Source organism: Hylobates moloch, unplaced genomic scaffold, assembly GCF_009828535.3.
Source record: "Hylobates moloch isolate HMO894 unplaced genomic scaffold, HMol_V3 SCAFFOLD_8, whole genome shotgun sequence".
Taxonomy (NCBI): Eukaryota; Metazoa; Chordata; class Mammalia; order Primates; family Hylobatidae; genus Hylobates; species Hylobates moloch.
This window is the reverse complement of record NW_026652283.1, coordinates 20,732,044-21,020,401: the sequence shown is the minus strand read 5'-3', so window position 1 is coordinate 21,020,401 and position 288,358 is coordinate 20,732,044. Positions and strand designations below refer to the sequence as shown.

General features: G+C 37.8%; 2 protein-coding genes across 30 annotated transcripts in view; both read left to right on the top strand.

Annotated features, from left to right (window-relative positions):
* C2CD5 (C2 calcium dependent domain containing 5) overlaps positions 1 to 24,791 on the top strand; it is a 96,659-nt gene extending 71,868 nt beyond the window's left edge. For 13 of the 27 annotated variants that reach the window (XM_032159812.2, XM_032159813.2, XM_058443485.1 and 10 more), the window contains 11 exons: positions 784 to 847; positions 1,244 to 1,305; positions 1,521 to 1,619; positions 2,106 to 2,195; positions 2,698 to 2,785; positions 3,814 to 3,900; positions 13,801 to 13,851; positions 14,762 to 14,863; positions 16,220 to 16,410; positions 19,366 to 19,512; positions 23,486 to 24,791. In XM_032159812.2, coding sequence (XP_032015703.1) covers positions 784 to 847; positions 1,244 to 1,305; positions 1,521 to 1,619; positions 2,106 to 2,195; positions 2,698 to 2,785; positions 3,814 to 3,900; positions 13,801 to 13,851; positions 14,762 to 14,863; positions 16,220 to 16,410; positions 19,366 to 19,512; positions 23,486 to 23,617 — 1,113 coding nt within the window. In that variant the 3' untranslated portion in view covers positions 23,618 to 24,791. The remainder of the gene's footprint in view (positions 1 to 783; positions 848 to 1,243; positions 1,306 to 1,520; positions 1,620 to 2,105; positions 2,196 to 2,697; positions 2,786 to 3,813; positions 3,901 to 13,800; positions 13,852 to 14,761; positions 14,864 to 16,219; positions 16,411 to 19,365; positions 19,513 to 23,485) is intronic. The other 14 variants (XM_058443493.1, XM_058443495.1, XM_032159810.2 and 11 more) reach the window with 2 other exon arrangements.
* Positions 24,792 to 85,867: 61,076 nt separating this feature from the next.
* On the top strand, positions 85,868 to 260,569 carry ST8SIA1 (ST8 alpha-N-acetyl-neuraminide alpha-2,8-sialyltransferase 1). 3 transcript variants are annotated; one of them, XM_032159802.2, is made up of 6 exons: positions 121,600 to 121,840; positions 168,899 to 169,043; positions 198,533 to 198,642; positions 204,813 to 204,905; positions 240,842 to 240,882; positions 242,209 to 242,278. In XM_032159802.2, the coding sequence occupies exons 1-6, from the start codon at positions 121,605 to 121,607 to the stop codon at positions 242,250 to 242,252; spliced, it is 669 nt and encodes a 222-aa protein (XP_032015693.1). In that variant the 5' UTR covers positions 121,600 to 121,604; the 3' UTR covers positions 242,253 to 242,278. The 3 variants fall into 3 exon arrangements, with proteins under 3 accessions (XP_058297848.1, XP_032015692.1, XP_032015693.1); XM_032159801.2 differs by lacking the exons at positions 240,842 to 240,882; positions 242,209 to 242,278 and adding an exon at positions 249,252 to 260,569 and having other exon boundaries at positions 120,914 to 121,840; XM_058441865.1 differs by lacking the exons at positions 121,600 to 121,840; positions 198,533 to 198,642; positions 240,842 to 240,882; positions 242,209 to 242,278 and adding exons at positions 85,868 to 85,994; positions 249,252 to 260,569.
* Positions 260,570 to 288,358: the final 27,789 nt, after the last annotated feature.

Sequence of the window (288,358 nt, the reverse complement as noted above, 5' to 3'; positions counted from 1 at the left end):
GAGAACAAAGTGCTTCAAACATGGGCAGAAGACAGAGGGCAAGTGGAAGATCCAGTGAGAGAGGACAAAGAGACAGAACTGTAGTTGGAGAATGCTCGAGATCCTGGGTGTGGAACGTTTTGGGGAATAACGGGTTGAGGTATGGCTGTGACTGTGGGTAGCCACGTGAAGTGGAAGTGAAAGTGGTTCTTGAAGTCCTCGGGGTGATGTGGGAAGAAACTTAGCGAGTCTGCAGGTTAGGACTTAGAAACTGAGGTGCAGATGAATGTCAGCGCCTGTCCAGCTGGATAGTTTCCCTATTTATTATTCACAGTGGAATACGGTGATATAAGAAAAATAGAATTTAGACCTATTTATTTTATTAGAAAAATAGAGTTTAGATCTACTATTAGATATGTCTAAGTTTATCTCTACCTCATTCCATTGTAAAGCAGTTCTGCATTTAGTGAAAGGATCTGATTACACTTTATTAATTTAAACAAATTGGAATAATGATTGCTTATGATGTCTTTGTAAGTCTTTAGAAACATTCTCATAAAGGCTTGAGAAAGAGCTAGTTTTCTTTTTTAACTTAGTATACTTTGTATGTAAAATATTTCACTTGGAAGTATTTGTGGTTATTACTGTGGAGGAATTTACTGATATTAGAATTTTTTTCTTGTTACATATTTTTACTTAAGGAAAAATGACTCTGCCTTTTCTTGACTCTATTAATAGTTCTTTTAAAATGTGAAATAATTATGCATTTACTACTTATATAATAGTTTTAATCTCTATTTTAAGATTGATGACACAGATGCCATGGAAGATGTCCATTCTCTACTTACTGATGTTCCTCCTCCTTCAGGTGAACAAAAAAATTACCCTTGAGATGAAACTAGTTTTACATATAAATGTTTTAGCTCATAATTGTTACAGTCCTAATTTTACTTTAAAAGAAGGACTTATCACAGTGTCACAGCTTGTCATGTACTTTGCTACTCCAAGGTAGAAAACATACTGTAAAAATACTTATCTTAGAACTTAGGTGGAAGTGATTTTTAGTCCTTTTATATCTATACATGGAAAAAAAAACCTATGATAATTTATTAGGATGGTTTAAAGTCTCCTGCAGGTATAGTTTTAGAAGAAAAAAAATGAAGGGTTTTATAGTTAGAACTTCATATAATAATTGAAAAATGTCATTTAACGTAAAAATCAATGAAATATTATCATATATTTTGATTACAATTTATTTTGACAGGATTTTATAGTTGTAATACAGAAATTATGCCCGGTATAAATAATTGGACATCTGAAATACAGGTAAACCTTTTCTTCTTAATTTTAAGCACATAACACATAAGTTATTTTAGTAAGTTCCATCTAAATATTTGTTTTGTCCTTTTTTTTACCTCCTTATTGCAATTAAAATACCATCCTTATTCTACTACATTAGTTAGTATTGCTCATTATTTGGCAATTTATCAACTGTTAAAATATTTAGTTAATAATAAAATGACATGTCACCCCACATTTAGATGTTCACTTCAGTAAGAGTAATCAGATTAAGCAGCCTCAACCTGACTAATCAAGCTCTCAATAAGAACTTTAATGATCTCTGTGAAAATTTGCTCAAGGTAGGAACCTTCTGACTAAATTTTATTTCATGCGTCTATGATAATGAAATTTTAAGTGTCTATATTGCTGTATTATCTGTAATACCTTACACAGTTGTGGGCTGAATTATTCTTACCTACTTACCTTACCTCTATCAGTGGGTGAGATACTAAAGTTGTCCTCTCCCCCTTACTATATCATACTATAAAAGAAATAGTTTAAGTTAGTTAATAGCTTTAACTTCCATAAACATCTAGTGTATATGTGTACATTTAGAAAAACTTACTATATTATTTTTTGTGACTTATTGACAAATGATTAAATCTTACTGTCTACTTGAATATTAAAAAGTACATCATTAGTATAAAAATACACAAAACAAAAGTGGACCAATTTTGTTTTATTTTTAACTCTCCATTTGCTATAATATAATGTACATTAAAAGAATCAGCTTTTAAAAATTTTTAAATAAAAAAATGACATTACTAATATTTTCTATTGTGTAGAGCCTGTACTTTAAACTACGATCTATGATCCCCTGCTGCCTTTGCCATGTAAATTTTACAGTATCTCTGCCTGAAGATGAATTAATTCAGGTAATTAAGATTTAGTCCATTATTAAATAATAGTCTTTATCTGATCTGTTTTATTATTTTCCTTATTATCTGTTTCATTATCATAATTTTGCCATAATTAAATAACTTAAACATATACTAGTTTACCTCACAATATTAAAAAATATATGTTAGTATGCATTAGGCCATATGTGTTTCTTTTTCTGAACTTTAGTTATCTGAAGGGTAAGCACACGTATGCTTCAGCATGTATACAGTAGGATCTGTACCCATCATGTGGGATTTCACCAGTTGCCATTTTTTAGAGAAAGTTCTTGAGCTCTTTCTGGAATATCTAGATTAGGTATAACTGTTTGGCATAGTTGTAGTTTGTGTATCTGAATTTATATATAATTCTGGTTGAGGATTTTAACCAGAAAAGGTATTTGGTATAGGTTGTTCCGTGGTACTGAAAAAAAATATGGAAGAAACTTAGTTTTGGCAGTGATTATTTTGCTAAGCATTACTGTTTTTATAATTCTAGGTTACAGTCACAGCAGTCGCAATAACTTTTGACAAAAATCAGGCTTTACAAACCACAAAAACCCCTGTTGAAAAGTCATTGCAAAGAGGTAAATCTTTACTGGATAGGAAGTCCAGTTTGTGTTTGTCTGTGTTATGGTTCAGTGATAAAATATAGAGGACAGGTGGATTCAATAAATTACTTGTTTCTTGAAGAATATTTGCTGCTTTTTCTGTTCATCTTTATGAAGATAACTGTGTGGATAAGCGTATGGCTGACTTGATATTTTTCACACATGACTGGCTGGTATTTGACTGATATTTACATAGAGAATGCTGCTGGTTTTTTAGACTTAAATTATAGCGTATTAATTCTGCAGTAATATAAGGGTTTCTATACTAAGATCTCTGGCAAGGTCTTCAAGGCATCTGAGGACCTACTGATGTAGTAAGCACAATTGTGTGCCTGTGTATTATTTTCAGGACAAGTTCCGTAGTGTTCAACAGATTCACAAAGGTGGCCTTATTAATCCAGTAAAATTTAGGAAGCAGTATTCTTAATATATTCTGAAGAAATCCAAATTATTGGAAACTGTTCTGAAAAACACACAATGGGGGATACTATACTTTCTTGTATAGTTTGAATGATTTACTGGCTAAATGAAATATTCCTGATTAGTCCTAAACTTTTAAAAGTTGATTACATTCTACATATATAGCATTGATAAGATTTGAGCAGTGAGTTAACGTCAGGTAGATGTATTAAATGATTATGTGTTCAGATATTTATCAAAGAAGACATGTAACCGGTTTAAGTATCATAAAGCTAGTAATGGACAAAGTGTAGGATATTAATTATTATCTAGCATTTATTATTTGCAAAGCACTGTGCTAAGTGAGTTACAGATATTAATCTCTTAAAGCGTCACAACAGTCATACCAGGGAAGATAGCACCAGTCTCCGCATCATGCAGATGAAGGGTTTCCACGGGAGAAATCAAGGAGAAAATGACCAGAATAAATTGGGGCGGGGAGATGGAGCTGAGAATATGTATATGTATGTTGTCACAGATTCTTAATTTTAAAAAATTAATAATAGATCATTACTAAATAACTGATATTTTTCTTGCCTTTCTAGCCTCTACAGATAATGAAGAACTTTTACAATTTCCACTGGAACTATGTTCAGATTCACTTCCTTCTCATCCTTTTCCACCAGCTAAAGGTTGGTTAAGTGAGGGAAAAAGCAAACACAAATCCTGGTTTCTAGATCCTTTCACTGCTTCTTCATTATAGGCAATCTTACTACCCTTGAGGTGAAAATTTATCCTTCATTCCCTCATTACATATTTCTTCATATTCATAAAGGGGAGAAATTAATGTTCCTTTTATTTTAATTTCTCAAGTAATTTCACTGTAAGTTATTAAGGTAATTTTTCCTATGATATTCCATTCTCATACCTTAATGTATTAAAGCTTTATTTTCAAAGGTTTGGATTTCCCACTGTAACTATTCACACATAGAATACTTGATATTTTATATTATATTTGGTACGTTTTTCCAGCAACAATTAAACCTTCACAAAAAGTTTTGGATTTTCACAGACAACAGAATGCTTTTTTTTTTCAGAAGATATGTGAAGAGGTTTTGAGTGGGAGTAGTACAAGTGAGAAAGGGATGAGCTTCCTGTCTTTGCTGTGGCGATAATTGAAGAACATTGTTATGTACTTACATAAGACACTGCCATGTTTTTTTCCAGTGCAAATTGATAGCTCCTTAATTTAATAGCAATAAATCTATTTTGATCTGCATAATCTTTGGAGAAAAGTGGGAGGTATTGTTTTCCATTTCTCATCTGATTTTAGTATAATTTTTGTTACAAAAAAATTTAAAATTACTATACCTTATTTTGTAGCATTATGTATTAGACAAATGTAGTATGTGTTTTTCACTAAATTTATTTTGAGAAATGATACAGTTATTTGAAATCAGCTATTCAACTTTTATGTCTTATAATACAATGGATATTATTTGATGATTCATACTTGTTATTTGATACCAAATTATTTATAATACAGAATAGTTTTATATTCACTTTGCATATATGTCAATAGAATCTTTATTAAATCAGTACAGTCTGTTTATATAGATAAATAGATCTTGTCTCATATTTCGAAGACAAAAAATAAGCTGCTTCTAGATTCTGAACTTTGTAACGTGGTAACTGTGGTCCTTTTTCCTTTTTGTCATCACCTAAAATTCTGATTTAGAACTCCATAGGGATTTGTAGCATATCTCAATGTCCTTGAAAGAATAGAGAGGAAAAATCAAATTCAAAGGTAATGTGAGTTCAGATTTATGTATGAAATACAGCTTCCAGGCAGAAAGCAGAACTGTCAAGAGTCTTCTTTGGGCCGGGCCTGTTGGCTCATACCTGTAATCCCAGCACTTTGAGAGGATGAGGTGAGAAGATTGCTTGAATCCAGGAGCTTAAGACCAGCCTGGGCAACACAGTGAGACCCCAACTCTACAAAATAAATAATTAGCTGCATGTGGTGGTGTGCACCTGTGATCCTAGCTACGTGGGAGGCTGAGGTGGGAGGATTGCTTGATCCCAGGAGGTTAAGGCTACAGTGAGCTGTGATTGTGCCGCTGCACTCCAGCCTGGGCGATAGGAGGAGACCGTCTCTCAAAAAGAAGAAAAGTCTTTCTTGAACTCACTATACAGCAAGTTTTTTTTTTCTTTAACATCTACTTTTTACAGAAATTTGTATTTATTCAGGATTAGTTCCAAATCACTTCTAGGTATAATTTCATTTATCCTTATCCTGCAATAGGGGCCAAAAAAAAAAAAAAAGCCCTAAAACCTAATCGACAAAGGTTTGATTGATTTTCTGTAGGAAAAGGTATTTGTGGACTTGGGGTCCCTATTAGCTCTGTTTTACTATGTGGTTAATACCTACTGAATTCTGCAGAAGATTAGATTTAAGCTGTCTAAGTTTGCCTTGTCTATAAGGACAACTTTCCACCTCTGCAGTAGCTTTCAGAATGTTTTCAAAGGAATTATAACTGGTGCTTATGTGATCGTTAGTATGTGGTATGCAAAATGATACTTTGTGGACTAAAAAACAAGAAAATAAGAATTTGAGTAGAGTAAGTCCTATTTGAACAGTACCTAAAATATTTGCAACTCCTTTTAGGGAGAATTGAGAGGGACCATGAGGTAGGTTGGAAAAGCAACCAACCTGTGTTTTCTCAGTTCTGCCGTGGATTAGGCATGAGAACTTGGACCAATTGCTTAACGTCCTTGAGCCTCAGTTCGTCATGTGTAAAATATGAAAAGATTAAGATTCTCTCTAACCTTTAAAATTCCTCGGGTTTCTGTAGTTTATGGTTCTTCAATTATTAACATATTCCCATTTTCAAAAAGTAAACCAAAAGCTAAATTAGTCCCCAAGGTCACACTGAGCTTCTATATTTAATTTAAGTGTGTTCAGCTGGGCGTGGTGACTCATATCTGTAATCCCAGCACTTTGGGAGACTGAAGCAGGCAGATTGCTTGAGCCTAGGAGTCTCTTCTCTACAAAAAATACAAAAAATTAGTCATGCATGATGGTGTGCCTGTGGTCCCAGCTACCCAGGAATCTGGGTGGTAGAATCACCTGAGCCCAGGGAGGTTGAAGCTACAGTAAGCTGTGATCGTGCCACTGCACTCCAGCCTGGGCGACAGAGTGACGCTGTCTCAAAAAAATAAAACAAAATAAAAAATGATTTCAAATAACTTTTAATCAATTAAACCAATAATTTTAATTTTAAATTCTGCTCCTCTGAACCATAGAGGTTTGTCAGAGGTACCTCATGGCCTTCCAGGAGGCAGAGTGAAAGGGAGCAGAGAAGGATGGGATTGAGGGTAGGTCTCTGGATCCCCTACTTTTCTGAAACAGCAGCTTTGATTCCGTGTGTTTTTATACATCCATCTTCTGTATGTGATTTCACTTGAAGAAAGGGTCTCAAAAAGTTTGAAAACCATTGATGGATTATGCCACCCTTTATTGTCATCATCATCATCAGACCGTCACATCTAATACTAATATATGTAAAACTTTTTATACTAAGTGCTTAACTGTAAAACCTATGTGCTTTTCCTTGAATATTGCATTGTAAAATCATCAGTAAACACTTAAAAGTGTATCTGTACCTTTCTGTCAATATTTCTATAGTTTTGTAAATTGTGGTTTATGTTGCATGCTTATTTATCGTCTTGTGCTTCCTCAAGTCTTTTCAGGAGGACATAGGCTAAATACAGTTTTTAAAGCTATCTCAAAATGTTTTGGAAAATTTGAGGGTAAGATAGGTTATGAAAAGTTCTGAAAAATATAATAGAGTCTTAAAAATGGAGTAATGGAGTGTTGTAACATGACAGAAGACAATGTCTGGAAAAATTCCAGAATAGCAATTTAGCAGAAATAGGAAGAGAGGAAGGTAAGAGTGTTAGGGATAAATGCTCAAAAGACTTCTCTGCTTTTTAAAATATGCAACCATAAGAGGCTTAGAAGTCAGTTACTAATACCGATAAATAAAAGTATAGTTTTTTAATCGTTTTGTTAAGTTAAATAAGCCGATAGCTTTTTTTTTTTACTTTCAGGAACTTTGAATTCCAGTTTATATTTTATGTTTTTAATCACAAATAGGATGATTGTTAAAATTTTTTATTTCCTTTTATATTGACTAGGGGATTAGTTTCAAGAGCTAAGCATAGTATGTTTATTAATATTTCCATCTTTTTACTTGTAGATAAACCTTTCATTGTCTTTTTGTGTTATTGAAAATGGGTGGATGTCATGTAAAGAAATGTTGCTTCAATAACATGTATCTTAATTCACTGTGTAGAGTAAGCCTGGGCCTGAATTGTCCATCCATGTTCAATTTTTTCTTTCCATCGTTTATTATATTTGGTTTTGTTTTTAAAGGTAACAAAGTAGTTTGATGTATGTCTCAAATTTGCTGGTTGTCTTGATTTTTCTGATTTGATATATTAACTGGTGCTGAGCCTAAATAATTTATTAAAGGATAGATGATATGGTATCCACATAAATTATTTATGTTTATACAAGAGTGTGTTATGAGAAAAATGATAGCTGTAGCAAATTTTTAATATAATTTTCATGGTTTTTTCTCATCATCGATATCCAAACCCGAGTTTTTCTCTGAAATGATTTTCAAGAGACTTTAAAAATAATGTGTGTATATATATAGATATATAGAAAAAAAGAATGAGCAAAATGGGGGGAGTCTGGGTTGAGGTCTGGGAGAAGAGTAAAATCAGCGAGATTTTTCTCATAGATTTCAGTTTATCTCAAGAATTTTATACATGTAATTTTTATAAAAGGTTAGCATATTACTTTAGAGAAATATCTAAAGGCTTACATCTTGAGCTATTAGTTGCTGTATTGTAGGGCTTAAGAACTTATATTAGACAAGTGTGTATAAATCATATACTACTTTAAATATATTTCAAGTTCTTAAAAAATATTACCTAAGGTAGGATAATAGTTTTCATTAAAAGACTGATCGTTTAAAAATTAAAAAGGTTTAATTAAGTCAATTTTAGTTTTAAATACCGTTGAGTGAAACTGTATAGAAGACTCTTTTTTTTTAAATACCCACCTTGTTTCCTGCTTTCCTTTTGCCTTTACTAGAGTACTTTCCTCGTGTTCAGAGGCATAAGCTATAGGCTGGCAGGAATACTCTATTCATTACATTAGCTGCTGACTGCTGTGGCAAGCATAGGTTAAAATCTGGATTTCAATATAAAAACAAGTTGGCTTATACCGACAATACATTGTACTTCAGAATTAGGTGTCTACGTCAGAAGTTTTTTATTGTAGGCTAGAAGAGTTACTTTTTCTTTGTTAAACCAAATTAGATTTTTTTTCTTTTTAGAGACAGTCTCACTCACAGATCTAATTTTAAAATAGTTTCACTGTTTGAATTTAATGTCTTGCTAACATTATTTTAAAATAGCAATTAGAAGTGTACATTTGTAAAAAGTACAGAAGTTATCTTTTACTTTTCCTGCCAACTAACGGTTTGAATTCTTATGACTATATATAATTCCTTATACTAATTAAAAGCATTTTTATATATTAATAGTCCATTGCATGTCTGTTATTACTATTTTTTTAAAAATATATTTTGTCACTATGACCAAGTGGCAGCAACAATAAAAAACAGCTAAAATTCTTGATGTTATTGGATGGCCAAGTAATCAATGGCAAGTTTTAAAAGGAAAGAGATGCTCAGGGGAAGAGAATACAAAAAACAGAAACTAACTAGAGGAAAATGTGTGAAAAACTCATCCCAGAAATGGGAAGGAAGGAAGGACGGAAGGCAAGAGAACTGATGGAGAAGTAGGAATAAAGAATCTTTATCTCTGTAGCTTCTTCAAGGCAGCTTGGGGACAGTGAAATCCACAGTTAGAGGAAGAGGGAGTAAAAAGCAAAGGAAAATTGCTTTGAGTTACTGACAGAAAATGGATTATTTGGAAGAGAAGCTATAAAAGATAGGAGTGAGAGGGAGATTGCATTCTTGGAAATGGAAGCAGGAAACTGTAAGAAGGGGATTGAAGAAGAAAGACAAGTGGTTCAGGATGTCATACACCTTTAATTAGAAACTTAAATGACCCAAATAGGGAAGTTAATTGTCTTTGTTATCTAATATATGTACTACCTAGGTATCACAGTTGAATTTTTCCCTTGTAAACTGTCCAAATTGAAGCTAGTTCTGTCTTTCTGTGTGCCTTAGTAATTTACAACTGTAATATGGCAGTTGCCTTATCAATTCATCAATATTTGAGTATTGTTATAGATCAGGTTTATACTGAATATTAGATATATCATTTGTCTACCCCAGTCATGAAGTTAGATTTTATACTTATAAAGCATAACTAATCAATGCATTATCAATTGATGGAAATTTCTAAAGAAACATAAAACCCAGTTTTGATCATAATAAAACTGAGAATGCTTAAAGGGAAAATAAAACATAAATTATAATGACTCCCAACTGCATATATTTTAATCTGTCAGAGAATCATTTCCAAATTTGTAGGAAGTTTTTTAGTTTTAGTAACTTTTAAAAGACATTCAGATAAGATTTTCTCAAATATTTTTTAATTATTTAGAGCAAAGATGATCTGCAAATTCTAATGATATAAAGTGAATAGATAGTCAAAAGAGGTACTGATCAGTGTAGAAATTTATTCCTGTATTTATCTTTGTTTGTTTGGTACTACTGTGACAAAATACTTGAGACCGTGTAATTTATAAAGAACAGGCATTTATTGACTCAGTTCTGGGGGTTGGAAGTCCCATATCAAGGAACCAGCACCTGGCAGGGGCCTTCTTGCTGTGTTATCACAGGGCAGAAGGGCAAGAAGAGAGCAAGAGGAGATCAAATCTCCCTTTTTATAATGGCACCAATCCCACCCATGAGGGTGGAGATCTGGCCTAATCAGGCCTTAAATGTCCTACCCTTTTTTTTTTTTTTTTTTTTTTTAATCTGAGACAGGGTCTTACTCTGTCCCCCAGGCTGGAGTGCAGTGCTGCAGTCTTTGCTCACTGCAGCCTTTACCTCCTGGGTTCAAGCGATCCTCCCACCTCAGCCTCCTGAGTAGCTGGGACCACTAACACCCCCTTGCCTGGCTAATGTTTATCTTTTTTTGTAGTGATGGGGTTTCAACATGTTGCCCAAGCTGGTCTCGAGCTCCTGAGCTCAACTGACCCGCCCACTTAGGTTTCCCAAAGTGCTGGGATTACAGTTGTGAACCACTGCCCCTGGCCAGAATGTCCTACTTCTTAGTACTGTTACAATGGCAGTTAAATTTCAATGAGTTTTGGAGGGGCCTACATTCAAATAATCGCTGCAGCTAACAAATACCTTTGCCATTGGTTACGACAAGTTATTTAGAAGAATGGAAAAGTCTCAGACTTGAGACGTACTGGAGAATGTCTGTTTGAGGGAGGAAGAATCCTTTTTGTCATTAATATGCTCATTTCCACTAAGCTGCTTTTAACCTGGGTTAGTTTCCCTCCCACACCACTAGACAAGGGGCTTGTTAAATATTGCTAGAGTGTGCTAGGAGAATAATAAAACCATAGCCCTGTTTTGCTTTGCTAAGTTTCTAGGGTCATTTATTTGGGGCTTGCAGGGTTATCACTTAATGGTGACTTAAAAAAAAGCAAAATAATCTTCTTCTTGCATTAAATGGGAAACCAAATTATAATAGAAGCAGACTGTTGTGTGGCTTGAGACTCTGATTGCAGCTAGAAGGGGGATCTTTACATGAAAAGCATTTGTTTCAGACTCTTCCATGTAGATCTACAAATGGCACGCAACTGAGCACAACTCAACAAAGCCTGAAAGACTTTTAAGGAGATTTCTACCCTTGAATAATGAACTATGTTGTTTTTAATTTAGTATTAGCCTAGAGATTGCATGTTGTTTTATTTCTTTTAAACCAGAACTCCCAGTTGGTCAGAGAGCCAGACTGCATGTATCTGCAGTACCTTCTCTTTTGAAAAGCCTATCACCTGGGAAGCCAAACTGATCAGGAGGAGCAGAGGGCCTGGGAGTCTGAGGTCATCAGACATTTGAGGTATTCAAACCAGTCCAAGGTGCTGATGTCTATCTGCTGCTGGGACCAGCTGGCCTTGGGCCTCTTGGGCCTTTTTTTCTGGGAGAAAAATTAAGATAGCAAGTATGTTAAAAGATGAACCTGCTCTCCCTAAGTGAAATAAAAAATCTTCTCCCTTAAAAACTTTGGTTTTTCAGATTTTTTTCAGATGCATTCATATTTGAGGGCAGGGAATAAACATTTTCCCTCCCTTTTTTCCCTCTTCGCCCTTTATATAAATTTTACTGGGTAAAAATAATACATGTATATCGTGAAAAATTCGAATACTACAAAAATCATATAGTCCAGAATAAAGCTCTCTTCTCTGTTTCCTTCCCCAAGAGGCAACTACTTTTAGCAGTTTACTGTCTGTCTTTCAAAGACACCCTATTCATGCTTTTTAAAAAACACAAGTATTTTACATATCATTGTATACCTTGTTTTTTCCACTTGATGTTAGAGATGGGAACAGATATTTAATACATACTCAGGTAAAGTATGTATAATACTCATACATTTGCCATTAAAATATATGCAGTTCCTACTAGGGAATTCCATATTACTCAGATAATATCAAGGTATAGAAAAGATTTTCGTTTTAGTGATTTTTCAGTAATTTTTAAGCCATTCCTCTTTCCCCTGTAGTTTAAAAAAATGCACAGAATTCCTAATGCCAGCTATATGTTCTGTAATTCTACACCAACCAAATCTGTACTGCACAAGATATATGAGAGCCTCAGGACTCTCTTGGGATATGTAAGTTAGGGGTAGGACAGTTGGTGTCCCAGTCTCTCCATTGAGTCTTGTTTCTGTGCTGAGTGTCCCTGCAGATCTGGTAAGCCTATGAATGTCAGGTCTGTGCTGGTCTTTGTATAGGTCCCATCTCCTCCTGGACTTCCAAAGTCCCTCAAGATCCTGAATCAGGAGGACTTTTCCTATCTAGATCTCCAGTCAGTGAGCATGATGGTCAGGGCATGTCCACAGCATGGTATCCTCATAGGCCTTTCGTGGACACCACTGGTGATCCCTTTTATTCATCAGCTCTGTATATGCTGCAGTATTAGCTAGTGGTCAGTTGCTTTATAAAAACTGTGGGCCAGGTGTGGTGGCTCACACCTGTAATCCCACCACTTTGGGAGGCCAAGGCAGGCGGATTACCTGAGGTCAGGAGTTCGAGACCAGCCTGGCCAATATGGTGAAACCCATCTCTACTAAAAATACAAAAAAATTAGCCAGGCATGGTGGTGGATGCCTGTAATCCCAGCTACTTGGGAGGCTGAGGCAGGAGAATCACTTGAACCTGGGAGGTGGAGGTTGCAGTGAGCTGATACTGTGCCACTACACTCCAGCCTGGGCAACAAGATGAAAACTCTGTCTCAAAAACAAAAAAATTGTGTTGATGGGGCATGGTGAGATACTTGCATTGTATTTTCAATTAGCAGCAACATTCTATGGTAGAAACATTCTGTACAAATAATGTTTTGAAAAGTTGTTTTATTAATTTAAGAATGTTACCAAAAAATCAACACACTAAGTAGAAATGAAAAAAACGTATCTATCTATCTATCTATCTATCTATCTATCTATCTATACTTAAACTATACTATACTAAGCCAACCTAGTTATTCTCAGTGCTTTTCATGAGTTATTTCTAAATTGGCAGCACTATTCTTTTAGTTGTAAAATTTTTTCAAATAAAAATTTAAATATTCTAATGTGGGTAGAACATGAGCATTAAAAATAGATTATGAAGTTTTTTTATAGTGCTATTTAAATTTGTACAATACCTTAAATACCTGTAATAAAAAATATCTGAAAATTCTGGATGCTACTGTCAGGTTACTGGAAAGGGAGTGATACTGGCTTGGGATTCCTAGTTACCTCTGTGATCACTCATTTTTTAGTTTCACAAAGTCTTGATACCACCAGAGGGAGCTGTTGCTATCGAAGTCCTCGAATGAAGAAGTTGGTGGTGAGAGTTAAGACTAGGGAGCCGCTTATGCTGATCTGTGAAGCATAATCATTATCTGTAATTTTTAATCTTATAGACTCTTCCCCACAGCAAACATTTTCCTTCCATGTTTCATTTCAGATATTCTTCCCAACACATTGACCCTTTTCTCTGCCTAGTCTCACATCCTGCTTTCATCATACTCACATTTGTTACTATGTTTATATTTTCTTGTGACTGTAAAGCTTCTGAAACTCTTTTTGTGTTATAGTAAGCAAGTAGTCTCCTTTGGCATGGTATTTATGAACTGAGCTAGTTTTCATTTATCAATAGAAACTGCATTTTAAACCTAAGTGCTTTTATTTGGTTTGCTTTTGCAATGAAGCCATAAAGATTTCCTCCTATTCTTCTGGCTTATAGAGGTATTAACAAATAACAAAGAAGAGGTACTGGCTTGTACTTAGCATCCGAGCTAATGTTGTTCATATTGTCTTATTAGAACACCTGGAGAGTGCAAGTTCTAACTCAGGTATACCAGCTGCACAGAGAGGTGAGTTTGTCTAATTAAGCAAATAGTCACCAAAGGTGTAAAATTCTAGTTTGGTGGTGCATAAAATTATAGACATTGCAGAAAATGCACTGGACAATATGGAATAGACACCAAAATCTGGCTTTTTTTTTTTTTTTTGTAGGTAGAATATGTTCTTTTAAAAAACATCAATTAAACTAATATTTAAATTTTTTAGTATGTTAATGGTTTCCCAGTTTCTAAGCATAAAATTTTAGCTCTTTAAAAATTTTTTTCCAGCTTAGCAGTAGTAAAAGTTATTCTTTTTAAAAGGGGGAACTTGTGAGGCTCACACCTGCCCTGACCCCATATTATCAGAGGCTTTGTTGCCCAAAATCAGACATGGAAACAAAACATTAACGAAAATGGCCCTTTGGTTTTTCTCTTACTGGTTGTAGAAAGAAGATATTTTAATAACAGATAAGTCAACTAGTAGCTTTTTAAAATATATTCTTCAAAATTTGATTCTCTTTTTTATAATTTTAGTAAAACTAGGGAAATGAATTATTATTCACAAAGCTTTGATTATAAAATAAAATAGAAACCACTGAAATATTGTAAATTAAGAAGAATAGGAAATAAAGTTAGTTAAAGCACAGTATGTGGTCCTTTCATTGATATTTATGTTAGACCCCACTCAGGCTCTCCCTAGGAGACCACACAACTATGACATCACCAAAAATGCTCAGCCTGCTAACTGAGAACTTGGTTTTGGACAAATCAGTGTCTAAAGCTTGACTCTTTACTATCTGTCTTATCTGACCTGAAAAGGACCATTCTTTTTCTGAGTTACAGTTAAATTACATCATCAAAGGAGTGTTAAGATGAGTAAGAGACATCATCCATATTTTTTTCTTTGTTTTTTTCTTTTGTTTTCTGTCTGTGTTTTCAGCAACGTCAGTTGATTACAGTTCCTTTGCAGACAGATGCAGCAGCTGGATAGAGCTCATTAAACTGAAAGCTCAGACCATAAGGCGTGGATCAATTAAGACAAGTAGGCGGATGTTTCTACCACATTATGATAATCTGAGAAACATATCCCTGATTTCCCAGTGGTGAAAGCTAGACCTTACTACCCAGTAATAACATTGCCAATCCATCATGTATTAGAGTGTGAAAGCTGCAGACTGTAATGGTCATTTAGGAAAAGCTTTTGAAAGGCCTTTAGATTTATTAGTTTTACCTATAGAATTGTGTTTTTGAAATTTTCCTTTTTGTGCAGGTATTCTTAAAAGTATATAAATAGATATTATATCATTCTAGTTGGAAGTAAATTACCAACTCTCTTACTGAAAAGACGTGTTTCCAGGACCCAAGGTACTATTTAGTATGTGGCATCTGTCGGTTTATTAAGTGTGATATGCAGAGGGCTAAACTAATAAAGAATTTATGGTGAGAAAGTAGTTATTACCTTACTGCTAGGATCAGAATCATTACTTACATGTTATCTTTACCCTATGTGTTTTGGTAAATTTTGAGGTAAATATATTTGAGTGAAAGAGCTTACCGTACATTAAAAGGGGGAAAAAACTACATTTCACAAGAAATAATATAGGATGTGAAACCAGCCAGATCTGGTTCTGAATCCTAGAAGTGCCATTTTAATAGCTATGAGACCTTGGGCAAGTTACTTAACTTCTCTAACCTTCCATTTCCTCATGCATGAAATGGGGATGATGATGATAACCTGTGTTTTTGGGTTGTTGTAAGGATTATATATGTATATATATATATATATATATATATATATATATATATGTCTGGCTTATGGCAGTTATTTAATAAGTGGCAGCTATTTTTTTTTTACTTTATAAACAACCAACTTTTAGCTAGCAGAGGTCATTATGTTAAGCTTTTAAAATTATGAGTTGGTTTTCAAAAAGGTTTGGAAAAAACCAATATCTTACAACTAGATAACATAAGGTTTATCTACAAGTTGACAATGATGAAGTCGTCTGAAAAAGATGGAAAAATTGCACTGGGAAATAGAACAACTTTCACACTCTCCTTGTAATAATTTGTTCCTACAGCAGATAATTTTAATGCTCTGCCGCTTTTTCTTTTTCTTCACTTTATAACCAATCATTGTGTGTGTAGCTATACTGCATCAACATTTTCTTTTGCAGGAATGCCATTTTTCTTCCAAAAGAATTCCATTCCAGCATTTCCTCTCATGTTTTTCTGTCTCTCTTTTTTAATTGCATGCAGTGCATGATAATTTCTTTTCTTTCATGACATGGCTTAGCCTCACAGACAGCTGAATGTTGTCACCACTTATTTGGAAACCTCAGGGAATAATTGTGTTACCAGCGTCTGTTCTGAATCGTTTCTCCTCTTTCTTCAATTTTAGCCGTGACAGTTGAAAAAGCAAGTCCAGTGGGTGATGGAAATTTCCGGAATCGTTCTGCTCCACCTTGTGCAAATTCCACAGTTGGGGTTGTTAAGATGACACCTCTTTCTTTTATTCCTGGAGCAAAAATAACTAAGTATCTTGGGATAATTAACATGTTTTTTATTCGAGAGACTACTTCTCTTCGGGAGGTAATTTTATAGAAGTTATTTCATTTTTTAAAAACTTTTCTCTGAAGATTTAGTAACAAAACCAAACAAGTTTCAAATTGTTATTTTTTTGCCAAAAATTTACAAATATTTATTTATATTTTAATAATCTATCTGGATTGAGTCTAGAGGTTATTTCATTTAGCAGCTAGGATTATCACAAGAATTGTGTTAGTTTTAAACCTATTTATTGTTAGAAATCTTAGAACCTTATCATATAGTAAATAAAACAAATATCTGTGTTCAAATAGAGGTTTAAAATAGCCCTGAAAGAACAGCTTCGTTTTCTCAGTAATTCAGCAATTTTTGACAGATCACATTTAGAAATAGTAGAGGACTGTATTATAGATACATGTCTAAGGAGATACTTTATGTAATTTAGCTCTACTGTTTCTTCCTCCTGAGAAAGGAATGAAGCTGCTCATTTTTTAGTCTCTCCATTAGTGTATGAGGATGACATTTCTTCAGTCTTATCTCACACTGAGTATCATTAAACTTTAATTTGGTTTTTAAATAACAAGTTGTAATATTTTACTTGATGTGGGAAAAGTTCAGAATCAGAGTCAGCCTGTTACATCTTTTATAACACAGGAATTTAAACTTAAAAAAAATATATTGTGTCATATGTTAAGGAACAGGGGCTACCAAGCAAATTAATATTGTGAATAGGGAAATTTTTTAATTACTGAGGTGTGACATCCAATAACCTTTTCAAATTTTACATCAGCTGCAGTTTGTGTTTTTAAAAAGTATATTCATTATAAAGATGACTTAGCTGTGCCCTTTTTCATCAGCAGTATTTCTATACTTTCTTAGGAATAACAGCCTGCACACTATCTTTAATGTCATACTCACCATCCTGCGCCTAGCACAGTAGCCGGCACAGAATAAACACAATATGTTTTTGTGCAAATGAATGAATAGCTTCTGACAGATTATTTAATTAATTAGATGGATGTTTTCTTTAAGGTAAATTAGGCCAGGCACGGTGGCTCACGCCTGTATTCTCACCACTTTGGGAGGCTGAGGAGGGTAGATTGCTTGAGGCCAGCAGTTCGAGACCAGCCTGGCCAACATGACGAAACCCCTTCTCTACTAGAAATACAAAAATTAGCCAGGAATGGTGGCGCACACCTGTAATCCCAGCTACTCAGGAGGCTGAGGCACGAGAATTGCTTGAACGTGAGAGGTGGAGGTTGCAGTGAGCTGAGATTGCACCATTGCACTCCAGCCCGGGTGACAGAGTGAGACTCTGTCCTTCCCCCCAGAAAAGATAAATTAGTTTTTATATCACTCTTAATTATGTTAAGATGAAAAATAAACTATCAAGATATTCTCAAAAACCTTTTGATAGAGAATTAAAATAGATGATACTTCTACATCCATTTAAATTTGACAAAGATTTGGTGCAAAAAGCTGGCATATATTATGAATTAACCTTTTCTACTTGCTCTTGGTAGCACATGGATATTAACACTATTTTGAATCCATCAAATTTTATTTCCTAAGCCTTCTTGACTACTTAAGCTCCCATACCTCAAAATGTTCCTTCTTGGTAGGTTTTCCTTCGGCAGAAACTTAGAATATTAACTGTGTAGCACAATATCCCAAATGTGTTAATTGCCTGAGTCGTTTTCTTACAGTTAATTAATATTTTAAAAATTAATCCTCTGTAGCTACTGTGTCATCAGAATTTTTTGATTTAATAAACAGGAGGAAATTGATAAAAGTCAAAGAAAAAATATACTGAACTATGATTGAGTTGGAGGCAGGCTGAAGCAACTCCCTTAATTCCTTAACTACAAAAAGAGATATCTTTACCAAACTATATGTAGGATCCTCAGGCTTTTCAGAAAGATGTGATCCAATAAAATGGTTTTCTAATACTGTATCATTTTTCCCCTTAACTTCCAGTTTAAAGTTGGGAATTTCCTCCTAGACTGTAAATAAGTCCAATAGAATTTGTGGAAACCTAGGTTGAAAAGCATTTTAAGCTATTGACTAGCCTTTGATTTCTGTTTTGGTTGTTTTTGAATATGGAAAAAGTACCCTGAACTACTGGATTTTATTTCCTAACAATTATGTATGGAATTCTTATTAGATACACCTGTTGAACTAGATGTTAGCATATAGTTGTATGCAAAACAGATACAGTCCCTGACCTAATGGAATTTACAGTCTAGTAGAACTGGAGCGTGGTAGACTTTAACAAATAATCATATAATTAGTATCTAATTACTAGGGAGAGTAAGTAATATAAAGAAATTGAACAGAGCTATCAGAGTATATGATAGAATTCAACTTAGAGTTCACAGTCAGAGAAGGTATCTCGGAAGACATTATATGTAAGTTGGGACCAAGGAGTGCATGAGTTGTTCTCTGAAAGAAAAAAAAAAAAAAACAACTGAGTGAAAAGTCTTCAGGAGCAACATGTGCCAGTGAGCCTGAAGTAGGAAAAGCGCTTGTGCATTTCAGAAACTGAAAAAAAGGCAAGTTTGATTGGAACATGGTTCAGGTTCAGAATGAGAGATATATGGATAGCAGGTAAGTTTTATTGTTTAGGCTTATCATCAATTTGTTTAAATGATGATGAGCATGATTTGATGGAGATGTTGAAGGTGTAGGCACAATTTGAATTCTTGCCCTGCCATTTATTTACTAGCTATTTGATCACAGCTAGTCATGGGCAAATTACAAATTCTCCGGGCTTCAGTTTTATCATCTGTAAAGTAAAGGTGGTAAATCCTTGCCTGGACATGTGTTCAGTCAATGTCTGTTCATTCATGCAGTAAATCCCCATTGTGAGAGAAGTTTAAGTTATTTGGTATATTAAGATAATTTAGGATGTTTTAATGTATATTCTTTGACATTTTGTATGCATTCCTATATCCATACACAAGTATATATAGGGTGATTTTCCTGTGCGTTATTATTTAGGAAGGAGGAGTCAGTGGTTTTCTCCATGCTTTTATTGCTGAAGTGTTTGCAATGGTGAGAGCTCATGTTGCTGCATTAGGAGGGAATGCTGTTGTCTCCTACATAATGAAGCAGTGTGTCTTCATGGAGAATCCAAATAAAAACCAGGTAAGATGCGGTTAAAAATTCCTGATTGGCGGGAACCTGAGAATTTCTTCCATGGCTTCCTACCCCTAACCCCCTCCAAAAGAGAATTGCTCTTTAGAGCCCTTTAAGTCTAGATGCGTAAGACATTTCAATGAATTTATTAATAACCATGGTCATACACAGTCACAAGTCAATACATGCTATTTCGACATCTCAGGTAACTAGGTATTACTCTTAATCACGTCTGGAATTTGTGCTCCTGAGTTACTGTTTCCACCCTCTTTTTGTGTAGGTGTTTAGAATACAGTGATAGCTAACTGAGGAGAGCTAAAGATATCCTTTAGTTTGGACTATGATGCTGCCTTACTAATGAAGAGTATATCATAGTGAGGCCAGACTGCTTGCTTATTTCTAATAAGTAGTGTTATTCTCTTAATGGGGATGAAAGCAGTTAGTTTAAATCTTAAAATAAATTTCTAAATTTTGTGTTAAGATAATTCACTTAAAATTGTTAAAAATTTTTTAAAATTAATTAACTATACTAAATAGTATGAAATGCCATAAAGGCAGTTCTTCCCAACCTGCTTCTCTTGGCACACATCAAAAATCCTATTTCTGTGGTCCATTGGTACTCTATGATGAATGCATGAAGCTGTATGTGGCTGCTGGTAATTGGCCCTGCGTTTCTGACCCAAGTGACTCCCCTGAGAGCAGAGGGGATCAATATCTTGGCAGACACAGAGCTTAAGAAGCTCTAATATAGACTAATTACTTATCATTTAAGCAGGAGTAAGAATGAATAGATGTGTATATGTATATATATTTTTTGCCCCACCTGTACATCTAGATAATTGTAACCAAAGACAAATCATTTAAATTCTTAGTATCATTTTTTTCATTAATAAAATTATCTTATAGTGAAAGTGAGTTGCTGTCATAAATATATAAGCAGTTTGAAAAGACATTATGGAAATGCAAAATTGTTTTAGCTTTATTTAAGAGGTGCGGTCTTGCCATGTTACCCAGGCTGGACTTGAACTCCTGAGCTCAAGCGGTCTTCCCACCTCAGCTTCCCTAGTGGCTGGGAATACTGGCACATGCCACCACACCTGACTGGTTTTAGTTTTATTTTGAAATCATGAAGTTTAATCAATTTCTTCAGAAGGGTACTTCATTTACTAAGTTCTTTTCAGGTTTTCTTGATAGTTTATACATTTTCGTAACTCATGGTATACTAAACTTCATTAACATGTTGAAGAAAAATAGTGATAAACAAAACTATGAGACAACCTTCTGATAAATTTTGGCAATGACTAAGGCACGTTAGAGGGGGAAGGGAAGCTGTGAAACATCCTAGGAGGATTTTTGGTAGATAATTGGGGCATATCTAAAGCTCAGTGAGGCTACTGCAGTTCTGGATTTGCAGCCAGCTTATTGATAAGAATTGGAGTGAAGGAGATTGTGTGGAGTGGTCAAAAGGGGTACATGGGGAGAAGAAAGATTGAGAAAGGAACAGTGAGAAAGGCAGGAGAAAAACCAGGAGGGCTGAGAACTACCTCTACACAGATCATTTGAAAGTAGAAGTAGAAACCAGGCATATCCCGAGGAGGAGTATTTGATATCATTTGATATGATCTGGTCATAAAGAAAACATCTATTAGATCTGGAAATTATGTTCAACTGGATCCTTCTTTGTAATAATTTATTTGATATAGGAGGATTTTCCCTACTTTAAGAATCCTTTTTTGCTTGATTACTTTGTATTTGAGATTGAGATTTGTAGTTTTGGGTTTTTCCCAGTGTTAAATTTATACAACTTGTTTACTGACTTAACTAGCACCTTAACAAGTGCCTCAAAATCAGCTTATCCAGAATAGAACTTATCTCTATGCCTCAGTTTTCTCATCTATAACATTGGGATAAAAATTGGGGAAATCATGAGTTAATATATGTAATGTGCTTAGTGCTGGTGGATAGTAAGCACTGTAAAAGTTGTTACTATTATCTTTTAAATGTTTGTCTTCAGTGATTTTTTAAAAGACAAAGTCATCCTTCTTAATATGTCATACAAGGTCTTCCACATTCTCAGGTCTCTACCTTTTCAGACTCATCTGTTGCCCTCGCCACCTCTCCTAACATACCCAAGACGTAGATTGAATTGTTTGGTTTTCCAAAGGAACTGTGCTTTTTTTTTTCTTTTTTCATTTCTGATACTTTGTAGTGTTGATATTAACTCCATTTTGTAGGTGAAAAAAATTGAGGGTTAAAAAACTTAAGTTTGGTATGAGGCTATAAGCAGAAAAGCTAGAATATACCCAGATTTTCCACCACCAGTCGTCTTCCTCTGTACCCAAATAATAACTGTCAATGGCTGATTACCGCTGACGTGTACACATCATATCAGGTGCCATGATTTATGTCATTAGCTTTTTCCCCCACTTTTATGTGAGATCTTACATATACACAAAAAATGTAGAGAATTGCACACATTCTTACACATAACCCTCAGCTTAAGAAATAAAATATTAAAAATATGGTTGACGCCTCAGTGGGACTGTTTCCTCTTTATACGGAATGAACCATCTTAATTTTGTTGTCATTCCTATGCATGCCTTTATATCTTAAAAAAATTAATTGTAGTCTTATTTTGTATCTAAAATGTTTTAATATATTTTTGAATAGGTAGTACATGATTCAAAATTCAAAAAGGTATGAATGGAAAAGTCTCTCCTTGTCTGCTGTTCCAGCCAGTCAGTTTTCTTCCCCACATGCAACCAAATTTTTCATTTTTGTTTTTTTTTGGTAACTTCTAGAGATGTAACACTCCAGAGTGTGTAACCAGAGAGATTTTATACATACAAGCAGATATATATAAATATCTATTCTTTTATCTCCCATGTGAATATAAGTGGTAGCTTTACAGTACATATTGCTCCTCAGCTTTCTCTTTCACCTGATTTTTCTTGGCAATGTTTTCATTTCAGGACATAAAGATTACCTTTACTGTTCGTTACAACCACATAACACTCCATGATATAGGTTGATCGGAATTTCTTTAATTAGTCCCCTGCTGATAAACATTTAGGTTGTTTTCAGTAAATGTTGTGCTAATACATACAGTGCTACAAAAACAATGTGATACATAAGTGATTAGCACAAGTGTGAGCATCTCTGTAGGGAAAATTTCTTAAAACAGAATTGCTAGGTCAAAGTAGTACCTTTGTAATTTTCATAGAGATTTCCAAAGTTCCCCTTATTGAGATATTTTGCACATTCTTTATATAAATATAGAAGGATATATATAATTATGTAAATGATTTTATATTGTATATATCATTTTGCAAATTGTTTTTAATATATCGTAAGATTTACCCATATTGATTGAGCTTTAGGTCATTTTTCACTTCCATATAGTATTTCAGGCATGAATATTCCACAGTTTATTTTCATTTCCCTTTGGATGAGCATTTAGTTTGTTTCTAGTATTTTGCTAAACATGATGCAGTGAAAAGTTACTTATTAATTTTTGTTGCATACGTGTCCAAGATTTCTCTAGGGAACACATATACATGGAATTAACGGGTCACGGAGTGTGTTCTTTTTCTGCTTTAGGAGATGGTTCTTTTCAGGATGGTTGCACTTCCTGCTGCAGTGTTAAGTGTGTTGCTGTTGTCCCATGTCTTTGTTAACACTTGGTAGTATTCAACTTTTACATTTTTTTTGCCAATATATATGAAGTGGTGTCTCATTGTCATTTTAATTGTGTATCTCTAATAGCGGGCTTGAATATGTTTTCATATGTTCACGGGAGCGCCTTGAGTTTTCTTTCCTGTGAATTGCCCTCTTATCCTTTTCTCATTTTTCTGTTGGATTACCTATCTTTATCCTAATGATTTAGAAGCCTGTGCTTTTTTGGCTGTACTGCCCCTTATGTAATAGAGGAGTATGAACGTGTTGAGTGTAACTGAACCTGTCCTGTTTGTTGTTCTTATAGGCGCAGTGTCTTATAAATGTAAGTGGTGACGCAGTGGTTTTTGTTCGTGAATCTGACTTAGAAGTGGTGTCATCTCAGCAACCTACTACCAACTGCCAGTCATCATGTACTGAAGGCGAAGTTACAACCTGAGGAAAATTAGGAAAAAAGAGCTCAACTAAATGAAATTCATCAATCTCTGTTATTTTGTCATTAATTATCTTCTTAGACTTAAAATTGAACTTGAGATAAATAAGGAAGAATTGAGTAGATTTGATTTGCCTGGAGTCTTTTGGAGGCATGAGAATTTTCTAATCTTGACATTTTGTTTGCCTGTTCTAGACAGGCCCTGTGGGGTCTTGACCCTTCAGTAAGTTAAGATAAATTTTTAAAAGAACTGTAGCAAAGATGGAACCTTTGTAATTTATGTTGATTTTAATAAAATCATAATTTAAAAAATGAAATGGGAAGATTGTTAGGAAATTAGGATAGCTACTCTAGTGTAATTTAGAAAAACTAAGCAAGAGATTCTCCAGTTGTTAGCGAGTAAGCACTCTGATTTGAGAAATGTGTGGGGACAATGGAGAAAAGTTTTCAGAAAACTACTATGTAGATTTCTGAATGTGTTTTATTTTGCTGAGGAATTCGGTAACAACTGAAAGGGAAAAGTGCTTCAGCCATCTTTTGAAAACAAGTTAAAATTCTGGAACTTGTATCTGTAATGCATCCTAACTCTTGTAAAAGAAAATAATTTATCATAACTGGTGTCCTTTCATTGAAAGTTTTAATACTGTCTCTAAGGAGGGAGGAAAAGATTATTATATAATTTTATAACTGGCAACATTTGAGTTAGTATTGACTTTGTCTAAAAGAGGCTTGACTTCAACCGGGATAAAAATGTCAGTGAATTTTGTTAAAGTAGTAAAAATACAGTTGACTTAGTAGGAACATAAAATTATTTTCTAGTAAGATAATATTGCACTCCTACCAAATAGGATTTTAGTAATATCTGAGGGATTGTTGATGGTGAGTTAGACTGTATTTGGCATAGAATTTGGAAATGTAACTTGAATGTAAATATGCTGCAAAATGTTGAATGTATACATAGAAAGACTTTTTCTGTCGACGCCAAATGCCCGTTGTAAATGAACCTTAAATATTACATTCCTCCTTTGCACAATAATATTTCTTTATAACACTTATGATTTTTTTCCCCCAGGACAACAAACTGCCCTTAAGAGTCATTTCCTTGTTATCACAGGTGTCAATATTTTTCTGTATTTTGTTTATAATTTTATTTTTTAAATAAAAAGTTTATAAAAATAAACTGGAATATTCCTAAATCTCTTTTTTACCTCCATCATATACTACTGTCAATTTTCTGAGTCACTTTCTATCTGATCATCTCCATTCATTTCTTCCGTCAACAAACATCTGTTGCGCACCTATTAAATGCAAGGCCCTGGCCTTAATTTTGGAAGGAGTGTGTGTTTGTAATTTTGGCTCTTTCATTGTTTCAGGGTAGGTAGGTATTCATTCAACAACTGTTTATTGAATGCCTGCTAGATGGCAGGGCACAGTTTTAGGCAGTGAACGAAACACACAAAAGTTCTTCCTTATAGAGCTTACAGTCAGTGTCTACATAGGTAAATAATTTGTAAGATGTGGTAATGTAGTATTTTAATAATTGCTAATATTTATTGAATGCTTACTATGGGCAGCCAGTCTAATAAAGATGTTTTTGTATTAACTCTTTTAATCCTTATGGAAACCTTATTGTTAAGCACCAGTTTATAGTTGAGGAAGCTGAATTGAGAGTTTATGTGAGTTGCCCCAAAGACACAGTAAATAGTGGAGTCAAGATTCCAGCACAGGCAATTTGGCTCTAAAACCTACACTAGTAAGTGAGAAAATGTGAGTGTAGCTTGGAATAGAGGTACTTCCCAAAGGAGGCAATATTTTAGCTCAGTCAGGAAAAACAGTTCACTGGAATTGGGTATTCCCAGTTTTTTCATCCATGCATCCATTCATCCAGCCATTTGTCCATCCAACAGCTGTTACGTGATTGTGTAGTGTGCTCCAGAGTCTTTCTAGGCAAAGGAATAATAACAGCCATTGCTAATTGGCCGTTTTGTGCCATGTCCTGTGTACATACGATATTGCTAATAATTCATAAAACAAGCCAGGTGGGATTATCTCTATTTTAGTATGAACAATTGTATACTCATGGTGAGACCCAGACTGATTTCTGTCAAAGCTGGAGTTTCCTTAACCACCCAAAGTTGCTGCCTATTTACTCACATGGGCCTGTTTGCTCCTGTGGGCTACTTTGAAGCACAATCATCTGGACCAAGATTGGTTCCTTCTAGAAAGGCTAATGTTACCCTACACCCCAAGAGCTGCGGCTCTTTCACTATGTGTACGTTACCCCTGAAACATGAGCATCTGGAATGGACATGCTGGGACTTACTCTTGGAAATGGGCCAGTTTACAGCATTTACAGCAGGCTTAACATGTCCTTCATCTTTCATCACTGCTCCTAGGGGAAACGACTCAATTTAAACGAACCCACTGTCCCACTTCCTCCACTTCCTTCTCTCCCGTGATCCATTGTCATCTGGCTTTCATCACCTGTTCTGCCCCTGAATTTAAACATGCCAAAGATATAAGTACTGGATTGCAGTCTTGCAGTATTATTTGGCGAAAGTTTTTTTTTTTTGATGCATACAGCTTTTTCGTAAGTGCATAAATGGGATTATATAAACAATGTTTAGAGTAGTTTTCTTTTTTACCTTTTTGCCTGGTTTTCTCTTCTTCCCTATCGCATCTCTTCCAATCCATGTTAATAACCTAGTGTGTATCCTTACATAGTTTGAAAAATCTGTTAGATATAATTTAAATTCAACAAAATTCATCTATTTTAAGTGTATAGTTTGAGCTTGGCAAATATATTCCATCATGTAGCCAAGATATGGAACGTTTCCATCACCAATAAAGTTCCCTGGTGTCCCTCTGCAGTCAGTCTACTCCCCCTTCCATGTCAATGGGATCTTGTGCTCGGCAACTTTCATTTGGCATAATGCTTTTGAGATGCGGCTATGCATGGACCACATTTTTGGCCAGTAGGAATAATAGAGCTATTTTGCATTTGAGTTTGCACTTTTTTTGTGAAAATCAAAATTTCTGTCCTATGGGGTTGTCTTTTTCTTGTTAATATTTAATCTGCTGTGTGTGACAATTTCCCCCCTATTTTGTTGTCTATCTTTACAGTTTATAGTAACTTTTCACAATATCTATACTTTTTGTTATGGACAGTGTGACCATCTTTCCTTTTTTTTAGCTTCTTAGTTAAATTGACCTCTATTCTCTCTTTGATTTTTTTTTTGGTGGGTGGGGAGCTGTCCTTAAGCTTCATCAATTTTCATTCATCTCGAATTGCTCTTTTGTCAGTATGTCTCCATCAATAAAAATTTACTATTTCTTATTTCTATAAATGTTGTTACTACTTAGCTGGTTTAGCTTGAATCAGAAGTCTGGGAGATCAAAACCTATCCTCTTTCCAATACGCCACCTAATCTCATGGCAGCAATGCATAAAGACGTAGAAGCATAAAAATGTGTGTTGTGTGGAAGCAACACATTTATTTACAAACTTTTTTTTTCTTTTCCCTTCAGAGGAGGGAAGTATTTTATTTTTTAGAGTACTTTTGATAATCCGATCTAAGCTCTGGACCTTTTTTGTCCCCCAAAATAAGCATATACATGAACTTTTGCATACTACTTCAGGAAGTTTATTGAAACCACTTCTTTGACCCCAGGCTGAATAAGGAACCACACTGAAGAAAATGTTAGGAATGGTTGGATAAATACTATCCTAAAAAGCTTTGCTTCTTTCTAATAGAAAAGTCAAGGCGCTATAAAGACTCTCAATCTCTCTCTCTCTCTATATATATATATATAATTAAATATAAATATATTTATATATAATATAAATCAATATATTTATATATAATATATAGCATTTAGTTAATAGATTGTTAATTATATATTATGTAATATATATTTAATATATATAACACATATTTCCATATAATTAGATATATTTATATATAAATTATATATTAATATACCTATATTGATATCTGAATTTATATAAAGTAGATATATAATTGTATATAATTTTTTGAAGTATTTTTAATAGCAAAAGATTGCAGATATTGATCTTGTACAACAGTTGTTTTAAATTATATATACATTGTGGAATGACTATATTGAGTTAGCATATGCATTACCTCACTTTTTTCTTTTGTGGTGGGACCTCTGAGAATCTACTTCTCTTAGCAATTTTCAAGAACACAATACATTATTAACTGTAGTCACCATGTTGTAGAATAGACTCCTTGAACTTATTCCTCCTATTTAATTGGAGTTTTCTGTCCTTTGACCAACGTCTCCTAATGCCCCACCTCTGGCAACCACCATTTTACTATCTACTTCTATGAGTTCAACCTTTTTAGATTTCACATATACTATGTAAGATCATGTGGTATTTGTCATTCTTGCCTGGCTTATTTTACTTCACATTGTGTCTTCCAGGTTCATTCATGTTGTTGAAAATGGCAGAATTTCCTTCTTTTTAAAGGCTGAATAGTATCCCATTGTGTATAGATACCATATTTTCTCTATCCACTTATCTGTTTGTGGACACTTAGGTTGATTTCATAACTTGGCTATTGTGAAAAACGCTGTAATGAACATGGGAGTGCAGATACCTCTTTGACATACTGATTTCATATCCCTTGGAAACATGCAGAGTAGTGGAATTGCTGGATCATATGGGAGTTCTATTTTCAATTTTTTGGGAAGCCTCCAGACTCTTTTCCATAATGGCTGTACTAATTTATATTCTTATTAACAGCGTGCAAGTTTCCCTTTTCTCCACGTACTCTCCAACAAAGACTGTATTTTTACGTATAAAAAATAAAAATGGTTCCTCTGCTTTTTGAAAGTAAGACTGTTGTTGTCTGTAAAAATCCTTTTAAATAAACGTTTGTTCATTGGAGTTTTTTTAAAGACTATATTTTTAAATATTAACAAACCTCAAAATATCTATGGTAAGCAGAAAAATGGGCCCTCAAAGATGTCCCCAACTTAATCCCCTGTGAATGTATTACCTGACATGTCAAAAACTTTGCAAATGTGGTCAAGGTTAAGGACCTTAAAATGGAGAAATTATTCTGGTTTATCTGGGAGGGTCCTAGAATCTAATCACATGAATCCTTAAAAATGGAAACAGAGGGTATAAGAGGTCAGAGAGATTCTATGTGAGTAGGACTTGACTCAACACTGCTGACTTTGAGGCAGAGGAAGAAATGTGGGCTGGGCGCGGTGGCTCACGCCTGTAATCCCAGTACTTCGGGAGGCTGAGGCGGGCGGATCTCTTGAGGTCAGAAGTTCGAGACCAGCCTGGCCAACATGGTGAAACCCCCGTCTCCACTAAAAATACAAAAATTAGCCAGGCATGGTGGTAGGTGCCTGTAATCCCAGCTATTTGGGAGGCTGAGGCACGAGAATCACTGAGACGGAGGTTGCAGTGAACCAAGATTGTGCCACTGCACTCCAGCCTGGGAGATAGAGGGAGACTCGGTCTCAAAATTAAAATAAGATTAAAAAATAAAAAATAAAAATGTGTGTGACCTCTAGACTCTGGGAATAACTCTCAGCCGACAGCCAGAAACCATCTCAGTTCCATAATACAAGAAACTGAATTATGCCAGAAATTCAAATGAACAAGGAAGTGTGTTCTCCCCTAGGGTTTCCAGAAAGGAACAGTCCCGCCAATGACTTGATTTTAGCCCGGTGAGACCCATGTCACCTCTGACCTACTGAACCGTAAGGTAATAAGTTTGTGTTGTTGAAACCACTAAGGTGCAGTAGCAACAGAAAACGAGTACAAATTCCTATACAAGTTCAACTACAGAGATACATAAAGTATAAAATTACCGTACAGCTGTGCTATTTGTGATACCATCTAATAGAAAATGCTTCACAAATTCAAGGTACATGCAATGTCATCTCTCTTATTTTTCCTAACAATTTTGTGTATACCCATATGAATAATTAGCAGAAGTCCAGAATCTCCTGCCTGTAAGCTCTTCTCTACTTCTGGAATCATCCAACAACTCCAGGGCTCAATGAAGTCCCCAAAGGGTTAACGGCTTCCACATCCAAGCGGCTACAGTGCAGGAACCTTCTCGGTTCACTGTTGCGTCTGCTTCTTATAATCACACGGTGGCGCTGTTGGAATGAATTCCACACAGAACAGGGCAGCAGCTCCTCTCCCCAGGTGATGATGCCGTACTAACCAAGACTCCTGCACAGGCTTCCGGGTGTCTTTAGGCCATGCCTAATCCAGCCAAGAAAGTCTGCCCAGGTTCAGTTCCCAGTGCGCAACCCTCTAGTTCTCATTCACAGCTGCCTCCCAGTGGACCAGGACGCCCCAGGGGCTCCTTATCATAACTGGTTCTGGGGTCTGTCACTTCATAGCGATATCAAGTGCTTCCACGGACCTTTCCCGTATTCCCCAAAGGGAATCATGTCAGGAAATTCCAAAGTATTCGTACACATCCTTCTAAAGGGAGTTTAGCAATGTCAGGATGATTTTCTGGTAATAAAGGAGTTGCTGATACCTCTCATTACAGTTAATCTTTTAGAGCATAATTCAACTTTTAAAAGGATCTTTATATGGTAAAATGTATTATTTTTTCATGTTTATTTATTTTTATTTTTATTATTATTTTATTTTATTTTTCCATAAGTTTTTGGGGTACAGGTGGTGTATGGTTACATGAGTAAGTTCTTTAGTGGTGATTTGTGAGGTTTTGGTGCACCCATCACCTGAGCAGTATACACTGCACCGTATCTGTAGTCTTTTATCCCTCACCCCCCTCCCACTCTTCCTTCCAAGTCTCCAAAGTCCATTGTATCATTCTTATGCCTTTGTGTCCTCATAGCTTAGCTCCCACATATCAGTGAGAACATATGATGTTTGGGTTTCCAATCCTGAGTTACTTCACTTAGAATAATAGTCTCTAATCTCATCCAGGTCGCTGCAAGTGCTGTTAATTCATTCCTCTTTATGGCTGAGTAGTATTCCATCATATATATATATATATATATATATGATGGATATATATATATATATATATATGATGGATATATATATATATATATATCACAGTTTCTTTATCCACTAGATTGATGGGCATTTGGGTTGGTTCTACGATTTTGCAACTGTGAATTGTGCTGCTATAAACATGCGTGTGCAGGTATCTTTTTCAAATAATGACTTCTTTTCCTCTGGGTAGATACCCAGTAGTGAGATTGCTGGATCAAATGGTAGTTCTACATTTAGTTCATTAAGGAATCTCCACACTGTTTTCCATAGTGGCTGTACTAGTTTACATTACCACCAGCAGTGTAGAAGTGTTCCCTGATCACCACATCCATGCCAACATCTACTGTTTTTTGATTTTTGATTATGGCCATTTCCCTGGGAGTAAGGTGATATCGCATTGTGGTTTTGATTTGCAATTCCCTGATCATGAGTGATACTGAGCATTTTTTCATATGTTTGTTGGCCATTTGTATATCTTCTTTTGAGAATTGTCTATTCATGTCCTTAGCCCACTTTTTGATAGGATTGTTTTTTTCTTACTGATTTGTTTGAGTTTGCTGTAGATTCTGGATATTAGTCCTTTGTCAGATGTACAGATTGTGAAGATTTTCTCCCACTCTGTGGATTGTCTGTTTACTCTGCTGACTGTTCCTGTTGCCATGGAAAAGCTCTTTAATTAGGTCCCAGCTATTTATCTTTGTTTTTATTGCATTTGCTTTTGGGTTTTTGGTCACAAAATCCTTGCCTAAGCCAATGTCTAGAAGGGTTTTTCCAATGTTGTCTTCTAGAATTTTTATGGTTTCAGGTCTTAGGTTTAAATCCTTAATCCATCTTAAGTTGATTTTTGTATGAGGTGAGAGATGAGGATCCAGTTTCATTCTCCTACATGTGGCTAGCCAATTATCCCAGCACCATTTGTTTAAAAGAGTGTCCTTTCTCCACTTTATGGTTTTGTTTGCTTTGTCAAAGATCAGTTGGCTGTAAGTATTTGGGTTTATTTCTGAGTTCTCTACTCAGTTCCATTGGTCTACGTGCCTATATTTTTACCAGCACCACACTCTTTTAGCGACTATGGTCTTATAGTATAGTTTGAAATCAGGTAGTGTGATGCCTCCAGACTTGTTCTTTTTGCTTAGTCTTGCTTTGGCTATGCAGGCTCTTTTTTGGTTCCATATGAATTTTAGAATTATTTTTTCTGACTCTGTGAAGAATGATGGTGGTATTTTGATGGGGATTGCCTTTAATTTGTGGATTACTTTGGCAGAATGGTCATTTTTACAATATTGATTCTACCCATCCGTGAGCATGGGATGCGTTTCCATTTGTTTGTATTGTCTGTGATTTCTTGCAGCAATATTTTGTAGTTTTTCTTGTAGAGGTCTTTCGACTCCTTTGTTAAGTATATTCCTAAGTATTTTATTTTATTTGCGGCTACTGTAAAGGGGGTTGAGTTCTTGATTGGATTCTCCGCTTGGTTGCTGTTGGTGTGTGGAAGAGCTATTGATTTGCGTACATTAATCTTGTATCTGGGAACTTTGCTGAATGCTTTTATCAGTTCTAGGAGCTTTCTGGAAGTGTCCTTGTGGTTTTCGAGGTAAACGATCATATCATCAGCAAACGGGGACAGTTTGACTTTCCTCTTTACTGATTTGGATGCCCTTTATTTCTTTCTCTTGTCTGATTTCTCTGGCTAGGACTTCCAATACTATGTTGAAGAGGAGTTGTGAGAGTGGGCATCCTTGTCTCATTCCTGTTCTCAGAGGGAATGCTTTCAATTTTTCCCCATTCAGTATTATGTTGGCTGTGGGTTTGTCATAGATGGATTTTATTATATTAAGGTATGTCCCTTGTATCTTGATTTTGCTGAGAATTTTAATCATAAAGAGATGCTGGATTTTGTCTAATGCTTTTTCTGTATCTATTGAGACGATCATGTGATTTTTGTTTTTACTTCTGTTTAGGTGGTGTATCGTATTTATTGACTTGCGTATGTTAAACCGTCCCTGCATCCCTGGTATGAAACCCAGTTGATCATGGTGGATTATCTTTTTGATATGTTGTTGGATTTGGTTAGCTAGTATTTTATTAAAGATTTTAGCATCTAACTTCATCAAGGATATCTGTCTGTAGTTTTCTTTTGTGGTTGTGTCCATTCCTGGTTTTGGTATTAGGGTGATGCTGGCTTCATAGAATGAATTGGGGAGGTTTCCTTCTTTATCTTGTGGAATAGTGTCGAAAGGATTGGTACCAATTCTTCTTTGAATATCTGGTAGAATTCTGTGAATCCAGCTGGTCCTGAACTTTTTTTTGTTGGTAATTTTAAAATTACTGTTTCAATCTCACTGCTTGTTATTGGTCTGCTCAGGGTATCTAATTCTTCCTGATTTAAGCTAGGAGAGTTGTATTTTTCCGGAATTTATCCATCTCTTCTAGGTTTTCTAGTTTATGTGCGTAAAGTTGTTCATTGTAGCCTTGAATGATCTTTTGTATTTCAGTGGTGTCAGTGGTGTCAGTTGTAATATCTCCTGTTTCGTTTCTTAGTGAGGTTATTTGAATTTTCTCTCTTATTTTCTTCGTTAATCTTACTAGTGGTCTATTAATTTTATTCATCTTTTCAAAGAACCAGCTTTTTGCTTCATTTATTGTTTGTATTTTTTTGTTTGTTTGTTTCAGTTTCACTTGGTTCTGCTCTGATCTTGGTTATTTCCTTTATTCTGCTGGGTTTGGGTTTGGTTTGTTCTTGTTTCTCTAGTTCCTTAAGGTGTGACCTTAGATTGTCTGTTTGTGCTCTTTCGGACTTTCTGATATAGGCATTTAGGGCTATGAACCTCTTATCACTGCCTTAACTGTATCCCAGAGGTTTTGATAGGTTGTGTCATTCTTGTCAGTTTGAATAATTTTTTAATTTCCATCTTGATATTGTTTTTGGCCCAGTGCTCATTCAGGAGCACGTTATTTAATTCCCATGTATTTGTGTGGTTTTGAAGGTTCCTTTTGGAGTTGATTTCCAGTTTTATTCCACTGTGGTCTAAGAGAGTGCTTGATATAATTTCAATTTTCTTAAATTTATTGAGGCTCATTTTATGGCCTATCATAGGGTCTATCTTGGAGAAAGTTCCATGTGCTATTGAATAGAATGTGTGTTCTGAGGTTGTTGGATGGAATGTTCTGTATATATCTGTTAAGTCCATTTGTTCCATGGTATAGTTTAAATCCATTGTTTCTTTGTTGACTTTCTGTCTTGATGACGTGTCTAGTGCTGCCAGTGAAGTACTGAAGTCCCCCACTATTATTTTATTGCTATCTATCTCATTTCTTAGGTCTGTTAGTAATTGTTTCATAAATTTGGGATCTCAGGTGTTCGATGCATATATGTTTAGGATTGTGATATTTTCCTGTTGGACAAGGCCTTTTATCAATATGTAATGTTCCTCTTTGTCTCTTTTAACCCCTGTTGCTTTAAAGTTTGTTTTATCTGATATAAGAATAGCTACCCCTGCTCACTTTTGGTGTCCATTTGCATGAAATGCCTTTTTCCACCCCTTACTTTAAGTTTATGTGAGTCCTTATCTGTTAGGTGAGTTTTTGAAGGCAGCAGATAGTTGGTTGGTGAGTTCTTTCCATTCTGCGGTTCTGTATCTTTTAAGTGGCACACTTAGGCATTTACATTCAACGTTAATATTGAAATGTTAGGTACCATTGCATTGATCATGCTCTTTGTTGCCTATGTGCTTTGTTTTGTTTTTTGTTTTTGCTTTTTTAACTTGTATTTTTGTTTTATAGTTCCTGTGTGATTTATGCTTTAAAGAGCTTCTGTTTTGATGTGTTTCTAGGATTTGTTTCAGGATTTAGAGCTCCTTTTAGCAGTTCTTATGGTGGTTGCTTGGTAATGGCAAATTCTCTCAGCATTTGTTTATCTGAAAATGACTGTATCTTTCCTTCATATCATGCTTAGTTTCACTGGATACAAAGTTTTTGGCTGATAATTATTTCGTTTGAATAGGCTGAAGATAGGGCCTCAATTCCTTCTAGCTTGTAGGGTTTCTGCTGAGAAATCTGATGTCAATCTGATAGGTTTTTCTTCCTAGGTTACCTGGTGCTTCTGTCTCACAGCTCTTAAGATCCTTTCCTTCATCTTAACTTTGTATAACCTGATGACAATGTGCCTAGGTGAAGATCTTTTTACGGTGAATTTCCCAGGTGTTCTTTGTGCTGCTTGTATTTGCATGTCAGGTCTCTAGCAAGGCTGCGGAAGTTTTCCTTGATTATTCCCCCAAATATTGTTTTCCAAGCTTTTAGAATTGTCTTCTTCCTCAGGAACACCGATTATTCTTAGGTTTTGTCATTTAACACAATCCCAGATTTCTTGGAGGCTTTGTTCATATTTTCTAATTATTTGTCTTTGTTGAAATGGGTTAATTCGAAGACCTTGTCTTTGAGCTCTGAATTTTTTTCTTCCACTTGTTCAATTCTATTGCTGAGACTTTCCAGAGCATTTTGCATTCCTAAAGTGTATCCAAAGTTTCCTGAATTTCTGATTTTTTCTTTAAGTTATCTATTTCCTTGGATATTTCTCCCTTCTCTTCTTGTATCATTTTTTGGATTTCGTTGCATTGGCCTTTGCCTTTCTCTGGCCCTTCCCTGATTAGCTCAATAACTAACCTCCTGAATTCTTTTTCAGATAAGTAAGAGATTTCTTCTTGGTTTGGATCTATTGCTGGTGAACTAGTGTGATTTTTGGGGGGTATTGATGAGCCTTGTTTTGTCATATTACCAGGGTTGGTTTTCTGGCTCCTTCTCATTTGAGTAGGTTCTGTCAGAGTCTAGGGCTGAAAGATGTTGTTTGGATTTTTTTGTCCCACGGGGTGTTCCGTTGGTGTAGTACTCTCCCACTTTTCCTGTGGTTGTGGCTCCCTGTGAGCTGAACTGCAGTGATTGTTGTCTCTCTTCTGGGTCTAGGCACCCAGAAAGTCTACCCAGCTCTGGGCTGATACTAGGGGTTGTCTGCACAGAGTCCTGTGATGTGAACCATCTCCGGATCTCTCAGCCATGGATACCAGTGCCTGTTCCAGTGGAGGTGGCAGAGGGTGCAATGTACTCTGTGGGGGTCCTTAGCTTTGGTGGTTTAATGCTCTATTTTTGTGCTGGTTGGCCTCCTGCCAGGTGGTGGCACTTTCCAGAAAGCATCAACTGTAGTAGTGTGGAGAGGGACCAGTGATGGGTGGGGCCCAAGAACTCCCAAAACTATATGCCCTTTGTCTTCCACTACCCGGGTGGGTAGGGAAGGACCAGCAGGTGGGGGTGGGGCTAGGTGTGTCTGGGCTCAGACTCTCCTTGGACGGGTCTTGCTGTGGCTGCTGTGGGGCATGGGGTGAGATTCCCAGATCACTGGAGTTGTGTACCTAGGAGGATTATGGCTGCCTCTGTTGAGTCATGCAGGTTGTCAGGGAAGTGTGGAAAAGCCAGCAGTCACAGACCTCACCCAGCTCTCACACAAACCACAGGGCCAGTCTCACTCCCACCGTGCCTACCGCAACAGTCCCGAGTCTGTTTCCAGGCGGAGGGCAAGGTGGGCTTGAAAACTTGCCCAAGGCTTTCTGTCTCCTAGCTGTGAAAGTAAAGGGCTTTAGTTCTTCCCCTGCCTGTGAAGTCTGCAAGCCAGATTTGCACCCTCCCCCAAGTTCTGACCAGGAGGTTTCTCACCCAGTTCAAATTGTTACAAAGTTCAGCCAGAGAATTCCTTCCACCTGTGGAGTTTTACAGTCTGCTCTTCCGGCCACCCTCCTGATGGATCCCTGTGGTGCCAGGCAGGAATGGGCTGCTTGGGGACCCAGTGAGCCCCCAGGGCCTTTCTGCTGCTTTCTCTACCCCTGTATTTTGCTTGGCTCGGCCCTCTAACTTGAATCAGCTCCAGGTAAAGTTGGAAACTTCTCCCACAAACAGACCTTCATCTTCTCCAGTGGGGGTGTGTGTTCAGGGAGGAGGCTCTCCCTTTCCAACTTCCACAGTTGGGACACTCACAGTATTTAGGGTGTCTCCCAGGTCCTGCAGGAGCCGTCTGCTTCCTTCAGATGGTCTGTGGGCCCTCTCAGGATTGCTGGTTTGTTCTTGCAGCTGATCTGGAGCTAAAATTCACAGTGCAAGCCTCCACATGCTGCTCTCCCGGGAGCTGCAATCTAGCCCAGCCTCCCATCTGCCAGGATCCCTACATGCTAAAATTTATTAATCTTTTAAGTATTCAATTTTTTATGACTGTTGGCTTCTGTTTTAACAAATTCTTCCTTGCCACAAAGTCAAAATTTATTGGAGTATATTGAGGTCTAGTTATATGCGAAAAATTTTACCTGTTTTGTGTGTGGAATTCCATAAATTTTGAAAAGCACTTGTAGTTGTGTAACCATCATTGTAAATAAGAAATAGAACGTTTCCATCACCCAAAAAAGTTTCTTCCTGCCCCTATGTAATGAATCCCCTCTACCAGGACCCAAACCCTGAAACTGCTGATCTGTTTTTTGTTCCCAAGTTTACCTTTTCAAGAATGTTATATAAATGGAATAATTCAGAATGTTTCCTTTTGAGTCCAGCCTCTCTCACTTAGCATGATATATTTGAGATTCATCTGTATTGTTCCATGTATTAGCACTTCATTCCTCCCTTTATTTCTGAGTAGTGTTCTATCACATGGATGCAGCACAATATGTTTATCCATTCACCAACTGGTGTACACTGGTTGTTTCTAGTATTTGGAGATTGTTAATAAAACCCTACAAACTTTCATGTACAGGTCTTTTTGTGAGCATAAGTTTCCATTTCTTTTGGATCAATACCTAAGGGAAGGATTGCTTATCATATGTGTCAAATTATAAGTATATGTTTAATGATATGAAATTGCCAAACTGCTTTCCAAATTAGCTGTACCATTTTGCATTCCCACTCACAATGTATGAGGATTCTTTTTGCTTTGCATCCTCACCAGTGCTTGGTATTCTCAGTTTGGTTTTAGCTACTCCAGTAGGTGTATCTCACTGTGATTTAAATTTGCATTTTCCTAATGACTAATAATATTATGAGTAATTTTTCACGTGCTTATTTGCTATGTACATTTCTTCCTTGGTAATATGTCTGTTCAAGTCTTTTGATCATTTTTGTATTTTAAATTGATTTGAGTTTTGATTGAGTTCCTTATATATTCTGCATATCAGTGGTTTCTTTTTTAAATAAGATATGTGTTTTGTGGACATTTTCTTTCAATCTGTGGACTTGTCTTTGCATTCTTTTAACGTTATCTTTTAAGGAACGGAAGTTTTTAATTTTGATGAAGTGATGAAGTCCAATTTATCATTTTTTAATTTTGTGGTTCGTGCTTTTTGTGTTCCACCTAAGAAGTGTTTGCCTAATGCAGATCACAAAGATTATCTGGAAGTTTCAGAGTTTTTGGCTCTACATTTAGGTGTGTGATCATTTCAAATTACATTTGTATATGGGTCAGGTTTGGTCAAGGTTGGTTTGTTTGTTTTTGCACATAATGTTCAATTGCTCCAGCACTATTTGTTGAAATGACTAGCTTTTCTTCAATGAACTGATTTGACATCTTTGTTGAAAATTGTTTGGTCACATATGTATGAATTTATTTCTGGAGTCTGTCATGTGTTCCGCTGATCCACAAGTCTACTCCTTTTCCAGTCCTACACTGTCTTGATTCCTGAAACTTATAGTTAGTCAGCAAATAAAGCAATGTAAACCCTCCAATTTTGTTCACATTTTTCAAATAAACCTTTTGGCTATTCTAGTTTTTTTTTTTAATTTTTTCCTCCATAAAATTAGAATACGTCTTACAATTTTTATTTTAAAAAAGCCCCAAGCTGATATTTTTGACGGAAATTGTGTTGAATCTATAGACCAGTTGAGAGAGCACTGACATCTTAACAATATTGAGTCTTCCAATTCATAAACGTCGTATTGCCCTCTGTTTATTTGATTCTCTCATCAATGTTTTAGAGTTTTTAGCACGCAAATCTTATTCATCTTTGGGGGCATTATGCCAATTTCAGATTTATTTTGGTCTTATTGTAAATGGTACTGTTTTAGTTTTAATTTTAATTTCCAGAAATTATTTATTTTTAGTATACACAAATAGAATTTTTACATCGATCTTATATCCTGCAGCTATTTATTAATTTTAGTATCTTTTTGCAGAATCATTTCTGAGTTTCTATCAGTGGAGTTACCCATTGTCATGATCACAAATAGTAACAGCTTTATTTCTTTCTTTTCAATCTGGATGATTTTTACTTCTTGCTTCTTATGAAATTGGCCATATTAATAATTACTTTAGTAAATTATTAAGTACAATGTGTAGTGGTAAGAGTGGACATCTTAGCCTTGTTCCAGCTCTTAGGGGGAAGGCATTTAGTATTTCACCATTAACTGTGATGTTATCTGTGGGGTTTTCCAAAATGCTCTTTAAATTTTGTCAAATGTTTATTCTGCATCTATCAATGTGATTACATGGATTTTCTTCTTTAGTTTGTTGATATCATGAATTACATTACTGATTTTTAAAAACTAAACCAAATGTTCCCTCTTCTTCTACTTTACAGAAGAGTTTATCTACAATTGATGCTGTTTGATCCATAAATGTGTGATAGAATTTGCCAGTAAATGTATCCAACACTTGAGTTATTTTTGTTGGCAGGTCTTTAACTATGAATTAAATCTATTAATAAATATAGGGCTATTTAGCTTATCCTTTTCTTTTTGTGTAAGCTTTGGCAGTTTGTGTCTTTCAAGGAATTTGTCCCTTTTTTCCTAAATTGTTGAATTTATTGGCATAGAGTTATTCGTAATATTATCTTCTTATTTTTTTTAAACATCTGTAGAATCTGTAGTGATATGTCTGCTATTATTCCAGATATTGGTAATTTGTGTCTTCCTTTTTTTTCCTCAATCAGGTCAGTTTGGATAGAAGTTCATTTCATCTATTCATCTTTTCAAAGTACTGACTTTTGATGTCATTGATTTTTTTCTCTGTTTTGGTTTAGTTTCTGCTCTTTTTTAAAAATTAAAAATATATTTAGGAGGTACAAGTGCAGACTTCTTACATGTATCCATTGCATAATGGTGAAGTCTGGGCTTTTAGTGTACCAATTACCCAAATAGTGAACATTGTACCCAATAGGTAATTTTTCACTCCTCACTCCTCTTCCTACCTCCCACATTTTGTAGTTCCCAATATCTATTATTCCACTCTCTATGTCCATGTGTACCCATTGTCTAGCTCCCATTTATAAGTGAGAGCATGCAGTATTTGACTTTCTATTTCTGAGTTATTTCACTTAGGACAATGGCCTCCAGTTCCATCCATGTTGCTGTTGCTGCAAAAGACATGATTTCATTCTTTTTTATAGATGAGTAGTATCCCATGGTGTGTGTGTATGTGTGTGTGTGTGTATGTGTGTGTGTGTGTATATATACACATATACGTGTGTGTGTGTGTATATATACACACACACACACACCATGGAGAGATATATATGTGTATATATATGTGTATATATATATTTACATATATATACACACATACACACACACCCTGGAGATACACACACATACACACACACACACACCATGGAATACTACTCAGCAATAAAAAAGATATACATATCATATATATATCAATATATATCACATTTACTTTATCCAATCCTCCACTGATGGACACTAAGGTTGACTCCATATCTTTGCTATTGTGAATAACTGCTGTGATAAACATGAGTGTGGTGTCTTCTTGAATAATAATTTATTTCCCTTTGGGTATTTACCCAGTAGTGGGATTGCTGGATTGAATGGTAGTTCTATTTTAAGTTCTTTGAGAAATCTCCATACTACTTTCCATAAAGGTTGTAAATTTACATTACCACCAACAGTGTACAAGCATTCTTTTTTTCTCCTCATCCTCACCAACGTCTGTTGTTTTTAGACTTTTTAATAGTAGCCATTCTGAGTGGTGTAAGATGATATCTCATTGTGGTTGTAATTTGTATTTCTCCGATGATTAGTGAGGTTGAGCAGTTTCATATGTTTGTTGGTTGGGTAATATTGGCCTCATAGAATGAATTAGGGAGAATTCCCTTCTCAGTTTTTTGGAATAGTTTCAGGAGGGTTGGTATTAGTTCTTCTTTGTATGTTTTGTGGAATTAAGCTGTGAATCCCTCTGGTCTTGGGATTTATTTGGTTGGGAGTTTTTTTCTTTCATTACTGATTCAATTTTGCTACTCATTATTGGTCTGTTTAGGATTTTCATTTCTTCATGGTAAAATCTCAGGAGGTTGTGTGTTTTCAGGGATTTACCCATTTCCATTAAGTTTTCTAGAGTATGCCTACTCTTATCTTTATTATTTCCATTTTCTAAATGCCTTTAGTTTAATTTGCTCTTTTTAAAAGTTTCTTAAAGTGGAAGCTTAGAGCATTTATTTAAGGCTTTTCTTCTTTTCTAATGTAAGCATTTAATGTAATACATTCCCGTTTATATACTACTTTAACTAGAGCCACACATTTTGATACTGTGCTTTCTTTTTAAATTAATTCAAAATATTTTATATTTTCCCTTTTAACTTTCACTTTGACACACAGGTATTTAAAAGGGTGATGTTTAATTTCCAAATATCTAGGTACTTTCCAGATATATTTCTGTTGTTGATTTTTAGTTTCATTTTTGTTCAGAGGACATACTTTTTATGACTTCAACTCTTTTAAATGTATTAAGACTTACTTTATGGCCTGGAATATAACCTATCTTATTGGATTTTCCATATGCATTTAGAAAAATGTTTATACTTTTTTTGTTGGATGGCATTTTCTATAAATGTTAATTAGGTTAAGTTAGTTGATAGTGTTGTTTAAGTCTTCCACAGCCTTACTAATTTTTTTTTTTTTTTTTTTTTTTTTTTGAGACAGAGTCTTGCTCCATCACCCGGGCTGGAGTGCAGTGGCATGATCTTGGCTTACTACAACCTCTGCCTCCTGGGTTCAAGTGATTCTCGTGCCTCAGCCTCCCCGAGTAGCTGAGACTACAGGTGTGGGCAATCATATTTGGCTAATTTTTGTATTTTTAGTAGAGACAGGGTTTCGCCACATTGCCCAGGTTGGTCTCAAACTCCTAGGCTCAAGCCGTCTGCCCGCCTCGGCCTCCCAAAGTGCTGAGGTTACAGGAGTGAGCCACGGCGCCTGCCCAGTCTTACTAATTTTGTTTCCACTTGTTCTCTTGACACTGAGAGAGGAGTATAGAAGTCTGGAGAATAGTGGTCGTTTAGCCTATTTCACTTTTTCGTTCTATTAATTTTTTTCTTCATTTATTTAGAAGCTCTGTTGTTAGATGCATATACATTTAGAATTATGATATCTTCTTGGTGAATTGAACCTTCTGTTATTATGCTGTGTCCCTCTTTATCCCTGTTAGTATTCCTTTTATAGAAGTCTACTTTGTGTGAAATCAGTATAGCCACTTTAGCTTTATTTTTAGAAAAAACAATTTATCTTTTTTTTTTTTTTAATTTTTCTTCTTTTTAGCCAATTTATATTTTTACATTTAAACTTGGGTTTCTTATAGACTGCATATGGTTGGTTCTTTTGTTTTTTTCTAATCTGACAATCTTTGTTTTATAAATAACCTAAAACAAAGATTTTAAGTAACCTAAAACAAAGATTGTCAGATTAGAAAAACATTTATTTTAGTGTAATTATTGATTGAATTATATTAAACCTATATTTTAATGTAATTTAAACCATTTATTTTAATGTAGTTATTAATAGGATTATATTAAAACCTACCATCTTGCCAGTTATTTGCTATTTGTTCCATATGTTCTTAGTTTCTTTTTATCCTTTCTTTCTGTCTGCTTTCAAATCAATTGCATATTTTTTTTTCTGATTTTATTTTATCTCCACTATTGGCTTATGTCTCTTCTTAAGCAAGTTTTAATGGTTGTTCTAAGCTTTTCAACATATACTTTTAATTTATCACAGTCTACCTTAAAATAATATTACAGTACTTTGTACTTAAAATAAGCTAGCAGAATTAGTTTGTGTTTGTAGAATATTCTCTGAATGATTTCAATCAACTTTATTATTTACTTTTTACTTCTTCTTCCTTTAGATTTTATCAGTGTTTTTGATTCTAGCTTCATGGGATGAATGCTTAGTGTATTTATTGTCAGCCTTAGTTTCTAATAAGTATATTTGAAGTTATAAATTCACCTACAATTTCCCTACTAGCATTCCAAAAGTTTTTTTTTTTTAGCTTTTATTTTAAGTTCAGGGGTACAAGTGAAAGTCTGTTATGTAGGTAAACTTGTGTCATGGGGTGTTGTTGTACAGATTATTTCATCACCCAGGTATTAAGCCTAGTACCCATTCATTGTTTTTCCGGATCCTCTCCCTCCTCCCCTTCTCCATCCTCTGAAAGGCCCCACTGTGTTGTTCCCCTCTATGTGTCCATGTGTTCTCATCATTTAGGTCCCACTTATAAATGAGAACATGCAGTATTTGGTTTTCTGTTCCTGTGTTAGTTTGCTAAGGATAATGACCTACAGTTCCATCCATGTCCCTGCAAAGGACATGATCTTGCTCTTTTTTATGGCTGCATTGTATTCCATGGTGTATATGTACCAGATTTTCTTTTTTCAGTCTATTATTGATGGGCATTTAAGTTTATTTCATGTCTTTCCTATTGTGAATAGTGCTGCAATAAACATATGTGTGCATGTGTCTTTATAATAGAATAATTTATATTCCTTTGGGTATATACCAAGTAATGGGATTGCTGGGTCAAATGATATTTCTGTCTTTAGGTGACTGGGGAATCACCACACTGTCTTCCACAATGGCTGAGCTAATTTACACTCCCACCAACAGTGTATAATTGTTCCTTTTTCTCCACAACGTCGTCAGCATCTGTTATTTTTTGACTTTTTAACAGTAGCCATTCTGACTGGTGTGGTTTTGATTCCCATTTCGCTAATGATCAGTGATGTTGAGCTTTTTTTCATATGATTGTTGGCCGCATGTATGTCTTCTTTGGAAAAGTGTCTGTTCATGTCCTTTGCTGACTTTTTAATGGAGTTGTTTTTTTCTTGTAAATTTGTTTAAGTTTCTTATAGATGCTGGATATTAGACCTTTATTGGATGCATAGTTTGCAAAATTTTTCTCCCATTCTGTAGGTTGTCTTTTGGCTCTGTTGATAGTTTCTTTTGCTGTGCAGAAGCTCTTTAGTTTAATTAGATCCTATTTGTCAATTTTTGCTTTTGTTGAAATTGCTTTTGGCTTCCTTGGCATGACATCTTTGCCCATGCCTATGTCCTGAGTGATACTGCCTACGTTGTCTTTCAGGGTTTTTATAGTTTTGGGTTTTACATTTAAGTCTTTATTCCATCTTGGGTTAATTTTTTATATGGTGTAAAAGGGGTCCAGTTTCAATCTCCCGCATGTGGCTAGCCAGTAATCCCAGCACCACTTACTGAATGGGAACTCCTTTCCTCATTGCTTGTTTTTGTCAGGCTTGCCAAAGATCAGATAGTTGTAGTGTGCAGTTTTATTTCTAGGTTCTCTATTCTGTTCCATTGGTCTATGTGTCTGTTCTTGTACCAGTACTATGCTGTTTTTGTTACTGCAGCCCTGTAGTGTAGTTTGAAGTCATGTGACATGATACTTCCAGCTTTGTTCTTTTTGCTTAGGATTGACTTCGCTATTCGGGCTCTTTTTTGGTTCCATATGAATTTTAAAATAGTTTTTTCTATTTCTGTGAAGAATGTCAATGTCAATGGTAGTTTAATGGAAATAGCATTGAATCTATAAATTGCGTTGGGCAGTATGGCCGTTTTAATGATATTGATCCTTCCTATCCATGAGCATGGAATGTTTTTCCATTTGTTTGTGTCCTGTCTGATTTCTTTGAGCAGTGTTTTGTAGTTCTCCTTGTAGAGATCTTTCACCTCCCTAGTTAGTTGTATTCTTAGGTATTTTTTTTTTTTTGTGGCAATTGTTTATGAGAGTTCATTCGTGATTTTGTTCTCTGCTTGACTGTTGTTGGTGTATAGGAATAGCATTCCAAAAGTTTTATGTAGTGCTTTTATTTTTTTAACTCTGAATACTTATAGTTACCACCATAATTTCTTGATTAACCTATGAATTATTTAGCTGTGTATTTTCAGTCTCCAAATGTATAGTTTATTTTTTCCACGTAGTTTGTTTTTCTAATTAATTTGCGTAATGATAGATATTTGTTATCTAAATAACAATTTTTTTTGAAAATTGCTGAAAATTTCCTGGTTGTTTGCCTTTTTAATTTGTAATTTCATGTGTGCTTGAAAAGAAAATGCATTATTTATTTGTTGCATGCAAAGTTATATATCTTTATCATCTATTGTCTATCATCATGTATCTATAAAATCAAACTTGTTAACTATAATTAAATTATCTATATTTTTATCAATATTTTTGTCAACATGCTCTATCAATTTCTGAGAAATGTGAATGTAGTATATTAATTATATTGATGGTGTAGGGAAGGGGAATAAACATTTTTTTTTGGGTTCAGTGGCTGGGGCCCTACAAATTAGACCAGCAAACCAGTATAATTTTCTGCTGTTAAATACATTAACAGCAGAAAAAGTTTGTTATTGCATATGCATATAGAGGTAATTATAGAAAATTAAAGACACCAAAGAAATGATAGGCCTGAGGGATTACATACTTTTTTTTTTTAACAAATAATGATAAATTGTGGAAATGTGACAAGAGAAAGGAAAAGGAAATTTGTGCTAGGAGACGTAAATTGTGGGAAAGTGATTTGGAAATACATGAGGAAAGTAATGGAAGACAAAGGTTATTTTAGTGAGATTTGTTTCAGACTGATCTTGGTGTTGACTTTCTACCTTCTTCATGACTGTAAAACTCCCTCAAGAGCAGAGATATACGGTAGTCCTGATTTCCCAAAGTTGCTGCTTTAGTCAGATAAGAAAAGCCATGAAAGGGTTTCTATCTGTATCTGTTGGTTCTCATTTGCCTCCAACCCAAAATATTCCTTATACCAAAGTGGCATATTTTGGGGTGGCATATTCTGATTCTCTTCAATGGCCTCAATTAAATGTCTCTATAAAACCATGTGTTTAGCAATGTTACATTGCAGCTCCTGCCATTAAGATGTGGCATCAGTTTCCCCACGTGTTGAGTTTGGGCTGGCCTTCTACTTTGCATTAAACAATAGAATACATAGAAGTGATGATGTGCCCACTTTGAGCCTGGATCACAGAGGTATTGTGTGTGCTTTTGCTTTCTCTCTGGAACCTCTATTATGCCATGCCAGTCAGCCTTGTCTAGTCTGCTAGAAGGTAAGAAACTTTGTGGAGCAGAGATAAGACATCCCATTTGTGCCTATCTTACATTTGAATTAGTTAACTGATGATTAGATGCTATGAACAAGAATAAATGATAATTATCTTCAGGCAGTGAGTTTAGGGGTGATTTTTTTAATGAAGCAATAGCTAACTGATATATAGCATAAAGATTTTCCACTGTAGTTATGCAGTTGTCAATTTGTCTTTATAACTCTGGCATGTTTACTTTATATATTTTGAGACTATGACTTTAGATGAATGTGACTTTATAATTTTGATATCATCTTTGTTGTTTATATCCTTTAGCAACGTAAGTATGTATTTCACTAATGTTAAATGTGTTCCCATTAATGCATTTAAAAAATCACATTTTTATTTTGAGCAGTTCTATTATAAGCATTAACATACCAGTTTCCTTTGGAATAATTTTTTGCCTGGTACACTTTTTCTCCAACCAATTATATTTACATTCTCTGTGGTTTTTTTGTTCTAGTTGTGCCTCTTATATTTATTCCACCATTTCTTTTTGTCTTTTTTTCTTTCTCTGTTTTCTGTTGAACTAAGTTCTACTTTTGTTTTTCTCTTTTATCATTTGAAAATTGAGGTTTCAAGAAACGAATATGTAATATCATGCTTTTCCACCTGCGTGTTCTGAAGCAACTGAGAGATGAGTAAGAGGGTAAGGCAGATAAAAATATCAAATGCCACCTTTATTATTAACAAAGACTTGGAGAATCTGACTTTAAGTCTATTATCCCTGAGTTTGGCAGACTTACCTAGTCACTAGCAGTGGTGAGAAATTGCAGGACTCCTTAGGGAGAAGCAGAGCAGAGCAGAATATACATTCTCTGCTGACAAGCAGATGCCAAGAAGAGAAAGGAGATTAGAAGAGTCTGGGCTAAGTGTTCAGCTGCTTCTCCCAAACCATCATGTAGAGAAGCCATTTTGTCTCCATCAGGGAAGACTGAGAAGGGGTGGCCTGAGAGCCCAGAAGTACTACTTTAATAAAAATCCCACCTAGAAACATGAGTGGGGGTGTAAGTGTTCCATGAAAATATGTCATGTATTCTCTATCTATTCTTTCAGTGATTACCCCACATTTTAAATATATTGTATTAAGTTCCTGTGGTTGCTGTAACAAATGACTACAAATTTGGTCCTTTTAATCAAAGCACATTTATGCTTTTATATTCTGGATGCCAGAAATCTGAAAGCAGTTTCACTTGACCAAGATTGGGTGTCAGCAGGTCTGTGGTCTTTCCAGATGCTCTAGGGGGTGTGAATCTATTTCCTTTCCAGTTTCTAGAGCATCATTTCTTGCATGCCTTGGCTCGCTGTCCCTCCCTCCATCTTCAAAACCGGAAGCTTAGCATCTTGCCTCAGATGTGTAATCACATTGCCCGTCTTTACTGTAATCAAATCTCCTTCTTCTTCCCTCTCATATGGATACTTGTTATTACATTTAGGGTCCATCTAGATAATCTAGGGTAATCCCTCCATCTCTTAATTTAATCACATCTGCAAAATCCTTTGCCATATAAATGTAAAATTCACAAGTTCTGGAGATTAGAACATAGATATCTCTGGGGGGTCATTATTCAGTTTATCTTGTATATAAAATTATACATTGTTAAGGTGTACAACATGATACTTCTATATACGTATCTTGATATATACATACATGGTGAAATGATAACTACAGTGAAGCAAACTAACATACCCATCATCTCACATAATTATCTTTTTTCTTCCGGTAGTAAATGTATCTAAACTCTACTCTTTTGGCAAATCACTGGTATACAATACATTATTACTAACTATAGTTCTCATGTTGTGTGTTAGTTCTCTAGCCTTATTCATCCAACATAACTACAATTTTGTTCCTTTTGACCCACATCTTCCCATTTACTTTTCATATTTTGTCTAACAAGTTTTGTCTCTCTAACAACTTAGACTGTCTCTCTCTTCCCCCCAAAATAGACAAACCCTTAATATTAAGTAAATACAAAATAACTACTATCAATTAAGAAACATTTCCACAATCCTAATTTAAATCTACATCCACTTCTTGAATTTGATAATGTGTTTGTCAAATGATTCAGAATATTTGATAAGGTTGGCTATATATTTCTCCTTGCTAAACACTGGAATCATTTTATTATGTTTCATCAACTCTCATCTGGGGAATTTAATTATATAAATTCAAAAAAGTATACAAAAAAAGTGAACTGTCACAGTAAAAATAGATATTGTATATTTGAAGTCTTGCCTGCAGTATCAATACAGTGCTTTTATTGTGATGGCTTTTGAAATAGATTCAAGTATAAATGGTTAATTGGAAAACTTGATATTTCCAGTAGTGATGTTTTCTTGACAGGAAATTATTTATTTGAGATTGTTCAAGGGAATTGATGAAATCCCTAGAGAAGATGACATGTGAAGTTCAGAATGAATAATGACCCAGTATCTATAGTGATTAGAAAAGTTTTTCTCCTCCTTTTGTATTGCAGTCAGTCACAAGCAATATTTTATTCTCATGGATAAGATTTCCAAAGAAACTGCTAGAAATCAGGTTGAGGGAACAGGATAAATTCTTTTTGGTATAAGGCTGCAGGTAACTATTCCATATTCTACGAGAAATAAGCACACACACACATATGTTTTAACAGCAGAGTAGCCTCATTTAGTTATTCTTGTCTGCCTAAGGTGATCATTTTCTAGGCTTATTTAGCGGAAGTGGTCTATTTACAGAAGTAATTCCTATCTCCTTATCACTGTCTGAAATTGAGGAAAAAAATATTTCTACTTTTACCTCTTCACACTCAGTTATGTTGGATGGACTTCCTCAGAATTTAAATTGGTCAGTGTCTAATTCTCCACTTTGAAATAAAATACTCAGTCATTATTACTCCCAGCATTGATATTAGAAATACTTAGTGGTCTGTGAGGTTTTACTCCACACATTGGCACAAATACCTCATTTACTGAAGTGGTTAGAATGAGAGAAATAACAGCCGAAGCCTCAATTTGTAATGAGTGGAAGAAGATGAGGAGAGACTGGGCTCAGTAGATTGATTGCTGTTTGTCCCCTTGGGCATTTTTCAGAAAAGCATTTCGTATTTCACGTTCCAGAGGCACAAATAAAGGAGGTCCACTTAATGGGTTCCAAGTACAGAACAATTTTCCTTGACTACAGAGTCACTGCAATGGACACAGGCACCACTTTACCCTCAGATTTTAGTTATTCAACAGTTAATAACCTGTTCACAGTTGGTTTTACATATTGCCTCAGTTGATGTTGGTGTATTAAGGAGAATTCGACCACTACCAGCACAGAGATTGGTATGTAATAAGGGTGCAGTAAATATTTATAACGTGATATAAATAAAAGTTTTTCTTTTTTTAAAAAATTAAAATGCTATTATTTAGGGTTCAAGATAGACTCTTAAGCATAAAGCTGTTTAAGCTAAAAATCAGTTAATTCTCTTAATGTTTGTTTGTCTCTAATGGGCTGTTACCATTTTAAGATCATCCTATTTCAGTTTGCATTACATTGTTTGTGTGTATGTGTTGGGGAGGGTGTTTTGATATTTTATTATTCTTTGCTCCCAATGTTTTAGAATCTTTTAAAATTATATCATTTCTCTTTTAAATATTATTTATTCTGGAGGCTTGTTTTTTAGAATTATAGCCTGATATTTTGAAACTAGGGTCACTGGCCAAGAATCCTTTAACTAATCCCTTCATAAACTTTCTAGTTTTAAATACCTGCTATTTAAACATCAATCAACCAGAAAAAAAATTCCAATGAGGCCAATTATCCTTTGGTCCAAACCCCAAGTTGATACATTCTTCAATTCCAACGTTGGCTTTGTCTAATCATTTAAAACTTTGGCAAAAGTTTTGAAGAGTAAGAAAGTTGACATTAAGCATTTATGGGTTTTTTTGTTTGCATTTCACAAGAATTTTTGATTCATTCTCCCTGTGTCATTTATCAGATCAGAAGGTGGATGTGTTTTGTTGCCTAAAATACTACCCATGTATGACAGTTACATTTCCACTTCAGATGACCAGATGAAAGAGTAGTTTTCTTCAAAGCCCACAATCATTTTGGAATGGGAATTATACCACGAGTGAGATAAGAAACTGTAAAAAGGCTTTGGCACAATGATTGTACTCCCAGGCGCCAAGTTTTGTTGGCAAGAATTCTGGTATTCAGGAGACTCTTGTAGTTCTGGCTCTTCCACTCATCTGATATTATGACTTCTTCAGTTTAAAGTCACCTTTTCCAGAAGATGAGAACCTTGACAATGCAAGTAGCCACCCAGTCACTCTCTTTCACATCCCCTAATTTTAATTCTCTACATAGCCCTTATTGCTCATTACTGGGTATTTTTCTTGTTTGTTTCTTTTGATTATCTTCCTAGAATCTAAATTTTAGGGACTTTACATAAGAATATACCACGTCTCATTGAATCTAAGGTGACATCAATGGTGAGATGCATCATTATGTTGGGGATATAAGCCTGCAATCACAGCTCATTGCAGCCTTGTTATCCTGGGCTCAAGCAATCCTTCCTCAGCCTCCTGAGTAGCTGGGACTACAGGTGCACACTACAACACCTGGGCCCAGCTAAATTTTGTATTTTTGTAGAGATGAGGTTTGGCCATGTTGCCCAGGCTGTTCTTGAACTCTTATGCTCAAGCGATCTGCTCACCTCGGCTTACCAAAGTGCTGGGATTATAGGCTTGAGACACTATGCCCAGACTCTTCAGCATTTTCAGTGAAAAGTTGCCAATATATGGTATTTCCAACATGATATAATTGTAGCATCAAGAGTATTGGTGAAGCTGAATTTCTGAAAATATTACTCCATTATTGTCTTTGAGATTTTCTTCCCAGATGGTGACATTCATTCTTTTAAGTTTTGATGCTTATGGGCCATCAGTGCCTGGCAGACAGCAACTGTAAGACTCACCCTAATTTGAGATGTGGAAATGTGAAAAACTGAACATCTTAAAATTGAAAAAATAAGGGTTACAGGTACTGATATGGTTTAGCTCTGTGTCCCCACTCAAACTTCATGTCCAATTGTAATCCCCACGTGTTAAACGAGGGGCCTAGTGGGAGGTGATTGAATCATGGAGGCAGACTTTTCCCTTGCTATTCTCATGATAGTGAGTAAGTTCTCAGGAGACCTGGTTGCTTGAAAGTGGGTAGCACCTCCCCCTTCCCTCTCTTCCTCCTGCTCTACCCATGTAGGATGTGCCAGCTTCCCCTTTGCCTTCTGTCATGATTGTAAGTTTCCTGAGGCCTCCCCGAGCCATGCTTCCTGTACAGCCTGTGGAACACCAAGCCAATTAAACCTCTTTTCTTTATAAATTACCCAGTCTCAGGTAGTTCTTTTTTTTTTCTTTTTTTGAGACGGAGTTTCACCCTGTCACCCAGACTGGAGTGCAGTGGCATGTTCTTGGCTCACTGCAACCTCCGCCTTGCTGGTTCAAGCTATTCTCCTGCCTCAGCCTCCTGAGTAGCTGGGATTACAGGCACCTGCCACCATGCCTGGCTAATTTTGTATTTTTAGTAGATACGGGGTTTCACTATGTTGGACAGGCTGGTCTTGAACTCTTGACCTCAGGTAATCCACCCTCCTTAGCCTCCCAAAATGCTGGTATTACAGGTGTGAGCCACCACACCTGGCCTCAGGCAGTTCTTTACAGCAATGTGAGAATGGACTAATACAGGTATTCAATAAAAAAATAATTTTCAAACACTTGAATATATGACTTTTGTCAAATCTGTGTGTCCTTGGGCAAGCCAGTTTATTCCTTAAGCTATATTTTTCCCATTCAGAAAATTAAGAAGTTGGCCTAGAAGTCCACTTCGAGCCCTTTTTGCTAAAACAAACAAACAAAAAAAGTAAATGCTTTGTAAATGGCTGGAGTTCATAAATGTAAGGATGTATAATTTTAGTGAACTATTAAAAGTATTCTGTCCAATCTGGTCTTCAAGGATTTAAATTTCCAGGTCAAACAAATAAGAATACCACCCAGCTGTTCTATTAGACAATTGATGAAGTGACAATTGAAGGGTGAGGATTCTTGCTACACTTAGCTGACCCTCTTCTCTCTCCCTGGCTGCAGGTGGTTAATATGCAGTGCACAGAGCACTGCCATTGAGAGAGAGAAAAACAATGAGAGGCTTTACACATAGGAAGAAAGGTATTCTTAGCCTCAATACTGCCCAGTTCCCAGGATGTGGGGAAAGGATAACCTCTGGACTCTTTGCCAAGGTGAGAGGCTCCAATTCGAGAGCAGGCCGCTGGTTGCAGCCATGGTGGACTCTCAGGCCAACTGGGGAAGAGCTGGCCTGGCAGCAGGTGGCCCAATGGGCAGATGTTGAAAAACCTTGTTTGCCAACTAGGATCTATCTGTGCTCAGCCACAGGGTCCTATATTTCCAAAAGTGGCTGAATGGCCACTTTCTAAGTGACTATTCATAGAATTGCTCCTTTGTTTTCATTTATTTATTTTTTGAGATGCACTCTCGCTCTGTAGCCCAGGCTGGAATGCAGTGGCATGATCTCGTCTCACTGCAACCTCCACCTACCAGGCTCAAACAAGCCTCCCACCTCTGCCTCCAGAGTAGCTGGGACTACAGACGCCTGTCATCATGCTTGGCTAATTTTTGTATTTTCAGTAGAGACGGGGTTTCACCATGTTGGCCAGGCTAGTCTCAAACTGCTGACCTCAAGTGATCCGACTGCCTTGGCCTCCCAAAGTGCTAGGATTATAGGTGTAAGCAACCACCCCTGACCAGAATTCCTCCTTTATAAAGCCTCAAGTCAATGTCTAAAAAATTGGGGGGGCAATTCCATGATTCACCAGATAACCCATATAGATGCATACTATCTCTATAAAAACACCCATTTTTATGCCAATTAATCTTTGTGGACTTCAATTTGCTATACGTCAACCTGTACTGTGTTTCAGGAGGCTCTATCTTGGATACAGTGACCTTCTGCACATCAGTGAAAGGACTGAAACTAGAAGAAGGAAAATTGGGATCTATGTCTACTTTGTTTCCCACATGTTATTCTGTTACCTCAAGTATCTGACTCCATTGTAGTTAATTGCTTCCTGTCTGTTTCTTTCCCTAGGTTATGAGATCCTCCACAGAGAACTGAGTAACAATGGTGTACATTATTAACTAAAATCATCACATCTTGCTTTATTATTTATTTGTTTTTTTAACCATCCTAGAATAGATAATGTATTGTAGTTTGTTGCCTTGGGAAAGATTTGATTTTGGTTACGTGACACAGAGAGAAGCTGGCTTAACTTCCCTTGGATCCTTCCTATACTTCGCCTGGTGCTAAAGGGTCACACAGCTGTGGGAATCTTGCAGGCATAATTTCAATTTCTACTTTCAGGTCAGAATCAAAGAAGGATTAGAAAGGAATCCATTTCAAACTTTATAGACCACTTCAGGAATACTTATTCTATCCTACCAGTTCTGAATGTATTAAATTTATTAAAAACTGCTAAGTGCCCTCCCAATTTTTTGTTACTATTATATTCAAATGTGCTTAGTTATTGGTGTCTCTGCAACCACTGAAAATGCCATGCAATTATAAACAGAATATATTTTCTCATTTGAAATGGCAAAGCCCCAGAGGTTCTAATAGCCACCCTCTTCCAGATACATTATTCATTGTAAACTAGCTTTCTAGAATCCTGGATTGTGGAGAACTAAGTATCTTTTATATTTTAAACCACGTGTATGCTAATGTATATAATGAGCATTTCAAACAATCTTTTTGCTCCTGGTCAACTTTTTTTTTAAATAATAAAGGCGGCCGGGCGTGGAGGCTCATGCCTATAATCCCAGCACTTTGGCAGGCCAAGGCGGGTGGATCAACCGAAGTCAGGAGTTTGAGACCAGCCTGGCCAATATGGCGAAATCCCGTCTCTACTAAAAATACAAAAATTAGCTGGGTGTGGTGGCACACGCCTGTAATCCCAGCTACTCGGGAGGCAGAGGCACAAGAATCGCTTGAACCCAGGAGGTGGAGGTTGCAGTGAGCTGAGATTGCCTCACTGCACTCCAACCAGGGTGACAGAACGAGACTCCATCTCAAAATAATAATAATAATAATAAGAAGAAGAAGAATATAGGCACTGAGCATTTTCGAAAAAGCTTAAGAAATAAGAAAAACAACAAGTTAGGGAAGTTTAACTGACAAAGCATTTAACACAATTCATTATAAGGTGAATGACAAACAAGTAAAACGGAAGATGAATAAGAGGTTTATTTAGTGCATCACCTGTTAAAATGCAAGTCTTTATGGCTTATGCTTCTGTGTAGATGCTAGGCCCAAAATGGAGGTCTATTTCCTACTTAACAGCATGAAAAACACCACTTATCAACTGCAGGGAATACTTTTGAGATTAGATTCTAGGCATCGCACAAATGGAAGCTTTCCAAAAGACAACATACAGAATTACATGTTGGGAGGGGGTTCAGGAGGTCACCCAGATCAGTCGTCTCTCTACTAAATTTGCCCCTTGTTAAAATTTTTAGGGAAGGATATTCCAAAACCGGTCTGAGGTTTAAGTGTCCAAAGACCATGAGAAATCTTAAAATTTTATCACACATTGAATATAGAGAAAAGTTTTTTAAAAGTCCACAACAAAGCAGATACAATTGTATAGAAACATCTAGATAATAGAGCTCCCCAGATCAAGCCCCCTCTATTAAGCCCACCACCCCATGTTTTCTCATTACATTTAGACTGAAATTAAAATCCTGCAAGATCCTATATGAATTAACCCCTGACTCCTTCTCTGAACTCAGCATCTTCCACTGTCTCCCAGTGTCCCAGTATCCTCTGTTTCAAACACTGTACGGTAACAATAATGTGTCTCTTGTTCATCACTGCACATCTACAAAGTATCTTCACAGCAACACTCAGATTGGTATTTGATTGGATATCCCTCATGTTTTAACTATTTAATACATATTTCTACAAATTTACAAAAGATTAAAAAGTTATACATATATATTTGTATGGATATATATGTATATAATTATTTTAATAGTGGTGTTTTATCTGCTTCAAAGTTCCTTCATATGTTTTTTTCCCTTTCAGCTCTATCTTGTTACCTAGTTTCTTGCGACTCCCATATTCTTGATATTAGATTACTAGGACACTAGCAACGGATAGAAGTCATTGACAAAATAGATGAATCACTCAGTGTGGCTTGGTACTGGCATTGAAAAAATAGATTGGCACAGCAATAGATGGGAAGAATGTGTTTATTGCTGTCAGAAAATACCTGGAAATATCAGTTTCTCCAGTCAGGGAAGTCAGACTCCAAGTGAGTATTTCAGCACAGTCTTTTTGGAAGCAAGGTAATACAAGTATACAGCTGCAAAATAGAATGACTCAGCTAGCTAAGATTCAATTAGCATTAAGGCATAGAAGCGGCATTTAGGGGAACCTGTGAATGATAGACAAAACCTCCAAATCAGAGCAAAATGATATGTCCTTAGACGGAAGTTTCTTGTCTTTTTTTTTTTTTTTTTTTAGCAGGAGTCTCGCTCTGTCACCCAGGCTGTAGTGCAGTGGCGCAATCTCAGCTCACTGCAAGCTCCACCTCCCAGGTTCACCCCATTGTCCTGCCTCAGCCTCCCAAGTAGCTGGGACTACAGGCGCCCGCCACCACGCCCGGCTAATTTTTTGTATTTTTAGTAGAGACAGGGTTTCACCGTGTTAGCCAGGATGGTCTCGATCTCCTGACCTCATGATCTGCCCGCCTCGGCCTCCCAAAGTGCTGGGATTACAGGCGCGAGCCACAGCACCTGGCCAGTTTCTTGTCTTTAAGCCTCATTTGAGCCAAGGTAGTGATAGCACTTTCCATCATGGCACCACCTAAGGAGAGCAGAAACTCCGGGCTAATGTGCCATCGACGGGAAGAATAGTCAACATGTGCATTCAGATTCTGTTCATGCTACTGCTTTGAACCAAAGTCATTTTCTAGGTTGAATGAAAACGACCTTACCTGCCTTGTTCTAGCTCTAATTCCAGCAAATGCCACAAACTGAGTATTGGCCACCCAGGCTGAGCTCACTCACTCAGCTCTGAGCATTCTCTCCCCAACTTGTGATATAACAAAACACAGACAGTGTCTATACGCATTTTACATATCTCTGAGGTTTAGGTGTGAAATGCAACGGTTTGGTTTCAAAGCCCAGATCACTGTTTGCAGAGTGTGACGGAACTGTGAGCAGCTGGAGGGTGATACATCCATCTCCCCACCAAGTTTCTATCAACAAGCATTTAAAGGAGATACTGGCCTAGCTCACAACAGACTAATCTCCCATGATTTATTGTGTGGCAGACTGTTTTTTCCAAAATTGACAACACGATATTTTCAGCCCCACATAGTTTTCAAGAATGTCACCTTTGCCTACCAAGAAGTGGAATAGCGCCCTTCCACTTGAAATTGAAAATAGAACAGAAAATAAAGGAAAGAAATGTCGCACAACTTCTGAGGCTAGGTCCTAGTAGATAATAGAGTCAGTTTCTCTCTCTCTCTCTCTCTCATTCTCTCTCTCTCTCTCCACACTCACCTTGAAAAGCTATCCATCGTGTTTTCAAGAAGCTCAAGCTGGCTTATGTGAAGAGAACACATAAAGCGGCTGTCAGCCCCAGCTATGGTCTCAGCACACAGCAGCCTTGCTGCCAGACATGAGAGTGAATTTCAGCTGATTCCAGCCCTCAGTCGGCTATGCAGCTATTGGGAACTAATACAGATTTCATGCTTTTTGCTCATTAACTTTCATTCCGGCAGGTTGCCATAGCCAAATTGTACAGAATTTGCTTTGGGCTTTTGCCTGTGTCATGCACTCCTCTGGAGATTCTCTTTTCCTTTTCTTCTAAGCAAATAAAAATTCTTCATTTTGACTTAACAGAACTCAAAAATCTCTTCTGTAAGGACTGGTGCCGTTCTCCATATTCTGCATATCCCTACACACAGTGAACTCTTTTATACTGGACTTATTTGCATTCATGTGTGTTTTGTTTTTCTTTCTCTTTGCTTTTTCCCACAGGGCCACTTCTTAAATTTTTAATTAGACTGCTAATGACTGGAATTCATAGGAGGGGTAGTGTGGGGGTGGTGAGGTAAGTCTTTGGTTCAAGGCCCAGCCTGCTCAGGTCCTTGTACTGGTTCTACCACTTACTGGCAGTGTGCCTGGGAACAAGCTACTTCCGAGATACTTAATGTCTCTAGAGGTCAGGGTTATATCAGAGAAACAGAAAGGTGGGGATATGTGTGTGTAGTCCAAAATCTGTAGGACAGCCTGGCAGGCCTGTATTGCAATCTACAGGCAGAATGTCTTCTTCCTCAGGAAAATCTCAACTGATTGGATAAGGTCCACTCACATTACGGAGAATAATTTTCTTAACGTCAACTGATTACAGATGTTTAAGCACATCTACAAAATACCTTCTTAGGGACACCTAGACTGGCATTTGATTGAATAGCTAGGTACTATAGCCTAGCTTAGTTGACTCATAAAACTCATAAAAGCCCATCACAGTATCTGTGTGACTAAATTTCCTCATTTGTAAAATGGGACAATTATAGTACAGGGTGACTATCCCTTACCTGAAATGCTTGGGACCAGATGTGTTTCGGATTTTGGATTATTTTTGGATTTTGAGATATTTGCATATACATTGCGAGATATTTGGGGGATGGAACCCAAGTCTAAACATGAAATTCATATATGTTTCATATACACCTTATACGTACAGCCTGAAGATAATTTTATGCAATATTTAAAAATGATTTTGTGCACAAAAACAAAGTTTTATTTTTATATTTTTATTTTTATTCTTTGTTTTTGAGACAGTGTCTCACTCTGCCACCCAGGCTGGAGTTGCAGTGGTGCAATCATGGCTCACTGCAGCCTCAACTTCCCCAGCTCCAGTGATCCTCTCACCTCAGCCTCCTCAGTGTGGGACTACAGGCATGCGCCACCACGCCTCATTGATTTTTTTGTGTTTTTGACAGAGACAGGATTTTGCCATGTTGCCCAGTCTGGTCTCAAACTCCTGAGCTCGAGCAATCCACCCACCACCTCAGCCTCCCAAAGTGCTGGGATTACAGGTGTGAACTACCATGCCCAGTCAAAACACGGTTTTGTTTTGACCCATTACATGAAGTCAGGTGTAGAATTTTTCACTTGTAGTGTCATGTCAGTTTTCAGAAAGTTTCAGATTTTAGAGCATTTTGGATTTTGGATTTTCGGATTAGGGATGTTCAACCTGTAACATTTTATAAGTATAAAGTGTACTACCCATATATGACAGTGACTTTCACATATTAAGTGCTATGTAAGTGTTGGTTATTACTATTACTTCTTTGTATGAGTACCTAGTACCCTAAAATACTTGCAGTTTTCCTAATTAAGTCTTATTAGGACTATTTCTTTAAAGAATGCTACTTCTGTTTTGCTATAAGAATCTTGACAGACGAGTGCGTAGAATTAATCCAACCTGGTTTCCAAAAGTCATAACACATTTTTCTTTTATGTCATATGTTTACAAGAACTTTTTACAGAAAGCGTTCTTGAGAGCAGCTGAACCTGCATTGCCATAATAAGAGGATTAGCCATAAAGGATATAAAGAGATACATGTTTCTAGCCATTCCTCGTTAAGGACCTGTTGGTAACCCCTAATCAATGAGCAAGGAAACTGGTGCTGGTCTGATCCAGATTCTTCTTCCTATTTCCTCTCTAGTGTCTCACAGAATATTGGGATACCTACCTCTTGAATCAAGGCCTTATTACCAAGCCCTAATCTTTATTAATGTACGTATTTAAGTACAAATATAAATACAAAGTCTTTATAAGTTGATCTCTATGGAAGACTTTGCTTCACCCCAACTTGCACTAATAAATCTAGGCTTCTTGCTTTCCAGGGAAGCCAAGATGGTGGCATGATGTCAATACTGTAGTTTAGTGCTTCTCTCTGGCACTTGGGAAATTTCTGTTCTTCCCAGCAGCTACTGTCTCCTTAGATGCAAGAATGAGATGAAGGCTTATAGCCCAACTGTTGGCAGAAATAAGAACTTCCTCACTGTGGTACAAACTGAAATGAATCCTTTATTGAGTTTGCCATGCCACATTCTCTGTTCTGTACTCACACCACTGTTGACATTTTTAACTGGAGCCTCACGGTATATTACTGTTTACTGGATCATCTTTAATGAAGAAACCAAAAGCAGAAAACGAGAAAAACACCAGATATGACTTCAGTGTTTCTGCATTAAATATAATACAGACATGCAACTTTTTCTACCTGTGTTTACAAGCAAAATAAGCTCCTATTATTCCTGTTAAGAACTTGCCAGTAAGAAAAATAATATGATGGCTAGCTCTTTAATATCTCATAAATATTAAGCAAGGATAATTGTTAAAAACAAATAAATAGATGTAAGTAAAATAAAAGTATATAAATAAAATTTTCAACAGTAATTATAGCTACTTAAAAATAGCTACCCAAATGTGTTCAGTAACTTATACCTCTAAAGTTATATTAAGTGAAATGATGGATATTCATTCACTATCCAGATCATTTCCAAATAATATAAAATATAAAAACATTAATTGCTAAACATAGTTTATTTACTTTTGGCTTTGTAGGAGTTCAGAATACACCATCCCCAAAATATGCTGCACTGGCATATTACCTATTTTGAATTAAAGGCACGTGAAAAATAACACATGTAAAAACAAAAACACTCTGATTTTCCTTCAATTTCTTTCTTTTTTTTTTTGTTATACTTTAAGTTCTAGGGTACATGTGCATAACATGCAGGTTTGTTACATATGTATATATGTGCCATGCTGGTGTGATGCACCCATTAACTCGTCATTTACATTAGGTATATCTCCTAATGCTATCCATCCCCCCTCCCCCTGCCCCATGACAGTCCCCAGTGTGTGATGTTCCCCACCCTGTGTCCAAGTGTTCTCATTGTTCAATTCCCACCTATGAGTGAGAACATGTGGTGTTTGGTCTTCTGTCCTTGCGATAGTTTGCTGAGAATGATGGTTTCCAGCTTCATCCATATCCCTACAAAGGACGTGAACTCATCCTTTTTTATGGCTGCATAGTATTCCAAGGTGTATATGTGCCACATTTTCTTAATCCAGTCTATCATTGTTGGACATTTGGGTTGGTTCCAAGTCTTTGCTATTGTGAATAGTGCCGCAATAAACACATGTGTGCATGTGTCTTTATAGCAGCACAATTTATAATCCTTTGGGTATATACCCAGTAATGGGATGACGGGGTCAAACAGTATTTCTAGTTCTAGATCCTTGAGGAATCGCCACACTGTCTTTCACAATGGTTGACCTAGTTTACAGTCCCACCAATAGTGTAAAAGTGTTCCTATTTCTCCACATCCTCTCCAGCACCTGTTATTTCCTGACTTTTTAATGATCGCTATTCTAACTGGTGTGAGATGGTATCTCATTGTGGTTTTGATTTGCATTTCTCTGATGGCCAGGGATGATGAGCATTTTTTCATGGGTCTGTTGGCTGCATAAATGTCTTATTTTGAGAAGTGTCTGTTCATATCCTTTTCCCACTTTTGATGGGGTTTTTTGATTTTTTCTTGTAAATTTATCTAAGTTCTTTGTAAATTCTGGATATTAGCCCTTTGTCAGATGGGTAGATTGCAAAAATTTTCTCCCATTCTGTAGGTTGCCTGTTCACTCTGATGGTAGTTTCTTTTGCTGTGCAGAAGCTCTTTAGTTTAATTAAATCTCATTTGTCAAATTTGGCTTTTGTTGCCATTGCTTTTGGTGTTTTAGTCATGAAGTCCTTGCCCATGACTAGGTCCCGAATGGTATTGCCTAGGTTTTCTTCTAGGGTTTTTATGGTTTTAGGTCTAACATGTAAGTCTTTAATCCATCTTGAATTAATTTTTGTATAAGGTGTAAGGAAGGGATCCAGTTTCAGATTTCTACATATGGCTAGCCAGTTTTCCCAGCACCATTTATTAAATAGGGAATCCTTTCCCCATTTTTTGTTTTTGTCAGGCTTGTCAAAGATCAGATGGTTGTAGATGTGTGGTATTATTTCTGAGGGCTCTGTTCTGTTCCATTGGTCCATATATCTGTTTTGGTACCAGTACCATGCTGTTTTGGTTATTGTAGCCTTGTAGTATAGTTTGAAACCAGGTAGCGTGATGCCTTCAACTTTGTTCTTTTGGCTTAAGATTGTCTTGGCAATGCAGGCTCTTTTTTGGTTCCATATGAACTTTAAAGTAGTTTTTTCCAATTCTTTGAAGAAAGTCATTGATTCTTACTATCCATGATCATGGAATATTCTTCCATTTGTTTGTGTCCTCTTTTATTTTGTTGAGCAGTGGTTTGTAGTTCTCCTTGAGTGGTCCTTCATGTCCCTTGTAAGTTGGATTCCTAGGTATTTTATTCTCTTTGAAGCAATTGTGAATGGGAGTTCACTCATGATTTGGCTCTCTGTTTGTCTGTTATTGGTGTATAGGAATGCTTGTGATTTTTGCCTATTGATTTTGTATCCTGAGACTTTGCTGCAGTTGTTTATCAGCTTAAGGAGATATTGGGCTGAGATGATGGGATTTTCTAAATATACAGTCATGTCATCTGCAAACAGGGACAATTTGATTTCCTCTTTTCCTAATTGAACACCCTTTATTTCTTTCTCCTGCCTGCTTGCCCTGGCCAGAACTTCCAACACTATGTTGAATAGGAGTGATGAGAGAGGGCATCCCTGTCTTGTGCCAGTTTTCAAAGGGAATGCTTCCAGTTTTTGCCCATTCAGTGTGATACTGGCCATGGGTTTGTCATAAATAGCTTTTATTATTTTGAGATACATCCCATCAATACCTAGTTTATTGAGAGTTTTTAGCATGAAAGGCTGTTGAATTTTGTCAAAGGCCTTTTCTGCATCTATTGAGATAATCATGTGGTTTTTGTCTTCGGTTCTGTTTATGTGATGGATTACGTTTATTGATTTGCATATGTCGAACCGGCCTTGCATCCCAGGGATGATGCCAACTTGATCGTGGTGGATAAGCTTTTTGATGTGCTGCTCGATTCGGTTTGCCAGTATTTTATTGAGAATTTTTGCATCAATGTTCATCATGGAAATTGGTCTAAAATTCCTTTTTTGTGTGTGTCTCTGCCAGGCTTTGGTATCAGGATGATGCTGGCTTCATAAAATGAGTTAGGGAGGATTCCCTCTTTTTCTATTGATTGGAATAGTTTCAGAAGGAATGGTACCAGCTCCTCTTTGTACCTCTGGTAGAATTCGGCTGTGAATCCATCTGGTCCTGGACTTTTTTTGGTTGGTAGGCTATTAATTATTGCCTCAATTTGAGTGCCTGTTATTGGTCTATTCAGGGATTCAACTTCTTCCTGGTTTAGTATTGGGAGGGTGTATGTGTCCAGGAATTTATCCATTTCTTCTCGATTTTCTAGTTTATTTGCACAGAGGTGTTCATAGTATTCTCTGATGGTAGTTTGTATTTCTGTGGGATTGGTGGTGATACCCCTTTATCATTTTTTTATTGTGTCTATTTGATTCTTCTCTCTTTTCTTCTTTATTAGTCTTGCTAGCAGTCTATCAATTTTGTTGATCCTTTCAAAAAACCAGCTCCTGGATTAATTGATTTCTTGAAGTGCTTTTTTGTGTCTCTATCTCCTTCCGTTCTGCTCTGATCTTAGTTATTTCTTGCCTCCTGCTAGCTTTTGAATGTGTTTGCTCTTGCTTCTCTAGTTCTTTTAATTGTGATGTTATGGTGTCAGTTTTGGATCTTTCCTGCTTTCTCTTGTCAGCATTTAGTGCTATAAATTTCCCTCTATGCACTGCTTTAGCTGAGTCCCAGAGATTCTGGTACGTTGTGTCTTTGTTTTCATTGGTTTCAAAGAACACCTTTATTTCTGCCTTCATTTCATTATATACCCAGTAGTCATTCAGGAGCAGGTTGTTCAGTTTCCATGTAGTTGAGCGGTTTTGAGTGAGTTTCTTAATCCTGAGTTCTAGTTTGATTGCACTGTGGTCTGAGATGCAGTTTGTTATAATTCGTGTTATTTTACATTTTCTGAGGAGTCCTTTACTTCCAACTGTATGGTCAACTTTGGAATAAGTGTGATGTGGTGCTGAGAAGAATGTATATTGTGTTGATTTGGAGTGGAGAGTTCTGTACATGTCTATTTGGTCCGCTTGGTGCAAAGCTGAGTTCAATTCCTGGATATCGTGTTAACTTTCTGTCTCATTGATCTGTCTAATGTTGATAGTGGAGTGTTAAAGTCTCCCATTATTATTGTGTGGGAGTCTAAGTCTCTTTGTAGGTCTCTAGGGACTTGCTTTACGAATCTGGGTGCTCCTGTATTGGGTGCATATATATTTAGGATAGTTAGCTCTTCTTGTTGAATTGATCCCTTTACCATTATGTAATGGCCTTCTTTGTCTCTTTTGATCTTTGTTGGTTTAAAGTCTGTTTTATCAGAGACTAGGATTGCACCCCCTGTTTTTTTTTGTTTTCCATTTGTTTGGTAGATCTTCCTCCATCCCTTTATTTTGAGCCTATGTGTGTCTCTGCATGTGAGATGGGTCTCCTGAATACAGCAGACTAATGGGTCTTGACTCTTTATCCAATTTGTCAGCCTGTGTGTTTTAATTGGAGCATTTAGCCCATTTACATTTAAGGTTAATATTGTTATATGTGAATTTGATCCTGGCATTATGATATTAGCTGGTTATTTTGCTTGTTAGTTGATGCAGTTTCTTCCTAGCCTTGATGGTTTTTATAATTTGGTATGTTTTTGCAGTGGCTGGTACTGGTTGTTCCTTTCCATGTCTAGTGCTTCCTTCAGGAGTTCTTGTAAGGCAGGCCTGATGGTGAAAAAAATCTCTCAGCATTTGCTTATCTGTAAAGGATTTTATTTCTTCTTCACTTATGAAGCTTAGTTTTGCTGGATATGAAATTCTGTGTTGAAAATTATTTTCTTTAAGAATGTTGAATATTGGCCCCACTCTCTTCTGGCTTGTAGAGTTTCTGCTGAGAGATCCACTGTTAGTCTGATGGGCTTCCCTTTATGGGTAACCCGACCTTTCTCTCTGGCTGCCCTTAACATTTTTTCCTTGATTTCAACCTTGGTTAATCTGATAATTATGTGTCTTGGATTTGCTCTTCTCGAGGAGTATCTTTATGGCGTTCTCTGTATTTCCTGAATTTGAATGTTGGCCTGCTTTACTAGGTTGGCGAAGTTCTCCTGGATAATATCCTGAAGAGTGTTTTCCAACTTGGTTCCATTCTCCCTGTCACTTTCAGGTACACCAATTAGATGTAGATTTGGTCTTTTCATATAGTCCCATATTTCTTGGAGGCTTTGTTCATTTCTTTTTACTCTTTTTTCTCTAAACTTCTCTTCTCGCTTCATTTCGTTCGTTTTATCTTCAATCACTGATATCCTTTCTTCCACTTGATCAAATCGGCTACTGAAGCTTGTGCATTCATCACGTAGTTCTCATGCCATGGTTTTCAGCTCCATCAGGTCATTTAAGGTCTTCTCTATGCTGCTTATTCTAGCTAGCCATTCGTCTAATCTGTTTTCAAGGTTTTTAGCTTCTTTGCGATGGGTTCAAACATCCTCCTTTAGCTTGGAGAAGTTTGTTATTACTGATCGTCTGAAGCCTTCTTTTCTCAACTTGTCAATGTCATTCTCCATCCAGCTTTGTTCCATTGCTGGCAAGGAGCTGCATTCCTTTGGTGGAGAAGAGGCACTGTGATTTTTAGAATTTTCAGCTTTTCTGCTCTGGCTTCTCCCCATCTTTGTGGTGTTATCTACCTTTGGTCTTTGATGATGGTGATGTACAGATGGGATATTGGTGTCGATGTCCTTTCTGTTTGTTAGTTTTCCTTCTAACAGTCAGGACCCTCAGCTGCAGGTCTGTTGGAGTTTGCTGGAGGTCCAGTCCAGACCCTGTTTGCTTGGGTATCACTGGCGGAAGCTGTAGAACAGCAAATATTGCAGAATGGCAAATGTTGCTGCCTGATCCTTCCTCTGGAAGCTTCATCTCAGAGAGGCACCCGGGCATATGAGGGGTCAGTTGGACCCTACTGGGAGATGCCTCCCGATTAGGCTACTTGAGGGTCAGGGACCCACTTGAGGAGGCAGTCTATCCATTCTCAGATCTCAAACTCCGTGCTAGGAGAACCACTAGTCTCTTCAAAGCTGTCAGACAGGGACATTTAAGTCTGCAGAAGATTTTCCTGCCTTTTGTTCAGCTATGCCCTGCCCCCAGAGGTGGTGTCTACAGAGGCAGGCAGGCCTCCTTGAGCTGTGGTGGGCTCCACCCAGTTCGAGCTTCCCAGCTGCTTTGTTCACCTACTCAAGCCTCAGCAATGGTGGATGCCCATCCCCCAGCCTTGCTGCCACCTTGCAGTTCGATCTCAGACTGCTGTGCTAGCGGTGAGTGAGGCTCTGTGGGTGTGGGACCCTCCCAGCCAGGTGCGGGATGTAATCTCCTGGTGTGCTATTTGCTAAGACCATCAGAAAAGCACAGTATTAGGGTGGGAGTGTACCGATTTTCCAGGTACCGTCTGTCACGGCTTCCCTTGGCTAGGAAAGGGAATTCCCTGACCCCTTGCACTTCCTGGGTGAGGCAATGCCCCCCCCTACTTTGGCTCACACTCCGTGGACTGTACCCATTGTCCTGCACCCACTGTTTGACAAGCTCTAGTGAGATGAACCCAGTACCTCAGTTGGAAAGGCAGAAATCACCCATCTTCTGCATCGCTCACGCTGGGAGCTATAGACTGGAGCTGTTCCTATTTGGCCATCTTGGAACCTCTCCCTTCTAATTCTTAAAAGCAGAAGATAAAATTCCCACATGAAAGATGTTCTCCCCTTATAAGAAGGGTAGTAACATTCTTGTCAAGAATGCAAAGTTGAGGCAAAGGGAAATCTGTACAAACAAAAATTTGTTTCTCAGTCTCAGCTGAAAACTCTAAGAGGATAGAAATAAAATTTTGCCTACTCTGCGGCTTCTTATTACAGAGACACTAAAGATATTTGAGTTTGTAAGTAAACATGTACTACATTTAAAAATTGTGCTATGCTTTCTCATAGTTATGACATGGCATACTTCCTCATTTTTGTTGAAAATTAAGGTTACTAAGAGCTAAGAATTAATTAATATATGTAATTAAGGACACTAGAAATAATAAGAAAAACAAATTTATATAAATTAGACAAGGAAAGTAAGGTTTATTTTTGGTAAGATAAGTTATAAAGTATGTGTTTTTTGCGAGAAAAAGAAAATTATTGTTCTATTTAGAGGTCAAAGGTTGTTTCAAATGAAAAAGAGGGAAATGAAGGATAAAAACTAAATGGACATAGAAATTGGGGTGGGGGGAGAGAGAGAAAGAGAGAGAGATAATATGAAGGAGATAATCTTATGTAGTTAAGCTGGCTAAAATGAAATGAATTTATTATGATGGTTTAAAAATGAGGCTTAGCATCAAAAGTATGTCGAGACAAAATTAGATTTTGGTCTTATTTTTGTTAAAAGAACAAAGCTTTCTTAGGTTATTGGTGTATTCCTGATAAGTGACTATGAAAGGTTTCTCTTTACCTCCTAAGCAATTTGCCTAAAAATAAGAGGTTTTTGGTCTTATCAAAATAATTTCCTTTGCTTCATGTTGTCTTGATCATGTCTGACAACTTAAACAGACTTCTCTGTTAAAAGGGCTGAGGTTTTTGTCAACTATATAACTATCTGTATTTGTCTTTGAAATCATTAATTCTTATTTTGATTACATGGATAACTAAGTATTGTTTCAAGTGTCCCGTGATCCTATTTAATCAAGTGTTTAAAATCTTTTGACATTTTTGACTATTTCACCTTCCCCCAACCGAATCTTAAATAAAATCTGCTTGACCTCAACCTAACTGTGAGATTTTCCAGAGGGCTCCTGGAGAAACACAAAGGATTAATATCTAATCTTATCAAAAAGAGACGTTAAAATAATTAGGTTTATTTGGTATGTTAAATTGTATGGGAAGCATTGTTAAATAAGAAGTGATGATAAACCTTCTTTAGATTATATTTATGTGGATATAGGTATTCCAAAAATTATATAGCGTTGTTAGAAATTTTTTATTTTTCTTATTGTCTGTATAATCAGTTATAATCCTGGTTATTACCTTAAAATGTTATATGTCACAGAAATAACCATATTTCCTCATCAATTTCATTTACATAAATGCTTATCATCATCTTTAACTGCGGTCATTTTAAGCCTTTCGTCATCCAAAAATAGTTATTTTTTTACTCTGATGCTTTTTCTAGAAGTTTTTGCAAGTAGCTATGTTACAAAAGTGCAAGGGATTTATAGAAAAAATTCTGACAGGTTTCTGATAGCTTTAATATCATACTACTAGGGTTGTTCCTAGCCTTGCAGGTCCATAAGCTGGGGCTGGATATGCATTTCAGAGAAATCACCACAGCAGCTCATATGCTGACAACCTTCCTCCCTGCTGTGTGGGCCATGCAGAAAGTTAACCAGAATACCCAATGGCATCACCAGAGGCATTCAAACTGCAAACCAGGAAAATCTATTATATTGAAATTGCCATATTAGAAAAAAAATGCTGTTTACACATTAATAAGCCAGGAATTGCAGCCCAAAATCTTAGAGATCTAAAAGATCAGATCCAGATATTCACCAGATTGGGGAAGGACAATCAACTGATCTAATTTGTTAAATCTTGGCTATTGGGGACCTTGCATTTGGGATATTTTTAAAGGCTTGCCATTATCCTCCTATGACTTATAGTCATAATATCCCTCTGTGCTGTAATCTTTCAAGAGTTTTAAATGCCTGTCAGCGGCCACTAACTCAGCAGATGATCTCCATGAAGACTGAACGAAAACATTACAAGAACAAGAATCATCAAAAGAGCCTATCAAGATTCTAGTTTGTAACCAACAGATGTCTACAGAAAGAAAACATGTAGAGACTGAGGACAATGGTGAATAATTGGTCACAGTCAGTTCAACTGAGAGAATGACCAAAGGGAAGAATTGTTAAAGAAAAGTAAAAATGGAGACCATGGTTTTGATATACTTCAAGGGCAACCATAACCACATAGCCAAAACTTGAGCCATTCTGAAATGACCTAAGTGTTCACTGAAATGCCAGCTCTAATTATAAGCAAAACACAAAATGTATGCTTTTGTCTTTGTCAGCATGATTCAATAAAATTAAGCCAACCAGCTATAGACAAATCAGCTTAAATAGCTCTGCTTGCCTGAAAAACAGAATGTTAGTATATAACAGCCAATCATGAAAAAGATCAAAATACTCTCTCATCTGTGCTTCATAAGCTGCACTGTAATTGTGTGTGGGAGGGGGCTTCATACCACTTTAGTTTGATGCGTCCCGATTGCATTCTATACTTTCTCTTATTGTATGACAATATGCTTTCAACTTTTTCCTAATTTGTCTGGTGCGGTGACTAACACCTAGCGGATTGCCCCAGCACTTTGGGAGGCCGAGGTGGGCAGGTCACTTGAGGCCAGGAATTCGAGACCAGCCTGGCCAACATGGTGAAACCCCATCTCTACTAAAAATACAAAAATTAGCCTGGCATGGTGGCATGCGTCTTTAGTCCCAACTACTTGGGAGGCTGAGGTAGGAGATTCTCTTGTACCCAGGAGGTGGAGGTTGCAGTGAGCTGAGATTGCACCACTACACTCCATCACAAAACAAAACAAAGCAAAACAAAACAAAACAAAACAAAATGAAAAAAAACACAACACCTTTTTCCTAACTTGATCTGTTTTATTTTAATTTTTTTGACACTATTGTATGTCCCAAAAAACAGTAAGAGCAAGATATTAATGATGCCACTCCAGGGATATGCAAGGGAGGTGGCTGCCTGAGAGTTGAGGGAGGCACATGGATGAGGTTAGAGGGTTCCAAGAGCACCTGAAATTCCCTTGAGTCAATGGCATTTAGGACATCTGTAATTCTTTTCAAAGGAAGATGCACATTGGTTTCTGTTCTCCTTTACGTCATTGGAAACTGCTAAAATAGAAATTACTGTAACTGTTCAGCAGATGTGGGAAAAAAATCTTCTGACTGCCTTTTACTGGCTAAATACAAAGCAATGTCTTGCTGATACTCCTTGTGGAAGCTGACGTACTTTGATATATGCATTTTTGAAGTTATAAAAATGAGGAAGTGAAAAAATATACGTGAAACAAGATAACTTCCTGACTATTGAATATATTTCCATTCTTAAAAGCAAAACTTTTGTTTTGCTCACTCTATGTGAATACTTCCTGTGACAAGAAACTTAGTACTCACAAGGCAGCTTATCCTCTTTTAAAAACTGCAACTGTAAGTATCAGAATAATGATGTTAGGTAATTTCCAGAAAATGTTTTCATACTAACCGCAAAACATTTCTCATGGTTTAAAACCTCTGTCTGATAGAGGTATAGGCAGGACATTATTTCAGATCTTTAAGCTGATATTAAACTCCTAATTTAAAGAAGTCCTCATTTCCTTCCTCTCTCCCTACTCTTATGGCTGGCCCTGGTGGTCGCTGACTCACTAACCGCTGCTTCTCCATGCCCACCCAGGACTGGACCTAAATTCTAGGGACGTACTTTAATCAGTGATGTACACATTGAAACTACACTACCAAGTCATTGCATAAAGAAATTCTTCATGTAGAATATTTAGAATAGCAAACCTCTATGATTGTATGTCATAATTTTCTACTTGACACTGTTAGTATTTCTGATCTTAAGAGCCAGACTTCTAGTACAAAGAGTAGGCTTCTTCCAGAAATCCCATGGTAAAATTGTACTGCTAAACAAGAAAACGTGTCATTGTGATTGTAATATTAGAAAAAGCAAGTTAAAATTCTGATAAGACAAAAGATTTTTTTTAAACCATAAAATAGCTTCATTGAAGATCTCAGGGTGGCTATAAGACAATGGATACTACTCAACACATAACTGTGAAAAAAGTGCCAGAGAAGTAATTACTGGAAGTCGATTGTGTAATATTGGATTTGAATGTCATCCAAGGTGTTAGCACTTGCCTAGAAGGAGAGTCATTATAGTCTCTCAAAACACAAGGTAATATTTGACACAAGTAGTATTCAAAGAATGTATGTGAGTAGGAAACTTAATACATTTAGCAGTTTTTCTTCAAGTTGGAATGTGTAAAAAATATGCATTTAAAATAGTAAAGTGATATATATTCCCTTTCTTTAAATCATGATGTCTTGGGATTTTCAGCCTAATGAACTGAAGAGTTTCAGTGTTCAAAGGAATCTCAGAACAAGCTATGTACTGCACAAATGCATTTAGGACTCTTGTCAAAGTGGGCTTTTGAGAGGCAAGGTTTGTTGAGAGAGAAAAGATTTGTACATTTTTAGGCTCCTAAAAGATTGAAGGTCTGAACTTCAGTTACTCTAGACATCATAGGAAGAAGGAGAATACAGCCTGTAACATAGGAAGGCTACTGTTTATTAGGGAAGAAGGACAGATCATGGGGGAATAAAAAGGAAAGAAAAAAGACATGGTCAGATCTGTGACTTCTTTCCTCTTCATTTCAGGCTGAGCCTTGAGGATAAGGTGTTAAAAACTATTGGGAATGCAAAGGACACAAGGAGCAGAGTGAAAAAGCAACCTACAGAATGGGAAAGAACATTTGCAAATCATATATGTGATAGGGAGTTAATATCTAGAATATATAAAATTCTGCAACTCAGCAAAAACAAAGTTCTGGAGATTGGTTGTGCAATATTGTGAATACAGTTTACACTACTGGACTGTAAAATGGATAATATATTAAACTTTATATTATATGTATTTAAACACAATTTTTTAAAAAGTCAGCACCACAATAAAAACAATCAAAATACGGTTTAGTTATATGGGAGAAGTGTAAAAGCAATTGCAAGAAAAGCAAAAATTAACAGGTGGGACCTAATTAAACTAAAGAGCTTCTTCACAGCGAAAGAAACTATCAACAGAGCCAAAAGACAATCTACAGAACGGGAGAAGATATTCACAAACTATGCATGTGACAAAGGTTTCACATCCAGGCTCTATAAGGAACTTAAACACTTCAACAAGCAAAAAACAAGTAACTCCATAAAAAAGTGAGCAAAGGACATTAACAGACACTTCTCAAAAGAAGACATACTAGCAGTCGACAAACATATGAAAAAAAGCTCAACATTGCTGATCATCAGAGAAACACAAGTCAGAACCACAATGAGATACCATCTCAAACCAGTCAGAATGGCTGTTACTAAAAAGTAAAGGAAATAGATGTTGGTGAGGCTACAGAGAAAAGGGAATGCTTGTAACTCTTAGTGGTAATGTAAAGTAGTTCAGCCACTATGAAAAGCAGTTTGGAGATTTGTTGAAAAAATTAAAATAGAACCATTTGACCCAGCAATGTTGTTACTGGGTATATATCCAAAGTAAAATAAATTGTTTTACCCAAAAGACACATGCACTTGTATGTTCATCGCAGTGCTGTTAGCAAAGATGTGGAATCAACATTAGTGCCCATTAATGGTGGATTGGATAAGGAAAATGTGGTACATATATACTATGGAATACTATACAGCCATTTAAAAGAAGGAACTCACATCCTTTGCGGCAACATGGATGCAGCTGGAGACCATTATCCTAAGAAAATTAATGCAGAAACAGAAAGCCAAATACCACATGTTCTCACTTATAAATGGGAGCTAAAAATTGGGTACACGTGGACCTAAAGATGGGAATGATAGACATTGGGAACTACTACAGGGGGTTGGAGGGAAGGGGGCAAGGGTTGAAAAACTACCTATTAGGTACTATGTTCACTACCTGGCTGATGGGATCAGTCATACCCCAAACCTCGGCATCATGCAATATACCCATGTAACAAACCTGCATGTGTACCCCTGAATCTAAAATAAAAGTTGAAATATGAGAGAAGTGGACTGTCCCAACTGATAAACATAGTAAATAAATACTAATACAATCATTTCCTTTATTCACTGTGAAAATAATAAGTGCTAAAATATTGTTATAATGTGTTACGAAAAAGTAGTAACAGTACAGCATTCTGAAACATCAAGGGCAAGCTAGCAAGATTATTATATTTCTTCTCCAGGAACTACTATGGGGAGTGTTACTGCTTACTGCTGAGTGAGGAAAATTTTTTAAAAAGACTGTTTCCTATAAAAGATAGTGTGAGTTAAGTTGTGACTAGGTCCCTATGGTATAAAAGTTACTTTATCTCATATCAAAAGTAAAATGGACCAGTTGCAGTGGCTCACACCTGTAATCCCAGCACTTTGGAACCAGGAGTCAGGAAGATTAGTTGAGGCCAGGAGTTCAAGACCAGCCTGGGCAACATAGTGAGAATATGGTATATAATATAAAAGTTACTTTATCTGATATCAAAAGTAAAAACAGGGGCTGGGTGCAGTGGCTCATACCTGTAACCCCAACAATTTGGGAGGTAGAGTCAGGATCCCTTGAGGCCAGGAGTTCAGGACTTGGGCAACATAGTGAGACCCTGTAGCTACAAAAAAAAAAAAAATTAGCCAGGCATGGTGGCACATACCTGTAGACCCAGTTAGTTGGGAGGCTGAGGAGAGAGGATTGCTTGAGCTCAGGAGTTTGAGGCTGCAGTGAGCTATGATTGCACCACTGCACTCCATCCTGGGAGACAGCAAGACTCCATCTCCAAAAAATAAATGAAAATAAAAATAAAAATAAAATAAAACAATAGGTTACATTTCATGAAATGATATTTAACATTTTCCTCCACTGATATGAGTGACAAATGTCTTCTGTGCTTATAATGATTGACTATCTTTCATTTTAAAGATGATTCTACTGAACTGCCACCTGCAGGATAAGCCATTTGAGTGGTTTTCCAGTAACAGAGATGGATTCATACACACCTACCGGTCCTTTTTAAAAAATTAAAATAAATATTGTTTAAGAACAAATTGCATAATGTAGCCTGAAAACGGAAAATTTTGTTATCACTAGGGTATTGAACACACAACTTTGACCTCGTTAGTGGTCCATTGGCACTATTCTTTACTCAAAAGTGAAACCCTGTTACAGATTCTAGGTCCCTGTCACTGTAAGTATGTTCTTAATCAATTTTCTGCTTTCATGACTTCTGTAAGGGGTGCATTCTAACTGCATCACACTGAGTTGTATTTCCGTTCAAATAAAAAGCCTTAATTTATTCTTTTTCTCCTAGAATTTAGCATTCTGGGATTCTGTGTTTTCTAAAAATAGGAATTTCCTATTTGGATTTCTGGATAATTTAATTTACAACTATCCAACCAACTTCAAAGACTGATACCTGCTGTGGCAAAACTAATGACTATCCATAATGATATATGGATAGATGCTATTTCCTAAATTCATTTGTTGATGTTTTCCAAACAGACTTATTGTCTATTAAGTCTTCCGTCACCATCTGGTATAATTAAGAATGGCAAAACATGCCTCTTGCAGCACAAAATTCATTTCATGGCAAACCATGAAGATGAGCAATCCGTGATATGAGCCAAGATTCTGAACGTAAAGGCTTCTTCAGCCAGCTGAGAGCAGGTAAGTGAAGAGCCCCTGCCATCTGTACTTGATTCTCCTTCCCCACTCACTCATTGCCCTGGAACATAGGCAACAGCTGGCATTGGCTACAACTGAAACTGAAGCATGAGTTAGCAACAGTATCAACCAGCCTAAAACTATGTCAACTTCCAGATGTTGACTTCAGACTTCATTCTTAATTTGCCAGAATTTTTGTTTCCTTGTTTTTTATTCATGCTTGTTTTTCTCAGTAACTCTGTTCTCCCTTTTCTTTCTCCCTGGCATCTGACAAATCACCATTTTCTAATTTTTTTACCTCGTTTAATGTAACACACAGTTAGGATAAAAAACATTCAAACATTTAAAAATTATAAAGTATATAAAGCAAAGTTTGAAATTATACAACAGAAGTAAAAACTGTTAATAGGTTCTTTTGTTTTCTTGGATATACATGTTCTATGCATATTACAATGTAAATAATGCATATAAATCTTTGTTTTACACAAATGAAATCATATTCTACATACTATTTTGGATATTTTTCCTACTTAAAATGTGTTTCAACATATTTCCATAGCAGTATATACAATCTCCCTCCATTAAAACAATTAATAGGTTTTTGGGGAACAGGTGGTGTTTGGTTACGTGAATATGTTTTTTAGTGGGATTTCTGATATTTTGGCGCACCCATCACCCAAGCAGTGTACACTATACCCAACGTGTAGTCTTTTATCCCTCACTCCCCTCCCTACCCCTTCTCTCAAGGCCCTAAAATCCATTGTATCATTCTTATGCCTTTGCGTCCTCATAGCTTAGCTCCCATATATCGGTGAGAACATATGATGTTTGGTTTTCCATTCCTGAGTCACTTCACTTAGAATAATGGTCCCTAACTCCATCCAGGTTGCTGCAAATGCCATTATTTTCTTCCTTTTTATGGTTGTCACTCTATTGTTTTTTATACAACAAGGAAGGACCATTTATTAAGCTATGAACAAGAAGTCCAGAGCAGGTTAATTCAAAGGTGCAACAATATCATCAAATATCCCACTCTTTCCCACTGAGTATGGCTGTCATTGACACGTTGGCTTTCTCCTCCTGGTTACAAACTGGCTGCAGGATAGCAGGGATCATATTCTGACAGGCCAAAGCATAATATTAAAAGAGGGGCTGTCTTTACTTGTCTCTTTAAGAGTTGAAGAAACCTTTGCAGAGGGCCTCCAGTGAGCTTCCCTTCACACGTCATTGGCCAGAACACACACATGCCCATATCTAACTCAACTAAGAGGCAAAGGGATCAGGCCCACAATGATTACCTAAGACCACTTAGGATGTACGCTGGGGAGGACCTGGAAATAGGGTCATTCCTTCAGTTGCATGGGAGGAGGGGAAGAAAATAAGACCTCTGCTAATAATAAAGAATGGGAATATGGTGGTTGTGTAGACATAGTTAGATTTTTTTTTTTTTTTTGGGACGGAGTCTCGCTCTGTCACCCAGGCTGGAGTGCAGTGGCGCAATCTCAGCTCACTGCAAGCTCCACCTCCCGAGTTCACGCCATTCTCCTGCCTCAGCCTCCCGAGTAGCTGGGACTACAGGCGCCCGCCACCATGCCTGGCTAATTTTTTGTATTTTTAGTAGAGACCGGGTTTCACCGTGTTAGCCAGGATGTTCTCGATCTCCTGACCTCGTGATCCACCCACCTCGGCCTCCCAAAGTGCTGGGATTACAGGCGTGAGCCACCGCACCTGGCCGTTAGTTATGTTTTTAATCTTCTTTTTCAAAATAATCTCAGTTATCCTTCATTTATTTTCTTCATCTAAATTTGAGAATATCTTTATCATTCTCTTTTATAGTCCATTGAAATAATGAAGAATCTATAGACTGTGTGTATCTGTGTATGAGGGAAAATATTTTTACAGTCTTATGTTTTTCAACCATGTACATGGTTAAATCTGCATTATTAAGTTTTATTTAGGTCCTCAATAGAATTTAAAATAGTTCTTTATAAAAGTCTACATATTCTTTGTTAGGTTAGTTCCTAGGAATTTTATAGTTTTATGGCTGTTGTTAAGGGGATCATATTTTTTCTCCAGTTTGCCCTCTATCTTTTTTTTTTTTTTGAGACAGAGTCTCTCACTGTGCCCAGGCTGGAGTGCAGGGGTGTGATCTCAGGTCACTGCAACCTCTGCCTCCCAGGTTCAAGCGATTCTCCTGCCTCAGCCTCCTGAGTAGCTAGGACTACCAGGCACAAGCCACCACTCCTGGCTAATTATTGTATTTTTAGTAGAGATGGGTTTCACAGTGTTGGCCAGGCTGGTCTCGAACTCTTGACCTCAGATGATCCGCCCACCTCGGCCTCCGGAAGTGCTGGGATTACAGGCATGAGCCACCGCACCCAGCCTATCTTTCTTCTTACACTTGATCTTAGCCAAAAGGCCGAGAAGCGATCTATCTTTCTTCTTAAGAAAATATCTTTTTTCCTTCAATCACAACCTGTTTTTCTTTGTTTTGTTTTTATTTTTCTTCTGTTTCTGTTCTGATAGTAAGGCCATCACACTAGTTTCAAGTCTATGTGTGTTGTTTATGTGTGTGTTTGTGAATGTCCATATATTACTACTTCACTGAATTTTAAAAACCAAGATAGTAAATTTTATACACTCTGCTTTGCTTTCTAAAATTTCTCAGTTCTTAGTTATTTTATGCTTACTTCTATTGTTTCTAAATATATTCCCAATTTCCCCCATGTAGCATCTTCTTTTCCTAAGTCTTTTTTATATTTTCAAGTGATCATTTACTCCCCTTCTTCCTCTTTTATTATGTTATCATATACTCCCTCCTCTCCATTTTCAGTAGAGTTTTACTTTCTTATAATTTATTTCTATTATGCTTTATTTACTGGACCATAGTTCAGTTAGAAACATATTTCCTTATTTCTAAACATGAAATATCTTCTAGTTATATTTTTGTTACTGACTTCTGAGTTAATTGAATTATAGTCATAGTATATCATCTGTATGACCTTAAACCTTTGAAATTATCTGAGAGTTGTTTTGAGGCCAAGTCATGATCAGTTTTTGTAATTGGTTTATGTGTATTTCAAAGAATGTGATTTGAAGTTTGTAGGTTATGCTACTGAAATATCCTATAGTCTTTTTTTGCTTTATTTTATTAGGTACTGAGGTAGATTTGTTTTTTTTGTTTGTTTGTTTGTTTTTTTGAGACGGAGTCTCGCGCTGTCGCCCAGGCTGGAGCGCAGTGGCACAATCTCGGCTCCGCCTCCCGGGTTCACACCATTCTCCTGCCTCAGCCTCTCCGAGTAGCTGGGACTACAGGTGCCCGCCACCACGCCCGGCTAATTTTTTGTATTTTTTAGTAGAGACGGGGTTTCACCGTGGTCTCGATCTCCTGACCTCGTGATCCGCCCGCCTCGGCTTCCCAAAGTGCTGGGATTACAAGCGTGAGCCACCGTGCCTGGCCTGGTAGATTTCTTAAAAAGTGTTTAATTTTTATTGTGAATGTGTTAACTTTCTCTTATAGTTATGTAAAATTTTGCTTTATATATTTTGTATTAATGTAAATAGGAATAAATACATTTTAAATTGTTATATTTTCTGATATATTAAACTTTTTATTTTTTTATCTTTTTTTTAAGAGTTGGGGGGTCTCACACTGTCACCCAGGCTGAGTGTAGTGGTGTGATCTTAGCTCACTGGAGCCTCTAAGTCCTGGACTTAAGCAATCCTCCTGCCTCAGCCTCCTGAGTGCTGGAACTACAGGGACATGCCACCACACCAGGCAGATTTTTTGTTTTTTATTTTTATAGAGACATTTGCCCATTTTTTCTCTAGGTCTTTCAGTAGAAAATTGTACAGAAGTGGTAAGAATGGACAATCTTTTCTTGTTCATGATCTTAGGAGGAAGGCATTTAGTCATTCAACATTAATTATGATATTAGCTAGGCAATTTTTATATATGGCCTTTATTAGGCTGATAACTTTTTAAAATAATCCTGGTTTACTGAGTGTTTTTATTAGGAAGAGTGTTGGATTTTTTCAAATGATTTTTCTGTGTCTATTGAAATGATTGTCTGGTTTTTGTAATAGGATATTATACATTGATTGATTTTCAGATGTTAACCATCTTGCATTATTTCTCAGATAAATGCCACTTGGTTATGTTGTATAATCTTTTTAAAAATCAGCTTTATTGAGGTATATATAAATATATATATATAAAGAACTGCACATATTTAACATGTACAATTGATGAGTTTGGACATATGCAAACACCCATAATATCCTCACCACAATCAAGGTAATAGACATATTTAACCCCTCTAATTATTATTATTGAATTGTCTATTTTTTCTTCAGTTCTGTCACTTTTTGTTTCATGTATTTTCAGGATCTGGTGTTAGCTGCATATATATTTCTAAACATTTTCCAAAATGTCAAAATATATCTATTTGTTCATTTCATGAATGAATAATGAATATTGCTGATGGTTTAGTTCCTTTATCATTATAAAATATCCTTTGTTTCAAGTAATAATTTTTGTTCAAAGTTTGTTTTGTCTGAAATTAGTGTAGCCACTTTAGCTTTCCTTTACTTACTATTAGCATACTGTATCTTTCTCTATTTTTTTACTCTCAACCTATTGTCTCTTGAATCTCAAATGTGTTTGGTAGACAGCTTATGACAGGATTATACTTTTAAATTTATTCTGCCAATCTGCCTTTTGACTGCTGGGTTTAGTCCATTTACATTTAATGCAATTATTGATAATGTATGATTTACATCGGGAATTTTGCCATTTGTTTTCTTTTTTTTTATTATACTTTAAGTTCTGGGATACATGTGCAGAACATGCAGGTTTGTTACGTAGGTGTACACATGCCATTGTGGTTTGCTGCACACATCAAGCCGTCATCTACATTAGGTATTTCTCCTAATGCTTTCCCTCCCATCACCCCCTAGCCCCCAACAGGCCCCGGTGTGTGATGTTCCCCTCCCTGTGCCCATGCGTTCTCATTGTTCACCTCCCACTTACAAGTGAGAACATGCGGTGTTTGGTTTTCTGTTCTTGTGTTAGTTTGCTGAGAATGATGGTTTCCAGCTTCACCCATGTCCCTGCAAAGGACATGAACTCATCCTTTTTTATGGCTGCATAGTATTCCATGACACATACGTGCCACATTTCCTTTATCCAATCTATCACTGATGGGCATTTGGGTTGGTTTCAAGTCTTTGTTATTGTGAATAGTACTGCAATAAACATATGTGTGTGTGTGTCTTTATAGTAGAATTATTTATAATCCTTTGGGTATATACCCAGTAATGGGATTGCTGGGTCAAATGTTATTTCTGGTTCTAGATCCTTGAGGAATTGCCACACTGTCTTCCACAATGGTTGGACTAATTTATACTCCCACCAACAGTGTTAAAGCATTCCTATTTCTCCACATCCTCTCCAGCATCTGTTTTCTGTCTTTTTAATGATTGCCATTCTAACTGGCACTGAGATTGTATCTCACTGTGGTTGTGATTTGCATTTCTCTAATGACCAGTGATGATGAGCTTTTTTTCATATGTTTGTTGGCTGCATAAATGTCTTCTTATGAGAAGTGTCTGTTCATATCCTTTGCCCACTTTTTGATGGGGTTGTTCTTTTTCTTGTAAATTTGTTTAAGTTCTTTGTAGATTCTGGATATTAGCCCTTTGTCAGGTGGATAGATTGCAAAAATTTTCTCTCATTCTGTAGGTTGCCTGTTCACTCATTAGAGTGAACAGCCATTTGTTTTCTATACATCTTGTGTCTTTGTCTATTTCTTCATTTCCCCTTTCTTTTGAGTTAAATTGATATCTTGTAGTATAAAGTTTTAATTCCCTTCTTTCTTTTAATATGTTAAAAACTAAATGATTCAAATATTTATATATATAATACATATTATAGATAAGTATAAATATATGTATCTATTTAAATTACTTTCTTAGTGGTTGTCCTGGAAATTACAAGTAACATCTTCACTTAAAACAATCTAGTTTATATTAGTAACAACTTAATTTCAATTGTATATAAAAACTTTCTTGGTCAACTTCCAATGTAGTTCTCTTTCCTCACTGACCTTTTGTGCTATGATTGTCATAGAAATTACATCTTTTTCATTATAAATCCTTCAACACAGTTTTATAACTAGTGCCTTATGCAGTTGTCTTTGAAATCAGTGAGAGAAGAAAAGAGTTATGAACAATAATACATTTATGATATCTTTTATATTATCAAATGTAGTTACTTTTACTGATGCTTTTTATTTTTTCACATGGACTTGAGTTACTACTATCTAGTGTCCTTTCATTTCAGCTGGAAAGATTCCTTTTTGTGTTTCTTTTTTTTTTTTTTGAGACGGAGTCTCGCTCTATTGCCTAGGCTGGAGTGGCGTGGCGCGATTTCAGCTCACTGCAAGTTCTGCCTCCCGGGTTCACGCCTTTCTCCTGCCTCAGCCTCCCGAGTGGCTGGGACTACAGGTGCCCGCCACCATACCCGGCTAATTTTTTTGTATTTTTAGTAGAGATGGGGTTTCACCGTGTTGCTTTGTCTCAGTGACATTTTTTAATTTAGTAAAATAGACCTCCCTGCAAATAGTGAGCCTTATAAATGTCTCAAAGACATTTAATGGAGAATACAGAATTCTTATTCAAAAGTCTATTTCTTCAGCACTTTGAATAAATTGTCCCACTGCCTCCTGGCTTCATGATTTCTGATGAGACATCATCAAATGTGTGAATTTGTTAAACATTATTTTAAAAATATTCTTTCTTCCCCCTTTTCTCTCCTTCTAATATTTCCAATATGTGTATGCTGCTATGCTTGATGGTTTCCCACAGTTCTCTGAGGTTTTGTTCACTTTTCTTTATTATTTTTTCTTTTGGTTTCTAAGATTAGAGACTTGCAGTCAACCTAGATTTAAGTTTTGGTGGCTCTTTCTTCTGTCATTTCAAATCAGCTGTTGTGTTCCTCCAGTGAATTGTCATTTCAATTAATTTTTTTAACTCCAAAATTTCCCTGTGGTTCTTTTTTTAAATAATTTCTATCTCTTAAATGATATTCTCTACTTGGTGGGACATTTTATCAAAATTCTCCTTAATTCTTTAGACATGGTTACTGCAATTTCTTTGATAATATAATAGTTGATTGAAAGTCTTTCTCTAGTTTAGTGTCTGGGCATACTGAAGGAACATTTCTATTGCCTTCCCCCCAGCATTCCCCCTGTCGCCATGTATGGGCCATAATTTTCTGTTTTGTTGCCTGTCTCATAATTTTGTGTATAAAACTGGATATTTAAAATAATACCATGTTACAACCCTGGAAATTGCATCTCCCCTTTGTACCACCCCAGTGTCAGTTGTTGTAGCTCTTTGTTGATGTTGTTACTGCTGTTGTTTGTTTGGTCATATAATGACTTTCCTGGACCAATTTTTTGAACTCTGTATTGTTTGTAGTGTGTAGTCTCTAAAATCTCTTTTATGTTAACTTACCAATCAGGTAATAACTCAACACTATTTCCTCAAATGCCTTAAACCAATAAGTACACCAGTCTTTGCTAAGAATCTCTCAGAGTGTGTTGGAACATGTTTTCAGTCCTCAGCAAGTAGTTCACAACTCTGCCTTAACCTTCTCTTTTTGCTTGCACAGAGCCTTAAGATCTGCCAAAGGTAAGAGATCAGGGCCTTGTCAGGTCTTCCTTGGCACATGCATGTTGCCTTCTAGATTTCTATAAATTTGTCAGAGCTTTTCAATGACCCCATGGACATCTCATTCCCCACTCTTCCTTTTGAATTTCATGGTAGCTTCTTGTTATTATCCCCAACTTTTATCACTGCTTCATGCAACTGTAGTGTTAAATAACTACTGTTGAGTGTTTTTAAGACAACAGCCTAAGATAGTTACACAGACCAAGCTCTGAGAAAGAAACTTTTCAGGGAGCTTACAGACTGGTCAAATACTGACAATTATCTGAGTATGGAGTTTTTGGGGTGGTCCAAACCTGTTCTGTCCCCTCCAGGGATGCTAGGTTGTGGTTTTCACAGCTATGACATTTTTGAGGCTGTTGGCTTTCAAGGCTACTGGAGAACTAGAGAAGGCAGATGAGACCAGAGCAAGTTATAACACCACAGGGCTCACTATAACATTATTACTAAAATTCAACTGTTTTTCTTGAATAAATGCTCCTGGATTGTTGCAAGCCATCAATTTCCAGCATTCTTGAAAAGTTGACTTTGACAATATTTGTTCTTATGGAGGAATTGGTTTTTATAGATCTTTATTCCGTAATTTTGGAAGTGCCTTCTCCTCCATGTTTCAAAATTTTTCAAAAAACACATTTTTCATTTATTTTTCTCATTGTGCATCTTTCTGGATGGTTCCCTCTGACTCATTTTACATCTCACCAATTGTCCTTTTAACTTTGTCTCATGTGCTATTAAAACTTTCCAGTGACTTTTTATTTCAATGACCATGTTTCTTTGAATCAATATTGCCATAGATTGTGGCCTTTCAACTGAAAGGAAATAATGGTCAGAAAATAAATGCATGTTATATTTATGAAATTTGGTATTACATTCTTCAATAGGATAAGTTTTATTTGTACCCTTTTCAAATCTGCTGGTCATTCTTTATAGTTTTCTGATTCCCATAGATACTTCCAAATTAGTCTTTTATTTTTTAGGCATAGCAAGTATGGAATTATATTTCTGTCGATTCCAATATATCATCTCTTTTCATGTCTATTCCTGCTGCTTGCTATTTCTGCTGTTTTTGCTCATGCTTCTTTGTTTCCTGCTGTTTCAGTGGTTTTGGGTTGTGATCCATGCATTTTCCCTCTAAAATTATTTGTGAAAGTTCTTTGATGCCTGAGATAAAGATGAATCCCTACAAAAACGATTTGTGTTTGCATTTGCTGGACTCTAGGCTATACTATAATCGGAGACAATTTTAAACTGAATTCTCAATTTGAATTTTTTTTTTACACAGTCCAGCAAATGTGATCAGGATTTAGTCATCTGTGTGTTCACTTACTTCTGTTTATGGTTTTTCAAGTGTCTCTCCACTTCTCCCCTTTTCTGTTCAACTAAGATAACATTCGTTGTGGTCTGTGGTTGGGCCTATAGACTGGGTTGATACTATTTTCTACATTTTTGAGGCTGAGGGCCTCTTTGCAGTCCCCGGAACTTGTCAGCATAATCCTCACCAGCTTCTATAGACAAAATCTTGGTGGCTTAAAAGAATAAAAATGTATTATTTCATTCATGTCATAGTCAGACATAATTCAGATGACTCTCTTAGGTTTGTCCCCTCCAAGGCATCTGTCAAGAAGTTGTTAATATTTGGCAAAGGAAACTGAGCTCTTGAGGATGACTTTAAGGGCTGGGTGTGGAAGTGACATTCATAAGTTCTGTACTTATTCTATTGACTAAACGAGACATGTGTCCCCAACATAACTATAAGAAGCAATAGGAAATACAATCTTCGTGTGGGCCAATAATAAAGACACAGGATCTGTGAGCACAGAGCCAGTCTCTGTCTTACCTGTCTATGGTGGCCCCATAGCCCTTGAGCAGTGAAAACAAAATTACAAGTCCTCAGGGTTCAGCAAACACTCCCAGAGCAAAATTAGCTTCAGAGTTTTGTTTTCCTCTCTGGGTTTCTGCCTTCTCCTAGATTTAGGCCTGGTAATTGCTTGTCATCTCTTCTCTTCAAGGCCTTTAAAATGATACAACAACATTTAAATGTGTTCAGCATTTATGGTTGTTCTCAGCTGGAGTGATGGTCCAGAAATGCAGCCAGACTGAGTTCCAGAAATGAAAGTCACAAAAAAATTTTTCCGGCTGGGTTCGTTGGCTCAACCCTGTAATCCCAGCCCTTTGGGAGGCCAAGTCAGGCAGATCACGAGATCAAGAGATCGAGACTATCCCGGCCAACATGGTGAAACCCTGTCTCTACTAAAAATACAAAAATTAGCTTGGCGTGGTGGCGCACACCTGTAGTCCCAGCTACTTGGGAGGCTGAGGCAGGAGAATTGCTTGAATGCACTCATTGCCCTTCTATGTGTCCACAAGCCTAATCTTTCCTGGTTACAGTGAGCTGAGATCATGCCACTGTACTCCATCCTGGTGAAAGAGTGAGACTCTGTCTCAAAAAAAAAAAAATTTTTTTTTTTTTCCATTGCTTGGGCTTTGTAGGGCTATCACTATGCATATGATTCCTTGGAGCTTAACTCCCCTAAATTAACTGTTTGTTTGGAGCCAGTAGGTATTAGATTCTTATTTTGCAAGTCTAAACAGCACATATATGCACTATATAACACTACCTAAGATAACACTACATAAGGTTTAAATGATCTCACATCTAGGTTTCATACCATCAATTTCCAGAAAGGCCACTTTGTCTTTCTAGGTGAGAGGGAATGTCTATGGCTTTACCCTTTATCTGTCTGGGGCAGAGATTATCTACTTTTCCATGAAGCTAGTCATGATTACTCATTCAAGCCTGCTTCTGCCTCTCCCACTCTTGGGCATTGCTTTGCTTCTCCAGTTTTTCTCTGACATTCTGTTTTTAAATTGGCTTTGTCTGCTTGGCTGTGGTCAGGGTCTGCATGTGCAGGGTAGGTATTGGGGAAGTCTACCGGCTTGCTGAAAGTCAGGCACCTCACATCAGCTCTTAGTTTGAGAACCAACCTCTCGCCTCTCACTTGTTTTTCCAGGCTCTTGGAATCCGAGCTTGTGATGCCTGTTGACCAACTCTGGTAACAGATTTTTTTTCTTTTATTTCATCCCTTGGATGTCTCTCTCTCCTTTTATGAAAGAATGTAAAAAAGGAACAACCAAACCTCAGCTTCTTTCCTAAACAATTCAGAAGCCACAGAAGCTGTGGCCTCCAGCCAAGGTCTCAAATGGTCCTAAGCTATGTTATTTTTTTTCCATTGCTTAAAATGTTGGTGACATCTAGGTATGATGCCAGATTGCTTCTATCACAGTTTATCAAGACCATCTATACCTACACAGATTTATGTCTGAAATAGGAAAGTAAGTTATTTAACACTTAGTTGCTTTGTCTCAGTGACATTTTTTAATTTAGTAAAACAGACCTCCCAGCAAATAGTGAGCCTGATAAATGTCTCAAAGACATTTAATCCAGATAAAATTCTATTTTACTTGGCATAGATAATATAGAGGCAGAGCTTTTAAAAATAAATGTTTTGTACGCTTTGGCAATGAAAGTTTTATGAATCTATTGAATATCTAGTTCAACTAGAGAAACATTTTTAAGGCCCTGTCTTTAAACACAGATTTTTCTTTGAATGTAATTTGTTTGTATAAATTTCTGTGATTCAGGCCAGGATTGTCACTAAGGAGAAAGATTTTGGTATGCATTTTAACAGCATTAGTTAAAAATAAGAATTTATGAACCAGTATTGGCACTAAACTTTTTTTTTTTTATAATTAGCCCTTTTCTATAACTTTCACATATACAACATGTATTTTTCATTTAATATTTTAAAGTGGAGATACTATTTTTTCATGGTAAGAGGAAGTATGCCTTTTTGATCCAGATTGTTTGGTGTGACCTGATCCATTTTCCTCCCCCTCCAGCATATAGACACCTCGGGGAAGGCTCAGGCATGGCGGGCTGCAGGTCCCAAGCCCTGCCCTGCAGGGAGGCAGCTAAGGCCCGGCGAGAAATCGAGCGCAGCGCCGGTGGGCCGGCACTGCTGGGGGACCCGGAGCACCCTCCGCAGCTGCAGGCCCGGGTGCTAAGCCCCTCACTGCCTGGGGGGCTGGCGGGGCCGGCCGGCCACTCCGAGTGCGGGGCCCGCCAAGCCCACGCCCACCCGGAACTCTAGCTGGCCCGCATGCGCCGCGCGCAGCCGCGGTTCCCGCCTGTGCCTCTCCTTCCACACCTCCCGGCAGGCTGAGGGAGCCGGCTCCGGCCTCGGCTATCCCGGGAAGGGGCTCCCACAGTGCAGCGGCGGGCTGAAGGGCTCGTCAAGCGCGGCCAGAGTGGGCGCCGAGGCCGAGGAGGCCCCGAGAGCAAGCGCCGGCTGCCAGCACGCTGTCACCTCTCACAAGGATGCTCTGAGGACCAGTTTGAGCCATCATATGTCAGGTACTCAGAAGAGTGTGTGGTGTACCGTAAGCATTCCAGCAAACGTCAACCATCCCCACATCTTTGTCACCATCCCCGTGAAGGTCTGTATGTCTCCTTTTTTCTAAATGTTATCTCAGTCTGATTTGTTGAGTGTTAAACAGAACTCAATGATATATCTTAGGTTTTATTTTCAACCCTGTATATATTTTTTTGTATTCACGTCATGAGTTAACAGAACGCTTTAGTAAAAGTAACTATATTTCTGTCACAGTTTGTTGAAGTCAAGGATAAATTTTGAAAGCTTTTCGCTAGTTTCCGTTCTGATTTTCAGGATTGGATATTTAACATATTAAAAATGTAACAGCCCTGCCTATCATAGGGAATAGGGAGAATGGTTTCAGCGCTAAGAGAGTAATGCATAATAATGCTACCCATCTTCCATTCATTATGCCAAGTTCTTTAAAAATGTTACCTCATTCAATCCTCACAGCAACCCTATAGGGCAGGTTCTAAGGTTATTATCATTTATACATGAATAAACTGAGTCAGAGAATGGTTCAACAAATTAAATAATTTGCCAAAGACGATACCACTATTAAGTGGTAGAGCCACAGAAATTAGACCCGGGAAGTCTGGTTCTCAAATATGGACTCTTAAACATGAGCTTTGATGCAGGGGGAGAAGGATTTTATAGTGGAGCAATGTGGTCTTCTCTGACCAAGGCTTTCTCTCTGTGGGCTTGCTTTTTTCTTATGACATTATAATTAGAATGACCTAAATCGGGGCAGACCAGGTGATACTGTTGTAGGAAAAAAAACGGGCTGTTGTCACACGACCAGGCAAGATCAGGCTCGTGGACACACAGAAGGGCGAGGAGTGGAATTTATTGGGTGAAAAGGAAAAAAAAAAAATCAGCAAAGCGGGAGGTGTTCCTGTTAACAGGCCCTCATCTCACAGATTGAATCCCGGGGACAGGGGAGGCCGGGATCCTCCCCACTGCAAACAACGCGAACTTCCCGAGGCCCCGCCCCGTCCTCCCACTGTGCAGGCTGGTGGGAGGTTCTTCCAGAACCCGTTTTTACTTGGCTGTCTCAGTATTTTGTAAAACTTATAGTTTTATGGAGGACTTTATGCCCTTACTTTTATTTGTATGTCAAGTAATGTCTGTTTAACGTTTAATCTAGATATTTCCAAATATTCACAAACTCCTTATGCAACTCTAAATAAAAACTTATTAATGTAGCCGATTAAAATTTTGAAATATTTAAACATAGATTTTAATCTTAATATTTCTATAAATCCAATAGAGTGAATTTTCTTGTGTTGTAAAGACTCTTAAATATGTCCATAAATGTACCCATAGAAATTTTTTAAAAATAAAAAAAATTTTAAATGCACATAAAACAACACAATGATTAATTTTTTTTATTGTACTTAACCAACACTGGTTTCTAAAGTATTGATAGGATGCCTCAAAAGTTAACCTTATCTTTTGACTCTTACAGAGGGAATTGGAACTTGCAAGCTAAAGTTTTCTGCTTCACTCTCATTTGTCCCCCGTTTGAATGCTTTTGTTAGAGTGACAAAAGCGTTTTAATACTTTTTTAATTTTAAAGAAGACATAAAGAATTTTATTGGATTTATTTTATATTATAAATTATCTATCCACTTACCCGGGTGAACTTGTTTTGTACTTCCAGTGCCTTTTAGAGATGAACAATATTACTTGAGCCTAAGGATCCATTTAAGGGTAAATTCAGTTTACCATTATGTTATTAATGTACTATAATGCCAGGTAAAGAAGTAGTAATTATCCAAGTATTTGCAAGTATAATTATGCTGGTATTTCATGCTTAAAGCTTGTTTCCTTTTTTTCTCTCGTTTTTGGTATTTTTTTAAAGTTTCACAAGAATATTATTATTCCCCTTGTGAAGGCAGGAAGTGCAAACGTCAGAACTGTGGAAGTTTCCACTCTGAAAGAGACAGTCTGTTCCTCTTCAGAGTTTGTGTGGCTACATAAACCAGGGTTCTGCCACTTGAGTCAGAAACAAATTCCCAATGCTCAGTATTACTGAAGACATTATTCAAGGTCTCCAGTGAGTCTGCTAATTAATCTGGGTGGTCTCTTAACCAACCAAACATGCTTACCTGAAAACTCCAAACATCCCTAATTACAAAAACTACCAGAAACCCCAAACGACTACTTGGCTTAAAAATAGATACAGATAAGGAGGTAGATGTTGAAATATATATATAGATCAGTGTTTCCCAACCTTGGCACTATTGATATTTTGAATTAATTTATTCTTTGTTGTGGAAGATTGTCCCGTGTGTTGTAGAATTTAGCGGCATTCCCGGCCTCCGCCTGTTAGATGCCAGTAGCATCCTTCCCCCAGTAATCATGGCCAAAAATGTCTCTGGACATTGCCAAACCTTGAGAACAACATCTCCTTGGTTGAAAATCACTGACACGCATGTCATAATTCAAATATATGCTGTGGTATGGAGAATCAGACCTAAGGAGAAACTTTTAAAAATGCTTCCCTGACCTTGATATTGCTGATGGAGAGGGAGGAGAGGGGTCCCCTTCTCAACACAAAGCTGAAGGCCCTGAGAGAGACCAAAATGGCACCAAGTGTAGTAGAAAGCAGAAAAGCAGACTGCGCTCAGATTTGCAGACAGGTTGTTCTCTGGTTCTTTGGGATGGATAGGGATTGCTAACTTTTAGAGAGAGGTTCCAGAGAACTGCATATATAAACCTTTTATGTTAAATGTTTACATCAGCAGCATGAGGTGAATGTACTTTTGTGGAAACTTTATGGTAGTCTTTATCTAGCTTATAAATTGATTTAAATGTTTGCAACTTAACATTTATGGAGAAAGTAGTTTTTCTACATTTGAAGGATGTGAGAACCAGCATCAGAGATACTCTTAAAAGGACATTTAGACAATTTCATTTTCTGAGATAGACAGTGATATTTTATAAGCTAGAACTAAGGAGAAATAATTGGCAATATTTTTGTAATGAGGGAGACTTTTAGTAGTTTGTTTCATTGTGTGAGAAACTTAATTTAACTTACCAAAACAAAGTAACACATAGTTCCCAATTGACTTCAGTTTTGCTTTATAGCTACAACCATGAAAAATTATTCTGCATAAGAAAGATATAAAAATTTCATACACTCTCTATTTTTTCATATTTTATTCCCCATTTATCTTGTCTTCCCTTTCTAATCCTATCTCTTCTCTCTGTTTACACTGTATTCTTCTCTTTTACCCTGCCTTGTACTTTCATTTATTCCTCTGTCTAGTCCCTTGCAGTTGGTTTTCTCATCTCTTTATAGTTTATCAAACAGCCTGCAATGGTCTTACCAAGCTTCTACATAGAGGACAGAATTGGTACAATGTTTTTGTTCTGCAACCTGAAAATTTTTAATCTTCACATCATTTTATTTGTGGATCTATATAGAAAGGGTTTGCACTAGAGAATGATTTCATGCAGAATTAAACTTTATATGGCGGAGACTACTGATTATCCATAAAAGTCTGTTTTCCACTTATGCTATACTCATAGAATTGTGGCTAGATATAAGGCAAAAGCACACTGGGTTGATAAAAACTACATGGAGAGAGAATCTAACAAGATTAAAATTTAATTTATTTAGAAATGTATGTCTGATTATATTTTAATTTTACATATAGTAAAATTTACTATTTAGTGTACCATTCTTTGAATTGTGAAACATGCATAGAGTCATAGGATCACCACCACCCAATCAAGATACATAAGTTTCATCATCAAAAGAACATTTCTAAATATCCCTTTGGCATCAGTCACTCTCCAGTCCCAACCTCTGACAACCACTGATCTATCCTCTCTCCCTGTAGTTCTGCCTTTTCCACAATATTGTATAACTGGAATCATACAGCATGTAGCCTATGGTTTTTTTCACCTACCATTATGTATTTGAGATTTATTTCTGCTTGGTATCAAGTTGGGTATTTTTTAAAATTGCTGAATCATATTCCTTTTTATGGATGGACCGGAGTTTGTTTATCATCCACAAGCTAAAGAGCATTTATGCTGTTTCCAGTTTCTGGCAGTTATAAATTAAGCTGCTATAAACATCTATGTACAGGTTTTTGTGTGAATATAAATTTGTATTTGTCTTTGATAAATAACTGGGAATGGAATTGCTGAGTCATATAGTAATTAATGTGTAGCTATATGAGAAACTGTCAAACTGTTGTCTTAAGTAGCTGTGCCATTTTGCATTTCCATCAGTCATGTATGAGAGTTTTAGTTGTTTTGCATCCTTACCAGCATCTGGTATTGTTAATGGCTTTTAGTAAATGAATAAGTAAATAAATGAATAAATAAAGCTATTCTAATAGGTGTTTAGTGATAACTTCCTGTTGTTTTAAATAATTATTTGTAATGAATAATGATAGTGTGCATTTGTTCATGTGCTTATTTTCCGTTTGTATAATTATTTTGCTAAACTGTCTTGAAATCTTCTGCCTATTTTTTAAACTGTTTTTAATTGTCTTACTGCTGAGTTTTGAGACTTCTTTACTCTTTTTTTAACCTTTTTTTCTTATTATACTTTAAGTTCTGGGATACACGTGCAGAACATGCAGGTTTGTTACACAGGTATATACGTGCCATGGTGGTTTGCTGCACCCATCAACCTGTCGTCTACATTAGGTATTTCTCCTAAAGCTATCCCTCCCGTAGTCCCCTCACCCCCTGACAGGCCCTGGTGTGTAATGTTCCCCTCCCTATGTCCATGTGTTCTCATTGTGCGACTCCCACTTATGAGTGAGAACATTGCGGTGTTTGGTTTTCTGCTCCTGCAAAAGACGTGAACTCATCTTTTTTATGCTGCATAGTATTCTATGATGTGTATGTGCCACATTTTCTTTATCCAGTCTATCATTGATGGGCATTTGGGTTGGTTTCAAGTCTTTGCTATTGTGAACAGTGTTGCAGTAAACATACGTGTGTGCATGTGTCTTTATAGTAGAATGATTTATAATCCTTTGGGTATATACCCAGAAATGGGATTGCTGGGTCAAATGGTATTTCTGGATCTAGATCCTTGAGGAATCGCCATACTGTCTTCCACAATGGTCAAACTAATTTACACTCCCACCAACAGTGTAAAAGCGTTTCTGTTTCTCCACATTCTCTTCAGCATCTGTTATTTCCCGACTTTTTAATGTCACCATTAAAACTGGCGTGAGATGGTATCTCATTGTGGTTGTGATTTGCATTTCTCTAATGACCAGTGATGGTGAGCTTTTTTTCATATGTTTCTTGGCCACATAAATGTCTTCTTTTGAGAAGTGTCTGTTCATATCCTTTGCACAGTTTTTGATGGGGTTTGTTTTTTCTTGTAAGTTGTTTAAGTTCTTTGTAGATTCTGGATATTAGCCCTTTGTCAGATGGATAGATTCCAAAAATTTTCCCATTCTGTAGGTTGTCTGTTCACTGTGATGGTAGTTTCTTTTGCTGTGCAGAAGCTCTTTAGTTTAATTAGATCCCATTTGTTAATGTTAGCTTTTGTTGCCCATGCTTTTGGTGTTTTAGTCATGAAATCTTTGCCCATGCCTATGTCCTAAATGGTATTGCCTAGGTTTACCTCTAGGGTTTTTATGGTTTTAGGTCTTATGTTTAAGTCTTTAATTCATCTTGAGTTAATTTTTGTATAAGGTGTAAGGAAGGGGTCTAGTTTCAGCTTTCTGCATAAGGCTAGCCAGTTTCCCCAACACCATTTATTAAATAGGGAATCCTTTCCCCATTGCTTGTTTTTGTCAGGTTTATCAAAGATCAGATGGTGGTGGATGTGTGGCATTATTTATGAGGCCTCTGTTCTGTTCCATTGGTCTATATATCTGTTTTGGTACTAATACCATGCTGTTTTGTTTACTGTAGCCTTGTGGTATAGTTTGAAGTCAGGTAGCATGATGCCTCCAGCTTTGTTCTTTTTGCTTAGGATTGTCTTGGCTATACAGGCTCTTTTTGGGTTCCATATGAAATTTAAAGTCGTTTTTATCTAACTCTATGAAGAAAGTCAATGGTAGCTTGATGGGGATAGCATTGAATCCATAAATTACTTTAGGCAGTATGGCCATTTTCATGATATTGATTCTTCCTATCCATGAGCATGGAATGTTTTTGCATTTGTTTGTGTCCTCTCTTATTTCCTTGAGCAGTGGTTTGTAGTTCTCCTTGAAGAGGTCTTTCACATCCCTTGTGAGTTGGATTCCTAGGTATTTATTTCTCTTTGAAGCAATTGTGAATGGGAGTTCACTCATGATTTGGCTCTCTGTTTGTCTATTATTGGTGTATAGGAATGCTTGTGATTTTTGCACATTGATTTTGTATCCTGAGACTTTGCCGAAGTTGCTTATCAGCTTAAGGAGATTTTGGGCTGAGACGATGGGGTTTTCTAACTATACAATCATGTCATCTGTAAACAGGGACAATTTGACTTCCTCTTTTCCTAATTGAATACCCTTTATTTCTTTCTCCTGCCTGATTGCCCTGGCCAGAACTTCCAACACTATATTGAATAGGAGTGGTGAGAGAGGGCATCCTTGTCTTGTGCCAGTTTTCAAAGGGAATGCTTTCAGCTTTTGCCCATTCAGTATGATATTGGCTGTGGGTTTGTCATAAATAACTCTTATTATTTTAAGATATGTTCCATCAATACCTAGTTTATTGAGAGTTTTTAGCATGAAAGGGTGTTGAATTTTGTCTAAGTCCTTTTCTGCATCTATTGAGATAATCATGTGGTTTTTGTCATTGGTTTTGTTTATATGATGGATTACATTTATTGATTTGTGTATGTTGAACGAGCCTTGAATCCCAGGGATGAAGCCAAATTGATTGTGGTGGATAAGCTTTTTGATGTGCTGCTGGATTCGGTTTTCCAGTATTTTACTGTGGGTTTTTGCATCCCTGTTCATCTGGGATATTGACCTGGAATTTTCTTTTTTTGTTGTGTCTCTGCCAGATGTTGGTATTAGGATGATGCTGGCCTGATAAAATGAGTTACGGAGGAGTTCTCTTTTTCTATTGTCTGGAATAGTTTCAGAAGGAATGGCACCAGTTCCTGTTTGTACCTCTGGTAGAATTCAGCTATGAATCCATCTGGTCCTGGGTTTTTTTTGGTTGGTAGGCTGTCTCAATTTCAGAACTTCTTATTGGTCTTTTCAGGGATTCAACTTCCTCCTGGTTTAGTCTTGGGAGGGTGTATGTGTCCAGCAATTTATCCATTTCTTCTAGATTTTCTAGTTTATTTGCATAGAGGTGTTTATAGTATTCTCTGATGGTAGTTTGTATTTCTGTGGGATCAGTGGTGATATCCCCTTAATCAGTTTTTATTGTATCTATTTGATTCTTCTCTATTTTCTTCTTTATTAGTCTGGCTAGTGGTCTATCTATTTTGTTGATCTTTTCAGAAATCCAGCTCCTGGATTCATTGATTTTTTGAAGGGTTTTTCGTGTCTCTTATCTATTTCATTTCTGCTCTGATCTTAGTTATTTCTTGTCTTCTGCTAGCTTTTGAATGTGTTTGCCCTTGCTTCTCTAGTTCTTTTAATTGTGAGGTTAGGGAGTCGATTTTAGATCTTTCCTGCTTTCTCCTGTGGGCATTTAGTGCTATCAGTTTCCCTCTAAACACTGCTTTAGCCGTATCCCAGAGATTCTGGTATGTTGTGTCTTTGTTCTCACTGGTTTCAAAGAACTTCTTTATTTCTGCCTTCATTTCGTTATTTACCCAGTTGTCATTCAGGAGCAGGTTGTTCAGTTTCCATGTAGTTGTGTGGTTTTGAGTGAGTTTCTTAATCTTGAGTTCTAATTTGATTGCACTGTGGTCTGAGAGGCTGTTTGCTGTGATTTCTGTTCTTTTGCATTTGCTGAGGAGTGTTTTACTTCCAATTATGTGGCCAATTTTATAATTAGTGTAATGTGGTATTGAGAAGAATGTATATTCTGTTGATTTGGGCTGAAGAGTTCTGAAGATGTCTATTAGGTCTGCTTGGTCAGAGCTAAGTTCAAGTCCTGAATATTTTCTCTCTTGTTGATCTGTCTAATATGGACAGCGGAGTGTTAAGGTCCTTCACTATTATTGTGTGGGAGTCTAAGTTTCTTTGTAGGTCTGTAAGAACTTGCTTTATGAATCTGGGTGCTCCTGTCAATTGGGTGCATATATATTTAGGATAGTTAGCTCTTCTTGTTGAATTAATCCCTTTACCATTAGGTAATGCCCTTCTTTGTCTGTTTTGATCTTTCTTGGTTTAAAGTCTGTTTTATCAGAGACTAGGATTGCAACCCCCACTTTTTTTTTCTTCCCATTTGCTCAGTAAATATTCCTTCATCTCTTTATTTTGAGCCTATATGTGTCTTTGTATGTGAGATGGGTCTCCTGAATACAGCACACCGATGGGTCTTGACTCTATCCAATTTGCCAGTCTGTGTCTTTTAATTGGGGAATTTAGCCCATTTACATTTAAGGTTAATATTGTTATAAGTGAATTTGATCTTGTCATTATGATGCTAGCTGCTTATTTTGCCCGTTAGTTGATTCAGTTTCTTCATAGTGTCGATGGTCTTTACAATTTGGTATGTTTTTGTAGTGGCTGGTACCAGTTTTTCCTTTCCATATTTAGTGCTTCCTTCAGGAGCTCTTGTAAGACAGGCCTGATGGTGACAAAATCTCTGCACATTTGCTTGTCTGTATAGGATTTTATTTTTCCTTCACCTATGAAGCTGAGTTTGGCTGGATATGAAATTCTGGGTTGAAAATTCTTTTATTTAAAAATATTGAATATTGGCCCCCACTCTCTTCTGGCTTGTAAGGTTTCTGCGGAGAGATCCACTGCTACTCTGATGGGCTTCCTTCTGTGGGTAACCCGACCTTTCTCTCTGGCTGCCCTTAACATTTTTTTCTTCATTTCAACCTTGGTGAATCTGTTAATTATGTATCTTGGGGTGGCTCTTCTTGAGGCGTACCTTTGTGGTGTTCTTTGTATTTCCTGAATTTGAATATTGGCCTGTCTTGCTAGGCTGGGCAAGTTTTCCTGGGTGATATCCTGAAGAGTACTTTCCAACTTGGTTCCATCCTGCCCGTCACTTTCAGGTGCACCATTCAAACGTAGGTTTGGTCTTTTCACATAGTCCCATATTTCTTGGAGGCTTCGTTCATTCCTTTTATTCTTTTTTCTCTAATCTTGTCTTCATGCTTTATTTCATTAAGTTGATCTTCAATCTCTGGTATCCTTTCTTTTGCTTGATTGATTCAGCTATTGATACTTGTGTATGCTTCACAAAGTTCTGGTGCTGTGTTTTTCAGCTCCATCAGGTCATTTATGTTCTTCCCTAAACTGGTTATTCTAGTTGGCAATTCCTCTAGCCTGTTTTTCAAGATTCTTAGCTTCCTTGCATTGGGTTAGAACATGCTCCTTTAGCTTGAAGGAGTTTGTTGTTACCCACCTTCTGAAGCCTACTGCTGTCAGTTCGTCAAATTCGTTCTCTGTCCGGTTTTGTTCTCTTGCTGGCAAAGACTTGTAGTCCTTTGGAGGAGAAGAGGTGTTCTGCTTTTTGGAATTTTCAGCTTTTTTGCGCTGGTTTTTCCTCATCTTCTTGAATTTATCTACCTTTGGTCTTTGATGTTGGTGACCTTCAGATATGGTTTCTGTGTGGACATCCTTTTTGTTGATGTTGATGCTATTCCTTTCTGTTTGTTAGTTTTCCTTCTAACAGTCAGGCCCCTCAGCTGCAGGTCTGCTGGAGTTACTGGAGGTCCACTCCAGACCCTGTTTGCCTGGGTATCACCAGCATAGGCTGCAGAACAGCAATGATTGCTGCCTGTTCCTTCCTCTGGAAGCTTTGTCCCAGAGGGTCACCCACCAGATGCCAGCTGGGGCTCTCTAGTATGAGGTGTCTGTCAACCCCTGCTGGGAGATGTCTCCCAGTCAGGAGGCATGGGGGTCAGGGACCCACTTGAGGAAGCAATCTGTCCCTTAGCAGAGCTCAAGCACTGTGCTGGGAGACCCACTGCTCTCTTCAGAGCTGGGAGGTAGGAATGTTTAAGTCTGCCGAAGCTGTGCCCAAGCCACCCCTTCCCCCAAGTGCTCTGTCCTGGGGACATGGTAGTTTTATCTATAAGCCCCTGACTGGGGCTGCTGCCTTACTTTCAGAGGTGCCCTGCCCAGAGAGGAGAAATCTAGAGAGGCAGTTTGGCTACAGCGGCTTTGTGGAGCTTCAGTGGGCTCCACCCAGTTTGAACTTCTTGGTGGCTTTGTTTACGCCGTGAGGGGAAAACCGCCTACTCAAGCATCAGTAATGGGTGGACGCCCCTTCCCCCACCAAGCTCGAGTGTCCCAAGTCAACTCAGACTGCTGTGCTTGCAGTGAGAATTTCAAGCCTGTGGATCTTAGCTTGCTATGCTCTGTGGGCATAGGATCCACTGTGCTAGACCACTTGGCTCCCTGGCTTCAGCTCCCTTTCCAGGGGAGTGAGTGGTTTTGTCTAGCTGGCATTCCAGGCACCTCTGGGGTATGAAAAAAAAACTCCTGCAGCTTGCTCGATGTCTGCCCAAACAGCCACCCAGTTTTGTGCTTGAAACCCAGGGCCCTGGCGGTGTAGGCACCCGAGGGAATCTCCTGGTCTGCGGATTGTGAAGACCATGGGAAAAGTGTAGTATCTGGGCCAGAATGCACCGTTCCTCATGGCACAGTCCCTCAAGGCTTCCCTTGGCTAGGGGAGGGAGTTCCCCAACCCCTTGTGCTTCCTGGGTGAGGCAATGCCTCGCCCTGCTTTTGCTTGCCTTCTGTGGGCTGCAACCACTGTCTAACCAGTCCCAATGAGATGAGCCGGGTACCTCAGCTGGAAATGCAGAACTCACCCACCTTCTGCATTGATCTCACTGGCAGCTGCAGACTGGAGCTGTTCCTATTTGGCTGTCTTGCCTGTGACCCTTCTTTACTCTTTATACAAGCCCTTTGTCAGTAATAAAATTTGTTGTAAACATTTTTTTCTCAGTTTGTGGCTTTCAGTTCATTTTGAAAGTGTTTTTCAGAGGCTGAAATAATTTAATTTTTCTGATATTGATTTCATCAACTTTTTAAAAAAATGGCTTGTGCTTTTGGTATCATATCCAAGGAATCTTTGCTTAACTCAAGGTCACAAAAATTTTCTCCTTTGTTTTCATCCTAAAGTTGTATGCTATTATATTTTACATTTAGGCTTGTGATCCATTTGAGTTAATTTTTTTAAATCAGGTGTGAGATATGTGTTGAGGTTTTTTTTTTTTTTGGCATATGGTTGTTTTAACACCGTTTGTTGAAATGACTATTTTTGCTCCTCTAAACTTCCATTGTGTCTTTGTAAAAAAAATCATTGCCTATATTTTTGTGAATCTATTTATGGGTTCCCTATTCTGCATCATTATTATATTTGTCCTTTCACCAACACCACACAGTCTTTACTATGTAGCTTTATTTTTGGTCTTGAAATTATGTAATTATAATATGAATCCTCCAACTTTGTTCTTCTTTTTCAAAATTGTTTTGACTATTCTAGGTCTTTTGCCTTTCCGTACAAATTTTAGAATAAGTTTGCTAATATCTCTACAAAGTCCTGCTGGGATTTTGTTTAGAATTGCCTTAAATCTATAGATAAATTTTGGCACTCAAAAATATTGATTAACACAATCTGTGGTCACATTATCTCTTCATTTGTTTTGGTCTCTTTGGCTTTTTTCATCAGTGTCTAATATTTTTGAGCATACTTATCTTGCACATATCTTGTTAAATATGTACATATTTCATTTATTTGTATTTCTGATGCTATTTTAAATGGTACTACCTGCCCCCCCAATTTTGATTTCCACTTGTTTGTTGCTAGAATATAGAAATACAACTAATTTTTATATATTGACCTTGTATCTTGGAACCTTGCTAAATTCATTTATTAGTTTTAGAAGTATCTTACTAGATTACTTTAGACTTTCTGTGTAGATGGTCATTTATCTGTAAATAGAGATAATTTTATTTGCTCCTTTCCAATCTGTAGGCCATTTATTCTTTTCTTGCTTTATTGCAGTGGCTAGGACTATCAATATGATGTTAAATAGGAGAGGTGAAAACAGACATCCTTGCCTCATCAATGATCTTAGGGGAAAGTCTTAGATCTTTAATTGTTAACTATAATGTAGTATATAGGTTATTTTGTTTGTTTGCTTGTTTTTTGTTTCTTTGTAGCTGCCCATTATCGGGGCAAGGCATTTATTCTTTTATCATTAAGTCTGATGTAGAATGTAGAGATTTTTTAGATGTCCTTGATTAGGCTAATGAAGTTTATATTTCTAGTCTATATCAATGGCTATTAAATTTTATAACATGCTTTTTTGCATCTATTGAGATGATTATGTAATATTTTCTGTTGATATTGTAAACCATATTGATTGATATTTTAATGTTGAATCAGCTTTGAATTACTGGGAAAATCCCACTTGGTCATGATATATTATCTTTTTAACATGTTGCACATGCTGCAAGATTCTATTAGCTAATATTTTATTGAAAATCTTTGCGTCCATATTCATGAATATTTTTCTATAGTTTTTATTTCTTGCTATATCTATGTCTGGTTTGGGTATTGGGTTATGCTGGTCTCATAAAATGAATTGAGCAATGTTTTCTTCTCTTCTATTTTCTGGAAAGACATTGTATAGAGTTTACATTATTTCTTTGAATGTACACCAGAATTTTTCAGTCAAATACTCTGGGAATCAACTTTTCTTGTGGAAACATTTGTATGTAAAAACTTAATATGTCTTTAATGGCGATATGATTATTTTGTCTATTTCTTTATCAAATTTATCAGTGAATCTTGGTGATTTCTGTTATTCAAACAATTATTCTGTTTTATCTACAGTTTTATATTTATGGGCATTGAGTACTTGATAGTCTTTTATTAACTTTTCTTTTGGATGGCTTGATTTTTTTTTTTTTTTTTTTTTGAGACGGAGTCTTGGTCTGTCACCCAGGCTGGAGTGCAGTGATGTGATCTCGGCTCACTGCAAGCTCCGCCTCCCGGGTTCACACCATTCTCCTGCCTCAGCCTCCCGAGTTGCTGGGACTACAGGCCCCTGCCACCATGCCTGCCTAATTTTTTGTATATTTTAGGTAGAGGCAGGGTTTCACCATGTTAGCCAGGATGGTCTCGATCTCCCAACCTCGTGATTTGCCCGCCTCTGCCTCCCAAAGTGATGGGATTACAGGCGTAAGCCACCACGCCCAGCCTGATTTTTTTAAATGTTATATTTTATATCATTTTTGGCTTTTTGGCTATCTAGCATGTGTGTGCACCTGTGCGTGTGTTCTAAGGATTGCAATATACCTACTTAACTTTAACAGTCTTCTTTGAGTTAATATTTTGCCATTTCAAGGAAAGTATAGAAATCTACCCTTTAACTTTTCCTTTTCTGTTACAGTTGTCACATGTTTTACATCTACATAAACTGAAAACCTGCATCAAGAAATGTTACAATTTTTCTTTTTGATGGCTATATGTAAAGAACTTAGGAAGAGAAAATCAAGTTTTAAAATATTTACCCAGATATAGACCTACTTATGTTGTTCTTCCTTCCTTCCTGAAGTTCCAGAGATCTCTCTGGTATCATTTTTCCTAAGCTGGCAAAACGTCTTTTACCGTTTGTTTTAGAGCAAGTCTGCTGGCAACTAATTCTCTTAGGATCCCTTCATTTGAGAATATATTTATTTTGTCATTATTCCTGAAGGATATTTTCACTGGACGTAGAATTGCGAGTTGACAGTTATTTATTTATTTATTTATTTATTTATTTATTTATTTATTTATTTATTTTTAGCACTTTGAAGATGTCATCCCACAGTTTTCCAGCCTCACTAGTTTCTGATGAGAAATCCACAGTCATTCACATTGTTCTTCCCTTATATGTCAAGTGGCATTTTTAATGGCTGCTCTCATGGCTTTTCTTAACCTCTGATTTTCAGCAGTTTTATTCTCACATGTCTGGGTTTGGTTTTCCTTGGGTTTCCCTGTGTGGAGTGTGCCAGACTACTTAAATCTGTAGGTTTATGCCTTTCCTCAAATCTGGGAAGTTTCAGTGTTATTTCTTCAGATATATTTCCCTTTACTAGTTGTTTCTCCTCTTCCTCCGTGATGCTAATGGTACGAATATCAGACCATTTAATATTGTCTCACATGTTCCTAAAGCTCTCTTAATTTTATTTTTAATCTGTTTTTCACTTTGTTTTTCAGATTGGATAATCCCTTAACCAGTGGTCCCCAACCTTTTTGGCACCAGGGACCAGTTTCATGGAAGCCAATTTTTCCATGCAAGGGGTGGGTGGGGGATAATTCAAGGGCATTACATTTATTGTGCACTTTATTTCTATTATTACTGTATTTTAATATATAATGAAATAATTATACAACTCACCATAATGTAAAATTAGTGGGAGCCCTGAGCTTGTTTTGCTGAAACTAGATGGTCTCATCTGGAGGTGCTAGGGCACAGTGACACATCATCAGGCATTAGATTCTTATAAGAAATGTGAAGCCTAGATCCCTCGCATGATCAGTTCACAATAAGGTTTGTGTTCCTATGAGAATCTAATGCCCTTGCTGGTCTGACAGGAGGCAGAGCTCAGGTGGTAATGCTCGCTCACCCTCAGCTCACCTCCTGCTGTGCAGCCTGGTTCCTAACAGGCCACCAGTCTGTGGCCCGGGGTTGGGGACTCCTGCCTTAACTTCTCTTCTAATTGTCTCTTCCCTTTTCACCTCCATTCTACTATTGAACCCATCCACTGATATTTTTATTCCCAATATTGTATTTTCCAATTGTAAGGTTTTGATATCATTTGTTTTTAGTTTCTATTTCTAGCTGAAAGCTTTTATCTTTTGATGCATTTTAAGAATTTTCACCTTTCCCTCACAGGATAGTTACAATGGCTGCTCTAATGTATTTTTCTGATAATTCCAATATCTAAGTCATCTCAGGGTTGTCATCTCTTGATTGTCTTTGCCCTTGGTAATTGGGCACATTTTCCTAGATTTTGATATTTTGAGTAATTTTAAATTGCATACTGAACATTTTGAATATTATGTCATACAACACCGAGTCCTGTTAAAATTTTCTGGAGAAAGTTGATTATTCTGTTTTAAAAGACAATTCAGCTTTCTCTGATTATAAGGTAAGATGAAATAGACAAACTTCTTCCTAGTTCTCCCACCAATTACGGTTAAAAATCCTAAACATTATTTATGAAGCAAACACAGAAGACTTTTGAAGGTAGAGAGATGACAAGCTAGAGACCTGGGACTTGTAGAAACTTCAGCAGAGTTTCTTGTTTCTGTTTTGTTATTGTTGCTGTTGATTTACATACCCTGGACTGGGCACTGGAGAAGGGGGCAGTCTGGAAATACCAATGGGCATAGGCCAAAAAATCCCAAAGAAAAGCAATTCTCTCTAGCTAAGGGACCATGAAAGTGGCAGTCTAGAAAGAATGAAATATTTTAGACACTAACTACCCTAATGTAATCATTACAACCCAGAGTAAACTGGCTACATCCCCTTCAGCAAAGGCTGAGTGAGGAAGCTGGACTTCCACCCTCATCTGGCTGTAATGAACCCCTTCCTTCCCCTGTGCTGTCAGTAGAGACCACAGCGGGAGCTGGGACTTCCATCCCCATCTGGCAGTAATGAGAAGGTTCCTCCTTTCTTCTCTCCCACACTGGCCTGGTGTCAGAAAAAAACTGTTTGACCAGAAGATTTAAATAAGTCCTAGAGTCTCACAGCAATACCTGAAATGTCCAGAATACAATAAAAATCACTCATTATAAGAATCAGAAAAATCTTAACATGAATGAGAAAATTAACGAATGTAGAGACGTTGGAACTATCCAACAGGAAATTTAAAGCAGTCATCATAAAAGCGTTTCAATAAGCAATTAGAAACATGCTTGAAACAAATGGAAAAAATAGTGTTAAAGCAATACAAAATATAAATAAGGGCGTATTTTTCTGTCCCCTGTCAAGAAAAAGAGGGTTTCTTTTGGAGTTTTTATCTGTGCCTGCTGTGCACTGGGCACACTTAGATCAAAGTGGAGTAATAAAAGAGGGGAAAAATTAGAAAAGTCACTGCTATACTGGTTATTCTTAAAGCTTTGATGTCTCTTCCCACGCTGCCTCCTACTTTCAGAGCTCTCAGGTAGTTGCTCAGTTGCTTTTTGTACCTTGTCCAGAGTTGTAATCAGGTTATAGTAGACTTAATCCTTCCTGGCCAGCATGGAAACATGACAACATTTTGTAGCCAGGGTGGTTGCCTGCCTATCCTAGGTTTGAAGTAGCAGAAGATCTGTGGCAGATTAGCAGGGACAAATATTACTGATGGAGATTGAATGATAAAGCATTGACCTTTGAAGAGTTGGCAAAGTGCATTGGGGAGAGAAAATGAGGAAGAAATAGCCAGAAATACTGGTTACGACAGACTGCTTTAGTGAACATTAAATAACTGATGGGGCTGGAGGAGAGGGGTGGGGGAAGCCAGACCCCTTGAAGTTGAAGCCAGTAAAAAAAAAAAAAAAAAGAAAAAAGAAAAACCAGAAAGATGTGTCAACTTTGCACATTGCCAGTTTGCACCTTGTTATTAGTTGGGATGAAGAAAAATTACTTTAGCCCAGGTGATCACTCTACCTAAAGGGTCTTGGCAAATTTGTCCTATTTTTATCCCAGACTGGATGAACTTAAATCCACGGAGGCAGATGGGAAGTGGAAGAACGTGTTAAACCAGGGTGCTGGGTTTACTCCACCTGTTAAATAAAGCAAAGATGATTGACTTGAATTCCACTGGGGGATCCAAGACTACATGTTATGTCTAAATGGAACAGCCTTGGGTTGATGGAATTATTGGATACTGGTGAACAATGAACCATAACATCTGCTATATAGTGGGAGGAAAATATCAGGAAACCAAAAATGAGCCTTTTAGGGGCATAGCGATGTTGTCATGGTAAGTCCTAGGATTATGGTGAAGCTGCTGTTTAAAAAGTGAAAAAGAAACAAAACAACAACAAAAACCAAAGACACGAAACATGTATCTGAGTGCATAGTTGGAATAAGTGTAATTGTGAATGGAAGGCTTTGCTGTTGCTGGGGCTTCTTCTACCCTTTGCCTGATTTTAATTGAGTATGTTAATTAGGAAATCTTAGAATTGTCCAAACTCTCCTCCATAGTGAATATTAAGCAATACCCAAATCCCAGAAGGGTAACAAGAAATTTCCAGCTTTAATTTAATTATGTAATAGAGTGGTTTAATCCTATAGTAAGAATGTAGATTGGTGTAGCCTTTATGGATAAACAGTATGGAGAGTCCTAAAGAAATTAAAAGTAGAGCAACCATATGACCCAGCAATCCCTCTTCTGGTTACATGCCCAAAAGAGATGAAATCACCAACTCATAAAGATATCTGCATTCTCATGTTTATTACAGCATTATTCACAATGCCCATGATAGGGAAACAGTGTGTCCACTGATGAGCAAATGGATAAAGAAAATCTGATACATACATATATCTCAGGTATATTTTAAGGCAGAACAGTATTGTATCTCGTATCTATATCTCATATATGTGTCATATATATGAGATATATACGAGATACAATACTGTTCTGCCTTAAAAAAGGAGATCCTGCCATTTGTCACAACATGGACGGACCTGGAGGACATTATGCTAAGTGAGACAAGCCAGACACAGAAAGAAATGTATTTAATGATCTCACTTACATATGGAATCTTTTAAAAAAATGTCAAATACAGAGAGACAGAGAATGAAACAGTGGTTACTGGGGTGGGGGGATGCGAAGGAAATGGGGTGATAAAGGTCAAAGGATACAAAGTAGCAGATATGTAGGATGAACAAGTCTAGAGATCTAATGTACATGAGGACTGCAGTTAATGAAATTATATCATATTAGGGATTTCATTAAATAAGCACATTTTAGCTGCTCTTGCCACAAAAAGAAAGTGACCATGTGAGATGATAGGTATATTAATCTGCTTCACTACAGTAACCATTTTACTATTTAAATGTATCCAATAACATTATATTGTAAACCTCAAATATACACAATAGCATTTATTTTAAAAATAATAAAAATAAAAATTAAAATATAGTAGAACGATACTAATTTCCAACAGCTTGCTTTACAACCGTCCTCTCTTGCTTGTGGGAAGAAAAATGAGTGACTCCTGTAAAGTAACTTGTTTATTGTGGCTTAAACCAAGTAGGTCCATTGATAACCCCCATCATGTCAGACATGGGTGAACCTATTCAGGAAATCCAGTAGGGTAATATGACTGGAATGCTGTGAAAGTCTTGGTGTTTTTTTTTTTTTCTTTTCTGTCCTAGTCTTAAAAGAAATCAGGCAAAATGTCCCTTTTCAGGGGAATGATTGATATACACTCACCATTCTCTACTACAAGTAGTTGAATTCTCCAGTATATTTTGACGAGTTGGTGAGCTAAGGTTTAGACTTAATCACAGTCAAATGCAAGTTGATATATGCATTAATGATAACAGAAAAGTTTCCCTGTCAGAGCGGGAAGCCTAGGAGGATCTGAGAACAGTACTAGCATCTATGACTAGTTGAAGATAGCTAATCTGTGTGGTTAAAATACAGCTCAATCAGTTAAACACTTGAGCGTGGCTTGGAGTGAAGGCCGCAAGAGACAGTCCACCGAAGGCAGAGAATAAACAAATATGTTTGCTAGGCTCTGCTAATAAGAAGGAGACACAAAAGTCTGTGGGGCATTTTGGGCTTGGGGGACACCATTTGCTGTTCCTGGGCATCTTGCTAGCTAAAATACATCGAGTGACAAGAAAGAAAAGTATGAATTTGAAAGATATCCCAAAACAAAAACAGGCTTTGAAGACTTACAGAGAGCTGTAACCCAAAACAGCACTATTTGGGTTGGCCTACTGTACAAATTATTTCGGAGGTTTTTACTATCTAGATAGATACGTCCAGATTGTAGTCTCTTGCCAAAGTTGTTAACACTGTTCTCCTTGCTCTAAGAAGTGACTTCTGGAAGAGTATTGAATTTGAAGATACCTGATGTCAAGACAAGATATGGCCCCTTTGAAAGACAATTACTGCCCTTTTACTGGGCTTTAGTGGAGATTGTTCCCACTGCTCAGGGATTTCAAATAATTCTGAGATCTAAAGTACCTTGATGTCATAGGTAATGTCAGATTCATTCCGATAAGGAAGGAGCAGCTCAACAGAGCTCAGTGTTAAAATAGAAATGATATATTTATAGGAACACTGCACTTGCTATGGCCCTGAAGACATTGTATCCATAAATATATTGCTACTTTGCTCTTAGGACCAACAACAGGAGCCCTCAAAACTGCCAGCTCTTGGTGCTGAGTGGTTTTAATCATGGGTTTCTCTCCTTGTTAAAGTAAAGTGAGTTTCCTGGTTTACTGATGGAAGCCCTCAAATCAAGGATGCGCTGCAGTCTAGATGTTTGCCCCCATTTGATCAGTAGGTCATAAAACCTTGGCTGAAGAAGCAAGGGTAACTTGAGCAATGCTCAAAATTGAGGGCAGTATACCCATAGAACAGTAAGAGCTTGGACTTTCCGAGGCCTTGATGTATAGTCAGGCAACACATTCTCCCTCCCTCCTTCTCTCCCTCCCTCCCTCCCTACCTTCCTTCCTTCCTAGATTGTAATTATGAAATCCTTGTAGGAGCTCTAAGGATGAATTAAAATGGCCTATGCATATGCCAACCAGAAAAATGCAGTTGGTGGCTCAGAGGAGGACTGAGATGTAGAGGCTGTCTTGTCCAGCCTCTGGAATAGCTACTTAGGTACATCACCCAAGCAGCATTTCAAGTTGTGAAATGTTGGATGGAAAAATGATATATTTCTTTGCCTCTCATTGAAGCTGGTAATAAGGTGAATGTCAAGAACAAAAGAATCATCTAAAGATAGCTTTAGGTAAGGTCCCCTGAGTTTAGGAGCTGGCATTTAGCTAGGAAATGAATACCTAGGACCCTCACTAGTAGTCCCAGCTGGCTTCAGATGGGTCCTGCCTGGAGTAGACATGTAATCTGCTTTGGTCTCTTCTTACTTAGTCACCCAAGCAATGGCTAAGAATGTCATTTAAGGTATGCAGCACCAAGTTTGGTCCCTCAAACCACATTTCATTGGACCAAGGTATGCATTTAGCTGCTGGCAATGTAAAAAACTGAACTAAAAAAAAATAATGCATGGACTGATACCTCTGATCACATACAGAGTAACAGTTTGGATGAGAACTGGGATGAGCAATTAGAATACCTGTTAATAAACCTAAGGGGTGATGAGGCATGAAAAGATTGCTGACTCACTTGGGAGAACGTGTGTTTCATCCAAGTATATAGGCAGCAAAGGGGAGGAACACCTTTGGACAAGTTTTTGGAATGTGGCATTGGCAAAAACAGGAATAGGGTTCAACGCCATCACAGCGATTCTGTATTCCTCCTTTCCCACAAAATTTTTTGGTTTTCCTGTATCCAAATGTCTTGGGTCTGGGTTGCCCTTGTGTGTGTGGAAGAGAGAGACAGTATTCAGGACATTTTTAAAATTACTCCAAATTTGACTCAGTGTATTCTTAGCACACAGTGAGCTGGATAGTCAGTTTCTGTCGTATGGCTAACTGAGGCCTGACCATATGTGTACTTTATTGTTTAGTAGTAGAAGTCCCATTATCCCTAACATTTTTTTTAAACACTACTCTTCTTTCTTGGACAGGGACAAAAGAGCCTCTGGCAAGGCTATGCCTGCTACCTGCCTTATGATTGGGCAGAAACTCTCACCCATGGAAGCTGAAACTAGGTAATAAGTGGAAACAAGTGGAAATTGCAGGAGGTGGGAATGGGGTATTTAACTGGTAACAATGCTAGGAAAGGGAATCATCATTCTTTTCTAGAGACAATATCTCACAGCAGGAAAATAATATTTTTAGCTGCCTCAGATGTGGTGTGGAATCATGGCCAATGCTAGGCAAAGCCCCCAGATTTGTTTTTCCCTGAGAAAAAAGATTGGATTGAATCCATACTATAAGATTCACTCAAAGAATGCACTTGGGAAGTTTAGAGAAAATAGGTTAATTAGCATCCCTTGATGACTCTTGAATATGAGCAGGTTGCATTTGCCATTTGGGTTGTGTTTTGTTGGTTGTATTTATTGTATTTATTCTTTTGTAGTTTTTAGAGAAAATTTTCTTTGAACTGGAGGATACATTGTGATTTTGGCATCTGTAGCTGATACTCTGCATTGCCATGAACCAAGATGACAGCGTGTTAAGGCAACTGTGCGTGATGAGAGCTGACTTGCGCATTGCTGCCTGCCTTGTACGTCAGGGTCTACTTTGTTCATTTGACAATACCAGATGTGAATACAGACAGAGTGCTAGACAAGCTCATCGTGATAGGATTGGGATTGTGCTCCAGATAGTGACTATTGGCTTCACATGCTTATCATATATCACAGATAATTCATCCCTGGAACTTCAAAAAGGATAATTATGGAAATGTTATGACTTACTCAGAACTGTATCTAAGAGTTGCATAGGCTCAAATAACACAATTCTTGAATTTCACCCACACCACAAATACACAGTGGTAACATTTGTTGTCGCTTAACCAGTACTGGCTGCACTGTGCTAAAAGGGGATTACGGGTCTTAGTAATTGGGCTTGGTATGTGGAGACAAGTGGTGATAACAGTCCTTTTGAAGCTTCACCATTGTGATAGACCTGTTAAGTCAGATAAGGACAACTAGAAGGACAGCCAAGGGCTTGACAGTTGGTCTGGAAAGATGATAAAAAAATATGCAAATGGATATTGCCCATTACCAAACTGATTGAGAATTAGGCTTGCTAGCATCTTTGGATGACATGAGGCTTGGCATGTTGCTTACAATAGAATGTGATACACTTGCAGGGAAGTGCTAAGGTATAATGAAGAATCAGGCTGGAAGGATACATTTGGGGGTGGGGAACTATGGCAAGCCTATACTATGGCGAGGTGTCACTAGTCACTAGATGCCTTTATATCAGTTTCATCACACTCACAGTGCCATAAATTAAAAAGGCATTTATATTCTGTGTGGTACAAATTGGTTGGCTTTTGACAAATTAAGGATCGTGGCTTATTATTCAGAACGACAGGCCCTCACTCCAAACTTTTTGAATCAGAATCTGAATTTTAACTAGATTCCCCAGGTGAATCATATGCACATCAAACTTTGAGAAACACTAGAATAGGCTTTATATGTCCTTCTCATAATGCAGGATTGCCTCTATTTCTGTCAGTAGAGCTGAAGGAATAATTAGGGACTTTATCTGGTTTTGATATTGTCAAATATACTATAGTGTATAAAAGAGATTTTCCAAAACCCAATTGTCTTAGTCCATTTGCATTGTTATAAAAGAATACCTGAGACTGGGTGATTTATAAAGAAAAAAGGTTTGTTTGATTCATGGCTTACAGGCTGTACAAGAAGCATGGCACCAGCAGTTGATTCTTGTGAGGGCTTGAGGCTGCTTCCACTCAAGGTAGAAGGTGAAGGGAAGCCAACTGCGTGGAGATCACATGGTGAGAGAGAGGAGTGACAGAGAGAGAGAGAGAGAGAGAAGAAGAAGGAGGAGGAGGCCATGTTCTTTTTTAACAATCAGTTCTCCAGACAATGAATATTGGCTGGAGAATATTACCCATATATATGTGGGTATATATGTATAATAATAGAATTATGTATATATATAATCATATACATATTATATGTAATATGTAATTATATACATATATTATAGATAATGTATAATTATATATGTATATTATTATACATATATAATAATAGAATTCTATAACTGGAGGAATCTTCAAGATTATCAACTATAATTCTCTGATTTTAGAAGAGAGAAAATGTAGCACAGAAAGATTACGTGGCTTTGTAATCCACCATGGGTAGAATTTGGTATAGTGTATATATTGACATTTAGAAAAAAAGGAATATATCATGCCAGAGGGAGTGGGCATTTAGTCTCCACTGGGTCTCATAAAACAGATGACCTTACAAAGTATACAAAGAATTTATTTGAACATGTTCCCCATAATAAAACACCCTAGGTCACTGTTATGATTTGAATATTTGTCTACTCTAAAGTTCATGTTGAAATTTAATCCCCAATGTGGCAGTATAAAGATGTGGAGCCTTTAAGAGGTGATCAGGTCATGAGGAATCTGCCCTGCTGAATGGGTTAATTCACTAACCGATTAATGGGTTATCATGGGAGTGGGACTGGTGGCTTTATAAGAAGAGGAAGAGAAACCTGAGCCAGCATTATAAGAAGAGGAAGAGAAACCGGAGCCAGCATGCTCAGTCCCTCACCATGTGATACCCTGATCCACCTTGGGAAGAGTCTCCACCAACAAGAAGTCCCTCACCAAGGTGGCACCTCAACCTTAGACTTCTTAGCCCTTACAACTGTAAGAAATAAATTTATTTACTATATAAATTGCCCAGTTTCTGGTATTCTGTTATAAGAAAATGGACTAGGACAGCAACTGAAACAAGATTCAATACAAGTTTTCTTCTGGGTATTTTTACTGATAGGAGAAAAGGTACTTGGGTATGGAGAAGGAGGGAATTTCTTTGCTTTGTTGGGAAGATAGACTTCTTTTGATAATTTTTTCATGTTCCATGGACACTTTGTATAACATAAAAAGCCTGATTTATGATATGCTAGCAGGAGTTATGGGTAAGTATAGTCACTGAATACAGCTTTATCTCCATTAACACAGAAAAGACTGGCTGGTGCTAGAAAGGATGGAGACAATATGCTTTGTGTGAACTGGGACTCTGTCTGAATTGTCATAGCTGTATCTTTACCCCTACGGTAGTGACTTGGCTTAAAATAGTGCCTTTTTATTTGTATGCAATTGGTGTCTACTCTCAAGTAGCTTAAAATAAAATTGAGAAATCAAATCATGTAATTCCAATATGCTGGTAAGAAAACAAAATTAAAATTCAAACCATATTGCAATAGTTTTTGATGCACTGCTAAAAGAGGTTTATAAACAATTGGCATAAAATCACAAGGGGAGAGATGATCAGGACCTGGAATGTTGCAGGAAAAAACAAACATTCATGAAAAGAATGTGATATTGAAAATGGTTAAGATCTGAATAAGCAGAGAAAGTGGAACAGAATTTCAAATGAAGGAACTTACATGCATGAAGCAAGTCCAAGAAAGCTGAGATGAAGTATAGAATGACTCAGATGCAGGCAATTCGGTGTATGAGGATATAAGGCTGAGAATAAGGGTTGTTGAGATTGTGGTTCATCCTGCCTGTTAGGCTATGGATTTTGACACGTATTTGTAGGCAACTGGTGGTTCTTGTTGAAGTGCAGGATGGCGTGATTAAAGGTGTCTTAGAAAGATAAATATGTCGGTGGTACACAAGATGGATGAGTTAAAGAACTGCTGGGAAAGATAATGTTAAGAGATAAAAGAAAAACCAGAAGCAGAAGTTGGAATGGTAGCAAATGGACTAGAAAGGGAAGATTGTCTTCTAAAAACATAACAAAGAAGGAATTGGAAAAACTTAGCACTGATCAGCTGGGAGACATTCACCAATGCTTTATTCTTTCTACCCATAACCTAGGGACCTAGAATTTTCTCAAGGTTAAGACAAATATTTATCATATATAAAGTTAATCAATAATATATTCTTTTCCATGTAAAAAGGTCAACACACTTTCATTAAGTAATCTCTGAATGTATGTAGGAAGAATAATACCCTAAGCCAGCAGTCCCCAACCTTTTTAGGATGGATGGTTTCAGGGTGACATTGTTCTACCTCAGATCATCAGGCATTGGATTCTCATAAGAAACACACAACCTAGATCCCTCGCATGTGCAGTTCACAATAGGGCTCGTGCTCCTGTGAGAATCTAACGCAACAGCTCATCTGACAGGAGGCGGAGCTCAGGCAGTAATGCTCACTGCCTGGTGCTCACCTTCTGCTGTGCTGCCCGGTTGCTAACAGGACATGTATGAACTGGTACTGGTTCCCAACCTGGGGGTTGGGGAACCCTGAAGTCCTTTCAGTTCTGTTGCTTACGGTTACTCCATAAGGAAGCTACCCATTTATAAAAAAGTTTTCTCAAGATATTTCTAGGTAGACCTTAAAAAAGAATAAAATGATATAAGTTGTTTGACCTCTATGTGCCTCAATTGCTCCTTTCAAAAATAGGGATAACAATAAATAGTACATCCTAGGGCTTTGTGAGGATTGAATGAGTTTATACATGTGAAGTGTCAACTTAGTGTCTCAGTAAGTGTTAGCTCCCTCTCCTCCTTCTCTTCTTCCTCTTTTCTTATTTTTAATGTATCTGAAATAGCCTTTTTTGAAATACTAGAACAGTAGCTGTACACTAAAATGGTTTTTTTCGCCTCAAACTATAGTTTGCTAAAACTAGTTTTGAAATGATTAAATATCAGTACACAAAATTGTCCTTTGATATTCCAACCAGACTCTGACCTTGGATCACCTAAAAAAATAGACCATATGAAAGGAAATATATTCTTTCTTTATACACCATTGATCATGTCTTCTGCCACTCAATACTCCCTTGCCTTCTATGACACCATACTCTCTGGATTTTCTTTCCCTCTTGGGCCAATCCTTTTCTGACTCTTTTACACACTTATTCTTTTCCATGGGTCCACCTTTATGTTGGGGATTTATAGCTCAATATTGGGTAGTCTTCTTTCCGCCCTGTGTTTTCCTCCACTAACTCAACAATTTTATCTATGTCATTATCTACAGATGTGTAATTTCCAAATATATATCATACCCAAACCTCTTCTCTGAGTTCCAGGTACAAATACTTCCCTGCCTAGAAGATATTGCTACCTGGATGTCTCAAAGGTACCTCAAATTCACATGTCCAAAACCAAACTCAAGTCCTGAGACCCAACTTGCTCCCCTTCTGGTGTTTGCTGTCTTTAAGAATAGCATCTTTTATTATTTTGCCAGAAATCTATGAATTACTCTCAACACCTACGTTTCCCTCATGTCTGTTTTCAAATTTATCTTCAACTCCCATCAATTTTATTTCCTAAATGATTCTCTAATCCACCCTCTTTTCTTCATCTCTACTGCAAACATCTGACTCTAAATGATCTCCCTGAATATACTTTGGCTCTCTTCCTGCTTGTTTTTTTTCTATTTAAAGTTTATATTTTTTGTTTTACAAAATGAATAAAAGCACATATTTTAAAAAGCCATGTAGTACTACCAGAACTACTAGGCTTTGAATAGTAAATAAATAGACAAATACACAAAGAAACAAGCAAACAAATAGTACTACCTGCCCCATCCCTAATTCCCTATTCCTTTTTAGCTGTTTTAGGTATTTCTTTATCCTATCCTTTTTAGCTGTTTTAGTTATTTCTTTAGGGAAATTTTGAAATAATGTTCTTATGTTGCCTTTCCTAGATCTTTTTAAAAAATGTGATCTATTATATTGTTTCTAAGGAAGATAGAATTTTGTTGTCTTATACCCTCATATTACCCTACTCTCACCCAATATTATTATATCACATTTTTTGTTAAATTAGTATTTATTGTTTATGTTATTAAGATTATGGATTAAATATATTGAAATGTTTCTTTTCTTTTACAACTTTTTGTTTTATCTGGAGTTAATTATTGCTTTGTTTTTACATTGGCTTAGTTAGTACATGGAAAACTAGCTAACACAGTGTTCATTCTAAACATAATCAAACTTACCAGGTGGTCTCTCAGCTTAATTTTTTCTTCTGGGATAACTTCTTTCTCAGGGTCTCTGTTTTTCTACTTCAAAAAAGATTGCTTGCTCTTTTTCCTCTGCTTTTCTTCTGCTTCTTTTTCAGCCCTCTCTGGTTTTAACTGAGCATTCTATATGACTCCATTTAATCTTTTCTCTTAGTTTCTCTTCCTGAAAACTTGGTGATGAAACAGGAGAGTTCCCTTATTCTCCTCACAGGACATGCAACAGGTATATGGCTTGCTCCTTCGGTGACCCCGCTACTCAGACTCCTAGGGGGAGCATGCAGATGGGCAGATGCAGAGGCTGTGGGGAGCGCTTTTGGGCTTTTGCCCCATGGCAGCATCTAGGGATGGGTATCTGCGACTCCCAAAGCCCAAGTGGGCATGCGTTACAGTGTGCTTTTTCAGCGTTGCTGTCTGCAGATGGCTTGTGTTAATCAGCTCAATAGACCCTCTGCCTTATCAGTTACATGATATGAGATTGCAATATATGTTTTTTGAGTTTTTTCAACTCTTATTTTCAACATATATTGTTAACTCTTCTAAGTTGAACTTCAAATAACACTGTACATCTTCAAGTGTAGTACGATATCTTTGATAACAGAGTGTTTCCAATTCCTCCCTCCTGATTCTTTATGATATTGCTATCATTCACTTTGCTTATCTGTATGCTATGATCATTCTATACATTGTTATTACTATCAATCTTAAAAATTATTTTTAGTTGAATTAAAAATAAAAATAAAATATTTTATTATGCTGTAATTAATTTAATTTAATTTAATTTAATTTAATTTAATTTAATTTAATTGAGACAGGCTCTTGCTCTGTCACCCAGGCTAGAGTTCAATGGCATGATGATGGCTCACTGCAGCCTTGACCTCCTGGGCTCAAGCAATTCTCCTTCCTTAGTCTCCTGAGTAGCTGGGACTACAGGCACATGCCACGAGGCCCAGCCAATTTTTAAAAACTTTTTCAGTAGAGATGAGGTCTCATTATGTTGCTCAGGCTGGTCTTGAACTCCTGAGCTCAAGCAATCCTCTCACGTTGGCCTCCTAAAGTGCTGGGATTACAGGCGTGAGCCACTGAACCTGGCTTGTACCTCAATGTATTCCTTCGCTAATGCTCTTTCTTTTTTTAGGTAGCTTGGAGATTCTCACCTGTATCACTTCTTTCTTTCTGAAGAACTTCTTTCAATATTTTTTTCAGGGCCAATCTGTTGGTGATGAATCAGTTCAGTTTTTGTTGAAGAAAGTATTTATTTATCTTTTACTTTTGAAAGACAATCTCACTCAATTTAGAATCTTAGGTTGTAATTTTTCCCTTCAACAGTTTTTCACTCCATTGTCTGCTTACTTGTATGGTTTTTAATGAAAAGTCAGATGTAATTCTTAACTTTTTCCTGCATGGGTAAGGTGTTTTTTTCCACTCTGGCTTCTTTCAAGATTTTTTTCTTTATATTTGGTTTTATGTAGTTTGAATATGATATACCTATATATGTTTTTTTTTGTGATTTATCATGCTTGGTGTTCTCGAGGTTCCTGAATTTGTGATTGGTGTCTGTCATTACTTTTGGAAAATTCTCAGCTATTATCACTTTGGATATTTCTTCTGTTCCTTTTTCTTTCTTTTTTTCCCCTGGTATTCCAATTACTTTTATGTTACACCCTTTGAAATTGTCCTGTGGTTCAGCTTGGCAAATTTTTATTGAACTGTCTTCAGGCTTACTGATTCTCTCCCCAGCCAGATCTAATCACTGATGAGCCCATTAAAGGCATTCTTCATTTCTGTTATAGTGGGTTTGATTTCTAGCATTTTTGTTTGATTCTTTCTTAGAGTTTCCATGTCTCTGCTTACATCAGCCATCTGTTCTTGCATGTCGTCTACTTTTTTATTAAAGCCTTTAACATCTTAATCATAGTGATTTTAAATTCTCTGTCCAATAATTCCAACATGTATGCCTTATGTTTTGTGCTGTGACTGGTTCTGATGCTTGTTTTGTCTCTTCAGAATTTTTTTCTTGCCTTGTAATTATTTGTTGAAAGATATTATGTATTAGGTAATACAAGCAAAGGTAAATGGGCCTTCAAGTGTGAACTTTTATGTTAATTTGGCTAAGATTTGGGCTGTATTTAGTGTTTGCTATAGCTGTGAGTATCAGTCTTCAAATTTCTCCAATGTTCTAGTTTTTGTTTCTCCTGTCTGGGCTTGTGTAAGTACTTCTCCTCAGAGAGAATGTGTGTAATCCGTTGATACTACATCAGAGCCATACTGGTGTGGTGATAAGGTGTGGGAGAGGAGAAATGTTCTATAATCTTATTATTACATTTTAGTGTTTAGTGGCCCTGTGTCCTTGGACAATGAACTTTGCAAGTGTTTCTTAGCTTTATTTTCCCAGCTTAGGAGAGACAGAAAGCCTAGAGGGGATCGGAGTGGAAGAAATGCCCTTCCCTGAGATGAGATAATGATATGGTAAGATTTTCTGCCCTGAAGAGTAGGGCTTTGTTGTAGATAATCTTCTGGGTATATTTCACGATGGTTACTCTTCCCTACCCATGTAAAACCCCAAGATGATCTTTCTCAGTTTCTCTTCCTGAAAACCTGGTGATGAAACAGGAGAGTTCCCTTATTCTCCTCACAGGACATGCAACAGGGGTGTGGCTTGCTCCTTCGATGGCCCTGCTACCCAAACTCCTAGGAGGAGCATGCAGATGGGCAGGTGCAGAGGCTGTGGGGAGCGCTTTTGGGCTTTGGCCCCATGGCAGCATCTAGGGATGGATATCTGCGACTCCCGAAGCCCAAGTGGGCATGTGTTACAGTGTGCTTTTTCAGCTTTGCTGTCTGAAGATGGCTTGTGTTAATCAGCTCAATAGACCCTCTGCCTTATTGCAAGGGCAGAGGGCCAGTGTGACAGCTTTCTGTATCCTGAGCTCTTGCCCAGTGTATTGGAAAAATCGGATCACGTGTGGGCTGGAAGGATCAGTGCAAAGTTTTATTGAGTGGTGGGGGTGGCTTTCAGCAAGATAGATGGGGAGCTGGAAGAGGGGGATGGAGTGGAAATGTGGTCTTCCTCAGGAATTGGGCTGCCCAGCAGCCAGACCCTTCTCTAACCGCCCCCGGCCGAACTCCTCGTGGCATCCAGATGGCCCTGCTCTTTTCTCTTTCTCTGCCATGTCGTTCCGCCGTTGCTGGTCTGCCAGTCTGCTGGTGTGTTCTTCTGCTTTGCTCAACATTCAGCTGCTTGCGTCTGCGCCTGCTAAGGCCTTAGGTTTATATGGGAACAGGATGGGGGGCATGGTAGGCCACAGTGGTCTTGGAAAATGCAACATTTGGGCACGAAAACAGGAGTGCCTGTTCTCACTTAGGTCTGTGGGCACAGGCCTGAGGGTGGAGCTATCTCCAGGGACACTGCCCTTTTTTACCCAATACTTCCCTGGCCCCTATCCTGTGTCAGTGAGATTCTTGGAGGTAAAACTCATAAAAAGAGTGGAGGCGCACTTGACTATGATCTCCAGGAGTTCCTGATTGTGATCCCCAGGAGTTTCTCTCTTTCACTCTAGTCCACACTCAGCCTCCAGCAATTCCACTATGCCAATTCCAAATGACCACTGAAGCATTCCTACAAGTTTATGGCTTCAACATCTTCTGCTCCAGATAAACATACCTCAACTCTGGCTCTGGATTTGTCCATTTCTCCATTTTGGAGGAGGGGGGAGTTGCCTTGTAACTTTAGTTCTTTGCTGAGCCCAAGTTAAGTTGTTGATTTTCAGCTTTCTTGCTTTAAGTAAATCTAATCCCAACATAATTTCCAATCTTTTGCATGCATTTTCTTCTTTAAACTTCCATTATTTTCTGTTTCTTATTTTCTAAAATTTCACTGTTGTATACCTTTGGTGTAGGTTTAAAAAATTCATTATATTGAGTCCTTAATGAACTCTTAAATTTTAGGATTCTTTTTAGTATGTCTTTGAAAATCTTCTGCTTTTTGTTTCTTGTTGTTTGGATATTTATTTTTTGTTCGAGTCTATAATTTATTATCTTGTTTGCCCTCTTTTATATTTTTGGCCTACTTTCTGGGATATTTCTTCAACTTTGTAATTCAACTTTTCTATGAATTCTGTTATATATTTTGTTACCATGTTTTCAGTTTCAAAGGACTTTATTTTTAGTCATCTGAACATTCCTCTTGTTCTTGCTTCATTGGATTGTGTCTCAGCCCATGTGAGAATATTAATTATGGTTTTTATTGAAGATTTCTTATGTTTCCTGCATTATCATTTTTTCCTAGGGTTGATTTCTGTGTGTGATTATTTGCTTGTTTTGTCTCTGCTTTCATGTTGGAGACTCTCTTCAAATGTCTAGGGATCCTTGACTCTCCCCTCATATTTAAGAAGGAGGCCTTAAAAAGAGGCCACGAAACTCGGTGTAGGCAGAGCTTATCCACTAATGGGTCTCACTAGAGGGTGTTAGACAGGGATTTAGCCATTCGATTGGAGATGTCTTGCACATATCAGAATCTGTAGGTCTTCTTTTTTGTGCTGGTCAGTCTCTAGAGAATTAACCTCCTGTTTTAAGCCAGGTTGGGGAATAAGATCTAGATGTTTCAACTGCTCCTTTTTAAAGATTTCCAACAAACCTCTTACTTTGTTTCATTCATTACCTCCATCTCCAGAGGTCCTAGGTGCCTTTATTTCTGAGCAAGATCTCTGTAGTACAAATTAGCTTGATTCTTGTTGGCTTCTCTCTATGCTCCTCAACTTTCTTTGCATGCGGACACACACACACACACACACACACAGACACACACACACACACACGGTTTCTTGAAGGCCCAGACCTTTCTCTCTCCTGATAAGTCAGTTAACACTTGTTTAATTGCTTTCCTGCTTGTGAACTTTTTGACATCCTTTGTCTGGTTTTGTATTCCTTCTTTTTCTCTTGTTCTTCTGAATCTTTTTCTCTTTTACTCCTTTACTATTCTTTTAGTGAGGTCACAATAGGGAGTGGAGATGAATAAATGCATTTATTCAGATAAACTATATTTATAACCTTTCTCCATCTACAACCTTATTTACCTTGGTGTTATAATTGGTTGTGAAACAGGCATCATTTTATGCTTTTGACTGGCCATTCCAAGCCATTCTGACAAGAAGAACTTGAGCAGAGACTGAAGAATGGCCTTTTAAAATTTTTATCTCAAATCACTGACAATTCTGTTTAATCTGGACTCCTGCCTTTACATTTTTCTACTATACGTTTATAGAGTTTTAAAAGTTGTTTAGTCCCTGAGGAAATCCTGTTTGTGTCCACTAAGCATACTCAGATGCAGAAGTATAAAAGAATACCTAAGCTACTTACTATAAGTCATACAAACAAGCTGGCTAAATATCAGTTAAAATATTTTACTTAAAACATTAAAACTTGGGGGTTCATACTTTTCCTTAAACAGTGATGCCTTGGCAATAGACTGAATAAGTTTGAGAATCTCATTATAAAACCAAGCAGCAATTATTTGTTGAAGTGCCTGAGTTGATACCTGGAGGAACATGAAGAAAATGTGAAATATTGTTCTTGCTCTTCTCCTAGACACTTAGCCATGCCCTGTGGAGTCCTAATTTGATCAAAAGCACAGGCTTTTCATTTGATACATAAAACTAAATCCCCTTCCTGCCTAGTTGGTGAGACACAGTTATATATGAAAAATGCTAGCAATACAAGACAACACAACACAACACAACACAACCAACTAAGTGTTTAATCATCTGTCAGAGCCAGCAAATACTATGACATCAGAACAGGAGGTCAAAGAGAGTAGAAGCAGAAACCACAAGTATTTATTGAGTTCTCATAAAGTCTGTGTTTTAGGTGTCCTGGGAACACATTATTGAATGAGAACTTTCTAGATAACTTGGCTTGGTCTTGAATAATGCACTGGATTTATACATGGGGAGAAAAACAAAACAAAACAAAACAAACACACATCCCATGAGCGGATCACAACACTGTGACAGAACTGAGACCTGTGTGTGATATGGTTTGGCTCTGTGTCCCCACCCAAATCTTAACTCGAATTGTAATCTCCGTAACCGCCCCCCCCCCCCCCCCCCCTTCCAGGGCAGGACCTGGTGGGAGGTGATTGCATCGTGGGGGCTGTTTCCCCCAGGCTGTTCTCATGATAGTGAGTTCTCACGATCTGATGGTTTTATAAGTGTTTGACAGTTCATCCTACACACGCATTCTCCCTCTTGCCTGCCACCATGTAAGACATGCCTGCTTTGCCTTCCACCAGGATTGTAAGTTTCCTGAGGCCTCCTCAGCCATGTGGAACTGTGAGTCAATTAAACCTCTTTCCTTTACAAATTACCCGGTCTCAGTGGTATTCTTTATAGTAATGTGAGAATGGACCAATGTAGTGTGACTTCGAAGGGTGAGAGCGATGACCTCATTAGATTTTGTGCTCATGTTAAGAAAAAGCAGGGCATAAGTTTGGATTGTTGGGTGGGCAAAAGCCCACCAAGGTAAGAGAATTCTTAGTTTGCAGAAGAAAGAAAAACAGCACATTGTGTCACACAGATCTTTTGATATAAAGCATGACTTTAATGCATTCTTATGATAGTCAATAGGGAAACATTTACATAGACCCTTCATAACTGTAATATGCCTTAGTTTTGTTTGTCAGTTTATTTCTTTGTTATTTACTCTACAAATACCCCTTGAACTTGAGGAAGAAAAATGGGAATGTTTTGTGTTTTACTTAAATTATAAGATCAAAGATGGCACATGATTTATCCAAAGCCCAGGCAAGTAGGAAAAGCCCCCCCTTCTCTTCCCCTTTTCCAGAATAGAGGAGAGTTGGCTGGTTACTTTGCAGGACTTAAGATGATCTTCATTTTAAAGAATCTGTACTAGCCTCCACTGTGGTAAGATGTGACAGGGATTTCAAGGTTTCCCCTGTCTCTACTGATTTACCCAAGTAGGACAGAGATTTCTGGGGCATGCCTGCCAGTGGAGGGCAGTAGATCACTCAACTAAGAGAGCACAGTATTTTTGAGAAAATGACACTAAAGTGGTCATCTGGGATGCTACTTCGCTTTTGGTAAATAACTTTGCATCAACTTCTCAAGTTCCACCTCTCAGTGGAGACGGATGCTAGACAAAGATACCAGGCACCGCAGGCTGGTCGGCTGAACAAATGGAGTTATAGCCTTAAATTTTGTTTTCGTGATGACTAAGCTGACCAGGTTTCTTCTTTGTCCTTGCACACTTTATGCTTGACGAGATGCTTAAGCAAATAGAATAGGCGACCGCTAGGAGGTACCCGAGCTATTTGTCGGCCGCCGGGGCGAGCAGAAATGGCTAACAGCGACTCTCAGCTCGGTGGGTCAAGGCGGGTGGCGCTTTTCCAAGGTCGGGGTTGGGAAAAGCTTATCGCTTATCACAAGCAAGAAGGGCAAGAAGGACGTCTAAGAACCAACGGTCCTTTAGTCTAAAAGGCCGCGCGCCTCCAAGGCAATGTGACATCTTGAGGTCTAGTGTTTGGGCACCAGCTGCCTGCACATCTGGATGCAGCACTGCCTTTCCTTGCAGGGAGGAGGCGAGGCGGAGGACCCCGGAGTGCACGCACCTCCTCGTGCGCGCGCTCGCTTGCGCCCGTGAACGTGTGTGCGTGTGTGTGTGTGTGTGTGTGTGTGTGTGTGTGTGTATGCGCGCGCGCACACGGGCCAAGGCTCCGGGACCGGCTAATGGGGGTGGGGGCCCAGGAAGGAATAAATCTCCGCCAGCCTCCTCGCGCCTGGCTGCGGGTTAATACCCAACCAGTTAGAGAAAGACGAGGGTGACGGCAGCAGGGTGACAGCCTGGGCACACCGGCCGCGTGTCGAAGGATCAGGATATTAGCCAGTCTCCGCCACACTCAGGGACTGATATATTTCTATTGGCGGGGGGCTGTTGTTTTTTATTGTCTGCTGTTATCTCCAAAGAACAAGGGCACTAGTGAGGGGTGCGCGCTCTGGACGAGTGTTGCGGCTCGGATCGGGTCGAAGGAGGCAATTTTGCGGGTGGGGGAGGGAGAGGGAGACCTTGATTTCCACCAATCCCCGGGCGTTTGTCTGCGAAGTCCGGGGCGCAGCGGAAGGCTGCGGCGCGCCGCTGAATTAACTGATGAGAGCGAGTTCTTTTCTTCTCCGGGAGGGGTGGGGAGCGAGGGTCCCGGCGGGCGAGGCGGAGGAGCCCGGGGCAGGATAGCGGTCCCGGGCCGCCGTGGAAATTTCCAAGGACTTGGTGCGGCGCAGAGAGCGCGTCTGGGGGGGTTGCCTGGCGGCGCAGCAGCGCGGGAGGCGGCGAAGGGCGCAGGAGCATCGCTCGGAGGGGACAAGGGGACGCCACGGGCCAAATGTCTGGGAGGGAGCCGAACCTTTTCCTGGACCCTCGCCGAGGGCGACCGTGATGCTGCAGAACCGGCGGGAGCTACTCGCCGCCGCCGATCTCTGCGCACTCGGAGACCCCAGCGCCCGCCTTCTGCAGGGGAAGCGACCATGGCCATAGATCGTGACTTGCCCCCCAGCCACTTCCCCTAGAAAGAAATCCTTGGAAAAGTTGCATTTAAAAAAATCCTTGCGCTGACCTTTGGGGCCGACGGGGCCGAAGAAGCGTGCGTGCGTTTGCAAGCAAGAGAACGAAAGGTGTGTGTGCATGGGGGGCCGGCGGTGGGGGACCCTCCGCTGCCACTTCGCCTAGCTTTGTGCTGAGGCCCCGGCCCCCGCCCCTGGGACGCCGGGGCTGCGATGAGCCCCTGCAGGCGGGCCCGGCGACAAACGTCCAGAGGGGCTATGGCTGTACTGGCGTGGAAGTTCCCGCGGACCCGGCTGCCCATGGGAGCCAGTGCCCTCTGTGTCGTGGTCCTCTGTTGGCTCTACATCTTCCCCGTCTACCGGCTGCCCAACGAGAAGGAGATCGTGCAGGGGGTGCTGCAACAGGGCACGGCGTGGAGGAGGAACCAGACCGCGGCCAGAGCGTTCAGGTACTCCTGCCCTCGCGGCTCCTCCCCTCTAGCGTCCTTTCCTCCCCGAGTGCAGAGGACAGGGTCACCGGCGAGGACCGCCTTGCACCGCCTCGCAAAGGCATCCCTTTCATCCGCTCTTCCATGTCCTTTCCCTCCATTTGTGCCATTCCCAACCTGGAGACTTTAGTCAGGGTTCCTTCCCCACCCCTGACCCCCAGAGATGTGCAGACACCTGCTTTGCGCATGTAAAGACTCGACGCATTTCTTCCCAAAACGGAGTTTTATTTAACAATTTACGGATAAACAGAGGGAAGGAGAACCCAGGATAACTTAGTCTCTTGCACTTAATGAGAATTTACCTCTTGGGCTCTGCAGACATTTGAAGCTGTAGGGAACAAGAAGCAGGTAAAAGGCATCTCCCCGAGGTGGAGTGCACAGTCGGTAACATAAATCCCCAACGTCGGAGTGATGGGCGGTGGAAACATGGACGGATCCCGCAGCTTTGCGCAGTGTGCCCACAGCGAGTGCATAGACTGACTGACGTCCTGCTAAGAGACGATACTGTGCAGTTTTTGTGTTGAAATCTCGAACAACTTTCTAGTATTATTATCTCATCTTGTTGACCACAAATTGATTCTTTAGAAGGATGAGTAACTTCCCCAAGGTCATTACTTTTGACCTGTGGGTGCTGGATTTTTCATCACTTAAAGCTCCAAATCTCCCAGCTCTTTTTATTGGCTTAGACTGTGGATGCCTCTGGAAGATGGGAGATGTACTTTAAGTAGGCACCTGAAGTCAGAAAACAAACAAAATCCCCAAGCCAGGTTGGAAATCAGAACTCTGAGAATCACTCAGAGGTTGTAGATCCGCTTCCTTTCTGGGAATTTTAGATTAAATGTCTAAAAATAAGTTACAGCAGCAGGGGTTGTGTAGTTAGACTGGAGGGAAGGCAGAGCTGCTTCCCCTTCCTCTCCACCTCCCCAGGCATGTTGAGGGAACACACGGGTGCTTCCACCACTGCGAGGTGCCCCTTTCACCTTTAGTCTCTGGGGCTGAAGATGCTGCTGTTGGCTTCTTCCTGTGATTGTAGTGGTCTGGGTGGTTGGAAATGATCTCCTCTGCTCTGCAGAGGATCTTTCTAATCAGTGCCAGGGCAGGTGAGTTCTAATGTAAACATTTTTCACTGCAGTTATTTACAAATATTCAGGAGCATCTATACATTTTAAAAAACTTTTTAAACATATGGTTTCCTTCTCCTTCTCAGGCCTCCTCCTAGAAAGAGAGTTAAAAAGATAACAGAGCCAATTTGTTTAGAGGAAGGCAACTGCATTCTCCTTGGAAGGGAGGACGTTCCTTCTCTCTTTTTAGAACTCTACCATCATTGAATTTAAAAATAACCTCACTCTTCCTAAGAGTATCTAAGGGTTAATTTTTTCTTTCCTTCACAGTATTCATTGTAGGACTCAAAAGCAGGCAAAAGGCATCACATCCAGCAATTATTTTCCCTAAAGACAGAAAGCACTTTCATTTAAAGTGATCTAAGGAAATGAGTTAAGAACTTCCCACTGGTTTGCAATAAAGAGTCCATTTTTTTAATATAGGAGGAGGAATAATGAAGCCCTGTTAGACGATAGATTTCTTGTTAGAGGACACAATCAAGTGGAAAATGCTTCATATTCTGAGAAACACAGGCTGATAGTTTCTGAGACTCATTTGTTCCTTGCTTTCTGTAGCCTGGAGTAATTTTCAGTGTATTTGGCTGTTATTTGGTCTGGTCTCTATGTGCAGAGAATTACTTATTAAAATCCATACACTATGAAAACTACCTAAACACATATCCCTCAAAGTTAGTGGCTGTAAAACCATGTAAAAGGCACCATTGCTTATTGAAATAAGTTTGAGCTTCAGAGTAGAATTCTGAATTTCTACACTGAGTATGCCGTGACTAGATAAACAGCAGAGAATCTTTGGCAAGTTACTATATTTTTTGTGTCCTGGCTTTCTTGTTTATTTACATTGCAGAGTTGTTAGAAGGTTTACACTTTTAATAAAAACTGATGCCAAGTATCTAGTACATTGTGTACCCAGAAAATGGTTGCCTTATAATTGTTATAAATTATAATTTCTGGTATATGTTACAACTTAAGGAAATCTGGGCAGCCCATGAGAATTTGGAATGTTTCTCCTGCCAGATTTACAGGTAAACATTATTGGTCCCTACCCCTCTCCCCAGCCATGTACACTTACGCTAATGAACAGGGACAAGACATTTTGAAAGGTAGAAGTTTCATGGTTTGAGTTAATTATTTTTTACCTGCACATTTAATGTTCTTTAACATTTGGATTGTTAGTATATGGCAGTAGTGTTTATTTGTTAAATATTAGACTGGTCAGTCAGAAGCCATTATCATGTTAAGGAGACACAACTTTGACAAACAAGCATCTGTTTTTCTCCAGTCTGAAACATCTCCTGCATAAATACAAATATATGCACACAAATGCACAAGGTGCACTTATATGTGGAGACATATGTGCATTTATTCACAAATCATGGAATGGTGTCATATATGTGTAAAAATATAGATTTGTATACATACATAAATACAAACATTTGCAATCAGTCAATTAACCAATATTTCATGAGTGACTACTCTGCATCAGATATGTGTTAGGCCCTGGGGGATAGCAGTGGATAGGATGGATAGATTGCCTCCTCTAAGAGCTTACCTCCTAGTAGAGGATGACTGACACACAAATAAATATGATGACTTAACATACGGTTAAATTCTGTGAAGAGAAAGGAGAGTGTTTCACTATGTTTATAAACACCAAAATTTAAGATTTTATTTTGCCCTCTGTGCTTCCATTTACTTTTGTAATTTTCTTCTTCTAGCTCAGTGCTTGATATGTACTGAATTCTCAGAGAAGAACCTTGTCAAACTGCATAGGAGATGGCAGGAAGAAAGTAAGAAAGCTGTAAGAGTTTTGAACGGAACAGGAAGTTTTCCTAATGTTTATGTGGTGATAGAAAGATAAAGGAATCAATAAATCCTATTATAGAAACTTTCTTAATTCTTGTTGCTTTTGATTAAGTGATATTGTGGGAAATGCCAAACCAAAGCAGTGTTTGTTTCTTCCATCAGATCCTCACCCATTTCATTTGCTCCTCAGAAGTGAACCTGAATTCAGAATTTATGTGCAAGGCTTTATTCGTGGCACCTGACATGGTAACAATAATAGTAACAATTAAGCTAACAAGTTATTAGGTGCTTATTATCTGCCTGACACTATGCTAGTATGTATTGTCTCATTTAATCCTCATAAGAATCTTGTATAAATTGATATATCATTATCCACATTTATGAAAATGAACATGCCCTGGTCTTCAAGGGAGTTGCTATAATCCCCTGGAAAAGACAGATAATGTATATAATTAACTAACTGGAAATAGGGCCATCAAAGAGAGGAAACATAGCAGAGTGAAAACCTTATGGATTTGGGAGCTGTCAGAACATGGTTGGAATTCTGGCTGTATCCCTTTCCAGTTGTGCAATCATTGGTAAGTCCAACTCTCAGAGCTTCAGTTCCTCCACTTGCAAATTGGGGCTTATAAGAATGTCTTACAAGTTTGTGGTGAAAATTACATGATAGCATATAGACAGCACCTGGAATGATGCTTGCCATGTATCTCTGTTTAATACGTGATTGTTATAACAATAGAAACACCAGTGAAGTGCTGGGGACGTTCCCAGAACATGACATTTAATTCTACTGAAGGGAGGGAAATCGGGTTTCAGAGAGGAGGTGGCGTTTGGAGTAAGCCTCCAAGGATGGTAGGGTGGCATAGTGGTAAGAGGTGAGGATAGAAGTATATGCCAGGCAGAGAGAACAGCAAAGATCAAGGCGGAGAGATTTAGAAGTGCCTGTTGTGTTTACTGTATGGAAAGTTATTAAGTCACCCATGGAGACCACCATAGAAAAGTGGGCTGGGTGGTAAGACGAAGCCAGGAATCTTTGAATGTATTTAAGGTGTGGCTCATTAGAAATGGACAAACATCAAGGATCTAATGGTACTGGCTGCGTGTTAGCTATCAGCAGAGGTGGCGCATCACTGTTACCAGTAGGTTTAGGAAATAGAATAGAGGTTAATACAATGAAGTGGTTGTTTTGAAAATTCTGTCGACTCATTGGGTGGTAACCATTACTCTAAGCAGTCAAGTTCTTTCTTTTTCAAAATTCTGAACAAACGACTATTTTCAGCAGTTCCACCTTTATGTGGCCTCTTTTATTTGCCTATTTTTGAATCTAGGGATGTTAAAAGCTCAATTTCCATAATTGTCCCGGTGGCAGGAAAAATGCGCTGGGAGTGGAGAGGATGAGGGTAGGTGCAGCCATCTGTACAGATAAAATGTAAATTTAGTGTTTGTAAGTTGGGGATTTATGGAATTCACATTGGAAAGGTAGTTTAGGAAAAAGACGGTTTAATAAGTTTTGGTGCTCAAGAAAATATAATAAGTTTTGGTGCTCAAGAAAATATGCTACAGTTATGTTGCAGATTTACAAATGTGGAAAAAAATCTCATCAGCAATAATCGCAATAGCAAAAATCAATCACTAACATTTATTGGATATGTAAAATATACCAGGCCTAGTTCTTAGCACTTATATATGTTTTTTTTTCCCCCCAAAGCAACCTTATAAAGTAGGTTTGTGTATGTTCCCTGTTTTACAGATGAGGATATGGAGGTTTAGAGAGATCCATGAACAAAATGATGGAGTTTGGTTTCCAACCTGGAGCTATTTAATTCTAAACCTCATGCTTGTTCCTTGCTAATTTTGGATAAATGAAGCAATGCTGTATACATCTCTCTCATGATTTGGCTCTGATTCCTTCTCCAATGTCATCTTTCATCAGTTTTTCTTTTTAGTCTTTGCTAATATTGGAATAATTATGGTTCCTGAAATAGGCCAGGCTATATTGGTTTTGCTCGAGCCATCCACTCCACCTGCAATGACTTGACTTTAAGGCCACATCTTCCTGCCTTTTACCTGGCCAGTTCCTTCTCATCTCTTGACAGTGCATTATTGTGGTTAAGAGCAAAGGTTCTGAAGTCAGCTGTGTTCAAATTCTGATTCCATCACTTGCTGTGTTCTTGAGCAAATCAGCCTTCATTGCTCATTTCTCTGTCCGTAAAATGGGGCTTCTTATAGGATTGTTGTAAGAATTAGATTAGATAATGTGTTTGAAATGCTTAGAACTATTTCCAGTATATAATTAATGCTCAGTCCTTGTTAGTTCTCCTCAAGGTGGCTTCCCTTACTCCTTCCTTCCTTCCCAGGCTGTGCTTAGAACTCCTCCTCTCTGTTTTCTTTATACCATGCTCATATGATTGTAATCCTTTCAGTTATTCAAAATACCTACTACTCTGTGTCTACCACTATTACTATTGGATAGGAGATGCTGGGTCTGTAGCTGTGAACTGAACAAAATTTTTGCTTTCCTGGAATTTATAGGATAGTGATGAAAGACAGAAAATAAACAGAGAAATATACAAATAACTGGTAGTGACAGGTGCATTAGTCATGATGTATTAAAAATATGAGTGCACTTGCCTGCTTTCCCTGCTAAATTTTAAGTTTCTCACAGACAGGAACTGTGCCTCATTCATAGTTGCATTCCCAGAGCCCACATGGTCCCTGGCACACTAAATTTTGCTTAGATATCATGTGAATGAATGTTTAGGAAGGTGTGGAACCAGGTAGCCACCCAATTGGTCAACAGATATTTAATGAGACCTACTGTGTGTCCAGCACTCTGTTTGGCAGTGTAGCAGATCAGAGGAGTAAGCATCCTTTGTATTCTCAAAGAGCTCTTACTCTAGAGCAGAGGTTCTTAATTTCAACCCTCCTGACATTTTAGGCTGCATACTGCTTTGTTGTGGAGTGCTGTCCGGTACATTGTAGAATGTTCAGCAGCATCCCTGGCCTCTGTCCACTAAATGAGACAACCAAATATGTCTCCAGACTTGGCAAAATACCTCCTTGGGGGAAAAGTGCCCCTGACTGAGAACCACTGATTTGCAGAAACAAAACCTGCCCAATCGACAGGATTTAAGAAACCTTGAAAGTATGCGTAATTAAGAACTAAATTTGGAAACTACAATGTAAATGCTTTGACTAAACGTTTAGAGAAAAGAGGTGTCTCTGTGGGCTCAAGCTGTTGGAGAAGGCCTCCTGGAAGAGGCCTGAATGAACTGTACTTGATAGATAGGTCCTGGTTAGGGAAGGGTCAGGAGAGGGGAGGCATTTTAGGATATTTATATAAGCAACCGTCTTTGTCGAACGTATATGTAACAGCTGTTTAAGATTTTCATTAATGTTCCCCTTAATCCCTGGTGAGAGGGGTCCATGCTCTGTGCCCTATACTTTAAGGGGCCACATCCTTCTTTTTCTCTGGTTTCACCCTTTCTCAATGAGGCAGGGTGTTAATGGGACCTTTCTAGACCCTGGAATTTCCTGCCCAAATGACCCAAGTCTACTTCCGCAGCCTGCCTGCCTGCGTGGGGCATTTTACCCAGTCTTCTTCCTGAGAATAGCTTGCCTCCCTGGTGTGTACAATCCTAGGCCACACATCAGAGGGGGCAAGGGACAGCTAAGGGACAGCTCTTTGAGGGAGACATGGTGGAAGGAACTTTGATTTGGTGCTGTGGGGCCCACATATGCAAGTGGTATAGGCTTGCCCTGTTCCCCAGGTTGCAGGACCAAACTTCCTGGAGTTTCAGGAGGCTAAATTTGAATCTGGCATTCCAGATTGTTATGCAGGTTTATTTGTCCAGGGAGGAGAATAGAATATGTTTTATCAGTTTGTTGGTTTGATGATAACTTCTCAGTATTAGATACAGTTGTACTTTTGTTCTCTGCCTTGCAAATGGAGGTGGTTGGAGAGTTTTGGGTCTGTACTGTATAATCAATACTCAAGTGAAAAATTGTAGTGGGTTTTTTTGTAACTTGGGAGTCTATCAGTCTTCATTTGAGAGCAAAGTGTTTTAGGAAACTAGTTGGATCAATTGAATAATTATGTAAGTTAGTATAGAGTGTGGTCTGTTAGTCTTTTGACAAAGTTGTGAGTCATCTTGGAAATAATGATACTGTGTATCATTAATGCACTCTCTCATGATGGATTTGATAGATTTCTGGTAAAATAATCTATTTTAGCTTCTCATTCTGACCTGATTCTATCAGGAGCTGTGTGACCTTGGGCAAATTACTTAACCTCTCTGTACCTTTGTTGCGTCATCTGAAAAATGAGTATAATGTGCTAATCTACTTCATAGGTTTGCGATGATAATTAAATCAGATAACGAATGTAGACTCCATAACCATCCTCACCTGGCTGGGTGGGATGACAGGAAGTTTGTTCCCACCTGGAAAATGTCTGGACTTTGGATTCCCAGAGATAAGGATCTAATCCTGGTTCTGTCATTTATCAACTTTGTGACATTGAAAAATTTACTTGGTCTTGCTGAGCCTTAGCTGCAGGTGGCAATAGTTACCTTGAGAGGATTAGTTGCTGGATAATTGCTAATTATTAGTCCATAATGAGGAGAAAATCCATGTCTTTGGACACATTCTGTGCCTATTAATTGTACTTTCAGTAAAAGAATATCTGACAATGAAATATGACTTTGTGACACACCCTCTTTTTTCACAGAGTTAGTGCTGAGGGTGCGGTACTATGGCCGGCAAAATTTTAGGGAAGACAGCAGAGCCCAGCAATAAATCAACTGATTTCAATCGTTCATTCAACCACATTTGTTGAATGTCTACCGTGTACCACTTAGGTGCTGGAAATACAGTGATGAATACAAGAATGTGGTCCCTGATTTGATAAAATTTATAATCAAATTAACAGCAGTTCTCTCATATCTGTGGTTTTGTTTTCCATGGCTTCAGTTGTCCATGGTTAATTTGGTCCAAAAAAATTAAATGGAAATTCCAGAAATAAACAATTCATGAGTTTTAAATTGTGCTCTGTTTTGAGTAGTGTGATGAGATTTTGCTTTGTCCCACTATGTCTTGCCTGGATGCGAATCTTCCCTTTGTTCAGTATCTCCACACTGTTGACACTTGCTGCCCATGAGTCACTTAATGTCCATCTAGGTCGTGGGATCACCGTGCTTATGTTCAAGGAACACCTATTTTATTTTACCAGTGGCCCCAAAATGCAAGAATGATGATGCAGGTATATTGTTATAATTGTTCTATTTTATTATTAGTTATTATTGTTAATCTCTTACTGTGTCTAATTTATAAATTAAATTTTATCATAGGCATGTATGTATAGGAAAAAACGGTATATACAGCTTGGTACCATCTGAAGTTTCAGACATCCACTGGGGGTCTTGGAATGTATCCTCCACAGATAAGAGGAGATTCCTAGTTTCATTTCTTAAATCAGTAAGAAACTAAGTAACGTGGGTTTCCAAGGCTTACAGTTTGACTGTTTTGGATAATGATAATGGGTTTTGAAGGAATCGATTTTTATCCCTTTCTGTTGAACTGTCTTCTAGCTGTGGCATTACATGAGAGGGAAGCAGCCGAGACCGTAAGAGCTGTGTCACTCTAATTAGGTGCCAGGAGGAAGTGGAAGTGAATTCAGAGCCACACATTCTCCATTTTTCAGATCTTAAACACAGAAGACACTATCAGAGATTTCCAGGCGACCACAATGAGAAAAGGGCCTTTTGTCCCACTACGTCTTGCCTGGGATGCAAAATCTTTAGTTTGTTTCCATTATTGATAAAATAAACAAATATATTACATGATTGTATGTCTCCTATGTTCATTTAAACAATTTATAGTGTTTATTATTTGTCTGATTTTGGAAAGAATACATATTTACTACAGAAAATTTTTAAATGTAGTAAAAAGAAGAAAAAGCCTGCTCAAATTCCCTCACTCAGAAGAACACATAGTAAACAGTCTCTTTTGTGTATGTTTGTTTGTGTGTATTACTAAATTGTATGTATTTTGTATACTTAATTTTATATCCTCTTTTATTTACTCAAAATTATACCTTCAGTATTTTCTCATATAATTAAATAATTTTTAATTTACTAACTTGTGAAAAAATAGCTTTATAATTTTTTATTTTGGAAAAATAATTATTTATTGTCCAAGTATTATCATAAAAATACTTCTAAAAAAGATTATGCTGCTGACAAATTTACGTTAGACTTTTTTTCTTTAATGATTTCTTCATATGTATTTGTTGTATAGCTGAACATAGGAAATTAAAAAGCCTCTTTAAAGATCTGTACTTTCTCAAGGTTGGTATTTAAAGGATAAAAGCAACACGATTTTCATTTGTAAAAGTAATTGACATTTAACAAACATCGCTAATATTTTGGTTTATATTCTTCTGGATCATTCAATGCCAATGTGTGTATAAATGAAACAAAAGTGTAATGAATTCAACAGTACATTGCGAATATTTTTCTAGTAATAATATACGCAGTCTACATCATCTCTTCTAATGGCTATAAGATTTTCCGTTGTTAGGATAGATACAAATTTATTTAATTAATATACTGTTTTGGATATTTATGTTGCAATTTCTCACTTTTATGAATAATGATGTGGTGACCATCCTTTTGTATACATCTTAAACACTTACCTGCTTATAAATTTCTAGAATTAATGTTTTCACACTTTTTAGTTTGAAGCGCCAATTCTTTTTTTAAAATCTTTTAAAAATTTTTGCTCCTTGAGTTTATTCACTTAAAACGAATGCTGCTACAAGCATTTCTTCCATGCCATTAAACTTTAGCCCAGACATACATTTTAAAGCTTGCATAATTTTCTGTCATATGAATATCATTAAATGTATTTAACCAATGATATTTGTGGGAAATTTAGTTTATTTACTATTTTTATGATCATGAATAACATTGTCATTTGATGACTTTAAGTTGATTTAATTCTATATCGGTTTTTTCTTTTTTTTTTTTCAACTTTTATTTTAAGTTCAGGGGTACATATGCAGTATATGCAGGTTTGTTTCACAGGTAAACATGTGCCATAGTGGTTTACTCCACAGATCATCCCATTACCCAGGTATGAAGCCCAGTATTCATTAGCTATTCTTCCTGATGCTCTTTCTTCCCTCACCCCACCCCTGATAGGTGTGTTGTTGTTTCCCCCAATGTGTCCATGTGTTCTCATCTATCAGCTCTCACTTATAAGTGAGAACATGCAGTGTTTGGTTTTCTGTTCCTGGGTTAGTTTGCTGAGAATAATGGTTTCCAACTCCATCCATGTCCCTGCAAAGGACACGATCTCATTCCTTTTTATGGCTGCATAGTATTCCATGGTGTATATGTACCACATTTTCTTTATCCAGTCTATCACTGATGGGCATTTAGGTTGATTCCATGACTTTGCTATTGTGAATAGTGCTGCAATGAACATATGTGTGCATATATCTTTATAATAGAATGATTTATATTTCTTCGGGTATATACCCAGTAATGGAATTACTGGGTCAAATGGTATTTCTGCCTCTAGGTCTTTGAGGAATTGTCACATTGTCTTCCACAATGGTTGAACTAATTTACACTCCCACCATCAGTAAACACCAATTCTTATATTTGGCATCTTTGATTGTTCATAGAAAATCTTTGGCTTTGGCTAAGTGCAGATTTGGGGTTTTCCCTCTTTCAGTGTGCAAAGTGATTGCATAAATAGATATATTATGATTGTTAAATTAAACGATAGAATTTCCCTTAGGTGGATTTACAATAGGTCAGGCAATGAAAAAAGATCCCCATACAACTGGATATGTACAGTGGCAGGTAAACCCTTCATTTGGGATTGCAGAGACCAAGCTATGAGGAATTTATGTAGTGCAGTGGTACATGTGCTTTTATTTTTCATGGTTATCCGCTCCATTACAGTACAGTTGATAATTAGCGTGGTGTTTTATCTCCATTTAAAAAGCAATAGCTTTTTTTCTTCTAGGACTTAAGCAATTAAATAAAACTGTGACTTAAAAAGGAAAATGAACTTTTACTTCATGATAAGGTAGAGATTTCAAGGAAAAAGAAAAGTGTCCTAGATAAAATAGAAATACTATGTTTCACAACTCTAATTTTAAGAGTCATTTTCCTATTTACTAAAATTAAACGTCTTCAGCATGAATCTGGAGCAGATCGTATCCACCTGGTGAAGGGTGGAGGTGTCGTAAAAAGGCACAAAAATTCCAATGATGATATTTTGTTGGGTCAATGTTTTGGAGGTCAGGTGTTGGTGATTGTGATGACATTGCCCGATATCGTCTGCATTGTGTCCTTCTACGCCCTTGCATCTGTGTGAAATGGCTCTACATACTGTTGCTTTGGTGCTTTGGGACCAGAAATGAAGTCTTGTTGATATTTGTCTGTCTCAAGTCCCTGGTCACAGCCTTACTAAATGTCTAATGAGTATTGGATGAATAAAAACATCAGATTGTCTGAAAGGCTGGTAGACAGCTGTCTGAATACCTTTTAGGGGGCAGTTTCACTTATTGTCTATTATTAAGACTTTAGGCTCTAAATATTCACTACTAATTCATGTATTCACTCCTTCATTCCTTTATTCAACAAATATATATTCAATGCCTTCTATGTGCCAGGCACAATGCTAGTTACTGAGAACAGAGTGATAGGCCAAGAGGACGTGGGCCTTCCCCCATACAACAAACAAGCATGCAGCACACAACGGGAAAGGAGCAGCAACATTCTCCAGTCTCTCCACTTCTTTATATGGAAGGAAAAACAAACACAGGTTTGCCTTAGCTTTCAGAACTTAGCTGTGTCTGCCTGTATTTGATTCAGTCCATAAAGGGCCCTAATCTCCACTCTGGTCCATCCAGTGTGGTGCCTGAATCCTGATTGCGATGCCAGAGGTCTCTGTCTAGTTCAGTGGTATGATATCTTTGGACTCTTGCTAACCTATGCAACATGTGAAATGCTGGAGAGGAAAAGCACTTTAAAACCTTGCTGAAAGATACATGAGCCCATGGGGGAACACAAAGCCCAATTACTGGTAGAATCAAAGGGACAGAGGCAGGCTGGCTTGGATGGGGATTGCTCACTTTGTAAGCAACTGTTCTCAACTCAACCTGCCACCCTGCAATAGCAAAGAAGAGGAAGTGGAGGGGCCGGCAGCAAGACTCTCTGGTGAGCTGAGTCAGTAGGCAGTGAGCTGAGTCTCAATTTGGGGTAAAAACACAGTCACTTTATTGTTTCCTAATAGCTGCTCCAACTATGGCATGTGAAATCTACCTCCTGACCCCCACCCCACACCCCAATTAGCTGGCTCTAATGGGTCTCTGAACAACTTGGCCAGGTTTTATTAATTTTTTATCCACTTTGATTCTTGGGACAGTCTCACTCTGGCTTTTAGCTGTTTTGTTTATTTTAAAGCACAATGAAAATTCTGGCGTCTACCACCTCCGCCTGCTCAGGCTCTAGAACCTCTAGGCACTTGCGGCGGAAGGCAAGAAGAGCAATCTCTGAGGTGGAACCCACTCCACCCTCCTCTAGGAGCTGCTTCTTCAGTTTGGGCAGGGAGGAGGGGAATATTCATAGTCCCTTTCTCTGTTGGGTGTGGCTGCTCCGCGTGAACCCTGCCTGGCTGCCCAGCCTTCTAATGGCAAGGTGTTCTGGTTCTTTCACCTGGCGGATAGCCTTCTTAGGTGGGGTCCTGATAAACACTCCATCCACAGGGAGATGGACAGCCTGATAAAAGATCCAGGAGTGCAGTGCCTGGTGTGTCTGGTGTCTGGTTGGTTCTGCAGACTCTTCCTTTCTTCATTTCACTTCATGTTTCTTTTCTTTTCTTTCCTTTTCTTTCTTTCTCTTTTTCTCTTTCTTTCTTTCTTCTCTCTCTCTTTCTTTCCTTCTTTTCTTTTTGGGTCTTTCTCTGCACCTAGGCTGGAGTGCAGTGGTGCAATCATAGCTTGCCGCAGCCCTGCTGGGCTCAAGCAATCCTCCTGCCTCAGCCTTCCAAGTACCTGGGACTGTAGGCCCAGCAAATTTTTAATTTTTATCTTTGTAGAGAAGGGGTCTCCCTATGTTGCCTGGGCTGGTCTCGAACTCCTGGGCTCAAGTGATCCTCCCACCTCGGCCTCACAAAGTGCTGGGATTACAGGCGTAAGCCACGGCGCCTGGCTCCGCTTCTTTACAGGTGATTTGTTTGGAGTTTCCTCTACCCTTCTTCTGTGTTGGCAGGGAGGGAAAGCCCTAGTCTCCCCTCTCTGTGGGGGTGAAAAGCTGTGGCCTCACCGCAAACGCATGCCACTCCCAAGGCAGCTCCTTCCCCAGTATAAGTCAGCTGGGTGGTGCCAGGACTGGTCCTGTTAGAAAACCTGTGGAGTGGTAAACATAAAAGATGGGGTACTTAGCCTATTTTGGCCTTAGGGTGGGGCCTTGACTGTAATTCCCAGATAAGAGGGAAAAATCCTCACACTTGGTTATGCTTATCCCCTGGATAAGTCTTTGAACCTTCATGAAGCTTAGTTATTGTACACCGACTAAGTTCCTTTTCTTTCTTTAAATAGATACATTATAGATGTACATAGCTTTGGGGTACATGTGATAATTTAATACATTCACATAATTTGTAAAGATCCAATCTGTTGTATACCGTTTCTTAAAGGATCGCTGCAGGTCTGTCATATGGAAATGCTCAACTGAGTCCATTCTGTTTCATCTTGAGCAAGAAATCAAGGTTTCCCATTACAAATGAGATGCCCAAGCCCCTCATCTCCTCTTTAGGGGGCTTACCATGAATGTCTTGAACTGTTTCTTCACCATTTAGAATCACTCTTCACTGTCTTTTTAAAAATTTCCTTTTCTTCTTGCTTAGGAAGCTCATGGTCAGATCAACACACCTCCTAGCTAAGCAGACTCCAAATGGGGAATGATGAATGATGCCCCTCTGGCTAGGTACCCCCAACCTTGATTCTCTTGGGGCCTCCCTCTTCTTCAGGGGAGGGAAGAATCCCCATTCTCAATAGGTTCTTCTTGCTCCCAATTTTCCCTTCATGTTCGCCAAGGTGAAGGGCAATTATAGTGGTGGCGCTGGATTGCCAATCAGACCCTTCCCCCAGCCCTGCTGAGGGCCATATGTCCACGGACTCTCCCAACTCATGCAGCATACTCAGAAGCTGCATCTCCAGTCTTGGACTTAAACCATAGTTCTGGCATAAAATCCCACTGAGCATTCTGTTACAAAAGGAAAGAACCAATAAAGAAGCCAGAAGATTGCTCCTCGTGTATCAGATGTCAAGGTTTATAACTTATAAGCAGTCCAAAAAATTCTCTTTGGACTTTTAAAATAGAGATGCAATATGGAAAATTAAGTTCAGATTTAATGAACATTTATTGAGTACCACCTGTATGCAAGCACTGTGCTAGATGCTTTAATGCAGATTTTATCAGTCAATTTAACCCTAGATCAGCTCCATTTTTTAGACAATAATGATGATATTTTCAGTAATAAAGTTGCTATTTATTTATTTTCTGTCTGCCATATGCCAGGCACTATTTTCAGCACTCTACACAGTGTTATCATTTAACATTCGCAAATGCAAAATGAAGAAGATATTATTATACTTATTTTACAAAGAAACAGGCTGTGAACAATTATTTACCTAAGGGCAGTTAGACAGTCAGTAATGCCCAGAGCTAGCATTTAATGAATGCTTACTATGCGTCAGCTCCTTTTTTAAGGATGTTCGTGGATGTTAAGATCATCATTTTCTTGATGGAGAAACTGAGCCACAAAGAGCTTAAGGACCTTGGTTGGTTAGGGTTACATAGTTAGAAAATGGACTGTCTGGCTCTAGGACTCGCAAACTTCCTTACTGTGCTGAACTTTTGCGGTAAGATCCACATTCACATTCAGGGCTTCAAGTCAAAGCCTGATAGCTCCTTATATTGCAGTGTCTTACTGCAAAGGAATGAATCGCAAATGATAAAATTTCATTTTGTATAGGTGAATTAACACTTTATTCTATTTTGCTATTGTTAAAATCAAAGGCTGTTTATATCACCCATTCCTCAAGAGCACTTCAAATAAAGCATTGAGGAAGGAGGATGTCTCTTTTTTTCCTCTCTCCGCCTGACATCTCTGATTCATCCCAGTGGCTTAGCTTGAGAAGGAGGCAGGGAAAAGAGGGGGAAGGAGGATGTCTCTTTTTTTCCTCTTTCTGCCTAACATCTCTGATTCATCCCAGTGGCTTAGCTTTAGGATTGTTTGCTCTCTTAACTATCTAGCTCTCACAGCCCACTTGCTTAATTCCCCCTTTTATCTGTAAGGTGGAAGCCTAGAAAAGATGCCAGCCATACTATACTCAGGGAAACTATGGACTGTACAACTGAGAAACAGGAGTGGAGCAATGAATCGTGTGGAGACTTCTGCGCACCCGAAAAGGGAAGTGATTCTTTCATTTCTCTCCATTGCTGAAATCTCCATGGACTTTCCTTTCGGCTATAGTCACTGTCTCTGAAGTGGAATCTATGTGATAATGTTTTGAGTTATTCAGAGAGAGAATTCAATGTGTATTTTGTTTATTAAAATAATGCATTTGTTGTGTTATGCAAGTGTATTAATCAAACATAAAAGTCTTATCAGTCTCACTTCCTAGAGATAAACAATGTTAATATTTTGATGTCTATTCTTCCAGATGTTTTCCTATTTAGAGTATAATTCATTATTTAAACTGGGATACCTGAGATAAAATGCTATAATTATGCCAGGACAACAGGCACAAACTAAGACTATTCCCAACAAACTGAGATATATAATCTCCTTACTGTGTATGAATTTTTACAGCTGTGTCTACAGAAATATCTAGATACACTCAACATGTGTCATACATGGTGATGCACAACCTCTAAGATGGCTCCCAGTGATCCCCACTCCTGGTATTCATGCCCTTGTGTCATCTTCTGCCTCCGAGTGGAGGCTGCGTTTAGTGACTCACTACTAGAATAGAATAGGATGCTATGGAAGAGATGGCACACCACTTCAGAGATTAGGTTATGAAAAGACCATGGCTTCCATTTTGAGTGCCCTCCTTCTCTCCCTGTCGGATCACTCACTCTGGGGGAAGCCAGCTGCCATGCTATGAGGCCACTCAGGCAGTCTATGGAGAGACCCTTGTGCCAAAAAACTGCAGTTCTGCTTGACAGCCAGTGAGGAACTGAGGCCACCAACAACCACGTAAGTGAACTAGGAAGCATATCCTTTAGCTTCCGATGACCGCAGCCCCAGCAGACAGCTTGACTACAAGTTCATGAGAGACCTTGAGCTGGAGCCCTCCAGCTGAGATACTCCTGGCTCTCATAAACTGTGTGAGATAGTAAGTCTTGGCTGTTTTAAGCTGCTAAGTTTGTGATAATTTGTTATATCATAATAGATAACTCATCCACATTTATTAAATAAAAAATCAAATCACGTAATAAATTGTTTTTAACAATATCCTCTTTCCTACCCACAATGTCTATCAGTAGATACCCCACTTAGTATGTGTAGTACAAAGCAATACTATTTTATTTTTTAAAATAGATAAAATATAAAATGATTTTAGAATTGACCATAATGTTTCTCCTTTCCTTTTTTTAAAATAAAAAAAGCCTTAAAAATCCTTGGAAACATGTTTTTTGCTCCTGCAATTATCTCCACAGGGTAGCTTCTTAAAGGAAAGATTTCTGGGTCGTGAGACAGCACATTTAGATTTACACTGATATTTATGAATTGTGTTCCAATTGAAGTCATCTGTTTTGTGACCAAGAGTGTATGAGAAAGCCTGGTTTTTTTTTCCCAATACTGAATGTTATCAACTTTAAACAATTTTGCCAATATATAGGTGAAAAATTTTAATTGTATTGATGAGTGAGACTCAGCTCTCTTTTACCTATGTGTTATTATCCCTGTGGATTTTGTCTTCTGCGAGGGGCACATTCATGTCTCTTAGCCACTTTCTTCTTGGGTGGTTCATCTTCTCTTTTTTGATACTAAGTGTTCCTTATTTGTTAAGGGAATGTAGTAGACATTTTTGTCACATCTGTTGCAAATATTTTTCTCAATTTGTCTTATGACTGCCTACGTTTATGTTTGAATTTTTTTCCATAACGACTTTAAAAATTATCAGGCAATCAACCTCATCAGTTTTTTCTTTTATAGCTTTTGAGCCTTCGAGTCATGAATCGTGCAGCCCGAAACATTTTCATCTGGTATTTTTATGATTTAACTTTTTGCATCTAAATTTGAGATCTATTTGTGATTTGTTTTAGTATAGTGAGGTAGAGATCCAACTTTTTCCACCAGATGTTACTAAAACAAAAACAAAAATTCACCTCTCCCCACTAATTTGTAATGCCAAGTTCATCCATTCTAGATAATCTGATATGTGTGGGTCTATTTCAGAAGTCCCACTTTTCTTCCATAGTTGTGTCTCACTTATTCTTTTCTAAAGCCATACCATAGCTTTATAGTACATTTTAATATATGCTGGGCCAGTCACTGTTTCTTTGTCAGAATTTTCTGTGCTATTGTGTCATATTTTTCTATCAGATACAATTAAGATTGTTTTGCAAGTTCAAATGATTCTTGTTGAGATTTATTATTTGAATTTCACTCATTTATATGTTATTAAGAACTGAAACTTCTTGTTTAAGAATATTTACTTGTATATTTAATTCTTATTTTATTTTCCTAAACAGAGTATTTAGCTTTTTTAGAATTCTATCTTTTTAAAATATTTAATTTTATTTTATTTTAAGTTCTGGGCTACATGTACAGATGTGCAGGTTTGTTACATAGGCAAACGTGTGCCATAGTGATTTGCTGTACCTATCAACCCATCATCTAAGTTTTAAGCCCCACAGGCATTAGCTGTTTATCCTGATGGACTTTTGACTCTAAGAACAATGATTTCACCATACAGCATTGCCTGTCTGTGAGGGGAATTTTTTTTTTTTTTTTTTTACATTAAGGGGTTTGTGAATGTGTATTTTTTTGCTTGCCCTAACTACTCTTATCTCTTCTGGATTGTTCAGAGGTGTTTAGTTCCCTCATTACTTCAAGGTTTGCTGCTGCACATTCTCCTCTTGCCCTTCACTATAGGTCCTCGGTTTGAAAGGAAACACAGCTCACTGTGAGATGCTTAAATCAAAAGAATCCGGTTTCTGGAAATGTCATTATTTTAGGAGGGAGCATGAGAGGTAGAGAAGGAAAATAGTTTAGATTCTTGTGGGGAAATGGAAAGCAAGAGGCAAAATAGATGTTCTGCTCAGAAAGGAAACTTCTCTAGGTTTTAAAAATCAGTACGTGTTAATTTTGCTCTATTTTCTCTAGCAGTGGGATTGCTGCATGAATCTTACTGGGAGAAAGAACGGTTGCTCTAAACCAAGTCCTGTGTCAGTGAAGCACAGGTCTGTGATGGGTGGTTGGGATGGGGATGAATAAGGAGTAGGAAAAATGACAGAAATAGATACTTCTTATTTGCAAGTGATAGAATTTACAACTCTGTTTAGCACTTTTTTTTTTTTTTAAATTCAACGAGTCATTATTGAGTTTCTACTATGAGGACAGCTTCAAGGGAGAATATAAAGAAAGTGTAAGGCATAGTCTCTGATCTCCAGGTAATTGTAACTAGTTGGTCAGACAATTAAATGCTGGTACTTGGTAGCAGAGAGGAGCTGAACTTAATCTTGAGGGTGAGTGGGATTTGAATTGGCAGAGAAACAGTCATGCATATTCTGAGCCTGAGAAAAATCTGAGAAATGGTTTTTGGTTGAGAGTTAGCTGAATGGTTGGTTTGAGCAGCATTATGTGAGTGGGAGAAATGAAAGAAAACCTGGGGCAGTTAGGATGAGCTTCAGTTGGAGTTTGAGAGTTATCGTCAGCTCTGGAGTATGTAAGTAACATGGTAACTGTGATTAGGAGCATGAATCTGGGAGAGGCAGGCCTGGAGCCAGGGATGTGAGTTAAGAAACAGTCATGCCGAGAGCCCAGTCTAGAGTGCAAACAATGGGAATGGCATAGAATGGGCAGATCTAACAGACACAACAGAAAATCCTCCAGAATAAGGAAATGATTTTGTAAAGTTCATGGAAGAGAAGGAAGATACACAATTCAATACTGGACAGGTTTGACACTACCCGGGTCCTCTTGCTCTATATCATGGAATCTGGACTGGAATTTAGTTTTCTTCTGCTAGTTGAGCCAGTTATTGCATTTTTTTCTTTAAAATTTTCTTTAAATTATCAGGATTCTTGATGTGTTCTCGTAGGTTTTATCAGTTATGCACTGAATTGTCTTCAAGTGATCCTCCCAGTAGATGCTCTGGTGACTGAAAAGTTAAAGCTATCACCATGATGGCATACATTGAGGAGGAGGTTAAACACTGTGTTAGGAGGCATACCGGCTGCCTTTCTTCTCTCTGGGTTAACATATTTTGGCCTTGTGGGATAATCATGTTTGAGAGTTCTTTGATGGCTAAAGACGTACCATGAAGGGTTGTACTAGTGAGCATGGAGGAAGGAGGGGGAGAGTGCAGGGTTTCATGTAGCCATATTGTCAGTTTCTCTGTCCTGTCCCATTTTGCAGCAGCTGTTTGTACACGTGGTGGAACTAAGCTAGCAGGAGTCTGGATGGATGGGGAAAACAGCCTCCTTGACATCCTTAATTGCCTCCTTTATCCCTCCTCAGACAAACCAACTCACGGCTTTAAGAACCACAAAACACTTATTCCAAATGCACCCCTTACCCTACAACAAACCCAAACATAGACACACCTACATGGAACAAATGCAACCAAAATATTTTTTAAAGAGATAGACATTTTAAAGAATGAAAATTTCTAAATTTGCATTATGAGCAAATACCAGGGCATAAGTTGAGCATATCTGCTGGTGTCAGGTATCTGGACACTGATTGGTCAGTCCATATGGCCTGGGGCACCTTCCTGCTGGCAACACATGCTCTTGGCTCCATAGACATTCCTGGCATGTTCCAGATATAGCAGTACCTGTGTGAAAGTTAAAATCATTAGCGTAAAAATTGGTAAATTGGCTTTATGCATAAATTCATCAATATGAGTGCAATTAAGTGTACATTCCACTGATTCTTTTTTGTTGTTCAACATCGAGGGTATCCAGCTTAGTTGTCTAGATTCACTGAAATAAGTGACATTTGTGGACAAATGTTTATCCAGGCCCTTTGGCACAGGCTAGAATCCTCTTGCTTCTCATTTTCAGTGTATTTGGCCATTGTCCCATTTTCTATGCCTCATGGTTTCTGTGTGGAGATAACTCCTCCAACATTTGTTCTGTTCCTTTCCTATTTCCTTCATCGGCAAAACTCAAGTGTGTTTATTTGGTAGCTTGACTGTGCTGAGCTTTCTTGCCCTTTTATCTTACCTATTTTTACTGTTGTTGAAAAAAAATGAACTTAAATAATACTACTGCTGCTAATGCCTAAGTGGTTGAGAAATGTGACAGTTTCCATGCAAAGGGGTTTATATATATGAGCTTTATTAGTTCTCTCTACTAATGTATGAGGGAGGCACTATTTAATTTCTATTGTCCAGTTACGAAAACTAAGGCTTAGAGAGGCTATGGAACATACTCAAGGTCTCATCTGTAGTAGGAGATAGGGCCAGAAATCAGATTCGGTATGGCCTGCCTCCATGAGCTCAGACTCTACCAGCACATTTATAGATGATTCATATTTCAACTGTAAGTTATACAGATATGTCTCAAATTTAAAAGTTATTCCAAAATTATAGCATAAAATATCAATGTAAATTATCATCTCTGTATACCAAAGGGTTAGACCAGTAATTCACAAGAAATCAAAGTTTTTTGCTAAGCTCACTAAAAGTTCTGATTAAAACTTTTAGAAGACTTCAGCATTGAAAAGAATATGGTATACTCAGTTTAGTAAAGTTTTGCTTGTGTCCATCGGGACCCCTTTAATGGTTTTAGGAATTTAAATACCAAATTATTTTTACAAATTTATTTTATTTTATTTTTTTCATTTCCGTGACACCCCTATTTGGTTGGCACACCAAATACAAACAATCTGCTTTAGGTTAATCCAGCAATGACTAAAGTAATTTATATTTACCAACAAGAGCAATAGCAATTGAAAACTGTATCCAAGTCCCCATAACACTAATGATGCACTGATAAAACATGTCTTTTCCGACAATTGTGGGAATTTCCAAACCGTGCATGTGTCTGTGCACAAAGGAAGCATTGTTCTACTGCCAACTGCTGCTCAGCAGCCAGGCTTCTTTGGAGAATGTTGAATGAGAATCCTTGGTAAACTCTCACATGTGGCAGTTCTAGTATTTGAAAACTGAATTTTAATAACTCTTAAAATTAACTTAGTAGATTGCTACTAGGTGGTCCTCCGTCACAAATAAAAATCAAAGTCTGGGGAAAGATGTGCCATTCATTTATTAGAACCCAAGAAGTGTCTTTTGGTTTTCTTCACTTCATGTCCTATTCTAGGACCCTGGTAGGCAGTATCCCGGCCAAAGGTGATCCAGGAGAAAGAGCCAGGAGGGGAGATTTTAACAGCTGGTTAGTTTATACATTTATTTAGAGGAGAGGGAGGGTTTTATTAATGTTAACACTCTACCTTTGGGGCAACACACCAGAATTTATGGGGAACATCATCAGCTCATCTCAGTTGTGGTTTATGTACCCACAAAGCTTGGTAGGTTGGGTGCTTATCAGCATTAACATTTTAGAAAGAAGCACCAGAGAAAAAGTGTAGGGACTTGCCCAGCATTATACTGACTAATTCCTCAGTTTTGACAGTCACCTTCATCCTTTTTAACTATGGGATGAAGCCTAAATTTCCTAGCCAGCCATTTAAAGTCCTTTGTAATGGAGGTCCTGCCTACTTTATGCAATTAATCTCCTACATAAACTATTATTGTTTATTTGCTTGCTGTGTGTACTCTGCTGATTGATCATGCCAAGGACTGGTGGTTCTGTTGATGCATCATGCACAGAGTTTCCCAAATTTAGGATTTAATGGGCTAGAGAATTGCCAAATAAATAAAAACATGAATAGTGTTGATTTTGTATTACAGCAAGTAAGGAAATTATAAAATACCACCATTTCACTGAAGCCTTTATATGTTAACATTTTAAAAAGTAGAAAGGACATCATCTCAGAATAAAGACCACTAATTAAAATAAACTATGAAAACCTCACACATTGCCTATATTTTCCTCATTTTGCCAGAGACAATTGAAGAAATAGTTGTGGACTGGCACTGGCCTGTGGTGTTTGGGAATGATGTCACTTAGCCTTTTGCTTGTCTGAATAAATCCTTCTAGTCCTTCTAGTCTCAGTTTACACCTTGACCTTAGAAATTCTTCTATCCCCCTCCACCTGCTGTCTTACACCCCGCCCACCCCTCCAATTATCTCTCTAGGTGGCAGTCTGTCTGTCCTCTTCCAAGTACTGATAAGATGTGCTGGGATAATTTGCTGCTGTCTCTTACCACAGGACCATGAGATTCCTGTGGACAGAAACTGCATCTTATTCACCTTCATTCCCAAAGTTTAGCACGTAGTCTTTGACAAACACTCAGTGCATAATAAGTAGTAGGTGAATGAATGAATGCGTGATTACCTGGATGCCCTGCCTGTTCTTTGTGTTTTGCATGTCTTCTGTGACCTGCAGTTTTGAGCACATGGGATTTATTGAAACAAACACTAATATTCATTAAATTGAATTAATTTATGGGTTTTGACCTCATCAGTCTTCTATTTTTCTTTGCTGAAGAAAACTAATTATATTCTCCATTATCAGAGTGTCTGGGAACAGTCTGCAGCTGCTGTCTGAAACACTTACAGGGGCTATAATGCGTGTCTCAGCTCTTCTGGTCAGCTTGTGTTTTTCTTTAGTCAATTCATTTTGGGTTGCCATGTTGATTTATCATATTTTTATTTATTTTTATGGGAAAAGGAATGTACAATATTGTAAGACATGCTATCTAGTGAGTGTAGAGAAAAGTCAGCATTTTTTGTAGTCTAATTTTTCTAAATCCACCAAGGCGTATATGCTTTGCTTTTATGTTGTTATTGTTTCTTTTTTAAAAACCACACTTGTATTTGCCTTAAACATTTTTTGAAATCAAAACAACATATCCAGAAAGCATAGATGCAGCTTCTCTTAAGATTCAGTGGTGATCTGAGCTGTCTCATTTGGGGACATATGGTCTCTAGGCAATCGAGTTACTGTATTGAGCATTTTCCCAGCTCACAAGATGACTGTGACGAGTTATTGCACTGACTCTTGCTCAGTCACAGGGGGAACCTGCCCCTTTGTCTTTCTCACAGACAAGCCCCTTATAGATACAAGGTTGTGCAGCCACTAGAGAGCTGGGCTTCAGCTGGGCTTGGATCTGTGCCTTGAAAGAAACATTAGATCTTCTTTTTGAAACTCTCTTGTCTTCCTTCTCCTAGTGTTGTATTCTTTTGTTAATGAAAATAACCGATATTCATAGAGTCAGAATAACAATTATTGATGGGCACTTCCTATGTACTAGGTACTTTATATACCTTATTTATAAGCCTTTCATTTGTAATCAACTAATTTTGTCCTTATTTTATAAATGAGAAAACTGAAGACCAGAGAGTTGCATTTGACCGATGCCATAGAGCAGTAAGTGGTAGCATCAAAGCTATGTAATCTCCAAGCCTCTGTTTTTTCCATCACATCAGTCTGGCTTCCTTCTTTTATAACCTGGATCATAGCTGTGTCATTTTGTGCAGCTCCTTAACTCTTGTAAAGATAAATAAAAGTACCTAATTCACAGGATTGTTTTGAGAAAGAAATGAAGGTAATATATATGAAAGGACATGGCATAGCATCTGTGCATAGTAAGAACCAAATACATTTTTTGAATTTCTTCTTCTTTTTCCTGTAGGCCCTCCTTTCTTCACTGATCCAGCTCTACCTTTCTACTGCCAACTAAAGAATGATGAGGTTCAAAAATTTGGAAAGGAGAGCTTTATTTCTCATAAAGTGTTGCAGCCTGAAAGTGGCCGTTCTGCTAGGCTTGGAAGCATAGCCTCCCACCAGAAGCCAGAAACAGATACTTTGAGAGAGGGACAAAGGGATCAAGAATTTATACTGAGCAGAGTGGCCAAATCTACATATTCAATCAGCTATAGAAAGACTCATGAATATTAATGAAAAGAGAACCGTGTACATGTGCAATTGAGCTTCATGCCCCTTCTTGGGTCCTGTGTGCAAAAAGCAGTGGGGTTAGCATCATCTGAGGGTGGAGTGTTTGGCCCTCTGATGTCAAAAGGTGAAGCAGAGGACACAAAGACCTTTACTGTGCATTCTCCATAGACTGGCCAAAACCACTCTGTAGTCAGTGGTGTCTGTTCAGGCAAAAAGGAGGGGCAGCGTCAGATGGATGGTAGACATCAGTGGTGGAGTTCTTTGAAAGGGCCGGTTTCTCTTTAGTCTTTAGGGAAGAAAAGCTAATGGTAGTTAGCGAGGGAGGAGGTCTAGCAAGGTGTGTCTGACTTCCTATCCCTCGTCATGGCCAAGAACTTAGTTTCCAAGATTATCTTGGGGTCCCCTTGGCCAGGAGGGTGTCCATTCAGTTGCTTGAGGGGCTTAGGATTTCATTTTTAGTTTACAGTACTTTAGACATCTCCTGATGGTCCATCCTAGGTCTGTTCTCTTTTGTATCTCTTTTAGAGATATTAGTTTTCTTGGGATGGATATAAGGAATGTGGCTGTGATTCAATCCTTCATTATGATTAGAATAATAAACGCCGAGGATCAAGGTGTAAGCCTTGGGACAATCATATTTAGGTGATGGGAGGAAAAAGTGCTGTCTTATCAGGGGAGAGAGAAAAAGCACTTAGAGAGGAGTTGATGATATGTAGGATGTGAGACTGCCATGAATATCAGGGAAGGGAGACTTATAAGAAGAAGAAATTTGGTCAACTGTGTCAAATGCTACAGGGATCAGGATGAGTAATGAGGAAAGGCCATTTGATTTGGTTTGATCATTCAGATGTCTTTAAAGACCTTGAAGAGGGCAGTTTCAGTAGAGGTAATGGACTGGAAGAAAGTAATAAGGATGGTGAGGAAATAGAGGCAGTAATTATTTTGAGATATTTGGTTTGTAAAAATCAGGGAGATTTTATCATATCTTGAAGAGATGTCATATTTGAAAGAATTTTTCTTTAATTTAGTTCAGAAATAAGTATTTTTATGGGCAAAAATTAAAGATCTAGTTAAGAAGGAGATTTTGAAGATGTCAGAGAGCAGAGATAATTGATAGGTAAGTATGTGCCAATTTTGAAGAAAGCCTGAGAATCTAATGTCAAGATCACACTGAGAAAACTGTTAATAGTATTTTTCTTTGTATGGTTGTGTTCTTTTTTAACTTTTAATTTCTTCTTTGTTCTCTTTTATATTTTCTAGATTTTCTATAACAAGCATCTATAACTTTCAAATTTTTAATTGCTCTTAAAAGTTAAGCAGATTTAAAATGATAAAACATGTTCATGACACTAAGAAACTATAGAAACATATAAGATGAAAATTATAACTTCCCACATGCCCTAATATTTTATTTCCATTTCTTTAAAGCAACCACCTTCAAAAATTTACTTGGTAAGCTGGGTGTGGTGGCACGTGCCTGTAGTCCCAGTTACTCAAGAGGCTGAGGCGGGAGGATTGCTTGAGCCCAGGAGTTTGAGACAAGCTTGGGCAACACACTGTGACCTCTCATCTCAAAATAAATTTTTTTTTTCTTGGTAGCCCTTCAGTAACTTTTTGTACACATATGTTTTAAAATCAGAAAACAGTATTGAAAACTCATTAATAAAGAAGTTAAGCTTGAAAAGGATAATACCACCTGGCTTATGATTTTCTGATCCCTCTTGAAAGACTGATAACATGAGAAGACAAGAATGTAAATAGGCATAAACTTGTAAGAATGAAGATAATGGAAGAGAAGAAAATAGCAGACAAAAGACATCAACAAAATATTAGGAGATTTAAAACAGATGGCCTAGTGGTATCTGACTAGGACAGCACAGAAATCTACAACTTCAGTACTCACAACACGGGAAGCAGTAAAAGGAAGTCAGTTCTGTTGCAAATTCCTGAAAGACTCAGGAATTAGAGGTGAGAGTGCTGATGTCACTAAAACCAGGAAGATTGGCTGGAAGTGTGTCTGTTCTTCCTCTACCCACAGGTGCAGGGTGTTGCCCTTTCCCATCTGTTAGAAGACTGGAGATGAAACAGGGAGGCTCTGGACTTGGGACATTAGCTGAAGACAGGAAAGGTTGTATCCTGAAGAGAGAGACCTCAGCCCATCTTACCATCCAGCTGGCAGAATGTTAGCAACTAGGCTTAAACTATACCAAGAGATTGGAGAGTTTCTTTCTGGGGAGACTGACTAGGCCAAGAGAAAAGACTGCTGTTATGTGGAGACTGACATTTGTGAAATGGCTGAGTCCCTGTGGATCAACCTCTGATGAAGCCCAGCGCTTGGTAATTACCACCCAAGCATAAAGAGCTTTCAGTCAGCTGTGTAGTGCCTCATTCTCAAATGTAAATGGACAGCTATGGATCAGTAAATATTTCTAGAAAGCCTCTCACATAAAAAAACAGAGACCAAACAAAGCAATAGAAAAAACACAGAAAACAGACAAGCAGGAGGCAGAAGAATACACAACAAATGATACAGTTATGATCCTTCCAAAGAAAATATACTGCTTTCACAAAGGGTAGGAATCTATGCAAATAGAACCTTTTGAAGCTAAGAAATACTTTTTGTTCTTAAAAAAATGTGATAGTAGAAATTAAAATGTCAACAAATGGATTAGCAAAATAATGTTTAGGAAATCACTCCTGAAAAGACAGAAAGGAAAAAAAAGAGATAAAAATGTGAGAAGTATGGATAGTAGGAGTTCCAGGAAAAGAAATATAAAAGAGAGGGCAGAAGTTATTAAACAAACAATAAAAGGCTGTTTCCAGAGCTGAAGGACCTGTTTTCTGGTTGCGAGGGAACACCAAGTGTCCAGCACAATGAATATAAAAAGACATATCCAAGGCATATTAGTGACATTTCAGAATCCCTAAGTTAACATCTTACAAACATTTAAAGAAGAAAAATCATTATAATAAAATGGTTACTTCTAAGAATGATGTCAGATTACTCAACAGAAACACTGAAAGTCAGAAAACAATGAATAATGCCTTCAAAATCTAAGGGAAATTATTTCTAAACTTTCTGGAATTTTGTTACCCAGCCAAACTAGGAAGTGGTTTCAACATCCAAAGCCTCAAAAATTGTACTTTGCTTGTACCCTTTCTCAAGAAAGAAATAGATTGTAAGCTATTCCAAAATGAGGGCATACTAAAAAAAAAAAAGAAAGAATAAGGTGTGAACTCTGAATATGTGAGACAGGTCTCAGTTAACTTAGAAAGTTTATTTTGCCAAGGTTGAGGACGTGCCCATGACACAGCCTCAAGAGGTCCTGACGACATGTGCCCAAGGTGGTCAGAGCACAGCTTGGTTTTGTACATTTTAGGGAGACATAAGACATCAATCAACATATGTAAGATGTACATTGGTTCCATCCAGAAAGTCAGGAGAACTCAAGCAGGGAAGGGGCTTCCAGGTCACAGGTAGGTGAAAGACAGTGAAAAAGATATGACCTAATTGATTCCACCTTGCTTCTAACCTCTAAGCTGTCTTTGTTCATTCCTGGACTTTAGGAGGAACTTAGTTTATAGTTTAGTTTTGAAACAAAGATGATAATAGTCCTTTCCCAAAACAAACCTTCTTACTGCCTGTGGACTAGACTGCCCAAAACCACAAGATTAGAAGTTATGGTAATTTTACTAAATAATTCAAGATGTAGCTCTTTTCATTAAACCAATATCAATGTCTTATTTATTAAAAATTACACAAGCAAAGATCATTCTGTTTTGGGCTGGGTTTATAGTTAGGTAACCCCAATGCCAAATTTTGACACCTTATAGTATTTGCCAGGGATAAGTATGAGATTGCTTGGTCAATAAATGCAAACAAAAATGTATGCTGGTCTCTGGGCGTGGTGGCTTACGCCTGTGATCCCAGCACTTTGGGAGGCCGAGGCAGGTGGGTCACCTGAGGTCAGGAGTTCGAGGCCAGCCTGACCAACATGGTGAAACCCCGTCTCTACTAAAAATACAAAAATTATCTGGGCATAGTAGTGGGCGCCTGTAATCCCAGCTACTTGGGAGGCTGAGGCAGGAGAATAGCTTGAAGCCAGGAAGTGGAGGTTGCAGTGAGCCGAGATCGCGCCATTGCACTCCAGCCTGGGCGACAGAGAGAAACTCCATCTCAAAAAAAAAAAAAAAAAGTATTCTGGAAATTCTTAAGACATTTCTAATATTACTTTACCAGTAATTTTAAAGCTAGCTTATTTATTAAAGATTCTACTTAAGTCATGTACACTTGAAAAAGCATTTGACTAGTCTTTCCTTTTTTTCTGATAAAGTATTTGATTTAAGCACTTTTATTTTTCTTTAAGCCCATTCATTAGAGCTCTTTTACATATTTTTAGCAGTGAAACATTGTGTACACAGCACATAAATAAAGAGATGTATTAGGCATACCGATAGAAGTACATTTATAGATTCCTAAGACCTCCTCTTTTGTGTTTTTCCTATCTTAGACTTGCAAACTCATGATAACCTGTTTCATCACCCTGGCAGTTGTCAGCTAAATACCCCTAAATCTGCATATTGAAGGAAACAACTCTTAGTGAAAAATCAGATAGCGAAATTTACATCTCAAGGTACTGAAAGAAAAAGTCTGGTAGAGCTGGAGGGAGATTAAAGATGGATGTCAAGCACAAAATTATACAAATCTACCATAGGACTGTAAAAGGAGACCAATTTTATTTAGATGGAGACTACTTGTCTTTTAACTGGATCTGAGCTCTGGGCAGAGCCCACATTGAATCCTGGGTCTCCAAAAAAGGAGAATTATTATGAGGCTAGACCACGTGATGCTTTTTCAGTGCACTTTAAAAAAAGTTTTTTTAAACAAAGACTTTTCTGAGTGTCTAAACTACACTCTCCCTAAAAACCCAAGAGAACCTCTGTTGCAATAACTAGTTTAGTCAATAAATCAAATAACAAAATACAAAAACAAGTAGTTTAAGAGTTGAGATGAACTGATCTGTTTATGCTCTTGGGTTTCCATAAGGAAAAACAGGTTTCTCCCCCAAAGGGAGTCTGGCACTTTCTCTGTTTTCTTTAAGGCTGTTATAAACTATTTTAGGTTTCTCATTCAGCAGAGGGTGCAAGAGAAAGGAGAGACAGAAGAAGTAAATGAAGAAAACAGAATTCAGTCAACTGAGAAGAAAAAACTTTTGCTCAAAAAAAAAAAAGAAAAAGAAAAAGACAAGGTCCTAGGAGAAAAAAAAGCCAACATGAAGGCCTTTTAATACAAACACATAGACACACACACATACATTTTGGATGTTAGCTTTTAATTAAGCTGACTTTTAACCATTGAGCTCCTTAAAAAAAATCTTTTTAAATCTTATGACCGTAGTTCAGCTGGAACAAATTGCTGCTATTTTAGAAGTACCAAGTATCAAACCAGAAAGGGCTTGATTTAGGAAACAAACCCAGGCTGTTAAGGTGGAAAAAAAGATGGCAGAACCCTTAGCTATGGAACAGCAGTGTGAGGCGACAGCCATTGCTCTTTTGGTTGGCCTGACTAGCAAAAAGGTGGCCTTGTTATGTAAATAAAGCCTTTTTAAATAGTCAAAAATGAAAGTCTTTCCTGTTTTTTGCTGTTCATTTTTCTCCCCATACCACACCACCTTTGTGTGTGTCTGTATGTGTGTGTGTGTGGCAGGGTAGTAGTGTTGGGGGGTGGATTTAGCCACTTCAGAGGCCTTTTCTCCCATAATTTGGAAGTTTCCTTCTAATTTGATTAAGGCGGATAGAGTTGATCAAACCCAATGGGAAAAAGACCAAAACAACCACAAAAACAGAAACAAACAAAAACAACAACAACAAAAGTTAAGCAAAACAAACAAAAAACAGTTAAGCGAAACAAAACAAACAGTTAAGCAAAACAACTTATACAATTACTGAGCATTCCAATGATAAGGAGCAATTAAAACCAGCTGGTTGTTAATCTTAACTTTAGCCAAAAACAAACCCCGATTCAGTTACTTACCTAGGAATGGGTCTCAGGCTGAAGACTGCTCTCTACCATCCTAGAAGGAGGAAAAATCTCAAATTCATCTTCCCTGTTGGAAGAGAGTTCAGACTTCATAAACTAGTTACCTGCCTTCCATTGTCATGGAAGCAGGAAAAACCTGCCTTCCTTGTGGGGGAAGCAAGCAAAATTCCAAAAAAAAAAAAAAAAAGGAGTTGTGTGGCAATATAAACTTTAGATCTTGACCAAATTTTGGGAGATCAGGGATTCTCTGGAGGGGGCACTTTCAGGCTTCAGCAAATTGTCCTAATGGTCTGAGCCATAAAGATATCTCAAGCTGGTACCAAGCACCAATGGGAGATTTGGCAAAGGTCAGGGGCACCTCCACTTAGAATCTCTTTGTGGTTACCAAAATGTGAACCCTGAATATCTGAGACAGGTTTCATTTAATTTAGAAAGTTTATTTTATCAAAGTTGAGGATGTGTGCCCATGACACAGCCTCAGGAAGTCCTGATAACGTGTGCCCAAGGTGGTTGGGGCACAGCTTGGTTTAATACACATTTTAGGGAGATATAAGACATCAATTGATATATGTAAGATGTACATTGGTTCCATCAAGAAAGGTGGGACAGCTCAAGCAGGGAGGGGGCTTCAGGTCACGGGTAGGTGAGAGGCAAATGGTTGCACTCTTTTTGAGTTCTGATTAGCCTTTCCAAGGTGTCAGTCAGACATGCATTTATCTCAGTGAGGGGAGGGATGACTTTGAATAGAATGGGAGGCAGCTTTGTCCTAAGCAGTTCCCAGGTTGACTTTTCCCTTTAGCTTAGTAATTTTTGGGGCCCCAAGATTTATTTTCCTTTGACATTTCCCCCCTTTTCTTTTCTAAAATTTTTGGAGAGAACATTTTACAAGAAAATTAGCATTTGGTCTCAGGTTTTATCGGATCTCTCATGTCTGGGATGGTTTATTCCTATATAGTTAGGTCCCAAGTTATTAGGAAAGCTCATTTTCAGCAGGTTGAGAAGTCTCATGTCCTATGAAGAGAAAATAGGGGGAGGAAGGGAGAAAAACAATAACAAACAAAAGAACAATCCTGGAAAATTGGTATAGGCCACATTACTCTGAAGTCAATACATCAGTAGGCAGGTATGAAAGTGACTTATGTGTGTAAATAGATTGCTGTTATTTTCTTCTGAAGTTTATTTAAGTTGTCTAAATTCAGTTAGCAGGGCTTTAAGAAAGCAAAGGTTAGTTTTTAGTGATTTCAAATTAGGAAAATTGGGGGGCAAAAGGAAAAGAAAGAAGAAAATAATTGAAAACATTATTTTTGGATACTTGCAGCCAGGAAAAATTAGAATTCAGCCTAAACTTAGAAAATAATAAAAATTGAAAAACCTTAGGCAAGACTGGAATCTAACATCAAGTGTACTATAGTTTTTGAAACATAATTTTTCTCTCTCCAATTTCCTATTTTTACTAAAGACAAATCATGGTAGGACTGATTTGCTTTATTATACTTGGCCAGATTATTTGTGTAAAGTACAGCAAGAATAATTATCTTTCACATAGGCTTTTTGTATTGGCTTTGATGGAACTTTGTTCCATAAAAGGAATCTCAGATAGGATTTTTTTAAAGCTGAGCCCAGCGATGGATTTGTACCATCAAATACCTATGAGTTGGATGAATTACTCTCCTCTTGAGGTTCCAAGGTATTAATAGGTAGGGGCTCCTGGGCCTGTCAGAAAGTGACATTCTTTACTTACCACAGGTCAGGAACCCTGTACAGGAACTGCGTAGACAAGGTATGAGGGCAGTTTTCCCAAAAAGCTTTTATTGGCTTTCTAAGCCAACTTCGATTCCTTAAAGGAAAGCACACCATGCCAGTCAAAGCCTTGGTAAAATAACCAGTTTCTCCAATTGTGTCCTGTTACAAATGAAAACAGATTCTTATTGAACTTATGCAAATAACTATATTGCCATAAGTTAAGAATATTCACAAATAGTTTCTGAATTCTGGAGAAATCAGGTGGAGAGAAATAAATATGCTCCAAATTTTGTTTATAGGAGTATACTTAATTGTTAAAAGCTGTCAATAGCTCAAAAGAAAACTTTCCTTTACTTTGAAAAACAAAACAAAGGATCACCAACATTTTAAGCAAAAAGTCAAAAAGATTACTCCGGTCTTCTATTAGTTTTTTCTGTGTGGTTAATACCTATTCTGCTTGATATTCATCAACATTTCAGCTCTCCATGAGTCCTGAAAGTTTTACCACTATTCTGATGTCAAAATCTCCAGAGTTATCAGACACCTTCATTCAAGAGCACTTGTTAGAGTTTTACAGCTGATTATAAAACCACCTTCTAAAGAGGATCAAAACAAGGCAATAATTTTCCATGAATGACAAAAAGTTTTAGGGCAGCCATAGTCAAAGACACAATTGACAAAGAAATTTATTACCTCTGTGGCACACAATAATTTATTATAACGATTATAATTATTACCAAAAATGTACACTAAGTCATATCAGAATGATAGGAGTTTCTCATAATTTTGGAACACATACCAATAACATATTTATAGAAATACAACCCAAAGAAAACCAAGCACCATTTCAGATTTGACAATGCTTCCTATATAATTTTTATACCAAATACATCAAATATGTCAACTTTGGACTTTAGGAAGCCTAATATCTTAAAGGATTAATTAAGTCAGAAAAAGATAAAATTTATAATTTGATTTTGAGAAGTTTGTCAAATATCAAAGGTTAAGACACTTGATATCACAAAATTGGATCACAAGTCATTGTAAAATAAGTCATTCACTTAAAATGATAACTCAAGGATTAAAAAAAAAAAAGGCAAAAACCTTCAGTCTTTGAGAGAGGAGACTTAGTTTTCCAAACAATAAGCCCTAATAAAAACAGCACAAAGCCAATTAAACTTGTTTTTCAAAATTTTATAAACAATCTATAAAATTGTAATCTTGACCATAAGATATAACTTCAATAAGCCTTTTATAACCTTTATAAGTTTTATTAAAGACTCAGTTAATGCTTCAAGAAAACCTTGCTAATTGGATACAGGGGCCTATATATTGGTCTTGCATTAGTGTGCCTTTGATGTTAATGGTTAATTTACTGAGGAACTGAACTTATTTCATCTCTCAATATCAGCCCTTACAATCTCACATACCCACCTCTTCTGCAATAGTCCCTGGACCTTGAGGAGTTGAATAGCTTTAATTTCTGGCTCTGTGTCTCAGGAATGCAGTTTATTTGATTGGCATTTTATGGTAGGCCTGGAGATGAGACTTTAATTGCTTTCAGTTTTTAAGATTTAGCAGAACTTGGTGTCCTTTTTAGACCCAGGAGTCAAAGCCCTGTAACTCAGTATCACAAGGACTTTAAAAGCACCTAAAGAAAGATACACATATGTAATAACCTTAATTAAAAAATAATTCTTTTAAATCTTAGTTTTATTTCTAAGCAAACCAAAACTTAATAATAATGGCATAGGAATAATTTTGATAAAATGTAAAATCTGTTAGGCCTGTTACCAAAAGGCAAAAGAAAAGACTTTCTGTAGTGCACAGAGTATATTATGTTGGAATAAATCATTTCCTTCAGACCTGTAAGAAAACATTGTTAGCATCAGGCCACAACAAACAGAACTTGAGGGGAAAAAACCTTATATGAGCTGAAAATGAGTTGAAGAAGAGTATTACTATTTTGTGGCTTTTAAAAGGGGAGAGAAAACTGGAAATGGCGAGATGCAATAAAAGTTGAACTTTGGGTTAAAGAAATTAAAATCTCTTATAATTTATTAAGAATAAATCAATCCCTTAAGAAAATTTTATTGTCCTAATCAATTTTTTAGTGTACTAGTGTTCTTTTACATCAAACCCAATCTCTAGAAAGACCATTATAATTTCCCTTTAATTATAGACAACTTGATCATATAAAAATATTTTTAATAAATCATCTTATTGGATTTATACTCTATACATTTATTATTATTATTATTATACTTTAAGTTTTAGGGTACATGTGCACAACGTGCAAGTTTGTTACATATGTATACATGTGCCATGTTGGTGTGCTGCACCCATTAACTATACATTTTTTAATACAGCTTCTTATTGGACTTACACAGACTATTCATGACATGCTTGGACTTTCTGGTTTGTCCTGAACATCCCTCTTTCATAAACAACTAGACCTTTTATTCTAAGACTAAATTTACTTTATAAGATTCCTTCTTATATAAAATGATTTCTTTTTAAGCTTTCTTACCAAAAAATACCTCTTTATTTCTATAACTTTCTTTACATCTGTCTTATTTCCTGGTTCTTTTTACCTTGTTTTATATGTAACAGTTAAATAAGCTTTGAATTAGACAAAAATTGTTCACCTCTTTAAAAAGGACACTTTTTTTAGAAAGAATGTTTTCCTACAATATATTTTTATTGGAAAATACCCAAATAATGAAGTATCTATTATTTAATTTAATATACCTTTAGATTCTAAATTATGACAAATTTGTCTACAAGTATTTATCCCATTACATTTACCTCATTATCTTCTCAGCAAACTAAAAAAAACAAACTCCATTTCATTTCTCATTTTCCTTCCCTTTTGCCAGTTGTTGCTTCTTTTTTCACTCCTTGTCAAAGGATTCATTCCATCTAAATTTGTAATATCCTTTATTTTCTCAATGCTTCCAAGTTTAAAAAAAATCTCTATTTTTGTTTTTGTTTCTAAGCCTATGCTTCTCCTTTACTGTTGCTTTCAACTCTCTCAATACCTTTTCACTTTTCTATCAAGATGGCCAGTAATATTCACAAAACAATATTAAGTACAAATGCAGTGAACACAGTGACAAGTTGAGGGATGATGGGTGGATGAGGTGGCAGTGCCTGCCTGACTGTTTTCACGATATGTTGGTGAGGAGCTGAGTTGACCCACTGGAACTAGAAAGTAGCTTTGTTTATGTCTATGATCATTTACAGGGCTGATGTTTAAAAAGAGTTACCTTTATGTGATATAAATAGCTTACTTCCTCATGATTTGACTTGATATAAAGAAAGAATATTGAGAGTAGGAAAAAAACCATGCACAAACTCCACTCAACAACAATCAGCACAGACTTCTGTGACCAAATGCATGGGGATTTCTCCCTACCAATAAGAAAGCAATTGATTCTGTGGTGGACCCAGCTGGGTGTCTTCCAATTCAATTTCAACACTGTCTACCTAGAGATAGAGTCATATCCCACAGGATGAGGGTTTAGTCCCTGAGACTGCCCCTGACTTTAGATGCCAGCGACAAGCCCCAGGTTGTTTTACCAGTGCATCTGACTGACTGGCTATAAATTGGGGATTCCACAACCTCCTCCTTGGGTTCTATTAATTTGCTACAGCAGTTCACAGAACTCAGGGAAACACATTTACTGTTTATTATACAGGATATTACAAAGGATGCAGATGAAGAGATGCATGCAGTGAGATATGGAGGAAGGTGTGCGGAACTTCCATGCCCTCATGAGGCACATCACCCTTCAGGAATCTCCAGGTGTTCAGCTATACAGAAGCTATTCAAATCCTGTCAGTTTGGGCTTTTATGGAGGCTCCATTATGTAGGCATGATTGATTAAACCATTAGCCACTGGTGATCAACTTAACCTTCAGCCACCCTTTCCTCTCCAGAGTTTGGGGGATGCGGCTTAAAGTTCTAATCCTGTAATCCCGCTTTAGCCTTTTAAATGATCAGCCCCCATCCTGAATCTACCTAGGGGTCTTTAGCCACCAGTCAACTCATTAGCATACAAAAAGACATCATTTTGGAGTTTCTAAGGATTTTAAGACTTGTACGCCAGGAAACAGGGTTGAAGAGCAAATTTATATTTCATAATTTCACAAATATAAAGACTCTACCTCCTAGAATAAGATTCAGCTAGCACGTTCCTTAATGGAAACTGAATGACAGTCAGTTAAAGGTTGTTGACAACCTGAAATGCTGATATTCTGTGCTGAGTAAAGAGGGACCCATATGTTTTAGACAAGCAGGTGGCACAGTTAATAATCTGTAAAGAAAATTGAGAATCTTTGACTTGTGTTTACGCAGAATTCCATTCTGTGATAATGGTTCATAGCACAAAGCCAAAGTTTTTCTCAGAAAATAATTTTGAATCTTACTCACAGAAATACCAGAAGTGTATGCCATGAATCATGAAAGAGACAATTAGGATCTGGAAAAATTTCGGGACAGATGCTACTGTCCAGTCCTGTATCTAGTAGGCAGTGCAGCTGGGATGAGTCCGTGGAGCTGACTACAGGATCTTACCCTCTGAAGTATGTCACTTCCCTGATCATCTTAATGTTTGCTCGTTCAGTTCCCTGACTTAAAAAATCTGTATAATTCAGAAATTTATAATGCTGTTTCTGTATCTTTTTTCTCTTCCTTTAATTTGCTTTGCCATTCACAAACTTCTCCCCATCTTTCACAGACATAATCTCAGATCTAGGTGTCATTACAACAAGAAAGAAAAAGTGTTTCTGAATGGAGTTCTTATATCTATTATATAATGTCTGGCCTCCCCAGTGCTATTCAGGAGCACCGTGGGCCGTGATTGGATAAAGACATTACTGCTGCATCCCACCCTGCTGTGTAAACATGTATATTCAAGAAGTGGCTCAATTATAAGTCACTGCCTGCAGTTTGGAGCATCTGCTACTTGCGCACATGTCTAAAAGCCCAGTGGAGTATAGGGGTTCATGTGATGACTGGTACTTCTGATCTGGACCGTATTTTCAGCTGTTCTTATGATGACTGCCCAACTACTGCCTCTCTCTGAGTGGATGGACCTGCCCACCCCTATGCTCCTGCTCAAGCCTCCAGAAGTGAATTCATTACATCTCCCCAAACATGTGTTTTAAACTTCAGACCACTGAAACACACTCTCCAGATGTGATAGATACCCACTTCCCTGTTTTTCTGTGATGCCATTAACAGACAAACAGAATTTTATTCATAAAGATATGAATTCATGTATAACAGAAATATTTTCTTTGGTGGGTTTTCTCATATCTAAGTATGGTGTTAAATGATTATGAGGGGGCCGGGCGCGGTCGCTCACGCCTGTAATCCCAGCACTTTGGGAGGCCGAGGCGGGCGGATCACGAGGTCAGGAGATCGAGACCATCCTGGCTAACACGGTGAAACCCCGTCTCTACTAAAAATACAAAAAATTAGCCGGGCGTGGTGGCGGGCGCCTGTAGTCCCAGCTACTCGGGAGGCTGAGGCAGGAGAATGGCGTGAACCCGGGAGGCGGAGCTTGCAGTGAGCCGAGATTGCGCCACTGCACTCCAGCCTGGGGGACAGAGAAAGACTCCGTCTCAAAAAAAAAAAAAATGATTATGAGGGGAATCAAAATTGAAGAGTCTAATAGAGGGATACCTTGCTGTGGATAGGACAGAGATAAGAGTTAGAGAGGGTGGGCTTGACGGATCTGGTTAGAGAAAATGTTAGAAATATGTCCAGGAGAGAAACAGGCATCCACTGGAAGATTTTATGAAGTTTCTGCTTTGCAGTGGCCCCACACCCTCCATTGCAACTTCTAGTCAAATTCAAATGTCTTGCTGTGCTTTTGGAGTTGGATTTATTCTTGAGGATCTGTAAGGGAGGGCAGATTCTTCTCCTTTTCACTCAGAGTAAGTGCCGCATGCACCCAACCCTGTGTGAGCCTCTCCCGCAACACACCAGTCCGTCCCATGCTCACTTTATTCTAGATTCGCTGATTTCCTAGAGGCTTTCAGCATACCAGGCATGCTCCTCTTTAAGGCCTCTGCGCTTGTTGTTTGCTCTACCTGGAATGCTTTTGAAGGACAGCAGATTATGCCCCCCCCAAAACATAACACTACCACACGGGGATGACTTCAAGCTAAAGACACTTGAAGAACAGCAGATGTGAGAAGGACATTCTTATCTTCCCTTTTTCTTCCTGAAGGCAGGAGATTAAAAACTCCCAGGTGAAAGCTGTCCTCCATATGCTAGGAAGAAAGAAACATTCTTTGATGGGGAGTCATAGCCAAGAGAATTCTGTACAAGCAGACTTTGTTAAAATAAATCTTGTCTTCCTTTAGCCTTGCCATAGTTTAGTTACTTTTCCACAATTGGATCTCTTTGTTCAGCCTTATACAAAATCAAGTAGGTTCTTTTTGTTGGTTGGTTCTGAAACAGGGTCTCACTTTGTTGCCCAGGCTGGAGTGCAGTAGTGTGATCATGGCTTACTGTAACTTTGAACTCCTGGGCTGAAGCAATCCTCCAAACAGCTTCCCAAATAGCTGGAACCACAGGCATGCACCGCCACATCAGGCTAATTTAAAAAATTTTTTTTTGTAGAAACAGGGTTTCACCATGTTGCCCAGGCTTGTCTCAAACTCCTGGGCTCAGGCTGTCTTCCTGCCTTGGCCTCCTAAAGTGCTGGGATTACAGGTGTGAGCCACAGTGCCTGGCCTGCATGTAAGTTTTGCCATGTCTTTGAGTCCTACTTTTCTTATGAGGGCTCCCATATCCTATAAAACTTACATTAAATAAATTTTGAAACTTTTCTCCTGTTAATATATCATGTATCAATTTAATTCTCAGACCCAGCCAGGACCCTACGAGGGGACAGAGAGTTTTGACTCCACTATACTCTTCTTTCAGATATTGACATGGCTTTCTTCTTCACCTCCTTCAGGTCTTTACTCAAATGTCACCCGGTGAGGACTCACTTAGCCACCCTGTTAAAAATTGCATCTTTCCCAATTCACCCAAGTAAATTATTTATTTTGTTTTTCTGATTTCTCCATTAGAATTAGGAGGCAAGGTGTCCCCCCTACCTCTGCCCCTGGTATATTCACTGCCTTATCCTCAGTGCCTAGAAAAGCACTAGGCACATAGAAGTTGCTCAGCAAATGTTTGTTGATTGACTGAATGAGTGCGGTCTGAATGGGTCCAGTCACTTCCAGCTACTAAAATAATAAATAAGTGGTTCTCAAAAGGTAATACTAGAATCTTTCTAGCTGTATAGATCAGTAAGCCTGAGTAGGAAGACTGAAAATAAGTATTCATTGAAATCCTTCCTGGAAACATTGATATTCTTTAATCCAAATTATTTTGTGTACTTGTTCCATAAATTATAAAACAAATATGTATTAGAAAAAACAGATCCTCCTTAAAATATTTATGTTTCAAAAGTTCCTTCTTCCAATTTTCTCTGCCCTTACTAGAGAAACACAAATTACACGTGGCACTAATCTGCCTTTCTTTTTTTTTTATTTTATTATTATTATACTTTAAGTTTTAGGGTACATGTGCACAATGAGCAGGTTTGTTACATATGTATACATGTGCCATGTTGGTGTGCTGCACCCATTAACTCGTCATTTCTTTGGAACACATTTCCTTTATCATGCAGTCATTTCAAATGTGAAAAATAAAATACTGCTAAATACAAGATTACTTGCTGGCTTAAGTAGTGGGTAAGAGTTGTTTTTCTCTGTGTTTGTAGTTCTGGCAAATTATCCAGAAGATTAATCTTTGAAAAGACTTTTTATAATATCTGTAGAAAACAAAATTTTGAAGCAATAATCTAATGAAAGTACTTCTCCTTCACACAATTTAAGAGATTTTGATAGAAAAATAAGATGCATACAAATCTCTACTCTATATGGAGTGTGTATTTCGGCCTATTAGGTCAATGATGTAAGCTACTGCAGGGAACCAATACAGTTGCCCCAATACCTGGGGCAAAGGTATTGTCTTTGCCCCAGAGGCAGTATTATCACCGCTTGCCTCCATTCCCCTTCCATGAGCAAGACCCTGCTGCTTGATTCTCAAAACACAACATTAGAATCTTTCTAGCTACATAGACCAGTGGGTATAAACAGGGAGACTGAAAATAAACATTCACTGAAATTTTTCAGAGCAGCTTCTGCCACTTCTTGTTCTAGATCATATAGAAAATATGTCTGGGCCATCAGCCAACAGTGACCCTTTAAAAAAAAATACCTGCTTCAAAATTGATTATTTCAGACAGATTTCTTTAAGTCAGGGGAAAAAATTAACGTATGCTGGCCCAAACTCTTCTTTCATGTGAAATCTGCCACTTAGTTTTTAGAATAAGAAACTTCTCTGATTTCTGTCTAGGCTACTAGATTCTTCACTTAAAGAAAAGCCCCCTTTTGTTAGATGCTTAACTTTTCAGCTTCTACTCTTTATATGGTGAACATACAAGTTATTATTCAAATAGGGACATGTTTGAGAATAGAAGGGGTAACTATTAAAAATTACGGCCAGAAAAAAGTTATAAACTGATATCGTGTGAAGCAAACAAAGTTGTGTTGTCTCTAACTATTAAGAAGGAGAATGAAATTACTTACTGAGGCTATACAATGTGCTAAGTGATTTATATCTATTACCTCAATTTCAAAACCATCCTCTGATATTGAGGCTTGGGAACATTTTCAGTCATGAATCTGAGGCTCTGTGACATTAACCCAAGGAGTCAACATATTGTAGTCTAAAAGGAATTTTAGGAACTCAGCTCAGGACACTTTACAATAAGGACTATTGATTTAGCTGTCTGGAGGAAATGCATGAGATACACATTTTGGCTGAAAGCCAAATGTTAAAATAAATAATTGACAAGTCAGATATCACTAGAATAGGAAGAACTTTGGGGAGACAGGATTAAATTTGAAACCTTACCAAACATTTTCAAAGTCAACATTTGGATGTTTGACAATATAGTGAAGGAAAAATAATTTCTTAGCACTATCCACTGGTGGATTATTCCTGTAGTCTCTGTGCTGCGTGTCTGCAGTCCTACAGACATGCCTACTTTAACCAGACTAACATTTAGCACACAGTGGCAGGAAATGGGATTCACTGCTCAGCAAATACCCCAAATCCTGGATCTTCTGCTGCTGAAAATGTTTGCCAGTCTAGAGCAATTATTTTGACAAGTGTTTGTTTCTTAGTCTCGAAACAGACAACACAGAAGAAAACTATAAGGAATTGACTTCTTAAATTTGAATTTTGATTGTGGAAGCAAAATGCACATTGCAATTCTCTGCTTTCTCTAACATTGTCTTTTTTCTTCCTATTTGTTATTTATTCATTCAATCAGATTTATTTATTTATTTTAATTACGGCTTTAAATTCAGAGGGTACATGTGCAGGTTTGGATATATTGTGTGATGCCGAGGTTTGGGGTAAAAATGATTCAATTATTCAGGTAGTGAGCATAGTACCCAATAGGTCGTTTTTCAGTTCTTTTCTCCCCTTCTCTCTCCCACTTCTAGTATTCCCCAATGTGTATTGCTCTCATCTTTATGTCCCTGTGTACCCAGTGTTTAGCTTCCACTTATAAGTGAGAACATGCAGTATTTGGTTTTCTGTTCCTCCATTAACTCACCTGGGATAATGGCCTCCAGCTGCGTCCATGTTGCAAAGGACATGATTTCCTTCTTTTTTATGGCTGCATAATATTCCATCCATATGTATGTCACATTTTGTTTATCCAATGCACTATTGATAAGCATCTAGGTTTCCAATAAATATTTATTAAGCATCTTTATAATGTCTCAGTCAGCATTTCAGGAAATGGGGATACAACAGTGAACAGAAGATAGAAGTCTCTGCCTTCATGGAGTTTATATTCTGGGCCTTAGGGATATAGACAATAAACAAGACTATAAATTAAATATATAGCATATAAATAGTTTTAAGTGCTAGAGAGAAGAATAAAGCAGGGAAGAGGGATATGAGGAATTCTCTATTGTGATTGGATCAAAGATGATTTCTCATGATATTATTTTTGGAGTATTTATTCCTCATGGAACTTTTTGAGGGCAGATTTAACATTTAACTTTCAGTTCTTCATAACAAGATGTGAAGAGTTCCAATTTAGGATTTTTTTTCCTTGAAAATCTCATTGTCTAAATGGAGTTAAATAACTGAAAATTAAATATAGTTCTTCAAGATTATTTTGTCTAATGTTTTGAGTGTCAGTATGTAAAATAATTCTATGAAGACCTGACTTATTTAATCTCAACTCTGTTATTCTGCTTTATATTATTTAAAAAAATTTTTTTATAAATATTCGTTGGCAGAATAATTATGTGGTATTTTTCCTAAGGTTATATTCCAGACACACTCTGACTTAATATTTCCTTTAACTGACAATTTACTCTCCTAGGTAGTAAATAATTCCTCATAATTTTTTTGTACATAAAACTAACAGCTTTCATAATAAATTTATTATTGCAGCATTTTCTTCTTGCAATATTAAATGTTCACTCACACTTCACCTGACTGATAGAATTTCAACAGAGAAAGCACATAAAGAGATTGTCACTGTTTACCCCTATATTGTGTATAAGAATTTTAGATTGCATATTCGGTTACAAACAGTAAACTCTGATGACACTCCCTGTTTGTGCTGCTCACATTGATACCATGATCAGATATGAAGGGCACATGCAAGATCAAATGATCATTTGTCACATGCATGTTCAGGGATGCCAGCACTGGCATTGATTTGGATGTTTGTATATCTGAGTATTTAACCTTCCAAAAGCTAAGTCTAAATAGCTACAGTGTAACAGTAGATTTTGGCCAGATACTGAAACTGAGGTAAATTCTTGCCCACCCCTCCTCTCTCAAATTCAGTCATCCTTTGGAAGGGGCACAAAAGTATCAGTCATTGGAGTGGTAGCCTCCCAACCTTCTTCCTGCCTGGTGACCAAAGTGTTGAACATGGCATCTGAAAGGGTCATAACAAGGTTCACTCTGATCCTAGGCATTATTAATTGAGTGGTTGGATTTTCACCCTTATTTGCCTGTTAAGTTTCCTCAGTATCTGGCTTCCTAGTCGGTAGGCACAGTCAACAGATGAGGGCTTCTTGGCTTAATTGATCTTATGAATTCCATTAGGAGGGATAAGAACCTGAGTGACATTCTAGCAAGTGGCTCCTAGGCTTTGTAAGTATTTACCTTTATGCTGCAGTTATAGTGTCATTAGCTATGACTATTGCTGAAGCTTGAATTCAAATAAAAAGCAATTAGATGTAATTCCAGTACTCAACTCACATGCAACTGAAACTTAATGATCTGGCAATTTAAAGATGAATATGAAAAAGGAATTCCTTTAGCTTTTTTGATCCTCTGATTTTATTGTCTGCCACGAAAGAAAAGCAAATAATACACAGCATCCGTGCAAAGCATGAAAAAGGAGATAGGAGCCAAATTCGGTAAAAATTCTAAAAGCTGGTCTATAGCTCTGCTCCAGAATTACCTGAAGGTTGGATGGACGTGAAGTCCATTACTTAATCTGACAATTTCCTAGACATCAAAAACAACAGGCTGCAAATCTCAGATCAGGAAACCCTTCCTGGAACCCTGGATATGACTTAATGTCCTCCTTTTTCCAAACAACCACAGACGTCTGTGCACATCTCTGCTGTGCCTTTGGTCACATCTCCCTGCATACACAGGAAGTCACTTGCTTGTTGGTTGCCCCTTTTCTTGATTATGTTTTCAGAAGGAAGATCTGGTTTTAAATTAAATTTTATATCCCAAGAACCTAGCACAGTTTGAGGTAAGAACTCAGTAAAAATCACTACTACTGCTTCTAACATGACTACTACTATTAGTACTGCAGCTGGTAGTACTACAGTACTAGTACTATTCCTGTTTTTGCTGCTGCTGCCATATCCAGTGTAGCTGGTGAGCTAATGAGGACCCCACTCAGGCACATGGGATATGCATACACATTTCCAAATTGTGGTTTCTTTTTAGCCACCCTCCAGAGATGGTCATGACAGAGGGAAGATGTGGAGGCATTCTGGATGAAGGGAAAAGTTTAAGAGTTTATGATAGAAAAACCACTCATATTGCAAATAGTGGCATGATTGCTGTGAATTTGCTATACCTCTTGGATTTAAAAATATTTCTACATATGTGAAACTTTGTATTTTCTATGGCATATTTGTTTTCCCCCACTAAAGGTATGAGTGCCCTAGCATGGTGATGCTGTAGGAGGAGATGTGAATTTGATTCAACATAATCTAATACATATTTTATCAATAATTAAGAAAACATTTGCTAACCTAATGAACTTAAACAAGTCTCTGGGTCTCAGCGTCAGTTTCACTGTCCATAAATTCAGAATAATGTAACCTGTCTTCTTAGGTTATTTTGAGGATGCAAAGAGGAAACAAATATGAAAGCGATTTGCAAGCTGCCAGGTACTAGGCAACGTAAAGTGTTATATGGCTGTGACAAATTTTCCTTCTGAACCTCTTGTAGCACTTTGTACAGAATGGCACGTTCAGCTTGGCTGGAGGCCAGAGCCACGGTCTTGTTGGAAATAAGTACCTGATATGAGGTACAAAGACCTGGAAGCAAAGCCCTGCCCCACCGTTTCACTAGTTATGTGACCCGAGATAAATTACTTGAGAAAAGAATATTAAAGTCATCCAGCTCATGGGTTACTGTGAGAATTAAGTAGAAAAATACCTATGAAGGCACCTGGTGTACTGCAGGCAGTTGGCCAGTGTTTACACAGCATTTTTTTTTAGGGCAGAGAAAGATACAAATGAATCAAAATGGTTCTGAGCAGGTAGCCTGCAAAGAGGAGAAAGCTTGGAGTCTGTGGACCTGGCTTCCTGTTCTGCCCTGTGTGGCCTGAGCAAGTCCTGGAACTGCTCTAAACCTGTTTCCTTAGACGAGAATTGGGAGGAATAATGATGATAATAACAATAATAACAACCATACCCTTAATTATCTCTTAGGGTTGCTCTGAGGACTAAAAAATATAAGATATCAGCAGACATGGGATAGGAACTAAAAATTTAGCCTATCCTCCCCCAAAATTTAGCATCATGCTAGTGATAATTCTCCTTATTTTTAAAGATAGTCTTAAACCATGTCCAGGTGTTTTCTATTGACTCAATAAGAGCGTAGGATGCGCTTTTGACAAAATGTTTGCAGTCCAGTATAAAACTTTACCTTAGCCAGGCGTGGTGGCACATGCCTGTTATCCCAGCCATTTGAGAGGCTAAGGCAGGAGGATCACTTGAGTCCAGGAGTTTGAGGTTTCAGTGACTGCACTCCAGCCTGGGCAATAGAGTGAGACCCTGTTTCAAAAAACAAGGACAACAGCAACAACAAACAACAAAGAAAACCTTTACCATCTCTGGAAGCCACCTTTTGGGTGGCAAAACACCAGTAAAAATGAATGAAGGTGGAGAAGAAGGGGAAAGAGAGGTAGCTGATGAGAAACAGAGGGCTAGTGTAGGAGCAAGAAGAGACACTGGGTCTAGCAACTTTGATAAGATGAAAGCTTTCTTCCCGAGCTCTTCTCCCCTTTCTGCCTTGAGCCCTTCTCTTCTGTCCTTCTTTCCATTGAAACCTTCATGAAGGCAAAGCCAACGAAGATCTCAGAGAGTGCAAGGGGAGGCACAGTGTGGCAGGAAGAGCACCTCCTCCGCAGGCTGAGGAAGCCTGCCCACACTGCGTGGCCCCTGCAGCTGCAGCCTTACTGACTAGGCTGATTCCTGGCAACAATGAGGCTGGGACGGTGTAACAATAAGAAGGAGAACACCTACCAAGTATTGAACTTTCACTGTGTGCTCTACCAGTACGTTTTCAGTGAACTCTCAACGAAAGTCTCATAGGGCAGTTCTGCAGCCCCTTCTCTTTGCGCAGTCATGGAGTTAGTAAGCTGCAGAGGCAGGACTTGAAGTCAGGTCTCCCACTCCACCGTCCCCTTTCAGCTAAAGATGTCTGAGCAAGCATTTCTGCGTGAGGTCATTCAGAAGTGGTTTATGCCAGCAATTTGTTTTATTCATCTTCCTAGAGGAGGAAGTGGTGAATAAGCTCTTTTACTCATGAGTAAGTGGAATTTATTTCTGACAGATTGTTAATTGGAGGGTACTATAAATATTTCCCCATAGAACAAACATGGCTTAGACTTGAGGGGCTAGCTGGGGAGTAGCCTGCAAGCCAGCCCAGAAGGGTGAGGTTACCCCAGTGACGCTGGTGCTTCAGACACTGAGGGAGCTGGGAGAAACTTCTGTCAAAGTCACAGAGCTCATCACAGTGTCAAACACTTCTGAGAGGCCAAAGTGAGAACCAAAAAGGCCCGTGAGGTTTAGCAGTGAGACGGTAGGTTGCTCTCCAGTGTCTGAGATCATATCATTCATTTCATTCTATTTCTACTCAAAAGATTTCCAAGGGATTGTTCTCTATCTTGTCACCAGTTTTGGGGAGTGCACTCTCTTTAGGGTCACTCTGTGTATTCCATTGCCATACAGCTCTCAGGAAGTCTCTTTTCACTGAATTTAACCACCTGATTGTTAATGAAGATAGAGATGCACCTCTGCTGTAGCTGAATAGCTCAACAGTCTCCAAAGTTAGCTATCCAGGTCTTTTCTGGACCTGGATGTTTGAATCAATCAGTACATCTGCAACTGTAATGGTTATTTTTACTTTTGACATATCTCACCTGAATCTGAGAGCCGATGTATTTTTCGTAAACTTTTTTTTACTGTGAAATATTCTGGTCACGCATTTTGGTGGCTAGAAGAGTGAATTAATAGCAGTCTAATCACCCTGGAGATGCTATGCTTCTGTGAGCTGGCACTGAGGTAAGGCGGCACATCTCTGTGGGAATGACAAGTGAATGAATCTGCTCCTCATTTAACCTGCTGTTCTTTTCTCTCTCTTTTCTCTCCTAGGAAACAAATGGAAGACTGCTGTGACCCTGCCCACCTCTTTGCCATGACTAAAATGAATTCCCCTATGGGGAAGAGCATGTGGTATGACGGGGAGTTTTTATACTCATTCACCATTGACAATTCAACTTATTCTCTCTTCCCTCAGGTTAGTATAGAGTTGGTTGCCTTCAATATGGTTTCTTAAATTTCTTGCTGTCATAGAAAAGGGATAATTGAGTTTGCCTAACTCATCAGATCGACTTTTTGTTTTCTTTCTTCTCTCTTAACTTTAAAGGTTTTTCTTTATATCTGTCATCTGTGTGTGTGTGAATAAATCACATAGTGTTTTGATGCAAGGGTGGAAGCAGGGTGTTACAGAGTTACAATTTTCCTAGCCTTTCTGATTTGAGTCTTATGAGACTGAAGGAAGCAAGAAATGAATGATCAGGGACTTGTGGAATTCTAGTGTTCTGAGGTTGGCTGTGGAATGACCGTGAGGATTTGTGTGATACTGGAATGTTTTCTTAGGACTGATGTTGCTCAAGGAGTGGGGACCATATGGTGAGAAGTTTGCTTCTTAGAGCTCTTGAATGTTAACCCTGTGGTTAGATTACCGCTGTGAAATGGAGGAGTGGTGGATATGGAGAGGAATAATTCAACTTGACCACTTTTGAAGTGGTCTAAATCAAGCTTTGCTTACTTAAAATCTCTTCTTGGTTTTCTGAGCATTGAAATAAAATGTTTTTCTAATATACATGTAGGCAGCAAGAGGGGGGAAAAGGGAAATTTTATTTTAGGGAACCCTAGTTTTGGGGAGGGGAGATCTTAGGCAAAATTGCAATTAGGGAAAAATTCAGAAATGAATCGTGGCCTCCCCAAGACCTCTTTTAGCCACCCTTGGTTTGCTCAGATGATTGTACAGAAAGAGAATTTTTGAGCCTTGGAAAGTGGTACTGAACCTTTCATGTATCTCTGTTAATAGCCCATGAGACTTTAAAGGAGGAATCCCACAAAGTGGAGGCACAGGTTCTGCCAGATCCAAAGTCACACTCTCTATAAAACAGCCATGCTGACTAGCTCATCCTTAGATATTTTAGTCTAGTTTAATGGTTTTAAAATGCAGTGATAAGGTTTTTCTTTTAATTTTTGAAATAGGAAATAGAAGCTTTAGTTTATTGCCAGCATCTACGTGTCTTCTCTCTTTTTCTCTCTTTTCTTCATCTGCCCTTGGGAGGCTTCCAAGTGTCAAAGCAAATAACTAAGAGTTATAATATATGGAATTGAATTTTGTCTCCATCTCTTACTAACTAAATTCCTTGGATAATTACCTAAGTCGTCTGAGATTTAGCTGTCTTGTCTCTATGATGGCTAGAGCAGCACTTGCCCTATTTTCCTTACAGAACTGTGGGAAAGATCAACTTAGATAATGCATGGGAATTTCCTTTTTCTTTTCTTTTTTTGACAGAGTCTCACTCACTCTGTTGCCTGGGCTTGAGTACAGTAGCGTGATCTTGGGTCACTGCAACCTCCACCTTTCAGGTTCAAGCAGTTCTCCTGCCTCAGCCTCCTGAGTAGCTGGGATCACAGACATGTGCCACCATACCCAGCTGTTTTATATTTTTAGTAGAGACCATGTTTCGCCATGCTGGCCAGGCTTGTCTCGAACTCCTGACCTCAAGTGATCTGCCCACCTCGGCCTCCCAAAGTGCTGGGATTACAGGCGTGAGCCACCGCGCCTGACTGTAATACATAATAAATGTACTTTATAAATACAAAGCATTATATGCTTGGTATTAATGTGCTGATTCATACTTAGTATCTTGAGGCTGAGGCATGAAAAATAGAATTGTATTGGTGAGGGTTTAGGCAAGGTACAGAAATCTCTTTAGGTACTTTTAGCAGAAAGATATTTCATATAGGGAATTTGGCATTTAAAAAAATCATTGGAAGAATGGAGAAATGGGAGCCAACGGGTGGTTCCTAGAATTACTGAGTTCAAGAACCTACTACTGTAACTGTTGTCTAGGGACTGGGAAGCCCCAACTTGCATTGCTGTTAGTGTGGCCACAACTGCTTCCATTAGAAATAGGGGAAAGAAGATTAGTTCCAATTCTCCTCCTCATTTCAAATCTTCCTCAAATGCTTCTAATGGAGAAATGATTTGCATCCAGAACACTAGTTGCGAAGAAGTCCAGGAAAGGCAGTTTTTAAGTATCATGCTTCAGCAGGAAGCTGGAAAGGGAGTGGTACAGAGATTAATCAAGCCATTCCACAGTATATTCTATGTATGAAAACTGCTACCAACTAGTTGTGGCATGAGGAAGAGATAAGGAAGCAATCTCCTTTAACAGCTCCTCACATAGAAACATTTTAAATGAAATCCAAAGTAGCTTTTTTTTATAGATGAGGACTTTTAGTTATACCAAATGAATTCTAACTTTGTATTAGAAAATAGATTTAAAAGGAAGATTAAAGAAATATAAACTAGCCTCCTATATTATCTGTCAGTTGCAGCAATAGGGTTATAAGAAACATTTACTCTGTAAAGTATGTGCAAATGAATTATGTGCCTGTTTGTGCCAGTTGCAAGACCAAGGAAACATCCTTGAATAATAAAGGAAAAATACTTTTTTCTTGGGAATCAGAAGTCATCACATCATTGTGTATGGGCACAGCCATTGCAAAAGGCAGAACCAATTCAATGAGTAGATTTTTTTTAATTGCATATGTATGTATTTTCCTGCTAAGAATCTGAAATGACTAATTTATTCATAGAAATCTTGGTAAACCAGTTTGCATCACTGGAAAAAATGGTGTTTTCCCTCTGCTCTCATCCATTATTATTTCTTAGCAAAATGTTTCCAGTTTGTTATCAGCCAAAAAGGGTTGCCAGTTAATTGGTATGCTTCATTTATGTTCCCAGTGGGAAGAAAATAGCGTATGCAGATGAGGTAGAAATGCAGGTGAGTCGGCCAGGCTCAGTGTTTTCAGCATGAACAAAGCTTCACTCCTTTCCCAGAGTTTCAGTGAAATAATGCTAAGTCACTCATTTCTAACCTCGATTCTACATCTGTACCTTTTCACTTGCCCCTTAAATGCTCCGTTTATGTTAGCCATCATTATCAATGTTATTCGTTTGCCTACTTTTAAGTATTTTTTTGTTGTTGTTGGTACAAAGATGCAGTGTAAGAAGGGAGATGCTCTGGTACATTAGGGAATAGCAACAGGTCCTATAAGGGCTGGGGCAGTGTATCCTCAGGAGGTAACTATTAAAATGTCTGTGTATTGAGATGCCACATCAAACTCCTTTTAGTTAGTTAGTTCTTTGAACCTTCCACAACTTTCTGTAATTTTATGTTCATATTTATTCAATTTTGCCACATAATGCTGTGTACATAACTTCATATCTCCATATGACAGTGTTCTGTGTTCTAAAAGTCCTTATCTGCTATCTCAGTACCATCTTGTGAGCTCTTGAGAACAAGAGGGTTTTCCCTTTTGTGCCCACTGCAGTGCTTCCCACTCAGTATAAATATTCATTCCCAACCACTCATGTCTGTCAAGGGCGTTCCTGTCTGTGTCTCACTTGAGCTGGACCCCTGCAGTGCCCTTGCTTGAACTATAGGAAACCAAGCAGGAAATTCAGATGTAGCTGTTTCCAAAGGGCTCTGTAAATGTATTTTGGTGAAATATTTGTTGAATATTATTAGGCATGAAGGGCAGAATTTTTAACCTTCACACAGGATTTTTAAAACATGCGATGTATGTGTGCGTGTTTGTATTTGGGGAGGACGGTGTGATGGTATCAGCCTTCCCACTTTGAGAATAGCTGCTCCCAATCCCCTGGGTTGGGACCAGCTCTTTCCTGCTTACCCAGGAACTGTCCCTTTTAAGCCTGCATGGTCAAGTGTTTGCAGGAATTATTGAATGAACCCTATTTTGGCCTAAGATATATTGCCAAGGAAGAACACAAATTTCCATGGAAATGAGTGAGGGAGTAGCAGGAATGTTAGAAACCACAACTGTGCTGATATAATCTGAAAAATATTTCCTTTTGGTATTATAAAAACACGGTTGGCTCTCCATTCTCTTACATTGTGATATAAATTACATTTCTCCTCAGCATGTTCACCCAAGGCCATATGTAAAGCATCACAAAACATCATTAATGCACCCCACATAGACACTCATTTCCAGCTTCCTAGGTTGGCCGTAGGCTCCTGTCACGTTCCACTGAGCCTGGACCTGCAGCATTCTTGGCCTGTGGGAAACCCAGCAGGACATCTTGGAGTAGTTTGTCAAAATAGCCTTATTAAAATGAAAATACACATTTTTTTTTCCTTCACAGTAATGTGCTTAATAGAATTCTCTGAGCTCCCGGATATCCCTGAGTCTCACAGCAATTTTTTTTTCTTTTAATAAAATTTGGATCATACTATATAATCTACAGAATTTGGTAGTTTTTTTCCACTTGTCCATATTATTGTAATCATTTCCCCTGATATATATCTTTTCGGCTGGAAGAAAACTAAGGGGTCTCATGTCTGGTGGGGATGGATCTTTGCTGGACTTTTGTTAGGTTCTGTTTTTAGGCTTGCATCTGGCTGTTTTATAACAGAAACCTGATGGCGGGCAGAACCAAATAGGTGCTTATTGAAGCAATAAAGAATTAGAGGGTGGGTAGTTTAGGGCTCAGTGATGGCTACATAGTGTGCCATCAAGCTCCCAGACCCTTGTCTTCCTACTCAAACCTCCTTAGCTGATGGCCAAGGAACTTTGCAGTTTTGGTTCAGGATCCCAGCAAAAAGAAGGAGTAGACAGAAGAGGAAAGTTGGACAGATTCCTGCTCATGTATCATTAATCAGGACTGAGTCACATGGACGTGTCTAACTGCAAGAAAGCCTGGGAAGTTCAGTGTTCCAGCTTTAGGCAAATGCCTTGTGTTTGTCAACTATATGGGCTGCCTCAGTTTCTTCACATGTTATCTCGCTCAGCCCTTACAGCGACTCTGTGTGGCTGTTATTATTGTCTCCATTTCATGGATGAAGCTAAGACTGAGAGGGGTTAAATACCTTATTGAGGGTCCCAGAGCTGGTAGGTGGAAGGGCTGGGATGTGAAACCTGGCCTGTCTGATTTCAAAGGTGTTAGTGTTTACTCTCTGGTTTATTTCCTTAGAAGACTTGGGTTCTAGTGGATTAGTTCATTCTTATCACTCAGTCACCTTGAAACCGTTTTAAGGTTTTTCACTTCTAAGAATACCCTTATAAGAAATGGAGAAATTTCATTTTTTAAATTTATTTTTATTTTATTTTATTTTGAGACAGGGTCTTGCTCTGTTTGATAAACTAAAAGTGCAGTGGCACGATCATGGCTCACTGCAAGCCTCCACCTCCTGGACTCAAGTGATCCTCTGACCTCCGCCTCACAAGTAGCTGGGATTACAGGCATGTGCTACCACACCCGGCTAATTTTTGTATTTTTTTTATTTATTTATTTTTTTTTTTTTTTAGAGACAAGATTTTGTTATGTTGACCAGGCTGGTCTAGGACTGCTGGGCTCAACTAATTCACCCATCTTGGCATCCCAAAATGCTGGAATTGCAGGCGTGAACCACTACACCTGGCCAAGAAATTTCTTCTGCAGCTTTTTGGGAGAAAAAATAGAGTGTAGATATATAGGATATGGAATCCTAAACAACACCATAGTTTCCCATACAATACTCTAGTCTCTTTTTGGCTTTGAGCTCCCCTGTATCCCCTGTTGAAAGGAGAAATAAGAGCATTTACATTATTTTGACTTTTATAAAGGGGAAACCTTGCGTTGCTTCTTTGTTATAGGAATCTAGAACATGATTCCACTACTATTGAATAATTAAGGTAATTTGCCCTGCCATTCTTGGCCTAATGCTAACACTAGAGTACTATTTAGGGTATGCAGTCTAAAAATCTGGATCCTAAGCCTGGCCTTTCAATGATGATGCTTATGATCCCAGACAAGTCATGGAACCATTCTCAGCATGAATTTCATAATTTGCACATTGGGAAAAATAATACCTGGTCTTTATATTTCAGTATCATTATTATGAGTAACAAAGTTAAAATGAGATAATGGGTTTAAAAGTACTTGGTAATGAATGCACCATAAAAACATATAATAATATTATTACTGTTATTTTCTCTCAAAGTGTTTACAGACTTTGGCATTGCCTTGGCATTTGGGTAATGCCAGGAACCCATGAAGCAAAACAAAAACTAAAACACCACTAAAAAAGGGGTGAAATCAATTTTCCAGGACAGTGAAAAGAAATAAAGATGTTGAAGCTGGGATTTCAGAAAACATAAAGTAGTAACGGAGAATGTTATAGTCTTTGTTTCATTATATTTGGATAATAATTACAGTAAAGTAAAAGAGCAAGGTGAAATAAATCATTAACTTCCAGTGAATTAAGATTGTGATCTGAACAATGAATTGATATCCACTGTTCTTCAAATTGCTCTGCAACTGAGAAGAAGACATCATCACTGGATGTCCAAATATCTGTTATCTTCATAGGGAAAGGAAAACAATTGATTAGAAGTGAGGTAGTGCGATGGAGTTGCTCAAAAGAATAGCTGACAGGAACTTTAAGATGTCTTGTTTTTCAAATTTAGAAATAATTAAAAATTAAGACCTTTCTTTAATGAAAATTTGCAGGTTGTCTATGGTTGAGAACAAAATGAAAAATAAAGGAATGCTCTATCTTGCCATGGTGTAGATCTTTCTAAATTACTTGACAGTGTGTAAAATTTCGTACAAAGACTGATTATGGCTCAGGAGTCTAGCTTCCTGGGAATAATTGAAAAGAATTCATGACACCAATTACCACTGAGTCACATCTCATCCCGTAGGCCTGACGGGAGTGATAGCTTTTCTTAGGAGGTGTTACTGTTCCATATAACATTTTCTTCTTAGGTTTGGTGACATGACAGGGTGTTTCCCTGCAGCAAAAACCTGGTATACCTTTATTTTTTTTTCTTCGATTAGTTTCTTAATCTTGGTTGCTCTTACAGACAAAGGTCCAAGTGTAGAACGGAATTTGCATCCTATTTTAATTTGGTTTTGAGCATTTGGCTACTAGGAAGCCTCTGTTTCATTTCTATTAGTATGCTCATTTGTACTTTTAAACTCTATTAGGAGTTGCTTAAATGCATAGACATATTTGATTAACTTACAGAGAGGTATCATTTCAACCCTGAATTTTCTCTGGCTTAATTAATTTGGTCAAATAATCAAGAGGTGTGACTAGGTACAGAGAACGTTTTCAGAGTGTTTGTCTATGTTAAGATCAATTCACTATCTTCCTTCTAATTCACTGTCTTCCTTCCATTGATGGTCAAACATTCTTAGATCACAGGTGAGCTAGCACAACATTTTTGTAATCACTCATGGCCTGACTAGCTCTACCCTGTTATCTTCAGTGTTCAGAACTTCTGAGTAGATTGAAGAGACCGACCGTGAAGCTTGACTTGCCCAACACAGTGGGGAAAGGGGTTGGCTAGGGATAGGATAGGGAGTGAACATAGCTTTGGGGGCTAAAAGGAAGTCCAGCCAGTAGCCATAAAGGAGTATTGCAGTTCTTACTGTGGGACACTGTTGGCAATAACCAGAAGATAATAAGGAATAACATGATGTGCTGCTAGTATCCAGGATGCAGAGATGAAAATAGGGGTGGATGGAGCTATACCCAGAGATCCGGTTAAAACAATTGACTTCAAGTTCCCAGTCTCTACGCTGGAGGTTTTGGCAACTGGCAGCTTCCAAGGGTACTGGTCAGAAGAAGGCAGAGCCTCTGACTTCTAGAGGTTTGGGAACTGATCATTTATCACAGCAGGAACACAAGTGAACAAGGTGAGGGTCCTAGCATTGGGGCCCAAATTAGGGACTGTTTTTGTAAGCAAGGCCGAAGCACATTTACTGGAACTTGGTATGAGCTAGGAGGCAGGGACCTGGAAGGGCAGCCTGGGGTTATGATTTGAAATTAAGTCATAAACCAAGTTACTAGAGCCATACCGCAAAGCCAGGGCCAGAACACAAGTATAACTTGATAGTGATTCCCATAGCTTCAGGTGACCATCCCCAATCATTCCCCTAAAGGCCAAGATTCACCCATATTGCTCAGGGCTCAGTCTGAACCCCAGCTGTAGGTTCGGGTGTATATAGAGATTGAGAAGTAGGCTGGATAAATGAGTAGAATTTTTCAGACAAAAACGTTAGATTCTTACTGTCTTCAATGTCTAGCTCTGTGGAGGCTGACAATACAGAGAGAGCAAAAACTAAGTGTAAGGAGAGGATTTGGGAAAATTGTTAGGTAGTTAAGAAATTATATTAGCAGTTTGTCAGACAAATAGGTAAGTGGATAAGTGTGGTGAGAAAATTTAGGATAGATGGGCATGGGTCAACATCTGCTGATTTTAAAGGAAACAAAAGTGCTTTTTGAGGGTAAGGCAACATTTTATACTCCGAAAATTATTATGCATAGGTTTTTTTTCTTGCTAAGTTTTATTTTTCCTGTCTATTCAGACTCTATTCTTGAGATTTCAGAATTTTAACTCTTTGCTAAGAAAAAGAAAATAAGTGCTGAGAGAAATGCAATTGTAAATTAAATTAATTTGATAATCACTTCACCTGGGGTGTCTGCAGTTAATGAAGCACTGGCTAACAGCCCCATATACAATATGTATCATCTGATTATTTTGCTTACATTTTTTTGTTTCTAGAGTTCAATCCACTCTGATTTTATATACATCTTGGGTCTCATATACTATTCAGAGGATAGTATATTCACAAAGTATGGTTAGTTCTGCAGCCATAATTTATAAATTTCCTAATTGTCTTTTCTGGTTATACTCTTACATAGTCTTTGACTATAGCACCCAAGGTCAGTAAGAACTGAAGTTGCTACAGTTTGTAGGTGCTTCCAGATGCCTGACATGGAGATTGTTTGAGGATATTTTAAAATCCAAAGTTCAGTAATATTTCTGGACTCAAGAAAAAAACACAGTATTTCTACATGAACTATAAAATTTAATGTAAATCAAAAATCTACAAAATAACATCAAGGTTAGAATTAAATTTAAAGCAAGGATTTGATGCATAGAAAATTGCCTTACACATTGATTGGACTTGTCACCTAAATAAATACGCCCTGCTGCCAGCACAACTATGCTTTCCTGAAATTTTCATGATTCTATGTAAGTAAAATAAGTGTTCAACCACTCATTCATGAAGTACTTATTGAGCAACTGCTACTGTGTGGTAGGGACTATGCTAGTTCCTGGGGAAATAATAGTGAGTAAAAATAGATCTGGTTCTGCACCTATTGGATACTGTCCCCAATGTTCCATAGGTTCCTTACCTTTTACATGCTCACAATTCTGTCCCTCTCTCCTGCTTCTTTTCTTCTATTCATGGTTTCAGGTAATGACACTATCGTCTACTCAGTCACCTGAGCTGGACACCAGGGTCTTATGTTTGAATTTCACTATCCAAATCCAAATTTATTTCTTAAATATCTCCTGAATCAATCCCCTCTTTTCTTACCTCACTGCCACTGGGTTAGGTCAAGGTTTATCATCTGTTATCTATGCTAATTCAAGAACTTTCAAAAAAGTTTCACTGACGGGCGCAGTGGCTCATGCCTGTAATCCCAGCACTTTAGGAGACTGAGGCGGGCAGATCATTTGAGGTCTGGAGTTTGAGACCAGTCTGGCAAACATGATGAAACCCTGTCTCTACTAAAAATACAAAAATTAGCTGGGCGTGGTGGCAGGCACCTGTAATCCCTGCTATTCAGGAGGCTGGGGCCGGTGAATTGCTTGAACCCAGGAGGCAGAAGTTGCAGTGAACCAAAATCACACCACTGCACTTCAGCCTGGGCAACAGAGTGAGACTCCGTCTCAAAAAAAAAAAAAAAAAAAAAACCAAAGAAAAAAGTTCACTATTATGAATTTGCCTTCCTGTGACATCCTCCACCCTCTGCCAATTTTGTTGTTATAAAATGTAAACTGGTGTGTGTGACATCTCTTAAGTCACTCTTCACTACTTGCCATGCAGATGAGCAAGTGGCTAAACGGCAGACTCACCAAGTCGGCTGGAGCAGCATTCACGGAGAAAACTCATGAAGGACAAGGAGCAGCTAGTAGATATGCTGTTGCATTTTATTATTAAAAATAAGGAAATTCTACCCTGTAAGAAAGGGAACCTGAAACTACACTGGGCTTTGTAGTTCTGTAATGAGGGATGCACCAACCATTCCCCTGGGGCGATTGAGAGACTGAGATATAACATACTTGCTAAGATAGGGCAGAACCCTAGCTTTGGCCTCTTTTATCAACTTAGTGTTTGTAGGGAATGGAAAGCCAGTGTAGCTATGATGGGTGACTCAGGTACAAGCAGATACAGTTGAATGACATAGATGGCCAGAAACGGTGGCCTTTTTTGTTTCATTTTATTTTATTTTATTTTGTCATGTGTTCAACAGCATCTCTTTTTCTCTCTCTCCCCCCTCTCCCTGGCAGGTCACAGATATAAATTAAAAATAAAATCTACAAGAAAAATAATTTATAAAAGGACTCCCAGGCTCACACCTTCTATCCCTACTGCTCAGTTAGGAACACCCCAACTGGGAATCAGTGCTTTCCCCCTCCACTTCACTCCTGCTTGTCTGGGGAAGACAGTACTCCAGAGCTGGGCAGGGTTGGGGGTGGCGGTGGCAAACAGTTAAAAATAAAGACATTGTGGTCCTGGAACCATCTGGCCACCTTGGCACTTCCATGTCTGCCTCCCCCAGGCAGCCCTCCAGGAGCTTGTGCTAAGCTGGGGCTGTGGAGAAGCTGCCCATGGTTGAGAGCTTGTGTGTTTGGTGCGTGCTCTCAGCCCGTCACTTGCACTTCTCCATCTTCTAGAAAGAGACCCAAAAAAGAAAGCAGACAACAACCTCGGGACAGAGGAGAAAAATCCCAAGTGTTCACACAGTTTCATGGAGTCTTTATGGCAAAGAGGACATTTAGCTGCTTTGAATATTAGGGCATCTCCTTTTTACTCAACACAAGCATTCTAGACTCTACAAGTGAAACAGGGCACAAGCCCTAAAAAAATCAAAGCGCATGAAATTCTAAGAGGACTAGTTTTTTTGTTGTTGCTGGGTCGTGTAATGTTTTGTGTTTTCCCAGTGACAAACCCAGTCGTTGGTAGGCAGAGGCCGGAGGGAAGGATCACTCCCCAGCATTGTGCTGAATCCTGCCTGGAGGCTGCTGCACTAGATCCTCCCTCCATATCATTCCCCTGACTCACAGCAGTACTGGAATAGGAAGACTGCAGGCCCAGTTCCCAGAGCACTGCCAGCACCTCACCCCAGCTACAGAAGAGCTTAGGCAGCGGGTGAGGGGTGGGGAACACAAACGGGATTTATTGCATCAGTTTATGGTTGCAGAAGAGCTTGTCTCTTCCTTGGCTTGCTGAGAATAGTGGGAATCCAAGCCTTGCTACTGACCAGGATTGAGGGCCTTGGGCACTGAGCCGCATCGGGTTTCCATGCAGCTCTACAGGAGGCCACATCTTTTACCCGTTGACAGGGGATCAATCTGGAGCAGGTTCATCCTTCCTGATTATTACCTGTATGATAAAGTTCAAACCCCTTAGAGTGTCACACAAGGTCTTCACGATATGAACTCTCTGAGAATGTCAGCTAATATAAGCTTACCAATTGCCATCCATCTGCTTCCTCCAGCTCCTCATTACTTTTTTTTTTTTTTTTTTTTTGAGACGGAGTCTCACTCTGTCATCCAGGCTGGAGTGCAGTGGTGTGACCTCCGCTCACTGCAACCTCTGCCCCCAGGGCTCAAGTGATTCTCCTGCCTCAGCCTCCGAGTAGCTGGGACTACAGGTGTGCACCACCATGCCTGGCTAATCTATCTAGGCATTTGTCTGCCTCCTGTCATTATCAGTAAGAAATCTCAGAATAACTGTCCCAGACTGAAGCCTTTAGGGCTAACTGTGAAGATAGTCAAACAGGGTGACCCCGAGCCCTTTTGTTACCGTGTCACTCTTGTGTCATTAGATAATACAAGACTCAGGTGTTGCAATGAAATCAATCTTAAAGGACACCATAATGGAAAAATTTCTGCTCTTTTTGAAGATGTAAAAATCACAGTCAGAGATGTCAGCTCAGTCTCTGCCTTCTCCCCAACCAGAACTAAATGGCAGAGTGCAGTGACAGAGCAAAAAGCTGAACTGGTTCCAAGGTCTCTTCCCTGCCAGGAGCTGGCATCTCCAGACTCTCGGCTCCTGTGTTGGGGCCTTGGTGCTCTTCAGTCTTTTAGCCATCAAATATTCTTGTACCAATTTTCCCACAAAGCGAATGACTGGGTTTTGTATTTTAAAACCACAGTTATTATAATACCGGTGTCTTTGAAATTGGCATACTGTCTCCCTGTTGGTTTTCAACTTATCTTGGCCCAGCTGCTGGAGGAAAATACTTTTTAGTCTTTGTAGCGCCACGGAGCCAATATGTTTAGGAAACAAGCCTGTCAATATAGTTCCCAAATAACCTCTTGCCAGAGACAGTAATAATTTTTTAATCCTTTTAACTCTAAACAGGAAAATGGTTTCATCCAGATTATGAACACTAAACCTTGGTTGTTGTGGGCAGTTTGAACAGTCATCCTTCGAGTTGAAAACTTTTTGACTGTCCTTGGAATTAGTAAAGGACATACATTAAGTAATCCCCTAGGACTTCTTTTTCAGCTTGTAATTACATTTCAAGGAAATGGCCCTGTAAAACAAGTAGCAAAGTGCTCTCTGCAATATTCAAAAGACCATAGCAGGTCAAAAATTAAAAAGTAAATTATAGTCATTCACTTAAAACGTTCACTTAAGGCATTTTGTAATTTCATTGGTGACCTTTTATTGCATCATCAACAAATAGGGGCAAGAAAGGATTTAGAAGATAAAGATTTGGGCTTAGGAAAATAAGCATTCAGTGGTAAGGATTTATAAGATGTAAGATAGATGAAGTAAGGGCCAGGAAAGCTTTGGGGAAAAAGGCAAAGTGTTATCATATGAATAAAATAAAAATAATGGTAATAAAATGTCATAGATTATGTCATGTATTTAAAAAGAGAGTACCTGAAGGAAATATAAATTTCATGTTTTAGGTTATGTCATACCATGGGGATCTTGATATATAGAAATTTCCTTTCACTTTTGCAGATGGTTGAGAGATCTCAGAACAGTGGAGGGATGCAGAGAACAAGGGGACAGGAAAGGCTTGTGTGGGACACAGAACATCAGAACAACTACATGGAACAGGGAAGCCACCAGAGCAATGTGATGATTGGCACTCTCATATTTTACAGCTATTAATAGCTCATATTGACTGAATGATTTCTAAGTTCCAGACCTGGCACTTTTTATAATTATCATTTTATTTAATTCATTCAATAACTGTAGAGGTAATTTCTTACGTTTCCCTTCACCCCGTTTATAGATGAGGAAGCTGAGGCTTAGAAAGGTTCAGTACCCATCACAAAGTACATTGGAAGTGGCAGAATCCTCTGATGCTGTAATTGTGTAAATAACCGTTTTGTTCTCCATGACCTGGGCACTTAGAAGATGACTGAGGAATGATTTAGATATGTTATGTATATTCATATAGAGTTTATATATGCTATTGTTCCATCTGTCTGTGAAGTTTTCCTCAATTAAGTTGTGCTTGAGAAGCATTGAGGATTAAATTGGCTAACCGCGAACTTTCTGTTGCCAGTGCTTCCTGTGGGCTTGGCATTCTGTTTAGTGCACTTATAAGAAAGTCATTCCAGCCTTGAAACTCATCCTGTTAATGCAGATGTTTTCTTACTGAGTCAGTTAATGGATATGTGAGCCAAAAGGTTCATCAAATCCACTGCTGGTGAAACCACCAAAGCTTCATTTTCTTGAGGATCCTATTGGAAAGAAAAAGGAAATCTATGTGCCTGTGGGAACTGCAGACATAAACTACCTACCTCACGTAAAAGGCTGCCACGATTGCAAGTGACATGGTAGATGCAAGTACGGCCAAATACATAGGAAAAAAGGCACAATGAACTTTTTAGTATATTTCCATTTACTAATTATGAATCTGTGACCACCTGTACAAATAAAGCAATTAATGTCAACTGTTTACGACTCCTACAAAAGTTTCTTCTTTTAAAATTTCAATTTTCTTTTTGTTCCTATTTTTAAAATTTGTGTAAATTTATGGGGTACAAGTATAATTTTGTTCCATGGATATACTGCGTAGCAGTGAAGTCAGGGCTTTTAGTGTATCCATCGCCAGAATCACATACAGCATCCTCATTAAATAATTTCTCATTATCCAGCCCCCTTTCACCCCTTTACCTTTCTGAGTCTCCATTGTCTATCATTCCACACTCTAGGTTCACGTAAAAGTTTCTTATTTGAAATAGATTATATCTATTTAGAGGAAAAATTGTATTGAACATATTTTTGTTTTAATTCAGTATTTTAATTTTAAATTGGAAATAATAAGTAAGTTAATTTAAATAACTCAATTCCCCAAAATGTGACACTTTAAGGAAAGTGCGTAGGAAACATTAATGAAACTCAAACATATTAGAGAAAACCTACCAAAGAGTAGGTTGGTTGTATTTTCTCAATTTGATTCAATTTTGTGGCTACACTCCACAACTATACTTTGTTGAAGACTAACTATGTGCTAGACTCTTTGCTAAATATTTTGCGTGCATTATCTGATAACCCAACATATGATGCTGATATTATTGTCTCCATTTTACATGTAGAAATTGAGGCTGAGCCAAAAGTGTCCTGCCTGGGATTTCCCAGTTAGACACTGGTTCCATGCTGTGATTCCAAGTCAAGATTCAAACTGAGGCCTGTTGAAGCTAACTCTGCAAATTTAGCCCTTTAAACTGCATTGCATTTCCTTTCAAATTAAGTAATATGCTACAAAATGATTACAACCTAATGAAGTCTCTCTCCTGATATGTCTGAAATATCTATAATAGTGTATAAGGAGATTCCCATTTTGTTTTTCTTATGGAAACGGATGGACACTTACTCAGTTGCTAATTTCTGTAATGTGGTCCAAATTGCTTAAACCTAGCAATTCCATACTGAAGGATTTATCTTAAAGAATTAACTGAACAACTGCTCCAGGCTGTGTGTATCAGATAAGTAACAGCAGGAGGACCTCTAGGTGGAATGGGTTAGTGATGGTGAACTTGTTAAAAGAGGGTTCTGTCTCTTCAAGACCCCTTTTATGTGAGGTGTTTTACATACAATTAAGCAAACTTTATTGTCCATATAAAAGAAGAGAATACAGTGGCCTGATACGCCCCTTTCTCAGCTACCTTCTTAGCTCTGCCACAATTCAAAGATGTTTATAACAGTATTGTTTATCATAGTGAAAAATTGGGAACGACCTAAAATATTCAACATTAAGGGATTTGTTAGATTATAAACCACCTCTACAGTTAAATACCATGTTGATATTAAAATCATGATGGAAAGGTATCCATAATATCTTGTTAAATAAACATACACATTATAATAGTATTCATATGAGAGCATCTGATCCCATTTTGGTTAGAAAACAAGCCATTTAGGATGGGAAGTCCAAGCAACAGAGGGCTGAGAAATCACTGCAGGTAATTTAAAAATATTACTTAATGTTATTTTGAGAAGAAGCAAGGGAGACTTAGAAACTTTTGGACTTCTCTTTGTCAGTTAGAATCCTGAATTTTTCACAAACTGCCTTATAAAAAAAAACAACCCTGTATTTCATTTAAATCTGGCCTGGAGAAAGGATTCTTTCCCAATCTTTGGCTAAAATTCCCTAAAGCATGTATTTTCCTACTGTGTCTCTTGGAATAATTTAAGATATGCACTCTTCTCTAACTGCGTACTCTTGGAATAAATTTATTTATTAAGTCTGCTAGGGCCCTGCCTGGGTCTATAGTAGGATATGCAAATTGGCTACCAGTTAAGACAAATTTGGCCTTCAAATTTTGGCTTTACTTTAAAAAAAATCATTTGAACTATATGCCAACTTTTAAAAGCTAGGAGCTTTTACATTAACACCTGAATTTTTAGTATCACTTGGAAAAAAATCAGAATATCTGGCAGTCCTGGCTCCCATGCCCATGAGTAGGGCATGAGCAGCTCCTTATCCTGTTGCTTTGGTGATACGGTTTTTGTTTGGCTGTGTCCCCACCCAACTCCCATCTTGAATTGTAGTTCCCATAATCCCCACATGTAAGGGAGGGACCAGGTGGGATGTAATTTAATCATCGGGGCGGTTACCCTCATGCTGTTCTCATGGTAGTGAGTGAGTTCTCACTAGATCTGATGGGTTTATAACGGGCTCCCCCCTCCCCTCGACTTTGCTCTGCACTTCGCCTTGCTGCTGCCACATGAGAAAGGATGTGTTTGCTTCCCCTTCTGCCGTGATTGTTTCCTGAGGCCTCCGCCGCCATGCTGAACTGTGAGTCAATTAAACTTCTTTCTTTATAAATTACCCACTCTCAGGTATGTCTTTATTAGTAGTGTGAAAACAGACTAATACATTTGGCCATGTGCCCTTTGTTTGCCACAGTCTCTAGCACTTCCTATTGCCTTCCTTCCACTCGTTTATGTTACCTGCTTGAATTGTGTAGGCATTGCATTTTGCACCTCTGGTGTGCTAGAATTTAAAATAATCTGAAAAGCTCATCTGTGGATCATTTAGCAATTTCCTTAACCTTTCTGTCAGTGGTCTGAAAAAGGGAACAAGTTTGCTCCATTTGCTTAGATAGATCCTTGGCATTTCTCCAGAAAGTCTGGGGATGTATTAAATCAATTAATTAATAAAAACATCTGTATACCTATATGGTAGGCTCTGGAGACACTAAGAGTTACAAAGACGTGGTTTATACCCTTGAGGGGCTTATTCTCTGTTGTGGAAGACGGGTGTACACAACGGTAGCTAGTCACATGTTACCCAGTGCCAAGGGCCTAGAATGTCTGCTTAGTGAGACTGACGGTAAGTGCAGTAGGTGTTTCTGTGGGAGTGGGCAGGATGTGCATGCCAATCCTAGAAGATGACATAGGTCAGGGAAGGTTCTAGGGAAGGAAGACTTCAGGTCATAACTGACAGTTGGCAGATAGAGTGGGTCACAAACATCACTGTGCATGTGAATTGTATCGTGTAGGGCAACTTCAGATTCCTAAGCTCTACACAGAGATCCTATTTCTAGAGGGCTGAAGTGGACCAAGATTATGCCTCTTTAATATGAATTCCATGTGACTCTGAAATATGTGAGTTACACTGTGAAAAAAGGGTAGAAGATAAGCCAAGCAGGTCAGGAGAAATAAGTAAAGGTAGGAATGTGTGAAGGTAATTTAAAGGCTGCAAAACTCAGCTGATTGGATGCTTGTATGCGGAGTCCTGGGAGATAATTAAGGGAGGAATACTGGGAAGAGAAGGATGCTCTGGAATTCACTTATTTTCCTTTTTATCAGTAAGAAAGGATGGCAGATGCATTTTATTAAATTGGGGAAATAAAGCATCAGCAGCAGCAAGTTATTCCCAAAAAAATATTCTCTGCTTGGTTTATTTATCTTTTAATGGAATAAAATAGTTATATATGAGACAATCAATCATGGACATGCTTTTTTTAAAATGCGAATAATAGTTAATTAGCAGGCAATTGATCCTGGTCCTGATAGTTGAGGTGCCTAATCAGTTAAATTGGATTAACGGTTTAGCAGTCTGCTGCATTACTTACTAAGTAATTGCACACTATTTATAGTTGCAAACAAAGGGGATGCCCTAACTGATACCACCTTTTAGTGTAGCAAATACTGAACTGAAGCTCACAGTTTCTGACCCAGCATCTCATACAGTGACTGGTATATGGTTAGTTGGCACTCCATAAATACTTGCCAAATGTTCTTAACTGAAACTTGCTTGGTATTTGTAGTTCTTCATTTCTGAAAAAATTGAGTTGGATTTTATTCATGGTTTTCTACACCATCAAATTCCTTGGGGTGTCTAAGTGTCACTTCCAGAAATAGACCAAGAAATTGGGGAAGGGTGCCCACTTTACCTCATCTTCTCTTTTGTGTATTTGTGTGTGTGTGTGTATACTTCTGTGTATGTGTGTGGGTGTGAGTATATGTACACACATTTTTTCAAGAGACAGGGTCTCACTCTGTCACCCAGGCTGGAATGCAGTGGCACAATCATAGCTCACTGCAGCCTTCAACTCCTAGGTTCAAGAGATCCTCCCACCTCAGCCTCCCAAGTAGCTGGGACTACATGTCCATACCACCATGCTAGGCTAATTAAAAAATGTATATTTTTAGTAGAGACAGAGTTTTACTAGGCTGGTCTCAAACTCCTGGCCTCAAGAAATCCTCCCACCTCGGCCTTCTGAAGTTCTGGGATTACAGATGTGAGCCACCATGCCTGGCCTATATATATATATATTTTTTTTTAATAGGGGTTTTCTGGTATAACCTTGTCTGAGAAACAATAAAGGCTTCCATTTTGAAGCAAAGAAAATAACAGTAGCAACAGTAATAAGTTTGGAAGTCTCTGAAGTATTGAATAAATGATTTGTTTCAATTCCACGTGTATTTACCAGCCACTGTGCACAGCTTTAATACATAATCTCATGACTCATGGGGTATAAATGAATTCCAGTGTGCCTCTTGTCTGCTTGAGTTTTTTTTTTTTAGCATTCCTTGCACTTGTAGGGAATTTTATTGGACACTATACCTGCAGACCCTTCATAGATCTTAAGGTTGAAAAATAATTTGGAAGGCAGGTAATAGAGTAGAGAAAGTAAGGAGAAGGGGTGAGGGCGAGCCATTGAAGCAGCTTTAACACAGGTAGGGAGACAAGAAATTCAGGCTGTGTCTGAGGAAACACAGGTGCGTAAAATGGTGTGGAGGGAATATTGGGTGTGTGCATAGATAACCAGCTGGTGGAAAAGAATGAACAGGAAGTTTAGGGTGTTGAGAGGTCCTGGGTGGGTGCTTCAATGAAGATCCCAAATGTTTTTGTCTGTGGGCAAGGGAAAACATGGTACTTTTTTTTTTTTTTATTAGAAAAGCGATTTGCACTAGCTTTTGTTTTAGAAGAATTAGGATATGAGAGTGAAGGATTGATGGTGGGCAAGAACTAGAGGCCAATTTATAGCATTAAGCCATTTTAAACAATAGTTACAATGAGAGTGGAAAGAGGAGGAGAACAGAAGAGCCTCTGCAGAGGGAGGTGTTAGGTAAATATTAAGAGAGAGGTGAGCAAAAATGGCTCTGAGACTTCTAGCCTGTGTTGCTGAGAAAATGTTGATCTCTTAAAGATAAAAATAACAATTATTGATCATTTACCTTGTGCCAGACATAAGTCATTTAATTCTCACAACAACTGTAAGAAGTCAGTACAATTGTTACAAGTGAGACAACTAAGGGCCTAAGGTTAAGTAACTTGCCAGTGGTCATAGAGGAACATTAACAGCAGGGACTGGATGCAGGCAGGCGGGCTACAAGATGATGCTCATCAGCATGAAGATGTGCTTTCTGTATTTGGAGAAAATGAATCTTTCAGTGGTATTTCCAATGAGGGGATTGCAAATATGACGTCTAGCAATGGCATGAAGCTTAGTTCTTCCTGCTGCTGCTTCCTCCGTTTTTCTGCTCCACTGCTAAGATGATTGGCCCTACCTTTGAAATGTTGGGCATGCCCTTCGTGTTTCCTTCCCTTTCCATCATGAAAAGAAAACAGTTTTGAGGACTTTTAAAATGTGGTCAACCTCTGCCCTAAAGTATAGACACAGTCTTTGTCACCTTATGGTTCAGAAACAACATCAGTGAAAAATTTCAATTCATTGGGACTTGACTATGAAATGTTTAATAAATCTGCTTCATGGGCACATGAACTGATGCCACATGAGTTGCATCCAGAATAACAGATCATATGTGAAACATACAAAACACTTTTTGGAATGCTTTCGTGTTATTTTTTATAATGGATTGAGTAAGAAATTTTAATAGGCAAATAGCATCCACTACGTAAATATTCACATCATTCAATTTCCAAAGAAGCGTCTTGTGTAGAAAGCATAACACTGAAGTTATCCTTTTAAAATCACAATTTTTTTAATAGAATGGGGAATACAAATCTTAGCAGCAGCTTTCTGGAAATTTGTTTTCATATAATTGAAGAACAGTTAAAAGTCCTTGAGTGGTAGGAAACTACAAATATTCTATAATTAGCATGTACAAATATCTTCAGGGAAAATTTTGTGTAATTTTTTTTAAGGGTTTAATAATTAAATATCTATAATGAGAAGTATTTTTTTCTCTGAAATAAGTGAACTAATTACCAGATATTTTCATCATAAAATGCTTACGTATGCAAAGTAAGAAAACAACTGAAATTTTAATTTGGACTTCCAAAGGGCTAGTTAAATGACTGAAAAAGCCAATATGTGTTAGTTTACTTACTGGAAAGAACCAAAACTGCTTTTGATTCGGCTGCATCTTGTCATTATTTTGTTTGTTTAGCTGGGCACCATGCTCACTAGGAATTCGCTTGTGGGAAATTGCCAGTCCTTAGTTGAAATAATAAAGTGACTGGGGTACAGGATAAAGAGATGTTCATATGAGGAGTATTGCTGGAGAGTTGGGGGCTTGATTGATGCACTGGTTAGAATGTAATTAGGTCCTGGAGAAGGGCAGTGCAATTAAATATATTAAGGAGGGCATAATTAGGTGGGAGGCTAAATGATGTAATTACATTCATAAGAGGGGGGCTATAATTAAATGTGAGGCAGGGGTGTGTATTTAGATGCCTAAGTTGAGGATATAATTAACATATGGGCAAGAAATTAAATTATGTGTGTGGGTGAAGCATAATTATGTGTGGGAGTCCAGGAAGATACGTGGGTGAGGGTATACGGAAAGAAAAGGGTCGGAGTGCAATTAGATGTGTGAGTTGATGTTCTTATGGTCAAAAACTTGAGATTTTCATTATGAAGGGCAAACATATGTTTTGACCTCATGACTGATAGCAGGTGGCATGTAGTGACAGCCTTTCAGACCACTCTGAAGACTTGCAAATCAAACTCTGTGCTTTTCCAATATGGTTTGAGACCTGCAGCTAACACTGCTGTTGATTCTTCTTGATTGTGGCACTTCGTGCCACAATTCTAAATACTGAGTGGCTGGGTAATTTTTCTAGCTTTAAAACACAATTACATGACAAGGAAGACCTGCTCCCCCTTCCTGTCAAAGAGAAAAGAGTTTGGCGGGGATTACTAGGGCAAATAAACACACAAACAAGAACAACAAAACCTTCTTGCCACCAACAACCAAACCACCAGTTTTTCTTTATATTGCCAACTGTGAAAGTAAGCATCACTGTTTTAGCTAAAAGGGTATCACATAAACATAAATGTGTAACAAAATCAACAAAACTTAGTTATGGTAGCCTCTTTATTTTAAATTTCTAAAACAATATGTTTTCATAAATAATTTTGGCATCCTCCCAACATATAAAACCAACAAAGCAACAAATGTAGGCTGCAGATAAAAGAGGAACTAGGGAGTGGCAGAAGGGAGCCAGGGGAAGAATGATCACAAGCAAAGTAGGTGAGAAATTACTCAGGGCATCTCAGAAACTTACATTGAAGCAGTGAAGTATGTTAAGAGTGATCATAATAAATATATCCTATATTAAACTTAAAACACGGAGACTCCTGTTGTCATCTTCAAAAGCTAGAGAACTATTCGAATATTTGTTCGTTGCTTAATTGTTGAAATTAAACATATTTAATTGGCCAGTAGTCTGCTTAAATTGATTCAATATAGCACTCAATTCTCATAAACCCCACAGCCTCAGAGCCTCCTCATATCTGTTCAGGCCTTAGGTCAGTTCTGACAGAACTCCACTATTGATAGATTCCTGGTGAGCTGGTTGCTTCAGGGATTCTGAAGTTTTTAGATTCAAAAAGAATCCGAAAAGGATTCAAGAAATCTGTATTTAAGGTTAGTTATTTTTTATAATGTGGATGTAAGGACATTGCAGCCTGCCCGCAATCTCTTGTTCTGCCCTGTAGTGGTTTTAAAGAACTTCTTTTTAATTCTTAGATTTTGATTTCACATCAATGCATGATGCTGATTTTTAAAATTGTAGAGATGCCTCAAAGGCAGACTCTCACAAAGGCTCTTGTAACTTAATTTGTAATCAGAAGTGCTCTTAATAAAATGTTATGCATTCCTGTGAAAATTACTGTTGTATCCAATTCTCTATCCACTAAGTGGTTTACATTTTCTTTTTCTCCATGCACTTCCTACTCTTCGCCCTGCCTCCCAGACCAGCTCAGACTCTGCAACAATGAATGATTTGTGGTGGTTAACTCATGTGCTTCTAGAGGTCACACAATTATCTTTCAAGACATCTAGTTATGTCTGTGGGTTGGAAGATGAGTAGGTGTAAAGTCTCCTTGTGCCAGTGGTCGAGGTCAGTGCTGGCTCTGCTGTTCGAGGTTGGGGCTGGAGTCCCAGCTCGCCAGCTCTTTGTTGCTTTGTGTGGATTGCACAAGGAGAGGAGGAAGAAGTGGGCTTCGGGCTTTGGAAATGACTCTGGTAAATGATGCTTTGTTGACTTAATTATAAAAACCATTCTGAGATGCTCCAGTACTATTTACATAAGGCACAACAAACAGGGTTTAAATTCTTCAGATTTGAATAGCATTTTTCCAGAAGTCATATTGTCAGCCAGGAATATGTTTGCAGCTGGCATTTAACAAGTCTTTTCACTCTCATGCATGCTGTAAAACACCAAAGATCCTAATTTTTGTTTGTCTTTTTTTCACCTTCCTAATATTATCTAATAGACCAGAAATCTCAACTACTTTCATATACTTAAAGCTATGGATCTCAGCTTAAATGTTAATTCCTCAGAGAAATTTTTCCTAACCTTATAGCACTCTGCATTTTCCTGTCATGTTTGTTAAATTCTGTTTTTCTATTTAGTGTGTAAGCTGCATGAGTGGGGTACATGTCTATTTTGTCCACCATCACATTTCAGCATCCGTAACAGCTCCTGGCCCATACTAGGTGCTCAATGAAAAGTTGATGAACGAACAGGGAAGTTAGGTATTAGGGCTATTTGAGAAGAGGCACGAGTGAGGCAGACTGTGGAAAATGAGGATAAGGGGTATCTCAGAAGCAACACACTGGATGGCCTTACTGATCGGTTCATATTTAGAGTGATGGGGCTCATGCTTGTTCTTCAAATTTGGAGATTAATTTATATATTCATTACAATATAAGGAAATGCCATTTTAGGTCCGAAAACAGCTGAGAATGGATTAGATGCTCCAGGAAAATTTTGTGATTAAATAACTAATTATTGAATAATTTGTTGATCATCTTATCTGTACTTAGTCCAGATATGAGGTGTTGAAAAAAAAGATATGATGCCTGCAATGATTTCTACAAAAATATGTTATTAAAACTCATGGCTTGATAGAAGTTGTATTAATAAATACACTCTTGGTTGGGCACGGTGGCTCAGGCCTGTAATCCCAGCACTTTGGGAGGCCAAGGCAGGCAGATCACCTGAGGTCTGGCCAACATGGTGAAACCCCATCTCTCCTAAAAATACAAATAAAAGACCCGAGCGTGGTGGCAGGCACCTGTAATCCCAGGTACTCGGGAGGCTGAAGCAGGAGAATTGCTTGAACCCAGGAGGCTGAGGTTGCAGTGAGCCAAGATTGCACCACTGCACTCTAGCCTGGGTGACAGAACGAGACTCCGTCACAAAACAAACAAATACACTCTCAAAGGACCAATGACAAAAAGTATTGATTTGTTCAAAATCTATATAAATTAGCTTGGGTAACATGGTGAAACGTCGTGTCTACAAAAAAAAACAAAAACAAAAACAAAAAACAAAAATTAGCCAGGCATGGTGGTACGTGCCTGTAGCCCCAGCTATTCTGGTGGCTGAGGCAGGAGGATCGCTTGATCCCAGGAGGTTGAAGCTGCTGTGAGCCGTGATTGGACCACTGCACTCCAGCCTGGGGGACAGAGTGAAACTCTGTCTCAAAAAAAAAAACAAACAACTATATAAATCTTTGAAATTGAAAATATCTCACACAAATATAGACTAAATATTACAGTGGTCTAGCAAAATACTAACTTTCCCCTAAGGAATGCAATTTTCTTAGTACATAATAATGAATTAATATAATATATTTATATGGGACTTCAGAGGTTACTGATAATGGTAAATGCCTCACCTTATTTTAACTCTCATAATAGTCCTGGAAGATGGAACAGATGGTTTTTTATCATGTCTTGTTTCCAGTGAGGCACTGAGGGTTTGAAGGGCCTGACAAATCTCAATCCAGATGATTAATATAATATGGTCACTAATAAGATGGCCATTAACAGATGGAACAGTTACAGATAAAAAAACTCTGGACAAAGATCTGTAGGATGATTAGTGGCTGAGCAAGAATAGAAAATCTGTGAGGCTGGGCGCAGTGGCTCATGCCTTATCTCAACACTTTAAGAGGCTGAGGCGAGCAGACTGCTTGAACCTGAGTTTGAGACCAGCCTGGGCAGCATGGCGAAATCTCGTCTCTACAAAAAATACAAAAAATAGCTGTGTGTGGTGGCATGCACCTATAGTTCCAGCTACTTGGGAAGCTGAGGCAGGAGGATTGCTTGGGCCTGGGAGATCAAGGCTGCAGTGAACCGTGATGTCACCATTGTACTTCAGCATGGGTGACACAGAACTAGACTCTGTCTAAAAAAAAAAAAAAGGAAGAAAAAAGAAAGAAAAGAAAAAAGAAAAAAACCCTTGAGCTCATTACTATAGTTAATCTGTCTAATTTATCCTTGCATTTAGAGTAGATTTTTTTAAGGTTAGCAAGAGTGTTATAGTATATTATATTCTCAAATCTAGTAGATTATTTTCTTGCATAGGTACAAGGAGACATATTTGAAAAGACAGCATGCAATGTCTTAATAAAAATATTCTCTGTTAAAATAATAATGTTCACGTGGCAATGGATGACCAAACTTCTTTCTATATAAGTATACTCATAAAGGAAAACATCTTGTTCATACATCATTCTGGAAAACATAGACCATTGCCAAACTGAGAAATTGAGGAGGTATTCTGTGAGTATTAATGAGAGTATTATCTCAATTACTTTAAAAAATCCATAGTATTTTCGGCCAGGCGCGGTGGCTCACACCTGTAAGCCCAGCACTTTGGGAGGCCAAGGCAGGCAGATCACGAGGTCAGGAGATCGAGACCATCCTGGCTAACATGGTGAAACCCCGTCTCTACTAAAAATACAAAAAAATTAGCCAGGCATGGTAGCGGGTGCCTGTAGTCCCAGCTACTTGGGAGGCCGAGGCAGGAGAATGGCGTGAACCTGGGAGGTGGAGCTTGCAGTGATCCCAGATCGCGCCACTGCACTCCAGCCTGGGCGAGAGGGAAACTCCCTCTCAAAAAAAAAGAAAAATAAAAATCCATAGTATTTTCTCAATTAAGTTTTTTGTCTGTAAAGCTTTGGTTTGCTGTTATTGTTCATTGACGTATTATAAGTGCCCAGAGAGTGCACTCAGGCACTCAAGAAATATTTATTGAAATGAAATGAAATTGCTTGTCAATAAAAAGTCAAAATGGCTTTTTTTTAAAACCCCTGGACTTTTGTTTGAGGGCTTTGGGGGTGGTATTTACTAGTGCATGGATATAATAGCTAAGTTTTCTGTTAATAAAATTATTACTAATTGTTAAGGTAGTGTGATAAATTACTATTTTACCATGTTCTACAGAAACCATGAAATCTAGGCATTTCATGGCTTGAACAAGCCAGGGAGACTCTGATAGAAGGAGGAAAGAAATGAAAAAGGGAAGGAAGATGAGTGGACTTCCATGCCAGTGGCTTGGTTAGATGCTTGACATCCACAAACTCATAGAATTTCATGAAAGCCTGTGTGAGGTTAGGCCCCTCCCAGGACGGGAAGCAGAATACAGAGGGGTTTGACAGCCCACCTTCCAATTCCATAGTTCCACAGTTTGGAAGTTAGGAGGTAATGTTTATATCTAGGACTATGTTGCTGCTTCCAAGATCTGTTTGTTTTAGGGCCAGATTCCTGACAGAAAACCTGGAATTGCCAGTCTAATAGGTTCAAGCAAGAACCACTCTTTGACAACAATTAAAGGGATTTTTAGTTGGCTTTTATAGAGCAAACTAAATATTAGTTGAAGATGAGTAAACTCAGATTTTTCAAATAAGCAATATGAAAAGAAATATGCAAATGTGCATGTATAGCTTACTCAGATCAGGTTTTTGTTCTTGTCGCTGAACTAAATCTACCTTTTTCAAGGTCACCAGTGACCTTCTGTTGCTAAGTTCGATGGCAATTTTCAGCTGTTGTCTTACTTAATCTATCAGTAGCATTTGATGTAATTTTTTCTTTTCTTCTGGAGACACTATTTTTTTTTTTTAACTTGGACAATTCTTAGACCTCTTCTCTTTTCCCTCTGCACTCATTCACCATCCAGTCTCCTGACTTTAAATGCCCATGCTGATCACTCTCTATTTTCTGTCTCCAGGAAAGACCAACTCCCTGACTGCATAGTCATATATTCACTTGCCTACTTGACATTGCCACCTGGGTTTCTAAAGGACATCATGCACTTGACATATTTAAGATTGAGCTCCAAATCGTTCCCCAGAAACCTGCTCCTCCTGTAATCTTCCATATGTCGGTAAATGGCAAGTCTATCTTTACAGTTGTTCAAGCCAGAACTCTTGGCATCATCGCTGATTTCTCTCTTTTTCTCTTGCCCTGTTTCCATTGTATCAGCAAATCCAGGCAGCTCTTTCTCCAGAATATGTCCAGAATCTGGCTACTTCTCACTACCCCTAGTGACGGTGATAGGGGTAGTGAGAAGCAGCCAGATTCTGGACATATTCTGGTCCAAGAGTCACCAAAATGTCTTACAAAAGACTCTTATCTGGTCTCTCTCTTTCTGCCCATGACATTCTACAGCCTGTTCTCATAGCAGTATAGTGATTGCTCCAAAATATGTCATAATGTCACTCCTTTGCACACCCAACATTGACTTGATTCTCATCTTTGAATAAAAACCCATGTCTTTACAATACCCTACAAGGCCCTTCAGAATGCATTTCCCAACCTCCCTAATAGTCTACTCTCTGATATCCTTCCTACTTCTCCCTCCCTCGCTTCTTCATCTCCAGACACAACAGGCTCTTTGCTCCCCCTTTCCCGTCCCAGGAATGTTTTCTCCTTAGGGTCTCTGCACCAGGGGTTCCCAAAGGGATCCATGAGGCTCACTACCTCATCTCCTGCAGGAATTTGCTCACAAATTGAGTTCCTCATTGATCACCCTATTAAAATTGCAGTTCCTGGGGCCAGGTGCGGTGGCTCACTCCTGTAATCCCAGCACTTTGGGAGGAAGAGGTAAGCTGATCACCTGAGGTCAGGAGTTTGAGATTAGCCTAGCCAACATGGTGCAACCCCATCTCTACTAAAAAAAAAAAAAAAAAGAAAAAAAACCCACAAAAATTAGCTGGGCATGGTAACGTGCACCTGTAATCCTAGCTACTCAAGAGGCTGAGGCAGGAGAATCGCCTGAATCCCGGAGGTGGGGGTTGCAGTGAGCCGAGATCATGCCACTGTACTCCAGCCTGGGTGACTGAGCGAGACTCTGTCTCAAAAGAAAATGATAATAATAATAATTGCAGTTCCTCTCTGAATTCATCTCCTAATCCTTTCATGGCAATGCTTTCTTTCTTTCCAAAGCTCATGTCACCATCTGACCCACTGCTCATTTTACTCATTTATCTTTACTTATCATCTGTTTTCCACACTAGAATATAACCTCTGTGGGAACAGGAATTTTTACTTATGTCCCTGTCACCCAGGGCAGTGCCTGACGCATAGTAGGCACTTTGTAAATACTTGTGGAATAAACAAACAGCTACTTTGAATGTGAGTATTTAAATCTTCTTCTAACAAGTTATAGCTCTAACTGATGTTTTTCTAGTGTTGATTCCAAGCCCTCTGTTTCTTGCCTGTCTCTCCTCTCTGGATCTGCTCTGATGTTTGTTGGGCTGGTCTCTGGTGTAGTAATCAGGAAATTCTTAACTCTCTGCTGGCAAATGCTTAGACATTACACTTTAAGTACTGTATTTTTATCAACAATATTTGCATAGCTCTGGCTGTTCCTTTGACAACTAGAAATCAAAGGAGTAAAATCCTCTTCTTATGCTGCATTAAGTGGCCACCTCAGTTACCAATGAATACAGAAACTCCTGGAATTTTATTTTTGGTTTAACTACTTCCTGCCTATATGAGGCCCTTACAGTGTATATTCATATACTTTTGGATTTGTTCTTTTGGAATAACCCATATTATTTGCTTGAGATTCATGTAGGGTGGTTATTTTTGATGCCAGTTGTGTATATGTAAGGTCTTTCCCTAAAGAACTCCAGCTGCTCTGCGTCGTTTCAGCAAGCAGGAAATTCTGTACCTGGCAGTTCTTGCTGACCCAGCTAGAAGTGGCCAAATGACGCATTTCACTTTCAGGGGCTATTGCTGGGTTTTCATATTCATACTATAAATAGCACTTCAGGGAACACTCAGATACACTGAACATTTTCTTTGCAGTCCAGTTCAGTGTTGGCAGAAAGAAAGTCACATGCTATGTGGTTCTACACAAGTCACTTGCCCCTTAGTGGATCCTAAGCTCTAGACAGACCCACCCAGAGTGTTCATTTGCTCATAAACACAGCATTACTCTCAGCAAATACTTCTGTGTCATTGTTTACGCTGCTTTCTGTGCCTGGAGAAATTCTACATATTCTTTAAGGTTCATCCCAAGTGAGAAAGCTTTCCCCGAGTTGGCTCAGCAGAAATGCCTTCTTCCTCCTTGTGGATTGCCCCATAACATTCGGTGTGCATCTCTTTGGCAGCAACTTCATCATTATAATAGAGTTTGTTACCTAGGTATATATTTTCACACTGTCATCATCCCTTTCTCTCCTCACATCCCAAATTGTGAACCCTCAAGCCTGAGACTTCTGTCCACATCTCTCCCCAACAGTTAGCAAAGGAAATGTTCAGAAACATTTGTCAAGTGAATGGCTGATTGTATGAATGAATGAGATTGCAATCACATAGGAGAATGGAGCTCATTTGTTTCCAGCTTAATGGCTTTAAAAATAATCCTGTGTTTACTTTGTATTTTTTTTTTAATTTTCCCTAGCAAACACCTTCTACTATGTGCATGGCCAATTGGAGATGAAAAAAAATAAATGTTGTTATATTTAAATACACTTCAGGGAGGCTTTTTTAAAATTTTGCTTTTTAAATTTCAAGGCAACAGACTAGTTTGTTCCTTACAAACTTCTTGGCATCTTTCTTTTCACATGCTCTTTTTTGCTGGACCCAGTCTTCAGTCAAATTCCTCCAAAGGGTCTGCTGTAAACAATGATTTTGTGAGCGGTTGTGTGTTCTTTGCAGTGAAAACCCGCCTTGTTTTCTGTTGCTAGGCAACCCCATTCCAGCTGCCATTGAAGAAATGCGCGGTGGTGGGAAATGGTGGGATTCTGAAGAAGAGTGGCTGTGGCCGTCAAATAGATGAAGCAAATTTTGTCATGCGGTAAGAGAGAGCACCCACAGCGCGGCCTCTGCCTTCTCTCCTTTTCCCCACCCCTCCCATAAGCCCTGGGGCTTTTCAAAACTAGTCACTTGTGATTAATCAGTTGTAGCACGCTCCTTAGCTTCACTTCCAGCTCATAGACAAGTGAGTTTAGGAGAGGGGTAAGGGGAGCGAGGGAGCATGCCCTGAGAAGGTACAAAGCCAAGAAGGCTCAGGCGGAACAGAGATACCCACTCTGCTGTGAATAAAGGGAGCAGGGGAAAGTGGAAAATCTCACATCTCATTTTAGATTGTACAGTCAGGTGATTCCGGCTTTTTAAATTGTTCTTTTCCTTAAGGGCAACTCTCTATGAATAAATGCTTTAATGGATTCATTTTATGCTATACCTTATTCTTAGTTTTTGACCAAAGCATGTGTAAGTGGCAAGTGGGATCTGAAGACGGATTAAATCTTTGAGTGAGTGGGAAAACTGGAACAAAGGAGCAGGGGTAAATTTCAAATAAGGAGGACGCTTGGTAAAGGGACTGAGCAGAGTGGTGATGTGCACATCAGTTCCAGGAAAAACAGGAGGCCCCTGCAGGAGCATGAAAAGGAATTGCTGAGACATATTCAGCCAGGGGCAGAGACGCCAAATTGTAGGGGCAGTAGCCTGCACTGCTGGGTGATTCTGCCCAGACATGCTTACCAGGCAGGTGTAGAAGGAAAGACAGCAAGTGATTGGATAAGGACAGGTTTGGGATTATCTGGGTGACAGGGAAGAAGGACAGAGAGTGACAACTTGGAGGGCTCTGGCTAGAGAGGGTGTAATGTAACACACCTTGAAATCTGGGCTGGGCAGGAAGAGAGCTCTGAGATGAGTGAAGGAGAAAGGAAAGGGACAAATGATGGGATCATTCAAAGCAGGGGTGAGGTAAGTTGTGGCTCCTGGCTATGAATGAAGGAGACGTGGAATAATAAGAAGCTAAAGTCAAAAAGAATGGCTTTCTGGAGGGCAAGATTTCAGAGCTCGGGGTATCTCAGGGATGAGTGGACATGCTGTAGAAAAAGAAAATATTTGTTATGGAGCAAATAAAGGAAGCTTGAGGATAGATTCTGAGGGACTTTTCAGGTGGACCCTCAAGCCTCACTGAGGTGGAAATGACTATGAACCAAGTGCCAGCAGACTCTGTGGCCAGGAAGGGTGAAGACCGCGGCAACATCAAGGACAGAAAGCTGAGCGAGATTTTGTATTCCTGTTTATTTTTAAGTATAAACGAGTAACAGTCTAGGAGTGGAAAAAAGGTAGCCAAGAGAATGCTAAGCCACCTCTGAGCCCTGAGCTAAGTGGGAGAGGGAAGAGTAAAGACTTTATTTGAGAGGGTTTCAAGAGAAGCCATGTACTTGTGGGGGCCAAGTTCCCTCTTCGGAGCTGGTCTCCTTGAAAGACTTTCTTTTTTCTCACTTGGTGAAGCCTGCAGGAGAGTCTAGATCCTTCTATACCCACCTTTCCCTCATGCAGGTGCCCTCAGCATAGTTTTTTCTCTGTATTGCAGTTTTTCTTTTCAACATAAACAAACAATAGAAAAATGGAAAAAGTACAAATGTAGTTCTTTTAGTTGCAGTCAATGCAACACCTGCTCATTGAGCACCCATGACGTATGGGCCTTGAGCTGGCTCTGGGATGGTGTGTTGAACAATTATATGGTGGATTTATATCCTAGAGATGTGTTTGCTACGGTGGGGGAATTCAGACACACGGGAGCTTCTCAAGAGAAGCGGCATGTGAGCTGAGTCTTCTCTTCATTTCACCCTAAGCAGAGAAACAACCTTTCCCAAGAGTCCAAGGTGGGAAAGACAGCAAGTGCTGTTGCAGTGTCATGAACAGTGGGGAAAGTGGCTTGAGATGGAGCCAGAGAGGTATTTAAGGCATTGGAATGGAGAAAATCACCTAGAGAGCATGAATAGGTGAGAAGAGCAGGGAGCCCTGAGCCACCCTCAGGCACCCTCTCCAGTATTTTGGCATTAGGTGAGGCTGAGGAGCCAGCAAAGAACACAGCGAGATAGGAGACAAGTCCTTGCTGTTGTTGACTAGGTCTGTGACCTACAGCGCATTATTTTACCCTTGCTGGGGCCCAGCTTTCTAATTTGTAGGAGGAAGCGGGAGAAGGCAATTCCTCAGGCCCTTCCCATTGTGGCAACTCTTACTCTATCTATGACTGTGTGAATACCTTATCACTGTAACACCGTTTATGTAGTTTAAATTTTCAAATTGCTCTTGAGTATTATTAGTTTTTGTACTCTTTCCAAAAATTATGTAAGGAAGAAGGAATTCATAGTATTCAACTCACAGATTCAAAGAAGTTAAGTGATTTCAAGTGGACTTGATACACGTAGAAATGTAAATACACTTCGTGCAGTACAATAAGTGTATTTTTGTAATATTCATGAGTGTGTATGTGTGTGTGTCATCCATTTGTGAAGATGGACATTTACTAATGTGTAGAAGACTAGGCTTAGGCACCATAGAATGTTATCTATTGTTTCCAGTGGGCCATATTTATCACAAGTAAACAGACTTTTTTGGCCTTATATGCAATCTGGTGTTGATATATTCAAGTTCAGAATTAATGAGTGCTTCTGATTAGAGTGCCTGGCACAATATTAAGCATAATGTTCCTAAAATATGGGGAGATGAGGGTTGAAAGAATTCAAAGAAGGTAGCACCATAACTAGAACTGTGTATGCATATGCCTTTGATTTAATTTCAAGAATAGTGCTGTTTTATGACACATTTTGATTTTTAAAAGCCTTATGTATGGTTTAAATTATAGGCGTAATAAAAGTTGATAAATTATTTTAAAATTATTTGACCATTTGCAGATCAATTAATAAATCATTGCTTAATATGCATTTTGGGGCATGCTTAATATATCGAGATCTTATATATTCAAAATTAAACATTTAATGAATAAACATAGATTAGAAAGCATGTCATATGTCTGGTCCTAGACTGTAGGGTGTGTAATGGACAGATACAGTGAGAGAGAACACCCAAATATAGCGCTGCCTATACACAGTAATACACCAGATTACAGTTCAAAGTGTCTTCTAGGACTAGGATATAACAATTTCATAATTTTCTTTGCTTAAATGTTTTCAAACACATCTTCTAGTGCTGAAAATCAATTTCCCATTTCTCAAAGTAAACATTTGCTCTGTAGCCAAAAGCAGTACTTTAAAAAATAATACCATTGAATTCAATTTATTGGGAAGATTTGCCAGACAAAAATTAACACAGATTGCATCCTCAAAAGGAACTGGTTGGCTTGGGGACATGAATGAGGGAACATAATTTTGGTGCCTTTTGAATTATGCTCAAATGTATGTTTTGCATACTCACATATACAAAAAAATTGAACTAATTTCATGATTTTTCTACTTTAAGATTTCTTTCTATGAAGCCTGTTTCCCACTTACTTCCACATCCCCATTCAAATAATATTCATTTCTCATTAATTCTCTGATCAGATCTCTTTTAGGATCATGAGCACAGTTGCTAAGACACTTTAGTCATTAATATTTGTTAATTGTGCCAACAGCGATAATGCAAACTTTGAAACATTTTACACCACAATTATGCCTTATTAAAACAATTTGACTGTATTAAATGTGCCTTTTGTGTACATCTTTGTAATTATCAACTTATGAGTTGAGGAACTAAAATTATGGTGTGCTTTTCCCGAGAGAAGAGATACAAGAAAGTGTCACAGATATTTGCACTTAAAGAAAAAGTTTACCCAGAAAAACTTACATCAAAATGTATTGTCATTATTTTCTGGAAATACATCAAAATTCATATAAAATGTTATCTTTATGGTTTTAAGCATTCCCCTCTGTTCTAGAAGATAATAAATACCTGCAAGTTTTTATTGAGCTATTACTCTGTGGCAGTCGATATGAAAAGACCCAGACACATGAGCCATGGAACACACAGGAAAACAAAGTATTTACTCATAAAAACCAGTTTGTTTAATAATGACAAAACATGTTGACAGTACTCTCCAGCAATACTCAGAATTTACAGTTTTAGCATAACATAGCGGATTCTCACATGCTTCCAAGGGCAATTAAGATCAAAGCTTCTTTAAGAGACAAGTATCCAAATTTTAGTCTGTGTTTTATCCTGGAAGTCATCTTCCTCTTTGCAAAGATCAATTAAATCACAAGACCACAATCAGTTACCACAGCCGGATGAGCCTGGCTGTTAATGCATAAACTCACTCCCTCATTAGAATCCTCAGGAAACCACGTGGTGGGATATGGGGCAACCACTGGACTGTAGATACTTCAAGAGCAGGTTCTCTGACTTGGGCTCTACCCCCAAGGCCCCCATAATGCCCACTGTGTTTGCTTTCAGTGGGCATTCAGCAAAAGCCACTGACTGGTTAACTGACCTGTTGGTAGCTACCAGAAAAACCAGTATCTTATCACCAAAGAGCAGATAACAAGAAGATTCTAAATCAACTGAGACAAGTTTCTGCCTAGGATGGCTTGATGTGGTGACACTCACAGGGTAAATAAGAGACAAAATCAGAGAACTTGAGCTGATCAGCTGAGTGGGTGCCTGGATACTGACGGTAATTTGTAAGGAAAATTTAGTAGCTGGGGAACTAGCAGAGACTGCAATATTTGTAACATATCTTTACCTACAAGTAAATGATGCTTTGGTTTACTGAAGTAATAAAAAGTTACAGATGCCCTAATGTGGTAGGAATCAAGTTAGACATATGGTTGAAGAGGAGAAATTAGGACTCAGTAATAAAAGAAAGCATAATGGAAACTAGGCCCATTTGGCGTTTTCATAGATAATAAATATATATTTAATTATTTTTGTATGCTATTTCTGATTTGTGATATTTATGAATATTTACTAAGTGTACACATCAAGGTTAGGGAATTTTTATATTACATATGTTTTTTAGTCCTTGCAACAATTCAGGAAAAGAGGAAGAATCATTATCCTCATTTTGTGTAATGGAGAAACTGAAGTCAGGCAAATGAATTAACTTGCCTAATGTTACACAGGCAGAAAGCCATGGGATTTGAATTTGCAGTGGTCATATTTCCCATTGTAAACATTTATAAGACATGGTGGCCAAGGAGAGCAACTGGGGCAGGGTGGGGTTTGGGGAGTGGGAGTGGGGTGGCTGTTCCCATCACCAGGGAAACATCACCTGTACTCTTTCCTTTGGCTGAACTAGGATGGTGGATCACTGCATTTCTTTGGATGATGAGCCATTATGCCTTACCAGTAATCAGCCTATGCATTGGCCACACACACAAGTCAGACATGCTGTGATTAAGTGAATTGTACATGGCCCTGAATGCCCTCTTATAATTTTGATTTTGGAAAAAGAAAGAAAAACACAAGAAAATATATTAATTCCTCCTTGTCTTTTGAGATTTATGGGTGTGCAGAGGTACTGTAGGTCCCATGTCCTCTAGTGTACCACACTGTCCTGAGCTTTAATTCAGGTCTAAGAATGTCTGTCCTACCCTCTCAAAAATATTTTGAATGGAATAAATACCTCCTAGTTACTGTCTCTTTCTTTTTGTAGATAATTTGCCCCTTTGGCTGACATTATCTTTCTTCCTAAACAGGAGTAGTTTTTATGACAGCATTTGGAAGATGCTGATAGTTAATTATTCATCTAATGTCTATTAAAAGGGAGAGGTGGTAAAAAAAAAAAAAAAAAAAAAAAACAGTTACTGGCTGGGCGCGGTGGCTCATGCCTGTAATCCCAGTACTTTGGGAGGCTGAGGCGGGCGGATCACGAGGTCAGGAGATCAAGACCATCCTGGATAACACAGCGAAACTCCGTCTCTATTAAAAATACAAAAAAATTTAGCCTGGCGTGGTGGCAGGTACCTGTAGTCCCAGCTACTCGGGAGGCTGAGGCAGGAGAATGGCGGGAACCTGGCAGATGGAGCTTGCGGTGAGCGGAGATCGCACCACTGCACTCCAGCCTGGGCGACAGAGCGAGACTCCGTCTCAAAAAAAAAAATAAATAAAAACCAAACAGTTACTTGTGAATTGAGCTACAATTAATAAAATTTCTATTTGTATTATTCTAACTGATGATTTAAAACTATGCAAATTGTTCCAAAATGTTTGTTCTTGTTTCTCTAGATGCAATCTCCCTCCTTTGTCAAGTGAATACACTAAGGATGTTGGATCCAAAAGTCAGTTAGTGACAGCTAATCCTAGCATAATTCGGCAAAGGTAAGAGTTTATGACTTCTGTTTGTGATGAATGAAGATGAAGTCTTCTCAAGTACTTAGCATCTCAAAGGCAGTGAGCATAATTCAGTTTGGGAAATCAAGAGGAAAACCATCTGGACAGGCAGGAAGGATGAAGAAGGGAATTGTAAATAAAGAAAGCAGGATTATGGGAATCCAAACAATATTTTATGCTTCCTCTGGGATTCTGTTTCTTGCCTTTAGAGATGATAGAAATAACAAGAAGATCAATTGTTTTGCTCAAAGAGCAGCACAATATTCTGTTTACTCATTACTGCTACTTTTCAATTTGTTGGCTTCAGTCCCAATTTATTGATTGGCAACTGTGAACTGAATTAATATCAAGAATAAAAACAAAGCAATGGCCAATCCATTACATTGCTTTGGCCAATCCATGCATGCATTAAAATAGCAATATTGTCAGAATGTACAAGAATATGTGGTTATAATATACTATGTTACATTACATTATATTATATTCAATCATATTTGGGAGAGCAGATGTAAAATTCTTGTTCTAGCATCAATTCCAGAAATCTTGAAATTGCCTGGAATCTTGGAAGCTGCTGTGGGAGCTTCGGGGGCAGGGGAGGTGGTCGGTCTCTAATTGATGAAGTGCATCAGCGAGCTATCAGCTGTTTCTCCAAGGACTGTTCATTGTAGAGAAGGAGTCCATCTCTGAGTAAAGAGGAATCAAGCATTGCTTTAGGTCCTCCTGTGTTCCTAGCAATTAGGAGTGAAATATCCAGATGTTCTGGGCCCAGGTGCTTGTCATCTAAGTCCTGTCCAAGTGAACAGCATGTGTGTTCACTTATTCACAACGTGGCACTACTCGTTTTGGTTCATAAGTATTCCCATAAAATAGATCTCTAGAAATGCAATCAGCTTTTAATTTTGGGAGATATTGTTAAATTACCCTCCCCAAATGTACCATTTATCTTCAGTAATGGATAAGACTGCTTGTTACCCGTATGTAAAACAATACTATTTGTGGAAAAAAAGGATACATTATATTTTACTTAATTTGCATTTTTCTGAATATAATAAGAGCTGAGTGGTATTGACTATTAGTATTTTTTCTTCTGCTCCTTTGTATTTTTTGCCTACTTTCGACTTGCTTTAAAAAATATTTTTCTATTGATTTATAGGAACTCTATATGATGGATATTAAGTCTTTGTATCAAATATTTTATTCTAGCCTGTCACATGTATTTTAATTTATATTCTATTGCAATTTAAAATTTTTTATGCGATGAGACTTGTAAGTATTTTCCTTTATGGCTTCTTTTATAAAAACAGTCTTTCTTTGGATGATCTTTCTTACTCTGATGCTCCTCCCTTCCATGAAAAAAATATCTTGAATGTTTCTAATGCATTTATAGTTTATATTTAGAAATGTAATCCATGTAAATGTATTTGTTTTTGTTCTTATAAGAGTAATTTTATTGTTTTTCAACACAAATATATGTTCATTATAAGAAATCAAACAGAAAAGTACAAAGAAGAAATAAGAGAACACTTACAAGAAGTTTTTTTATTAAAACAATTTAGTTTTAAATACCTATAGATTCACAGAAAATTGCAAAAAGCAATTTACAGGAAGGTTCAACATAGTCTTTACCCAGTTTCCCCAAAAGGTGACATCTTTGACTATTATTTTGATTTAGGAATAAAATAACTTTTAAGAAGGAACACATGTTCCTTTGGAGTGAAATGGAACATTCAATATATTGTATCGAGGACCAGAAGATTCTGTTTTTCTACCCGAATATGTGGAGTTGGTGTAAGATTTAAAAAGGAATGTGAAAAAGAATGTTCAGAGCAAGATTTAGAACAAGCTGAGGGAGAGAGGGAGGGAAGGAAATAAGGGAGGGAGGGAAAGAGGGGAGGGAGGGAAGGAGACAAGGGAGGGAAGGAGATGAGGGAGGGAGGGAGAAGGAGAGATTGTTTTGGGGGAAAAAATATAAATACAAATGGAGGAAGGACAGGGTCAAAAATAAAATTTTGAAGAGGAAAGTAGAACTGTTGGTTAAGACTTAAGCTCACTATGAAGAAAACACGCATGGACAAGCAAGAATCATTATTACTAACATTGATAAGTATTTAGTTCACATTTGCTGTGTGCCAGGTTCTGTGCCCCTTATAGGCAGTTCCTCACTTCATCCTTGAAACAATCCTAATAGACAGAAACTATTTTAATTTATGCATTTGACAGAAGAAACCTGTGATGTGGTGAATCTAGGAACCTGCTCATGCACACAGCTGTTAATAATTGCCTGGGACTTCACCCAGGCCTCTCTTATTCCAAAGCCCGTGCTCTCAACCAGTGACCATCTCTGAGAGAAAAAAAACCCAAACTGCTTTTTCCTCTGCTTTCACACTACAACACAGAAGACTGTGACAAAGAACCAGGGTTGGGGGGTCTGGCTCTTTCCAGTGACCGACCCCCACCCTGAAGCTGCACAGGGCCTCAATCAACTCATTAACATGCAAAAAGATAGCACTGTGGAGTTTCTAAAGATTTTAGGCGTTGTATGCTACGAAATGAGATCAACGATCTCAAATATCTATTTCATAATATTACACCATCACACCCTCTGATCTTTTTCTGAAATCCCTGTGTTGCACAAGGAGACAATAGAGTTTTCCCAGAATAATCAACATAGAAAACTTCTGCCACCAAATGTGTTTGTGTTTTTCCCCCATACACCAAGCAAACGATTAATTCTGCAGCAGACACCAGCAGGGTATCTCCAATTCAATTCCAACGCTATCTACAGATAGTGTCACATCCCACAGATTGAGGGCTCAGTCCCACAAGACTACCCCCCACCCCCACCAGTCACAAGTATAGGCCTCTGGAACTTCGGACTGACTGGCTTCAAGTGGGGTTCCCCCAACTCTCTTTTTGGGTTTGATTAACTTGCTAGGGCAGCTCACAGAACTCAAGGAAACACTTACTTACGTTTACTGGTTTATTATGTTACAAAGGATTCAGATGAAGGAGTGCGTAGGATGAGGGATGGGGGAAGGGACATGGAGCTTCCATGCCCTCCCTGGGCACACCACCCCCCCCAGAAACCTCCACCTTCTCATCTGGAAGCTCTCCAAGCCCTGTCCTTTCGGGTTTTTATGGAGGCTTCATTAGCAGGCGTGATTGATGAAACCATTAACCACTGGTGATCAACTTAACCTGTAACCCTTTTCTCCTCCCCAGAGGTCAGGGAGTGGGGCTGAAGTCCCAACCCTAGAATCCTGCCTTGATTCTTTCCAGTGACCAGCCCCACACTCTGAAGCTGCATAGGGCTGCCAGCCGTTAGTCAACTCCTTAAGATGCAAAAAGGTATCACTGTGGAGTTGCTAAAGATTTTAGGAGTTACGAGGTCGAAGATCAAATATATATTTCACAACATTACTCCATCCCACCCTCTGACCTTTCTCCATGATTCATGTGTTGCACAAGGAGACAGTAGCATTTTCACAGGTTATAAATAATTTTGTAAAAGTGAATGAAAGTTTCTTCATTTTAAAAAATGTATTCAATGTAACAAGATTTCTGTTCAAATCAATATGTGTACACCAACTCCATTTTGTGACAAGAAAAAATTGCATTTACAATAGAATCAAATAATATGATACACTTAATTAAACAAGAAAGCGAGTCCTCTTTGGAAAAAATATGAAATTTTATTGAGAGACACTTTAGACAACCTGATTAGATGTACTGATAATACCATGTGCATGATTGAAAGACTCAGTATTTAAAGGCACCAGATCTACCCAAATCTATCTGCAGATTCATTGAAATTCCAATAGAAATCCTAGTGATGCATGTGTGTGTATATGTGTGTTAAACTTAAAAAGTTATGTAGAAATACGAAGAGCCGAGAATAGCAAAGAAGCTCTTGAAGAAAAAATGATGGGCAGAGTTGCTGTATAAGATGTTAAGACTTATTGAAAAGCTATTATAATTAAGACAATGTGGCTCTGATGAAGGGATAAACCAACTGAGCAGTGAAACAGAATAGGATAGTCCTAAATATTTCCACATAGATATAAGCCAGTATATATGACAGATGTCGTATTTATATCAGTGATATAAATATGAAGAGCCAAGAATAGCAAAGAAGTATAAACTTTCCAAAATGATGTTGGATAATTAGATTACACATGGGAAAAAAATAAATTAAATTAAACCTCTACCTCATAACTTATACCAAAAACTATTTTCAGGTGGTTAAGACCTAAAAATAAAGCTGCTGGGCCTGGTGGCTCACGCCTGTAATCTCAGCACTTTGGGAGGCCGAGGCTGGTGGACTGGCTGAGGAGTTGAGACCAGTCTGGTCAACATGGCAAAACCTCGTCTCTACCAAAAAATACAAAAGTTAGCTGGGTAGGGTGGCACGTGGCTGTAGTCCCAGCTTCTTGGGAGGCTGAGGCAGGAGAATTGCTTGAGTCCAGGATGTTGAGGCTGCAGTGAGCCTTGTTTGTGCCCTGCACCAAAGTCTGTCGAGTGAGACCCTGTCTCTAAAATAATAATAATAATAATTTAAAATAAAAAATAAAACCAACTAACAATATGGCTAGGGACAAAAATGTAGCAAGTAAAACTATAAGGAGCAATAGTCACTTCTGAGGGTAGGAAGAGTATTGGGTTCAGGTGCAGAATAATGGGACCTCTGGATTGCTAGAAGTGTTCTTTTTCTTGGCCAGGCTGGTGTAACATGGATATACCTTCATAATGATTGCTTAGGCTGCACATGTATGTTAGATGCACTCTTCAGTAGATGTACTTTACTAAAAACATAAGAAAAAGGTATACTAAGTGCTGGAGGACTACACAACTTATAGTTAATTTTAAAGTTTCTCTGTTTGCTTTTTTGACAAAATTGAGTTCCAGAGAAGTATATTAGAGTGTAAGTTCTGTATAAAAGGGATCTCAGTGTCTTGAACATAAGGATTGATACAAACTTTTTTTTTTTTTTTTTTTTTTTTGAGACAGTTTCCCTCTTTTTACCCGGGCAGGAGTACAGTGGTGCAATCTTGGCTCACTGCAACCTCTGCTTCCCCGGTTCAAGAGATTCTCTTGCTTCAGCCTCCCGAGTAGCTGGGATTACAGGCATGTGCCACCACACCCAGCTTATTTTGTATTTTTTGTAGAGACAGGGTTTCACCATGTTTGCCAGGCTGGTCTTGAATCCTGACCTCAGGTGATCCACCTGCCTGGTCCTCCAAAAGTGCTGGCATTACAGGTGTGAGCCACTGCACCCGGCCAATAAAAATATTTGAATAGAAACATAGTTAAAGCCTTATCAGCACCACTGTTAGTGTTGTGAGGCTCTGTGCTCAAATTGGAATACAATGTTTTAAGCCATCAGTTATCAACTTTTCATTTTATAGAAGGGATCAAACAGGTAGCAAGTGCTGGAAACTTTTGGTTAAATACAGCTGAGACTGCATTCTTAGCATCTTGTTCACGTGGCTAGCAGTATATGCAAACAGGGTGGTATACAAAGTGCAAACACTTGTATATAGGGATTAAAATGTAGATGATGCTATACTACCATGGCACAGTAAAATGGAGGAAATAATATTGAAGTGAGAAAGGCAAGATGTATTTCTATATTAGAAGATTACCTTATTTATATTAGATATTCATATCTTGTAGTCTTCTCTCAAAGCTGTGCAAATCCAAGACATCAGTAGTTATTTTGTACTTTCATGTGATGAAAAATTAAACTCGTTGGGCAAAGATGTGCAGTGGAAATGCTAATTTTCATAGCTGTCTCCAAAATCTTGATTCTCCTAAAAATATTCTATCAGAAGTTATAAGCATTAAGAGTTTTCACTCTAAAATTCTGTTAGAAAATATCAGTAACAAGATAAAACAGGTTTTAGAAAAATTAAGCATACATATGTGAGAGGCACTCATAATTATAGTGACAAAAAGAAAGTTAGAGAAGGTAATACTTATTACTCTATCTATAAGAAATTCTCAGTAAGAAGGAGCTTTGCTACAGTAAGAAGGAGCTTTGCTACAGCCTTTGTTAGGATATCTTGTTTGGAGTGCATTCTTCTTGACAGTACCCAGAACAAAAAGATTAGTTAGGGTGCCTGAGACATAAGATTAGAAAGGGCTTTGCAGTCACATTCATCCTCTGATTGAATTTTTATGGGCGAAGAGAGGAGAGGTGGTTTTAATCTGGCAGCTGGATGTTTAAACTCCTTGCTATTATCCTTTTTCTTCCTTTGCTGGCCTTTGCAAGTGGAAGGCAGAGGATTCATACATATCATTACCCTTCATCAATGCACCATCTGTAGCCCTTGTTCTTAAAACATTTTTGTTCGAATACTCTTTATTTTATTTGTATGAATTTAAGGGACATAGTGCCATTTTGTTACATGGCTATGTTTTGTAGTGGTGAAGTTAGTGTTCAAATAACCTTTAAAAGATTTTTTAAATCCATGGTTCCCTTGATTATTTTTAATTAACCTAATTTTTGTGGCATAGGTTAAATTGTTGCCAAGTGCGGACTTTTCAGGGCATTATATACATATGCTTTATATTATCAGAATTTCGGAAGTGCAGATCTAGTTCTTCCGATGTTACATTTCCTCATGGCAAAATCAGTCTCTTTGTCAAATTAATTTATTAAGTTAACTTTTTGTCAGAAAAGATGGACTACTTTAATTCAAAGAAGTGTTACAGTATAATCCAATATAATTATTGGGTTTAATTATATTGGGTTTAATATAAACCCACTTCTCAGGTTTAATTATTCAACATATACAGTATGGGGAACTGTCAAGAGTTTGTCCCCTGGATAAAATAAGGCACAGCTCCTTTCTATTTCTTCTAAATAAATTTTTGCTTTTGTTCAGGGGATATTCCCTCAGAAGGTATGTATTTTGGAAATGTTTCTTTGTTTGGTGGCCTAGCAGCTTTTATCCTTTGGGATAAAAGCTATAATATTTGGGATAATAGGAGGCATGACTTTCTTTTGTGAAATAGAAAAAGAAAAATAATGGAAATCGAATTTGGAAAAGAGAGTTCTTTAGACTGTCAGATTGGTCTTGAGCAAATATATTTTAGAAAAAGTATACATATGTATTTGAAGGTCTGGAAATTTATGGGGAGGAGGAGGAATAAAATGAGAGCCAACAAATATTTCTTGAAATCTACTCTGGGACATGACATACAAAGTTGAATGAGATGGCCTCAAACCCTGAAGTTGCTCACAGAAGCAGACATGTCCATGGTTGTAGTGTCCATGGAAGGGATTTTATAAATTTGAGGGAATTCTTCTGTATTAGTCCATTCCCACATTGCTTGCCGTGAGCAGAGATCGTGCCACTGGACTCCAGCCTGGGTGACAGAGCAAGACTCCATCTCAAAAAAGAAATGTCGGAGACTGGGTAATTCTTAAAGAAAAGAGGTTTAATTGGCTCATGGTTCTGCAGACTTTACAGGAAGCATGATATTGGCATCTGCTAAGCAACTAGGGAGGCCTCGGTATACTCACAATCATGGCAGAAGGCAAAGGGGGAGCGGGCACGTCACATGGCCGGAGCAGGAGCAAGAGAGAGCGAGCGAGCTGCCACACTTTTAAACAGCCGGGTCTCATGATAAGTCACTTACTATTGGAAGGACAGCACCAAGGGGATGGTACTAAGCCATTGATGAGAAATCATCGCCATAATCCAATCACCTCCCATTAGGCCCCACCTCCGACACTGGGGATTACAATTCAATATGAGATTTGGGTGTGGACACAGATACAAAGCATATTACCTTCTGAAATTATACAAAATGTTCTCTACAGAAAATAATAAAAACTTGGCTGGGCATGGTGGCGTGTTCTTGTAGTCCCAGCTACTCAGGAGGCTGAGGTGAGAGGATTGCTTGAGCCCAGAAGGTTGCGTTAGTGTTAGGGTTAGGGTCAGGGTTAGGGTTAAGGTTAGCCATGATTGCACTCTTGCCTGGGCAACAGAGCAAGACCCTGTCTCAAAAAAAAAAAAAAAAAAAAAAAAGAGTTGGCATGAACTAGGAAACAGAAAGGTATTTAGAACAAATGTAGTAAAAATCATGGTGGAGTTAAACTTTTAAAATTTGTAAATGCATAACTTTTAATTCAATAAGGGGACTTGATATGAGACCTCAATATTTATTTTGAAGTATAACCTGAGGAATATCTTCCCATACAAGTAGAAGAGATTTTATCCAATGGTTAGTGCCTCTAAGTTTAATAAAGGGAATTGAGAATGTAGAGATAATCACAGGGGGAACAATTGTTTATATTATTAATGTACTTTTTAAATAATAACTTGAGCTTTGAGGAAAATAACTTGGGTCCAAGATTACAGCAATTTATCTTTAAAATTGTGTACAACTCAATGTACACATACTGTACATGAATGTTTCAAACTGTGTTCCTAAAACTTCTGTATCTCTTTTGCTGTCTGACTTCTTTTTTTTTTTTTTTCCTCCAAACTCAGAGCAGCTTATCAGTGTTTGTATCAAGGCTTCAAAGTCATTGATAGCTATTTATTCTAACATCTGTTCTGAAATAAGGGAATTAGAAGGCAGAAAATAAAACTGCAACTAGAGATAGCAAGTAGGAGATAGAAAAGAAAAGCCCCTAAAAATATGAATACGTGGAGTTGGTGTCTGAGAGGCAATATTACATAGCAGTGAAGAACACAAGTTTTGATTAGAATGGATTTGTTTTCAAATTATAGTGCTAGTGCTAGTAAGTGTTTCTGCCTACTAGCTATGTAACCTTAGTTACTTAATGTACCATATGTCAGTTGAGTATAAAAATTATTTACCTTGGGGACTGTTGAGAGATATAAATGAGATAATGTAACTGCATCTAGTAGAAGCTATTCTGACTGATATCCAAAGTAGCTACTCAAGAGGACTCTCCTGTTGCAATACATTTTGTTCTTGGATAAAACATATTATTTAATACATTATTGTACTCATCAGATTTAGAGAAATCTCCAAGAATATCTGCATGCCCACCTTCCCCACAAAAAAACAAAAACAGAAAGTGAGGGAACAAAAACCAGACCAAATGGTGTGAATTCTAAAAGTCAGGTACCAAAACTTAGAAAAGAGACCAATCTCTGGACTCACCATGTTAATGGGTGTCCCATATTAAGTCCTGAGAAGGAGCCTATTGTGGTTCCAGGTCAGTAGCAGCCCCTGGCTTCCAACAGAAGCAAACAAATTTCTTCTGGAAGAAAGCTCATAGAATTCTCATATACTATGTTCAAACAAATGATAGCTCATAAGCAAACACTCAAAATGCATACAAGCCATCAATAATGTAAATTCTCAGAGACAAAAATCAAACAAAAAGTAAGAGATGAATTTAATGCCTGAGAACTTATTGGAGTTGTCAGATGCAGTAGATTACTAAATATGTAATCTTTACAGGAAACAAAAAGAATGAGAAGCCAATAAGAGAATATCCAAATTAAATAGGTAGACTTGAAAAAGAACTAAATTGAACTTTAAGAAATGAAAAATCTAATTGTTGAAATGGAAAGACATCAAATTAGACATAACTGAAGAGAGAATTTGTGAACTGGAAGACAGAGCAAATAATTTTCCAGATAATGAGGCTATGGAAAATATAAAGGCAAGACAAAGAAACACGGAGGATAGAATGAGAAGGAGTATGTTAAAGTGGAATTGTGGAACTATAAAATAGAGATAATAACTCTTCCAGAATTCATGATTAATGTGATCCATAAGTAAAAAGTAATGTGATCCAAAACACAAAGTATCAAGCAGATCAATTAAAATTTTTAAAAATGCAAACAGACAATTTTAGTGAAACAGAACTAAAGATAATAAGAAGCTTATAAAAGCACACAGAAAGAAAAGACAGATCACCTGCAAAAGAATAATTATACTAAAAACAAACTTTAACAGTAAAAATGGACATCAGGAAGCAGTGGAAGAGTATCTTCAAAGTGCTGAGAGAGAAACTATCAACATAGAAATGTATATTCAGCAATCTATTTCTTCAATAGTTGTTTCAATAGAAAATGTTTTCTGAAAAACAGACACAGATTTTTTACCTCTAAAGATCCTTCATTGAGAGAAAATCTGAAGAATATATCTCAGAAAAAGAGTATGTTACTCCAGAAAAAAACATCTGGCATGCAAATGAATTGCTAAACATAGCAACAAATCTAAACAATTTTATCTGTATAAAATAATTACTATCTTACATTATTTTTGCAGATGATTTGTGTGATCAAAACAAAAGACAACTAAAATACTGGAAAATGACATTGCATAAGTTAGGAGGGGGAGATTGAAGTGTTTTTAGCTCTTCTTTCAGTTTTTTACTTCTTAGTGACAAGTTATCCTTTTGTCTTAAGCAGCAACAGCAATAATTTTAGTATCTTTCACTGTTTCTGTGGGTCAGGAATTCAGGAAGAACTAAGCTGAACAGATCTGTCTCATCATCTCTCACATGGTGGCTGGAGTTGAAATGGCAAAGGCTTGGAGAAGCCACGGCTGGACAAACATCTCCCTTCCTGTAGTCTCAGGGCTTTCCATATGGTTTCTCCTTGTGAATTAGTGTGGGCACCCTCACAGCATGATTGACTGTAGGAGGCAAACTTTAAGTGTAAAGTGTGAAACTGGCTAATTATCTTACCAACTCCATATATGCCAAGAGTCTCTTTGAGCAAGATGGTAGGGGTCCATCTGTGAACAATTCATTGCACAGAGTTGATTATGTATTCAGTGATTTCAGATTGTCCAGCTATTAATGAACTTTCTTCATTATCCTCATGAAAATGGATGACAGTAATATTTATTAGTATGTGAATATTTCTATTACTTTATTAAAATAAAAATGACTTTTTTGCTAAATTTGTATTTGTAATTCATTTTATTGGAGAATAGAAACCATGTAGATTAAATAGAATATAGTCTCAATGATTACTAATTGTATTGCATTGGATTATATATTGTTTAAAACAATATTTTTATTTTAAAAAAGTTTTCTTTCCAACTGGAATTATGAGAACATATCTGTATGTTTCTGTTACTAAGTTGCTTTAATTTGTTTAATAGAATTTTAAAAATCAGAGCTTTAGTGTTATTGCATTTATAAATCATGATATGCATTTTTAACCGAAGTTTCCACTGTAGCTTTCATATTTGAATCTCTTTGGACACACACACCCTGCACACACACAATACATGCGCTCACACACGTGCACATACACACAGTAATGAGACAAAGGAGAATCAGAATCACAATGCAAATTGTTGACAAGGGCAGAATATAAATTAGTCAGACAGATATCATATCTGATAAATATTATTGCAAATACAAATGAAGGGAAAGGCAGAAAAAGGAAGTGCTACCCGCATGGTTAAATTACCATATTTTATTGATTGTGAGCTGCAAAGTTTTTAATATTTTAACATCTGTGAAACAGCTGCTTCTTACAGCCTCTGTTATCCAGTTGGAAGCTGAGGCATAGTTGGCACTGGGAGTACATATTTGTCACCTTGCTCATAGCTGCTCCTATGCTGTCCTCCTAATTAAATTATGCACATTGTTGGTACTGCACATGTTGAGTTTGATTGGCATTTAAAATATCTCCAAAAAGATTGAATATCTATTGTGTATAAAGGTGGAAACAAAGCCTGGGATGTAAATTTGATTTGTAAGCAAATTACTTCAGAGAAATAATGGAAGCAATTTTGTGTTTTCTTGTAAAGCAGCATAAAAAAGGAAGAAGAAAATAACCACCAGCGGATGACGGTTTATTTTAAGTAGTTACTAAGATGTGTGCAAAATGATTGTCTAGACAATGCAGATGAATGCAGGAAAAATTGTTGTGTTCCTTAGAATAGATGAAAAATGCCAGAGCAAGAAGAGACTAGTACAGGACTATTCACAATACTATTATAAAAACACTGAGGCATGGTTTTATTGGCAGTGTTTTTTTCTTTATAGTTAGTAAATAATATCTTTTTTTTTTTTTTTTTTTTTTGAGACAGAGTCTCGATCTGTCACTCAGGCTGGAATGCAGTGGTGCGATCTCAGCTCACTGTAACCTCTACCTCCTGGGTTCAAGTGATTCTCCTACCTCAGCCTCCTGAGTAGCTGGAATTACATGCACCCACCACCATGCCCGGCTAATTTTTGTATTTTTAGTAGAGATGGGTTTTGTATTTTTAGTAGAGACCATGGCCAGGCTGGTCTCGAACTCCTGACCTCAAGTGATCCGTCCACCTTGGCCTCTCAAAGTGTTGGTATTACAGGCATGAGCCACCGCACCCAGCCAAATAATATATTATATTTGATAAAATATAATTTGTTTTAAATAAACAATATCTGTCAATTCCTCTGAAATACAAATGATTAGATAGAAAATGAAACAGAATATTTGGAGGAAGCATGGCACATAAAAGAAAATACTAAGCGCTGCACAACCATGAGGCACATCGAATGGATACGTTGAGAGGTGAGTAATGCACGTATTAGCATTATCCTGATTTTTCAGTGAAAACTTTTGTGACAGACAAGTTAGGTGATTTGCTTCAATCAGCTATTAAGTGGCAGATTAGGCACTTGAACCTAGGTCTTTGGTTTTTTTTTTGAGAAGTAGTTCAAGAGATACTGTGGAGAGGTTTATGGTTGGTATAGCAGCTTACCGGTGTTTTACTGGGAGAGAAGAGAAAACAAGAAAATTCCAAGAGGTCAATAATGAGTTTACCATTTAAAAGAGAAAAGGAGGATTTATTGACTTGAGATACTTGAGTGAAACTCCTGGGGAGACAAAAAAGAGTGATTTATGATTCTGTACTCTGTATTTCAAAGATTCTGACAGTAACAGAATATATGAAAGGGTGAAAGAATGCATGCTCGGTAAATGTTAAAAAAAAATACGCCACCACAGTACTCTACTCTTACACTTGATTGATATTTTTGCTGGGATTTTATTTCTACTTTGGAAATCCTTTTAGCATTTCAAAGATGTTCCTCCAATGTTTCTTCTCAGATTCAGTGTTGCTTCCGAGAAAACTGATGTCATTGTGATTCCTGATCTTTTGTGTATGACCTGTACGTCTACTTACTCCTGCGTTCTAATCTGATCTTCTTCCTCGCCTCATATTTTGAAATTTCACAGTGATACGCCTAGTGATTGGCTTAATTTCATTCATTGTGCTGGCATGCAGTGGAGCTTTTCAATCTGCAAGGTTATGTCCTTTCATTATGGAAATTTTTCTTGAGTTATTTCCTTAATTCTGCTTTGCCGATTGCAGTAGGCAGTTGTTAGTTCTCTTATTTGACCCACCAGGAACACGTGACACATTGATTTTTCTCTCCTTAAACCACTTACTTCACTTAGTTTCCAAGTCAACACTGTTTAGATTCTCTTGCCATTTTATTTTTTGTTTTTACTTTAGTTTTTTTTTTTTTGTTTTTTTTTTGAGGCAGAGTCTGTCTCTGTCACCTGGCTGGAGTGCAGGGGTGAGATCTTGGCTCACTGCAACCTCCGCCTCCCAGGTTCAAACCATTCTCCTGCCTCAGCCTCCTGAGTAGCTGGAATTACAGGCATGCACCACCACGCCCAGCCTATTTTATTCACTTTCTACAGGATTTTATCCAGTCTCAGGGCTTAAATACTATATGTATATCCTCTGATGACTCTTAAATTTGTACTCTGAGACCTATTCTTTTATCTCCAGACTCCTATACCTAACTCCCAGCTTGTCTAATCTATTTGGATATGTAATATGAATATCAAACTTAAAATAACCAGTACAGAACTCCTAATTCCCCCTTTTCTGCGAACCTGTGTATTCTGTCATTTTCCCCATCTCAAAGAAATGGAAACTCCATTTTTCATTTGCTCAGCTCAAAAATCTTGAATTGGAGTCCCCATTGGCTTATTTTTTTAAATCTACTGCTAAATTACGGTGGCTCTACTTTCGTATTTTATGACCATTATTCACCTCTTCCACTGTCACGACCTTGGTCCATGTGTCTCCCGAATAATTGCAGTCATCTCCCAACAAGTTTTTATGCTCTCAGCCTTACCACTGTGCTATTTAGTAGCTTATTGCCTCTCAGCTGCAAAACCACTTTCACATACCTTGGTTTGTGTTGCTGAAACCAGGATTTTACAAATCACGTTTCCCCCTTACCAGCTAGTTTCCAACTGGGGGCACTAGAGGGACACTATGGGAGGCTGAAAGGGGAAAGGGATTTGTTCCTTCCTCCTGGTGTCCTGTGGGTCTCCTGTCTCCTTGTGGTTCCTATGAGAATAACCCTAGCAACCATTCCTTTCCATAGCAGTAGCTAAATTCAACTGGCAGCGTTTCTCCGCACTTTAAACCTAGTCAACACACACGTAAGAGATTCTTATTCTTGTCTTTTAAACTTTGACATTTGTAAAACCACAACAACCCAGTCTAAGAATAAAGCTAATTCTTTGGGAGGCCGAGGCAGGCAGATCACGAGGTCAGGAGATCGAGACCATCCTGGCTAACACGGTGAAGCCCTGTCTCTACTAAAAAATACAAAAAATTAGCTGGGCGTATCGGGTGAGGCAGAGAATGGGTGAACCAGAGAAGTTGCAGTGAACCAAGTCGACAATGATCTAGCCTGGGTGACAGAAAAAAAAAAAAAAAAAAAAAAAGCTTATTGCATTAGCACAAAGTAGAAGAATTAGTTTATCCTTGGCCATCCCAAACTCTTATGCTTCTTTATTCTAGCCAAGCATTTTCTTCCCACATGGGCTGGTTTTTCTACTTTAAATTATCATTTCATCTTACAGTTTTTTCCGTGGTACTCTTCAGCTCAGGAAAAAAAAAAAGCTTATTCTAATTAATTTGGTAAAATTATTAGTCTCTTCCCTGTTTTGGAGTGAAGGTGTTAGTGATAGGGTGGTGATCGTGGAACAGTTGGAATGTCAAGTCAGGATTTCCAGCAGGGCATGAGTCTTTGGAAAATCACCTGCAACATTGTTCATTTAATTCATTTGGAAATTCATTAAATTTTCCAAATACGAGTATTTAAATATATAATATTATATATGTATGATTATATCTATTATATATTTATATATAATTAAGTATAATTATATCTATAAAGTATGTAATTATATATTTAAATATTCATGCTCACTTATTTTCACAACTCAACTTACAAAACATCAAGCTCACCAACATACTTCTAGTTGTTTGGGATCTGCAGATATGTGATTCTTAGAAGAGGCCTCACCTTCCCTGGGAAGTACATCAGAATCTGCAGAGGCAGTGGCCCAAGAGATCTTAATGTTTATTAAAGATAAATGTGGGTTAAAAACAACAGTCTGGGGACTGCTGCTTTCCATTACCCCCTCCCCAATTGTGGTATCCTTGCTCCCATTCCCAGTGATGTGGTGTTCCTTGGTTCCAAGAGGCCTGTCCTCCAGCAATGCCCTGTGATTCAGATCTTCTCAACTCAATGTCTAGTCTGTACTCTATTCAAGATGATAGTGAGTCATTTGATAAACATATCTTTGTTGAAATGTTAGTAGTTTATAAGGGGTAATGTTTTACTTCTCTCTGTGGTTTTGCATTTTAACTGGAGCCACCCTGAGGAAACTAAATGCTTTAAAGAAATAGAATAATTCTTTAACTGGAGAAACTGCAGACACTTTGACTGTCTTGGGAGTGGGGGGCTGGGCAGGGAATTTTAGATGGGGGATTGGAAAGGAATCCTTCATGTTCTTTACATCGTTCCATTTATACAGCTAGTTATTCCTAGGGCTGACCTTGCTACCACAAGATTAATGATGGCTTTTGGAGAACTAATGGGAAACAGATTCTACTCTGTTGTATTACAGAGCCCCAGAGAGGGCAGGATTCAGAGTCTATAGCTGTCCTGTAAGACTAGAGGCTCTTAGAAGGTTGCCTTTTTCATGGTTTACATCTCATGGCAACAAATTCTGTGAAAAAAGAGATTTCATTCCTCAAATATATGCTAGATCATAACATGTGCCTGATGTCACTAAAACTCCAGAAGGCAAAGGTTTCATAACAGATTCTCATTAGATGGAAGTTTTCTGATTTTTGTGTAAGAGCATTATTTTGTAAGAGCTTGACACTATTTGTTTGAACAATTGTTAAATAAATATTTTGAAAGAGAGATTTAAAGTCCTGGACGAGTGAAACTAGTGGTTATTGGTACTTACATTACTTAATCTCTGCTGCACTTAACACATGTTTCTGCATTCTTGATATTCTTTCCACCCTATGTCCCAACACAGCTCTCTTTACTGTTTCTTGTTAGCTTCCTTTGTTGGTTTTCCCTTTATCTGCTACCTTAATGTTGGTGTTCCCTAGTGTTGAACTACCACTAGTTCAGACCTGTCCCAGGCCTTGAATCTCTTCTGTGCTTCAGACCTCTATGTGTCTACTGGCCAACTCCACTTAGAAATCCCCAGGTACCTCATGTTTCATATGTCCTTAAAGTGAATAATTTTTCTCTCCCATCAAACCATCCTTGGTCCTGTAGTCATCATCACAGTTATTGGCACCATCTATCAAGCCACCATGGTGGATAACCTTGAAGTTATTCTTTTTTTTTTTTTTTTTTTTTTTTGAAACCCAGTCTTGCTGTGTCACTCAGGCTGGAGAGCAGTGGTGCCATCACAGCTGACTGCAGACTCGACCGCCTGGGCTCAAGCAATCCTCCCACTTTGGCCTCTAAAGTAGCTGGGACTACAGGCGCATGCCACCATGCCCAGTTAATTTTTTAATTTTTGTAGAGACAAGTTCTCCCTGTGTTGCCCAGGCTGGTCTCAAATCCCTGGCCTGGAGTGATCCTCCCACCTCAGCCTCCCAAAGTGTTGGGATTACAGGCATGAGCCACCATGCTCAGCCCTTGAAGTCATTCTTGTACAACCTTGCTGTCATCATCCCTATCTATTAATCTACAAAACCCTGTTGATATCACTTTTATATTATCCATGAACTCTGTTACTGTCTCATTATTTCCACTGCCATTGTCTTTGTTCAGGCTATTCTAATTCCTTGCTGAAAATAGTGTCCTAAGACCTTCCTTCAACACCCCTCCCCTGTTTTTTTACAGTATAGATTTGTCTTTTAAAATCCAGAAAATCTAGAATCAATATTCTTCACTGGCTCCCCATTACTTTTTTGTTTTTTTGGGGATGGAGTCTTGCTCTGTTACCCATGCTAGAGTGCAGTGGTGCGATCTCGGCTTACTGCAACCTCTGCCTCCCAGGTTGAAGCGATTCCCCTGCCTCAGCCTCCTGAGTAGCTGGGATTACAAATGCCCACCACCATGCCCAGTTAATTTTTGTATTTTTAGATGAGATAGGGTTTCACCATGTTGGCCAGGCTGGTCCTGAACTCCTGACCTCATGATCCACCTGCCTTGGCCTCCCAAAGTGCCAGGATTACAGGCATGAGCCACCGCGCCCAGCCCCCATTAATTTTTAAATGGAATCTTGGGTGATCATCCCCACCACTGTCTCCTACTTTCTTCAGATGCCAGTATCACTTGTCATTCTCCAGGGACCACACTCACCAGTAGCTCTGCACACATGCAATGTCCTCTGCCTAGAGTCTTTCTTTGTATTGTCCCTTCCAAGGATTAGCTCTCCAATGGCAATGACTCTGTCTCTTTTTATCTTTTTATTCTCAGTATCTAGCAGAGTGTTTAACACAGTTGAGTCATTAGCAAGTATCTGGGTTAGTATGTGCCATTCTGGTGAAATGTTATATTCCAACTTTTAAATTAAATTAGCATAAATAAACACATAGACAAAAAAATCTACAAGAGAACTGAAAAATAGGATAAGAAAGAGAAAAATAAAATGCTAGAATCTGCAGGGAATTTCCACTAACTGCAGCAAGGAGAGGGTTGGGTTGAGAGTCATAATCCTAAACTAAGCCTGCGGAACCAGAATAGCACAGAAATCTGGGAAGAAGATGGGAAAAGACTGTGACTCAACCCCACTCTATCCACTGGCAAAGAAACACAGAAAATCCCAAAGCTGTGTGAATTCTTTTCTTAGCTGGCTAGGGCCATGCCCTTTCTTCTCTTAATCAGTTCTTCTCTTTCCTTATCCACTTGACAACCATACTTCACAATACACAAAACTGCCATGGGTAGAGAGTGAAAAGTAGAGGCAGTATCACTTTGCAGGCTGAGCTGTGTAAAGACTTTAGGAAACCATTCAAGGAGGGAAGATTAGAAGAAGAGCCCTTAGAACAGTGCAGCTGGAGGTGCAATTTTTATTTCTATCACTAAAGGAAGAATTAAATTCTGCATATGACTCCCTAACCATCATCAGACAACCTGTCAGTTGGAGTAGAAGATCTTCCCTCAGTTTAGCAAAAATTTTAGATGATTGTTTGCTAGACATGAGAAACCAGGCTCAGGACTTGGCACTGTGGCATTCTTTGTAAGTCTAGGTCTAAGAAAGAAAATGCACAAATACTCAAATGATAAGTGCCTGAAGATAAAAGGATACCATATATACCTTTTTGAAACCAAATATGGTTCTGGAATAAGTTTCTTGCTTTATGTTTGTTTTTCTACTATTTAAGATAAATAATAGAAAAAAAATTTGATATAGAACACCTCAAAACATTTTTTTTTGTTTTTTTTTGTTTTGTTTTGTTTTTTTGAGACGGAGTCTTGCTCTGTCACCCAGGCTGGAGTGCAATGGCACCATCTCGGCTCACTGCAACCTCCACCTCCCGGGTTCAGTGATTCTCCTGCCTCAGCCTCCCGAGTAGCTGGGATTACAGGTGCCCGCCACCATGCCTGGCTGATTTTTGTATTTTTAGTAGAGACGGGATTTCACCGTGTTGGCCAGGCTGGTCTCGAACTGCTGATCTCATGATCTGCCTGCCTTGGCCTCCCAATAGTGCTGGGATTACAGGCGTGAGCCACCGCGCCTGGCCTCGAAACATTTTATAACACAGAAAATGTGACTTAAAGACTCTGAGGAAAGGTCAGGTGTGGTTGCTCACACCAGTAATCCCAGCACTTTGAGAGGCCAAGGTGGGTGGATCATAAGGTCAAGAGATTGAGACCATTCTGGCCAACATGGTGAAACCCCGTCTCTACTAAAAATACAAAAATTAGCCAGGTGTGGTGGTGGGTGCCTGTAATCCCAGCTACTTGGGAGGCTGAGGCAGGAGAATCATTGAACCTGGGAGGCGGAGATTGCAGTGAGCCAAGATCACGCCACTGCCCTCCGGCCTGGCAACAGAGCCAGACTCCGTCTCAAAACAACAACAACAAACAAACAAAAAAGACTCAGAGGAAAAACACACATAGAAACCTGCTTTTGCAGAGGAAATAGAAACAATTTCAAAGCCTTAGCTGGATGACTTAATAAGAATTGACCCATCAGGTGCACAGAGTGGTTAGGAGAATAAAGGACGAGCTGAAAGTTGAGATGAAAAGAGAAATGGCTGAGAGCAGGCAGAATTGCAAAGAAAGCAATAAAGTTCATGTTGGATGTTGCAAAGAGCAGAGTTACAGTGCAGAAAGTAAACCCCATAATATTTCCATTTTAAGAATGTCGAGGAAAAAAACTCAGAGAGATGAATATAATGAGAAAAAAAAGATGAAGGAAAGGGAAAGGAGATTCATCCTAAAGATGACAAGTTTTCTGAAGAAGAATCAAGAAAGAATTTTAAAAAGTAATCATCAGACCCAATAAGAAAAAAAAAAAAAGTTTTAACGGCCAAAAGGCTTTCCAGAGCTGAAACAGGACTGGGTCCACAGACAGAAGTACTTAGTTACATTCCAGGTAAAATTAATGCAAAAAGACCCACATTGAGACATATTGTGATGAATTTTTACACTTCAAAGATAAAGAGAAAAACTCTACAAGCATCCAATCAGAAAAATGTGATTTACCTACAACGGACTAAGAGTCAAGGTAGCTTCAAACTTTTCCCTATCACTAAATTTCAGGACAGATGTCATGGTAAGTACCAAGATGTGAATGATTCTTTAAAAAGTCTAGCCAAGTTGTCATATATATAATACGAGGGTTCAGAAAGGTTATTTCTCAAATACTCTTCTTGAATTTTTTTAATATAAAATATGTACTATATACATATGTATTATGAATATCCACTATAGCTGAGAGCCAAATATTCAAGAATAAGAATTTGCAGTATAAGATACTGATAGTAATTTAAAAGCAATTAAAAGTATACAGATTGAAACGGTGTGCTGGTAAATGTTTCAAAACCAGCTCTGGGGTGGGGAAGAAAGCCTTCATTTTTAGTGTTTGCTGATATACGTGGGGTAAGTACCGCCCCCACGGCCAATTCAAGCTACCATTGTGATGTTAATGTGGAGTTAGGGAGTGATAAAAGGTAAACTGAGGTACACTAAAATTTTAAAGAGTTTATTTTAGCAAATAGTGATTCTTGTTTCACAAAGCACCAAACCAAAGGTGGTTTCAGGGTCTGCAGAGGGAATGCAAGGAGAAGGCTTTTTATGGGGTGAACGCTGAAATAAAGCAAGAGAACATTTGATTGGTAACAGTTATAGAGTTGCCTTATTTGGTCTGTCCTGCGGAAAAGTGTTTAGTTACATAACCATAAGTTTGTTAGTTGGTGGCTTCTGATAAATTGAGCTTAAAAAGTTTCATTTTTCTTTAACATAGGTGTTTACAAGAAATATTAATAGCTCAAGTTTTGTTTCATTTATGTTTGCGAATCAAGCCAGTTTCATTTTTCTTTAAAATAGGTATTTATAAGAAATATTAATAGCTCAAGTTTTGTTTCACTTATGTTTGCAAATCAAGCAAGGTTAAGGCCACTTATGAGCTCTGACTGGCTTTGTCTGCTCAGGAATTCCTCAGCCCTGGTCTCCATTTTAATTTACTTTAATAGGAGAAATGTGAGCAATTGGTCCTCACGTGCCTACTAGGATCTAGCTACTAGTAGGATCCAGATCCTAATAATTAGGATCTGGACCTGTTAGTTCACTCTTTGAGCACAAAATAACTTAAATCTTCATCTGAGGCCATATATCAAAATTAACCGTATAATCATTTTATTAGTTTCTTAGGGCTGCTACCACAAATTACCACAAACCGCAAAAACAACAGAAATTTGTTTTCTCAGAACTTTGGAGGCTAGAATTTTGAAATCAAGGTGTCAGCAAGGTCAGGCTCTCTGTGAAGTGTCCAGGGCTCTAGAGGAGGACCCTTCCTTACATCGTCCTAGCTTCTGGTGGTGTCTAACAATCTGTAGCTTTCCTGGCTGATAGACTCAGCACTCCATCTCTGCCTCTGTCCTCACACAGCATTCTTCCTATGTATGATCTATGTCGCTGTTTTTCTTTTCATAAGGCTGCCAGTCATTGGATCAGGGCTCACCCTAATGTGCTGTGGCCTCATTTTAACTTAACTATTACATCTACAAAGATCCTGTTTCTAAATAAAGTCACATTCTGAAGTTCTGGGTGGATGTGAACTTTCTGGGGATCAGTACAAGGATTTGACCCAAGAGAAGGATTCACACATTAAATGTAAGAAACAGACTACAAAAATTAAAAGCATTAGTGTGACTACTTATTTGTCTTGAGGATAGAGTACTTTCTGCTGACAGAAATCAAAAAAAAAGATTTATACATTTGACTCCAAAAATTTAGAATTTGTTCTTGTCAAAAACATAAACAAAATCTAAAAACCAACAATTATTTGGGAAAAAACTGCATCAGAGATACCAAGATAAAGTATAAATAGGCCAGGCATGGTGGCTCATGCTTATAATCCCAGCACTTTGAGAGGCCGAGGTGGGCGAAACCCCATCTCTACTAAAAAATACAAAAATTAGCCAGGACTGGTGGTGTGCATCTGTAATCCCAGCTACTCAGGAGGCTGAGGCAGGATAATCACTTGAACCCAGGAGGAAGAAGTTGCAGTGACCAGAGATTGTGCCATTGCACTCCAGCCTGGGCGGCAGAGTAAGACTCCATCTAAAAAAAAACAGAATATAAATATATTTTTATATATTTATAAAGATGATATGTAAACAGGTATGAAAAATATTGTCTCAGGAGATAATTGGATGTAGAGGTGGAAAAGTCACAAAGGAGTAAATACAGATGGCTTGTAAAATAAGTATTCAGTCATATTAATAAATATACTCACATTAGAGCTGGAAGCAAATTATCTATTTTTAACAACCAAAGTAGCAAAAATAAAGAGAAATGATAACAATGCTGCTGTATATTCTCATGCACTGCTAATGGGAGTATAAATTAGTACAACCTTTCTTTTAGGAAAACAAAAGAATTGACATGTATCAAGAATCTTGAAAATGTTCCTACCTTTTGAATTCATAATAACACTTCTAAAAAAGTCAGAAAGTAATAATCTAGCAATGTATAAAGGATAAAGATGTAGAAAGCAAAAGAAGATATAACAGAATTAAGTATTATTTTGCACAATTAGAAACATGCTATTGTTAAGGATATTGCAGCGAATATAATTCATTCTAACTAGCCTAAGCATAAACGGGTTTATTTAAAGGGATTTTACAGCTGTCGAGAGGGTGAAAAAATAGATTCTTGATTAAGGAAATGGAAAACAGCTCCAAACGACAGAACGTCTCTAGCAATCAATAGACTGCAGAATCAGTCAGAATCAGAATCCCTGCCACGTTGAGAAGCCACAACTTCAGCTGCTCACTCCAGACTCATGCTGCTTGAATCAGAATCTGGCTTGAAAAATGGGCCCCTGTCTCCTCATTTAACCCAGTTCAGAAGTCAGGACTCACACAGGTACATCACATTGGCTGCGCCAGCATCAGAGCTGGAATCCCGGCTATAAAGAAGTCTGAGAAAGGCAGTTCTTAGCTTTTCCACTTTGGACTACAGGAAGATACAGAAGGAGGTTGAAATGATTATTTTGTGATCTAGTCCATATATGCACCATACTCTAAACATTCAAATTATAAGAAATGTATTCAATGGCTTTAAATGACTCAGAAATACTTTTGATTAAACATTTTTTTAAAAAGCATGAAATAGAAGCATATATAATGCATGATCTCATCTATGTAAAATATAGAGGACAAAACACCTGAGAAATATGGCAGTGTGTTAAACACTTGCATGAAACTGTAGGAGTTGTTCTTTTTCTTAATTATACCTTTTCCATTTCCTAAAATGAACATAAATTAATTTTATAATTCTCATTTCCCATCAAAACAAGCAAACATATGTTTGTTAAATAAATGAAAGAAGTATTGAGGACATGAATGAATAGAAAATAAATATATCCATGGCTGTTTCTTTCACTGTTTTAGGGTTTGAAGAGATCCCAAAAAAGCTTGTTAATTTCCCTCTAAATTTGGCTTTTTCACGTCAGGCATGAGTGGTAGTTGCTGATGAAATACTAGAGGTAGCACAAGCTAGTCATTTAGACTTGAATTTAGGGGTATTTGTGTATTTATGTGTTTCTCTTGGGTAATATATAAATATATGTGTGTATATATAATATTTGGCTTAAAGTATATGACTAGAATCTTACTTAATATTAAAATGTAAAGAAACTAATTTTATTTATCAATCATAAATAAGTCAACGAGTACAGTGATTGCTTCCAAAGAAAACAAAAACCTGGAGATACAGTGTATACAGGTATATGTATATATGTATATGTGTATATATATATATATATATATGGTCTTTTTCTAGTTAACTGTCAATAAGATTACTTACACTTCTCTCACATAGAGTGCTACTTTTAATTAAAATATTATTGGTATTTCAAATGAATACTTTTTACTGCTAAAAATAATAAGTTCTTCAACGTCTTTTCTCTCACTTCTTTAAGTATTAGAGATTTTCTTTTTGGAAAATTAGAGATTTTCTAATGTAAATCCATTACCAAAATAAAAATACTCGAGTAGAGCAAAAGGTTACTGTCTACAGTTTTTCCCTCATGAGGCAGCTTTTCTTGCTGAACATATTTGGACCAAGCTTTCCAACTTAGCATATGATCTAGCACAACAATTCCCCTGGAGATTCTGAGGGATGATTTAACTGCCCTACCTCATTACAAGAAATTCCTTCAGTGTGATGTTAAAAGGTGTGGACTAGTGTGTTAAAATTAACCCAATAATAAAACAAGTTAAATAAGTTAAGTTTGTTTACTTAAGTTTGTTAAATGTTAATAAACTTTTTTTTGAAATTTATTCTTGATATAAATATATTTGGTTTCTTATCCTAATACATTGCAATTATAAGACGTACTATTAAGATTCCAATGTTCACTGTATTGTGCAGTTTTTTTAACTTTCTTTTCCATTTTTGGAAATGGGTGAAGAATGGTGGTATTAGCCATATTTTAGAGAGATAGGAGAATGACTGCTGTATATACATGTAACATATGCAATTCATTATTCAAAATACTTTTTAGGCTAGGCAGACAGTAACCGAGGACACATAGAAATGGAAGAAATTACTATTTGCCCTACATCTAATATAGGTATAAGCAAGGAAAAGGTTTATTTTAAAAGCTAATCCACTAACACTTGAATCACAAAGTGAAATGAAAATAGATGTTCTGTTTTCAACAACTGTAATATAATTAACTCTTAGGCTCTGTTTTTACTTAGCCACTGAATCAACTGTTTTGCAGTCTACTGTGGTTTGTTTGGAGCTGTTTGCAGCACATGATTTAAAGAATTGGAGGTGAAATGAAATGAGTGTATAATTTAGTCCTTGAAATTGAAGAGAGCAAGTGAGACATTTCTTCTCACCTCCTCTTCTTTGTTATTTTCTACACTTTGCTTTTTATCTCTTCGTCTTTATTCATTGTGGCAGATAAATAATGGGATGAGTGATAGGAAGGAAAATGATTTTTGTTCTTTTTCTCTTTTTGCATCTCAACCTCTTTAATCATACAAGTTTTTGATTGCCTAGTTTATCTTTGCTATTGTTTTTGGTAATACCTTTTTATTTACCTCCTCTTCCTGTTGTCCTTTTGCTTCCCATTCTACTGTTCTCTTTTTTCCCTTTCTTCTCCATCTGTCTTCACTCATCATTTTTTTTTTCCAGGTGATTATGTAAATTGGAAAGTTAGGGTAGTGGTATTGTTGGTGGGCAGGATAGGTATCTGAAATAACTGCATGCTTCTCCAAGGAGACTGGCGGCCTAGGAGGGAGCCATCTTGGTGCTAGGAGAGAATGAAAAATGGCTGAAGGGGATGCCCAGGGATGGACTTGAGATGCTACCTCCTGTTCTCCATAGCCTGCATGTGATATTTTGGGAATCATGACATTTCCACGCTTCCAATATGTAGAAAAGCACTAAAAGTACTGATGGAGCAAAAAGGGCTGAAGGCAGAGAAAAGGCAGGCATGGATTACTGGGACAACAGAAAAGGTTACAGACTTGAGTTCTGGTTGTCAGCTTGGTGTCCAGAAAAACCAGATGTACCAGCCATGCAGACACCACCAGTGCCAGGTCCCAAGGACAAACTCAGATCAACTTCACCACAATGGAGGCAGCATAAGGATCTACTATTTCCGTGAGGATCCTGGGAGGGAAAAATTAGCTCTGAAGGAGTTTTGCATTTTAAATGAATGAAATATTTGCCCCCAACACTATTTTTACTTTGAAAGACACTTAATTGCTTTTAATTGGCAAATTTAAGGGTTTTTCTTCTGCCATCAGTGAGGATGGGAACATCAGAGTAAGATGAAGGCAATTGCAGGGGGAAAAAAGTTAGACTTTTGCACATGTGAGTTGTGTATAAATTTTCAATTCTGCTATTAGGGGTGTGTATATGAAAGACAAAAATCAGTATGTTAATTGAGGTCAACTCTGAATGGTAGAATTGTTAGGTGGTTGTTTTCCTTCTCTCTTTCTCTCTTATTCAGTATACATTTATTAAACACTGTCCCTCTGCCAAACATACTCCTTTGTGCTTACCTTTATTTCTAAATTACTCTACAAATAAAATATTTGTTTTGCTTTTGTGAAGAGGAAGACATAATTCACTGTTATTTAAAAACAAATCTATCCTATTCACTCACTGTAGTATTTGAGTGCTCGTGTCTCACCATGTGAGTTGAAAACAAGGCCTTGGAGTTGACTATTCTGTTCCTCAGTATATGTTTTTGAGGTTAGTTAAATATAAGTTCCAAGGTTTGCAGGAATCATTTTGCTGGGCTTATATAGAGCTTAATTCCCATGCAAACTTTTTCATTCACTATTTTAGGCTATGTTGCGGTTACATACAAACCAGAACTCTGTTTTTATCTTCAGAAGTGGAGGACGTTTGTAGAGTGTTATGATACTCTGATACTCAAGTGATCTTACTGAAAATGGATTAAAAAGGTTTACGTGAAAGTCAAATCTGGTAGTTGGTTCTTTTTTAAATATAATGATTTCTCTATGTGGGTCAAGTTTTTATCACACTATATACAATGGAAATTCATTGCAGATGGGTCATGGACACCCTGGCATGATGTCTTATAGCAGCCTCCTAATGTAGTCATTGCCAGATGTAGATGGCAGGCACGTACCAGTGAGAAATTTCCATTTGCTTTCCCAGAATTAGTAAATACACTCTCTAGCAGCTTTAAAGATCCTGTAAATGACTTGTTCATGATAATTTCATTTTAAAAAATCCTCCATAACAAGATTCCCCGAATTAATTATCTTGTGGCTTGCAGTAGACAACAATCAACCTGCCAGGTCACCTAACCAAAGGCAAGGTGAGTGGAATATTAAGTCCTCTCTTGCTTCTTCAGATGTAGTCTGAGGCCTGGGAAATGGTTTCAAGTGCCCTCGCCTGCACCCTATCCTGGCTCTGAAGTGCAGCTGCTGCTCCTTTCCACTGCTGCATCCCAAGAGAAGGATCCCTGTCTTCACACCCTTCCCAGATTTTCAGTTTGAGTTTATGGCACAAAGGGAAATTCCAAATTACTTCTTAACTTTTAAATTGAAGGATAATCAAAGAGATTATACAGATATCCTGTCCATATAACCATAGAAATATAATAAAATTAAAACATAGTATAATTTACATTTGTGGTATATTATTTGGCAAGAACTTTTAATAAAATAATAATTGAATAATGAAATTCATCATTAATTAAATAAATGTGATACCTATAATAAATGTGTAATATATTAAAGCTTTCAATGCTAATGCAAATAGTTCTATCAGTTGTTTTAAATTAGAGTATAGGGAGGGCATAGCTAAGTTCTTTGTCATAAAATAAAGATGATACATTTTACAATATTTTGGTGGGATTCCATTCTCTTATAAAACTTTGCTTACATTTAGCTTGTTTCTTTTGGATTATAGAAAAGAAATTCTTTGATATTCCCTTTCTGCTCTGACAAAGAACATGAAATTCACCATTGTCACTGATCCCTGCACTTATTATTCCTTGTTATTTCTTTTTTATTTTATTTTATTTATTTTTTTGAGACCAAGTCTCACTCTGTTGCCCAGGCTAGAGTGCAGTGGTTCAATCTCAGCCCACTGCAACCTCCGCCTCCCAGGTTCAAGTGATTCTCCTGCCTCGGCCTCCTGAGTAGCTGGGATTACAGGCGCCTGCCACCAGGCCTGGCTACTTTTTGTATGTATGTATGTATGTATGTATGCATGTATGTATTTATTTTATTTTGAGACGGAGTCTCGCTCTGTCGCCCAGACTGGAGTGCAATGGCATGATCTCGGCCCACTGCAACCTCTGCCTCCCAGGTTCAAGCGATTCTTGTGTCTCAGCCAGCCTCCTGAGTAGCTGGGATTATGGGCGCCCGCCACCACGCCTGGCTAATTTTTGTATTTTTTGTAGAGACGGGGTTTTGCCATGTTGGTCAGGCTGGTCTGGAACTCCTGACCTCAAGTGATCCTCCCATCTTGGCCTCCCAAAGTGCTGGTTTTACAGGCACGAGCCACTGTGCCTGGTCTATTTTATTTTTTTGAGAGAGTCTCGCTGTGTCGCCCAGACTGGAGTGCTATGGCATAATCTCGGCCCACTGCAACATCTGCCTCCCAGGTTCAAGCAATTCTTGTGTCTCAGCCTCTCAAGTAGCTGGGATTATGGGCACCCACCACCACACCTGGCAAATTTTTGTATTTTTTGTAGAGACGGGATTTTGCCATGTTGGCCAGGCTGGTCTCAAACTCCTGGCCTCAAGTGATCTGCCCACCTCAGACTCCCAAAGTCCTGGGATTACAGGCATGAATCACTGGGCCTATTTCTTGTTATTTCTAAGTGTTCACTGACAGTTTGGAATGTCAGTCACATGTTTAAATTTTATTTCACAAAACAATGAGAAATGAGAAATGAACAGCTATTTACATTCATCTCACTATTCTGATAATGCCTATGTAAACAAATGCACAGCCGTACCAAGGCTAGGAAGTGGTTTTCTATTAATTTATAACTTGTGTCCTTGGAGATAATGCTTATTTCTTTGGAAGAGTTCTTTTAAGATTCAAATTTTCATCACTTGCTTTTTCAAAGAGGAGAGTAACGATGATGATGATAACGATGATGTGATGATGATGATGAAAGCTAGTAGTTGTAAGACATTATGTGCCAGGCACTATTCTAAGTGTGTTATACATATGAACTCATCTAGTCCTCACAACAGCACTATGAACTACATGCTATTATTATTTTTTTAAATGAGGAAACTGAGGCATAAAGAAATGAAGTAACCAGCTTAAGGTTGTGCAATTTGCTGTGGAAAAGGCGGAACATACAGGATTCTCAAAATACCTTCCCTAAAATTTGAAACCACATTTGAGATCATCGTCTATGAACATGGCAAAAATCAATGGGTTTTCCAAGATACAGTCTATTTTTAAAATATAAGGTGTTACTTTACGCCATCATCTCCATTTTTTTACTTAAATGGTGATAGTCTATAGATTAGAATATACTTCACTTAATATTGTGTCTCGAAATAATATCTGTTTTTAAATTTAGTATGGCCTTAATTTCATATAAAGAAACTTAAACAAATAAATTGCTATTCTGAGAACTTCAAAAGGGAGAGACCATAAGAGATGAACACCTATGGTCAAAACAACAGCAAGTACAATTTTATTTGTCCTGGAAAAAAATGAGATTTTTCTAAAAGATTCCTGATATTAAAAATGGTTGTGTGATTTGTGGAAAGTTTGATGTTTCTCAGAAATTACCATATTCTGTTTACAAGAAAATGAACTAGTACCTAATGAGAGATTTGTATTTAAGGGTGCTATTCAGTTCCTAATTACCCATTTTCTGGCTTCAGGCAGGAAAATAGCTTGCATAAAAGCCAGTGATAGAAAATGTTGCATGACAAATGTGAAGGCGATCGAAGTATCTCTTATGTTATCTTGGTATTCCTTTAAAAAGAAATAGCATATTTTGCTTTTCCTATAGCATATTTTGGTAAGAATTAAATGCACTTTGGGACAAAGATACAAAAATGCTTAGAAATTCACTCATTTCATTATGCATTTATTTGTTCAACAAATATTTATTAGATACTGCATTATGTCAGGCATAGCATTAGCCTTAGGGAACAGCAAGATAAAGGACATTAGTCTGAAGGAATTCAGTAAAGGAGATCTAAAAATTAAGATACAAAGACATGGCAAGTTGACAAGTACCTTGATAAAAATAAAGTGATAAGAGAACACAAAGTTAGATACCTAATCCAGGCTCAGGGTCATGGAAAACTTTTTATAGTAGATGCCATGAATTGAGTCCTGAAAGATTAGTAGGAATTAGCAGGGCAAAGGGGACATTCACTTTAGACAGAACAAGTAGCATGTGCAACAGCTTAGAGGCTTCAGCGAGCATGACCCTTTTGATAAACACCAAGTAATTGGGCAGGGCAAGGGCAGGGAGTGCTGACGAGCAGTGGCAAGAAAAGAGGCTGAAGGTGTGGGCAGGGATTATATCATGCTTAGACTTTATCTGAAGATGAGGAGAAGTCCTTGAAGAATGCCCCCTTGACAGGAAGTGACATGGTCAAATTGGACTTGGGACAATTACTTGGGGAGGATTGAGAATTATGCATTAGAGACTGAGCTGTTAAAATAATACGAAGGAGGCTTGAAGGTAACTTGAAATTAAATTGTGGTACTGAGGATATGCATTAGTTAGGGTTGGCCAACTGCCATGATAAACTACCCCAAACCTTCATGACGTAATACAGCAAAGCCTTCTTTCTCATCCAGATACAATTTGAGGGTGCACAGAAAAGGGGAATGGTTCTATCCTACACTGTCATTTATGGACCCCAAATTATTCCATCTCTGGTTCCACCATTCCCTTAGGGCTATAGAATCCTTGAATAGATCCTGTTGTTGCTGAAAGGATTCTGTTGTTGCTGACAGAGGAAACAACTGTCTTTGACTTGCATAATGGCCATTTTATGTGGCTCAGCCTGTAACACTGTAATAGGTAGGGAGGTGGAAAGGTAAACTTAAGAGATGCTATGAAAATGGAACTTAGTGGCCAACTGGATGTAGAAGTTGCAGAAAAGGGAAGAATATATGTTTTTAGTTTGGTTGAGTCACTGGTGGATGGTTGTGCAATCTTTTCATGCAAGGAATATGGTTGTCACAATGGATATTGGAGGAAAGATGTGAGTTTGAGATGCTTCCCACAGATCTCCACAGGGCTGACTCCCTAACTTTCTTTGAACCTGTGTTAAAATGTCACCCTAAACAAAACAGCAACACTCTCACTCTCTCTTTTCTTATTATCCCACTTTATTCTCTTCATAGCTCTTCCCACATATTGTTCATTTTTCGGTTTACTGGTTGTCTCTTCTTACTTGAATGAAAGCTCCATGACAGCAGAGACTTTGCCAGTATTGTTCATTACTACATCCCTCAGTGCATAGAACAGCACCTGGCACATGATAGGTACTCAATAAATAATTGCTAGGAGTGTGAATGAATCCAAATGGAAATGGTCAGTGGAATGAGGCTTTCCAGAGAGTATGGGTGACACGAGAGAAGAAATCAGTCATTGAGAGAAGGAAAGAGATTGGGAAGTACCTAGAGAAAGATGCACTTTTGAGCAAATTTTTGTTTGTTATGTTGGTTTTCAGTTGGGGGAGACTTGGGAAAGAGTATATATGGAGGAAGGGGCGAATGACGTGGAGTAGGCAAAGAGAATGATGTGGACCAGGTCCTGCAGAAGGTGAGAAGGAACCCAGACTACCGGGGAATGAATTCACAGGACAGGAGGGCTATGTCTTCTACTCAGGGAAAAGCTACACAGTATAATTCAGAGCATAGAATCAAGTGTCAGGCTGATCTGAGTTGGAAGCCAGAGTCTACTACATTCTTGCTATGAAATTTTGCTAGAATACTTAACTGCCCTGATCCTTAATTTTCTCAACAGCAGAAAAGGGATAATGCCTTCCTCATAGAGTTACTGCAAGGCTTAAATGACATGAAATGCATTAAGCAAGAATCTTGTGATGGAATTTGTTGATTATTTCTGTAATTTAATTATAGATCTTTTGACTTTTATCTCAAATTATTACTAGTGTCATAAATAAACAAGAGGCCCTATCTATTATATGTTTTTTTTGGTTTCATTTGCTCCAAAAGGATTTGGGATTTCACATCCTTTGGAATTTTGAATAAGTTTTGAGGGTTAACATCAAACTTGTTGCCAACAGGCCAAGTCTGGCCTGCAGAGTTATTTCACTTGGTTATAACTTTTTTTTTCTTTTTAATTCGAAATCCTTAAATGGGACATGCAACAATCCATTTCCAGTTCTACTCCCTCTTGTCTTTTGCCTGGACTCTTCATATATTTTCCTAATTTACTTGGCCTTTGTAGACAACCCATGATCTAGACTGATTTCTACTATGAATCAATTTCATAGTAATTTCTACTATTGATAATTCTACTATAAAATATCTCATACCTTTAATGACTCTCATATTGCAAAATCCCCACACACCACTTTCTGTCTTTATTTTATTGATCTCTCCTCAGCATTTGCCACTGTTGATAAACTTTTGAAACTCTTTTTTCTTCTATTTTCTGTCACCTTCCTTTTTCATCTACTCTTTGCTGCAGCTCTGTCTTCTTTGCCCACCATTTAAGTGCAATAATTTGTCAGTGTTTTTATTTTAGCTCACTGTTCTTCTTGTTGGCTCATGTCTGTGGCTCAACATGTCCAAATTTGGATAATAGTCTTTCTTTTCAAACCATTTTCTCCTATTGTGTTACATATCACAATGAAAGCAGTCACCGGAAATCCAAGCCATTCAGTCTCCCAAACTGAAACCACTTTCACATCTAGAAATAATAAATATTCAACAACTGGCATAGTGCAGACATTAAATAAGACTGGACAGTGCCCTGTACACCTCACTGTTGCTTCCCAGCTAAAGATCAGCCCTCCATACTCAGTTACCAAAGCCAGCTCCTACTGCCTCTGTGGTAACATCATTTTACCATGGACTATTCACATGCTAATGTGTTTTCGTTTTCCTTGTAGGTAAATGAAAATTCCTTGAGTGGAATAGATCCTTCCTTTTTTCTGTCCTGTGCATCAAGCTAGCTGCACCTCTAGCTGCTCCCAAGGCTCTGAACTTTACCCTATTAAATTGTTTGCATTTCCCCAGGCACCACCTGCTCTTACCACATGCCCTTGCCCATGCTGGTCTTTCAGCAAAGAGCGCTCTTCTCCTTCAACTCCGTTTGCGTAGCTACTTTTTACTCATTCTTCAAAATTCATTTCAGATATATGCATATCTGAAAGGCCTGCCCTAACTTTCTTCTCTCTTAGCAACATCCCCAGTCTAGGTTTGGAACCCCCATGCTGCAAGTATTTTAAAAGCTTGCATTTGTAAGTCATATTATATTATTGTTATAGCCCAACAAATTCTTCTTGCCTGCTGCACAGAAAAAGCAAATACATGGAAACATCAGGTATTATAGTAGAGAAAGAATTTAATCATTGTGGGGTGTGAAGCAAGTAGGATGGGAGATATTTCTCAAATTCACTTCCTTGAGAACTCAGAGGCTGGGGTTTTTAAGGATAATTTAGTGGGCAGGGGGCCAGGGAATGGGTACGGCTGATTGGTTGGGGATGAAATCACAGGGATGTTGAAACTATCTTCATGTCCCTAGTCAGTTTCTGGCTGGCAGGGGTGGATAACAGGACCTGTGGACCTGTCGAGTCAGTACTTTGGTATGGGTCATGGATTCAGGTGGCATGAGTTGGTCTGCCTGAATGCAAAAGTCTGAAAATGATCTCAAAGACCAGTCTTAGGTTTTACAATAGTGAGGAATATACAGGAGCAATTGGGAAAGTTACAAATCTTGTGACTTCGGGCTATATGATTCCTGAGCAGTGAGCAGTTATAGAAAAGCAATCTAGGGAACAATGGCTGGTTATTGTTTAACTATGCCTACCTCTTAGCAGAATTGAGGCCCCACTATAGTCTTACAAAGATGGTGTCAGTCCCCAGAGATCAGTTTGGGAAAGGGACTATTATCATCCTTGCTTCAAAGTTAAACTGTAAGCTAAATTCTTCCTATAGTTAGCTTAACCTATGCTCAGGCATGAGCAAGGGCAGTTAGCTTGTGAGGTGAAGAGCAAGATGGAGTCAGTTTATGTTAGATTTCTTTCACTGTTACAATTTTTTTTAAAGGCAGTTCATGTCTTATCTATCAATGGAATAGCTTGACACAGAATGTTCATTGCAATCTGGTAAAATACTTTCCTGTGGAAGAAACACACCCATAAAATGAGAAGGTATGGAGGAAGAAAGTATTGTAAATCAACATAAAATTAACATTCATTGACAGAAGGAAAGGAAGTAACAGCTGGGTAAACAAACAGCTGCTCAAAGAGACAGAAAAATGACAGTAAGCAGCAATGAACATGGAAAATGGTCCCCAAGTATTAGAAAAGCAAGTAAATAATATGAGGAAATGAATTAACCCATTGGAAAATTGCTGAAGCATTTGAAGAAGAAGTGAATAAAGGAAGTGTTCAAATTAAAGTTATTATACAGAAAAAAATAGAATAAATATTGTGTGTAAAAGAAGTGGACTTTTAAAATGCAATATGCTTAGGAGATAAATTAACTTGAAAATTTATATGACTTATTTTTTATAAATGTGTTTTATACTGCACAGACATTATAATAATATTAAAATATCAAAAGAATAAAAGTATGCCATAATCCTCACTTATCATTGTGTTGAAAATAGTAAATTAGGGCCGGGTGCGGTGGCTCATGCCTGTAATCCCAGCACTTTGGGAGGCCGAGGTGCGTGGGTCACCTGCAGTCAGGAGTTCGAGATCAGCCTGGCCAACTTGGCGAAACCCTGTCTCTACTAAAAATACAAAATTAGCTGGGCATGGTGGCAGGCACCTGAAGTCCCAGCTACTCGGGAGGCTGATGCAGGAGAATCATTTGAACCCAGGAGGTGGAGGTTGCAGTGAACCGAGATCACACCACTGCACTCCGGTCTGGGCGACAGAGCGAGCAAGATGCCATCTCACAAAAAAGAAAAACGAAAATAGTACATTAGAAAAACACAACTGGTTTACTTTGCGTTTATAGGATTACTAAATAGCCTAACCTTTTAAAAGGACATATTTAATAACACAAGTAACATACATATATTCACCTTCTAAAAAATTAAAAGCATTACAGATAAGGCTTTGACCCTATGAAATACATATTTGATCTTCAACCTATTTTGTCACATACAACCCCTAAAATCCTTAGAATCTCCACAAGGTGATGTATTTTGTAAGCTAATGATTAGCCAACCATTAGCATGCAATCATGGTTGACAACTGCTAGGTAGCTTCAGGCTGGGAGCTGATCACAGGAAAGACCAAGGCATGATTAGAGGATTGAGCCTTTTAGCCCCACCCCCCAGTCTCCAGGGAGGAGAGAGGGGCTGAAGGTTGAGGTGATCACCAGTGGCCAGTGGTTCAATCAATCATGGCTATGTAATGAAGCTTCCATAAAAACCTAACAGGACAGGGTTTGGAGAGCTTCTGGATAGCTGAACATGTGAAAGTTCCTGGAGGGTTGCACACTCCTTCCTCCATACATTGCCCTATGCATCTCTCCCTCTGTATCCTTTGTAATATTAAAAGGAAAACTTTAGACAAATTAAATTTAACAGAGTTTAACTGAGCAAAGACTCATGAATCAGGCAGCCCCTAGAATCAGAAGTGGTTCAGAGAAACTCCATGCTGCTGTGTTTTCTGAGAGAATTTATGGACAGAAAAAAGAAAGGGACATGCAGAAAGTGGAACTGAGGTACAGAAACAGCATGATTGGTTACAGCTTGGTGTTTGTCTTACTTGAACACAGCTGGAACGATTGGCCACCTTTGGCTGAAACTTGGTGATTGGTACAAGAGTAGGTTATGGTCTGTTTACACATCCTGTTAAGTTACAGTTCACTATGTATAGAGAAATCTTTAGGCTGAACCTAAAATATGTAAAGAGGCAGCTTTAGACTAAACTTAATTTGACAGTAATATTATTTATAATAAACCAGTAAATGTGAATGTTTGCCTGAGATTTGTGAGTTACTTTAGCAAATTAATCTAACATGAAGAAGGGATTGCAGGAACCTCAGCGTGAAGCCAGCTGGTCAGAAGTTCTGGAGGCCCAGACTTGCAACTGATGTCTAAGGGGTTGAGGGATCTGATGCTATCTTTAGGTAGGTAGTGTTGGAATTGAAGTGGAGGACCCCCAGCTGATGTCTGCTGTAAAACTGATTGCTTGTTTGATGTGTGGGGGAAAAAACCCATATATAGGTCACAGAAGTTTTCTGTGTTGATTAGTGTTCAGTGAGAGAACAGAAAAATCACTTTGAATTTGTTTTTCCTACACAGAGACCCTTACTGCTACCTCCATACCACTGCTATCCCTGGAGGTAACCATCTTTTTTTGGCTTTATGTGTATCCTTTCAACATTTTCCCATGCACTTACATATGTATATGTAACTATAGACAATTTCTATCTTTATCTTTTATGATATGTATATATGATAATCCACTATACAAATTGCAGTAGTAATTCTGCAACTTCTTCATGTTTCTATATAACATTTGTCTTGGAAATATTTCCATTTCAATGTAAATTAGAGTTATGTCATTTAAAAAAATTGCCATGTATCATAATATGGATATAACATAATTTATTTGGCATTCTGTTAGTGATGGCATTTAGGAGGTTTCTAATTTCCTGCATCCTCCAGCAGACATTCTTGGATATTTACTTAGTGCCACGTGCCAGGCACCCTTCTTGGTTCAGAGGATTTACTAGTAAACAAAATAATACTTCTTGTGGACATGTAAGAGGAGACAAATAAAAATGAAGACATGTATATGTAATAAAATATTATGTACGATAGAAGAAATACAGCAGAGACAGTAAAGATGTATATATAAAATACATCTAAGAAAGAAAATACAAAAAAATACAACAAAGATGTTGTAAAAAACATACAGAAAGAAAACAAAGATGAGAGAGTAGGTGGCAGTAAAGGCTTCAATGAGGAGCTTTCATTTGAGCCAAGACCTAAAAGAAGTGATGGATGGTGCCCTGCAAATATCAAAGGCACCAGCTGAGAACTGGAAATGCAGGGTCAGTAGGTGTGCATATTTGAAATGCAAAATCACTTTCCAAGCTGTCAGTGGCAATTCATACTCCCATTTGAAGCCTAAAAGTGTACTGTTTCTGACAGGTTTCTTTCTTATTATCAATTTCCTTAATTTGTACCAGTCAGATGTGTGGAAAACTGTTAGTTTGCTATAGTTTTGTTGTAACTTGAATGCTAGTGAGGTTGTGCTTATTTTAATATGCATATTAGCCCTTTGAATTTCCTCATCTCAGACTTGGCAGTTCTACGTTGTTGTTCATTTACCCATTGTGATATTTACATGCTTGTTATTAATTTTTATGGTTTGTGTCCTGGATACTACCGTCTTGTTATATTGTGCTATTTGCTGTATTTGTTATTGATTTTTATCATTTGTATCCTGGATACTAATCTCTTGTCATGTATGTTGTAAATATTTTCATCCCAATCTGCTGCTTGTCTCTTTAAAAATATGTTTGTGGAAGACTTTCATTTTAAAGCAGTCATGTTTAACTATCTTTTACGGATTTTGCTAAGGAATTGCCTCATGTTTACATTGTCTTTTGTGTCCTAAAGGTCTTAAAGATATTTTCTCATATTTTCTTTTAATTTTATAGTATATGATTATTCCATCTGGAGCTTAATTTTTGGGACAATATGAGGTAGTAATTTATCTTATTTTCTATTATTGGCTAGCCAGTAGATCCAGTACAATGTATGGAATAGTAGACTTTTATGAATTGGTTTGAAATATTACTTTTAGCATAAAGGAAATCTCCAAAAATGCTTAGGTACATTTTTAGACTCATTCTCCTGTTTCATCATACATGGTTTATTCTTGTGTGAGTTCCATAGTGTTTTTATTACTATAGTTTTATAATCAGTTTTGACATTGGTAAGTTAAGTTTTCTCTGTTATTCTTTTTTCCAAAATTATTGTCAGTATACATACTAATTTATACCTCTCATACAATGTTTAGAATTATCTTATCAAATTTTACTTTAAAATAATGTTGGGATTTTTGTTGAGATTGCATTTGAACCTACAAATTTATTTGGGGAGACATCTTTCAATATTCATTATTGTCCCCATAAAAATGTTGTATTTAGTTTTAGGCTTATTTCAAAGTGTTTGAGGGCTTTGTTACTATTAACAATGAAATTTTTGTTTTATTGTATTATTTTAATATATGATTCCTGCTGTATAGGGAAGCTAAGACTCTCTTGGTTCCAATAAACATTTTTTTCAGTTAATTCTTTTGTATATTCTAGATAGGTAATTATAACATCTTCAAATATTGACAGATTTCCCCTTATATACATAATTGAAATATGTTTTAAAAGTTTTTTCTAGTGCAGTGTGTGTGTATTTTTATGTTGTTGACTTCTCATTTTTTTACATTTTTGATCAGACAGTGTGACCCATATGATGATAATTGTTTTATTATTGATTTTGCTTTTGTAACATAATGTGTGGCCATTTTTAGAAATTTGGTTTTTTTTTTTTTTTTTTGTGAGACAGAGCCTTGTACTGTTGACCAGGCTGGAGTGCAATGGCGCGATCTTGGCTCACTGCAACCTCCACCTCCTGGGTTCAAGCAATTCTTCTGCCTCAGCCTCCCGAGCTGGGATTACAGGCACCTGCCACTATGCCCAGCTAATTTTTGCATTTTTAGTAGAGATGGAGTTTCACCATATTGGTCAGGCTGGTCTCGAACTCCTGACCTCATGATCTGTCTACACTGGCCTCCCAAAGTGCTAGGATTACAGGCATGAGCCACTGCGCCTGGCTAGAAATTTTGTATTTTATGTGTTTTAAATAATATATTTTAAAATTGAAAATGCACTATGATTGTGGACTTGTGAATTTCTATCTATAGTTTTTATTGGTTTATGCTATATATTTTTTAAAAGCTATAATGTTAGGTATTTAAAGTTTCTTGACTACTATTATTTTGGTAGTCTTGTGAACTTGGTCAATATAAATTGTTTTATCTTTTTTATAATTTTAAACATTAAATTTCTGTTTTTACCAAAATAATACACATACATGGAAAAATTAACTCATATGACAAAGCTCAAAATGAAAAGCAGCAATCTCTTGTCTCAGATGCTGCCCCCCCCACTCCCCCAAGTTATGTTCCAAGAAATCTATACCTTTCAACTTCCTCAGCTGATTTTTTTCTTGTCACATGTGAAAACAACATGCTTAATTACAATTCTAAAATTTCAACTTGTCTATCGATTTCTTGTGGAAAAGTAGACTGAGTTCTCTTCATGTGCTCCTCACAGCACAGCTGTCTACCCTATACACTTATACTTTCTTGACCTCTCAATCTAGACATATCACAATCAAATCAATAGTCAGTGTCTACCTGAGTGTAGTTCACATCTGAGATAGAAAGTTTATTACAGGAATTGATAGCCTGTTCACATTTAAATTTTCTCCCAGAGTGCATAAAGCCCTTCCATGCAGCAGTCGCGAATCCATCTCTGGAATCCTTTGAAAGTGCAGCTCTTCCATCCCTGCTGCACATTGGTCTGTCTGGGGCACTGTTTGTTTCTGTTGAGACATTCATCTGGAGCTGTATTTTTCTCTTTCTTGAACCTGATTGATGGCTTTCTAGGCCTACTGTATAGCTATTTTTCTGGAGCTTTCCTTTACCCAAATCCATCATTTGTTATATTTTTTAAATTGCCAGCAGCACTTTCTTATTACCTAAATGCTTTTTCTTTTTATATCATCCTAGTCCAGATGTGGTAGCCTTGAACATGAGTAAACAAACTAATTATAGATGTTTAAGAGTTTTCCTCTGCCCCTTGAATGATTTTGGTTTCCTCTGAGTCCCTCTGCTCTGACTCTTGTGTTGGACACTATCCATCAGTGTCTTCTGAGCTTGGCTGTGTGTTCTTGTTTGGTGACTGGAAGCTCTGTGCAGGGACTGCACCTGTCAACAGGTGGGTTGTACTCTGGGTTGAGAAGGTGGCAACGTTGCTTTCTCTTGGGCAGTTCCCAAATGTTACTGCTCGTAGGTCTTCTCCTTGGGCTACTCAGTGTCAGTATTCCACTTGGGAACTACAAGCCTGACTGCTGATATTGTATGAGTTGAGAATTCCATTTCCCTGGGCTGAGCCAGCTTTCTGGACACATACCCACTCTTCCTACCTGGAAACTGACGCCTTCTTCCACATACACGGTGATAATTGAACGGTGCGGGATTTTAGAGTTCAGCCCACCTGGGTATCTCTGCTACCCCATAATCTGAACAATAACCTTGCTGATTGCTGTTAGACACCACTTTCCCTAGTATCTCCTGCCTCCAGGCATAGGGCACTGCTACTGCTGCCTTTTAGAGGAATGCCCAACAAGTTACTTCATGCTCTCATTTCCTTTGGTAAACTGTGTTTTTTTGAGGTAACCTAGATTCAGGATCCACTGAGGTTTGCTTTCTTTTTTATTTTCAGAATGGAGATAGATTTTTAAAAACTTATTTTCTCCTATTTCTAGAGATTTGTCATAGGAGGTGAGAACTTTATTCACCCTTTATTGTGTTCCTTTCTATTCTATTAATATTCCTTTTTGTATTCAGTTTGCATCTTTAACTGTAACCGAATGCTTTAACGTTTTTAATTGAAATTCCTTCAAGATTAATTGTCCATTTTCATATCAATGTATCAATATATTCAGACTCTACAATTTATCGATACCAATTTATGTTTGTCATATTTGCTGTAAATATTTCTTGGAGTAATACCCTTTTTGCTTTAGTTATCTTATTCTTCATGGTAATGAAATTTTACATCATGACATAATCAATTTTGTTAATATTTTCCTTTGTTGAAAATATATTTTGCAAATGTCTGATAAGTTCATGGTTTTTTTTTAGAGTTTTTGTAACATAGATTTTATTTATTTATTTATTGAGATGGTTGCCCAGGCTGGTCTCGAACTCCTGGCCTCAAGTGATCCTCCCACCTCAGCTGCCTAAAGTGCTAGGATTGTAGACTTGAGTCACTGTGCCGGCTAGATTTTAAATATCTGTCTTACTTATCTTAAAATTATTTAGTAATTGTCTCGTGAAGTATGAATCTGTTCCCTCTCAGATTTCCAAATTGTTAGCTAACTATCTCAATATTGTTTATTAAGTAATTTTAAAAATCTTATTGGTTTTGTCCCCATTATCACATATTCAATTCCTTTATAAAATGTACTATACTTTTGTCCTTTCCACGCTGTTTTTGTTTTTCCTTTTATGCTCATATTGATTATAAATTAATCATTTATATTTTAATAATTCATGGACTGATCTGCATTTTTATTCTTAACTCATAGGCTGGTCTGATTTCTTTTTTTATTTTTAAAAATTATTGTTTAGTAGTTTTCTATTCATATACTACACAAATATTCTGAGCTAGGTTATAAAAATTAAAGGATGAATAGCACTTCTCCTTTGTTTTCAAGGAGTACATAGTCTTAGAGAGTATGAGCAATTATTATTCAAGAATTCAAAGAAGACTTTTGAAAGCTTAAGTTGGAAGGAAGGAATAAGCCTAATAAAGGAAAGCTTAAGTTGGGTCTTGATTTATAGGCACAACTTCACCAGGGCAACGACTAGATCAGCAAAAATGAATCTGTATATGCAATAAAAATTGTGGACAGGTACACACACAGGGATGGCTGGAGCATAGGGTGAGGACATGAGGAGTAACTGAGTATGAGGCTGGAGAGACAAACTGGAGCACTCCTCTTTTCTAATTCCAGCTTAATTTTGTAATAATGTAATAAAATTCAATACCAACCCCATTAAACTCTTGATCAGGATAATATTAAGCATATTCAGTATACCATAACAATTATTGAATTGAATCGAATTCTTAAATAATAATGTCATTTGCCGCAGAATGGGAGAGGTAAAAATAATAACAGTGTCAATAAAATTAGGACTATAGTAAATTCAAGCTGTGTGTTCCTTTTCAAAGTGAAAACACAGAAAGAGAAAACTACTCCCTTCAAGACTAATCAGTTGGCTTTAAGACAGAAACACAAAATCAATCATCTTTACTTTATTGAAGCAGTGTGTAATTCTCTGCTAGTATGTAGTCCACTACAGAGACAGGGATGAGTTCCATCAGCCAGCAGGGCCCTGTGAAATTGGATCCATTCTGTACAGGAATAAGGAGGGAATGGAAGCAAGCAGGGAAAGCAATAGAGGCATCCTAACTGCTCTAGAAGGTTGATGGTGAAATGACAGAATGAGAATGTAGCACTGGGAACAGTGTGACCATATTAAGAAGAGTTTTTTAAAGTTCTAACCTGCTTGTTGTAATCATTTCACAATGTATGTGTGTATCAAAACACCACATTACACACCTTAAATATACACGATTTTTATTTGTAAAATATACTTTAGTAAAGTTGAAGGGGAAAGTTCTAACCATATTTAGAAGACAGAGGAAACAATTCAGTTGAGATGGAGAGGTTGAATTTTTTTTAAAAGAGGAGAGACCCACTTTGGAACATGAGTTCTTTAGGATATGTGAAACAGCTTGTCTCAAGATACAGAGGGGAAGATGGAGCACTTCTTAGAATGGCAGCAAGGATGTCATTAGAAGATGTAAAGAAAAAGGTGGTGAGGGATGGATGCAGAAAGCCAGACAGCTTACACTGATGCTTTGATCTTCTAAATAAGTATGTCCCACCTGTGTCAGATTACCCAGGAGTACTGGGTAAAAATTCAGCCCCTAGATCACTCTCATCAGAACCCAGGAAGCTGTGATATTAGTGAACTCTCTGGGTTATTCTAACTAAAGTGTGAGAACCAATGGCTCAAATGGAGTAGTAGGTTATCTGCACAGTGTGTCTATATGATTGGGAAAGCATTCGTGTTTTAGGAAGAGGGTGGAAGATATGGGTGGGCAATGGAAGGAAGAAAAGAATTGCTGAGCAGAGCCCATTTGGAAGTTGGGAAGCAGGAATTTGTATTGGAGAGGCTGGCCCAGCTCCAGATATGGTTGAATGTGCTTCCATGGCTTCTTCTAAGTTAAAGTGAATCTACCTAAAGACCCTGTTATTACTTCTGTATCAGGGCCCAGGGAAAAATTGATAAAGCAGGCTACTGGATCAAGAAAGCAGGCTACTGGATCAAGGACATGAAGACAACTTGAGAGATTTCCCTTCCTTCTGGCCTTGGGAAACATACCTTTCTGGGCAGGCAGAGTCAATAATGCTGATTGCTATGTACAATCCTGTGGATTTGTGTATTCAGAACTTTAATTTCACAAATTATGATGAGGCTGCCAACATGTCAGGCCAGACTTTCCTCTGCTAGTTGTGGCTCAGTTTATTCTTTGATGCTGCTGCTCCACCTGCACATAACCCAAGATAGGCAGCTCCCATGGTGAAAGGAATTAAAAGTTGCAAGGCCCTAATCTAGTTTGTAGCTTTTCTCTCTCTCTACCCTTCTCTCTCCCTCTCTTTCTCTCTCTCTGTTTTTTTTAACTTGAGTATATTAGCAGCCTCTTACCTGGTCTCCAGGCTACCAGCCTCTTCCTTCCAAGGTAATCTTCTATTAGAGTACCTTTTTTTTACACAGACTGATAGTTGTCATAAGTGCTGTAAGCAGTCACTGTTGTGAAGATTTCCTGTCACCACAGAGTGACGTTCTAACAAACAAAACAGATATAAGAGGTTTTTCGAAGAGTGCCTTGTCTTCAGCCACTGCCCCCGCCATTAGCACCTCCTACATTCTAGGGACAGAGAATCCTTGTCATTGCCTCGGTATATTGCATACTCTTGCCTATAACCAAAGTGTCCCTTCGAGTTTAGTTGCTGTTCTTTCTGTTGTTTCCCTATAAGAAGTGTATTTAAATGTTATTCCCGCTCTGTAGCTTTCTTGGACCACACTCCCTCTTTCAAGGCAGAATTATTTTTTTCATCTGTATTCCATAGTACTTTATACAAGTATCAACATTGTATTTAGAACATTCTATTGTATTTACTTGTATCTTGTACTTACTTGTGTTGTACTTACCTGTTTCTACAACTGCACTAGAATTTCACGTAATCCAAACTGAAAGAACGTAGGAGAGTAGAGTTCTTTGGAGCAAGCAATATGGGCAACTCCCCGCATCATTTTGTAATAGTAACAAGCTTTTCTTTTTCCATGTAATATTATAGTTGTAGCATTGATGAATCTGAATATTTGTAGAATCATAGAATTTCAGTGGGGAGAGGTATCTTAGAAGTGATTCCTTTGATTTGCAGACGAAGAAACCAGTCTTGTGGTTATGTTAGACCACCTAAGCACCTTTCATCAAAATCCCAGCCAACAACCTTTAGAAATTTATGAGAATTAAACCATTTCCCATTTCAGGCAAAAACATTCTGGAAGAGAACAAATGTACAATGCATTTTAGTTCAGAGGGAGCCCCATTAACAAATGTTAACTGCGTTTTAAGAAGTTGGGGTCAGGGAAAAGGTCAGGCTGTTTGATGAGAGATAATTGATAGGTTCAAGGAGGATTTTAGATACAAATAAAGTGTTTTTCATGTGTTTCATTGAAATGATTTGAGGTATCAGGGCCACCAGAAGACAATAGAGTGGGTTTTAGTGAGTTTCTTTTTGTCTAGGTTTAACTGAACCGTTTTTTTTTCTTTAATAGGTTTCAGAACCTTCTGTGGTCCAGAAAGACATTTGTGGACAACATGAAAATCTATAACCACAGTTACATCTACATGCCTGCCTTTTCTATGAAGACAGGAACAGAGCCATCTTTGAGGGTTTATTATACACTGTCAGATGTTGGTGCCAATCAAACAGTGCTGTTTGCCAACCCCAACTTTCTGCGTAGCATTGGAAAGTTCTGGAAAAGTAGAGGAATCCATGCCAAGCGCCTGTCCACAGGACTTTTTCTGGTGAGCGCAGCTCTGGGTCTCTGTGAAGAGGTGGCCATCTATGGCTTCTGGCCCTTCTCTGTGAATATGCATGAGCAGCCCATCAGCCACCACTACTATGATAACGTCTTACCCTTTTCTGGCTTCCATGCCATGCCCGAGGAATTTCTCCAACTCTGGTATCTTCATAAAATCGGTGCACTGAGAATGCAGCTGGACCCATGTGAAGATATCTCCCTCCAGCCCACTTCCTAGGGACAATGGAAGAAGAAAGGACTGAACCAGGGTATTTTTGTTAGGTTTTCTATGTGACTCCAAGAAGGAATGGTCAAGTTGTTTCATGGATTTGCATGGGCCCATGGAAAAACAGGAAAGGAGCAATGAAGATCCAAGCAAAACTTTACTTTCAGTGTTGGCTTGGAGGACAAATAAGAAATGAAACATCCTATGAAATACTTTATAGCACATGGCAGATTTGCAGCTAGTAAACTGCTGGTGAAATGCTGTTGGTAAAGCACATGGTTCAAATCTAGAAGATGCAGTTCAAAAACAAGACAGACTGGAGTTGTTAGGGCTGAGGAACCAATCAAGGTAGAATAAAGAAAATGTTGGGGTAAAAGTGTTGCTGATTGTCAACACAAACTGGCTTAATAATATTAATAAGAACCTGTCTTATTAAGACTGGCTTTAGAACTGTAAGTTTTTAAAAAAATTATTATTTATTTTTGCCCTCTTTGGGGAAGTGGGTGGGTAGATTTGAAAAATCCCTTCCCGAGTAATAAAGATACAAAATGTTACTGCTGATAATTGTGATTTGTTGAGCCATGTCTATATTAACTATAGCTCCCCTCTATTTTTAAAATTTTACATAAGAATTGCTTCTTCCTCTTTTGTCAAGTCTACAGAGACAATGTGAAGCATTATTGAATTTAGACTGTGTTGATTCATAGTCTGGATAACAGGAGCCACTTTCCTTCCTCAGAATTTAGGACATAAACCCAATTTTAGGTCTGCATTATGTAAGCCTGTTTGCATTGTCATTTTTATTTTGGTGCAAAAGACTACCAATATGAGTGCATTATTTATTTGTAAATTGGCATAATTGTCTTCATAATTTAATGTTCAGAAATGCAGTAAAGCACACTGATGAAAAGCTTAGTCTCTGTGGAAGACAGACCAGAAGACAAATCCCTTTTCTATCTACTGTGGCATATTCACTGCAAGGCAAAGGACATGTATGCATACATGCAAGAATGAATTGAGCGAAACTTTGAATATGTTTCCTCTTTTGAGCTATTGCTATTTAGTAGTTACCTAAAAAAGAATACATTTTTACTAGTATACCATTAAAAATGTAAAAGGCTTAACATGTATGCATGTATGCATACATGTAGACACACATACACACACACAAAGTTAAAGCTCATTACTGTGCAACTATGAAAGCTGAACTCATATGACCTGGTATGGCAAAAATTTGTAACCAGTGTTGGAGATCACAAATGTGTTATGCACTGTCCATTACATGTTGATATAAGACAACTGAGCTCACTGGTTGCTGCACATAATACCCATAGCAGCACAAGATGCAAGTCTTACCCCAAATGCTTACCCGGAATGAGCAGAATTGTCTTACTCATCCTGATTTTACCCAAAATATCATGAATGGGCTTGCTGTTGAGCGTGATCACACAAGGTATAGTTTGTACAAGTAAAGAGATATGAATTAGTAGCTATTTATTTCCTTAGTAGCAGGTAGGACTACTTAGCTTGTTACACCAGCTTTGATACACAGCAAGAAAACTCTACTGACAGATTACAAGCAGCCAAACGTGTTTACATTTCAGAGAAGGGTAAAGGAAGCCTCTCGTTGTCTTCATACTTTGGAATGTCTTAAGCTAAAATGAGACACTAGAGTTCAATTTCTTTTTTATTTTAAATGTCACTAAATTGTAGGTAAACTGTACCAAAAAGTTCTAGTTTAATTTTCACAGTAAAAACTTAGCATACCATGTTACCATGTAAACAATAATGGCTGGTATTTTGTGTGGGTTAATTTAACATGACATAAACATAACAAAGCCCTTGGCAAAATTCTACATCATTGAAGTAGACCATTTCTAAATACAATTAAATAGTGAGGTTATTATAAAAATTTGCATTTAAAATATGACTTGTTGATAGTGCAGATTATATTGTTACTTAGAAAGTTAAGAATTCCAGAGTAATGATTCTGTTGGAGAACCAGTTTGCTATACGGCAGCAAAAACATAATGAGAATGTACCATGAAGAAACTGTGTTAAATATTCACTTTGAGTGAAGCTTTGAATATGTTTCCTCTTTTGAGCTGTTGTTATTTAGCAGTTACCTAAAAAAGAATACATTTTTACTAGTATACCATTAAAAATATAAAAGCCTTAACAAAAACACATATAAAAGTTAATAAAATATGTTACTCAGATTAGTACTTTAATTGTTAAAATGTAATTAAAAAGCTCCATAAAACCCATACATCACAGTTGCATTGAAAATATTATCTGGACTAGAATCTCTTAAACCCAGGAAGTGGAGGTTGCAGTGAGCCAAGATGGTGCCGCTGCACTCCAGCCTGGGTGACAGGGCAAGACCTTGTCTCAAAAAAAAAAAAAAAAAAGAAAAAGAAAGAAAGAAAATATTATGTGGAAATTTTTCATCTTGTTATGATGCCTGGGATAGATTTATGCAGTAGATTTATATTTAATGTTTAGTTTACAAACTTGTGAAACTATTTCATGTGGATTCTGAAAGGCAAAACAGAAATGGCCAGTGCCGGTGATGTTTGATTAGACCAGTTCTTCACAGCTGGGGTGATTCATTATCCCTCTCTGGTGACATTTGGCAATGTCTGGAGACCAGAGACATTTTTTATTTTCATGACTCAAGGGTGCTAACGGCATGTAATTAGTAGAGGTTAGGGATCCTGCTAAAGATCTTACAATGGACAAGTCAGCCTCTCACAGCAAAATAATTATCCAGGCTAAGATGTCAGTAGTATCACGGTTGAGACACCCTGGATTAGACCAAAATGAAATTTTGATTGTTCCACCTTGTCTTTACTTAAGGATAGATATACAAGCTCACAGCATTCAAAATATGACTACAATTTAATGGAAATATTTTCTTATGGTAAATTACAACTCACTAGATACACCATACATATGCCTTTTGGCCGTAATTGGTTAGATAGGAGTGTGTGTGTGTGTGTGTGTGTGTGTGTGTGTGTGTGTGTAGCATGAAGTTAGGCATCTCTATACTTACTGTGCTATGTGTTCCTAAGTAAGGACCTTGCTAGAATCATCCTGTAGAGTGCTCTGGAATACTCTATTATTATTAAGATCTTCAGTTCTAAGCTCCCATTATCTTTCTTTGTTTATCTGAAATTAAGACCTTCAGAATTGGGCCTGGTACTTTTCCAGATTTGATCAATGACATTTTGATATAACTGACTCTTAAAATTCAGCTCAGAAGACATTCAATGAGAAAATCTTTAGTCACTTTTGGTGATGCACCTGCCAAGAGGGGGCATCACTTTGTACCATCAGACTAATTAAAAAAATTGTTGTGTAGTCATAAAAATTAGGCTGCTCCATAGGGGCAAAAGGAAGGGTGAAGAAACTAAAAACTAGTACCTTGATAGAATTTTAGTTTTTATTAGCCTCGATTTGAGAACTGCATTGATTCCAAAGATCATGACTAAGGATGCCCTCTAATTTTAATCACACTTCAGTAAAATTAAGGTAGGTGAAGGATTAAGTCATTCCATAATTAAGAAAAGTAATGTTTATATGAAAGATTTTTATATGGACAATGACTCACAGACACATATGCTTTGTATAGAGGGTTTTGCCAAAAGTTTATACAAAATTGCACATCTAAACTGCATAATTCTCATACAAGAAGTTAAGGCAGTGCTCACTGGATTTTGCTTCTGTATAGTTCACTTTTATCTGTCTTCACAAGGGTAGGAAGTAAATGATCTCAAATGGCACATGTTCAGAAAATACTGTGTTTGGCTTTGTGATGTGTCATGTCTTTCTCTTGGCTAAAAAAATTGTTTAGGCTATATATAAATTGTACCTGAAGCAATCTGGACAACATAGCTTAAAATGGAAAATAACTGAAAAAATCCTGGGATTTTACATTTGCCAAAAATACCCTTGGATTAGTCAAAGGCTTTACAAGAGTGTTATAGATGATCCAAAATGGAAACAATATTGATAACATTTCTTTTCGTCAGCAGCTATACATTCCAGTTTTATAACTTTATTATATACATTTTTTGATTTATTAATAGAAAGTCAGCCATCCAGAGTTTTAACTTCTGTGTTTGAAATATTGACTTTGTGAAATTTTTCACTGACAAATCCTTGTTAGGAGGGACCTAAGGGGGAGGGGAATGTTACCAGTCCACTGAAAACTTTAGGAAATGTTCATTGTGTTGTGTAAATACTTTCCCACCAGCACCAGGTAATATATTCTCTATGTTTGTAGAATTCCAAAGATCGAAAGCTGTAAGGACATTTATGTGAACTTGACAAGCTTGTGGAGGAATAAGGACTGAGAGTAATATTGTGCTTTTTCTTTCTTTATCTTCGCGTCGTATAGATCGACTCTCAGGTTGTATGACTTTTGTTGGGCACACATCAGGGGTGGAAGTGGTAGAAGTGGGTTAACAATTTCAGGGTCTTGCAACCTAGGTCAAAGCCCCTAATAAAGTCAGCAGTAAATATAACTAGCAACTTCATTCCACTATGTGCTAGGAGGAGGGTGAGGCAAGTTGAAAGGAGGAGATGACCCTATCCCCACACTCTCAGGATGTAAAAGGGCAGAGTGCTCTCTACCCTTAACCTTGGCTTTTTAGCACCGTCAGTCTCTGTCCTCTCCCAGGAGAGCTGCCTTGGCTCCAGAGTTGAGCTAATAGCATTGTGACTAGAGAGGTAGTGTGGAAATTCGCTGAGGACCTCAAAATTTTACACTGCCTTAAACTGTTTTGTTTTTGCTTAAACTCGTGCTGTCTAAATTTGGGTGTTTTGTGACAGGGTCTGATCACCCTGACCTAGTTATAGCCCTGCCAGTGATTCTAAAGTGGAACTTTTCCCCCTCATTGATATGGATAGTCTGAGTCCTTGAAGCTAGGGAGATATCAAATATTCTACCAGTTCCTACATAGCTTCTTTAAAAGTCCTAGAGACTAACTCACAGGAAGTCTGAAGCCCAGAGCGTCTGTTTATAAACTCCTAAATATGAGGCCACAATATTTAGGTTGAGCACTAGAAAATTTCTATTTTGCAAGTGGAAAGAGACTTGAATCTATAATTGCTGTAGCTTTTTTTCCCTTCTATCATAAGAAAATGGATACCATCTGCTTTACCCTCAGCCCAGACTTGTCTTTTGAATTTTTTACATACATCTTAGGGGTGAGACATTGAAACAACTGCATGAATGAAAAGCTTATTCAAACATAACACAGCCCCTGCTCACCATTTCAATAAGGGAAAATACATGTTTCTGTTTCTCTCTAATTCGTTTCCTCTGGTGCCAACATTTCTGATTTCTTCTGTCTCTAATACATAAGGAATAAATACCATATTATAAATTGACTTACATGCCTGCGAGCATTTGCCAGATAGTCAAAGCCTATGACTCTAACTTTTTAAAGCACAGAAGAGGAATTTTATTTTATGGTCACTCCTCTGTGTTTCTATTGATCTCTATATTGTGCTAAAATTCTTTCAGATAATTTTTTTTCTTGTTGAAGCTGTGGGATATAATCAATGATGCCCAGCTGTCTGAGAATTTTATAGAATAATCCAAATATATTGCTCCTGCCTCTTTCTGCTTCTATGTAATTAACTTTCTTTTGATGATTATTTTTAAAATGTATGCTTCACACAAAACCAATAAACATCTAAGAGATGTGATTTAATCCAAGGCAGAGAAAACTAAGAATCAGTTAATGTCTATTTTGTCTGCACAGTATTACAAACAGAAAATTGCAATAAAAAAAGGTTTAACCAAAGTGAAAAAAAGAGAGACAAAATCTTGGTTTTAATTTGAAAGGATGATTGGGAGTGATCTCAGAAGAGAGTTCAGCAGGAAGCAAGGAAGAGGCTGTTGACCTTGAGTGGAGCCTCAAGAATGGAACCTTTTTGAAATATTTTAAAGGAAATATATTGTCATCCAGCTGTTATGGTTAATAATGAATAGTTTTCTCTGGGTGAGGCTTATCCATTGCACACCTGATGTGCTGACCCCTGCGATTTCCCCAAATGTTGGAATGTTGCCTGCATAATTTGTGGTAATGGGGGACTGTGTTCCTGCTTTTCCCTGGTTACAAAAAACAAAACAAAACAAAAAAACAGAAAAAAAAAAAGAGAGAGAAAAGATGCTAGAGGAAGCAGTGTGACAGCCAGATCATGAGATGCTGACGGAGAGAACAGAGTGGTACCTGTTTACCCACTTGGACCATGACAGTCTCAAGGCTCCACCCCTTGCTGTCCCTTCCGGAGAGGTGCTCTCCTGGGAGTTTGATGGCAGTGAAACAACAATCCTGTTTTCTTTTTTCTTTCTTTTTTTCTTTTTTTTTTCTGTTGAGACAGAGTTTTTTGCTCTTGTTGCCCAGGCTGGAGTGCAATGGCGTGATCTCGGCTCACTGCAACCTCTGCCTCCCAGGTTCAAGCGATTCTCCTGCCTCAGCCTCTGGAGTAGCTGGGATTGCAGGCATTCGCCACCATGCCCGGCTAATTTTGTGTTTTTAGTAGAGATGGGGTTTCTCCATACTGGTCAGGCTGGTCTCGAACTCCTGACCTCAGGTGATCCGCCCGCCTCAGCCTCCCAAAGTGCTGGGATTACAGGCATAAGCCACCGAGCCCAGCCCCACACTCTTGTTTTCATAGCCCTTTTTTGTCTGTACTTTGGTACATATTCCCCAAATAAGATTATTATTTAGATCTCCTGTCATGATAAGGCAGTGATAGCAGGAAGTGTCACTTTGACCCTCACCCTTGGAAAGCGGGCTATGTATAGCTAGAGTTAGAACAGGAGGTTCTAACCCTGCTTCCACGATTACTTCAGTAACAGGCTTTTGTATCCATGATTACTTAAGCTACTTAGATGCATTTTCTACCCTGTATTCTAGTGTACACAACACACACACACACACATAAGCCCTTTACCCGTGGAGAAGAGGGAGATGGTTGATTCAGTGGGAGTGGGGAGTGGCAGAGGGTGCCTTAACTTTTTCTGGCTTGACTCCTACTTCCTTATGTGTTTCCTTCATATACCTCTGTCACTTTAGAGATGTAACCATGTCTGTTCCAAGTTGTATCGTTATTATCAAGAAGTCCTATAAATGTAGCAAATGTGACTATTTTATAGAAATGCACAATAGTTTATAGGCCTTGGAGAAGTCTGATAATAGTATGTAAATATCCTTCATTGAAGTCGTAGAACCTTCTAGTAGGAAGCTCCTTAGGTGATAACTGCAAGAGGATTAATGTTTGTTTCTCCAGCAAACACCAGAAGCAAGGAATCAATCTGTCACTGTTTTTCATTCAGTCTTAAGCACCGTTGGGCATTGATAGGTTGCTATAGACACTCCCTTTATAATAAATATACAGGATTCACAATTTAGGATGTCTGATGGCCACTAGGGTACATCATAGAGACACTAGAGAGAAGAGAATAAATATAGCTCATCAAAAAGCCTGCTTAATCTTTAAAAAGTCTGAAATATTACTAGAATTCCAGTTACCGTGCAGCATAGTCAGTCTAAACAGCAATGGGGAAAAAAGGTGTCTTTTTGGTCTCTTTAATTCTATTATGACACATTTTAATATTATTCCACATGTGTGCAAACTGTTTCTCAAGAGCAAAGTTTGAGGCTGGAGATAAGAAAATAGAAAAGTTAAAACATTATTTTTTCTCATATAATGTAATCTGACTACTAGTTCATGGATATAATAATTCTGGGAAAAAATTTTAGATTAAACTATAAAATTGAAATTACCTTTGAAGAGTATATGGAATTGCTTCTTTCTATTAAAGCCAACCTCTACTGGCAGAAAGTGTGGAGAAAATCAGTGTGCTCAATTCTTTTTGTAGAGTTTCATGTAAAACGTTGCAGGTAAAAAAGAAAACTTTAATCGGTACTTTCTACAGTGTGACTAGAAAAATTAGTATCTATCTCTGTTGGTTCTGCTGACTTGCTTCTTTCCACCGAATCTAAATGCAATGTCATAGGAGGAGGTTTGCTGTAAAAACATGTCTTTTTCTTTGGTGTATTCATTGTAATTATGGCTGGCAGTGAGAAGGTTCAGTAAGTCTCAATTTCTCTACCTCCCTTACTTGGAGAAAATTTGTAAATGTACCCTGTGAATAAAATGATTTTTTTTTATAGCTTGTGAAGTCTTTTTATTTTCCAGAATTAAATGGGTGATGCTTTTTCATTTTCTATTCCTGCCTTATTTTGTATCCATATCAGCTACACTGATATTTTTTTCTTACAGATGAAAAGTCATGAGACTTAGTGAGGAAATCATTTTAGAAATCCTGAATTATAATTGCTAGAATATAAGAACACTATTGGTACTTCTTATGTGGATGAAAGGACTATCTATAAGGCAAACTAGAACGAAAACTGAACATTTATTTAATATGATTAGTGAAGATGAGCCTAGTTTTTCCAGTGATGAAACTTCTCCTTTTTGTCAATATCAGTATGTGTGTCCAAGAGATACTTTAATACATTCCTAACAAGATGCAATACATTTAGATTCCCCTTATGCACATATGGGTGACTTTCAAAGCCCAAGTGTGCCTCTTTGTCTGAATTATTTAGATAATTGCTTTAAACTCCCATTCCCCTTGGGTGCTGTTGGCCCAGTTCTGCCAGACTCTTCCTCAGAGGGAGTGGCATCAGGAAAAGTGACCTTGATTCATCCTTTATTATACATTTCTCCTCAGAAATTGATCAAGTTACTCTGTACAGATCTCCTTATTAATTCTCTGACTTCATTCTCACACGACATAGCTTTTTGGGCTACAGCTATTTTAAGAAAGGACATTCTGTTACCTAATGGAAAATCTACATGGTGTTTAGCTGAATCACTTGGAAACAAATGCAAAACTCTAGTATAAATGTGGGTTACCCTAACCTATTTTCAGACCATATGAGGAAAACAGACTTAACTTGTTTTCACCAACTATCATTAAGTCCCCAAATCTAGATTTGACTGAGTCCTGCTCTTCTACTTTATTTCAATTTCAGCATTCAAAAGCAGATATGAAGACTCCAAAGGCATTAATTACTCAAGAATTCCCCCTAAACCTAAAAGGAGGATAATTATAAATCAAAGACTATATTTTTGCTTGAAAACTTACTATTTTGGATATACAGTTAGATTCCTGATGATATGAACAATTACAGATGTAGGAGGATTGACTTCATTTATAATTTATATTATTCCATTTTATGAGCTTTTAGATGTAGAGAAAACAAGTTTATGTTTCACTTACATAGACAGAGTAAAAGTTATTTCTTTCCTTCTCAATAGTCATGAATTCTGGGCCGGAATTAAAAAGTCAGCCTCAATACTTGGGAACTTTTTCATGGTAAACAGTGCAATCAAATGTTAGGTTAAAAGGCAATAAAGAATTTGTGAGTCTCAAGATAGATGCCAATCAAGGAGATTCCAACCTTTGCATATGGGGCAAGGGAGACAGCAGGAATAAGGTACAAGTGTTCATTGGGTGGGACCACTGTAATCAATTTCCTACCAGGCAGATTACTGATCTCTACAAAGAGAGTGCTTCTCTACCGAGGGTTTAACATTAGCCTTTGCTATTGTTGGTTGGGCACTTGGCAGTGGTGGAAGGCAGATTATCATTAGTCTTTGATATTAATTCCATGCATAACCTCCATATGTGTTACCAAAACCACTTTGTATAGAAGTCCATTGAGAAAGTAGTGGAGTAATTGAGAAAAGAGACCAGCTGCTACCCACTCAACACATTGTTTAGTCTGGGCCTCTTATAAAGGTTATGACTGCAGTAGTGAGGTTAATTTCTGGAGTGGTTATCAATGCGTTCTATCCTGGTGCACATAACAATTTATTCTAACTGAACTAGACATGTATTCCAGATTTGCCTTTCCTGTCCTCAATGCTTCTGCCAGCATGGCTATCTATGAACTTACAGAGTGACTCATTTACCATATTGACATCATGTACAACATATAATATCCTTCTGACCAAGGGACACACATTTTATGGCTAAAGAAATGTAGCAAGGAACTAATTCCCATAGAACTAGCTTGTATTAGCATTACTCTTTACCATATCATATAGAACATACATTATCAACAGGAGAGATACTGCCCCCTAAAGAGGAAAAAATTGGTTTTGGGGGATGTGATCTGAGAGACCAAGTTAGACCAAGTTAGATGCCTTTTTATCAATCAGGACAGACCTAAAGATTAAGGAAACAAAGTTAACCTATGGGTGGAGGATTCAGGGTCTGGCTGGCATGACACATTTCTAAATTCCTGCAAGAAAAACCACACTCTCACCAGCCTCCTTAACAATAAGAGCTTTCAGGCAAGTTATCCTAACTCTGATTTACAACCCAGACCACTGCAACTCTGATTGGACAGGGGATCAGCCTTATAAACATTCTCTTCTGATAAACTACTGCAGACCTTAAGCCAGTTTCAGCAGCTTATAAAGGCTACACGCAAACTCTTTGCATCCTGTACTTCAACTTTTGATGTAAAGAACCAAATTCCATCTCATTTTAATGCTAAAACTCAGCCCAAAAGTGAACATGGCTGTATGTTATGTGGATGTTTGCCCATCATGCATGCACTCTGCTCCCCTCATAAATATGTATAGCTTTCCCTTCTAACCTGCTGAATATTTATGACTGTACGAACCTTGCCAGGCATATAACCCAACCTGTCTTTCCCCTCTACAAAGACAGAGCACCTTTGGTCTATGCTGGAGACTTTCTCTTCCTGGATTGCAAACCAATATTGCTAATAAAACTCTCCTTTCTACTATCTAGCCTTCCGGGTATCTTTTGAATGACGAGGTAAAAAAAAAAATAGATACTCTAATGGTTAGGAAAAAAGATCTTAAAAGTTTATTTAGGGGATAATTTTAAAAAGTTTGAGGAACACTGATCTAGAAGTGTCTGCCTTACATAAAGTTGGCTTGGCCTAATAAAGACTCATTTTAAGGACCATCTGAGAGACAATTTTGGGAGTATGGGGTACCATCTTATAGGATGTGGTATATGTTTTGCACAGTGACTAGTTTCTCCCATTGTGTGTTTGGGCTGTATTAAGAATATCTGGATCTGGGAACCAAGGGATGGAAGTAGAAGTGGCTCCACAAGCTATGATACATTGTGCTTTTATCAGTTTTTAAATCAGAATATTATCTAATTATCTTGTGATTTTTCTTTAAATCAATTGTCACTTAGTATATTTTAAATTTCCAAATATATGGAAGATTTTCTAGTATCTTTTTGTTATCTCTTTGTCATTTAATTCTGGCATGACCAGAGAATATATTATGTGTGATTTTATTTTCTAAAATTTATTAAGAATTATTTTATGGTGCAGGTTCCATGAGTACTTTAAAGGAACATCCATTCTGCAGTTGTTGGCAATAGTGTACTGAAAGCGTTTATTAGGTCAAGTAAAGATGATCCTTGAACAATGTAAAGGTTAGGGGTGTCGACCCTGATGCATTTGAAAATCTACATGTATCTTTTGATTCCCCCAAAATTTAACTACTGATAGCCTACTGTTGACCAGAGACCTTACCAATAACATAAACAGTTGATTAACAAATATTTTGCTGACATATGTACAAATAATATGCTGTATTTTTACAATAAAGTAAGCTAGAGAATAGGAAATGTTATTAAGAAAATTATAAAAAAGAGAAAACATATTTACTATTCATTAAGTGGATCGTCATAAAAGTCTTCCTCCTCATCACCTTAATGTTGGGTAGAATGAGGAGGACAAGAAAGAGGAGGGATCGATCTTGCTCTTTCCGGGTGGCGAAGATGGAAGAAAATCCTCATATAAGTGGATCTGTGCTGTTCAAACTTATGTTGTTCAAGGGTCAACCGTACACTCTTACTGATACATTTTATCTATTTGTTCTATCAACTATAGAAAAAAAAGCATATTAAAGTCTCTAAGTATGACGTGCCAATTTCTCCTTTTAGTTCTATACGTTTTAGCTTTATTGAATTTACTTTGAAATTTATTATAAGTTTCATTCATTGAGGAGTCTGACTTCCAGACCAAACTCCTATCTGTAATTCTTCCTGTCTGACCACAGGCAATTATAAGGCTTTGTCTGGCAGGCCTAATGGAGAGAAGCTGCTCTCCTGTATTATTTTGTTCTTGAGTCACTATAAAGAAATATCTGAGGCTGGGTCATTTATTAAGAAAAAAAGTTTAATTGGCTCATGGTTCTGCAAACTGTACAAGCAGGGCACCAACATCTGCTTGGCTTCTGGTGAAGTCCTCAGGAAGCTTATAATCATGTTGAAAGGCAAAGCACAAAGCAGGAGCTAGCCCCTCACATGGCAAGAGTGGGAGCAGGGTGGGAGGTACCACACACTTTTAAACAACCAGATCTGGTGTGAACTTGGAGTGAGAACTCACTTATTACCAAGGGGACGGTGCTAAATCATTCATGTGAGTTTTGCCCCCATCAAACAATCACCACCCACCAGGCCCCACCTCCAAAATTGAGAGTCACATTTCAACATTGAGATTTGGAGGTGACAAACATCTAAACCATATCACCTCCTCACACCTTGGTGCATAGCCAATTCATCAGTTTTCTAGAGTGAGTTGCAGTCAAGGACTTAGGACTCTTAGGAGAGCCATGTTCATGTGTATATTGGCATTCCTAACCCAACACCTTCATGTAGAGGCCTTTTTATCAGGGGCCTTTGTTGAGACACTTCTCCACTTTGACTCAGTATCTTTCCATTGCTGGAAGACCTGCCCTCTCTTCTTCCCCCTGGCCGATAGGTCCATAAAGAGAGAAAGAGCCTTTTGTTTAGGATTCCTTGGCATTGAGGCAATTCTCCCATCTACACTGCATTCAGTTAACTCTCACCTAGTACCATTCCATGGGGAAAAACTACACCCTAGGAAACTGGTGCCTCCTCCTTGCAGTGTCATAGTAAGTAAATAAAGGCTTGATTGTTGCTTTCAGTTGGCTTATTGTCCTAATTGACCAACATCTGATTGCTTGAAATACACATTGAAGATTGTGATATTTTCTTTATGAATTGACCCCTTTATTCTTAACTTTTAGAACAATATAAGTATTATAATATGAATAAGTATCAAAATAATTACATAATTACATGAATTTTTCTTTTTTCTTTTTTCTTTTTGTTTTTTTTTGTTTTTTCTGTTTTTTGTTCTTTTGTTTTTTTCTGTTCGTTTTTTTCTTTTTGTTTTTTTTCTTTTTTTGTTTTGAAATCTACATCTACATTAATGAAAACAAAAATTTTACGGTTAATATTTACCTGGTATATCTTTTTCTATCCTTTTACTTTGAGCTTATTGTAGTTATTATATCTTTGCAATGTATCTCTTGTAAACAACATACTTAGGTCTTGTTTTGCTTTTTTATCTATTTCAACAATCTTTGCCCTTTAACTGAGGCATTTATCACTATATATATTTAATGCAATTGTTGATATCGATAGGTTTAAGTCTATCATCTTATTACAGTCATGTGTCACTTAATGGTGGGATACATTCTGAGAAATGCGTTATGTGATTTCATCATTGCGCAAGCATCATAGCGTGTACTTATGCAAACCTAGATGCTATAGCTGACTACACACCTGTGCTATAATGGTATAGCTGATTGCTCCTTGGATACAAACCTGCACAGAATGATACTGTATTAAATACTGTAAGCAATGGGAAGATAATGGTAAGTATTTGTGTATCTACACATAGAAAAGATACAGTAAATATATGGTATAAAAGATTAAAAAATGGTATATCTATATAGCGCATTTACCATGTGAAACTTACAGGACCGGAAGTTGCTCTGGGTGCATCAATAAGTGAATGTGATGGCCTAGGACATTACTGTCCACTGCTGTAGACTTTACAAACAATGCACACTTAGGCTGTACTAAATTTACAATTTTATGGGACCAATGTCATATATGCAGTTCATCATTGATAGAAATATTGTTGTATGGTGCATAACTTTGTTTTTTATTGGTTTTCTCTGTTCTTTTTGCCTTTCATGCTGCTTTCTTGCCTTTTTTAGATAATCATTTTTTACTATACTTTTATCTGTTGCTCTAGGGATTATAATATGCAACTTTAATCACAGTATAACTTGAATTAATATTATACTACTTCACAAATAAGAGGGTTATATTAATATGTCACATTACTCTGTCTGCCGATCCTTTTTCCTATTGCCATGTGTATTACTACTGTACATTTGATTAATTCCATAATACAATATTGTTGTTTTTTGTTTTAAAAACATAGATGCCTTTCAAAGAAATTAGAATATGAAAATACGCTTTTGTTTATGTACCCCTTTATGTACAGATCTATTGCTTTTAATCCTTTCTGTAGAAATGATACCATTTCTCAACAGCCTAAGAATTTCCTTTAGCTTTTCTTGTAGTGATGGTAACAAGTTATCTCTTTCTTTCTTTTCTTTTCTTTTTCTTTTTTTTTTGAGACAGGGTTTCCCTATGTTGTCTAGGCTGGTCTCAAATTCCTGGGTGCAAGTGATCCTCCCACCTTAGCCTCCCATAGTGCAAGGATTACAGGCATGAGTTTCCACACCTGGCCTCTCTCAGCTTTTATTTACCTGAAAATGTCTATAGTTCACTTTCATTTTTGAAGCATATTTTTATTGGCTATAGAATTCTAGCTTGACAGGTTTTCTTTCAGCTTTTTAAATATATCATCCCATTGTTTTCCAGTTTACTATGTTTCTGAAGATTTTGCTCCAATTATCACCATTGTATTACGGGTGATGTTTGCTTTTCCTTCTACCCTCTAATTTCTTTTAAGGTTTTTTTTTTCCCCCAGCAGACTAGAGCTCCTGCTTTATTGAAGTAAATACAAAATAGTTAAAGCATGATATTTTTCAGGCGAACTCACTGTAGCCACCAATAATGTCATTTTGTTTCTTTCTGTTTTCTTTTGGTAGAAGGGAAAGAGTTCTGAAATGCTCAGTGAGCCAACTAATGCTGCTGATGTATTCAATTAGATTTGAAGTAAGGACAAAACACCAGAAACATAAAATCTATGATTCGTTGCAAATTCATAGAGATTCAAAGGAAAAGAAACACTACAATTTGCTTTCGAACAAAACCAAAGGTTATTTCAGAGATGAGCTGATCAAAATATTCTACATTACAGATGAGTCAATTTCAAATCACAGAGGCACAAGTGACTTCTGAAGTACAGTCACCAGATTCATATTTTAAAAAGAAAACATTTAGTTTTGCAGATGAAAAACGTGTGCATAGATAATTTAATAAAAGAAAATTTATAAATCATTAGAGGAAATTGCTTTACTATTATTATTCCTAGTTTATTAATAATTTTTTTGTAGTACTGATTGAGGCCTGTATTTTAGGGTGTTTTTTTTCATTTAGGTTTCAGCACTTTGATAGAGATTTAACAGTAGCATCCGCAGTTCCAGGTATCACTAGAATGTGCAAAACCATGTAATTCCTTTGTGTGTGTGGGTGGGCGGGGAGAGGTGATACCCTATTTTTTAGAGCCGTTTTAGGTTCACAGAAAAATTGAGGAGAAAGTACAGAGATTTCCCAAATACCCTCTGTCCCCACACATGCAGACCTTCCCCCGTTATCAACATCTCCCACCAGAGTTGTACATTTGTTACAAGTAGTGAGCCTACATTGACTAAGTTATCACCCAACATCCATAGTTTACCTTATGGTTCACTCTTAGTGTAGTAAAATTCTTTGGGTTTGGACAAATGTATAATGACATGTTTCCACCATTGTCATTACCCTTTATCATATATTACTCTGTATCATAAAGAGTAGGTTCACTGCCCTATACGATTTTTGTGTTCTGTCTATTCTTTCCTCCCTCCCACCTACTCTCTGGCAACCACTGATCTTTTTACTATCTCAGTAGTTTTGACGTCTCCAGAATGTCATATAGTCAATCATAGTGTATACCCTTTTCAGACTGGCTTTCATCACTCAGCAATATGCATTTAAGGTTTCCTCCGTGTCTTTTAATGGCTTGGTCACTCATTTCTTTTTAGTACTTAATAGTATTCTATTGTCTGAATATACCACAGTTTATTTATTCATTTACCCACCGAAGGACATCTTTGTTACTTCTAAGTTTGGTAATGAATTAATAATAAACATTTAAATATAAATAAAGCTGGTATAAACATCTGAGTTCAGGTTTTTGTGTAGACGTAAGTTTTCAACTATTTTGGATAAATATCAAGGAGCACAATTACTGTATTGTATGGTAAGAGTATATTTAATTTTGTAAGAAACTGGCAAATTGTATTCCAAAGTGGCTGTACTATTTTATAGTCATTTCCACCAGCACTGAATGAAAGCTCTTGTTGCCCCACATCCTCACCAGCATTAATATTAATGCTTTAGATTTTGGCCATTCTATAAGTGTGTAGTGATATCTCGTTATTTTAATTTGCACTTCTCTGATGAAAAATGATGTGGAGCATCTTTTCATATGCTGTTTGTCATCTGTATATTCTATTTGGTGAAATGTCTGTTAAGGTCTTTGGTCCACTTCTTAACTGGGTTATTGGTGTTATTGTTGAGTTTTAAGATTTTGTACATTTTGAATAACACTCCTTTATTGGGTATGTCTTTTTGCAATTATTTTCTCTCACGCTCTTTCTAGTTTCCTATGGGGGAAGCTTAACTCATTGATTTTAGATCTTTCTTCTTTCCTTTTCCTTTCCATTTTTTTGAGACAGCGTTTCCCTTTGTCACCCCGTTTGGAGGACAGTGGCACAGTCTTGGGTCACTGCAACCTCCACCTCCCAAGCTCAAGTGATCCTCCCACCTCGGCCTCCCAAGCAGCTGGGAGTACAGGTTTGCGCCACTGTGCCGGGCTAATTTTTGTATTTTTTGTAAAGATGGAGTTTTGCCATGTTGCTCAGGATGGTCTCGAACTCCTGGGCTCAAGCAATCTGCTCACCTTGGTCTCCCAAAGTGCTAGGATTACATGTGTGAGCCACTGCACATGGCCCTCCTCTTCTAATGTATGCATTCGATTCTATAAATATCCTTCTAAGCACTACTTTTACTTCATCCCATAAATTTTGATACATTGTGTTTTCATTTTCTTTTAGCTTAAAATATTTTTGAATTTCCCCTTGCAATTTCTTCTTTGATCCATGTGTTATTTAAAAGTATGCACCTAACAATATAGCATCAAAATAAGTGAGGCAAAAACTAATAGAGCAGACCAGACATTTTAATCTGCAAGTATTTGGGGGATTTTTCAGCTAGCTTTCTATTATTGATTTCTAGTTTAATTCCATTGTGGTCTGAGAGGAGACATTGTATAATTTCTGTGCTTTTAAAATTCATTAAGGTGTGATTTATGGCCTAAAATGTGGCATATCTTGGTGAATGTTCCACAGGAATTTGAGAGAATGTGTATTCTGCTGTTGTTAGATGAAGCAATCTATAAATACCTATATATCCAGGTGATTGATTGTGTTGAGTTCAACTGTGTCCTTACTTGCTTTCTAAGCCTGTTAGATCTGCCATTTCCGATACAGGAATATTGATATCTTCAACTCTAATAATAGATTCATCTGTTTTTCCTTGCTGATTGATTAGCTTTTAAAAAATTATTTATTTGTCTCTTTAGAGACAGGGTCTTGCTCTGTCACCCAGGCTGGAGTGCAGTGGTAAAATCATAGTTCACTGCAGCCTCTATCTCTTGGGCTCCAGTGATCCTCCTGCCTCAACCTCCTGAGTAGCTGGTACTACAGGCACACACTACCATGTCCAACTAATTAAAATTTTTTTTTTTGTATAGATGGGGTCTTATTATGTTTGCCCAGCCTGGCCTCAAACTCCTGATCTCAAGTGACCCTCCCGCCTTGGCCTCCCAAAGTGCTAGGATTAGAGGCATGAGCCACCATATCTGGACTGCTCTATTAATTTTTGCCCCACTTATTTTGATGCCATATTGTTAGGTGCATACACATTAAAGATTACCACGTCTTCTTGAATAATTGACCTCTTTTTTCATTATTTAATGCCCTTCTTTATCCATGATAACTTTCCTTGCACTGAACTCTGCCTTGTCTGAAATTTATATAGTTATTCCTGCTTTCTTTTGATTAGTGTTAGGAAAATAAATCTTTCTCCACCCATTTACTTTTATCTATATGTCTTTAAAGTAAATTTCTTATAGACAACATACAATTGGGTTTTATTTTTGATCCTTTCTTACATTCTCTGTATTTTAATTGGTGTATTGACATTCAAAGAGATTACTGATATGGGTCCGATTAATATCTACCACATTTTTTAGTGTTTTCCATTGTTGTCCCTGTTCTTTGTTTCTATTTTTGTCTTCCATTATTTTTCTGCCTTTTGTGGCTTTGATTGAACATTTTACATTATTCCATTTTCTCTTTCCTTCTTAGTATATCAGTTGTATTTTTTAATTTTTTTAATAGTTGCTCTAGAGTTTGCAATATACAGTTACAACTAATTCAACTCCACTTTCAAATAAAACTATACTTACTTCACAAATAGTGCCTTATAATAAAATATTCTTAATTCCTTCCTCCCATCACTTGTATTATTTCTGCCATTTATTTCACTTATACATAGCATATATATATGCAAATAATAAAATACATTGTTGCTATCATAATTTTGGACAAACTCTCCTTTATTAGGTCAATTAAGAGTAAGAAACAAAATAATTTTTATTGTACTTTCATCTATTTCTTCTTTGATGGTTTTCCTTTCTTTATGTAGGTCTGAGTTTCTGACGGATACAGTTTGGCTGCATACCCACCCAAATCTCTTCTTGAATTGTAGTTCCCATAATCCCCACATACCATGGGAGGGACCTGGTGGGAGGTAATTGAGTCATGAGGGCAGTTACCTCCATGCTGTTCTCGTGATAGTGAGTTCTCATGAGATCTGATGGTTTTATAAAGGGCTTTTCCCTCTTTACTGGGCACTTCTTCCTGCCTCAATGTGAAGAAGGTGCCTCCTTCTCCTTGCCTTCTTCCATGATTGTAAGTTTCCTGAGGCCTCCCCAGCCCTGAGGAAACGTGGGTCAATTAAACCTCTTTGCTTTATAGAGGCCAGTCTTGGGTATTTCTTCACAGCAGAGTGCGAATGGACTAACACACTGACCTATATAACCCTTATCTCTAAATAGCTTATTTTAATTTTTATTATGAAATAGGTCTACTAGTAACAAATACCCTCGATTTTTTTTTTGTCTGGGAAAGTCTTTATTTCTTCTTAACTTTCGAGGAATGATTTTACAGAAAACAATTCCAGGTTGGTAGGTTGTTTTCCTCTTGACATTTCAAATATTTCATTTCACTTTCCTTGCTTGCATAGTTTGTGAGAAAACAGATGTAATTGCTTCTCTATAGATAAGGATTTTTTTCTCTCTGGTTTTTTCAGATTTTTTTATCTTTGATTTTCTGCAGTTTGAATATTACATGTCTAGGTATAGTTTTTTTCTGGCATTTATTCTGCTTATTGGTTTATGAGTTTCCTGAGTCTGTAGTTTGTTATTAGACATTCATTTGGGGGAAATTTTCAGTCATTATTGTTTTAAATATTTCTCTGTCCCTTTCTCTCCTTTCTACTTCTGATATTTCCATTATGTATTATATATATGTTACAACTTTTGTAGTCACCCACAGTTCTTGGATATTCTATTCTGGTTTTTTTCCCCCTGTTTGCTTTTTCAGTTTTGGAGGTTTCCACTGATATATCCTCAAGCTCAGAGATTCTTTCCTCAGCCGTGTCCTGTGTACTTATAAGCACATCAAAGACATTCTGCATTTCTATTGCAATGTTTTGATCTCTAGCACTTCTTTTTGATTCTTAGTATTTTCATATCTCTGCCTTCATGGCCCATTTATTATTGTACACTGTCTGCTTTATCCATTATTCATGTCTACTTTAGCATATTAGTTATCGTTGTTTTAAATTCCTGGTCTGATAATCTCAACATCTCTGCCATATCTGAATCTGGTTCTGATGCTTGCTTTGTCTTCTCAATCTGTGTTTTTTGCCTCTAGTTCATCTTGTGATTTTTTTCTTAATAGCCAGACTGAGTAAATTATTTTATTCAGTCTAATGTAAATTAGTATATTATTTTCTTGATAATGTACTGAGTAAAAGGAACTTCTGTAAATAATCCTTTACTCATGTGGTTGTAAGGTGGTAGGGGAGGGGAATGTCTTATACTTCTATGATTAGGTCTCAGTCCTCAGAAAGCCTGTGCCTCTGGACTGTCACAAATCCTTCTCATTTTTTCTCCCTAAAAACAACAACAACAAAAACTGCTGGAACAGAATTGGTTAAGTGGGTTGGAGTTAGGCATTTTTCTTCTCCCATGTGGAAGACTACAGCTGCCTAGAGTTAAGATTTCTCTTCCTGCAGGTCATTAAGGCTCAGATAAAACCCCAGTAAGTTAGGCTCTGGTTAGTTTCTCCTGAGGGCAGACCTTGTTAAGAAGAATGAAGTGCTCTGGCCTATTTCAAAATGGTTCCTTTTTCCCTTTCCTTGCCAGAAGCACATGGGGATTTTTCTCTGATAGTCACTGTGAGGACCCAGTTGATTTCCTGGAAGTAAAACTCACAAAAGTGTTGGGGGCTGTCCTATGACTGGGTCTCCCTGAAGTTTTTAACTCTCAGAATTCTCCCCACTGAGCTCCCCGCAATTCATTCATTACCATTTAAAGAGTTGTTGAATGTTCACTTTGTTTAGACTTTTACTTGTTGTTAGAAGAGAGTGGTGATTTCCAAGTTTCTTATGAGCCAGACTAAAAACCATTCTTCTCTGTGCTTTTCAGGTCTAACTTAACTAACCTTTTCATATCAAAATGGTTGGTGGTGTTGGTTTGGTAGAGAAGGAGATGTCAGGTCAAGGCAATAATTGTTGCATCTGAGATTTTCCCAGACTCCAGTCAGCTCTTTCTGCTCCAAGTACCAATAGCTTGATTGGCTTATGATTGTTATTATTATGTAACAGACTAGCTACCCAAGATGTGTGTGAAAGATGAATGCTATATTTTACTTAAAACTAAATTGGGTTTCTAATAAATTTTTTACAACTTTATTTAGGGATAGTTTATATACCATACAATTTACATTACAAATGTACAGTTTGATTATTTTTAGTAAAATTTATAGTTGTTCAACCATTACTAGAGTTCAGTTTTATAACACTTCTGCCACCCCCAAAAGTTGTCTAGTTACAGTTTGGAGTCAATCCCTGCTCCCAGCTCTGACCCCAGACAACCGTGGATCTTCTTTTGGTCTCTACATCTTTGTCTTTTCTGGAAACTTCATATACATGGAATAAGACAATATGCATTATGTATGTAGTCATCTGTGTCTGGCTTCTTCACTTAGCATAATATTTTCAGTTCATCTATGTTGCATACATCAGTGGTTTGTCCCTTCTGATTGCAGAATAATATTCCATTGTATGCATTTACCACATTTTGTTCATCCACTCATTGGTTGATATACATTTGGATTTGTTTTTAGTCCCTGGCTGTTTTGAATAATGCTGCTGCAAACGTTTGTGTACAGATTGCTGGTTCTCATGGTAAAATTTTCATCTTAAGAAACTTCTGAACTGTTTTCCAAAGTGGCTGTACCATTTTACACCAGCCAACATCAGTCTATGATTGTTTTGGTTCCTCACATGCTCAACAACACTTGTTATTCGTGGTCTTTTTAAAAATAACCACTCTTGGAGATTGTGTGATGATATCATTTGTAGTTTTAACTTTCATTTCCCTAATGACTAATGATGTTGAGCAAGTATTTATAAAAAACAAACAAATGAAAACAAAGAAAAAAACCTCTAATAAAGCTAGTTGTATATCTGCTTTGTTGAAGTATGTATTAAAATCTTTTACACTGAACATTTGAGGGAAATGGTTGTAAGATTATAAAAAAAATAAGCTGTATACAAGTCCTTTTTCAGATACAATATTTGCATTTTTTTCTTGTCTGTAAATTATTCTTTTTCTTAATTGTGTCTCAAGATTAGAGGTGTTTCTTTTTAAAAAATGTTATTTTTAATTTTTGTGAGTACATAGATGTATGTATTTATGGGGTACACGAGACATTTTGATACAGGCATGCAATATGAAGTAATCACATCATGGGCAAATGGGGTATCCATCCCCTCAAGCATTTATCCCTTGAGTTACAAACAATCCAATTACACTCTTTTAGTTATTTTAAAATGTACAATTAAGTTGTTGTTGACTATAGTCACCCAGTTGTGCTATCAAATAGTAGATCTTACTCATTTTTTCTAACCTTTTTTTTTTGTGCCCATTAACCATGCCATCCTTCTTCCCAGGGATTTTCATTTTGATGAAGACCATTTTGTATTTTTGCATAAAGAGAGTGCCTTTGGTGTCTTCTGCAAATAAAGACACATTTCTTTCTTTTCAATATGCACGCATTTAGCTTTTTATTCTTGGTTTAATAAACTAGCTAAAACTGCAAACACAATGTCGAATACAAATCTGAAAATGGACATCTTTGCCTCGCTCCTGATATTAGGTGAAGTTTCATCTTTCAAGATTAATAGGAGACTAACTGAAGTTTTTTAAAGAGATGCTCTTTATCAGAATGAGGAATTTGATTTCTCTTCCTATTTTCTTGAGAGTTATTATTATGAATGATTCTTTACTACTTACAAATGTATTTTTGTATATCTATTGAGATGATTGTTCCTGTTTTCTTTATTCTATCACTGTGGTGTATTAAATTAATCAGTTAATATGTTAAGCCAATCTTGCATTCCTGTGATAAACCCCACATTCTCATGGTGTATAAAGATTTTGTGTGTTTCAGGATTTGGTTTGCTAATATTTTAATAAGATTTTGTGTGCTTATGAGGTGTATTGGTCTATATTTTTCTTTTCTTGTGATGTCTTTGCCTGGCTTTGGCATCAGGTTAAAACTGACTCTAGAAAATAAATTGGGAACTGTTTCTCTTCTTTCTGAAAGTTTGAATGGGATTTGTATTATTTCTTCATTAAATTGTTGATAGAATCATAATAAAACCAGCTAGGGATTGGCTTTCCTTTATGGGAAGAATTTTAATTGCTAATTCAAATATCTTCCCTGTATATAGATCTACTTTGAATTCTCATAAGTCAGTATTATTAATTTGTGTAGTGTGTCTAATTTCTTGGCATAAAATTATTAATAATATTGTTATTTTGTTTGTTTTTTGAGATGGATTCTTGTTCTGTCATCTAGGCTGGAGTGCAGTGATGTGATCTTGGCCTTCCAGGTTCAAACGATTCTCATACCTCAGCCTCCCAAGTAGCTGGAACTACAGGCATGCATCACCATATTGTCTAATTTTTACTTTTTAAAATTTTTTTAGTAGAGATAGGGTTTCACCACGTTGGCCAGGCTAGTTTCAAACTCCTGCCCTCAAGTGATCCACTTGCCTCAGCCTCCCAAAGTGCTGGGATTACCGGTATGAGCCACCATGCCTGGTCATTATTATTTTAATTTCTCTAAGATCTGCAATGGTGTCTCCTATTTTATTTCTGAATTGTAGTTTGTGTCTTTCTATTTTATTCACAGTAATTCTCACTAAAGATTTATCAGTTGTTTTGCTTTTGCAAAAACAAAACAAAACAAAAAAACACCAACTTTTGGTGTCATCGTACATTTTCTTTTTTTATGTCATTGATTTCTGCTATGAGCTTTATTATTTCCTTTCTTCTACTTCCTTTCAGTTTGCTTTGCTCTTGGAGAGGTAACGATGATGTATTATAGGAGTTTAAAGAATGATTACTTCCCATTCTTGAATCAGGGAATTCTTTGAGGGGAATGAACCTTGAAGAGTAGATTATGATGGAGTGAGAAAGATAAGAGATAGTGCGGACGACATTCCCAGAAGAGGGAGACAAGCAAAGGCAGGCAAGTACAGAGTGTATGGGAAACAACGAATAGTTCACTTTCTTAACTAGAGACCAAATACATCAGCAAGCACAATTAATTTAAATATACTCAAGTCTCCAATTGAAAGACAAATGTTCTACCTTTATGAAGGATTTGTCAAATTGGAGTTTTGTCTAATTTTGTTTAATATATTTTAAAGCTATGCTATACAGTTTTAAGACTGTTTCATCTTTCTGGTTATTGAATAGGTTAGATTTATCTCAGAATAGAAGGAGGCTTCAACATTAGATAATATATTAACATAGTTAATCACATTAACCAGGTTTAAAAAATCTTATGTTCATATCAGTAGATAAGGAAGGTCATGAGAAAAAAATTGTTATTTTCTATTTAAAAAAATTTTAGATAACTTTCCTAACTTTAGAATAACATGTACCTGAAAAATGTATATAAACATCATTCTTAGCAGTGAAACATTAGAACATACTTTTAAAAATAAAGGAAAAGAGGGCTGGTCGCGGTGGCTCATGCCTGTAATCCCAGCACTTTGGGAGGACGAGGCGGGTGGGTCTCGAGGTAGGAGATCGAGACCATCCCGGCTAACATGGTGAAATCCAGCCTCTACTAAATAGACAAAAAATTAGCCGGGTGTGGCGGCGGGCGCCTGTAGTCCCAGCTACTTGGGAGGCTGAGGCAGGAGAATGGCGTGAACCCAGAGGCGGAGCTTGCAGTGAGCCAAGATCGTGCCACCGCACTCCAGCTTGAGCGACAGAGCAAAACTCCGTCAAGAAAGAAAGAGAGAGAGAGAGACAGAAAGGAAGGAAGGAAGAAAGGAAGGAAGGAAAAGAGTAGGATATCTTATCATTCAACATTTTCTTTGGGCACCAAGATGACACATATGCAAAAATAGAAAGAAATAAATACATAAAGATTTGAAAGAAAAAACACAACTCTTCTTTTTAAAAGATAGAAAAACCAAAATTATCTGTAATTTCACCTATCAAAATTTGAAAAGTTTGTAATATTAATGCACAAATTTGATAAGGTTACCAAATACAAGATCAGCATATAAAAGTAAATATCGTTTTTACAGCACTAGTAATAAACAGCTAGAAAATGCAATTTGAATAATGAAACTATTTACCATTGCAGCAATAATAATGAAATGCTAAGACCTAATAAACACAACAAAAAATGTACATGTCTCTTAGGGAATAATTATGAAATTTATTGAAAGACAATGAAAAAGACCTGAATTAATTGAGAAATGTACTATATTCATAGACAGAAAGACTAAATATATTAAAGATTTCTTTGCTGCTAAAATTGATCTAGACCCATAGAATTTGTTCTAAAACTTAACTTATAATTTATATAGAAAAGCAAAGGATTTATAATTGCCAAGACACTCCACATTGATATAGATTTTGGTAAGCATTTTCTTTAACTGTTAAGATACATGGGACATGAAATGAATTGAAAATCAAACTTTCGTATGTGTTGCATGAAGCTCTTAGATATCAACTCCAAATGACTTTCAGCCAGTCTATCATTAGTTCATCCATCCAACTATTTTGAAATTTATAGGCACTGGCATATTTGGAGCTCTCATTCTTACATTTCATGCTGCGCCTTAAAATTAAATATGTGGAAATAGTTTTTGATCTTCAGTAATTATGCGTATTATCAGCGATATACTGATTTTTATAGCTTGTGGTCACGATCTTGGTCTCCTTAATAACTTTAACATTGTCCATATAACTTTGAGGAATGTTTCCACCTTAGGATTTCACTAGGATGTCTAATTTACCATTTTCATGTTTTCCCTGAATGAATCATGTATCACTAATCCGCTTCTATTCGAAATTATCAGGCAGATGCTGACAAATTGACATTTTATTGATAGTCTTGCATAACGAATGAATAGTTCACATCAGTACCTCATTCTTTTGAAGTTTAATCTATTCGGAGGTACCATTGCAAATTTTTCTGCCTTCAGTTGGATTGCATGGCACACAATAAGCAATATTTTTGCATGAATCTCAGCAATAAAATACAATCCAGCTTTATTCATTTGTGAGTATCTTTCCTTCTTAGGTCTTATAGAAAACTTAGTTGTTGTATTGCAGCATAATCTGGAAATGTAGTCATTCTTCCAAAAAATAATCAACTTATAGTAATCGATTTACATCTCACTACATAATTTTCCTGCCATTTTACACATACTACAGCTTTGTGTCTTAATGCCCAATTACGACTCACTCTATAGACTACATGTATATGTATATGTAATTGTTGGTTCATCATATCTTTTTAAAGATATTTAAATGGCAGTTAAATTAAACAAAAGTGACCCAAACAATGCCCATTATTCAACTAATGTGAGATTGAGAAGTGCTGTAACAGAGTTTGTATATGTATAGGAAATGATGGTTATGCCATGAGACATAACCTAACGGTAATAGTGACAGCATCAATTATAAGATACAGTTTGATCTCAGAAATGTTAAAATGTGAAAAAAGTGTATCTTAGAATCAACAAATACTTTCATCTTCCATCACTGGGATGAAAGAAAAGGCATTTTGGAAGGAGGATGAAGCACAAGTCAGTGATGCAGTCATGGAGAATAGAAGTGTTCTAATATTCTAAAAGTGGTCCTTCCCCTCAGAAGAATAAATCAGGCTGATAAGAAAACAGAGGAATCTTGAATCAAAGGAGTGAATCAGAGATCATTCCCTTGGCAATTTGTTCAAATTCCAGTTAATTCAGGCTCCTCTAGACAGATGTTTCTGTGCAGTACGGGGCTCTAACACACAACATGTCAAAAAATATATATTGATACCTTGTTTTGTTTGTCTTTAAATTTTGTTTCCTCAACAAATATTTATTGAACATGAATTGTTAGGCATTATGCTGAACATTGTAAGGAATATTAAATGACTATATTCTGTACTCAGCCTATAAGAGATTTGTAATTTGGTAAGGGAGACAAAGCATGGATAAAAGTTAAAATAAAGGGAGGCATGAGACAAAAGTTAAAATAAAGGGAGGCATAAAACTGGACCAAAGAACTATAAAAATTCAAAAGAGTAGTGAATCTTTTTCTAGATAAGCTTGTCCAACCCACAGCCCATGGGATGCAGGCAGCCAAGGATGGCTTTGAATGTGGCCCAACACAAATTCATAAGCTTTCTCAAAACATTATGAGATTTATTTTGTGTGTGTGTTTGTTTTTTTTTTTTTTTGGTTTGTTTGTTTGTTTGTTTGTTTTTTTAGCTTATCAGCTATCTCTAGTGTTAGTGTATTTTACTTGTGGCCCAAGGCAATTCTTCTTCTTCTTCCAGTGTGGCCCAGGGAAGCCAAAAGATTGGACACCCCTGGCCTAGGTCATCAGTTGAAATTTATTTGAGTTAGAAAAAATTTGACCATATCCTTAATGACTGACCAGACCGTGTATTTCAGGGGATCCTCCTGACCAAAGTTTGTGGGCAGCATAAGAACAGAAGCAGCTACCTCTTGCAAATGTCCCTGAGGGGCAGCTGGGTAATACTGGGGCACATGCTTATTCCACACCTTAGTCACTATGTTCCTCCTCGTGTCCTCCTCTCCTTCCTTCCCGTTTTCAGACTTCCCTCCTTTGGCTTCTTCCCTGGAGTACTCCAGACCATAATCACCTGGCAGTGACTCTAAGATATAGTCATAATCTTTCAGGTGGCATTCTGGACTAAAGAAGTTGCTCACCCCAGCTCCCAGGTAAATTCTGGGACATCTTTTTTCCTCAGAAATTACTGTAGCCACAAACACCCTTTGCTGATATAATGGTTTGTGCATTTTCAAATGTTGCCAAGATTGCAAGAGAATGTTTACAGCCCTTTGAATTAGGGAGGCGAAGTGGCAGAGCAGGTGCAGGAGCAGAGCTGTGGCCCTCCTTCCTTTACCATCACGCACATACCCTCTTGCCCACTCTCTAACCAGGCTATACAAGTGAAGTTATAAATCCATTATGAAGTCTTCACAAGAACTGAAAAGGTCTACACTGTTCAGGAGCCCATGGCAAAAAAAATATCCTACTCTCTCACTTTGGCTTTCCGTCTTACGTTTGGTAGTTGAGAAAGATCTATCTAAATATTTGTTTCATGTATTTATTTAAATGTTTAATTTAAAAGAACTATCAGCCTGGGTGTAGAGGCTCACACCTGTAATCCCAGCACTTTGGGAGGCCAAGACGGGAAGATCACTTCAGCGTAGGAGTTGAAGTCCAGCCTGAGCAACATGGTGAAATCCCGTCTCTACGAAAAATACAAAAATGAGCTGGGCATGATGGCACACACCTGTAGTCCTAGCTACCGGAAAGGCTGAGGTGGGAGGAACACTTGAACCTGTGAGGCCGAGGTTGCAGTGAGCCGTGACTGTGCTGCTGCACTCCAATCTGAGTAGCAGAGCGAAACTACGTCAAAAAAAAAATAATAATCAATTTTAAAAGTTGCAAATATAGTACATCGATATAATCTTTACTCATTACCAACAATCATTAATGTTTTTGCCATATTAGCTTTTTAAAATCTAATTGTTATTCTTATTCTTGTTGCTGAAACATTAGAAAGTAAGCTGCAGATAACATAATCCTTTACTTCCGAACTATTTCAATGTATATATCCTAACAAGGACATTTTCCTAGATAACAATAGTATAATAATAAGGTAAGTAATTTGATACTGATACAGTTCCTATTCAGATTTTACCAATTTTCTCATTAATGTCCTTTTTGGTGATTTTTTTTTCCCATTCCAGGATCGGATCTAGAATCACACATTGCATTATTGTCATGTTTCTTTAGTCTCCTTTCATCTGGAACTATCCTTCTATCTTTCATCATCTTTAACGTTGATTTTTATTTATTATTATTATTATTTTTTGAGACAGAGTCCCGCTCTGTCGCCCAGGCTGGAGTGCAGTGGCGCGATCTCGGCTCACTGCAAGCTCTGCCTCCCGTGTTCACGCCATTCTCCTGCCTCAGCCTCCCAAGTAGCTGGGACTACAGGCACCCACCACCACGCCCCGCTAATTTTTTTTTATTTTTAGTAGAGACGGGGTTTCACCGTATTAGCCAGGATGGTCTCGATCTCCTGACCTCATGATCCGCCCGCCTTGGCTTCTCAAAGTGCTAGGATTACCGGCGTGAGCCACCGCGCCCGGCCCCAACATTGATTTTTTTAGAAATTCAAGCCAATTAAATGTCTCTGAATTTGGGTTTGTCTGATGTCTTCACATGATTTCATTCCATTAATACATTTTTGGCAGGAATTTAGCATATTCTGAGAATATTATATTAGGAGGTCTGAGATTCCCCTTGTTAGGGGTTAAACCATTTTTTTAAAATTCCCCAAGCAATGTAAGAGTACTGATTTCCCCACGGCCTCACCAAGAGAGTGTGTTGTCAAGTTTTGCATTAACTGCCAATATGATTGATGAATAATATGATATCTTGATGTAGTTTTTAAGAAATAACTTCATGGAAGTAGAATTAGAAAGCAATAAAATGGATCCATTTTAAGCACACAATGTGATGAATTTCAACAACACTTATAAGATGCAGACTATGTTCATCACTTTAAAAAGTTTCTCATTTTGTTTCAGTTAAGTCCCCCCAAATTCTTGCCCCAGAAAAACACTGATCTGCTTTCTGACACTATTGATTATATTCGTGGAGGCTAGAATTTCATATAAATGGAATCATAAGGTGCTATAGTTTTTCTTTTTCCTATTTTATTTTATTTATTTACTTATTTTTTTGAGATGGATTCTCGCTCTGTCACCCAGGCTGGAGTGCAGTGCTGTGATCTCGGTTCACTGTAACCTCTGTCTCCCGGGTTCAAGTGATTTTCCCTCCTCAGCCTCCTGAGTAGCTGGGGTTATAGGCGCGTGCCACCATGCCCAGCTAATTTTTGTATTTTTAGTCGAGACAGGATTTCACCATGTTGGCCAGGCTGGTCTTGAACTCCTGACCTCAAGTGATCCACCTGCCTCAGCCTCCCAAAGTGCTGGGATTACAGGCGTGAGCCGTTGTGCCTGGCCGATGCTATAGTTTAGATGTTTGTCTCTTCAAACATCACGTTAACGTCTGATTCCAATGTTGGCGGTGAGGCCTAATATGAGGTGTTAGGTCATGCTCTATGGCTGAACTACCCCATCTTATTCATATCCCTCATGAATACACTAACGCCTGCAAGAGTGAGTTCTCACTCTTACTAGTTCCTGAGAGATCTGGTTGTTAAAAAAAAAGCCTGGCACCTGCCTCTCCTCTCTCTTGCTTCCTCTCTCACCATGCGGTCTCTAACACAACAGCTCTCCTTCACCTTCTGCCATGTGTGGAAGCAGCCTGAGGCCCTCAGACTGCAGAACTGCAAGCCCAGTAATCCTCCTTTCTTTATAAATTACTCAGCCTCAGGTATTCCTTTATAGCAACACAAACAAGCTAAGACATAAGGCATGTACACATTGTGTCTGCCCTGGCTTCTGTTTCTCTGCATAATACTTTTGCAACCCACCCACGTTGCTGCATGTACCAGCAAATTATTTTTCTTATTACAGAGTAGTATCCCATTGTGTGACTATGCCACAATTTATTTATCCATTGTCTTTTTTATGGTGTTTTGTTTCCAATTCGTGGCTGTTATAAATAATTTATGAGCATTTATTAACAAGTCTTTGTGTTGACTTATGATTTTATTTCTTTTAGGGAAATATATAGGAATGAGGTTATCAGGTCATATTGTAGGTGTCTATCTAACTTGATAAGAACTTTCCAAACTGTTTTCCATCGAGGTTATACCATTTTACATTCCCACCAGCAATGTTTGAGAGTTCCAGTTTCTTTGCATTCTCACCAACAGCTGGTATGGTTATTTTTAATTTAGAATTAGTGGGTGTGTAATGGTATCCCATTGTGGTTTAAATTGCATGTTTATGTTAACTAATGATTTTGAGCATCTTTTTATGTGCTATTTGTATATCTCGTATTGTGAAGTCTCTTTTCAAATGTTTTGGCTGTTTATTATTTGGTTGTTTGTCTATTATTGAGTTTAAGAAATACTTAGATGTACAGATTGCAAATATTTTCTCCGTTTGTGCCTGTCTGTCCATTTTCTTAAGTACCTTTTGAAGAGAAGTTTTAATTTTGACAAAATAAGACCTATCATTTTTCTTCTTTTATGGTGTGCATTTTGTGTGATATCTAAGAAAACATGCTGTATGCTTGGGTTGATTTTCTCATGTTTTCTTCTAGAATATTTATAGTGTATCACAATGTAGACATATATCAAGACATCATGTTGTGCCCCATAAACATATATAATTTTTATTTGTCAATTAAAAACAAGAACAAAGAATAATAGAAAAAAAATCAAAAAATAAATTACATTGAGATTAAAAAAATATGTGTGTATGTTTATATGTATATTATATATAGTTTTAGCTTTACATTTAGGTCTGTGCTCTATTTTGAGAATCTCAAATCTTTTGTCACTCTAGCTTCATGAAACTCTCTTTTTTCCCCCCACCACTTTGTTTCTCAACAAAATTTTTCTCTCAGGGAACAAGCCTGATTTTTTCACCCTGGCAATGCCCAGAATCAGCAAATGCCTTTATGAGTAGTTGCAGATCTTCCGCTTCCTTCTGAAGGATTTTCCTTCTTTGAAATTTTTCTCCAAGTCCTTCTTGCTTTCACCCCTCTCTGATGCTCTTAGATATATGACTGATGTAATTTACCTGGATTTTCTGGTTATTTGTTTGGTGTCCCTGGCCTGTTGTGAACTACTTTATCCTGTTAGAAGTGGGTCACCTTTTCTGACTGCTTTTAATATTTTTAAAAAATTTGTCTCTAATTTTTAACAGCGTGCCTATGTCTAGTTTTCTTTGTATTTATCTTGCTTGTCGCTGTAGCCCTTCTTAAATTGGAAGCTTGATGTCATTCATAAACTGTGAAAAATTATTGCCTATTAGCTCTTCAAAATGCTCTGCCCATCTTTTCTAACCTTTTCTCCTGAGACTTGAATTTTACCTACTTTAGATCTTTTCACTGTATGGCATATATCTCTTATGTTCTTTCCTGTGTATTTCCATCCTTTTGTTTCTGTGATTTAGTTTGTATAATTTCTTCTGCCCTTTCTCCCAATTTATTAATTCTTTCTTTAGCTTTGTGTGATTTGACTTTAAATATATTCACTGAGGTCTGAATTTCATTTAAAAAATTTTAAGCTCTAAAATTTCTCTTTTTTTAAAATTTTTGACAGAGTTTCGCTTTTGTTGCCCAGGCTGGAGTGCAATGGTGCAATCTCGGCTCACTGCAACCTCCGCCTCCTGGGTTCAAGAAATTCTACGTCAGCCTCCCAAGTAGCTGGGATTACAGGCGCGTGCCACCACGCCTGACTAATTTTTTGTATTTAGCAGAGACGGGGTTTTTCCATGTTCGTCAGGCTGGTCTCGAAGTCCTGACCTCAGGTGATCCACCTGCCTCAGCCTCCCAAAGTGCTGTGATTACAGGTGTGAGCCACCACAGCTGGCCTGGTTTTTTATATAAATTATATTCAATTTTTGTTGAAATTCTTCATTCTTTCATTTATTTTCTTGAAAATATTGTCACACTTATTTAAATTATGTGTCTGGCAACTTTAATGTTTAGGTCACTTGTATATCTGATTCTTTTGTCTACTTTTTCTCTGGCTTTTGACTCAAATTTTTTAATATGTCAATTTTGGATTGAGTGCTGGAAATTGCATATTCAAAACCATCAAGATAACTGGATGCTCTTAATTATTGTATCTTCCTTCCTGAATAATTTATTTTGCTTTGACAGCAGGTTAGGATGGAGGTGGGTCACCTTAAATTTTTTAAAGACTTAGTTGATATAAAGACTTCAGTCTCTGTGAGTATGGTCTACTTCCAGGTCACCCTTATTTCTATGTCAGGGATCTTTACCAAAAGCCCCTCCTCCTTGAAGAGTCCTAACCTGCCATTTTTGTTCTTTAACTCTCCTGAGACTGCAGAAGTTCTGCCTAGTTTTTAGGTTTTCAGCTATGCTTTTTGCTTTTGAAATTGCCAAGTGAATTGAAGTAAAATTTCAACTCAAATGCTCTGTTCATCTCTTATTCTCTCTTCTTCTAGATTTTCACCTTTAAAATTCTCACGATTTCTTATGTCTTCAAATGGATTTTTAAAAAATTTGTCTATTTTTTATTGTTTTTAATAGGGAAGTTGGTCTAAGGCAACCTAGTCATCAATACTAGGGATGAAAACTATGAGTATTATGTTTAATTTCCATGTGTATCATTCAGTACTTGCTAATAATCTTCCCACATCATGCTAAGCCAAAAGAATAGCTTTTACAGTATTGTAGGGAACTGGATGGAGAGACAGGTTGAGTGAATGAGAATTTTCCCCAAGCTGTCCTCTATCACATCTGTGGCCTCAGAACAATCATCTGTAGTGGTAATTGCAAAGTGTATTGCAGGGCATACACGCGGCTGGTGAGGGAAAATTGGACTGCCCATGAGATGGTGTATCTGGTAGACATTGGATGGTAGGTAAGCTGAATTAGTCATGACTGCTTGGGATCATGCCATGGAAACCCTCAGAAACTATCAAAAGGAGGATACTGTTGGTATTCTGATGAGATATTAGACAAAGGAAATGAGATTTACTATTTTTAGTATGACCCTGTTTATATCCACAGGTTAGATGGCCTGAATATACAGACTATATTTAAAATGGAATTCTTGTAATTTAAATAAAATACAGTCTTCATTCTGAATTTTCTTATTCATCTTGTTACTGTGTCAATTCACTAAGCCTTCAAAGGATGGCAGAAGTATAATATCTGTGGAAATCTCACGAGGTCATTTTTATGAGTTCTAACTTTATTATCAAATAACGTTTTATAAACCTTCTGTGATAGGATTTTGTGTCTTCCAAAGACATTATTCTCCATCGTAGAGAAATCTTCTTTTTCCTTTAGAAAACTGTATACTGGGATCAGTGGTTAGCTCTTAAAAAGAAAGGAACTGAGCTAAAAGTTTAATTCTACCCCTGTAAATTGTTCACTGGAACCTTTCTAATTCATTCGGAACAATCAAGTATTGTAAGGGTTATGGGTGGAGGGAAGAGGAAAGAAATTGCTCTTATTGATTAAATTTCCTTTTCTTTCTGAGTTCTTGATTCGTCAGATTCCTCTGAGTTCTTGTTTGCACCAACCTTTGAGTTCTTGTTTGCACCAATGATTTTATCTGATAGGTGATCCCAAACCATCTTAACTTTTCATAGGTCACTCTTCCAAGATTCATGAAAAAAAAGTGAAGGTTTGCATCTTTAGTACTTCAATTAACACTGACTTCACTTGGTATTAGTGCTACTTTTAGCAACTGTATTAGTGTATCCTCACACTGCTTATAAAGAAATACCCAAGACTGGGTAATTTATAAAGGGAAGAAGTGTAATTGACTCACAGTTCAGCATGGCTAGGGAGGCCTCGGTAAACTTACAATCATGGCGGAAGGGGAAGCAAACACATTCTTTTTTACTTGGCGGCAGCAAGGAGAAGTGCCGGGCAAAAGGGAGAGAAGCCCCTTATAAAACCATCAGATCTCCTGAGAACTCACTTATTATCACCAGAACTGCAGCAGGGGAATAACCACCCCCATGATTCAATTATCTTCCACCAGGCCTCTCCCATGACATGTAGGAATAATGGGAATAACAATTCAAGACAATATTTGGGTGGGGACAGAGCAAAACCATATCATTTCATCCCTGTCCCCTCCCAAATTGCATGTGCTCACATTTCAAAACACAATGATGCCTTTCCAACAGTCCCCCAAGGTCTTAACTCATTACATCATTAACCTGAAAGTCCAAGTCCAAAGTATCATAAATTGACACTCAATATTAACCATTGGCCAGGTGTGGTGGGTCACACCTATAATCTCAGCACTTTGGGAGGCCGAGGCAGGAGGATCTCTTGAGGTCAGGAATTCGAGACCTGCCTGGCCAATATGACAAAACCCTATCTCTACTAAAAATATAAAAATTAGCTGGGTGTGGTGGTGGGCACCTGTAATCCTAGCTACTTGGGAAGCTGAGACAGGAGAATAGCTTTAACCCGGGAGGCAGAGGCTGCAGTGAGCTGAGATTGCACCACTGCACTCCGACCTGGGCGTCAGAGTGAGACTTTGTCTCAAAAAAAAAAAAAAAATTAACCATCACAGCAACCTTTCAGAATTCATATGTACCTGTGAGCATGGTGTATAAACTGAGCTGAATCAATAAACAAGACCTACTTGATGGAAAAACCTAATAACTCCTCCCATACCAATCTCTACAGTACACCTATTTATTCATCACTGAGCTCCTTGGTAACTATGGACCAAAACCTGTGTGAAACTTAAAAGAAGAAAATCAATTAATCTTCTGAACTACAGAAAAACACCCACAGTCACAGTCCAGGTATAAAATAGTTTCCCAAACCGAGCCTCATCTGCATGAAGTGTGTCAGAATCAACAGCTAAATGAGGAAATAAAACCCTGATATTTAAAGTCGGTAATGCTTTGGTTCATTTGCCTTTTGATGTAGTATATTTTTATGGCTGAGAGGAAGTAACACACTGAAAAGGACACAGGAGAGGAGGAGGAAGTGGCAGGCAGTGAGGGTGGAGAAAATAAGGGCAGAGCCACTGAGAAGAAAAACATTAAAAAGCAATAACTCTAGCAAGAAAGACACCAAAAGGATTACATGATATCTCCAATAGATTTTATATTAATGAAAAAACTACTGATCGCATTTCTAATGAAAAAGACTTCAAACAGTTGATAAAAATGATTTATCAGATAATTTCAGTAACAATTTTCAAGACCCACTTTATAGTGAACACGTGACACACACATCACATGGAGTGTTACGGTCATCTTCTGATTATTGGGCTTTAATTACGTGAATATTTTCTTCAATCATTTTAATAGCTTCATTCAGGTACAATTAGCATGCAACAAACTACATATTTAAAGTGTGCAACTGATGTATGTACACATTTGTGAAGCCATCACCACAATCAACATATTGAGTAGATCAATCACACTCAAAAGATTTCTCATGCCTCTTGCCCCTTTGTGTCCCTGCCTCCTGCCTCTGCCTACTTCCTTCCTACCCCAAGGAACCAGTGATTTGCATTCTTTTTTTTTTTGAGACGGAGTCTCGCTCTGTTGCCCAGGCTGGAGTGCAGTGACGTGATCTCGGCTCACTGCAACATTCACCTCCCAGGTTCAAGCAATTCTCCTGCCTCAGCATCCCCAGTAGCTGGGATTCCAGGCACCTACCACCACACCTGGCTAATTTTTGTATGTTTAGTAGAGATGGGGTTTGGCCATCTTGGCCAGGCTGGTCTCAAACTCTTGACCTCAAGTGATCTGCCTGCCTCAGCCTCCCAAAATGCTGGGATTACAGGCATGAGCCACCATGTCTGGCAGTTTTCAGATTTTTATATCAATAAAATCACGCTACGTGTACCCTTTGTCTGGCTTTTCTTAACCCAGCAAAATTATTTTGAGATGCATCCATGTAGGGCATATATAAACTGTTTCTTTCTTATTATTGGTGAATATGATATATATCATACATTGTTTTTTCATTCACTTGCTGATGGAGCTTTTTGTTTGTTTGTTGCTATTGCAAATCAAATTGCTGTGAGCATTCATGTGCAGGTCTTTGTGTGGAGGTTTCTTCTTATTTCTGTTAGGTAAATGCCTAAGAGTCGAATGACTAAATCATGCAGCAGAAATATGTTCAACTTCTCAAGAAATTCTCAAACTGTTTTACAAAGTAGGGAGTTCTAGTTCTTCCACATTCTCACCAAAACTTGGTGTGGTCAGTCTTTCTAATTTTAGCTCTTTTTATTTCATACAACAAGACATACTTAAGATTCTAGAGGATCACCCTTTGAATACAGAAAATAAAGACCAGCCCCTCATCAGAGAAGCTTTCCCTGACCTCCCAAATTAAAGTACCCCCCCCAATTATTCCATACTGTATCACCCTGGTTTTGTTTTTTGTATTGTACTTATCACTACTTGATATTTTCTTGTTAATTTGTCAATTAAAAATAATTCTCTATCCTGTAAGATAAAATTCTCTCCATAAAAACATGTACCTTTCAATCTCATTCAGGGTCTATTTCCCTTAGCCAGAATAATATCTGGCCCAGTTTAAGTGCTGAATAAAATGTTGAAAGAGTATTTTTCAGCTCTGGCCTGACAGCAGCTGTTGCTGCAATGGAAAGAATTTCAAATGAAAAATCAACTTGTTTTAAAAAGTGGAAGACAGTGTGGCGATTCCTCAGGGATCTAGAACTAGAGATACCATTTGACCCAGCCATCCCATTACTGGGTATATACCCAAAGGATTATAAATCGTGCTGCTATAAAGACACATGCACACGTATGTTTACTGGGGCACTATTCACAATAGCAAAGACTTGGAACCAACCCAAATGTCCAACAATGATAGACTGGATTAAGTAAATGTGGCAAATATACACCACGGAATACTATGCAGCCATAAAAAAGGATGAGTTCATGTCCTTTGTAGGGACATGGATGAAGATGGAAACCATCATTCTCAGCAAATTTTTGCAAGGACGAAAAGCCAAACACCACATGTTCTCACTCATGGGTGGGAATTGAACAATGAGAACACTCCGGACACAGGAAGGGGAATATCACACACTGGGGCCTGTTGTGGGGTAGGGGGAGTGGGGAGGGATAGCATTAGGAGATATACCTAATGTAAATGATGAGTTAATGGATGCAGCACACCAACATGGCACATGTATACATATGTAACAAACCTGCATGTTGTACATATGTACCCTAGAACTTAAAGTATAATAAAATATATATATATATATATATAAAAAGTAGCACCACAATGAAGCTCCAAGCTCACTGACATCTACACTCCATCTCTACTTATGACTTCATTGTTCGTGTCACCAGTGATTTCATTCTACTAGTTGTGATTCCTGTTGCTTAACATTTACTGTTCTGGAATCTGTTTTATCCTGACCTCAAAGTCATCATCATACCTATCTCTGGTACCAAAGCAATGGGAGAAAGAAAAATAACTTCCTTCCTGAGTTTATTATTTCTGTAAGCAATCACTCCACTTTATGTTTTTGGTGGTTGTTGTTGTTTGTTTGTTTTTTATACCCTCCATCCTGCTGCCGCATCCCAGACTTTCTTCTTTCATAGTCCTAAACCTGAAAACACCTTTCATTTCCTTGGCTACGTAGTCATTTCAAGCCAAGCTTTTTGCCTATCCTGACTGAGTTGCCTGCTTCCAAGTTCCCCTTCTGCTTTCATTTACTTTATACACAGCGTCTAGATAACATTCCCAAAGTAAATTCTCACCTTTCATTCTATCAAAAAAAAACCTGAATGACTTTCTAAGCAAAGGTTGCAAATGAGCCACTTATGGTTCTAGTTTCGGTGGAATTTATGTTTTGTTTGTTTGGGCTTCTCAGTTTTAAAACAAAATTTTTACCCATTTGGTAAATAGTTAAGGGATTT

Excerpts from the sequence above, each read along its gene's own strand:
- ST8SIA1 (XM_032159801.2), top strand. The coding sequence starts at position 121,605 with ATGAGCCCCTGCAGGCGGGCCCGGCGACAAACGTCCAGAGGGGCTATG. Across the intron at positions 121,841-168,898 it reads ACCGCGGCCAGAGCGTTCAG|GAAACAAATGGAAGACTGCT; the intron begins GTACTCCTGCCC and ends TTTCTCTCCTAG. Across the intron at positions 198,643-204,812 it reads GAAGCAAATTTTGTCATGCG|ATGCAATCTCCCTCCTTTGT; the intron begins GTAAGAGAGAGC and ends TTGTTTCTCTAG.